The following is a 224336-nucleotide window of genomic DNA, read 5'->3' on the forward strand; positions in this document are numbered from 1 at the left end:
AGGAGGGCAGGAATTGAAAGTACTAAGCCAGTTAGGACACTGGATCCCAGAAGCCCTCTCCCTGGTGGAATGCAGACTTCTCACTGCATTGATTGATTGATTGATTGATTGATTGAAAGACGGTGATCTGTGACCATTTCCCAGTGCTCTGGTACCCAGGCTGACCAGGGACCCTATAAAAATTGTTCCTTTCCTCATCCGAGGTTACAGCGAAGTCTGGAATTCAGGGTGAAGGATGAGATCTCTGGGTCCAATGGAGCAGGAAGGCCAGAGTGGTCAGAATTGGTCACTTGGCTGTATGCCCTCCTGCTAGCAAGTGCAAGTTCTGGAGCAGAGCCATCTCCTTGATAGTCTCTCAACTCCCAGGGCCTGGGCCCACTGCAGATAATTGGGGGAGGGCGGGGCTCCTTTTTTGGCAGCCTGCATTTCATTGGCCAGTGGGGGGGGGGGGGGGGGGAGTAGCATTCACTCCAGGGAATAAAGGAGGTTAAGTAGCCACCGTGGCTTTGGAGCTAGAGGTTGCAGCCAGGTTTTTTGTTTGTTTTTTCTAGCGAGGTGTTTTTAAATTTGGTGGTGTAGCTAGACCACTGAGTGTGAGGAATAGCAACAGAGAGGATCTTTCAGTGCCCAACTGATACGCTTTATGACTGGTGGGTGGGTGATAAGAAAGTGGACCTCAAGTTTGGTTGGGATTTGAGCAGGACCTGCCACAACTAGGACACAAACTTTGGTCCACAACCAGAAATCAGGGACAGGAGGCCTTGCAGGCAGAAGATTTTATTAATGAGCAGGAACTTGTGCCTACCTTTTCCAGTTTTCTGGGGGCAGATGTAGGGCAACTAGGTGCTGGTTAAGAACAACTGTGAAGAGCATCCTGAATGGTGGCAACAGGACTCAAAGAGGAAGCCAGAAAATGGGAAGCTGGCCTGACTACTGGGCATGAGGGAAGAGGCTGAACAGGTAGGGAAAGGCCAGATGTGAAGGGCCCTGAAGGATGCTTGAGCATGGAGTCAGGAGACTGCCTCCCTTGCCTGTTTACCCACTGATTGGTTCCCTCCTCCCAGCTATGTTTTTTTTATAACAACTTCCTCCTGTCAGGCCTTTCTGTGATGCTTGAGTCCGGCTGTGGGCAAAGGGAGATTGCATTTATGTACTGTGCTTCCCGTGCCAGACAGCTTGGTGCTTCCTTGGCTACTCTCCCTCTTACCCCCCACATCTGGTCAGCAGGTCCTGTCCGTTCTCCCTGCCAAATCTACCTGAGGCCTCTTACACATTTAAAACATGAAAAAATAAACCACAACTCCCAGCCCTTTCCAGCCACCACCCCCTCCCTCTCCATTTCACAAACAAGCACCTGGAATGAGTCACGGACACAACCCTGTCATTCCCCACCCACTGCAACTAGCTTCTGCTCTGTCTTGCCCCCAATTCCCCTCTCCATCTGACCACATTCACCAATGAATGAGGGACCAAACCAGTAAATGGGCAGTTGACTACTATTTTTTAAACTGCTCCATTGAAGTATATTTTACATATCATAAATACACCAAATACACCTATTTCAAATGAGTGGTGCAGACATCACTATAAATCAGTTTTTGAATATCCACCCAGTAAGATCCCTCCCCACCCCCCACCTCCAACCTTCACTAGTCTACTTTCTCTGTAAATTATCTTTACTGGACATCTCACGTAATGTGAAGTTATACAATACGTGACCACCCCCTTTAAAGCACTTCTCCCTGGCTTCCACAACACCACCTGGTTGTGCTCCTACCTCTATCAGGCTGTTGCTTCTCAGTTACTCCTCTTCTCACACGGCCTGGTTTCATTCACACCTGAACGTGAAGGCTCCAGCCTAGACCCCTTTCCTGAGCTCCAGACACACTGCCAACTACATCTTTGCGGGGGTGTCACGGGCTACTCAATCTCAAATCTCTAGAACTGAGCTCAGTACCTACTAGAAGCCGGATGGTGAAACCCATCCACTGTCCCTCAACCGGAACCCAGGGGAGCCATCACCCTTCATTCCTTTCTCACAAGTCCAATAAATTAATGACTCTGAAATCATCTGAGAAAAGAGTTTACTTACATTTGGGTCCTTACAAAATCTCTCCTATAATAGGATGCTCTCTAAACTTGTTGTGAACCAAAAAGCACTTTTTTGGAGAAAACACATTACCCTGAAATGACCTCAGCCAAGCTACTTTTGGATGATTATAAGTAGTCCCATGACGGAATCAGTAAACAAGGAGGCAAAGAAATTGACCACACACTTAGTAATTATTTCTCACAATCCTAAGTATTACGTGTAAACAAACCTCTCAACGGTCATTTTAAATAGCAATATGGTGTTGATTTTTTTTTAGGTTTGATAATGGTACTATAGTTCTATATATAGTTTTTAAAAAACTCTTAGAAAAACACAAATATTTATGGATAACATAGAGTTAAGATTTGTGTCAAAACATTATAGAAGGGGTCTGTGGGTAGTCTGACCAACTGAATACTAATATATAGCTATGGGAGAATGGAAAAAAAACCTGTTTTGGACAAATGCTATACAAAAAGGTTTAGTTAAAATTCCCAGTGATAGCATCACATAATTCAAAAAGTATTCTCTCTACATCAATGTGGACAAATCTCAAAAACTTTATGCTGGACTTAGACATATGGTGCATATAACTAAGGATTTCATGTATATGAAATTCTAGAATGGGCAAAACTAATCTGTAGTAACAGAAAGTAGATTAGTGATGGCCAAATCGGGGGCAGGGGAATGTTCTACATCTTGATTGGGTGGTATACATTTGCCAAAGCTCACCAAACTTTACACTTAAAATGGATGCATTTTATTATAGGTAAATTATTTCTCAGTAAAGTTGATTTTTCAAAAGTGCTCTCAACTTAGAAGGCAGCAAAGTGATGTGCTTTCAGAAATTAGATGACTCAAACGTGGCTCTAGTGATTTCTACAAAGAAATGAAAGATTCATATAAAGAGTTCGAACATTATTACTGCAAAAGTAAGAGCAAGAAAGTAACATTCACAAGTTAATATATTGTTTCAAATAATATGTGATTTAAGATATGTGTAACTAAAACTTGTATGTGGTCATTTGAATCCTGCATCTCTAAAAATGTTTATATTTTAGTTGCAAAAAAGCCACAGAACACCTGAAGTGACATTTTTGGAAAAAAGAGTGATCACCTTATATTTGGACCTGCCATATATTCAGGCATATACTCTGTCTCTCACTTTTCTCCAACCCCTCAGCCATAAAAGGGCTAGGTCAGGTAAGGTCTGTGTCCCTTCTCAAGGTTCCAGGGGCCTTTACCACAATGAACTGTCCTGTTTGGCATTTCTGTGACCCTACTGGAGTGGAAACTTGGTCTGATCCATCTCTGCTGTGTTACTGCTATAGAGGAGGCACCAGGAGTATTTGTTAGGAGAAAAGCAGAAAAATAGGTCTGCCCTAGCTTGGGCCAGTGGCTAGCAAGGACTCTCCCCTTCTCTTCCTTTAGTGAAGCAATTACATATCCCTGCCACCTCCCTGAAGAAGGTACATCTGGAGCCCAGCTCTCCTGCCTCTCTGGGTCCCAGTATAGAGACCCATCAGCAGAGGCAACGAAGGGTCTGCAGAGAAAGCAGAGTTCCTGGATGTGGCTGGGCCAGGCCTTGTTTTGCCTTGAATGATAGAAAACATGAGGTTCTTAAGGGGCTGAGAGTACATTCCAGGTGAGGAGGAAAGCAGGACATCACTGAAGTGTCAGGTCCAACGACTACGTAGGAGGCATAGGTAGATATTGGGGCCAGAGGTCAAGGAGCCTAGACCAAAGGTGGGGTGGAGCTCAAGGTGCACTGAGGTGAGTACTTACTAAGTAAGTACTGGCTATACACCAAGGTGCAGGCTGGCTCAAAAACCCTTGAGAAGGGCTGGTTAGACATCTAACAAACTACTGAGTAAAATTTAAAGATTAAAGAAAAGGGATAAAGTTGTATGTATGGATCAAATTAGACACTGCCAATCTATAAATCAATGGTAGAAGGGGCTCCACTAAGCTATACCGTTATACCTTCTATATTTATTCATGGTTATTACCAGAAACAAATAAACTGGCAGCATTTGCTATAAATTTGTTGAGAACATTCTCCACTATTTCAAACAAATAAGTGTCCATATGAGAAACTTCTTTTATAGTTTATCCCTAGGAGACTTTTTCTCCCCTAAGTTAATCAGTTATCAGAATAGAAAGAATTTTTGCTTTGGCTACGAGGAAGCTCAGCTACATCTGATTCTCAGTCACAGCAGCTATGTTAACCCATATTAACCATACTATAGTTCTCCTTTTATAACTGCAAATCCCATTTCTGTACTACAATATTTTTGCCCTTTAAGTACCCTAAACTTTTTTTTAAAGGGCTGGAAAAGAATATATTTGTGGTGGGCACAGTGATGTGTGCCACCCAGATTCCCCAACAAGGAAGCACTTATTGCCCCAACTGCTGAGAGTGCTGTCAGCTCCCTAAGGTCACCTCAGCAGCAGAGAGCCATTTGGCCAGGGCTCCCTGGGGACTCTCCCTGTGCCTCTTCCTTCCACAGTGTGGTATCAGTACCGCGCGCTAACCAATTGCGCCACCGGAGCTCCTTTCCAGAGAGCTGATCCCAGCCAAGGGCACTCCCTAATAAACATTCTGCACACTAACCTCTGTAGAATCTGCTTCCCGAAGAAACCCAACCTGTGACAGCACTTCACCAAATAACTAAAAATAGAAAACAGCGGGTATGGGTATTATGCAAAGGGGTGAGGATATATAATAGAATGTTCATACCTACATGAGAGGTAACACAGAATTGACTCGAGCCAGGCTGCCTGGGTTTGAATCCCATCTCTGCCACCTCCTAGCTGTGTTTTTGGACATGTCTCTCCATGCATTGGTTTTTCATCTGTAGGATGGGGATAATGAGAGTACTTACCTCAATGAGGAGTAAATGAGACAATGTGAGTGCAGCTGTTCTATTAGGCTTACTATATGCTAAGTACTATTCTAAATGTTTAGTAATGGATACCTGGGAGGTCAGGCCCACAACGCCAGAGGGTCATGTGGGCTGAGACACCTCCCCAGACCTCAGGCACAGGTATTGGTGGGGGCCGGGCATATTGAAGCATGAGTGTTGGCAGAAACAGGCCCAAGCAGGACTAGCCTGGGTGATGTCACGGGCATGTGCCTTGAGTGGGTGCTAGGCTGCTCCCTCCCAGCCAGTGCAGCTGCACGCATTGCCAATGACACCCACGTACCCATATACTAGTATATGCTGAGCTGGGGAAAGCCCATATCAGCCACACCCTTTGTGCGCCCTGATTTTCCTGAAACTCCTTTGGTGGAGGGAGGCACCTGAGGCCTGGGATGCTGGCTCAGAAGTCCCAGGAGGAAGTGGGGCCCTGTTTCCTGAAGGAGGGCCTGGCAGCCGACTGAAAACATGAGCTTCTGTTGGCAGGCATTTCTGAAGCCCCTGGGGGCCCGGCCCCAGAGACCAAAACACAAGCAAAAGCAAGGAAGCATGAGCTGCATTATGGAAGCTTCAGAAAATAGAAAAGCCGACTTTAAAAGTACATTACAGCCCACAGGCTGCCCAAGCTGGCATAAGAAGCTCAAGGAGAGCTGCAGCACTTAGGAGGGGTCCTCCTAGAAAAATGGACAAAGTCAGATAGGCAGGGAGGGTCCCCATTCAGCCCACACCTGTCTTCCTTACTTCAAATGCTCTCCAAGTGTTCCCCCATACTTAGTAAACTCTAGCCTTCTTTCTGTTCCTCAATCCACTAAGCTCTTTCTAACCTCAGGGCCTTTGTACATGCTGTTACCTCTAGAAAGTACTTTCTTACCCCTAAAACTTCACCTGGCCATCTACTCACATCCTTTGGGCCTTTGTTCGGTCCTAGAGGGGTCCTCCTTACCTACTAGATCTGAAGTAGGGCTCTCTAATGTTTATCTCATAGCCCTCTGTTCTTTTCCTCTGTAGCTCTCATCCCAATTTACCTTACATAACAAGTGTTTGTCTGTTTAATGCCTATGAATTCCTGGAGGGCTGGTGCTGGGTTTCTCTTGTTTTCCCAACTCATGCCACCAACGGCCACACAGGGAAGCTCAGGGGCTGCAGGCAGGGGCAGCACCATCTTAAGCCCAAGCTAGCTCAAGCCACACTTTATGAGCACTTATGTTTCTGAGTTCCATGTGCCCTGGGCCAGCCATACCCAAGGCCTCCCCTCACCTACACCGATTAGCCAGCTAGCCTCCATGCCCACTGACTATTGGCCTACTTAAGCCAGTGGCTCTCTTTGAGGCAGCAAATGCATGGAGTCAGACAGACTTGGGTTCAAATCACCTCTTGTTAGTTGTGTGGCCTTGGGGCAAGTTACAGAACTCTGAGTCTGTTTCCTCATCATTAAACTGGGGACAATAATCCCTGATTAGAAGGTAATTATGAGGATCAGGTGAGACACGTGTGCAAGCACTGCTGCACTGGGGTCCGGTATTAGGTCAACTTCAGTTCCCTCCCTCCCTCCCACTTTAAAGGCTTGTCGCTAGGTGGCAGTCCATCTCAGCAGCCTGCCGCCTCCTCAGGTGGCTGAAGCCTCCTAGCACCAGGCACTGGACATCAGGCTGAATACTCAGCTTCCTTAGGGGCTGCATTTGAGGGAATCAAAACACACATACACACACGTTACTACTGCAACAAGACACAGAGGCAGCACGCCACCATCACCACCCAGCTGGGTGGGCTGCCTGACCGGTCACTGCTACACACACACACATCCCAGAAGACCGGGATCTTTCTCTGGCATCTGCTGCATGCTCTGCTGGGCCTCACCTCTGAAATGTGGTATAAATAATTCTGCTCTGGCTCAATATCTGGTTGTCCGGCTCCACTGTGATCTCAGATGTCTTTGGTTTGGGCAGTTCTCTGTGACAGGGGCAGCTAGACTGCAGGGGCGAATCTAGAGAATGGCTTCAGGAAGACAAAGAGTATGAATTATTCAGATACAGGTATATCTCAGAGATATTGCAGGTTCCGGTCCAGACCACCTTAATAAAGCAGGTATCATGATAAAGCGAGTCATGGAGGGTCTTGCCTTCAGTTTGTAAAAAAATCACAACACCTGTGAAGCACAATGAAGTCAAGTGCACTAAGATGAGGTCCACCTGTAACACAAAAAGGCCTTGTGGCTGGAGATGGAGAGTGAAGGGGAGGTGGTGAGAGAGGAAGTGGGAGAGCAAGGGACCCGGCCACACAGATCTTGCTGGGCCAGGTAGGGAGTGTGGATTTTAGGATAATGAGAAGTCACGGAGGGGTTGAGGCTGGAGCTAGTAAATCATTTAATTTCCTTTAGAAGACCAAAGAGGGTCAAGTTTGGGTGAGAAAAGATGGGCTTGGGCTTGTGGAGTGGAGATATCTGAGAGCAGAATGAACTGCTGTGGGGTTGAGGCAGACAGGAATCAAGAACACCCCCAAGGGTTTTGGCCTAAGCACCTTAGAGTTTCGTGCCATGTTCTAAGAAAGTGGAGGCTGTAAGAGGAGCAGTTTGAGGAGGGAGCGAGGTGCCTGTTAAGTGGGGACGTGGAGCAGGCAATGGGATGCAGGGGAGACACAGGTGGGGCGCTGCGGGGGCCAGGGTCAGGGCGGGGGCGGGCTGTGAAGCCTCGGGAAAGGTCAGGGCGTCTTGGGAACTGGCTCAGGACCCGGCCCGCAGGAGGCTTCTGAGGTTGGAAGGCAGCGGCCGGATAGAGAGGACAACAAGGGAGTCAGTCCAGGAAAGCCAAGGCGCAGGGGAGCATCTGCAGGAGGGGCGCCTTAAAGGAGGACCTGTACCGTGTGCTACCACGCGGACGCGGAGAGCGCGGGGTGGCGGGCAGCGGCTGATGCCAAGGCCAGCGCCGCAGGCCACCGGGGCCGCGGGTGCCAAGGCCCCGTAGGGGCTGCTCGGCCTGGGCTGCTTCTCCCCACGGCCGGACCCTCTCAGGCTGGACCCACGGGCCGTAGGGGCGAGACAAGCGTGGGTCTGCGGCCTGTGGGCCAGCCCTGCGCGGCCAGAAAGGCGGGGCGGGACAGCCCTGCTGTCCATCAGAGCCCGGCGGCCAATCCGCAGGCGGCCCCGCCCCCTCCTCCCGGGAGAGGGGGCGCCGAGGACCCGCAGCCGCCGGGAGAGGCGGCCCGCCTGGCTCACCGCGCCGGGCAGCCCGCCCAGCGACGAGGTTTGACTGGCGGGCGCGGGGGCCGCTCAGCGCCCTCACCTCTCTCTCCGGTGGCTTCGCGGGCGGCGCTCGAGGAGCGGGGGTGAGGACACGGCTGCGGCCGGGCCTGTGCGGGACAGGGACGGGGCGGCTGCGGCCGACTGCCGGGCCGGCGCGCGGCGGCCGCGCGTGACAAGATCGGCCGTGGCCGCGTGAGGCGGCTGCGGGACGGGGACCGCGGGCTGGACTGCGAGCGGCGCGCGCGCCCCGCCACCGCAGCGCCCCTGTCCCCGCCCGGGCCTGTCGGGGGTCTCGGGGCGCAGGCGCGGCGGACGGCGGGCGGGGGTCCTCCCCACGGGCTCGCGGGCGTCTTTGTTCCCGGCGCGCGGGCCGGGGCGGGGCCTGCAGAGCCGCCCGCCCTCCCCTCAGGCCCCGCCCTGTCTCCGCCCGCAGGAGCCGTCGCCGGGCCCACTCGCCGGCCGCCCCAGCCTCAGCCCCCGCCGCCGCCGCCTCGTCTCGCCGGCCGAGCCCGCACCGTCGCCTCCGCTGCCCCAGCGCCGAAGCCATGGCGGGCGCCGCGTCCCCCTGCGCCAACGGCTGCGGGCCCGGCGCGCCCTCCGACGCCGAGGTGCTGCACCTCTGCCGCAGCCTCGAGGTGGGCACCGTCATGACTTTGTTCTACTCCAAGAAGTCGCAGCGGCCCGAGCGGAAGACCTTCCAGGTCAAGCTGGAGACTCGGCAGATCACGTGGAGCCGCGGCGCCGACAAGATCGAGGGGGCCAGTAAGTGCGCCCCCGCCCGGGCCCTGCCGCCCGCGGGGATCCAGGGGCCCGGGCGCCACTCCGGCAAACTTTCCGGGCCTCCCCACCCCCTCCGGGCCCCGCCCCCGCCTCGGCCCGGGTGGTCACCCCGGTGGGGGCATCCGGGTCCTCGGTCGCCTGGCAGACACCCCTTCCCCCAGCCAGGGGGCGTGTTCTGGCGCTTGGCCCAGAGGCCTCAGAGCCCTGGTGGGCGGGAGGGCGGCGGAGCAGGCATCGGGTCCCCCCCCACCCCGGGGATGCTGGTGGGCTCGGGGGTGCGGGGAGCCGAGGCAGAGCCTCCACCCAGCCCCTGAACCTGGGGCCTGTCGCCTCCCAAAACCCTTTCTCCCCAAAGAGCAGTCGTGGTGAGACTCTCGGGCCCCGGGCTGGACTCTTCCTTGCAAAGGAACCTTGGGGTTCTCCAAGGAGAACTTGGGTAGGTGTGAGGGTCAGGCTGTTTTGGAGCAGAACCTAGTCTGCTCATCTCCCTCTTGGTGGTCCCGTTTGGTTGGGCACAGCCTGCGAGAAGGCAGTGGCTGCTTCTTCCTGCGGCTGCTTTTGTTCTGAAGCTGGATAGTGGAGGTCTGTGTGGGTGGTGAAGAGTCCTCAGGCCCCCCTTGGCCCCTGGAAGCGCCTTCTGAAAGCTTGGCTCCAGCATGGCCAGCCTCGGAGTCAGGGACGTTTTGCAAGAATGGGCGGCCAGTTTGGGGTCTTTGTGTCCTCTCCTGGGGCTGCAGGGAGCCAGGGACAACTCCTCTTGATTTCCTGCCTCTTTGCCCTCCCAGGCCTGTGCAGGGCTGCTTTTGCACCGGTCTCAGTGGGAGGAGGGAGTGGGGAGATTTTGAAAAATCGCAGATCTGTCAGAGCATTATTCCACTTAGTGCATGCCTGTGCTGTGGCCCGATGGGCACCCAGCTCTGTTCTCCGCTCCCCGCCTCCAGGTGTGAGAGATGATGTGTCTGCAGCCCTGTGCTGTGGGTTGCTTCCTGCAAGTTTCCCCCTGCGCGCCCCCCGTCCCCCCCCCCCCCACTAGTGTTAGAGGGAGCCAGGCTCAGAACTAGGTCCATGTGGAGGAGGGTGGTCAGGAAGTGACACCCCCAGGGGAAGGTCCTGCAGACCTCCTTGGGCATAGCGTGTATGCTCGGAGAGGGGTGAGGGGATGGGGAGGAAGGAAATCTTGTGGTGAGGCAGCCATCCTCAACTACAAACTCCAGATCTGATACAGCTGCTGAACTTAGAAACGGCAGCCGCCTTCCCACATGCCCCCATGGGTCCTGTCAGCCACTGGGTGAAAATGTTAGTGATTTGAGAGACAGGATTTCAAAGTGGAGAAAGGACCGACATTGCTGAGGGTTGAGATAGTTTGGGGAGCATCACCTGGGTGTCAGGCTCTAGGCACAGCCCCTTCCTTGCTTCTGTGGTGCTCCCTGTGAATTTGTGGCACTGGCTGGAGGTTCCCAGATAGAGATGTCCTGGGTAACAGGCTGCATTTTAACCATTCATGTGACCAGCAGGCAATAAAGGCAGCACTAATTGAAGGCTTTGAAGCCCACGGTTTAGTTGTGCCCCCCCCCCCCTTCTCTGAGCCTTAGTTTTCATCATCTTTAAAATGGGAGTAATAATAGATCCAATATATATACTGTATGGTTGCTATGAAGATTAAATGAGAAAATTTATGTGAAACATTTAGCACAGTGTCTGACACATGAACGTTTAATAAATGTGAACTGTTATTAATAACAATAGATTATGACTGCCCGCCTAGACCAGCCGTGGGCAAACTACGGCCCGCGGGCCGAATGAATAAAACTAAAAAAAAAAAAGATGTAATGATGTTTACTTTGAATTTATATTAGTTCACACAAACACTCCATCCATGCTTTTGTTCCGGCCCTCCAGTCCAGTTTAAGAACCCATTGTGGCCCTCGAGTCAAAAAGTTTGCCCACCCCTGGCCTAGACCCTGACTGTGAATGTTGTAGAGGTGGAATGTGGCTGTAGGAGAGGGTGAGGGTGCAGGAAGAGCGGAGGATGGGGACCAGACTGAGTTAACATTTCACTTAGATCACTGCCCAACCTCTGGCAGGGTTGGAGTGTCATTCTGTGCACCAAAAGGTGGTGGGTTCAATTCCTGGTCAGGGCATATACTCAGTCGGGTGCATATGGGAGGCAACAAATTGATGTTTCTCTCTCACACTAATGTTTCTCTCTCCCTTTTTTCTCTCTCTAAACTCAATTTTAAAAAAACAAAACATATCCTCTGGTGAGGATTAAAAAAAATTTTTTTTTAGGTCACTACCTGGAAAAGGGGAAGAAATGTTTTTCTGTTGTTGTTTTTTTTGGTGTGTTTTTTTTTTTTTTTTTTTTTTTTTTTTTTTGCTCCAACCCACTTAACTCACCCACCCTCCTACCGTGTAGAACAGTGCGTAGAATAAGTATATGGAGATTCGCACATCTGATGCCTGACTTCTTGTTTGTAAGTTGGGTCCTGAGCAGAAGGAAGTAGTGTGTAAAGGCAAGAGCCTAGTCCATGGTGTCTCAGGTCTTTGAGGGATGGAGGGAGGAATGCTGAGAACCTGATAACCCTAGCCCCTGAGGATGGGTCAGCCAGATCTCATTAAGTAGCTGGGATTTGAGAGGCCTGGAGCAAAGGTAAAAGACAGAGAAGGGGCCCTGGCCATTTGATTTTGGAGACCGGGACTGAATGAGTCTGGGTAAAAAGACTAGTAGACACTTGTGTGGAGTTCAGATCTTGTAAATGGAGCCCCCTACTGAAGCTGGCCCACTTCTGCCCATTCATGGGTGCACCTCATTGATGGGTTCTGATCCCTGCAGCCCCGCTCTGTGGACTCTGGGGAAGGTTGGGCTGCCAGCTGGGTCCCCTGCCACCTGGCCTCTTGCCCGTGCCTCAGGTGTCTGGCCTTTTCCTGCTGGCCTTGCCAAGATACCATGCAGTGCCTGTAGCTGGGCCAGAGAGAGAGAGAGAGAGAGAGAGCACGAGAGAGAGACATTTGTTACCCTCGGGTGTCCTTGGCCCTAAAGGAACAATGCTGTGGTTCAGGGAAGTGCACAGCACTCACGTAGACCTCCTTCTGGCCTAGCAATGCCCTCTCACTTCACCACTTGTGAAGTAGGGCTGGTTTTTAGGGTGGTAGTTTGGCCCTAAAGAGGGGTGGAGAAGTGCTTTGGTGCCAGTTGTCATGGTGGTATGACAGGAACCAGGGTGATGTTTATACTTTTTTTTTTCCAGATACTGACATAAGTGAATACAAAGCAGTTACAGACTTCCTGCTGAGTGCTACAGACACTTTTCATCATGTTTTCTTGGCTAATCCTCACAAGGGCCCTAGGGGATAGTTTGGAGTACCATTCCATTTTACAGATAAGGAAATAGAAATGCAGGGAGTGAATTTTGCTGTGGGTGATAGTGCTGGTGTGGGACAGCCTCAGTGTACCCAACTCTCCAGGCAGTGGCTGGCTAGCCAATCCCAAGAGGACTCTAAGCCTTAGGTTTATGCTGCAAATGGGCCTCAGGCCCATGTCATTTTGATCTGTGTTTCTCCTCTAAGGAGAAACCTTTGTGCTCAGACCTTAGGTGACAGACAGCCTCAGCCTCTCTAGGCTCTGGTTGCATACTTTTCTTCTGGTGTCTTCTGGATGAGATGGTTCAATGAAGGGAGGTTATGGGCAAGTGACCCAGGTGGAGGCTCCCTGGAGAGCTCTGCATGCCAGTCAAGCACATCTGTGGGGATTTTGGAGCCCTAGGCTTTTGTCTTTGATTTTTCTGGAGCTGATCTTCTAAATCAGTGGTTCTCAACTTTGGCTGCACATTAGAATCACCTGGGAATCTTTTTAAAATCCTGATTTCTGGGCCTCATCCTCCGGAAAGTCTCTCTCTTTGTTACTAATGTTGTGGCCCCACCCCATAACAAAGAAACAGAATTCCTGGAGGATGAGGCCCAGAAATCAGGATTTTAAAAAGATTCCCAGGTGATTCTAATGTGCAGCCAAGGTTGAGAACCACTGTTCTAGATGCTAGGCCCCCTTGTAGTGAATGGAAACAGATTCTTGCCCTCAAGGAAACTGAAATAGACAATGACAATTCCTAGTGGTATCTTTGATGCCAAGGGGTGGGGGTGGCAGAAGAAAGCAAACAGTCTGGACAAGGCAGTCAGGCTCAGAGAAGAGATGATGTTGGGACAACTATCTGGAGCTTGACCCCTGTGACTGTCAGACTAGCGAGGAGAGAGACCACGAGGCCTGCACTAAAGGCTAGCTAGGCCCAAGGCGCCTGCTCAGGCCTGGTGTCATCAGGGGTTTTCTTTGTGCTGGCTGCCTGCTCCTAATGGGAGAGGGGCAAGAACACATGTCTGAATCTCCAGAGCTAGCCATCCCTGCCTGTGTTTCCTGTCTGACTGTAGTTTTTCCAGGGGAAGTGAGACCTCTTAGTGTTTCCTCAGCACCCCAGGCTTGCGCTGATGTGTGGGTTTCAGACCAGCCCTGCCAAGCCTCCTGTCCATCTGGGGCTCTCTCTTTCCTGTGAACCTAGGAAAGGGGCCTGCTGCACAGCTGGCTGGAGGAGCTGAGCACACACCCAACACCTACAGCTTCTCGTGTGTGTCATCAGTTAGAGATATTGGCTACTAGCCTTATTTTGGGTCGCCCCTTGGAATGAGGGGCATTTATTTATTCAGTAAGTATTATTTGAACATCTAGTTTTCCACTGAGGGTTCAAAGATGAGTGAGACATGGTCTGTGTTATTGAGGAAATCCCAGACCCTTGGAGAAGACAGACTTGGGAACATGTCATTATAACCCTGAGTGTTACATACTATGATAAGGGTCTGTACCGAGAGCTCTGCTTAGCAAGCTGGGGGTTGAGGGGAGAGAGCCAGGAGAGGTGACCTGTGCACTGGGCCTTGAGTGATTGGGGAACTTGCCCATGCCCTGGTTGAGGCACAGAGGTCATGTGCCAGGGTTGGGAATGTGTTAGGTGTGGTAGAGAGGAGGCCAGGGCTGATGGGAGCAGCTCAGGGAGGACTTCGGTGTGCTGTGCTCATGGGCTGCAGTCTGTCCTGCAGGCTGTCTCTCTGAGCTTGCCTGGGAGAGGTTGAGGAGGGAGACCAGTGAGCTACTGCAGTTCACAGGAGACAGTTGATGAGCAAAGCAAGACCTCCTCGCTGAGGCAGGGGAGAGATGCAGTGGTGGTAGAGGAATGGGGCTGGGCCTGGAGGAATGAGACAGTGAGCATAGCACAGATGACCCTTGAACAACATGGGTTTGAACTGCTCTGGTCCACTTTATACTTGGATCTTTAAAAAATATATGCAATCATTCCTCTGTATCCCTAGGTCCTTTGGGTTCAACAAACCACGGATTGAAAATAGTATTTTCAGGGCCAGCTGTATGTATTGTTCTATGCCATTTCATATAAGGGACCTGAGCATCCTTGGATTTGGGCATCTATGGGAGTTGGGGTCCTGGAATGTTCAGGATAGTGAGGGATGGCTGGGAAGTCAAAAGTTATACACGGATTTTCAACAGCATGGGGCGAGGTGGTGCAGGGGCCCTATCGTTCAAGGGTCAACTGCAGTCTGGCATTTGGGCTCCGAACTCAGACGGCCTACGTTAAAAACCATGTCTGCAACTTGATCTGTGACCTTGAGCATATGACTTTGCCTCTCTGAGCTCCTCATCTATAAAAGTGAGATAGTAGCAAACTACATTTATTTCCTAAGGGTTTTGTGAGGATTTGATGAAAATATGTGTAAAGTGCTTGCATTGAGTGTGGCCCAACATAAGTGCTTAATGTGTGGGAACTCTTACAAGGAGGAAGATGAGGGAGAAATTCCCCAGGAGGACTTGATAGCAGACGGGAGCAAATCCCACAGCTGTGTAGAGGGGGCTGGTGCCTGGCCACCAAGCCCTTTGATTTGGAGACAAGGAGGCCCACCCATCCATCTTCTCTCTCCAAGCTCTCAGCAGTCCTCTGTTGTCGGGGTTGTTTCCCACTGCTGACTTTTGTAGGGTGGTTGGGCAGTTGGCTGGAAGCATCTGCTTTGGTAACATCTGAAGGTATCAGATTGGCCTATTTCTAAGTGCCCATCCCAGAGCCCATAGTGTGAGACCCCTGTTTTCCAGGAAGTGCTCTAATGCCACCGCCTCATTGTGGTAGAGCCTGCCTGTGCCATCTACTGTCACTGTCCCTGCCCATCTCCATTAACTCATAGCATCTCTTCCCACTCTGTGCCCTTTCCTCTGGGACATGGCTTCAAGGAGGCCAGAGAGAGATAATGTCGCAAGACCTGTTAGTAAAGGATAAGAGACTTTCCCCCCTCTCCACTCCCTCTCTTAGAACTGGAGAAGTCTGTGGGGACTTTGAGGAGAGTCCTAGGAGAAATGGGTGTGGGATAGGAGGGGAATGTTCTGGTTCCTCTTGAAGAGTGCTTTGTTCAGAGAAGCATGGCACCCGTGCTTCCCTGGGGGATCTTTGAGAGCAGCAAGGTAACAGATGACTAGGATGAGGAGTGGCCTCCAGCAGCAGTTGCTAATTGGGCTGCAGTGACCAGAGATTTGTGGCTAGAATCAGTTAGATTTGGGTTTGAGTCTCAGCTCTTCCTGTGACCTTGGGCAAGCTACATTAAACTGCTTGAAATGGATCTTCAGCTGTAAAAGTAATTCCTTTCTAACAGAGTGTATTACCCATTGTCGAATGAGATTATATGAGAGTAAGGTTTTATGTGAAAGTGCTCAGCACAGCATTGGCACTTTTGATCACTTAATAAGAGTTTGTTTCCTTTGCTTTCACTTTAGCGACAGCTCCAGTTCCATCACCAAACTTGGCCACCAGTGCTGCTTTGATTTCTGTGTTCCCACTTTGAGTCTGGACACAGACGCCTGGGACATGAGAAAAATCGGGTATTTGAATAGTGCATTAGAGTTCTGGACCATTTTCTCATCTACTGTGTTGTTTGGCTCCATGAATTGAGGGAGGGCAGGAATGATTAGCCCTCTTCTAGATGAGGAAACCAGGGTGCCAAGGTTAAGGTCATACAGCAAGTTCATGCGGTGCTGGGTCCAGAGCCTAGCATTTCTGATTCCAGCTACAATATTCAGTTAATTCTCCCTCTCTGGAGAAAGTGACAGTAAGATGGGCTGTTCTGTGGGACCAGAGATTTTGGTTTTTTAATATATTTTTTATTGATTTTAGGGATGAAGGGAGAGGGAAAGATTAAAACATCAATGATGAGAGAGAATCACTGATTGGCTGCCTCCTGCACACCCCCTACTGGGGATTGAGCCCACATCCCAGGCATGTGCCTTGACTGGAAACCAAACTGTGATCTCCTGGCTCTTAGGTTGACGCTCAACCACTGAGCCACACCGGCTGGGCCAGAGTTTTGTGTGTGTTTTTGTTTGTTTTTTTATTTGCTTTTTAATGAAGACAGAACTGATATCTATTCTGCCCGCCAGTCAGATGGGTTTGACCAGCTTAGGCTTCTCTGGACAAACTGGACTCCGTGCTTCTGTCTAGATCCTCTGCTGTCCTCATCTCATGACAGCGCCCCCAGAGAGATGCTTTCCCACTCCTGTAGGGGATGAGGGAGCCCCTGATTTGAGGTGGGGGGACAGATGAGCCTCACTCTGACTTGTTCTTATTGGCTCATGATGACAGCTGTACCTTAGCCTCTGCCAGGGAAATGGGAACCTGGATGCTCTGAGGAGGGCCTTGTCAGGACCCCTGGTGACGAGCTCACGTGCATGCCTTCATCCATGTGTTCCTGCATTTGTCTCACATTGTGGCCCTAGCCTCTGTGTGGACATTATTACTCTGTCTTATGACTTGTTGGTGGCCGTAGATCTCTAGCCTAGCATGCTTTCTGTAAAAAAGAAATAGAACAACCCAGCTCTCTTGTGCCTCCATGGCACACTGAACAAGCGAGACCCCCTAGCTTTGGACTCTGGCATTTGCTGACATGCCACACAGTAGTGACCTTAAAAAGGTTATGGTGGATGCAGCCAGAAAGGACAAACAGCCAGGCGGAAAAAATAATTCCAGGGTGTGGGGAGTGTTCTGAAGGGGGCAAGCCAGAGGCCTTTGTCAGTCAGGAGAGGTGAGGGTGTGCTGGGATAAAGCACAGCCTCGAATCTTAGGGTGACAGCAACCAGGGCTCATTGTCCCTTTTGCTGCTTGTCCATGACAAGCCACACCACTGTCCCTGAGAACGGTCTCAGTAGCTCTGGGTCAGCCCTCTGGTGCAGAGCCTGACCACCCTGCACACCTGGGCAGACTAGGCTGGAGAGGGATGAATTTCTGTGACTGTGCCAGGGTGCTGTGAGGGCAGCGGTGCTGCTGTGGCAGAGGAGACGGCTGCCCATGTAAGTCAAGAGGCTGCTTTGGCTGGGGTCTTTGAAATAGGTATCTTGTGTTCAGGCTTAGGTATTATAGCTGTGCCCTTGTCTGTCACCTCCCTACATTCAACCCAACACATGTGCCCCTATTGAGCTGCCCCTGAGCCTAGTCAGTTGTGGCCACGTTGCCCTGCTATCACCCCAGAATTACAACCTCTGATCATAGCTCCCAGAGCTCCTTTGCTGGTGTGTTGGGACCTCAGCGGGAACTTCAGTCCCCAGAAGAGAGGGAAAGAGGCATGAGAAGGCCTGGTCCCAGAATACTCTGGGGTGAGGCGGGGGCAGGGAGGGCAATAGGAAAGGTGGAGTTAGTTACTTTAGGGGAGGCTGTGATCCCATGAGATGGGGCTCGGAGAATCTCTGCTTGCGTTCCTGGCTCAGCTCTTAATATTCTTCCTCCCTCCTTGTAAGACTCATTCCTTTCGAGGTGGTGCTTGGCCAGCCTTTGAGAGGCTGCAGTGGCTGTGTGCCCAGGCCCAAGTACTAGCGCTCTCCCCACTCATCACCTCCTAGGAACCGGGCCCATTCTGGGGGAAGCAGGGAGGGCTCCTTTTTATAGCCCACATGTAGGCTTTGTGTATAGGCTCTGCTGCTTCCTTCCGGACCCTTCCCGGTGTTGGCAGGTGGCCCTGGCCTCGCAAGACTCAGGATGCAGAATAAATGGGGCGGGGCTCTTCTCTTGCAAAAGACGGGCATCTCCTTTGCTGAGCCCAGGCCTGGCACAGAGGAGGCTGAGATTAGGAAGCAAGAAAAGGAGGTGACCCAGTCCTTGATCCTGGGAAGCTTAGATCTGGAACAAGCAAAAAACCATGAAAGCCCAGGGCTGGCGGGAGGCAGTCATGCCTGAAGTGCTATGGCTGAGCCCAAGGGTCCAGACAGAATCTGTTCTGTCTGCAGCAGCCCATCCTGCCCTGGAGGCTCTTTCCCCTACTGGCTGGCACGCCAGTGTCAATTAAAGGATCTTTGCAAAGGTCGTGAGGGGCCTGGGAGCAAGGCGACACGTGGGCAGTGAATGGTTTGACCGAATCTCAGGGCCTGGCAGCAAACAACTGACCAGACTGGTGAGGGGTTGGGCCACAGCGAGCTTGACCACTTGTTTGTGTGAGATCTAATTCTAACTCAGTCGGGGTGGGACGTCTACTTTGGGGTTGGCTTCCTGTTTTCTTGGACACCTGGGGATATGGCTGAGCTGAAATGTCCTGAGGGAAGTAGTTGTTTAAGGGATGCCCCCAGGTCACAGTGTCCTTGGCTTGGCCTTGTCAGTGGGGGGAGTAAGGCATTGGCCACACTGGGACTCTGGTGGTGTGGGTGGGTGTGTGGTGGGGGAATTCTAATCCCATGGGATTGATTGACTCTAGTCTCAGGCCCAGAGTGTTCATGGAGTGACTAATCCTAGGAAGGAGGGGAGGAGTTGGCCACAGGTCTAAAAGGCTTCTCAGCCCACTTGGGGGCAGGAGGTCAGCTGGGAAATTGGGCAGTGACAAGGGTGGGGTGGGGGTGGTGGTCTCTCTCTGAGGCTCTGCAGACCACTTCCCCTCGTTGCACCTGATAGTCCAGCTGGAGGCAGTGTTCTTATCCTAGTTACTTCCTCTACCCACAACATTATTTGGGTATAAGGTGCTTTATGTTCACTTGTCAGTTCCTAAATGGGACTGTGACTTTTCTTGGGAGCTCTTAACATATCTACCAAGGAGATTAGAAAAGGGAGCATATGTCACTTGATGAGGGGTGTTCCTCAGGGCCTTGAGGCCAGCAGTGACATAGAGAGAGTACCCCATCCAGTGAGAACAGAGTGTCTGGGGCCTGTACTGCTCTCTCAAGGTTGTCCTGGTCCCTGGCCTGAGATTGGCCCACACTGGAAGGGTGAGGCTCTGCAGGTGGTGGTGGGAGGCAGAGAGGCAGCTATCTAGGATTCGTGCTAGTAGAGGTGAGATCAAGTGCTGTCTTAAAATGGTAGAACTAGGGAGTTCAAATAAGGAAGGGGAGGTCATCCCTAAGAATCAGAGCTGGGCTTCCTGGGGAGAGAGGCAATGAGTGGGTAGGTGGGTTCCTTGTCACATTAGAATGAGGTCAGAGTCTAGACAAGCACTGGGGCCTCGCCTCCCCAGGAAGCAAAAGGAGGACAAGGAGAGTGGCTTGACTTTGTCTGGCATGGCCCAAAGGGAGTGTGGCCAGATGCTGAGAAGAGGCTGGGCCAAGCAGCTCTGGAAGAGGCTACTGGGGTGGCAGGAGTGGATGTCCTAGTGGCAGACCTCCGAAGGTGACCCCTTTTTTTACTTAGATGATCAGGGCAGATTGGGACCGGGCCTGTCGGGAGGAGGAGACAGTGGGGGGTGGGCGCCAATTAGGGGCGGGGTCAGCTGGTGAGGGGGGACGTGGGTGGTAGCCGCCAGCCTTGCCAGCCTTGCCCCTGATGGGGTGGTGGGGGATGATTAGGGGTGGGGCCAGCTGGGGGGAGGGGCCACAGGTGGTTGGCTGACTGGCCCTGCCCCTAATCAGGGTGGGGGGCTATCTGGGGTGGGGCTGGGCAGGGGGAGGGGCTTCAGGAGGTTGGCTAGCCAGCCCCGCCCCCTATTGGAGCAAGGGGGGCGATCGGGGGGCAGGACCGGTTGAGGGGAGGGGCCGTGTGGGTGTTGGCTGCTGTCCCGCCCTTGATCAGGGTGGGAGAGGCCAATTGGGAGCAGGGCCAGCTGGCGGGGAGGGGCCGCAGGAGGTTGGCCAGCTAACCCCACTAACCATCGGGCAGGTTCACTGGCCACAGTGGGCATCATAGCCACCAGTCGTTATAGTTTTCTGGTCGCTGGCTTTTTATATATATAGATTACAGGGGTGGGAAACCTTTTTTCTGTCAAGGGCCATTTGGATATTTATAACATCACTAGAGGCCCGGTGCATGACATTTGTGCAGGGGCAGGGGGGTGTCCCTCAGCCCGACTGAGCCCTTTTGCAGTCCAGGACCCCTTGGGGGATGTCCAAATGCCGGCTTAGGCCCACTCCCCCCTGTGGGACATCCCCCAAGGGGTCCTTAGTGTTGCCACGAAGACCCCTGTGGGAGCACACTGACCACCAGAGGGCAGCTCCTACGTTGAGCGTCTGCCCCCTGGTGGCCAGTGCGTGTCATAGTGCGTGTCATCATTCCACTGTTCAGTCAATTTGCATATTAGGGTTTCATTATATAGGGTTCTCAGACCATATAAAATTATGAACTTAAAAATTAGCTTGCTGTATTTGGTCAAACATTTAATTAACTCACCCCTAATGCCTTGGCAGGGCCTGACCAAATGATTTCGCTGGCTTTATTCAGCCTGCAGGCCCGTCGTTCCCCACCTCTGACTTAGAACATCCCCAAGTTCCTAGTCAAGTTTGACTCTGTTGGGGTTTAAAGGCTGCCTCACATCTCCCCTCAAGAAGTAGCAGGGCTCATGGTGGTGGTAACACAGAAACCAAAGAGGTGGGGAGCCAGGGCTGGGTGCTGAGAATGAATGCATTAGGCCCAGCAAGCTCCACATGAGGACGCCTCTGCTGTCCCCCCACGTGGGGTCAGTCCCTGTCACTGAGACCCCAGTCAGAGGCCCCTATTGTTTCCTTGAAGGAGGGAGGCCCCAGATATTTCTTCTTCTAACTCATCCCATTTGTTTTTTAAAAAAATATATTTTATTGACTTTTTTACAGAGGAAGGGAGAGGGTTAGAGAGTTAGAAACATCGATAAGAGAGAAACATCGATCAGCTGCCTCCTGCACACCCCCTACTGGTGATGTGTCCGCAACCAAGGTACATGCCCTTGACCGGAATCGAACCTGGGACCCTTCAGTCCGCAGGCCGACCCTTTATCAACTGAGCTAAACCAGTTAGGGCTCATCCCATTTCTTGCTAGGCACTGGGGTATTGTAGGTGACAGCATGGTCCATGCCCTCAAGGAGCTTACAGTCCAATGGAGAGTATTGACTGTCAGTGAAATTGCCTTAAAGTACTGTTACCACTCATCTGGTGCTCAGTAAATATAGTTGTGAATAATAAATAAAGCCAGTCGGACTTGTTCACGGATTAGATTGGGAGAAAGGAGTGTGAGAGAAAAGGAGATATTAAGGATGATTCTAAAGTTTCAAGTTTATGCACTTGTTTGAAAGTAATGCTGTTAGCTGACCCAAGAGTTGTGGCTAGAGGGTTTTGGTGAGAGAAAATAGTGTTTGGTTTAGAGTGGCAGTCGCCAACCGGTGGTCCATGAGGCCCGAAAGGTTGGCGACCTCTGGTTTAGAGGGGTTTCTTTGAGGTGAGCAGGTGGAGATAGCAAGTTGGCAGTTAGATGGAAGGGCCTGAAGCTTGTAGTCCAGGACGAGGATAGAGCCATGTTTGTGAATTACTTGTGCTAGGAGATAATTAAAGCTGTGGGTGACACTGACTAGGAACAAGGAGAGGAGACCTTGGCCTTGAAAGCCTGCATGTGATGGCGATAGGCCTGAAGCCTAAGGAGAAGCAGAAAAATCAGGAGAGCTTGTGAGGGAGAGAGCAGTCAATGGCAGAGCTTCTGGTAAGATGGAAGGCACAGTTAGCCATGTTGAGTGCTGAGTTTTTGGAAAGAAGAGGATAGAAAAGTGACTTAAGCTGAGCACTCTGGTTCTCCAGATGGCCTGAATATATTGGCATTTCGTTGGGCCCTTTGAGATCCTAGACAGCTCTGGGACCTGGCCCTGCTAGGCCCTCGGCTCTCTCCTGTGGTGGGGGCCTGGCAGGCAGGCCATCTAGACTTTAAGTAGCATCAGCCTGCAGGGGAGGCAGAGGTCAAAGTGTACAGGACCTCTGCCCTGAAGCTGACCCATGGGCTGCTTGGGGAGTCATCTAGTCTCTTGGGCAGAAAAATTGGGACAAGCTCCTTCTTTTTGCTTTTTAAATTTTATTTTTTTTATTGATTAAGGTATTACATATGTGTCCTTATCCCCCCCATTGCCCCCCTCCTCCACCCCCAGTTCATGCCCTCACCACCCTGGTGTCTGTGTCCATTGGTTATGCTTATATGCATGCATACAAGTCCTTGATTCTTGTTACACTTTCCCTTACAGTGTTTTCCCTTACGGTGGTGGTGCAGGCCAGGTAGGCCCCTTTTTTCTCTCTCTCGTCCACAGAACTCTGAACAAGCGTCCTGTGAACTGAACAACCAGGCTACTGCATTGATGCTCTGGCCCCGTGCTTCCCTCTATGTGGTGTGGGCAGGCCAGCCCTCTACCCTGTCTTTGCAGCAGTCTGAGACTTTGCAAGTAGAACTGCTCACTTTCTCTTTGCTCTCAGCACCAGAGACATGGGTCTCCCTGTTGTTCCCCTCTTGGCATGACATCATAATTATCTGCTTCCCCTGTTTCCTCCACCAGGCAGGGGCTTTCTCAGGGGCAGGAACTTCAGTGCCTTATTGATTTCCTTTTAGCCAGGACCCACCCCAGGGCCTGGCCCAGAGTGAGTAGGTGTTTGATCAGATGATGGAAAGAGTGAATAATACTGATAGGCAACTGCTCAGCTCTCTCTCTCTTAGCTTTTAGTTTTCTGGATGGGGCTCCTTTCCCTTCTTCCTTTGGGCTTGGGCATACTGTGCCTACCTCCAGAATGGGTGGGCTTCATCTAGCATCCTAGGAAAGAGAGCTGCCACCTGGAAGGTGTGAAGACTCGCTGGGGCTGTCCTGCTGCTTCTCAGGTATGGTGGCTGCTGTGGAGTCACTTCAGAGGGTCCCATTCTGCCAAGACCTACCATGTGGAGTATCCATTTCCTCATGGCTCCAAAGAGGAGCTTCACCTAGAATCTAGACTCTAGATAACATTCTGTACTGGTAAGGGTCCTTTACAGCCATGGCCTGAGGCAGTTAGTAGATAGGGGTGCAGGGTTCCATGTAGAAGGATCCAGAGTCCTGCGTCCAGCTGACAGAATGGCCTTTTCCTGTTTATCGAGGTGGGAGAGAGCCGGATGCTGAGTCAGGCCTGGCAGCTCTCCTCAGTCAGGTGTTTAGGGAATAGTGACTGAAGAAACTCCAGCCAGGGCAGATGCTGACCCCTGCCCTTGGTATACCTAGACTGCAGGGTTCAGCTAGGGTGTTCCTGTGTGCATCCTGGGAAGGGGCTCTGTTCCTCTCCCCCTGCTAGTTGGCTTTGAAGGCAACTGCTGTACCTTCCTCTTGCTGTGCAACCCTGTGATCCTGGGTCTCCAAGCCTGGATTCTCATTTGTAAAATCGAGGTAGATAGCCTCCGCTTTTGCTGGGAGCTTCTTCTAACTGTTTCTGTTGTAAGGTAGGAAGGGGAGAGGCTGTGGTAGTCAGTGGGCAGACATCTGGGCAATTGCTGGCCATCCCAGGCACCTGGCCTGCAGCATCAGGTTCCTTTCCCGCCCATGCCCAGGTTCTGTCTGTGTCCTCTTTGGCCACTTCCATCTTTTGCCTTTAGAGCTGTGAAGGCTCTGTTTGAAGCTGATATTCCTGGCTAGGACAGGTGCCCTGGGGTACAGAGCCCCTTTGCCCCTGGTTCCATGTGAAGATGCTCTCAGGTGCCTGCCCTACCCTGGGGGAGCCGCCGTGAGGGAACCTTTGAGCCTTTGAGTGTAGGGATGGCAGAGGTGCAGGGCCAGGAATTGGCCAGAGGACAATCACTTCCTTTTGAGGCTTCCTTTCTGCATCTCAGCATTCTCTGGGGGAGAAGGCTAAGTTCCATTTGTGTTCCCTCAGGCCCTTGGCATGTAGTTTCTTTGGAGGGTGATAAAGTGGTTGGCTGACTTAAAGGGTGGGGGTACTGAGAATGGCCCATCTGTTTGCACAGACTGTGCATGGAGAAAGTGATTGATGAGAGCATTTCTGGGAAGATGTGCACACCTCTCCTGACCCCTGGGACCCACTCTTGTGAATCCCCTGGTGGCCTTGGCTTAGAGCTAAGCAGGGTGTGGTGCTCAAGGAGCCCTGCCACGCCCTAGCCGGTTTGGCTCAGTGGATAGAGAATTGGCCTGCGGACTGAAGGGTTTCGGGTTCGATTTCAGGCAAGGGCACATGCCCAGGTTGCTGGCTCCATCCCCATTGTGGGGCATGCAGGAGGCAGTCAATCAATGACTCTCGTTGATGTTTCTCTTTCTCTCCTTTTCTCTTCCTCGCTGAAATCAATAAAAATATTTTTTTTTAAAAAGATATTGAACTAAAGTTAAAAAAAAAAAAAGGAGCCCTGCCTCTTCTACTGTTCCAGCTGCCTCATAGCTCCATTGACTTCCCATGGTTCCCACTGGCTGTAGGAGCCTTTGTGGGGGACTTCCCATTGTTCCAGATTACACTGGCCCCCAGAGGCCACATCCCCCCAGCTGTGCCTGGTCCTTTTTCCTGCCCCCAGAGTCACCTCACTGACCACTGCATTGGCTTATTTGGTGTAGCTCCCCAAGCTTTGGTGCTCCCCCCCTCTCCCCTGCCTCTTCATCCCTCATACCATCTTTGAGTACCTGGGGTCTTCTGCTGCTTCTTAGGTAATCAGCTCTGGAATCTAACCCCAGGGTGTCATTCTTGCTTCTAAGCACTCTGCAAAGCATTTTGAGGCTTCACCAGGACCTGGGTTTGGGGAATGGAGGGAAGAGCCCAAAGTGGTTTATTCCTTGGTGAGCACACAGGCCTGTGGCCCAGACACCAGGAAGCACTAGTTGGTGTGACAGAGTCAAGGGCACTGAGTGTGCGCTGGCCTGGGCCTGCCAGAGTCAGGTGAGGTGGTGGCCCTGACTCGTGCACAGGCTCAGAGGTAAGAAGGAGGGCTGGGAGCCAGTGTGAGGCTGGGCTCTGCATTTCGTTGCCTTGATTGGATTTGCACTCTTTAGAAGGACCGGGCTTTCCCCACTTTCCTCCAGTGCCCTCTGCAGGACTGGTCAGGTTGTTCAGGTTCCACAGGTGGGTATATTGACAACCCCCAGAGTGAAGGGGCCTGTCTGGGTTAATATTCACTTACCTCTGTCAGACAGTCAGGTTTTAAAAAGAACCTGCATATTTATCATGAGTTGTGATATTTTTAAGTTGCAAAATATATTTACATGCATTTTTATGTGAACAGTTTCTATTATAGTTTACATCAGTTAACTCACAGTTAAAATTACCTTATAAAGGGAAAACTTAAGAAACTTGCACTAAAAGCATGTTTCATGTCCAGAAATTTGTGCCATTTCCTTCTGTGTGTGTGTGCGTGTGTGTGTTATTTGTTTGTTTTTTGTTTTGTTTGTTTTTTCTGTCATGGTGGTTTTCTTGGAAATACCTTCATTTGGGGGTTTCAATTTTCGGTATGTTCTCCCGTCCCTTCCTGGTAAGATCACTTAGTGTCTGTCATCGCACCGACATCTCACAGCAGCCCATGAGGAAGGTGCCAGGAGTGCTGGTCCCATTTTGCAGATGAGGAAAGAGGCTCAGAGGTGGTGCTTCGCTCATGACTCTTTTCATATGTCTTCCTTGCCTGATGGACAATTTGGGAAGTGGCCTCAATTGAGGGCAGGGGACCCTAGGACATGGGTTCCTGATCAAGAAACTGGGATCTAACTTAGGGTCTTGGATGTGATTCTGGACACCCTCGCCCACTCCCAGAGCCCACCATGGTCAGGGTGAAGCCATGTTCCTGCAATGAGCATGGGCTGGCTTTCTTGGGCCATGCTCATTGAGGAGCCCTAAAAATCTTGGTGTCCCACTTTTGCCACCCCTTTCTCTTCCTTGGGATTCTTGTCTGGGGACTCTGCCTGGTCAACAGGAATGCTGCCCCAGCACAGCCCTGCAGTGGCTTCCAGAAGCCCTGGGCAGGAGCAGGGCTGGTGGGGCCCTCGTGGGTTGGCCTAATGTCTGGGAGTGGGTTGGGAGCAGGATTCCAGGACAGGAAGTAGCCCTACCTTCAGAGGGGCTGAGCACAGGCAGGTCCTCTGTGCTCATTGTCCTCTACCCTTCCCAGGCTCCAGACTGGCTGCCTGCCAGTTAGCTTGTCCCTTCACAGCACCCTCTCCTCCCCCACCCAGGACAGCGGGTACTGTTTGAGGGGTGGAGGCCTGCTCTCCTGTGGAGGCAAGTTCTAAGCTGGTCCTGAGCAGCATTGCCTTTTGTTGCTATCTAGTGGTACAGCTCCCAGAGTGCTTGGGGTCAGTTCTGTGGCTCAGATGAGGAACCTGAGGCTCTTAAAGAGAAAGTGACTGCCATTGCTTATATATGCAGAAGATATTTGCTCTTCAGGTCTGCATGCCCTGGGCACTGGGCTTTGAGTAACTGCTGGCCTATAGTCTTTATGGTCTCAGGCAAGGAGCCTGTCCCTGGGCCAAGAGAGGAAAGAAGGGAGCATCTCCCTATTTGATCATCAAGCAAATTCAGTGCTTAGAGCCCCTACCGCCAGGCTGTGAGCACTTCCTTCTGCATAAAGACCACAACAGAAAACAATCCAAGGTTGGGGCAGTCAGGGTAGATTAAGGCTGACTATCCCATGTGGCTCTTGGTGTAGCAGTCTGTCTGCATGTGAAGGGTTTTTGGCAGGCCCATCCCACTACAACCTTCCTTTTATCCATGGCTTACCAGAAAGGAGAGCCGACGTGTCTAAGGCCCAAGCTATGAGCTTGGCTTGAAACTTGGTCTTTGTGATTTCAGATCTGTTAGCCTCCCATTCTGGCACCCCACCCTATGAGAGGCGGTGGTGTGCACATGCCTCAGACTGTTGGTGCGTGTGCAGGTGGGGTGCTGTGGCTGCCGCAGGCTCAGGAAGCAGCTTCTGGCCTAGGCCACGTCTGAATGCACTGATCTGAACTTAGAGCCCTTGTTCTGACAGAGATACCGGTCTCCCTCCCATCTCCAGCCTAGCAGGGACCTCTGCGTGTCTTTGGCTTTTCTTTTCCCTCATGTTTCCCTGAGCGTGTTCTCCTTTGGTTCTGAGTGGGTATGAATGCTGGGTTATGGGTCTCTGGGAACAGGGTGCTGCTGCTCTCCTGCTCCTCTAAGCAGTTCCCCTCCTGACCCCTGTTAGGGTCTCTCTTCCTATCCTTCCTGTCCCACTGCAGGTGTGACCCAGACTGACTGTGGTCCGAGCCCCCAGTCCCCCCAAGTAGGGCCAAGGCTGTGTCCGACCCAGGGAGTCTCCTCTAATGATGATAGTCCCTGGGGGACCAGACCTGGTTCTCTCAAGAAAGGGGACCCAGCTCTATTTGTTCTGGGAGGCAGAAGGAAGGGAGACACGAGATCGCACAGGATGTGGCTTTGAAGAACCTAGAAGGGTGCCTCACTCTAGTGTTGTGTCCTTTCAGCCTGCTCTTGGCTTGATGGCCTTGGAGGGCATCAGACTGGCACTTCCTTATGAGGGAAGTACGAGGGACCAGATGTGCCAACAGGAGCTTGGGAGACTTGGACGCCTGGCCTGGAGCTGCTCTGTGCCTACCTGTCTTGGGTGAGAGCCTGTTCTGCCTCCAGTCTGGTCTCAATGGAAGTGAGCCCAGGAGCACAGGGCATGGCTGGGGTTCACTCAGGGCTACCGTCCGTCAGTGTGTTGTGCACATGTGCATGCGTATGGGGTGGCTGTGTGTAGCCCAGCAGTAGGCTTCGTACTGACCTCCCAGCTGTCACGCTGTGACTACTTCTACGTACTGAAGGGAGAGGCTGAGAGGAAGGGCCCAGGTATGCACCACAAAGGCCTTGTCCTACATGCATTTGTGTGTGTGAGGTTGTGTGCCTCTGTCAGAGATGTGGGAGGATGACAGCAGCTTTGCACCGGAAAAGCATGCTGGTTTCTATTTCAAAGGGCAGAATTTGTGGTGGTTCTGCAGTTTCTCATCTGGGCATTTCCCCTGTTCAGCTCCTCCTTCCATCCCTGGAAACTCTGTCTTTCTGGGCTGGGTCTTTGTGACTCAATTTTCCCCCTTCCTGTTTCTACCTGAGTATGACTCCTAATTAAAAAAAACAACCTACCCCCATTGCCCCTCCCCCCACCTGTGTGACTATCTTTTTCATTTGTTCACTTGGTCATTGAGCAAGCACTGCCTGGCCTACGGGGAGATGAGGCGTGTATATGCATAGTGCCATTGGGGGTCAAGGGTATGGCCACTGCATGAAGGCGTTTCCAAGTTGGGTCTTGGTAGAATTGGAGTCTGGGAGGGAGACAGTCCCAGGCTAGGAACCAAGATGAAATGGGGGACAGGAAGGTGCTGGCTGTTCTTGCCATTGGCCCAGCTTATTTTGGATGGAGTAGAGAAGATGGGAGGACAGAAGCTGGGGGTAGTAAATCATTGAGCCCCATCATGAAGGGCCTTAAAGGCCAGAAAAGAAGCATGTTCTCCTTAGTGAGCAACCTGGGGAGGGACCAGAGAACAATGTTCTGTAAAGATTCTGAAGACTCAGGAAGGATGGCTCATTGGTGAGAACTGGGGGCAGGGCAGCCAGCAGGAAAGTCAGGGCTTTCAGCTTTAGAACCAGGCCCGAGGGCTTGCTGAAGACATGGAGCGGGCCGGTAGAACCAGTAATGTGTGGAGGGGGAGCTGGGGTTGGGGTCAGAAGCCTTGCCATACTGTTCAAGGTGGGATGGATGTATCCCAGCTGTGGCTAGAGGGACAGGGAAAGAGCCTGGGGATTTGGCCGCTTGGGACATTCCAGCCGGGTGGTGTGCAGTTTGGGCTGGGAGGGCTCCTGGGGCGGAGGCCAGCCAGGCAGCCTGTTGGCACTGCTCCTGGCCCCACATCTTCCAGGCCTGTCTGGGCTGAGCGCATTTGGAGAGAGGGGCTCTAAGGGAGTCCTCAGAGAGGGTTGTCTCTGATGGCTAAGCCAAGCTTCTTTCATTTGATCTGATCCTCCCTAAGTCCCTTTATCTGGCCTGGTAAGTCTGCTTTCTGTCTAGGATCCCAGCTAACACCAGGGGTGAGTGTGGCTGGGCAGCCTTCTCCAGGCCTGGGTGCCTGAGCCAACTTTGGTGAAGGAGTGGGTACTGGATGATCTCCTGCCACGTTCCCTCAGGGCTGGGTACTTTGGCTCTCAGGACTTTTGATCTTATCATCATCCTCATGATGCCGTTATTGGTTACTGTGTTCCCAACGTAGCAGCAGTGGGGTCAGAGCAGTTGTCACTCTGCTGAGGTCACACAGCTAATATGACCTGAGCTGGGTTCCAGCCAAGAGCCCATGAATGGTTTTCTACCACCCTGCCTTCTAGAGAAGCATAATCTAGCCTTTCTTTATACATGGTGAAACCGAAACTGAAAGTCAGACGAGTCACTCAGCATCATCTCTGGAGTTAGCAGCGAGGCAGGTGTCTGCCATTCAGGCCTGTGCTCCCCATCTGTGTTAGGGTAGGGGGCGTGCGCAGGTTTGATAGCCAGGATAGGAAACACCCCATGGACAGCTGCTGCTTTGGGGGACAAGGCCTCTTGCTGACGCTTGTGGGTGACTTCAGAGGGTCAGCCATTTCAGGACTGTACCAGTTCTTTGGGCCTGATCCTGCCCAGCCCCTCCCTCCCCAAGGGACTGTCAATTGCAATTTGGTTTGTGTACTTTGTGTAAGGAAATGGTCCTCACAGAACAGCCTGTTTCTCTTTCTAGGTTCCAGCTTTTTTTCAGGTCAGAGTAACCTGCTGTATTCTCAGCAGGGGAAAGGTACACAAGACTGAGCTCCCTCTCCCTCTCCCCAGACAGCTTGCTCAGACCTCTCGGGTTTGAACAGAGGTATGCTTAGGTGCACCTCAGCTCTCTCTTGTCACCCAGCTGTCTGCCCTCCAGGAGGGGAGTCTCTCTGTGGTCCCTCCCTGAAGGAGAGTATGGTATTGAGGAAACCAAGTTGCCCTTGTTTCAGTGCTGTTTCAGGGACCCCAGCCTGACCTTGACCTCTTCTCTACCTTCCTAGTTGACATTCGAGAAATCAAGGAGATCCGCCCAGGGAAGACTTCACGGGACTTTGATCGCTATCAAGAGGACCCTGCTTTCCGACCAGACCAGTCACATTGCTTTGTCATCCTGTATGGGATGGAATTCCGCCTGAAGACCCTGAGTCTGCAAGGTGGGAGTCAAGGGGCTGGTGGAGGCAGGGGAATAGTTAAGGGGAATGTCCCCTGGTCTCTGGCTCCGTGGGTGGTGTGTCCTCACAGTTCAGCTGTTCACCCTTCACTCACAGCTACATCTGAGGATGAAGTGAACATGTGGATCAAGGGCTTGACTTGGCTGATGGAGGACACATTGCAGGCAGCCACACCCCTGCAGATTGAGAGGTAAGAACAACCCCTGACCCTGTAGTTAGAGTTGGGGGGTGTTGGGATCTAGGGAGCAGGGCAGGGACAACATGCTGATCTCCCTGGGCTTGGGCCTGGCCCTGGCTGGAAAAGTGGCCCTCACTGCAGGCTTTTCCCTCCAGGTGGCTGCGGAAGCAGTTCTACTCGGTGGATCGGAATCGTGAGGATCGGTAGGTTCTAAGCTGTGGCTCTAGCCCAGCAGGGTGAGCTGGGGCACCCATAACAGTAACCATGCCTCAGGGTAGCTGCCTGAAGAACCAACAGACTCAGGGGACCTATTTCTGAGGGACTTGGGGTGACAGGTGGTTCTGGCACAAGTAGCTTCCTGCAGAAAGCCCTCTGGTGGCCATGGTGCAAGCTGGCAAGAGAGGCCAGGGACAAGAAGCCATGTGCCCTGCCGCTTTATTCAGAGACAGGAAGTGCAGAACTTGCTCTGGGCGCCTGGAAAGAAGCCAGGCAGCTTGTAATGTGTGCAGGGGGTGCTTTGAAGCTATAATGTGATAGCCAGAGGGGCCAAGGAGAGATGGGGGACAAAGACCAGGTCATGACTTTCTGTGAGAGAGACAGGAAGCCAGGGAGGGTTTGGAAGAGAGCCACTACCTGACTTCACTTACACAGGCTTGCTGGCTGCTAGTGGAGAGTCCAGGGCAGCAACTCCAGCACTGTGGGTGAAAGATCGGGGGAGGGCTTGGGTCAGGGCAGAGGTGGGTGTGAGAAAAAGAGAGTCGAGGGTGACAGCTTTTTGGCCTGAGAATCTGGAAAGGCAGAGCTGCCCTTGACAGATGGGAAGCCTGGGAGGAGCAATCTGGGGGCTTACCAGTTCATTTGGGGTGTGTTAAAATTTCATGATGCCCTTAGATGTTCAGGTAGAGACATTAGTAGGTAAGTGGGCAGATTGAGTGTAGGGAAGAAGTTGGGGTGGAGATGTTAACCTGTGGAGCATTTAGATGATAGGAAGGCCATGAGGCTAGAATCACCTGGGGATAAGCGTAACAAGAAAAGGGAAAAGGGCCAGTGGCTGATCCGGGCTGCTTGGATGTTGGGGATTGGAGAGGTAATGAGGAACTTGCCAAGCGATGTAGCAGCTCGTGAGGTAAGGGGGGGGGGGGGGGGCACTGTTCTGGAAGCCCAGGGAGAGGGAGCAGTCAGCTGTGCAGGCCTTCAGGTGTGGTGAAGATGGAGAGGTGCCCCTTGGACTTCATAGCACAGAGGTTGTGGTGACCTTGAGACAGGCAGTGGAGAGGGTTCAGGGAATGGATGGCTCCTTCAAGGCATTGCTGTGAAGGGGAGCAGACAAGGGGGTGGGCAGTAGCTAGAGAGGTACACAGGGGCAAGACAGGTTTTGGGTGAGAGAGAGAGAACAGCCTGTTTGCAATGCTGATGGCAGAGTCCATGGAGCGAATGTGGAGTCATGCAGCAAGTTTCTTACCTGTGAAGTGACGGCCTACCTCCTGCTGACAGGGTCAGACAGCTGGCATCTGGACAGAGCCAGTGCTTCTGAACAGCACTTGCTGGTAGCAGGCCGACCCCTCATACAGAGCAGGATCCGCTCGGGAGTTTGGGTGCTGACTGCCAGGCTCTTGAGCAGGAAGAGGAGTGTTTCCCATCCTCCCCTCCCTGATACCACCTCCCAGGAGAGAAAGCCTTTCCCCCATCTTCTCCATCCTGTTGCTAGGCCCAGCAGTGTCCTCTAGCCCAGCCGTGGGCAAACTACGGCCTGCGAGCCGGATTCGGCCCGTTTGAAATGAATAAAACTAAAAAAAAAAAAAAAGACCGTACCCTTTTATGTAATGATGTTTACTTTGAATTTATATTAGTTCACACAAACACTCCATCCATGCTTTTGTTCCGGCCCTCCGGTCCAGTTTAAGAACCCATTGGGGCCCTCGAGTCAAAAAGTTTGCCCACCCCTGGGCTAGCCCCACATTCTGGCAGGGCACCCGTGGAGGGCAGGGAATGCTTCCCATCAGGCCTAGGAGGGTGCCCAGTCACCGGCAGTGGTATTTGACTGAGTGACCTCACTTTGTCCCCCCAGTGCCTGTGCAGAGGCCCAAACTCCCAGCATCCCTGGGGTGGTGGTGGAGGCACTGCTGAATTCCCCCTCAGAGGCAGTGGTAGGTGGGCCCTGCATGAGCTGGACCTGCAGCATCTGGCTGCTCTCCTCCGTCCAGATGGGAGCCAGAGAGCTGGGTGCCAGAGGTTCGGGCTGGATCAGGGCTGGTGGGAGGAGGCCTCACTTTACTGAGACTGGTCACTCCTTCCTTGCCAGAACCCTGGGCTTTTCTTTACTCAGATGAGGAAACCAAACAGAGAAAGGGCTCTGATCCAGCCTCATCCTCAGGACTTCAAGTCTCAGAGTAGTGCTGTTTACCTGTCTAGTCCCAGGCGGACTCAGCCTACAGGTCAGAGGTCATGAGAGGTTGGGTGAGGCCACTGGAGATGTTCATGTTTCTTCAGTATATCAGCCAAGGACCTGAAGAATATGCTGTCCCAGGTCAACTACCGGGTCCCCAACATGCGCTCCCTCCGAGAGCGTCTGACGGTAAGGGCCTCCTGGTCTATCTGCGGTAGGTGAGCGGGGAGGCCGGGAGCCCATGGCCGGTGGGGCTGACCAGAATCCTGCGGTATACCTTGCAGGACCTGGAGCTGCGCAGCAGCGATATCACCTATGGGCAGTTTGCTCAGGTGTACCGCAGCCTCATGTACAGCGACCAGAAGACGGTGCATGAAGCTACCTGCCCTCCCACGGCCCTTGCCCCTGCTCTCCTGCCCCAGCCCTGCTTGCGTCAGCCCTGCTGCCCTGCTTGGGGGCTTTTGGGTGCCATTTCTCCAGCTCTTCTCCTCCTGAGGCCTACCCCCATCTGTCACCCCAGCCTTACTTTCTGAGAGCCCCTTTCCCACATGGCCTCCCAGGGCTCCCGCTCTGACCAGGTTCTGTCTCCTGCAGATGGACCTCCCCTTCTTGGAAGCCTGCGCCCCAAGGTTTGGTTTGAAATGGGGAGGTGGGGTTCCTTATGCAAACGGAAGGTAGTGGGAGGGGGTGAGCCCATATTGGATCATTCTTGGCAAATGTGCTGGCTGGGAGCTGGGCTCTGCCTTCCAAGGTGCCCCTTATTGTCTGTGGACCATGTGAGCCAGCTGGCCGCCAGGCATTTCCCTTCTCTCCTGCAGGGCAGGGGAGCGGCCAGAGCTCTGCCGAATGTCCCTTCCGGAGTTCCAGCAATTCCTCCTCGAGTACCAGGCGGTATGCTGGGCTGGGCTAGGACTGGGCCAGGGTTCTCGGCTGAGGGCGGCTGGGCTCATCACTGACTGGAGCCTCTCATGTGCCCCCACCCTGCCCACCCCCATCAGGAGCTGTGGGCTGTCGACCGACTCCAGGTGCAGGAGTTCATGCTCGACTTCCTCCGAGACCCCTTGAGAGAGATTGAGGAGCCATACTTCTCCCTGGATGAGGTGAGGCCTGCTTTTTACCCCTCTGTCCGAGAGATGGGTCAGGCTGACCAGGACCCCACCAGGTTTCCAGGAGCTGATTTGCCTTAGGGGTGCCACCTTGCCCACCCCACTTAAGAATGAGCACCCTCCCTCCTTCCCCTGCCAGTGGGCTAAGCCTGGGGCTCAGTTCTCTTCCCTTCCCCTCCCCATGTGTTCCTGGACAGTTTGTCACCTTCCTGTTCTCTAAGGAGAACAGTGTGTGGAACTCGCAGCTGGATGTGGTGTGCCCGGACACCATGAACAACCCTCTCTCCCACTACTGGATCTCCTCCTCGCACAACACGTGAGCGGCGCCCTTGGCCCCACCCAGCCTGACCTGGGGAGGGAGGGACTCACCTAAACACCCTGCCTTTCCTTCCTCATCTAGGTACCTGACCGGGGACCAGTTCTCCAGCGAGTCCTCCCTGGAAGCCTATGCTCGCTGCCTGCGCATGGGCTGCCGCTGTATTGAGTGTGCGTTGGGGCCAGGGCTGGGGGAGGAGGATGGGAGACCTGTCCCCTTGACCGTACTCATGTTGTTCCCCAGTGGACTGCTGGGACGGCCCAGACGGGATGCCAGTCATTTACCATGGACACACCCTTACGACCAAGATCAAGTTCTCAGACGTCCTGCACACCATCAAGGAGCATGCCTTCGTGGCCTCAGAGTGAGTGTGGGTAGGGACCCTGGCTCGGCTGGGCTCCAGCTCTCTCCTATGGCAAAAGGGAGAGGGCCCCCTCAGAGGTCCTGTCCCCATTCCACCTGCCTTTCATCTTCATCCTTCCTCTCCTGCTGCTTGCGCGAGCCATTGCTTCCCACAGAACTCCCCGTTTCCTGCATCCTTGTTTCCCCTTTTGTGGGTCCTTCTCCTTAGGTTGTGGAACACAGTCAAGCTCTTCCCGTCCTTAAAAAAAAATACTTAACCCTGACCATTGTCCTGCCAGCTCTTCCCTTCACAGCCCAGAAAATTATTTTATCCCGTGTCCCATTCTACAACTCCTATTTACCCTCACCTGTGGTCACTGTGGGACAGGCTCTGGGAGGAGATCAGCAGTGACCAGGGCACTGGTCTCTGCTGCCTCATTGAAGGGATCACCAGGGCCACCCAGTAGCTGAATTTGGACGCTGCTTCTCCTCTTACCTGACCTCTTTGGTGTGGGATCTCTCTCCTGCTGGGGTAGCCTCCACCGTGGAACCAACTCATGGGACTGCAGCAGATCTGAGTCCCCAAGGTGCCCCTTTAGCACCCCTCCACCCTTCCAGTGGCCAGAACCCGCCTCCTCTCTGGGATAGCTCCCTGTAGATGGGACCCCAGGCCCTTGGCTCCTAACACCTCACTGTGAGGGCTGTTTGGACTGAGATTTGACCCTGCAGAGCCGTAGGGTCTGTGTTAGAACGAAGTAGTGGGGATACCACTTCTGGAAGAGTCCGAAGCGGAGCCGTGACAGGGTGGTCCCCTACCCTGCAGGTACCCGGTCATCCTGTCCATCGAGGACCACTGCAGCATTGCTCAGCAGAGGAACATGGCCCAGCACTTCAAGAAGGTGCTCGGGGACACACTCCTCACCAAGCCCGTGGACATTGCTGCCGACGGGCTCCCTTCCCCCAACCAGCTCAAGAGGAAGATCCTTATCAAGGTAGGGAGATGGGCTGGGCGCCTCCTGCTCAGGACCTCTCCATGGTCATTGGTCTGGCTGCTGGTCTGGGGCCTCGGTGAGGCAGTGTGGCTCTGAGACTCTGGCTGGCACTGCCATATCCTGGCCTGCTATCCACAGCACAAGAAGCTGGCTGAGGGCAGTGCCTATGAGGAGGTGCCTTCGTCTGTGATGTACTCTGAGAACGACATCAGCAACTCCATCAAGAATGGCATCCTCTACCTGGAAGACCCTGTGAACCATGTGAGGGCAGAACTGGCTGGGCCAGACTGGGCAGGGTGGGGCAGGTGGTGGGAGCACCCTGTCACGGCCCCACGTCCGTCTCTTCCAGGAGTGGTATCCCCACTACTTTGTTCTGACCAGCAGCAAGATCTACTACTCTGAGGAGACCAGCAGTGACCAGGGCAATGAGGATGAGGAAGAGCCCAAGGAGGTGAGGGGCCAGCCCAGGGCTGGGGGCTGGGCTGGGCTCAGAGTCACTGAGTGTCTTTGCTATTGTCCTCCCCCGTGCAGGCCAGTGGCAGCACCGAGCTGCACTCCAATGAGAAGTGGTTCCATGGGAAGCTTGGGGCAGGACGGGACGGGAGGCACATTGCCGAGCGCCTGCTGACTGAGTACTGCATTGAGACCGGGGCCCCTGATGGCTCCTTCCTAGTGCGCGAGAGCGAGACCTTCGTTGGCGACTACACCCTCTCTTTCTGGTAACCCACTCCCTATGCTTGTGCACATGGGTGCAGCACCACCCTGAGGTAGCTGTGATCCATTTTCTTTCCGTCCAGGCTTTCAGGGGAAACATTTAATCTCACCCACAAGCTTACATACACTTACCCAGTTAGCGGCCTCCCTCCTGCAGGGCTGCCCTGTCCCCCTCTGAGATTTGGTGCCTGTGTGGGACTCGGGCCTGTGCTCACTGCTTCCCCTCTTCCCTCAGGCGGAACGGGAAGGTCCAACACTGCCGGATCCACTCCCGGCAGGATGCTGGGACCCCCAAGTTCTTCTTGACAGACAACCTTGTATTTGACTCACTCTATGACCTCATCACGCACTACCAGCAGGTGCCCCTGCGCTGCAATGAATTTGAGATGCGCCTCTCGGAGCCTGTCCCCCAGACCAATGCCCACGAAAGCAAAGAGTGAGGGCGGGGATGGGGGCGGGTGGGGACCTGAGTGGTGATGGAGGGAAAGGTCCTGACTCAGGCCTGTCCTCAGATGGTACCACGCGAGCCTGACCAGAGCGCAGGCTGAGCACATGCTGATGCGCGTCCCCCGTGACGGGGCCTTCCTGGTGCGGAAACGGAATGAGCCCAACTCCTACGCCATCTCCTTCCGGTGAGGCGTGTGGCCTGGGATGCTGGAGGTGGTGCTGGCCTGCAGCTGGTCCCCTGTGTGACTGTTCTGTCCTTGTCAAGGGCTGAAGGCAAGATCAAGCATTGCCGTGTCCAGCAGGAGGGCCAGACAGTGATGCTGGGCAACTCGGAGTTTGACAGCCTTGTCGACCTCATCAGTTACTACGAGAAGCATCCACTGTATCGAAAGATGAAGCTGCGCTATCCCATCAATGAGGAGGCACTGGAGAAGATAGGCACAGCTGTGAGGACTGGTTGAGGGGTACAGCAGGCGGGAGAGACCAGCATGACCCTCCTGGGCTCGCTGCTGGGAGGCCCAGAATCTACCAGTCGGGATAATCCAGATGTGTGGGGCGGGACTGGGCACAAGTTAGGAAGATGAGGTGGGGGACAGCCATTCAAGCAGTGGTCCCTGTGGGCCAAGGGGTCCTGGAATCCACACGTGGAGAGGATGGGCCCGAGGATGGGGGCTTATCCAGACGGGTGTGGACTAGAGTGTTCCTGGGGCAGGAGAGAGTAGGCTACAGAAGTGGATCATGGAGAACAGAGCTCCAGGGGGAGGAGACTGGTGAAAAGGCAGGACAGTGAGGGTTCTGGACCAGGGTCTCGATAAAAGGAAGGAGTCTGGGACGGAAGAGCCACTTGAGACTCTTGTCATCAGTGACGCAGATGGCATGGCCAGGGAGAAGACTGCCATCCACTGGAGCTGGGGTGGTGGAAAGGAGTGTGCTGGGGGCCAGGCTCAGCGGAGTGAGTGAGTGAACTGCCAAACAGAGCTCCGCTGCAGTGAGCTTGCTAATGGGGTGGGTCTCAAGCTAAGAATGTGGAGAGAGGAAGGGGTGAGGCCATGCCCACTGAGGTAGGAAGACCAGGCACCAGTGAAGAGGGCAGACTTAGTGACCAGCTGCCCTAGGAAAGGGGCATGTGGCAGCCAGCACCCCTTTCGTCTCTGGGTGTTAACATGTCCCCATTCTGTCCCCTTTCTAGGAGCCTGACTATGGGGCCTTGTATGAGGGACGCAACCCTGGCTTTTATGTGGAGGCAAACCCTATGCCGACTTTTAAGGTACAGCCTTGGGCCTGTGGCCACAGGAAGCTGGGGAGAGTCCCCAACTGCTTAGGGCTTACATTTCTCTGCTCAGGGCCCATCTGTGGTCTTTGTGGAGAAGTGGTATTTGTGGTTTTCTGAGGCCTGAGAGGTTATGAGAAATGTGTGGTTGGTGTGTGGCCGCAGCTCTCTCAGGGCCAACCCCTCCCAGCCCCTGTCCCTGGGGGTCGGCACTGACCCTGTAGACTGTTCCCCGGGGTAACCCTGGTTTCCTCCTTGGCAGCAGTGGGGGGAAGGGGAGCACACTTGTCAGAAAACTTTGTTTTTGCTACTCTGGAGAACAGAGCTCCAGGGGGAGCGCTCACCTCGTGGTGATCTTTCAGACAGGATCTTCCCTTCCCCACCCCCACCCCCTTTTCCTCAGCAGCCAGGGAGCCTGGGAGAAGGTTCCTTTTTATTTTCAGATGAGGAATGATGGGGTCCCAGGGGCCCAGGCAGGGGCCTGCAAGGTTTCACCTGGACCCTGAGGAGCTTCCCTGGTAAAGGTGTGGCTCTGTCCCCAGTGACATGTGTCCTGGAGTCTCCTGCAGGGCAGTGTTGAGGGCTGTAACTAGGCAGGCTGCTGCCTGAGCCCCAGCTGGGAAGCCCAGGCGCTAGTGTGTGCACGTGAGGCTGCAGTCGGGAGAGTGGCGGACAGGGACTGTGCTCTCACCACTGCTTCTTTCCGTGCAGTGTGCAGTCAAAGCCCTCTTTGACTACAAGGCCCAGAGAGACGACGAGCTGACTTTCACCAAGAGCGCCATCATCCAGAATGTGGAGAAGCAGGACGGAGGCTGGTGAGCTGGGTCCCTGGGCTGGAGAGCCCTACAAAGGATGACCCCCCTCGTGGGAGTTTGGGGTGATTGCTGGGGGTCAGCAGCCTGTGGTTTCCACAGGTGGCGGGGAGACTATGGTGGGAAGAAGCAACTCTGGTTCCCGTCAAACTACGTGGAGGAGATGGTCAGCCCAGCAGTCCTGGAGCCTGAGAGGGAGGTGAGGCTAGAACTGCTGGCAGAACAGGAGTCCCACCACCAGCTCCCCTCTGCACACACTCATCACACAGTCAGGTGTGCCTGCGCATGCACAGCCACCCCACATGTGTGGTCATCACAGCTGTGGTGTCCATGGTCTCCAACATATACGTGCCACATCTGTTTAATCATGTGCACACTTATAAGATGTATTTGTCGTATGCAACAGACATCCCCTCACACGCATGTATACAGGAGGCCTGCTGACGAACCTGTGGGCTTTGCTTCCCACAGCACTTGGACGAGAACAGCCCCCTGGGGGACTTGCTGCGGGGAGTCTTGGATGTTCCAGCTTGTCAGATTGGTGAGCCCCATCCTCTTCTCTCACCCACTGTTCCTCAGTGTCAGGCCCTTGTGTGTGCCACCATGCTCCAAGTGAGTGGGGGGGCTGGTGGTGGCCCCAAAGGCTGCCCTCACTCTGAGTTCTTCCCATACTTAGACACCCCCTTGACACCACCCAGGCTCCTTTCTGCATGCTCACCCTGGGCCAGGCACAGCAGCTCATGCTGACATCCACAGTCCCAGTGGGTTGAGTCACAGGGTTTGACAGATGGTTGGGGCGGGTCCCAGGATCCAGATTTGAGGCCTATATCAGACAGACCAGGTTCAAGCCCTGGCCTCCCCACTCCTGGCAGTGCAAACAGGCCTGGCAGTGTAGCGCTGCCTCCCTCCAAGTGTTGGGAGGAAGAAAGGTGATGAGAAAACTTGAGGAAGGCACCGAAAGTATCTGACCATGCTCTTCTCTTTGCTCCCCCAGCCATCCGTCCTGAGGGCAAGAACAATCGGCCATTCGTCTTCTCCATCAGTATGGCATCGGTGGCGCAGTGGTCCCTGGATGTTGCTGCCGACTCACAGGAGGAGCTGCAGGACTGGGTGAAAAAGATCCGTGAAGTGGCCCAGACCGCAGATGCCAGGGTGAGTGCCTGCCGGAGTCTGCGGGGTGCTGGGTGGGCAGCATGTGAGCCTCTAGGCAAGGATATGGAGGAAACCCACATGAGCTAGCGATGTGGCCTGTTAGGGTGTGTTGAGATACGTGAGGCCATCCAGGTGGGTCTTCTCAGTGGGGCAATTGGATACACAGGGCAGAGGTTAGAGGAGAAGTCTTGGGCTGGAAGCAGGTGTGGGTGCTCAGGAGGCATGAGGACCGGAAAGGAGGAAGAGGAGCCTGGGAAGGACAGGGCTGTGGAGTCACGCACAGGCATGGTAAGAATCTGAAAGTACCCGTTGGGTTTGGCAGCAGAAAATGGCCTTGGTGACACTAACAAGAGCCATGTCAGTGTCAGGGCTGGTACTGGATGGCAGTGGCCAGGCTCTCTAGGATCTGGCTATAGAAGAGAGCAGAGGGCTGAGATTTGGGTGGGCATTAATGCCAACAGCTCAGGAGCCAGCGGGATGAAGCCCGAGCTTGGCTGGAAGATCAGCCTTCTGGGGGAACAGAGAGAAGGAAGTACTCGCAAGGATAAAGGAGTTACTACTTGGTGACCATTTGCCCTAGTCATTTAGGGTGGAGTAGAGTGGCCTTAAAACAGATTCGTGAGCTGAGCTGAACATAGTGGGGATGGGTCTGAGGATTGTGCCAAAAGTGTAGCCTGGGATAAGGTACTGGCAGGTGGTTGGAAGGATGGATCCCAGGGTCTAGGCTGAAAGGGGAAGAAAGAGGCTATGAGTATATGAGCCCCTGGTGGAAGTGGACCTCCAGGGGTAAGAGGACAGGATGGGGGCTCTCAGGAGTGGGCTTCTGTCGCCAAAATGTGGCTGTGGCAGTAGATGTTGCGTTGGACGGGGGGAGCTGAGGCAATAAGGCTCAGGGTGGTGGAAGGATGGTCCTTGGGGTACAGAAGACCAAGCCAGAGGCCCAAGTTCCCAGTGAAGTCACAGGGAACCAGGAGGTGATGACCCTTTGGCCTGAGAAAAGCTAGGTAACAGATGGTGACAAAGCATCCTTGGGTAGTGCAGCCAACCCGGACCCCACCCTCTCCTCAGGCAGAGAGGAGGAAGGACAGTTCTGGGTTGAGGCCGAAATAGAGGGCTCTGTGTGTGGTCCAGTGGGGTCTGGAAGGTGCAGGGGACCTACCGTGTGGACTGCCCAAGGCTGGCAGGGGCTGCTTTCTTCTCGGTGGGGCTCTGCCTGGAGCTACAGCGCCCTCGTGTGTGCCACCAGCTCACTGAGGGGAAGATGATGGAGCGGAGGAAGAAGATCGCCCTTGAACTGTCCGAGCTTGTCGTCTACTGCCGACCTGTTCCCTTCGATGAAGAGAGTAAGGGCCGAGGCGCAGCGGGGTGCTCTCCATGGGGGGTGCAGGAGGAGTGTTTAGTCCCTTTATGCAGGGATTGGGTGCTGGCCCCCCCAACTATGCCTGGGTGGGCAGGCTCTGTAAGTGTCCTCCCTGTTTGGCCCAGAGATTGGCACAGAACGTGCCTGCTACCGGGACATGTCGTCCTTCCCGGAAACCAAGGCGGAGAAGTATGTGAACAAGGCCAAAGGCAAGAAGTTCCTGCAGTACAACCGGCTGCAGCTCTCCCGCATCTACCCCAAAGGCCAGCGGCTAGACTCCTCCAATTATGACCCCTTGCCCATGTGGATCTGTGGCAGTCAGCTGGTGGCCCTCAACTTCCAGACCCCAGGTGAGGAGGTGCTGTGGGGTGGGGAGGAGCACCCCGGGCAGTGGGGCTGGAGGTCACTCACCTGGCTCTTGCAGACAAGCCCATGCAGATGAACCAGGCCCTCTTCATGACCGGCGGGCACTGCGGCTACGTGCTGCAGCCCAGCACCATGCGGGACGAGGCCTTCGACCCCTTTGACAAGAGCAGCCTCCGAGGGCTGGAGCCACGCGCCATCTGCATCGAGGTGGGCTTCTGAGTGGGAACGGGGCTGCTCCACTGGGCTCGTTTCAGGAGTCAAAGATGGGATGCTGGTTAACAAGACGGGACGGGCACTGCTCTGTTGTTGAGCTTGAGGAAGACATAACTGTCCTCTGAGGTGGAAAGGCAGGTAGTAGTCTCAGCAGCAGGGCTGGCTCTTGACTAAGGAGTCAGGCTGCTCCTGAAGCCAAGCCAAGGGTAACCACAGTCTGGAAGTAGAAGGGCAGGAAGCTAGTGCCAGTGGTGAACCAGGGGCGCGGTGCTCAGGAGAGCGACTCGCCCCAGGCCCAGGCTCGCATGCTTTTGTAGCAGTTCTTGAACAACCCTGCTGCCCTGCTGATGTGGGGTTCAGGGTGCTTGGGGCCTGAGCAGAGTCTTGGAGGAAGAGTGAGGAGAGTATGGAGTGAGCATCTGCTTCTGAGAGAAGAGATTCCTTTTTCCCCTAGAGGTAATTTGAAAGATTTCTATGTTAAAACAGACATGGATTTAATGTGAAGTAGATTGCAAAAACTCACATGAAAATTTTGGTTAAAGCTAAGACATCTTCAAATGAAGGTTTGCTGTCAGCAGCTACTCCTAGGGACTTAAGGGGCAGTGTCCTGGGGGCCCAGCAGAGGGCGCACTGCCTTCACTGCATGGTGGGGACTTGGAGGGAGCAGGAAGGACAATCCCAGGCCCATCTTTGCCTGCCTTACAGGTGCTGGGCGCCCGGCATCTACCAAAGAATGGCCGAGGCATTGTGTGTCCCTTTGTGGAGATTGAGGTTGCTGGAGCTGAGTATGACAACAACAAGCAGAAGACAGAGTTTGTGGGTGAGCCTTCCTTCCCCACTCCTCCCCTCTGCACCAGCGGCCCTATCCTCTTGAGGTGATGGCTTAAGGCCTTTTATCCTTGCTTTCGCAGTGGACAATGGCCTCAACCCCGTGTGGCCGGCCAAGCCCTTCCACTTCCAAATCAGTAACCCTGAATTCGCTTTCCTGCGCTTTGTGGTGTATGAGGAAGACATGTTTAGTGACCAGAACTTCCTGGCTCAGGCTACTTTCCCGGTGAAAGGCCTGAAGACAGGTGAGGACCCTGCCTGTGATCTGGGGTGGGAGGGTGGGGGCCCTTCCTCAGCTCCCTCCCAGGCTGAGGGCCAGGCTTTCCTCCCAGGATACAGAGCAGTGCCTTTGAAGAACAACTACAGTGAGGACCTGGAGTTGGCTTCCCTGCTGGTCAAGGTCGACATTTTCCCTGCCAAGGTAACGGCAGGGGGTGGGACCCTGGCTGGGCGCAGCCTCGCAGGTGCAGGGGAGTCACTGACCTCTGGTGCACTTCCCTCCTGGAAGCAGGAGAACGGTGACCTCAGTCCCTTCAGTGGCATGTCCCTGCGGGAGCGGGGCTCTGATGCCTCGGGCCAGCTGTTCCATGGCCGGGCCCGCGAAGGCTCCTTTGAAGCGCGCTACCAGCAGCCATTTGAAGACTTTCGCATCTCCCAGGAGCATCTCCCAGACAATTTTGACAGCCGGGAGAGAAGGTGAGGGATGGGGGGTGGGTGCCATTATGCATCTCAGCAGAGGGGGTGCTAGAGAGATGGGAAGTGGTTTGGTCAGTCGTCCTTTGATACCCTTTTCTCCTGGGTATAAAAGTTATAATTGTCTGTCCTGGGGCTGGGCTGCAAGGCCCTACTGCCAGTAAGGACACTCGTCCCTTCTGTCCAGGGCCCCACGAAGGACTCGGGTCAACGGAGACAATCGCCTCTAGCTGTGCCCCAGCCTCATGGAGAGCAGCAGGTGCTGCGTGCCTCTTGGAATGCCGTGAACTGGGTTCGTTGGAAGCGGCCTGCCATGGCACCCTTCCTGGTCTCGCAGCCTGGAGCCTGAATTCCAGCAGAGAATGCTAGACAAAAACCAAGCCATTAAGATGTATTCCTGTTTGGGGCCTCCACAGCCCAGCCTGAGTGAAGGCAAAAACTACTGTGTCTCGCATTAAGCACACACATCTGGCCTGACTTCTGGAGGTGGATCCTACCATCTTGTGGGGCCAGGACCATGTCCGAAGCCCCTTGGAGAGAGAGGCTGCCTCAGCTGGCATCACAGGAGGCTCTGAGGAGCAGCAGCAGCCTTGCTGGGCCAGGGAAACCAAGTTTACATTGTCCTGCAGCTTTAAAACCATAGCCGGGCAGGGTGGGGGGTGGATGCCCCCCAGTTTGGCCTTGGAGTTAGGGCACAGGAGCACAGGGCCTGCCCGAGGAGGAGGACACAGCACAAGGGCACATTGCCCATGGCGGGGAACACGACCCAGCCTGAAAGATAAGGGGATCATGTTAAAAGCAGTATTGGGCATCGCAGGCCATGGAAGGTTGCCCTGTGAGGGGCCAGTGGAGGAGGCTGAGCCCCAGGGCACCACTTGAAGCAGGGACAGGCAACGTGTCCCAGAGCCACAGCAGTGCCTCAGGGCCATGGAAGGACAAGGGCCCAGAACTGAGCGCACCACACCACTGGGCTACACTATCTGCCACTGCCCATCACTGAGGACCTGCTTACCAGGTAGACTTGAGGCCTTTGTCGGGATGATTGGCACCAGTGTGGCCAGAATGGAGGAGCAAGTCGCTAAGGCAGAGGCCCAGCTAGGGACTTTGCCCAGCACATTCAGGAAATTCCTGCACACAATTCACATGCCCTCCTTCAACAAGGCTCTCCAGAGGCCCCAATAGATCGGATATGAAACCCCGTCCTGAAGACCACTTTCCCTGTTACAGTGGACGCCCTGGGGTCTGAGTGCCAGCCACCCTGCCAGAGGGCGCTGCCTGGGATGATCTCAAGTGTTCAGTCAACTGAAAACCCTATTATTAGACATACATGATGTTGGAGTATAGAATTTTAAAGTTTATTTTTTGCACACTATTTCTCACTATCTTCATTATTTCACATAGGATGTATGATTCTTCTATGTCTTCCATGTCTAACCTGACAGCTGCTTGGTGAAGGGATTGGGGAAGCCAAGTGAAAGAATTCGGCTGTGCACTGTGGCAGAACTGTTATTTTTATGGGTTTTCCAGCTCAGCTAACAGCGTGACTTTTTCACAATTTATATCTACTCTTAAGAAAAACCACTGAGCCATTAAAGCCTTGCTATTATTTGGTCCCAATATTGATTCAGTTTCCTATAGCTTACTTTTAGGGTAGGTGGTCAATTATTTAACATTATGTTAAACTCTCCTTATCATGAATTGTAAACTGAAGGAAATCATACAATTTCTGAGGAAATGTAGAAAGGAGGACCTCAAATCCTGATTATAGCAAACATGTCTATATATGGTTGCCAACGTTTGGTTTATAATATAAATATTAAAAGTTTTAAATTTTATTGGGAAAGCTTTCCTCCTAAAAAGGACTTTTTAAAAAAGTATTTTTTTTCTCAATGGTGTAACTAACTTACTCCTCCTACTCCTCACCATGGAGAAGCCTCTGCGGAGAGCAGCAGGGGGTGGCCTGCCCTATTGGGGGTTCAGTTTGGGGTGTTAAGGCACTGACAGGAAGGGGGTGGGAAGAGAGGAAATAGCAAAGCTTATTCTGGTGAGGTGGTTTTTTTTTAAGGTGAAAAAGACTTAATGCGCTTTCCCTTAGGACTGGAAGAGGGATCAAGGAGTTGCCTGCCTTGTGGGAGGTCTGGGGACAGGACAGGCAGTCAGGTGCTGAATGAAGCCTCTGAGCTGATGGCAGCTTCTGTCTAGCTGGTTGAAAGGTCCAAGGAAGGAGATGGAAGGCAGCCCCATCCCGAAGGGCAGGTTGGGGCCAGTCCCGAGGGTGCTTAGGTGCCTCACACACGCAACCCCATTGCCTGCATTTGGGCTCAGGTTTAGCCATTGCTAGTTATGCTGCTCTCAAGATCTGACTGCCAAATAAATCATCCTTGTCTCCTTTCTCCTTTAACTTGTGTGTTCTTTTGTGGGCTTAGCAAAGCCAGGTTTCTGGAGGCTTGTTGACAGGGGACAATCTCCTGGTATTTTTTCTGCAGTAGAAGCAGGTGGGAAGTTCCCAGTCAAGCAGAACCTGCCTCCTCTGGGCTACAAGGAGGATGAGGCCACCCTCTCCTCCAGGGTGCCCACCTAGGGTGTTGATGGGTGGAGTTGTGGCCAGCCAGCTATGGCAGTGGGCAGTTCCACAGAAACCTCTCCTTTCAAAAAAGACAGTGTTAAACATAGGGTGCTAGGTGCCGTGCTGGTTGCCTCTGGAGCATGCAACCAAAATCTGCTCAGAATATGGTTGAAAAGGCCCTTTCCCCCCCTTCCCCTCCTGTGGCTGCTTTTATCATGGTCTGTGCTGGTGGGGAGAAAAAATCATACCATACAGAGTGCCTGCCTGCCTGGTGGGTGGATGGGTGGAGACAGGCACATGAAGCCATCCCAGGGAGCCCAAGAAAACCTGTCATCGAAGGGATACAGGTAAGTGTAATTAGTTGGTTCTTAGGATGGTAATTAGCATCCCCTGCTGCAGAGACCAAAGCATGGTTGGTGGCTTTGGACCAAGATTGTTTTAAGACAAGCCCAATGTGGATTTAGAGTTGTAGGTTCAAAACATCCCTTTCCTATTTGACAAGTCAGACCAAAGACGTACATTTCTCAAGTTCACAGATGTGGGGTCAGTCCTGGTTCATTGTAGGCCCCTCTGAGCATCACCCACTTGGAGAACTGGGCTCATCATTTTAACTATTTCCTGTCATTCACTGAACTAGGTATGATAGCCAGTACCCAACTGCCGCTGCTCAGGTTCTTGCTCGCCTACTAGAGCTTCCTGGTACTTCTCAGAGGAAGGAGGGGAGTGAGTGATAGCCCAGAAAGAAGCCCATGCCTTTATGGTCAATATTTGACAAAGGAGGAAAACATACAATGGGGTAAAGACGGTATTCTAGCAATTTTCAACCAGTATGCCACAAGAATTATTTTTAAAATATGCAATACCTGACTATTCAGGGGCACTGACCTCTTCCCTTACATTGTCAAATAAAAAAATGACAACAGCCAACACAATAGCCATCAGGTCTGAATACGCTGCCTTGAACCATAACATATAGCTCATATAATAGATTGCATCTTATTGGTCACATTGCATAAGGTTGCTTCCAATTGGTTAATTCTTAGTACCAGAAATCATATATACAAGTATAGGCACTTGGTTTTTTACAAATTCACTTCAGAGATAAAAGGGTACGTAGTTTGGTAAATCTGTCAAAATTATATCTATATTTTTTTGTCACATCACCAATAAATACATTTTTTGCTATACCACAGAATTTTAGTAATTAGTTTATGTCAGTCATGGGATGGAAAAGTTGAAAATCGCTTGTCTATTCAAAAGAGGTGTTGGGAAAATTGTACAGATACGTACAAAAAAATGAAACTAGACTGCCTTCTTACACTATATGCAAGAATAAACTCCAAATGGATTAAAGACTTAAATGTAAAACTTGAAACCATAAAACTAGAGAAAACAGGCAGTAAAATATCTGACATTTCCGTTAGCAATATTTTTTTCTGACAAATCTCCTCGGCCACAGGAAACAAAAGGAAAAACAAATTGGGACTACATCAAACTAAAAAGTTTTTGCATAGCAAAAGGGAACCATCAACAAAATGAAAAGACAATCCACTGAGTGGTAGAACATAGTCACCAATGATACATCTGATAAGGAATTAACATCCAAAATTTATAAGGACTCATACAACTCAACCTTTTTTAAAAATCCAATTAAAAAATGGGCAGAAAACCCAAATAGACACTTCCCTAAAGAGGACATACAGATGGCCAATAGGCATATAAAAAGATGCTCAACATCTTTTCAGAGAAATGCAAATTAAAAACCACAATAAGATATCGCCTCACCCCTGTCAGAATGGCTAGCATCAATAAGCAAGTGCTGGAGAGGATGTGGAGAAAAAGGGAACCCTAGTGCACTGTTGCGGGGAATGCAGACTGGTGTAGCCACTGTGGAAAGCAGTATGGAGTTTCCTCAAAAAATTAAAAATGGGGAGAACCAAGATGGCGGCATAGGTTAACGCCGGAGTTTGCTGCCTTGAACAACTACTTCAAAAGTGAAACTAAAAGACAGAACGGACATCACCCAGAACCACAGGAACGCTGGCTGAGTGGAAGTCCTACAACTAGGAGGAAAGAGAAACGCATACGGACACTCAGAGGAGGCGCAGTGCTGAAGTCAAATTCTGAGGTGCGGAGTGCACAGAGCGGGCTGGCGGGGGAGGGCGCGGTTGGCGTTTTCAATCGGGAGGGAGTCACAGACTCTGAGCTCCAAATACGGGCGAGTCTTTAGGGACCCAGACTCAAACGGGAGAAGCGGGACTGTCTGGCTTCGGTCAGAGCGAGTGCAGCTTTCTCTCCGAGGTTTGCAGCGGGTGCTGGGACTCAGAGAGACAGAGCCCCTGGGGACAGGACTGAGAGCCGCCATAACTGCTCTCTCCGGCCCACCCTGTTGATCCTGTGCGGCCCGCCCCGCCCAAGCCCTGCACAGAGGCATTTGCCAGATAGCCTCAGGCAAAGGCTAGATTAGCACCTCCCTAGAGGACAGAAGTTCTCTCACTACAGACACAGCTGATTCTCACAGCCACTTGGCCTGGAGGTGAAATCCCCCCTAGTATTAGCTACAACAATCAAGGCTTAACTACAAGACTGCGCACAATGACCACTAGGGGGTGCACCAAGAAAGCATAACAAAATGCGGAGACAAAGAAACAGGACAAAATTGTCAATGGAAGATATAGAGTTCAGAACCACACTTTTAAGGTCTCTCAAGAACTGTTTAGAAGCCGCTGAAAAACTTAATGAGATCTACAAGAAAACTAATGAGACCCTTGATGTTATGTTGGGGGACCAACTAGAAATTAAGCATACACGGACTGAAATAACGAATATTATACACACTCCTGACAGCAGACCAGAGGAGCGCAAGAATCAAGTCAATGATTTGAAATGCGAGGAAGCAAAAAACACCTAACCGGAGGGGCGGAATGAAAAAAGAATCCAAAAATGCGAGGATAGTGTAAGGAGCCTCTGGGACAGCTTCAAGCGTACCAACATCAGAATTATAGGGGTGCCAGAAGATGAGAGAGAGCAAGATATTGAAAACCTATTTGAAGAAATAATGACAGAAAACTTCCCCCACCTGGTGAAAGAAATGGACTTACAGGTCCAAGAAGCGCGGAGGACCCCAAACAAAAGGAATCCAAAGAGGACCACACCAAGACACATCATAATTAAAATGCCAAGAGCAAAAGATAAAGAGAGAATCTTAAAAACAGCAAGAGAAAGAAACTCAGTTACCTACAAGGGAATACCCATACGACTGTCAGCTGATTTCTCAACAGAAACTTTGCAGGCCAGAAGGGAGTGGCAAGAAATATTCAAAGTGATGAATACCAAGAACTTACAACCAAGATTACTTTATCCAGCAAAGCTATCATTCAGAATTGAAGGTCAGATAAAGAGCTTCACAGATAAGGAAAAGCTAAAGGAGTTCATCACCACCAAACCAGGATTATATGAAATGCTGAAAGGTATCCTTTAAGAAGAGGAAGAGGAAGAAAAAGGTAAAGATACAAATTATGAACAACAAATATGCATCTATCAACAAGTGAATCTAAGAATCAAGTGAATAAATAATCTGATGAACAGAATGAACTGGTGATTATAATAGAATCAGGGACATAGAAAGGGAATGGACTGACTATTCTTGGGGGGGGGGGAGGGGTGTGGGAGATGCGGGAAGAGACTGGACAAAAATCGTGCACCTATGGATGAGGACAGTGGGTGGGGAGTGAGGGCAGAGGGTGGGGCGGGAACTGGGAGGATGGAAGTTATTTGGGGGAAAAAAGAGGAACAAATGTAATAATCTGAACAATAAAGATTTAATTAAAAAAAAAATGGAACTGCCTTATGACAGTGATTCCACTTCTGGGCATGTATCTGAAGAAACCTGAGACACTCGTTGGAAAGAATACATGCACCCCTATGTTCATTGCAGTACTTTTTACAAAGCCAAGCTTTGGAAGCAGCCCAGGTGCCCATCAGTAGATGAGTGGATTAAAAGGCAGTGGTACATTTACACATTGGAATATGACTCAGACAGAAAAATAAAAGAATGAAATCTTACCTTTTGTGACAGCATGGATGGACCTGGAGAGTATTATGCTCAGGGAAATAAATCAGGCATAGTAAATACCATATAATTTCACTCGTGGAATCTAATGAACAAAATAAACCAACAAAAACACTCATAGGTACAGAGAAGGACTGATGGCTGCCAGAGGCGAGGGGAGTTGGGGGGCTGGGTAAAAGAGGTGACGTGATTAAGTACAAATTGGTAGCCACCAAACAGGCACAGGGATGTAAAGCACAGCGTAGAGGATATAGTCAGTAACTGTGGTGCCCGGTGGGTACTCCAACTATCAGGAGGACCACTTTGTAAAGTACAGGATTGTCTAGCCACCATGCTGTATACTGGAAACTACTACAAATAATATTGAATGTAAACTGTAATGGGGGGTGGAAAGGTGGTAGCGGGTGGGACTTAACCTGGGCTCTCCTGACCCATGTTTTCCGGCTCCAGATACTGGTGGACAGGAGAGAGCCTTCCTGATCAGTGAAGGAAGAGTCTGTGCTGGCCGTTAGGGGCGTCTGTCATCCTTGCTGGTGGCAGCCACTTTAATTGCCATCGTGCTGTCCCTCCAGTTCCTGAACACCAGCCTTTCTGGAGCACCCCTGTGGCACTGCCTCTGCTCCCACTGCAACCTCCTGGTCCTGCTTCCTGGAAGGGACAGGGCAGCCTCAGTCAGGCACATTCACACATCAGTCTCATCTCAGATGCCTCCAGACTGGCCTGATGGTTCTTGGTTGGCCCAAGAGGCCCAGCAAGGGGTAGGGGTGAGGGGAGACCCTCAGTTGGGAGGGAATGTCACTCTCCAAGTCCAGGGTTGGTAGCTGTCTCCCTACACTGTGCCCACAGGCCATGTCCCTGCAGTCCCACAGCTTGGGCTGGCTGGCTGCCTTCCACCCACAGTCATGCATCACCTGGGAAGCTTCTGAAAAACTGGTTTCGGGGACCCTCGCCTGTATTTTTCAAAAGCTCCCCAGATGACCTGAATGAGTGGTCAGGGCTGGGAGCAGGGCAGGAAGAGGAAGTCAGTGGTACCAGGGCAAAGGCAAGATGATGTTCCTTTGCAGGGTCCTCTGCTCCTGGCTGGCTGGCAGACTAGGGACAAGCAGACGGTTCAAGTGGCTGGCCTTGACTCACCCTGTGGTCACATGCACACACAGCACCGCCTCCACAGTCAGACTGTCCCAGCTTGATCACAGGACTCGGGTCAGAACTCCTTGCTCTAAAGGCTGCCCCTGGGGGGAGGCAAGAGCAGCTTCTGACCTGCTGAGAACACTGGCACTGGTAAGGACCTGGGGCCACGCACATCCTGAACATCACCTGAAGGCTGGGGCTAGAAACTCACTTGTCTTTCCACTTGAGCCCATCTCGAACTTTCAGTTCTGTTGAGGAAAAAGTATAAGTCACATCAGGTTATCCCATCAAACTAGCTCATGGAACAAAATGAGGCCATGCTTCCTCCACATTTCAGTTACACAGTCCAGCCCTGACTCAGTCTGAGGACCCTCCTCACTGGGTCTTCTCTGATAATCTCTAGAGCACTCATGCCCAGATGTCAGTCGGGTTTTGTTCGCTGCCTGGAAACCCACAGCCACCCCTTGCTGGCCACCTCTCCCAATTCCATCCACAGTTGTGTCCCAAGCGAGCCATTGCCTGTGTGTGCACCCACCCTGGGGGTCAGCTGAATGGCCTCAGGTTCCACACCTGTGTGGTCTAGCTCCCAGGGTGCCCTCTCACCAGATACCTGATGATTCCCAGCTCCATTTGGCCTCTATCTGGGAATTCCTAAAAGGCCGGATTTCTGCCGCGTAGAAGCCGGGCATGAGCAGTGCAGGAGAAACTTCTGAGTGGGTCGAGGGAAACTGCCCCGCTCATCCATCCAAGCTCACAGCCGGCCTTGCCCAGAGTGAATCCACAGATGTGAAGTGTTTTTAGCTTTTTTTTTTCTGACTCTCCCACAAAATAAAAGTCAGCAGATGTGAAATGCATTTAAAATTTTATTTAGGAACAATTGAAAGATTTGAAGTACCATTTCGGCCCATTTCAAATTGTACAAGCAGTTTTTCCCTGTTGCCTTCTCTTATCCACATCCACAGATACAAAATCTAGGAAATGTGCAATTTGCATCTTAGAAATAGCAGCATCCCTACAGGGACCTTGTGAGCCTGGAGACAGCCCAGTGCCAGCCTCGCCTCGGCACAGCCATGGTCCAAAGGCAAGTCACAATCTCTGTTAAAAACATTCCCCTGTGGCAGAATCCCGTTCCACCCAGGCCTAAAGGACAAAGCCACAAAGCGCCCCTCTCCGTTTGCGCTCTCACAGTGGCCACCGCAGGACGTGGGACCCCTCCTACACGGTTTGGTAACGTTTTAATCTGCCTCCCGACAAACAGAAACAGGGCAGCTGCCTCTTAGCACCAAGGTGATCACTTCTTCAGCCATCTCTGGGAGACAAGAAGCGAACCAAAAGCAAACTGGTCAACAGTCATCCCCTCCTCACTTCTCAGCAGCCCTCTGGAACAAAGGGTTTGTACAGAGTCCAGAATCTACCCGACAGTAGAAAACCTGGAATCAGGACCTTGAGGAAGGAATCTGCAGGCCTTTGGCAAACTCCCCGAGTTCCACAAAGACTGTGCGCAGTAAACTTTCAATGAACAATGGCCGGCAGGAGAGGGGAAGGTTGGCGTATTTTCTCTTTTTAAACTATGGCCCAGTCTGGTCCTCCTGACACAGCTGACAAAGCAGCTGCTCATAAACCCAGCAGACTCCTCCACGCAGGTGCTCACCTCTCCCCTGGCACTGGCCGGCTTCACTGCGCAGGGCCGACCCTGCTGGCTCCCTACTGGGGGCAGGGCAGAGGCAGGCTCCCCTCCGGCTCTGGGAAACCTGGGGCTCCCGTAAACTGTAAGAATGAGACAACTGTATGGGCAGGAGCCAGGGGCAAGTGACAGTCTCTCTCTTTAAACACAAATTGCAGGATTAACATGTACCCTGCAGGGAAGACGGAGCACTTGCAGCTTTTTATGTTCAGTGACTGAACAGCCTGTGTCATCCCAGAGAGTTCACTGCAGCCCCAGCTACACTGAGTACTTTTAAACCCTCCACTCATCATGGAAAGAACAGGAGTTATAAAGCATTAGCAAAGAGAAGCTACTAACACACTCAAGTGCTCACATGTGCACACACGCCACCAGAGCCGTCTCCTGAAGGAAGAGGCACTAAAACAGGTAACACTCCCTCTCAGGAAGCCTGGCTTTGCCCTAGATGGTTTGGCTCAGCGGATAGAGCGACGGCCTGTAGACTGAAGGAAGCCTGGCTTACCAGCCGCCCCTAGTGGACAGCAGGAGAGAGGAGAGGACCACAGCCCCATCCTAGGGCCTGCCCCTATGCTCACCTCCCTCCGCTGGGCCTGGCTCAGGCCTGAGCAGCAGCAAGGACCAGGTCCTGAGGGCTGTGAGAGCCTTGGGGCTGGCAACAAGGCAGGAACTATATGTTCTTTGTGGATCCTTGCAGTCCTGCAAACTAAAAGATCTCATTTTTAAACTCCAGGTTGCAGGTGCTTGCCCTGTCCATATGGTAACCAGGGCCTACCTCATCCATCCCAGACTTTGGGTCTCTACTCCTGCTCCAGATTTGGGGGCAGGTAGAATGCTGGGTTCCTGTAGGATCCAGACTGTCATGTCTCCAGTCTGATGAAGGACTAGGGCCCCACTCAAAGGAGAGGCCAGGTTTGCAGGCAGGTCACAGAACAGCCAGTCTTGACAAGTGAGCTCAGGACTAAAGAACCAGAGAAGCAGACTATCTGGGACTAAATGCTCTGTGTCTGTGCTCCTCTCAGCTACGTGCAGATGCTGGGTCAACCCAGACAGAACTGGGGTGAGCCCCCGGTTCCAGTGTGACCTGCACTGGGGACACATAGATTCCAGCAGAAATGAATTCGAGCTGTAAGCCTCTGGACTTGCAGCTGAGCTGGGGAGCAAGCCAAGCAGCACCCACGAGAGCCACCTGCATCCAGTCACTCGGCCCAAATCCAAACCCACCACTTTTTTGCAAGGTCGCCCGCAGTCTCCTCAGCCCTGGTGCCGCAGGGCTCGGCATCACAAATGGGCCAGAGAAGCCAGGAGGGCAGGCACCTCATGTCTCAGGGCTCAGCATCACAAATGGGCCAGAGAAGCCAGGAGGGCAGGCACCTCAGACAAGCCTCGCTCAGGGAGGGGACTATGCGGAGAAGGCTGGGCCTCCACACTCCCTTCCTTTCTCAGGTGCTGGAGCTTTGCTGAGGAAGGTGCTCCCCGGGGCTGGGCAGGAGGCTGGGCGGCCTGTGCTAGGGACAGGCAGCGGAGGAAGCCGAATCAGAGGTCCCTGCAGAGGGAGGGCTCCAGGCTGGAGTGAGGAGAACTGAACCCTATTCACCTCCTGGCCCCGGCTGGCTGCTGGCTGTGCAAACCTTGCATATCTAGAGGATTGTTTTTCTCCAACACAACTGAGCCTTGCAAAGCAGTGGGATACATAAAGATTTAAATTTCACACAAAAGGTGAGTCAAATGATAACCTGCCCCAGGAGAAGTCTGAGCAAGGAAAAGGGGGAATACTTGAGGAAAAGCCCAAACTCCAGGTTTGGTTTTATTTAAGATTTTCTTCTTGGCTTGTTCTCCTCTCCCACAGAGGGCCTTTATCCACTTGGGTTGGTGTCTGAACTGACAAGCTGCTCTAATCCCCAATTTTGGTCCGAGAAGAGAAAGGAAGATGAGGCAACAGGGCCCAAAGAGGGCAGCACAGGCAGGAAGCCATGGGAGAGAATGTGCAGAGCAAGGCGAGGCCCAACCAGAAAGGGCAGTGCACCTGCACGGAAGGCAGCCTGGCACAGATGTCCGAGGCAGAGGAGGAGACACAGGACCACTGACCGAGCCACATCTCAGCCTGGAGGACACACTGAAACTCCCTGGGGGGACAGCCTCCCATGGCCAGCTGGGCCACGGCCATTAGTACACGTGGGAGCCTATAAGGCACCACCCAGCCCTCTGCTGAGCCCCCACCTTTTGTTTCTGAAGAGCAGGGTGCGGAGGCCTCTGGTCGAGGCGCTTTGGTCCACCTCAACAGCTGCAGGTCACTCGGCCAAGAGAGGAGCCCTAAGCTCCAGCGTCTGCCGAAGCCCAGTGCTGGGCACCACCCCACTCGGCGTTCTAGCTCAGGAACCCACGACTCCTGGAGAAGGGCCCTCCTCCCAAACCAAATGCTCCTCAAGACTCAAACAAGTAATCAAAATATGCAAACTATATGTACCATAAATCCAGATTTCCTGTATCAGATGATGGTCTGGCTTAACCTCTTAAAACCGGATCTACAACCTCACTGTAAAAATAATAAACCAAACATGGATAAGACATGGGCAACTAGAAAGAGTGAAATACTTGACTGCCTCTGACGAGTCCAAGTGCATGCAGAGGACCACGGAAAGATTAGTCACCTTACAAAACAGGCTCCTCCTCTCAAAAGACTGACCCCACCCCACCTTCAGCTCTGCAGCCCACAGACTGCCTCTGCCGTAGCGGCGTCACAGAAGCGCCCCCTTCAGTCGTGTGCAAAACCACCACGATCTGTCCTGTGGCAGGGCCACGTGCCCCCGGCACTGGGGTATAGTCCTGATTTCTGGGCTACTTCTCTGTGCCCAGTTGGCTATGTTTATGGTTCTGCACCAAAGCCTCGGGTACCTGCAATATCCTTTTAGGCACCTGCTTGATGTCCCGTCTCTCTCCCCATCATGTTTGATCTTTTATTCTTTCAAGCATGAGGCCCACACCCCAATAACCACTTCGACCCAAGAGCACGGGAGGGAGGCACTCTGCTCACTCTGGCCCCTAACCTGGGCAGTCTTGTTATTCCTTGTGTGGCCCTGGTTGGTGGACAGGGCCTACAATGTGAGGAAAACATGCCAATTTTTCCACCGTTTAAAGGTGAGTTGGTGCTGAGGTTGGGTTGCTCTGTCTTGAATGAATTTGTCCATCTATGTACTTTATTTTTTCTGTCTTGCTATTTGGATTGTAAATGAAATGTGAATACAAATAACCAAGAATATCCTCTCTACAGACACACCCCTTTGGCCGGTGTGACAGGGTTCCGGGGGTGATGCCGGCAGGGTGTGTCTCAGACACTTGGAGATGGCTTCGTGCTGGGCTGCCCACTGCACCCCATGTACCAGCATTCCATCCAACACAGGCTACTTCTCCCAACACCCATGTGCCACCAAGTTCCTCAAGTGTACACGTCAGATGTCCATTTCACGAGCAAAGCATCAAATGAGTATTTATACTGTATATGTGTATACATAAATTAACCTGCATGTACATAAACACTAAAGGAAAAATTCCAGGCATCTGTTCTCTGAAGGAAGGCAATAACTCGTCATTCTTGGCAATTCTGTAAAGAGAGCTTTAGAGCTCAATAGCTTCACCCTCCAAAATGGAAAGTGTACAAAAAAACAATAGGCTGCAAAGCTTGCCAAATACTCACAAGCCACCTGTTTGAATCACATAAGGGGTGGTACCTATTGGGACAGAGAGGGCAGAAGAAGACACTTCCAAAGAACAAGGTCTAAGGACTTCTGATTTGCAAGGCAAGCCCTCTCCTGGAAGGCCAGTGAAGAGCCTGCCTGGTCCAGTTCCTGGGGAGGGGTTAGGGGGAGGAAGGACCATGCCTAACCCAGCACCAGTATTTCTTGCCCAAAGCCCCTGCCCTCTCTCCGGGGTCTCCTCATGCTGCTTGCCCAGCCTGGACCAGGAGGGCGTGCCCAGGAGGTCCCAGTGCTTTGGGAAGCAGGTGGTATCCAGGTGAGCAGTGCTGCAAGTGACCCTTCTTTTGCCTGCCGCACTCTGCACCTGCTGCTCTTAAAGCAGCCAGTCCTGGGGAGACAGAGTTTACCATTCAGTACAGCGTTGTAAGCAAGTTTCCCAATGTTTCAAAGGCATCTGTTCCTGTGATTTTTCTCAATAATAATATAAAAAAGAACACGATGGTTAGGCTAATGTAGACAGAGATCTTGTTTCCAAGTTTGCAGATATAAATATAGATCTTTAACACCATAAACCCTGCAAAGAACTGTGCAGTGATGCCCAGCACCCCTGGGCGAGTGCCCAGCACACCAGCCAGGCCCTTGGCATGGGGGCCAGGAGGACTCTGGGTGTTCTGCCAGGAACCCCCACATGCAGGTCATTGTGCTGAAGGCCACCCCAAGTTCTGATAATCCCATCCGTCCTCTCACCCCGGGCAGGTGTGGGTCTCCCCGCCTAGAGCGCAGGGGGCTGTGCAGTGAGAGAGGTCGAGGGCTCTGAACACAGGCAGTGGCCATGCACTGTCGCTTTGTCCCCACTGCCAGTTCTGTTTTCAATTTCCTCTCTCTCTAAGCATGTCTAGATTTTTATTTTTTTTTTAATGCGGACATATAGTCAGTACATTAGGCTTAATAGCAAATGTTTCTTTAGTTGATCTGGAAACTAAAAAGTAACAGTCCATGATTCAAACTTCCATGAACAAAGCAGAATTACTACAACAGCTTAAGAGAGTGGTAATCACATAACCAGTCATTTCTTAAATGCAGTAACGGCAAGTCCTGCACCGATTATCCTGTCAGGCATGCGAGCCGGCAGGAGATTCTACTGGTCTCCACCTAAGGTAGCAGAGAGCACCTCAAAGGTCTGCCTTCCTTGAGGAACACAAAGGGGCCCGGGCTCCAGATGTGGTCTGAGTGTGCAATCACCCCTGCCCGACCTGGAAGGTGAGGAAACATGTGGCCCCAGCGATGTCCAGAGAGCAGACACAGGACATTTTCAGAGATGATGCAAAAGACAATGTACTGCTTTGCTAACAAAGTTTCTATGTAATAATAAGTGTTTATAATCCAATGTTTCATTAAATGTGTATAGGCGGACTTGTGTTAAAAATTGGATTCTGTGTCTATGACTATGAAATCTGAACTACTTTATCCACTGAAAGGCAAAGGACAGGTCCTACATTGTGGAAGAACTGACGGAAACTCTGCTCTCCCTCTTGCTTGGTGATGGCTGGCCGGAGGTGACAGGAGGGATCTGGGCTGTCTGTGAGGTTCCAGAAGCTCTGTGCGCCCAGAGGCCGGGTATGGGAATGGATGTGTCAGCAGAGAGTTGGGTGGGGCCCTTCCACGTGGCAGGCAGCATCCCCGACTGGCCAGTCCTTCACAGTAATCGGTTCAATTCAGTCTGTTTCTGAGGAGAAAGCACATGCCTGTCACCTCCATGTCAGCTGCCACGTGTGTAGCCCCCAAGGGCGGCATCACTGGCTTTGGTGACTTCTTAATTCCATAAGCAACGCCTTCCTGCTAGCCACTCCCTCCTCTGCAGCCTGAGGGCAGGTGAAGAAGGCCTGTGGGTTAAGGACAGGATGCTGGCTAAATCTGGCAAGGGACCACTGCCCAACCCCAGGCCTAGGAGCTGGTGCAGGAGATGTCTTCTCTAGGCCCACCAATGTATCCCCTTGACCCACTCCCCAGGCCGCCGCCTCCTCGGGAGTCGTGTCCTAACCCGCCTCGTCCTGCCTGCTCCCTTCGGGCTCTCCAGAACACACTGTTCTAATGTAACAGCAGCTGGGTCTAATCCAGGGGTGGGCAAACTTTTTGACTCGAGGGCCACAATGGGTTCTTAAACTGGACCGGAGGGCCGGAACAAAAGCATGGATGGAGTGTTTGTGTGAACTAATATAAATTCAAAGTAAACATCATTACATAAAAGGGTACGGTCTTTTTTTTTTTTTTAGTTTTATTCATTTCAAACGGGCCGGATCCGGCCCGCGGGCCGTAGTTTGCCCACGGCTGGAATCTCTGACATGCATCATACTGATGTCTTCATCTCTAACTTCCAACCCCACAGTCAAAGTCCGTGGGTTGTTCAGAGAGGTCCGTCATCCCTGCTGCTTTCAGAAGCAGCCCGCCTGGAGGCTGCTGACAAGGCCGGGAGAAGCTAGGGGCAGGCAGACAGCCCTTCCTGCACCTGGTACCTGCCTTGGATAGAAGAGGACGATGCCACAGGTGCAGGGTCACCCCTGCCGCTCCTGCTCTGTCCCACCCAGGACGCCAGCACTTCACTTTCTGGTGGAGTTAGTAGCTGAAGGGAGCAAATGCTTGCGATTCAAACCCATTCATCCCAATTCCAGGTTAGCTTTCTTCAAAAGTGTGGTGAAATATACATAACAGAAATCCTATCACTTTAAGTGGCATTAAGTACAGTCACACTGTTGTGTAACCACCACCCTAGTTCCAGCTGCCCAAGAATATAATTTAGTAAAACTTTAACTTAAAAAAGCAAAAGAAATAGCTTGCTCTAGTTCTCTGCTATCCATGCTGTTTTGTTGGTGAAGCCAAAGCCCAGGTGGGCATTCCCCAGGGGCAAGCCCAGTGCAGGAGATGAGGCCAAGGCAACCGTCCTGTGAAGCCAGACCTGTCCCTGATGCCCACAACGCGCCCTGGGAGGCCCTCCCTCACAGTGAGGGGCCTGTATGAGGAGACAAATACCTCGGGGTACGGAGGGGAGGAGAGGCCTTGGAAAATCAACACCCCATAGTGACAGCCAGTGTGACTTGTCTGTAGCTTCAAGAAACCTGTCTTAGCCCTAGCTGGTTTGGCTCAGTGGATAGAGTGCCGGCCTGCGGACTGAAGGGTCCTGGGTTCAATTCTGATCAAGGGCACATGCTGTGTAACTTTAAAAATTACTTAACTTCTCACCTGGCCAACATGCTCAGTGGTTGAGCATCAACCTATGAACCAGGAGGTTCAGGCTCGATTCCCAATCAGGGCACATGCCCAGGTTGTGGGCTTGATCCTCAGTAGGGGGTGTGCAGGAAGCAGCCAATCAATGATTCTCTCTCATCATTGATGTTTCTCTCTCTCCCTCCCTCTCCCTTCCTCTCTGAAATCAATAAAACATTTTTTTTTTTAAAAAAACACCTGTCTTAAATACTCTTGCAGAGTTTCCTGTCAAATACTAATACCATGACCCAGCATTTGATTCCATATACATCTAAGAAAGAAGATGAGTTTCCATTACTTCTACATCAGGAAGAACAATTAAAGAGAAAATTATAGGATTTTCATTATTAAAAAACTTCACCATGTATCTAAAGATAATTAAAGACTTTCTTTAGCTAAGAAATGGCTAGAAAAGTTTGGACCTTTGTAGGTTCACTATGTTCCTGCCCCTGCACAAGTTTTTAAGAAACATAAAATGAAATAAACAACTCTCAACCCTTTATCATCTTACGTTCTGACGATGTCTGCTGCCAGTTACCCTGAAGCAGCTGGGCAATCTTTGAAATAGCAGATGCTCCCATGCAGTAAATCCAGTGCCCACCCATGGGTGCCCCCTCCCCATACCCACGGAGGACAGCCATGGCTCCTATGGGCTCCTTACCCAGCTGAAGACCAGCCTGGGGACTTGGTATGTCACAGGGCTCTGAGCTGGCCTCGGGGGCACTGGGCTCCCACGACTCACTGTTTTCAGACACCTCTGAAGAGGCATCGCCCAGCCCTTTGCGCACTGCTGCAGGGTCACCGGGGCCCTGGTCCTCGCTGCCTGTGTCTGCCACTGCCCGGGTCTCCTCGCCCATTTTCTCAGCAAACCACTGCTTGACCTGCTGGGAGCTCATCTGGGTCTTGTCGCAGAGGCCCTGCAGGTCCTCCTCATGCAGCATCTTGTGTGTCACGTAATAGTCTTGCAGCAGCTCCCGGTTGCCAGGGGTGATGACCAGTAACCCTGGTGGGAAGTTGCCCCGCTTGTAGTCTTCGTACCACTTGAGCTGGCCGTTCTTCAGGGCGTACCTGCTGTCGCCGAACCAGCGCACCACCTCTGGCCGTGGCAGGCCTGTCTGGGCCATGATGGAGTCGTAGTCCTGGGTGCTCGGCCACTGCGTCTGCACAAAGAGCTGGCGCAGCAGGTGCCGCTGCTGTGCTGTCTTTTTGCAGCTCACCTTGCCGGGCGGCTGCAGGGCCAGCTTGTTTGACCCATCGTCTTCAGGGTCACAGGTGCCCAGCCCGGGTAGCTCGCTCTTGCCATTGGCTTCAGTGACCCGCAGGTTCTTCAGGTTGATCTTGATGGGGCTGACTTTGCGTTCAGCCAAGGTGTGGCTGCTGGGCACTTCTGGGGAGCCATTCTCCCCAGGGACCCTCTGGTCACCTGCCGCCTCCTCTGCTCCCCCCTCACCCTCAGCGGCCTCCTCCTCCTCCTGACAGGCACTCCCATCGGCCTTGGTGGTCTCCTCGGTGGTCACCTTTTTCCGTCTCTCAGAAAACCAGCTGTCAATCTCTCTCCGGGTCATTTTGGTTTCAGTCCTCAGGCGGTCCAGTTCCTCGTCGAGAGGAAGGGGGTTTTGTGCAAAACTGCTCTCCAGGGCTCGGAGCTGCTCAGGGGCTCGCTCCTTGTATTTGGTTGGTGTGAAGTCAGGGGTCTGGTGCCAGGACTGTCGTTTGGCAGAAGGGTGGGTGGCCAGGGTGGCTGCCGTTGGGATGCAGGTCACCTCAGGGGCCTTGGACGCTGGGGAGAAGGGCACCTCTGGCACAGAGTCAATGATGATGGAGCTGGGATCCCCGGGCATCATGACCCGGGAGCCCTTCAGGTTCCGGCAGTGGTACCTCCGGTCACTGAACCATTTCCTCACCTCCCTGGTACTTAGGCCGGTCACTTTGGTCAGATGCTCAACTTCGCTCTGTCCCGGGAACTGGTTCCGACAGAAGCTGCCTTTCAGAGCTGACAGCTGTTCATGAGATTTCTTATTTTTGTAGATGCTGGCATCAAGGAAGGCTTGGGAAGTGATGCTCGGGCACGCTGTGAGCAATGATTGGGCTGCGTTGACCACCTTCACTGCTGATGTCGTGTTTGAACACACAGTGTTAATGGGCGCAACAGTTGGCTGCTTGGGGATAGATGTTACTGCTAGAGGGAGAGATGAACTCGGTGCCTGCAACCCATTGGCCATCAGTGGCTGAGTGACCAGAAGTCCCCCTGCTGAGCCCTCCGGCTGTCCCACAACATGACCTGGGAGGGCAGCCTGGATGAGATGCTGGACGTTGCCAGCACTGGCAACCAGAGGAGTATTCAGAACGGTGATTGTGGGCTGAGGGACAGACTGAATGACTGTATTGAACATCTTTTTCCGGGCGTCCTCGATCTCTTCGGGGGACCAACTGATCCCTTGTTTCAGCCTTTGGGCTGTGAACCAGATCTTGAGCTGTTCTTCTGGATACTTGGTAACCACAGTCAAATAGCAGAGCTCAGCTTTGGTTGGGTAGGGAAACTTGTGGAAAGAGTTTTTCAAGAAGCTGTTGGAGTCCATGGCCGCATTGTATGTTGGAATGCTGCTCAAGGGGATCATCACTTTGGGAAGGGACTTGGAGGTGGGCAGTGGCTGGTGGGTGTGGTGCTGGGCATGTGCTGGGGGCTGCTGCTGGAGAGAGAGAAACTGTGCTATACCAGCTGGCAGAACTGGCACTGTCCCCAGCAGGGGCCCATTGGTCGTATGGGGAGGCTTGGCGGGGTTGGTGGGTGCCTGGCTGACTGGAACCGCCCCATTGACAAAGGAGTGGTCCCCTTCTTTTGCCTCTGTTTCCCCAGCTGGTGGGTTTGGTAAGGTCTCACCAACAGGTTGACTGGGGGCGTTTTCCTTGAGCGTATGAATTTTTTTGGCTTCAGCTTTGCCTTTCATTATCTTCATGATTGGAGTTTTGGTGATGATGATTTCGGCTTGTCCATCGGTCCCGTCAGTGCTGGGCTCGCCCAGCGGGTCAGGAGTGTTGGTGCTCTCAGGGACGCTCTGCTCCACGACCACATGATTGTCTGGCTTGGCCACATTCCACAGAAAGCTGGCTTCACCCGAGTGGCACTTGGCATTGTGCAGAGAAAGCCCCTCAGGAGTTTTTGCCAGAAAACTGCACTCAGTGCATACAAAGGTCGGGTCTTTATTAAAGTCTGTGTGCTCGGAGTTCATGTGTCCCACAAACTGGGTTATGTCCTGGGATCTGAAATCACAGTATTTACAGGAATACAAATAGCCATCCAAAGTGCTCTGATGCCCGTTGGCCAGTGCAGCGCTGTCGGTATTGCTGGAGGCCTGGGCGACCTCGCTGCTGGTGGCAGGCGCTTCTGGGGGCAGGTCCGGCGGGGGTCCTTCGGGCAGCGCCTCGGCGGGCTGGGCCTCTGCACTGGCTTCCTGCAGCGCCACGGTCTTCACGGGAATCATGCATGGGGTGGTGGATTTCCGCTTGCTGGCCATGGCGACAACCGCTCTGGGTGATGGCTTGGGGACAGCTTGTTCTGTCAAGGCCTCACAGTACAAGTTCCAGCTGCTGCATGAGGGCCAGAGAGTTTCCAAAGGCAGCTTTTTCAGTTGTTTGCAGAAAGCAAGTTTTCCCTATTAAACCTGAAGAGGAATAAAAAACAAAAATGATTAAGATCTCTGAAGCTCTGTCTGTTTCTCAGATGCCCAGACACACTCCACTGCTTGACTTCTATCACTCCTGCCACTCGGGGGAAGCCAGCGGAAAGTTCAGCAGCAGCTTGGATGTCAACTTGGAGTCAGGAGCCCCCCCAAACGCTAACAAAATGATGCCCTGAAGAATGACCTGGGGATGTTCCCATCCCACTTGATAGACTTCAGACATGTGTTTCTGTTTTGTATTTCTCTCTGCATCCATGCATTAAGTAACTCAGATTCAAAAACAAAAACGACAACAATTAAATAATCCCTCTTTTGAACCTCCAAATTCATTCTGACCACGTCTGAGTGAGAACAAAAGATCCCAGTGTAGTTCTTGTTTAAATGTTTGGGCCAACCAGGGTTTTTCTTTTCATAGCCTTCCCACATATGAGAACAAGATGACGCCTCTGCCTCACCCAAGCCAGGCCAAGGCCAAGTCAGCTGGAGGGGGGTGTTGGAGCCAGGCCTCTCTCTGTGCCCTTTCCCTGCCTGCTGCCCTAACACACACACTCCAGGCAACAGAAGAGGGATCACCTCACAATTGCTGGCTCTACCCGAGACCACTGCCACTAGTGAAGCCAAAGGCCATAGGGTCAGGGGATCCACAGACCCAGTCTGTGGCCCCGCCAGCTGCACATTCTCTTTCTGGGCGCAGCAATTTAAAGTGTGGCCTCACCTAGAGTGCACAAACTACACATGACATTGTATTGTGCTTATTTCATTTTTATTTCTTTCAATGCCTATCTTAAAAATACAAACTCTTAAATCTTTGATCCATTTGAAATTTATTTCAAAAGCTGGGGTGACTGATTTGTTTACATGTAAAGTAATTATTATAATAACTCTTTCTTTTTAAATCCTCCACTGAGGACATGCTTTTATTGATTTTAGAGAGAGAAGAATGGAGAAGAGAGAGAAACATCGATGTGAGAGTGAAACATCAATTAGTTGCCTGAGAAAGTGTTTTTGTGATTTCTATCATTAACATAATCCTATCTAATAATAGACAAACATGGTAATTGACCATACCTTCACTACACCTCCCATTGGCTAATCAGTGTGATATGCAAATTAACCGCCAACAAAGATGGCAGCTAATATGCATACTGCAGGCAGGGCGGGGCAGCGCCATCCCGCCTGCCCTGCCATCATCTGGGCCTGCTATCTGCGACCCTGGGTAGCAGGCATCCGTGTGCGACCCGCCTGGGGCGGCACCCCAACCCCTGGATCGGCCCTGCCGTGTGCATGACCCAGGGAGGCGGGGCAGGCACCGAGGAATCGGGCCTGCCATCTGCCACCAGGGAGTGGGCCTAAGCCAGCAGGTGGTTATCTCCCAAGGGGTCCCAGACTGTAAAAGGGCAAAAGTGGGGCTGAGGGACACCGACACCCCCCTACCCCGCCCTCCCCTGCCAGTGCACAAATTTTTGTGCACCGGGCCTCTAGTATCACTATAATCATCATTATCTTTCTTTCAGCAAATGATAATGCTGGCAATGATTAAAATAATAATTTTAATACCAAAATCATGTTATCATCAGTGTTTGGATTTGATATAAAAGTGTAAAGAAACTTAAAATATCCTATTTATTTATTTTTTTAATTAAATCTTTATTGTTGATTATTACATTTGTTCTTCTTTTTCCCCCCCCACAACTCCCCTCCGCCCTTACTCCCCACCCACTGTCCTCATTCATAGGTGCGTGATTTTTGTCCAGTCTCTTCCCGCATCCCCCACACCCCTTTTCCCCTCAAGAAGAGTCAGTCCATTCCCTTTCTACTTTCTATGCCCCTGATTCTATTATAATCACCAGTTCATTCTGTTCATCAGATTATGTATTCCCTTGATTTTTAGATTCACTTGTTGATAGATGTGAATCTATTTGTTGTTCATAATTTGTATCTTTACCTTTTTCTTCTTCTTCCTCTTCTTAAAGGATACCTTTCAGCATTTCATATAATACTGGTTTGGTGGTGATGAACTCCTTTAGCTTTTTCTTATCTGTGAAGCTCTTTATCTGACCTTCAATTCTGAATGATAGCTTTGCTGGATAAAGTAATCTTGGTTGTAGGTTCTTGGTATTCATCACTTTGAATATTTCTTGCCACTTCCTTCTGGCCTGCAAAGTTTCTGTTGAGAAATCAGCTGACAGTCGTATGGGTATTCCCTTGTAGGTAACTGACTTTCTTTCTCTTGCCGCTTTTAAGAGTCTCTCTTTGTCCTTTGCTCTTGGCATTTTAATTATGATGTGTCTTGGTGTGGTCCTCTTTGGATTCCTTTTGTTTGGGGTTCTCTGCGCTTCCTGGACTTGTAAGTCTATTTCTTTCACCAGGTAGGGGAAGTTTTCTGTCATTATTTCTTCAAATAGGTTTTCAATATCCTGCTCTCTCTCTTCTTCTGGCACCCCTATAATTCTGATGTTGGTACGCTTGAAGCTGTCCCAGAGGCTCCTTACACTATCTTCGTATTTTCGGATTCTTTTTTCATTTTGCTTTTCCGGTTGGGTGTTTTTTGCTTCTTCATATTTCAAATCTTTGACTTGATTCTTGCGCTCCTCTGGTCTGCTGTTGGGAGTCTGTATAATATTCTTTATTTCAGTCAGTGTATGCTTAATTTCCAGTTGGTCCTTTATCACAACATCGAGGGTCTCATTAGATTTCTTGAGGATCTCACTATATTTATCGGCGGTCTCACCAGTCTTTTCGAGGGCCTTACTAAGTTTATCGGCGGCTTCTAGACAGTTCTTGAGGGACCTTAAAAGTGTGGTTTTGAACTCTATATCCTCCATTTCTATCAGTTGTGTCCTGTTTCTTTGTCTCCGCATTTTTTATGCTTTCTTGGTGCTCCCCCTTGTGGTCTTTGTGTGCTGTCTTGTTGTAGTTAAGCCTTGATTGTTGTAGGTAATACTGGGGGGGTGGGGGGGGATTTGACCTCCAGGCCAACTGGCTGTGTCAATTGTTTTTTCTATACTGTCTTAATAAATGTTTAAATCCAAACAAGTTTTCTTTACAACACGTTGATAATCACCAAGTTATATGTGAAAAATCTGGTAACTCTGACCTTTTTTCAAGTGTTTAAAAAACACACCAAACTGCCTGTTAGACCCCTAAGTGAAATCCTAAAGAAGACAATGAATGATGCCTTTAACTCTGTTCTAAACAGAGCTAAGTGCACAAATTACCAACATCTTCCTCCAGCAGCTAGAGACACACAAAGCCAGGTGCAGCTACCACCACAGTTCGTCCCCTTTCTTCTTCTTTAATAATTGCTCTCCTAAGACTTCCAGTAGTATGTTGAATAGAAGTGGTGAAAATAGGCATCCTTGCCTTGTTCTTGATCATAGAGGAAAAGCTTTCAGTTTTTCACAATTAGGCATATTAGCTGTGGGTTTTTCCTATATGGCCTTCATTATATTTTGATAATACCTTATATTCCTAGTTTGTTGAGTGTTCTCATCATGAAAGAATGTTTAATTTTATCAAGTGCTCTTTCTGCATCAATTGAGACAATCATATGGTTTTTGTCCTTCATTCTGCTAATCTGCTGTTTTATATTACATTGATTGATTTTCATTTGTTGAATCATCCTTGCATTCCAGGGATAATTTCACTTGGTCATGATATATAATCCTTTTAATGTGTTGTTGAATTCAATTTGCTAGTATTTTGTTGAGCATTTTTTGTATCAATTTTCATGAGGGATATTTGGTCTATAGTTTTCTTTTCTTATAGTATCTCTGTCTCATTTTGGTATTAGGGTAATGCTGACCTCATAAAATAAATTTGAAAGTGTTCTTCCTTTTTAAATTTTGGAAGCATTTGAGAAGATTTGGTGTTAATTCTTCAAATGTTTGTTAGAAATTTCCAGTGAAGCCATCAGGTCCTGAGTTTTTCTTTGTTGGGAGATTTTTTTTTATTATTGATTCAATCACTTTATTATTTACATGTGTGGTCAGATTTTTATTTCTTCATGATTCAGTCTTGGTAGGTTGTATGTTTCCAGGAATTTATCCATTTCTTCTAGGTTATCCAATTTGTTGATGTATAACTGTTCATAATAATCTTTTACAATCCTTTTTATTTTTGTGGTATTAGTTGTACTGTTGCCTCTTTTCTTATTTTTATTAGTGGATCTCTCTTTTTTCTTAGCCTGGCTAAGTTTTCATTGATCTTTTTTAAAAAAAACCAACTTGTTTGTTTACTTTTTCTATTGTTTTCTTATTCTCTACTTTGTTTTTTATTTTACTTTTCAATTACAGTTTACATTCAATATTATTTTATATTAGTTTCAGGTATACAGTACAGTGGTTAGACAAACGCATACTTTACAAAGTGTTCCCCCTGATATTTCCAGTACTCACTTGGAACCATACACAGTTATTACAATATCATTGACTATATTCCCTATGCCAGTGATGGCGAACCTATGACACGCGTGTCAGAGGTGACACGCGAACTCATTTTTTTGGTTGATTTTTCTTTGTTAAATGGCATTTAAATATATAAAATAAATATCAAAAATATAAGTCTTTGTTTTACTATGGTTGCAAATATCAAAAAATTTCTATATGTGACACGGCACCAGAGTTAAGTTAGGGTTTTTCAAAATGCTGACACACCGAGCTCAAAAGGTTCACCATCACTGCCCTATACTGTACTTTACATCCTCATGACTATTTTGCATACTTTTGCTCTGATCTTTATTAGTTCTTTCTTCTGCTAAGTTGGACTTTAGTTTTTTCTTCTTTTTCTAGTTCCTTGAGGTATAAAGCTAGGTTTCTTATTTGAGATATATTTTCTTTTTAAAATGTAGCCCTTTACTGCTATAAATGTACTTCTTACTACTGCTTTTGCTGTACCCATAAGTTTTGGAATGTTGTGGGGTTTTTCTTTCCTTTTTCTTTTCTTTTCAAGATGTTTTCTGATTTCTCCTTGACCCACTGTTGTTCAAGAGTGTATTGTTTTATTTCCACATATTTGAGAATTTTCCAGTTTTCCTTTTGCTATTAATTTCTAGTTTTGTTCAACTGTGGTTGGAAAAGATCCTTGATATGATTCCAATTTGTTAAGACTCATTTTGTGTCCTACCATGTGATCTGTCTTAGAGACTGTCCCATGAGCACTTGAGGAAAAGATGCTATTGAGTGGAATGGTCTGTATATGTCTATAAGGCCCAATTGTTTATTGGTGTTGTTAAGTCTAAATTCTCATTCTTGAAAAAATTTAGCAAATGAAGTAAATGAAGGGAAAAAGAAAACAACATCCTTAGATAAAGAATCTCTATCAGAAATCATAGCAAACATTGTACCTAATAGTGACACACTCAAGTCAGGAAGAAGATAAGGATTCCCACTATCATTATTTAACATTTTAATGGGATCCGAGACAGTAAAACATGACACGAAAAATAAATATGAGGAATAGACATAAAAAGAAAGGTGAGATAAACCAGTGTTATTTGCAAATGAGGAGATTATCTCCTGAAAACCTATTATAATAAAAGAACTGAGTAAGATAATGAGGTACAGCCCTAACCGGTTTGGCTCAGTGGGAGCGTCGGCTTGTGGACTGAAGGGTCCCAGGTTTGATTCTGGTCAAGGGCATGGACCTTGGTTGTGGGCACATCCCCAGTGGGGAGTGTGCAGGAGGCAGCTGATGGATGTTTCTCACATTGATGTTTCTAACAATCCCTCTCCCTTCCTCTCTGTAAAAAAATCAATAAAATATATTTTTAAAAAAAGATAATGAGGTACATTTGTAATATACATTAACTTTCTCTTATGCCAAAAAATAATCAATTACAGAAGGAAATGGGATTCGGGGGCAGCATTCATATTAACAACCAAATCTGGAAAAGATCTCAAACCTTTTAAGACATATGTAAAATCTATAGGACAATACTAGTAACTATAAAACTTTAATAAGAACAAAAAGACCTAAATAAATGGAGAGTCATAGCATATTCCTAGAGGTAAAATTCAGAATTATATGAATGTCAGTTCTCTCTAGATTAATCTCTAAATTCAGTATAATTATAATCACAATAAAAATGCCATTAAGTTGTAAGATGTTAATGGTAAAATCTAGGTGGTGAGTAGATGGATGTTCACTATAAATTTTTTTCAATGTCTCTGTATGTTTTTTTTTTAACTTTATGCCTTCTATATTGTTTGAAAAAATAAAATTAACAGTACAAATTAGGTGGCCAGCAAATGAAATGGTTGTGATTGCTCATTTAGCGGTGGGAGGTTTCAGGATGACATGAACCAAAGAGGTAGGAGAGGGGTCCTGATATACCCATAGGTGCCAAGGCTTTGTCAAAATGGAGGCCCTAATTGGTATCACTATCATATCATTTACTTGGCAACCTTCTCTTGTTGAAGTAATTCAACTGGAACAATAAATAATAACCAGGGAGGTGGAGGGAATATGACCACTCACTGTTTTCAAATACAATCAAATATGTATGCAAGGGTTTTGTATCCACACATTCAACCAACTGGGGATAAAAAATATTTTTTAAAAGTTACATTGTTGCTCACATGTACCCCCTATAGTTAGATCTACAATAGTTGTGCCTATACTGAACATGTACAGAGGTTTTTCGTGTCACTATTCCCTAAATAATACAGTCTAACAACTATTTACATAGCATTTACATTGTTTTAGATGTGATAAGAATCTAGAGATGATTTAAAGTATATGGGATAAAGATTAAAAGAGTATTTGATGACATTAAAATATATATAAATAAAGTATATGGGAGATATGTGTAGGTTATATGCAAATACTACAATATTTTACATAAGGGACTTGATCATTTGCAGATTCTGGTATCCATGAAGGTCCTGGAACCAATCCCCCAAAGATACCAAGGGGGACAACTGTATCAATTTCAAATCATCAATGGATTTGACCACTTCAATGGACTCTTGACACCCTGAAATCCATAAGGGCACAATTTTATTGAGGCAGAATCCTCAGGAAATGCAAAGTTTGACCTTGAGAAGAGTCCTAGATAGAAACATCCTTTAAAAATGCATATTTGTGTGAAGCTGCATATAATAGCTGAAAAAATTAGTGACTCCCATGCACTGGAAGTGTCAAAAAGTTGTTCTGGGACCATATGTGCAAAGAAACCATAACAAAGAATCCACCAGGTTCTCGTGTGAATTGAATCAAGGCTGAAAGTGATAGAATGCATGAGTACCTTTTAGAATTGATTTCTGGCATGAGTTAAGTGATCTCAACAGTGGTAGTAGCTGGCACTGTGAACCACTGCCAAAAACTCCAAATTAAACAATGGGTTCCATCTCAAGAGACTTCTGAAGTATAAGATAACACCACGTACAAGTGGATCAGTTTGCACTGATGGCGCCACTGCTCTGCTAAAAAATAAATCTGAGAAATTTCCATGACCAACCAGGACACTAGATTTTCTTCAACTCCATCACCCAGAGTGCTTCATGGTCTGCAAAGCACTTTCACCTCTTTTGATCCAGCTTCATAGCCTCCTGAATTGGATATTATTGTCCCTTCCCCCATTTTAGCATTGAGGAGCTACTGAGCAAGAAAGGGGAGGTGATATAACCAAAGTCACACAGCAGATTTGTGGTGAGACTGGTATTGTGACTCTAAGTCTTAAGTTCTTTTTCAGGCCACATTCACTCTGAATATCAACTGAATAAACATATCACCTTTAATTATTTTGACATTTTTTACATGGGCAATTATATTATTTTGAGCCTTCCTACAGAGGGATCAGAATTCTTAAAGCTCAATTATTCTAGTGTTATTTTTTTAAAATTAAAATGACGTGACAGGGCTATCATGAGCCTTATTATTTATAACACTTTTGTACAGTCTGAAGAGGGGATGTATTATTTACTATTACCTAGGACTAGAGAACTCTGGTACAGTGGGCCAAGTGATGAGGCCAAGGTTAGTCAGCAAGAATCTATAACAAAACTAACACAAGGGAAACTATCCATCCTCAGGGATGTGTGGGGCACGACCTTGGCCGTCCAACAGATCCACTGGCTAGAATCATCAGATTTCCACTGAAACGAAGGCATTTAAAGACTTCAAGTCTGTTTCCAAACCCGAATCCTCAAGTGTCAAAGCAATGTCGAGCCCAGAGCTGGCCTTGTTTTGCTCTCTCAATAAGTAAGGGTCACAATACTTTCTGCACTTCGTAATTACCATTCAGCGGAGGGATCAGGGCCAGAGCTCTCCACTTGTTTTCCCCCCTCAAACAATTCTTGTTTCTGTCAGGTCACCAACAGAAATAGCCTGCTCCAATCAGATGTTATCACCTCTGTAGTGAACACTCATTTATTCTTTCTCAAGCCAGAAAGGTGATTATAATATAAATACAGAGGCCTCAGAATTAAAGGGACTTTAGAGACCACTTGAGATTTCAACCACTCATCTTTACATGAATTATCTTGAAATACCATCAGGTGGTTAGGATACCCTATATTTGAATATCTCTGAAGACAGGGAGGTCGGCACCTATTGAGATAGAAAATATGTTGGAAATGATTCCTTCTTTAGGCATCTCGAAAGTTACCTTCCTGTAGGTTTTAATCACTAAATTTAATTTTTTACTCAAATAGAGTTGAGGACTTATTATGTGCTAAGTACTACTTGCTAGGTACTGGCTATACAGAGATTTTTTAACAGATGCCATCCTGTAGTCAAGAAGCTAATAGTTCGTAGTGGATAGCAGGCCATTCATTAATATTCTGGGGTGGGCTCTCCTTTTGGACACATTGGATTTCCCTGTCCACCTGAACTGAAGTATATAACCAGTGAAATGTAAGCAAATATGTTATCTCCAGGGTAAAGTTCTAGGAGAAATTTCATGCTTTGGTTCACAATTTACTCTCTGGCCGAGCAACTGGCAATGTCCCTTACTGTGGCTAGTCTATTACCCTGGGTCCTAAAAAGGGAGAAAAAAGCTGACCCACAATGTACACACGCTGTGAGCAAGAAACAACCTGTTATTTTAAGCCACTGAGGTTTTTGGAGTTGCTTGTTACTACAGCATAATTCAACCCATACTACCTGATACACAGCATAAGGAAAGCCACACAAACAGATTACCCAAACTCAAACATTAAGCCGAGTGTTGTACTGGAAACATGCACAAGATTCATGAGGGCAGGGAAAGACTTAGCACCAACCTAAGTTTTCTGAAGGGCTTGGGGAAGACTTCACAGAGGGGACAGCCATTGAATTAGAGGCTGAAGGATGAGTAGATACTACCAAGTAGACATGTTGAGAAAAGGGTGCTCTAGACAGAGGGAACACTTCATGCAAGGCCAGAAGGAAGAGAAAACATGTTTGGAAAGTTACAAGGAGCTCAATTTTGCTGGCAGGGGAAATCTAAATGCGGTGGATTTACCGTCAAGCTAATGAAACTGAACTTCCAGGACCCTACACCTTCCAAAGTCTGTATCTATATTTTTATAAATTTATACTTATACTCTTTATACTATTTTTTTTAACCTTAGGAGGAGCTCCCTTCTAATGTTCAGGTTTCACAAAAGCTGGACCTGCTTTGGATGGGGTGGAAGGCAATAAGGAGGTGATTATAGGTCTATAGAGCAGATCTGTAGACCTCTTAATCTTCCACATGAGACTTTTTTTAACACTTGGAAAAAGGAATCGTGTTCCTTAAGTGTCTTCTTCCCCCCTCCAAGCCTATCATCCTCATTCCGGCATTTGGTGTCACGGGATGGAATGTCTGCACCATCCCACTGCTCTTCTCCAAATGTGCTCTTACCTGCCTATCGCCCTCTTAGAAGTGGTACCTGGATCTAAATCTAAGTCTCCAGGTGTCACCCAAATGTATCTGTCACTGTCCTTAATGAAGTTTCTTGGGTTATTCTTAACCCTTCCATAAGACTTGTTACCCAAATGATTCCAGTTAGTTATACTGTGACATTCACCAGAAAAATATGGATCAGTGCTCTAGGATTTAGTTATATAACCAGTACCAGTATCAAAATACAACACATATTGTTTCAGTTTAGGTTTGGCAGACTTTTAGGAACAAGTTTGGTAGAGAAAAGAAAGGTATTTCATTTAACAAATGTTTACTAAGCGCCCATCCTATGCTAGGCCATTGTTCTACATGCTAGACTATGGGTGGGAAAAAAAGGAGCTATAAAAACTCTACCTTCCTGGACTTTACATTTTAGTTTGAAGGAGAGACAATAAACTAAATCAGGGGTCCTTAAACTACGGCCCGCGGGCCACATGCAAATACAAATATTGTATTTGTTCCCGTTTTGTTTTTTTACTTCAAAATAAGATATGTGCAGTGTGCATAGGAATTTGTTCATAGTTTTTTTTTAAACTATAGTCCGGCCCTCCAACGGTCTGAGGGACAGTGAACTGGCCCCCTGTTTAAAAAGTTTGAGGACCCCTGAACTAAATAAACAAGTAAATTAAGTGTGAAAGGGTACTAAGTGCAATGGAGAAAAATAAAGCCCGACAGAGGACAGCGAGTGTGGTGGGTGGGGCAGGGATGAGGCTGCAGGTTTAAATATGGTGGTCAGAACGGCCTCACTGAGAACGGGCAATGGGGCAGAGACTCGGAGGTGAGGAAGTGAGCCAGCTGGATGTGTGGGAGGAGCAGTCCAAGCAGAGGCACAGCTGGTGAGAGGACCTGGACGGGGGAGTGAGTCTGGTCTGTTCAAAGCAGAGCAAGGCCAGTCCAGCTGAGTAGCAGTGGTCGCAGAGAGAGCAGGAGAGGACAAGGCCAAAGAGGTGAGAAGGCTGGCTGTGCAGAGTCACTGTAATGACTTAGGTTTCTCTGAGATGGGCAGTGCCACGTGAGGGCTTGGAGCAGAGGCCTCACATGACGGATCTGTGGCCTACAGGACGCCCCTCCTGGCTGTATTGAGAATAGACTGCAGGAAAAACAAGTGGAGAAGCAGTAAATTTGTCAGGAGGTTATGGCAGCAACCCAGGCAGGAGATGATAACAGCTTGTACCATGATGACAGAGATGGCGGTAAAGAGAAGTGGCTGGTTTCTGGATACATTTAGGAAGTAGAGCTCACAAGATTTCCAGGGGACTGATGGAGCGTGAACAGTGTATCCATAGGGGAGCTTTGACTTGAAGAGTTTTGACCTAACCAACTGAAAGCATGGCATTGCCATCGAACAAAATAGGTTTGAACCTGCTAAGTCAGGTCTGTGCTGTTAAGACTGGATGGTCCCTTTCTAGGTGAAAAACTGGACTAAGCAGGCTTGGTCAGAAGCATTTCAGAGGACTAATGGGTCAGGCTGCTAATGAGCAGGGGGGCTGTGCAATGCCAATATTCCCAATGAAAAGACTCTGGTCTTTGCCAAAATCTGCTTGAACCAAAAGAGAAACTGCAGAAAGAGTGGTAGGGGTAAGGCTGGGAGCAAACTTAGGATACCTTGACCTTGACAGCCAACTAGTCCAGCCGCGGGCAAACTACGGCCCACGGGCCGGATCCGGCCCGAATCCGGCCCGTTTGAAATGAATAAAACTAAAAAAAAAAAAAGACCGTACCCTTTTATGTAATGATGTTTACTTTGAATTTATATTAGTTCACACAAACACTCCATCCATGCTTTTGTTCCGGCCCTCCGGTCCAGTTTAAGAACCCATTGTGGCCCTCGAGTCAAAAGTTTGCCCACCCCTGAACTAGTCAGAAGCTATACCCTCAGAGATGTGAGACAGCTCTTTCCAAAGTCAAACACATTCCGCTAAAATGTATTTGCATCCTAATTACAAAAGCAAAGTACTTTATTTAATTTAAAACTAAAAATTAAAAAGCAATATAAATGGTTTGTTCTGAATATGGTTTTACATCTGAATTACATTTGGTTTGTTTTAATTGAATTTTCCCAGTGTGGGCCAGAGAGTTTATCGGCTAAAATAGCTTGAAGGCTAGTGGGCCTGCTTGAACCTTCCAAGAACTCTCATTGAAAAGGAACTCTGGCTCTCTTCTGTGAATACAGCACTCCTCTCCTTCCAGGCTCAGTTTGCATTGATGAACTTCTTCAATGGCCTCAATACAAAGCCCATTAAGATTTTACACAGGAGAAAGGATGCTCGATTTCACTCACAGTAAGAGAAATACTAATTAAAATCACTTTGATTCTCTTTCTTTCACTCACTTTGGAAAAGCTCAAAAGGTTTGACAATATACTTAGCTGACAAGGGTTTAAGGAAATAAGGCATTCTCACACACTGCTTGTAGGAGTGAAACTTGGTAAAATCTCTATTGAGAACTATTTTTTAAGAGCTAACAAAATTATAAATGCCCAGTCTCTTTGATTCTGCCTTGGTATACCTTGTACAAGGTATACTTGTACATGTGTGCATTCAAGCATGTATAAGGTAAGCCACTGGCACCTGTGAATAATATGCACCTGTGAAAAAGAACAAGTGAACACTTTTTATATTGCTATGGAGTCATCTTTAAGATATCTTGATATATTTTTAAAGCAATGTATACATGTGCTTATGTATATATACACTTAAAATATCTCTAGACAAATACATGAGAAACTAGTCATTGCCTCTGGAGGGGGGGTAGGGGCAGAGAGACAAAAGCTTTTCCTTGTGAACCTTTTTAAATTCTAAAAAATTATAAATGTTCTATGTATTAAAAACAAAATTTGAATAAATATATAAATGGAAAAAAACATTTTCCAAAGTATGTGGGTTGTTATTACAAAGAGCAACAAGTGAGAAAGTGAGTGGCTAAGGGGGTTGAAGCAGAGGTCCTGAAAGAGTATGTGACTGGGGTTGAATACTAGGTAGAACTTTACATCCAAACTTCTAATAAATACAGGTGGGCTTTGGGTTTCACTTCTGTAGTGCTGCATTTGGGCACTTCATCTACATCTAAATATAATCCCTACAACTAAATATATTCCTTCTGCCTTCAGCTTACAGACATAGTTTTAAAACAACATAAGAGACATCCACGATAGAGGAAGGGGACAATCCATGCAGAGCAATCTCTTTCCCATTAAAAAACCCTACCACAACCTGTTATCCAGTCTCCATTTGAGTGTCTCCATGGTCTGAGACTCATTATCACAACTACTACAGAGCTCCATTCTTACCTGGACCTGATTCCCAGGTTTAGATCTGTCTTTAAACCAACATAAAACAAGGCAACACTCTTCACTATGTGATCAGTCCACTCTCTTTCTATATATCAGCCTGTCTGTCACAAGTTGACGATCGTCATTTATCCTTCAGTATTCACCTCTGCATTGTAACCATTCTGAATTCATTCCACATTCTCTAGTGACCTGTTCTTTGAATATATTTTAACTTGTCCATGTCGCTCTCAAAATGTGGCAATTAGAACTGAACCAGCATTCAAATGTAGCCCAACCGGAGAAAATTCAATGAAAGCAGTGTTTTAATCATTCTACTACCACTAGTAATACCAGAAATCTATCTGGGTAGAAGTTCTATTTTCTTTTTCTCCCTGCACAGATGAGGAATTTGAGACCCAGTGGGACAAGGGAGCACTGCTGGAATTTGGCAGCACTGGGATTCTTTCATCACAGGGCCATGTGGGGACACATTTACACACACTCATTTACAATTCTGACAGAGGAGTTCTGGGCTTTCTTCCCCTTTGGCTCTTTGAACTCTACCTTCTTGTCTTAGGAGGGGATGTTTGTTTCTTGTTCTTTGTTATAGCCATGGTACATGGGATCACTAGTGGCACATGAGGTTCTTGCTGACTGCAGAAGGCCTGGGTGGGGATGGCATCTGGGACCCCTCTATGTCTGTGACACCTCACTCCCTAAGTATCACAGCCCTTGTGAGGTCTTCTTTGATCACCCTTGTTAAATGTCTAAGTTGGTCTCCAAACTCCACACTGATTAGTCATCCTCTATCACAATTCCCTGATTGCTTCTCTACAGCATTTATCAGAATTCATCACTGGATTTTTATTTGCTTCTCCTACTTACTGTCTGTTACCCCAGTTAGCTCTGTAAAGTCAGGGCCTATATCCACATTATCCTCAGCATCCAGCACAGTGCCTGACACATAATACAGTTTTCTCTGAATGAATTGTATTGATTTCAGAGAGGAAGGGAGAGGAAGAGAGAGATAGAAACATCAATGATGAAAGAGAATAATTGATCGGCTGCTTCCTACATCCCCCTCACTGGGGATCAAGCCCGCAACCTAGGCATCAGGAATTGAACTGTGACCTCCTAGTTCATAAGTTGATGTTCAACCACTGAGCAATACCAGCCAGGCCCATTTTTAAGTGTACAGTACAATAGTGTTAACTACATGCACAAGTCTCCAGAACACTATTCATCTTGCAAAACTGAAACTCTATATCCATCTTAATATATAAAAAGCCAGGGGCCATCACGACCAAAACAACCGGATGAATGACCAAACAGCAGGCTGCGTGGGCGACAAGGCCAGCAGGGGGGTTAGTGAGGAACGACCAAACGACTGAACAGCAGGCTGCGTGGGGCGACCAGGCCAGCAGAAGGGGGCAGTTGGGAGCAACCAGGTCGGCAGGAGGGGCAGTAAGGGGCAACTAGGCCAGTGGGAGGGCAGTTAGGGGCAACCAGGCCGGAGGGGGGGGGGGACAGTTAGGGGCAACTAGGCTGCCAGGCAGAGGTGGTTAGGGGTGATCAGGCTGGCAGGGGGGGCAGTTAGGGGCAATCAGGCAGGCAAACAGGTGAGCAATTAGGAGCCAGAGGTCCTGGACTGTGAGAGGGATCCCAGATTTGAGAGGGTGCAGGCTGGGCTGAGGGTACGCCACCCTTGTGCACGAATTTCATGCACCAGGCCTCTAGTTGAACAATAACTCTCCTTTCCCCTCCCTCACTCCCTGGCAACCATCATTCTACTTTCAGTATCTAAGTTTCTTTATTTTTTATTTATTTTTTTATTTTTATTTTTTCAGTATCTAAGAGTTTAACTGCTTCAGATATCTCATACAAGTGGAATCATGCAGTGCTTGTGTTTATGTGACTCGCTTATCCTATCTAATAAAAGAGAAACATGGTAATTAGCGTACATCCACTATCCTTCCCATTGGCTAATCAGCGAGATATGCAAATTAACTGCCAGCCAAGATGGCGGCCGGCAGCCAGGCAGCTGGAAGCTAACATGAGGCTTGCTTGCTTCAGTGACGGAGGACTCCACCATTCCCCGCCTGCCTTGCCGGCCTCTGAGCTTGCAGTTTGAAACATTGTTACAAATATAGAAGCTAAACAAAACCCCAGAAACCTGCTTTCAGCCAGCCAGGATCTCAGAGCTGGAGTTGATACAGTGTTTCGATTATAGAACCCAAACAAACCAGATACCTGCTTTCAGCAACAGAGGCCTCAGAGCTGGAGCCAGAGATAAAGCTGGCCCAGATTAAAAAATAATAAAAAAAGTAGCAGTTGGGAGCTTCAGTCACCCGCCAGGCTGAAAACAGCCCTCAGCCCCTCACCCAGACTGGCCGGGCACCCCAGTGGGGACCCCACCCTGAAGGGTGTGTGACCAGCTGCAAACAGCCATCATCCCTTCACCCAGGCTGGCAAGGCACCCCAGTGGGGACCCCCACCCTGATCCAGGACACCCTTCAGGGCAAACCAGCCGGCCCCCACCTGTGCACCAGGCCTCTATCCTATACAGTAAAAGGGTAATATGCCTCCCAGCACCGGGATCAGCGGAGCTGAGAGGCCTCCCGGCACCGGGATCAGTGTGACAGGGGGCAGCGCCCAAACCCCCTGATCACCCTGCGGCTCTGTGACAGGGGGCGGGGCCACAACCTCCCTATCAGCCCTCCTCTGTTCGTGACAGGGGAAGGCGCCCCAACCCCCTGATCAGCCCTGCTCTGTGCCTGATAGGGGGGAGCTCCCCAACCCCCTGATCGCCCTGCGGCTCTTGTGTGACAGGGTGCGGCGCCCCAACCCCCCCCCTCCACAGGCCCTGCTCTGTGTGTGACAGGGTGCGGCGCCCCAACACCCCCCACCCCATGGGCCCTGCTCTGTGTGTGATGGGGTAGAGCCATAACCTCCCCATCGGCCCTGCCCTGAGTGAGAGTGGCAGTGCCCCAACCCCCTGATCGGCCCTGCTCTGTGGGTGATAGAGGGCGGTGCCCCAACCCCCTGATCTGCCCTGCTCTGTGCCTGATGGGGGGAGCTCCCCAACCCCCTGATCGCCCTGCGGCTCTGTGTGTGACAGGGTGCGGTGCCCCAACCCCCCCCTCCACGGGCCCTGCTCTGTGTGTGACAGGGTGCGGCACCCCAACATCCCCCCCCCACGGGCCCTGCTCTGTGTGTGATGGGGTAGAGCCATAACCTCCCCATCGGCCCTGCCCTGAGTGAGAGTGGCAGCGCCCCAACCCCCTGATCGGCCCTGCTCTGTGGGTGATAGAGGGCGGTGCCCCAACCCCCTGATCCGCCCTGCTCTGTGCGTGACAGGGTACGGAGCCCCAACCCCCCTGATGGGCCCTGCTCTGTGCATGATAGGGGGTGGCGCCGCAACCTCCCCATCGACCCTGCCTTGAGTGTGACAGGGGGCGGTGCCACAACCCTCCAATCGGCCCTACCCTGAGCGTGACTGAGGGTGGCATCACAACCTCCCGATCCGCCCTGCTCTGTGCATGACAGGGGGCGGCGCCCCAACTCCCCAATCGGCCCTGCTCTGTGCCCGACCAGGGGCTGCACCTAGGGATTGGGCCTGCCCTCTGCCACCCGGGAGCAGGCCTAAGCCAGCAGATCGTTATCTCCCGAGGGATCCCAGACTGCGAGAGGGCACAGGCCGGGCGGAGGAACCCCCCTCCCCCCCGAGTGCACAAATTTTTGTGCACCGGGCCTCTAGTCTACACTAATAAAAGAGAAACATGCAAATTGGTGTCACTCCGCTATGCCCACCAGCCAATTAGGATGAGTATGCAAATTAACACAACAAAGATGGCAGTTAATTTGCATATGCAGGCATGGAGCGAAGACTGAAGACAGCTGAAGACTGTAGAGGCTTGGCTTCTCTGCTGCAGCCAGAGCAAAGGCCTGGGTCCCAGGTGCCAGAGGAAAACCAGTGCTGGCAGCCAGGGGAAGGCAGGCCTATTGCACGAATCTCTTTATGCAATGAGCCTCTAGTTTCACTTATAATAATGTCCTCAAGGTTCATCCAAGTTGTACCATGTGACAGGATTTCCTTCCTTATTTTTTTTTATAGAGCGAGGAAGGGAGAGAGAGCGAGAGAAACACTGATTTTTTACTCCACTTATTTTTATGCATTCATTGGTTGATTCTTATATGTGCCCTGACCAGGGATTGAACCTGCAACCTTGGTGTATCAGGCCAACACTCTAACCAACTGAGCTTCCAGGCCAGGGATGGGAGAAGCCCTTCATTTAAGGCTGAATAATATTGCATTGTATAGACTACATTTTCTTTATTCACTCATCTGTTGATGAACATTTAGGTTATTTCCATCTTTTGGCTATTATGAATAATGCTGCTATGAACATGGGTGTGCAAATATCTCTCTGAGGCCCTACATTCAATTCTTTTGGTTATATATCGCATTTATGTTATGCTCCCCACCACCCAATGATGCCAGCAGAGCAGCACCAGTCATAGAAGTCATATTTGTCTTCTAATTATTTTTACTCTTGTCACCAAATTATCTCCCTCTCAAGTTTGTTTCCTAGTCCTTTCCAATGTTCTCCAGGTTCCTCTATTTTTAAGTGAATTCCAAAGGTCAAATTTCAAATTTATCTCCTTGTCAAGAAGGAAAGGAATCTATTAAACCTTTCCTTCTCCCTCTGTTGGAAAATATCCTAGGCCTAAGTAGAATGGTGCTACAGAAAACCAGGGCACAGCGCCCTGGGACGGTGCAGGGCTGTGGCACTGCCTCAGTTGGCCCAGGACAGTTTTAATAATGTTCACTTTATGAGTAATATTTTGAATGTTGTTAGTATTCATCAAGAAGTTATAAGTTTTCCTTGACAAGATTAACTGGCATTCACTGGGTTTATCAGCCTTGTGACTTAGAGCTATGCAAATCCACTTCCAATCTTATGATGCCCAACCAAAGGTACCAACTGAATTTGATTAAAAAAAAATTCCACATTTTTCCAGAACTCTTCAAAATCAGGGTCACTTTCACATCATTGTCCTGAGCAGGGCAGCAGAACAGAGGTGTTGAACACCAGATGGAAGACATGCTGGAGGTCTCTGGGGGTGTTCAGCTGTCTCATGAGGAACCTTAGGGTGCCAAGGTCACCCAGGGGTAAGGAGGAATAATAGACCTCAGCACCTGAGCCTTCTCTATTTTATCCTATATAATAAAGAGGTAATATGTAAATTAACCCTCACACCCTCACAAGATGGCTGCCTATGACCAGGCCAGCAGGGGGGTTAGTGAGAGACAACCAAACAACTGAACAAGCAGGCTGTGTGAGGTGACCAGGCCGGCAGGGGGGTTAGTGAGGGATGCTCAAACGACTGAACAGCAGGCTGTGTGGGCAACCAGGCCTGCAGTGGGGGCAGTTGGGGGCGACCAGGCCACCAGAGGGGGCAGTTGGGGGCAACCAGGCCAGCAGGAGGGGGCAGTTAGGGGCGACCAGGCAGGCAGGCAGGTGAGCGATTAGGAACCAGCGCTCCAGGATTGTGAGAGAGATGTCTAGGATCGGGCCTAAACCAGCAGTCAGACATTCCCCGAGGGGTCCCGAATTGGAGAGGGTGCAGGCTGGGCTGAGGGGACCCCCCCCCCTCATGCATGAATTTCGTGAACCGGGCCTCTAGTAAACTGTAAAGTCAATCACTTCACAAAAGTAAGAGTGGCTATGATTGTGTAAAATATAGAATTTCAACAACTATTTCTTCATAACCATTGTCAAACCAGGAATAAAGTACACATATATCCCTATTCCTACCTTAACCCTCTCCCTACGATATGGGAGGGCATACATGCAGGCACACCAGTGATAACACTCAGGAGAGTTTGGGGAGACGTACCTTCTGGTTCAAATTGGTAAGCATATTTATTTTCTTTCTATGAGATTTCAGGAGCCTAAATAAAAAGTTCCTAAGAACTTCTTTTGATATGAGAATGGACATGATGCACCTACCATGATAAATTTGGTAAAAGTTATATTTATTTGTTTTTAAACAAAAGGAATGCTTTAATATTATGTGTTGTTTCTATGATAATCTTGGACAATAAATTTTCATTTGACTTTACTTAAAATACTACTTAACTTTCATAAGAATAGAAATCATCCTCTTAATTGGCCCTCTCCCTTTTCACCTCCGCTCTTCCCCGCAGAGCCAGCCTCCACCATCCCACTTATTTAACTTCCTTGCTCAGTCAGTCTTTGTCACACTGAAGGCTCCATTTCACCCTCCCATTCTGCCCAAACTACTTGCACCAAGGTCACCGGTCAAGTGGCCCTCTCCAACTCCTTGGCGAGTCTCAAAGTCATTCAGGCCCCAAAGGAGGTTAAGACCCATGTCTCTAAAAGCTCTCTACAAGGGAGCAAACTCATCTCTGCCAGGGCTTTGCAATCTCCTGTACCCAAGTGACCTCCAAATCACCCTGAACAGGCTTGAATTATCTGCCAAGCTCCAAATCCATCACTTCCAACTGCCACTGGTCCCTGTAGGTTTTTAAAAACTACACACATAGTTTTTGCCTCCTTACTTTGGCATTCACCCCTCAAGAAAAATAAACCTAAACAAAATAAGCAAAACGAAAATTCAGCCACCATGTTCTACTGCCTAGATCTTCATCTCACTTCGCACCATGTATACAGATTTCCAAGCAAGAGATCCAATCTCCAAATCACTCATGTGTCCTTTATGTAGCCCTCATGTCTTTCTCTTATCCGGCTGCCATCACATCCTATAAATCTAAGAATGTTTCAAATCGGACCTCTCATCTCCATCCATGTGAGACACAGTCCAAAGGAGCCAGACAGGCCTGGTTTATATCCTGATTCTGCTACCTATGAGCTCTGGAACACAAGCACATACTTTTACCTTCTATGTCCCCCTTGCTTCCTCTTTGTAAGTGAAGATAATAGCCTTCATCTCTCAGAGCTCTTGCAAGAATTATGATACAGGTGTGAGTGCCCTGGCTGGTGTTTCCCAGTGGTTAGAGTATCAACCCAAACACCAAAGGGTCACAGGTTCGATTCCTGGCAAGGCCACAGGCCACATACTTGGGTTGCAGAATCATCCCCAGCCTCAGTCAGGGTGCATGTCTTCCCAGGGAAGGCAACCTATGGATGTGTGTGTCTCCCATCGATATTTCTCTCTCCCCGCCTTCCCTCTCTTCCTTCCACTCTCTCTGAAAATTAATAAAAAACTATATTTGGGTGAGGATTAATAAGCAAACAGAAAAAAAGATATGGGTGTGAGGGGTGCAACAACATGCCTGACACATAGCAAGTACACCACAGGCAATGGCTATTGGCTTTATCCTTGTGTCTTTTACCATAATTCAGTCCTTTGTTGGTTCTGGCTTGAAGTCCTACAAAAACCCTTCAAGCTCCCAGCCCTTAGTTCTTTCTCCTCTTCCATCCATCTCTAACATTATCAACAGAGTCAACATCCTCAAAAACAAATCTGTTCATGTCTCCTTAATTTAAAGAATTCCTACTTCCAATCAGAAGATTCTATTCCTATGCTGTTTGATACAACAGCCACTAGTCACATGTGGCTCTTCAGTAATTCAAGTGTGGCTTGTCCAAATTGAGATGTATGATAGGGTAAAATACACATTAGGTGTGAAGACTTAGTATGAAAAGGAGTGTAAAATATCTCAATAATTTTTTAATAGTACAGAGTTCTTTATTTAAAGAGGAGCAGAACAAATGCTGATCTGGTATCTTTTTTTAAAAAACAATTTTTACATTCTGCACACTGACATAGAGGTAAAAGAAAATGACTAAAACTTAAATATGAAAAATTTTTTTATAATGAAATCCACAATTTTATACATTTATCTTATCCACGTGTCACTGAAAAATCAGCAACTATTATGAAATACAACAAATTATATCAAAAAAGAACCCCAAAACTTTCATAACAAATTATATCAAAAAGCACCCCCAAAATTTCATATATATCCAAGTATGAAAAGTACTATATTCTTTTAAAAATATATATTTTTATTGATTTCAGAGAGGAAGGAAAAGAGAGACAGAGATAGAAACATCAATGATGAGAAAGAATCATTGATTGGCTGCATCCTGCAAGCCCCCTACTGGGGGTAGAGCCCACAACCTGGTCATGTGCCCTGTCTAGGAATCAAACTATGATCTCCTGGTTCATAGGTCGATGCTCGACCACTGAGCCACACCGGTTGGGCAAAAATACTGCATTCTTGATGTTTTCACGTCCTTCTCTTCTGTGTGCTCATGTATCACACATTGTTTCCTTGGATAAATGCATCCCCATACTTATTCTTCAGTTGTCCATTTACCTATTCTTCCCAAGACTATTTTTATGCAGCCATCCAGGCAAACCAGGCCCCTTCAAAAATCCACTCAAGAACTTAGTTTTACCACCACTGGTTTTCAGTGATTTGCTTTAAGAAGTCACTGAGGGTTTGTTTCCACAGACTCATTGTAACAATCCTGATCAGAAATCTCCTGGCTGGGACCTGGAATCCTCACTCTAGGGGTCCCACAAGCCTGGCTTCTGCCAACAATGGGATAAAACCCGATCTTGTATTTTTTAGATCAGCTTTTTAAATCAATATGTGTGGGGGGGCCACTGGCAAGCACATAGGGCGTTTTTAAATATGTCGGCTGAACCTAGGGTGCAGGCAAAGCCACACCCTGGAGGCGTTCCTAGCCCAAAGACAAGGACATCAATTAGTCTGACCTTTCCAGCCCAGGTGCTAGCTAGGGGGTGGATCTCACTAAGTCACCAGAAACTCAAGGCCTACCCAGATGTGATGTAACTTCCTGTTACTTCGAGTATAAATTAAACATGCGGTTCATCTATGAGAGGGCAGATGCCACACCCAGGCCCAGCTTTTCCCTCTATTTCTGTCTCAGTCTCGTTTTCCATTCTTCCTTAACCCTCGTCGCGTTCTACTCAAGATTCTTGAACCCCCACGTTCTCTCTTTCGGCGCTGGTCATGGGAAGAGAGAACATACCCCCATAAATATGCTTATATTTTTTGGTAGTTTCTAATTTTTTCTTAGTCCCTTTACTCATGCCTCCTTTCTTTCTTTCTTTTCCCATCTGAAATTCTATGGTCTCAGAAGGAGGGGGTTTTTTTTTAGAAGGAGGGGGTTTTTAAAAAAATATTGTGGCAAAATACATATAACATAAAATTTGCTCACTTAACCATTTTTAAGTGGACAGTTGAGTGGCACTTAGTACTTTCACATTGTTGTGTAACCATCACCACCATCCATCTCTAGATCTCTTTTCATCTTGCAAAGCAGAAATTCTGTACCCATTAAATAAGAACTCATTCCCTCTCATCCCAGCCCTGGAAACCACCATTTTGCTTTCTGTCTATGAACTTGACTATTCTAGGTACCTCATATAAGTGGAATCATACAGTATATGTCCTTTAGTGACTGGCTTATTTTACTTAGTATAAGTCTTCAAGGTTTAACCATGTTGTATCAATTTCCTCCCTTTGTAAGGCTGAATAATAGCCCATTATATTGTATATACCACATTTTATTTATTCATTCATCCATCAATGGCCACTTGAGCTGCTTCTATTTTTTGGCTATTGTGAATAATGCTGCTGTGAACCTAGCTGTACAAGTATCTCCTTGAGTCTTTGCTTTTAATTCTTTTGGATATATACCCAGAGGTAAAATTTCACCCAGAAGTGGAATTGCTGGATCAAATATTAATTCTATGTTCAACTTTTTGAGGACTGCCATACTGTTTTCATAGAAACTGTATCATTTTACATTCCTACTAAAAATGACAAGGCTTCCAATTTCTCCACATCCGTGCCAACATTAGTTATTTTCTGTTTCTTGTTTTTTATAGTAGCCATCCTAATGGGTGCGAGGGGGTATCTTGCTGTGCTTTTGATTTGCATTTCCCTAATGATTAGTGATGTAGAACATCTTTTCATGTGCTTATTAGTCATTTGTACAGCTTCTTTGGAGAAATGTCTATTCACGTCCTTTGCCCATTTTTAAATCAAGTTGTATTTGGTTGTTGACTTGTAGGAATTCTTTATATATTCTGGATATTAACACCTTATTAGATATATGATTTGCAAATAATTTCTTCCATCCTATAGGTCAACTTTCCACTCTACTGAATATGTCCTTTGAAGTACATAAGTTTTTAATTTTGATGTAACACATTGATCTATTTTTTTTTTCTTGCTGCCTTGTCTTTGGTATTATATCCAAGAAATAATTGCCAGATCAAATGTCATGAAGCTTTCCCCTTATCTTTTCTTCTAAGAGATTTATAGTTTTAGCTCTTACATTTAGGTCTTTATCTATTTAAAATTAACTTTTGTATATGGTGTAAGGAAAAGGGCCAACATCATTCTAAGTTGCCTATAGTTTCTGGGCACTAGTTGTTGAAAGGACTATCCTTTTCTTATTGAATCTTGTCAAATGTCATTTGACCGTATGTGTAAAGGTTTATTTCTGGGCTTTCTATTCTATTTCACTGGTATATATGTCCTCATTAATAATTTTTAACATTAATATATGTTGAAACAATATTTGGGATATATTGGATTAAATAATTCTTAAAATTAATTTCATCTGTTTCTTTTTACTTTGTCAATGTGGTTCCTAAAACATTTTAAATCATACATGTGGTTTACATTATATTTCTACTGGACAGAGTTGCTCTAGATCAGTGGTTCTCAATGTTTTTTTGGCCATGCCCCACCTAAACATCTCTAAAATCCTGATGCCCACCCTGTGACATATAATTCTTATTATTCAAAAAGTGACTTCCTATTCATGTGGAGGAAGCTTAAAAGGCCCATTAACTTGCTCTAAACAAGCTCCAAAGAACATGCCATCCATGAAAAAGAAAAATAAAAGAACGAAAGAACAGTTGAAGTACTGCGGAAGAAATCATTAAGAAATTAAAATAATAATAATAATAATTAGAAGAAGAAGAAGAAGAGATATGAAAAAATAGCAAATAAAGTTTCAAAACATATAATAGAGAACTGAAATGCATATATATTTATATACTGTATATGAGGCTCTAGAGCCATAAGAAATGCAAAAAATTCACTGTCAATTACTCATTCTTGAATTACCCCCCTTAAAAATCAAATTGCCTCCCTGTGGGGCATGTGAACCCACGTTGGGAACCACTGCTCTAGATGCTCTGAACTTGAGCCACCACGCAGTGTGAACAACTGACACCATGGGATTAAATGATAGTCTGCAAGCCGCCTTCTGTTTGTGTTACTACAGTGCTCAGGGAGCAGGAGAGTGGTGTGGTTGACAATTGAAACTCAGGTTTCAGTCTTCAAGACCTTTTCTGTCTAATACAGCAGCCACTAGCCACATATGCCTATTTGAGCACTTCAAATGTAGCTAGTGCAAATTGAGATGTAATATAAAGTTCAGACTAGATTTCAAAAAAACTTAGTAGAGCCCTAACCGGTTTGGCTCAGTGGATAGAGCATCAGCCTGAGGACTGAAGGGTCCCAGGTTCGATTCTGGTCAAGGGCATGTACCTTGGTTGCGGGCACATCCCCAGTAGGGAGTGCGCAGGAAGCAGCTGATCTATGTTTCTCTCTCATTGATGTTTCTAACTCTCTATCCCTCTCCCTTCCTCCCTGTAAAAAATCAATAAAATATATTAAAAACAAAAACAAAAAACTAAGTAGAGCCTGGCTGGTGTGGCCAAGTGGTTAAGCATTGACCCATAAACCAGGAGATCACAGTTCGATTCCTGCCTGGTCAGGGCACATGCCTGGGTTTCAGACTCGATCCCCAGTAGGGGGCATGCAGGAGGCAGACAATTTATTTTCTCTCATCATTGATGTTTCTATCTCTCTCTCCCTCTCCTTTCCTCTCTGAAATCAATAAAAACATATTTTATATATATATCAGCAATATGATTATTAAAACGACAATGATATATCACCTCACACCTGTCAGAATGGCTATCATTAACAAATCAACAAATGACAAGTGCTGGTGAGGATGTATCGAAAAGGGAACTTTGTACACTGCTGATGGGAATGAAGACTGGTGCAGCCACTGTGGAAAACAGTATAGAGTTTCCTCAAAAAATTAAAAATGGAACTGCCATTTGACCCAGTGATCCCATGTTTAGGAATATATCCTACAAAACTCGAAACACCAATCAGAAAGAATATGTTCATAGCAGCTCAATTTACAATAGCTAAGATCTGGAAACAGCCCAAGTGCCCAACAGTAGATGAGTGGATAAAAAAGTTGTAGTACATTTACACCATAGAATACTATGCCCATGTAAAAAAAGAAGGATCTCTTACCCTTTGAGACAGCATGGAGGGACCTGTAGAGTATTATGGTAAGCAAAATAAGCCAGTCATAGAAAAATAAGTATCACATGATCTCACTCATATGTGTAATCTAATGAACAAAATAAACTGATGAACAAAATAGATCCAGAGACACAGAAGCATGGAATAGACTGATGAATCTCAGAGGAAAAATGGGGGTGGGGAGTGGGTGGGGAGAGATTAACCAAGGAGCTTATGTGCATATATGCATAGACCATGGACACAGACAATAGCATGGTGAAGGTCTGGGAGGGAGAGATGTGGGGTGGAGGGGGGTCAATGGAAAAAAAGGGGGGCATCTGTAATATGTTTAATAATAAAGATTAATTAAAAATAATAAAAGTTTTAAAATAAACAAAATTTAATACAAAAAGTTTTGTAAAATATCTCATTAATAATTTTACTATATGTTGAAATGTTAACTTTTGATAGTTTGAATTAAATAAAATATATTATTAAAATTAAACTTATTTTGATTATTTTTTAGAGCAATTTTAGGTTCACAGCAAAATTGAGAGCAAGGTATAGAGATTTTGCATATCACCTCTGTTCCCACACATGCATAACCTCTCCTGTTGTCAACATCTCCTATGTGTGTCACATTTGTTACAACTGATGAACCTACATGAACACATCATTACCACCCAAAGTCTACAGTTTACATTATAACTCGTTCTTGATGTTGTACATTTTAAGGGTTTGGACCAATTTATAATGACATGTCAGCACCATTTTAGTATCATACAGAGTAGTTTTTAGTGCCCTAAAAATCCTCTGTGCTCCACCTATTCATCCCTTCCCACTCCTTAACCTCTGGCCACCATGATCTTTTTAATGTCTCAACAATTTTGCCTTTTCCAGAATGTCATACAGTTTGAATTCCAGAGTATACATAGCCTTTTGGGATTGGCTTCTTTCATTTAGCAATATGCATTTAAGGTTCCGCCATGTCTTTTCAAGGTTTGATAGCTCATTTCCTATTTATTTTTATTTTTTAAAATGTTGCTCCTAGAATTATAAAATGACATATGCAGCTCACATTATATTTCTGTTGGATACCTATTGGCTTGACACGGGCAGTTTTTCAGTCTGGCATCAGCCACTCAAGTTCATGCTTGGCTACACCTAGTTCACTGCATGCACCCTGACATACCAGCCTCCTTACCTTCATGTGTACTAGAGTCACCTCACAAGAGCCGCCTTTTTAAAAAATATATATTTTTATTGAACTCAGAGAGGAAGAGAGAGGGGGAGAGAGAGAGAAACATCAATGATGAGAGAGAATCATTGATTGGCTGCCTCCTGCACGCCCCCTATTGAGGATCGAGCCCACAACCCAGGCATGTGCCCTTGGCCAGAATCGAACCTGGGACCCTTCAGTCCGCAGGCCGATACTCTATCCACTGAGCCAAACCAGCTCGGGCATGAGAGTTTTCTTTAACTCCTTTATCCCTGAAGACTATTTCATGTTCAGACCCACATCAAATATGACATCTTCAAGGGAGCCTTTCTAAACTTCCACTGTACCTAAGTCACTCTTTATAGTACTCTGCACTCATTTTGTAATTTTTTTTAAGCACGTGTTTGACTTTCCCTCTGATTGTAGATTGTGAACTCCTTTAAGTAAAGAACCATGTTTTGTTTCAGTAGGCATTCATATATGTTGAGTGAATAATGAATGAAGGAAACACAACAAAATTCATATCCTCTAATAAGAGATAACACGTCCACTTAACAGTCAGCACAGAAAACGATCCTAAATGTAACAAACTAGGCTGCAAAAGTATATCAGTCAATAGCTAGATTACAAGCTAAAATTTGTGTTTTATGTTAAATCAATACCTTAATAATATTTATAAAGCATGTCACAATTAAGTGATAATAATTAGCTCCTTAATAGTTATTAGTAGATTCTGATTGCCTTGGAAATATGGGGATTGGCTACAGAAACTGGATGGTTAAAACAACCACATTCCATATCCATTAGCTGAAAGCCCAGATCCCACCAGAATAGAGGCACTAAAACTGAGCCTTTGATGTAGTTTCCAAAGAAAGCCACCAAGATGATGAAAGAGTTGGAAAATGAGATTTATGGGGAATAGCCACAGAACAGAGACAACTCTGCCTAGACAAGAGAAAAGGCCGAAGGGTGACTTAATAACCATCTTCAATCATTGTTATTATACAGATGATGGTGACCAGATGGTCTCCATTTCCATCAAAGAAAGAATACTGAAAATGGACTTAAGCTGCAGCATAAGAAAAGTCTAGTTTTAAAGAAAAAACTTAATGGCTAAGAACTAGTACACAGTTAAACACACCCAAGGAGTATGTAGTGGCCACTTCCAAATGCTTTTATCATGCTAAGAAGGCAGCAAATGGATAGAGTGTGGTTAGGCCTTCACAATCCTCTGTTGAGGGCATATCCTCAACTGGCTAATCTTCAAATGAATCAAGTAACATACAACCATAGGAATGGAAAAGAACTAAAGATATGAAAGTTGAAACACAGCACCCTCTGGTGTACATAACTGTCTTTCAAACAAGGAAGATTCTTGATATATATCAGTATTTCTCAAAATATAAGGTCCAAACCATGATAGAATCAAGAGAAATATATATATACCAAGCTGGCCCTAGTGTTCATTTAGTTGCTTCATCCATCTTTATCAGGCATGTACTATGCATTTTCCCCTTTGGTACCAGGAAGGCTCTTACACAAGAAACCTCACTTCTGTAAACATTAAATATGGCTGCTTCCCCATCACTTTTTGAATGTTGCATTCAGCTGGCACATAAACATTTCATGCTGAGGCATGACAATGCTATCCACCAGGTAAGTTCAATTTTGTCCTGCATTCAGAAGTACATTATATACAAAAGTTAGGGGACATGTGAATTGGATGCTCTTTCGACATGTCCCCCTCTCTGTCGTAGTGTATAGAGCCCTTCCTTACCAATCTGGATCTCTTTGTCTCCTGAATGCCAGCAGCCATTCTTCTAGGTTATGTGCTTAAAAATTCCTCCATCTACCTTTCTTTTATTTTTAAATACAAAAGACATTCCACCAGCTCAAAAAGTCTGAGAATCAATCAAGAATGTTTTGCATTCCTCTCCATATCTTTAGTCATCTTGGTTCTGGGTGGGAGCTTCATTTAAGTGACACACATACTTCACTCATGTGACTCACTACAGTTAAGCAGCTGCTGCGTCCTAGATAAACACAACACAGGCCCTGTGTCTGAGATTCACAGTCCAGTGGGGGAGACAGAGATACAGGTGAAAATAGATAAGTTGAAACTCAGAGCTCTATGTACTAACAGAGGAAAAGTAAAGGGCAGTGAAAACACCAGAGAAGAACTATCTTGGCTCAGGACATCCGGGCAAGACATAAATCCTGTGGGAGCAGGTCTTAAGGCTGAGAAGATTGTCTAGGCAGAGGACACAGAAGCACACAACATTCTAGGTGTAAATACCTCAAGGCCTAAAAAATAAAGAATGGCCTCTGGCACATCACCATTTGGGACACTTCCTTCGGTCCCAGAAGTCTCCTTGAGGAGACATGAGAGACACCTACACAACCTGACTCCTACACATAATGTAGAGAACACACCCAAGTGGCATCCAACAAACAAAACAAAGCAGACCAGACCCTGGTCCGAGGGAGGTGAGAACAGGCTGGAGTGGAGAGCACTAGGAGGCCAGCAGTCTGGCTGGGAAGCTCAAGCAGGTATTCCTCTAACATCGTCCTTGCCAGCTAATCAGCAGCCTTGCCCTGTGCCCATCTCCCTTGTAGCACTGCAGACAATGCACTAACTTGGGTACCATCTTCCCCTTCCACATGACGATGGGCTGAGGCTAAAGATGTCTCTCTTTATCACTATGCCTCTATCACTTAACATATATGCAGCTCACACAAATTTAATGAACAAGCTAAGTGATTAGTTCATATGCATGACTAGGATTTAAAAGAGCAGAGCCCTGGACCTGTAAATCCCTAACACCTTCCTCTATCTACTTCCCTTTGTTTTGTTCTTCCTTATAAGCTATCCATCTTCCTCTGGTTCATGCTTTCCTATCTTTTCACTTTCTCTTAAATCAACTCCTACCCTCTAATTAGAGAAAGGTGGCAGATACTCTTGTCCCCAGCTAAGAGTGACCTATGGCAAAATGAAACAACCAAGCCAAAGAGGCAACAAGGAATTGGCTTCTCGCGTACTCAGAAGAATGTAAGATTGCTGCCTCTACAGGGAAAAAGAGAAACCCAACCTCATTACAGAGCAAAAATAGGTCACTGCTTGAATACAGCCCTTTCGGTCACTGGCAGCAAACGCTTTTTGCTTCTGACTCCAGTGTCACAAGAAAGTGGCAGCACAGTCTTAGAATAAGATCTCCATAGCCAGCTGGCCACCTCAGCCTGGCCTTCCCACAGACATTCTAGAAGCAGCATGCAGGGCCAGGCAACTGCTGGGGAGCCCAGTGAGCCTTTGTCACTGGTGACATGAAATACCAGCATTCATGTTTTGTTTTGAACCAACTGGGTGACAATTCAAGGTTGTCCTTAAAAGAAGTCTCTCTCCTTTGCATTCAGCTATACTTTATTTAGGAGGAAAGAAGTGAATAGAGCTCAGCTAGCTTGCTTATATCTATGTAGAGCCAGCAGCAGCCTCTTTTGCATGAGTTACAACTATGAATTATTATAATGTTTTTCTTGCAGCAAATCTGTGTGTGCATAGCTGAGAGGGATGTCAAAATTGTGTTTCTATGTCAAAACTCTGCTGTATTGCTCAAAAAAAAATAGGCTGAGAATTACTGATCAAGAATCAGTGCTACACTGCTGGTGGGAATGCAGACTGGTGCAGCCACTGTGGAGAACAGTATAGAGTTTCCTCAAAAAACTAAAAACGGAACTCCCATTTGACCCAGTGATCCCACTTCTAGGACTATATCCCAAGAAACTAGAAACACCAATCAGAAAGGATATATGCACCCCTATGTTCATAGCAGCACAATTTAAAATAGCTAAGATTTGGAAAGAGCCTAAGTGCCCTTCAGCAAATGAGAGGATTAAAAACCTGTGGTGTATCTACACAATGGAATACTATGCTGCTGTAAAAAGGAAGGAGGCACTCCTACCATTTGCAACAGCATGGATGGTCCTGGAGAGCATTATGCTAAGTGAAATAAGCCAGTCAGAGAAAGATAAATATCACATGATCTCACTCATTTGTGGAATATAATGAACAACATAAACTGATGAACAAAAACAGATCCAGAGACAGAGAAGCATTGATCAGACCATCAAACCTTAGAGGGAAGGTAGGGGAGGGTGGGGGTAAGAGTGAGAGATCAACCAAAGGGCTTGCATGCATGCATATAAGCATAACCAAGGGACACAGACACTAGGAGGGTGAGGGTATGAGTGGGGGGCGGGAGGGAGGGACAATGGGGGGATAAAGACACATATATAATACCTTAATCAATAAAGAAAGGGAAAAAAAAGAATCAGTTGTAGAATAGAAAAGGCAAGGAAACAGGCATTTGAACAATATGTTTTATTAGCAAATAGCATCCTATATAATAAAACCCTAATATTCAAATCAACCGAACGGTGGAACAACCGATCATTATGATGCACACTGACCACCAGGGGGCAGACACTCAATGCAGGAGCTGCCCCCTGATGGTCAGTGTGCTCCCACAGGGCGAGCGCCACTCAGCCAGAAGACCTGAGCCAGGCTCTCGGTTGGTGAGCACAGCGGCGGTGGTGGGAGCCTCTCCTGCCTCCACGGCAGCGCTAAGGACTCCTTTGGGGATGTCCACCTGCCCCGCAGGGAGCGGGCCTAAGCCAGCAGGTGGACATCCTCCGAGGGGTCTCGGACTGCAAGAGGGTGCAGTCCGGGCTGAGGGGGGCCCCCCTCCCCCAGTGCACAAATGTCAAGCACTGGGCCTCTAGTATTTCATAATAGCAATGATTAACATTTATTAAACATAAGGTTCCAAAGGGCTCTGGTAAAGTAATTCTAAGAAAGAGGTTCCAGAATGGTCTATTGATATGTTCTTCTATAAAAATAGGCCTGGCTCATATAGTGTCTGGTGTACATCTTTTCTCTAGATGCAAGATCTCTGAGGTAGGGCTCAGCGCCAGACTATTCTGTTTCTGCAATCATGATATGCACACTGTGGGTATATACATCAATTACACCTGCAGTGTTCTGCTTTACTAGCAAAAAAAAGGGAGCTATGATTACAAGGTTCCCATCCAGTACCCATTTTGTTGCATGGGATTTAGTATCAAGTTTGGGTCCCTTGATACTAAAGCACTCAATACCCAGAATGTGTTTGCATGTGTGTAGAACTCATAGGTACAGAGTTTGAAAAGTTAAGCTGAATCTTAATGTAGCCATCTAAACAAAATTAATTAGAATTTATTTTATAACAGGGATTGAGATAAGGCTAAATAGAAAAGAAATGGGTGATAAGTAGTTTAGAGAAAGGGAGAGAGAGAAAGAAAGTAAGAGGAGGAAAGATAAGGGGGAAGAAGGAAACACTTACCTAAGCAATGGCTTCACTACCAAAAACATTTTTGAAGAAATGAGAATGATGCTTTTAATATCTGTTCATTGTAAAAACACATAACAGAAACCTATAAATTCAGTAGTTTTACCTAAATTTGTATTTCATGAAGCAAAACCTTCAGATAAATATGAAAAATATTAATACGTAGGCAAGAAATACATAAGTAATTGATGCTTTGCCAAAATGGAGCTCTCTAACCCCTTTCCCCCCTCCAAGGTAGAAGCTTGGTCCACAGATCAGAATCACTAAAGTACACAAAATAAAAGGAAATGTATCTCCATTTGAATTCTAAGGTACAAGTAATGAAAATCAATTCAAAATGGCTTACATAATAAAGTGGGTTTACGGGCATACGTAAGTGGAAAGTCCATAGGTGGGGTCTGATTCAGTTGCTTTATAATGAAAGCAAGGGCCTGTGTGTTTTTTTTGTTTTTCTCTGTTCCGTTAGCTGCCTCCTAGGGGTAGCTTTCCTAATCACTGCAAGATGCGACAGCAGTCCCAGGCTTCACGTCCCCACCATCCAGGACGGAGAGCGGGTTGATTTTGCGAAGACCTCTTAAAACACCGAGGAGCCTTCTTCCCAAAGTCCTCAGCAAACATTCTGACGGCCTGAACTGGGTCACACAGGCCAGCCCTAAACTAACTGACTGCTAGTCAGCCCTAGACGCTAACTGCTACTGGGTTAATCATTGTGGCAACATGCAGGAGTTATCTGATTGAGTTTAGACAATCAAGACCCATCCTGGAGCTGAGGGTGGGACCAATCCTTCTCTATCAGAAGACATACACACTGTCTGTCTGCTATGGAAGGGAGGCGGGAATAGAAGAGATGTTGGGATGGGGACAATTATAATGTCCTCCACACCTCACCTGGTACTGAATTTGACTCAGATCTCCAGTATCAAGGGCAAATATGGAAGTGCATTTTGAGTGACACTTGATCATTTAACAAAGACTGATGTTTATTCTTACATAGAGGCAAATTTTCTTGGAGGTAAACTCAAGGAGAAATAGGTCTTGGAACTCTATGTGAGGGAAAATAATCTAATTTACTGTAAAGAGCAGGCACTGACTTATCTTAGACTCCTTCTTATATACCAAATTTCTAAAAATGAGCTCGTCCTCACATGATGAGTTAGTTGGGTGAGCCCAGTGAATGCTAATGTCCAATGGATCATTTGCCATCTATCTCCTGCCTCTGACCCATGACTTACTAATGTAGTATTTCTTCATTCTTTAGCTGCTGACAAAAATGGAAGGCCAATAATATTTCTGCAGTCCTTAGGACATAGCTGTCCCAAAGATGGAATTAGTTTTCTTTGATGTGCACAGACTTCCTCTCTGTTCTAAAAATAAAGCTATATGTAGGAAGTACGTTTGAAATTCTCTGGGCAAATCCAAGATGGTATTTGCACTGTTGGATATTTATATGGTTTTTATAACCCAGCTCTAGGAGTATATGAACATTGCCTTTGCCCACAGGATCAATAGTCACTAATCTCTAACAGTGTGGAAAAAGGTAATATAATGTCTGAACAAAATGTAATACTACTCCCTCTGTGCTGGTCTCCATGTACCAGGAAGTCATGGCAGTGAATGGATGCAGTGTCCCTCTAGTGCAGTGGTTCTCAACCTGTGGGTCGCGACCCCTTTGAGGGTCAAACAACCCTTTCACCGGGGTCGCCTAAGACCATCGGAAAACACATATATAATTACATATTGTTTTTGTGATTAATCACTATGCTTTAATTATGTTCAATTTGTAACAATGAAATTGGCGGTCACCACAACATGAGGAACTGTATTAAAGGTTCGCGGCATTAGGAAGGTTGAGAACCACTGCTCTTCTGCCTCAGCAGCCCCTTACAAAGCAGCTGACTTTTTATTACTTCGGGTCAGGGCAGACTGCCCAAACTTCCGGGCATGGCTCTAGGGCCCCAGTGTTCCAAGAGCGGTAGAAATATCTCCTTATAAAACAGTGGGCAGTCAGAAGTGTACGGGATTTCCTCTGCTTCCATGGGATTAGGGGAAAGTCTCAACACTCCAGTACTTCTCCAGTGAATAGGATGTGCTACTGGCCTGGTGCTCATCCTTGTAAGGTGTAATGGTGAGGTGCTATCTGGAATTAAGATTGCTACCAAGAGTGTAATGGGAAAGAACTCTGTTTTCAGGGTTACATCGGGGACCCTGGATTCATTTTTCAGTTTCAACCCACATTTGACTGACCACTATGTGCCAGGTTCTGTGCTAACAAATCCTCATAGCTTCAAACAATTCTAGAAAATGGATATTTTTACCTCTATCTTACCTGTGTGGAAGCAAAAGCTCAGCAAGGTTATATATCTATTGTCATAGAGCTGGAATGTTATATTTGGGTACCAGACTGAACTCTCTTGATGTTTATTCCACACTGTGCCATTGACTCTCCTAGTGCAGTGTTTGGGGCCTTAGAACATCCTATCTAATAAAAGAGAAACATGGTAATTAGCGTACAACCGCTACCCTTCCCATTGGCTAATCAGGGTGATATGCAAATTAACTGCCAGCCAAGATGGCGGCCGGCAGCCAGGCAGCTGGAAGCTAACATGAGGCTTGCTTGCTTCAGTGACGGAGGAAACCAACGTTCCCCGCCTGCCTTGCCGGCCTCTGAGCCTGCAGTTTGAAACACTGTAACAAATACAGAAGCTAAACAAAACCCCAGAAACCTGCTTTCAGCAAGCCGGAATCTAAGAGCTGGAGTTATACATTGTTTCGATTATAGAACCCAAACAAACCAGATACCTGCTTTCAGCAAAAATGAGGCCTAAGAGCTGGAGCCTCAGAACTAAAGCTGGCCCAGAATAGAAACAAAAAGAAAAAAAAGGAGCGATTGGGAGCTTCCGTCACCCACCAGCCTGAAAACAGCCCTCAGCCCCGCACCCAAGACTGGCCAGGCACCCCAGTGGGGACCCCCATCCTGAAGGGTGTGTGACCAGCTGCAAACAGCCATCATCCCTCACCCAGGCTGGCCAGGCACCCCAGTGGGGACCCCCACCCTGATCAGGACACCCTTCAGGGCAAACCAGCTGGCCCCCACATGTGCACCAGGCCTCTATCCTATACAGTAAAAGCGTAATATGCCTCCCAGCACCAGGATCAGTGGAGCCGTGAGGCCTCCCGGCACCGGGATCAGCGTGACAGGAGGCAGAGCCCAAACCCCCTAATCGCCCTGCGGCTCTGTGACAGGGGTTGGGCCCACAACCTCCCTATCGGCCCTGCTCTGTTCATGACAGGGGAAGGCGCCCCAACCCCCTGATCAGCCCTGCTCTGTGCCTGATAGGGGGGAGCTCCCCAACCCCCTGATCGCCCTGCGGCTCTGTGTGTGACAGGGTGCAGGGCCCCAACCCCACCCCCCCACGGGCCATGCTCTGTGTGTGATGGGGTAGAGCCATAACCTCCCCATGGGCCCTGCCCTGAGTGTGAGAGTGGCGGCGCTCCAACCCCCTGATCGGCCCTGCTCCGTGGGTGATAGAGGGCGATGCCCCAACCGCCCCCCACAGGCCCTGCTTTGTGTGTGACGGGGTAGAGCCATAACCTCCCCATCGGCCCTGCCCTGAGTGTGACAGGGTGCGGCACCCCAACCCCCTGATCCACCCTGCTCTGTGTGTGACAGGGGGCGGTGCCCCAACTCTCCTAACGGCCCTACTCTGTGAGTGACAGGGGGGAGCTCCCCAACCCCCCTGATGGGCCCTGCTCTGTGAGTGACAGGGGGCAGCGCCCCAACCCCCTGATTGGCCCTGCTCTGTGCGTGACAGGGGGTAGCGCCACAACCTCCCCATCGACCCTGCCTTGAGTGTGACAGGGGGCGGTGCCCCAACCCCCCAATCAGCCCTACCCTGAGCGTGACTGAGGGAGGCATCGCAACCTCCTGATCCGCCCTGCTCTGTGCATGACAGGGGCGGCGCCCCAACTCCCCAATCGGCCCTGCTCTGAGCCCGACCAGGGGCTGCACCTAGGGATTGGGCCTGCCCTCTGCCACCCGGGAGCAGGCCTAAGACAGCAGGTTGTTATCTCCCGAGGGGTCCCAGACTGCGAGAGGGCACAGGCCGGGCTGAGGGATCCTCCCTTCCCCCCACCCTCCCCAGTGCACAAATTTTTGTGCACCGGGCCTCTAGTCTATATAATAAAAGCCCAGCGACCATTACAGCAGAACAACCAGAATGACCTGTCACTCTGATACACACTGATCACTTAGGTGCAGACGCTCAACACAGGCGCTAGGAGCTGCCCCCTGATGGTCAATGCATTCCCACAGTGGGAGCGCTGCTCAGCCGGAAGCCATGCTCAGGGCTGGCGAGCACAGTGGCGGTGGTGGGAGCCTCTCCTGCCTCTGAGGTAGCAGCTAAGGAGCAGCGAGTCAAGCGAGTCAAGCAGTAAGCAGTGAGCAGCTGGGCGGTTAGGAGCGAGGGGTCCCGGATTGCGAGAGGGTGCAGGCTGGGCTGAGGAACTCCCCCTCCCACGAATTTTGTGCATCAGGCCTCTAGTTATTATATAAGTGGATGTGAATGGTCATCCTCATTATAGTTAAGCTCTTACTCTGCTCTCAAAAGAGATAGAATAAATTAGGTTAAAGGGGGCTATTGGAAGGCAGAGGGTGTTAAGTGTTGCAATGAATGAACACAAGAGGTTTGGAACCCTAGGGTGAGGATCAGCTCTACTGGACTAGGGACAAGGAAAGACTTCAGACAGGTGAAACCATCCTCTGGGGAGGAAGAGCTTTTGAGGGTAACAAGAGCCCCCCAACACAGACATGGAAGCAGGCAAGCACATAGAAGGACATATGGGAAATCTCTTATATCAGGGTTTCTCATCCCTGTATTGACATTTTAGACCAGATAAATCTTTGTTCAGGGGCCGAAACCGGTTTGGCTCAGTGGATAGAGCGTCAGCCTGCGGACTGAAAGGTCCCAGGTTCGATTCCGGTCAAGGGCATGTACCTGGGTTGCGGGCACTTCCCCAGTGGAGAGCGTGCAGGAGGCGGCTGATCGATGTTTCTCTCTCATAGATGTTTCTAACTCTCTATCTCTCTCCCTTCCTCTCTGTAAAAAATCAATAAAATATATTTAAAAAAAAAAAATCTTTGTTCAGGGGAGGGAGGGGCTGTGCATTATAGGAAATTTAGCAATGTACCTCACCTTTATCCACTAGGTGCCACTAGCACATCTCACCCATCCCCTTGTTGTGACAATTAAAAAAGACTCCAGACATTTGCCTTAGACCAGTGGTTCTCAACCTTCCTAATGCTGCGACCCTTTAATACAGTTCCTCATGTTGTGGTGATCCCCCAACCATAAAATTATTTTCGTTGCTAATTCATAACTGTAATTTTGCTACTGTTATGAATTGTAATGTAAATATATGATATGCAGGATGTATTTTTATTGTTACAAATTGAACATTATTAAAGCATAGTGATTAATCACAAAAACAATATGTAATTATATATGTGTTTTCCGATGGTCTTAGGCGGCCCCTGTGAAAGGGTCGTTCGACCCCCAAAGGGGTCGCAACCCACAGGTTGAGAACAGCTGCCTTAGAGGAAGATGTGTGTGTCAGCAACTGGGGCCTGGCTGGATGTGGGGCTGGGAAGACTAGTGTAAGAAGGAGAGTCCGCGAACCCCAGACAGGAGAGGGAACAACGTGTGCCCCGGGTGCCCTTTCATCAGCTCCCTCAGCTATGGACTCAGATAACATTAGGACAAATGGAGCCAAAGGTGATCCCGCAATGGGGTCTACTGGAAGAATGCCCAGCAGGATCCTGGCTGGGAGTAAAATGTCCACAGCAGGAGAGAAATGACTCTAGGCCTAGGCCATTTGGAAAGGGCAAACTCTTAGTCTCTTTTCTCCTTTCAGTAAATTGAAGCAAGAGAGGAAGACACGGGGAATGCTACAGGAGCCGGAAACTTCCAAACCTATTTGGGAGGGTTTGAGGGGACCTGGATTAGGAAAAGTGCTGAGTGGACATGTGTCTAGGACTACAGTGTCACCCTTTCCTCCCACTCCTGCACCTCTCATCCTCAGCCTGCTTGCTGTTGCCAGGAAAAGTGGACAGGAATTGGGATACTTACTCCTGGGAGGCTGGAAGGAAAAAGGAGAAAGGGGTGAAAGTGAGAGAATTTTGAGGTTCAAGAGAAGTTCTGACAAGAGTTTACAAAGGGGGCCTTGTTGCTCAGTAAAGAGAATAAAAAGTACACCTGGGCCTGGGGGTTTGAGGACAGTAAAGAAGCAGAGAAATGCATATTCTGGGTAGGGTGCACCACATGACCATTCACTCTGTTTTAGAGCTTCTTATCTACAAATGGTGTGGATATTATCATCTTTTTATAGTAGAGGAATATAAGGTATAGGGAGGCAAGTAATTTGTTTGTTGACAGACAAGGGACCTCCCAGTATGACCACAGGCCCCAGGCATGGTTGGCAGTTCCTCCCTGCTGTGCCTCCTCTGGGCTCCAGAGAGCACAGCTTCCTGCTCCAGGTGAGCCGTAGTTGCTTGCTTGTCTGTCTGCTTCACTAGAACAGACGGTCAGGGCTGTGTTTTGGGCTCTGGGTCTCCAGCATTTCCTTATGTGCCAGGTCCAGCCCCCAGAGCCACAGAGGAAGCAAGTAAGAGTTAATACCGAGGAGAACAAAGGCCCGGCCAAGGCCCAGCTGTGTGGATTTACAGCAGAACTAATGAGCACACCCAGTTACATAAGTGCTTCTCCCACTCTGCTCAGCAGCCACTCGAGCAAAGCAGGGCTCTTTCTTCCCTGTGCTATATATAATCTCTGTTTTGGCAGGAAGCATGCTACAGTTCCACAGCTCTGTTATAATAGATAGTAATTTTTTCTTCAAAGCCTAACAATTGTTTGTTGTTGTTGTTGTTTTTACTATTGATGCCACAAAGTAATACTTCAGACTTAGCTTAAGATTTAGATACTTTCCCCACATTTTCAGCATTTTTCTATCTCAAAAAACACTTTTTTTTTTTCCTAGTTCCATTTTCAGAAGCAAAGGAAGGGTGAAATGAGATGCTGAAGAGAAGCTTGCCACATTCCATAATTATAGACTTTGATGCTGAAACCTCAAGGCTCCAATCTTAAATGGGATAGTATTTCCCTTTGGTAACTAAATAGGGACTGATCCATTGACCAGAAATATATTTTTGATACAGAGTAGGTCACGTTTGTTTTTTGGTTCTTTCCCATCTGTCCCCTAGGCCCTAATCCTGGAATTCATGACCCCATGAGCATAGAATGAATATTTCATAGGAAGAATCACTCCTTTGTCCTAGGACTTGTTTGAAGGTGGTTTTTGCTTTAATAAATGTCTTTTGGAGCCCTGGCCAGGTAGCTCAGTTGATCAGAGCATCGTCCTGATATGCCAAGTACACGAATCAACCAATGAGTACATAAATAAGTGGAACAACAAATCGATGTCTGTCTGTCTGTCTGTCGCTCTCTCTCCCTATCTTCCTCCTTCCTTCTAAAATCAATAAAAAGCATATCCTCAGGTGAGGGGGGGAAATAGTTTAAAAGCACACATTCACTAAAAATTACCATATTAACTAAAAGCTTTCTAATTCCTGAAAGTCATAGTTTGTTATTCTATAAACTGTTATATACACACTTAGTTGAACATTAAAAAATTATACATATTTAAGTATATGCAGTCATTTATACTTTTTGCTAATTTGGTTGGGCCCTCCCCCACACCAATTTTTCTGAAATGGTGAACTACTAATCATGTATTTGACATTTTCATGGGATGTCAGGTTAAGAAGAAAAAGAAAAATAGGCTTTAAAAATATGAATTGTATCAGCATTAATAGTAAAATCTAAGTATTAGATTAGTATTAGCAGTATTTGTAGGCATAGCTCTTAGAGAGTATTAAGACATTTTGAGACTTGCTAACACTAGTCGGCTCAGATGTAGCAAGTGCTGTTCAAAGTGGCTTGTCACAATGGTTGAAGTCAGATAAAACTGAGTTCCATCCCTGACCTGGCAACTTCCCAGTGCAGGTCACTGGGTCTTGGATGAAGTATTTAACCTTCCACAGCTCAGAATTCTCTATTTCAAACTGGGAATGGTATCAGTGTACACAGTGTAAGGTTCACTGTGAAAAGAAAATAAGATAGTATATGTGAAAGCATCCTTGTGGGGCATATTGAGAGTTAAGCAGAAGTCTTGGGCTTCCTGCCTCCTTCCTGGCCCCCTGCAATCCTCATTCACCTTTGTGGACCCTGTGCAAGGATCTGAACACTGTCCTCCTCTCACATGCAACTGTGGCTGTGACTTCAGTGACTTCTACTGCCTGTAAACACACACACACTTTTCCTCATACAGTCCCCTGCATCACAACCACATGTCTTTTCAAAACACACAGATCATTGTCTTAGTGATTCCTTGAAGGATAAACTCTGCCCACTTTAGCCTGCTGTCAGGTCCTCAGTCCGGTGCTTTCTGAGCTCCTGGCTCTTTACAAACCCTCGTCTTCCTACCTTGCCTCGCCCAGGCCATGCCCCTGTTTCAAGTCCTAACACAGCCCCCAAAGCCCACAGCATAAACTTCAAACTGCTTTAAGTGGCATTTGAGACACATGGTATCCAGTCCCTGTCCCTCTCGTTTCACTGTCCACCACCCCTTTCCTTCCATACTTTATACCCAAGCAATTATACTTACAGGCTTGGAACTCCCATGCTGTCTCCTCACTCGTCCGTCAACTTACATATGCTCCTCTCTTTGCCCAGAATATCTTCTCCTCTCATCTAGTTGGCAAACTACGTAGACAGTCTTTACACTTCACTCTAATGACTCCACTTCTGTGACTGTCTGTAAAGTACCAACTCTGTGTCTTGTACATTCTAGTTATCACACTTGCCATACTGTAATTATGTTTCATGTTTTCTTATAATTCACTAGACCACCATAAGTGTCTTTTGGGGGGGATGGACCCAGGGCTCAGTCTTATACAGAGCAGTCACTCAGGAAATGGTTGTACTGTTGAACAGAAGAAGCTTCCAGCCTAGAGGGAATGTGGGAATGCGTGCTACAACAGCAGTCTGCGACTGTGAGATGGCAGAGGGAGAATTCTACCACATCCCCACTTAAAATGTTAAAATGTCGGGGACAGCTAGAACTCAGAAAAAGAAACCCTTTAGGTGGTTACAACTCTAATAAGTCAATTACATTTACCTAAAGTCCATGGAACTCAAAAACTGTATTTTTCTTCCCCAAGTGTCTTTTTTTATAAAGTTTCCTGTTCTGTGGAATGATCGTGGGCAATCACTTTTGCAGTTTTTGGTGATGCCAGTTTATGGCTATGTTTTTCTGTTCACTGAACTGGCTCATTTCTTCAGGAGAACAAACTGTTCTGCGCTGAAGCAGGAATTGGCTGGGTTCTAACAAAAAGATTCCCCCCACCCCCTCTCCCCGACAGTGTTTTTGCAAAAGACCCAAGTCAATTTATAGCCAAGTAACAAAAGGTCAGAAAGGTTAGTCAAGCAATGGGCGTAATTCCTGTGTGTCACAGCCAATAAAGGAAATGGGTGGGAATAAATAGTATGCAATATTAACCTGAAATTATTTGTGCAAAACTATTATTGTAAACTATACAAAGGGACCCATGGCTTCCAATATAAAGAATTTCCCACTCTGATATTTTTAAGGCACATTTACTGTGGAAGAACTGAGATGACCTCGAATTTCTCATCTGTAAGTGGAAAATGTAAAAAAAAAACTTTTCACACTAATTTATGAAAAATCTTGGTCATTGTTTTACAGCCCTGAAATAGAAATGGTCACATAAAAATTAAATATTTCATAGTTAAATCACAGTTAAATACAATTTACATGGTGGAATTTAATATAAAATATTTGCCAAAGAAAACTGACCAAAGGGATACCCTAAGAAAAGACTCTATAAATATGTTTTAATCACACTGAAAGTGTGACAACTACTGCATTATTCAACGAGCATAACAACAAGAAGAAATGCCTGCCTTTGAAGCAGATATAAAGAACTGACATCACCAGCCAAGCAAGCAGATGAATAACAGCCTGTACTGGGCAGCCAACCAGGCCTGTGGAGTAAGGAAGCCTTTCAGAATCCAAGGCTATTGGAAGCAACCCCTACTCCCACCCAACCCTAGTCGTGATGTCTACAGTACTCACCATTTAAAACAACCTAATCATCCAAAAGATGAATGGTTAAAGAGAACACTGTCATGGTTCAGACAAGATGATGTAACTTATTTCTCTCCTAGCCTCCTTCCTAAGTACAACTATAAATTCTGGAAATAACACAAGAAGCAACCAAAGGAGAAGGTAGCAAAGGGAAGGCGAACAAATTAGAGATCCCAGGAGTGGAGGAACAACATAGCAGCAGGGCATCTTATGACACTACCACCTCCCACCCCCACTCCATCCAACTAAAAAATGTAACCCAGGCCCAGTGTTTCCCAAGCCCCAACCTAGCAACAAAGGTAACCCAGGTAGGCATATCTTTCCCCATGACAGAATGGGAGTTCTGCTGACTATACCAGGCCAGCTGGAAGCACCAACAAGGAGGATAGATCAGGAGCCCACTGATAATAAAATAGACTGAAAGCACTCTCCCTCCCTGCAGGCCTCTAGGAAGTACTCCTCATTCCAGCAGGATGTAGACTCCCTTCTCTCACCTAGAGGCACTAGGCAGCATTGTCTGGGGAAACTCCTCCCTCCATTAGATAGCATCAGCAGGGATCAGTGGGAGCCCCAGCTGCAACAGATAGCCAAGCAGACCAAAATAGTAAAGGCTCTGAAAAGTAAATTGGCATTGGAATCACAGCCTACAAAAGTAGATACAACCTGTGTGCTAAACTTAATTGGGGTGACTTCCTGGTGAAATAAAAAATTTAAATAGGACCCAGAGTCTCCTAACATAATGGACAAATGTCCAGAATAGAACTGAAAATCACCCAACATACCAAGAACTAGGAAAACAATCACTTGAGTGAGAAAATATAATAAACTGATATCAACATCAGGATAAATCTGATATTGGAATTAGCTTACAAAAGATATTAGAGTAACCATCTTAAAAATGTTGCAACAAGTAACTACAAATTCTCTTGAATCAAATGACAAAATAGAAAATCCTATCAAAGAAACAGAAGTTATGAAAAAGAACCAAGTGAAAATTATAGAACTGAATGATACAATAAGAGAAATAAAAACTTGCTAAATGGCCCAGCCAGAATGGCTCAGTGGTTGAGCATAAATCCATGAACCAGGAAGTCAGGGTTCGATTCCCAGGTTGCAGGCTCCACGATTGATGTTTTTATCTCTCTCTCCCTTCTTGTCTCTAAAATCAATAAAAAAATATATTTTTTAAAAACCAACTTGCTAGATGGAGTGGAGATGACCAAGGACAGAAAGTGAACTTGAAGATAGATCAATAACACTTATCCAATATGAACAAAAGAGAGTAGACTGAAAATAAATTAACAGAGCCTCAGGCACTTGTGAGACAACAACACATCATTAGAGTCCCAGAAGGAAAGTAGAAAGAGAGGGGATGAAAGAGTACAGACAGTCTTTGGGTTACGTAGGACTCAAAGTACATCGTTTTGTGATTAGATCACCATCTCCCATCCTATCTAATAAATAGGGAATATGCAAATTGACTGTCACACCATCACAAAGATGGCGGCACCCACAGCAGAGGCGGTTTCCATAACACAAGATGACTGCACCCACAGCGGAGGCCAAGTTCCTGTAACGAGCCTTAACGAGCAATCAGCAGGGACCAGAGGCTGCATGGCACTCGGCCAGGGCAGGGGACCTGAGGCTGTGCGCCCCGCCCAGTGGGGCTTGACAGGGCCCTCAGGCCACGCCCCCCGCCCAGCAGAGCTTGATGGGGGACCCCAGGCTGTGCCCCCCCGCATAGCAGGGCTTGACGGGGGACCTCAGGCCGCACTCCCCGCCCTGGCACCAGGCTGGGGGACCTCAGGCTATGCCCCCCGCCCAGCAGGGCTTGATGGGGACTCTCAGGCCACACCCCCCACCCCAGCACTGGGCCGGGGGACCTGAGGCCGCAACCCTGCCCAGTGGGGCTTCACAGGGAACCTAAGGCCGTGCCCCCCACCCCAGCGCTGGAGGACCTGAGGCTGCGCCCCCCACCCAGCCCTGGGCCAGGGGACTTGAGGCTGTGCCCCCCACCCAGTGGGGCTTGACAGGGGATCTCAGGCCTCATCCCCCACCCGGCAGGGCTTGACGGGGGAACTCAAGGTGTGCCCCTGACTCCAATCCAGGCTGGGGGACTTCAGGCCGCACCCCATGCTCTGGCCTGGGGAACCTTAGGCCGCACCCTCCGTCCGGTGGGGCTTGACGGGGAACACTGGGCCAGGGGTCCTGAGGGTGCGCTGGGGGACCTGAGGCTGCGCCCCTGCCTGGCGTACACCAAGGGGACCAGAGGCTGCACCCCCATCCGGCGGGGCTTGACAAGGGTGGGGCCAGCCAATTCTGGATCTCACCCAGTGGGGGTGGGGCCAGCTGGGTCTGGGTCTCACGTGATTTTGAGGAGCCATGGGTGGGCAGGGACTTGCTCTGGGTCCTGCAGCACGCCCCAGACTCTGACAGGAGGAAGATTTTCATATACATTTTACTAATTTTCTTTCATCTCTGACACTTCTATTATAGAGAAAGGGCAAATAGCAATATTAAAATAGTTCCTCTAATTAATTCCCTTTTAATATGCATGAATTTCATGCACTGGGCCACTAGTTTATTTATAAAAAAAAAGTTCCGTCATTTCGATGTATGTACATATGTACTTTATGTTTTTCATTATTTATTTACCACAAGTAAAGGTCTGGAATTGTTATCTTTCTTTTAAATTTTTTTACTGTTTCACTTCATTACTGCTGTGTATGTGCTCCATGTGAGAGACATAGGTGCTTATGTAGGCAGTTCCGACTTAGGGCGAAAATCGCATTATGTCACGCCATAGGAACGGATCTCCAACATAACCCAAGGACCTACTGTATTTAAAAAGATAATGGGTGAGAATTTCCCAAACCTGGTCAGGACACACACACACACACACACACACATATTCCAGTGAACCTTTTCTTTTTAATACCACTTGGAGTCAGACACCATGGGCTTAATTAAATCTCAGTCCATGCACTTCAGGCAAGTTACTTAATTTTGCATATTGATTGGTCAGCATCTGTTATTTGCAGATGGGATGAGCAAAATTAAATAACACTTTTTGGAAGAATTATTCAGTAAGGAAGAAATAAAAATTGTATGGCCTATATTTAAGAAAAGCCAGCTGAACACTGCCACGGGGAAGGTGAGGTCTCCCAGTGGACACCTGCAACTCCAGATGCCACATCTGGGCCAAGGTGAAAATTGTTCATTGTTGAACTCCTTAAAAACTCCCAATCTCATTTGAGTCAGACACTAGAATTTTTTACATTCTGCCTCAAAAAACACCTCATCTGCCACTTCTCCATCACCGTTGCTACCACCTTATTCAAATTCCCATTGTCTCTCACCTGGATGACTGCCACAGCTGCTTTAAAGCCTTTGCGGTGCAGCCCACAGGATACTAACTCAAACTTGTTGGCCAGGCATTCAAGGCACTTGACCATCAGGCCCCAATATCCCTTTGTCCAGTCTCATCTCCAACCACTTGGCACCTTTAGTTTGATGAACTAGGGCCGTGGTCGGCAAACTGCGGCTCGCGAGCCACATGCGGCTCTTTGGCCCCTTGAGTGTGGCTCTTCCTAAGCCTTAGGAGTACCCTAATAAGTTAATAACAATGTACCTACCTATATAGTTTAAGTTTAAAAAATTTGGCTCTCAAAAGAAATTTCAATCGTTGTACTGTTGATATTTGGCTCTGTTGACTAATGAGTTTGCCGACCACTGAACTAGGGCAATGAACTTGGGTATCTTCAGGCTTATCCATTATCTCACAACGCCTTACTGGTAACAGTAACACTCAGCTCCCAGGATGCCTTCGCTTACTCAATAAACATCACTCCCTCCTCCCTCCCTGCCTCTGTGTCTCCAGGACACCTAACATGTCACATAGATTTTGCCATTGTTGATCTGCATGCAGGCCACCTCTTCACCAGAAAGGGGACCTTGAAGGCAGGGACAGACTGTCTTTTTCTTTGTATCTCCTGCACCTAGCTCAGTATCAGTTCAGCTTGGCGTGAGGCCTTGGTGATTGTTAAATGAATCATAAGTAGCAGAATACTTATGACTAACAGGCTGATACTAACAAGAATTGATACACTTCATAGAACACATGTAAAACATGAAAGGAAAAAATAATGGGGGTAAATAAGGAATAGGAAGAGTGGATGCCAAAAGAGAGAGTAACTGAATTTCCATATATGCAAGGAAAGGGAATTCCTGGTTTTGCTTTAATAATAGTAAATAAATGTAGAAACAAATGTTTAGCACTGAGAGAATTCAAAAGTTTGTTCACATTTAAAATTTGTTTTAAAGTGAAAAGGAAGGAAAAAACATTCCTTATAACAGAAAAGAGACAGGAAATACAAAAATTAAGAAATGAATTATATACAGAAAACATAACAATTGCACTATCAACCATAAATTAAAGATGATAAATTCACACATAAGTAAATTATAGAATCTTCAAGATTGGTTGAACAGGAGGACAAGCTTTAAATATTGACAAAAACATTAAAAAAAATAAACACACAACTAAATAATCTTGAGAAACAAACAACAACAAAACCTAGATGAACTTTTTTAAAAAGAAAGGAATTAGATACTTGAAAGGAAAAACCAAAACTTTGGAAGGATCACAAGACACTGGCAGGAGTTGCTGCCTATGGAGGCAGACATAACCTATGGACATGACAGAATGATGCCAGCAAGAGTGATGTCTCTGTCCAAGTGCTATGAGACAGGAGGCATGCATGAGTATTTAATAGAGGCTGAGGGGATACAGAATTACCTGCACATCTGCATGAGCTTATATGTGAGATATATTCCTAGAAAAAATGCAATTGCTGAATTAAATGGTAAGTACCTTGAAAAGTGAAAGATTAATCTACAAATATCTTAAAGGTGAAACAGAAAAAGCATGATGTGAGAATAAATAAAATATCATACTTGATAGAAGTGGAATGAGAAAAATGAGGTAAGGTGGAGCTAGGCAAGATACTAGGTATAGACACTGATATAACAGAAAACTGGCTTTCTCCTTCCCATTAACTTTGCCCCCACAGCAGAAGCCTGAAGGAGGAGGAGGACAGGAACCATGTGGCTATTTGGGAGGAGATTTTGGGCAGGACTCAGTATGATAATGAGCCTTAGAAAATGTGTGTAAATATTTTCTTGCAAATAAACTTGTCTTCTGTTATTTTTAGTTTAGAGGACTAATATACAAAGCCATGAAATACTTTTTAATTCAAGCTGCCAACTCAGTTAAAGAATGAGCAAGCTGGAATACATCATATATTCAACAGCAGCCCTACTGTAATCCACCATAAGGCAGAAAGTTCCAGAAGCTAGAATATCCCATGGGCTGGGTGGCACCAGGCTTGTGGAGGAGTTGCCATGTCTAAGTCAGGATGCTGTGCACAAGCTTCCAGCACTATTACCACCAATGACTCTGACTCAATTTCCTCCACTTTCTTTCCCCAAATTTCTACTCAGAATACTGGAAAAGAGCTCTTAATGTTATAATGAAAAGTTATGTAATGGATTTCCTTTATTTAAAAATATTAACAACAACAAAAACACCTGAATCTTGTGAGTGCTGAATAACAGAATAAATTGAGTTCCCAACTAAATTAATAATAATAAAATTTTGTTAGGGCACATCTACTTCATAAAGTGAAGGCTATGTCTATTTACATTGATTGATTAGCCAGTCTGCTTTGTTTTCAGCATTAAATTTAGCATTGAAAAAAATGTTTACTGTTTCTGAGAGCATTGCTGCCCATCTCGTAGAATGTAACTTGAAAAACTAGTGTTCAAATTAGTGTTCTAGTTTTTCAAGGCAGTTATTTAATAAAACAAAGGTATAAGTTCTACATTCAGATTTAAAGTTGACCTTGGACTAACTCTGCATATCATAGAGACACAACTCTACCTCTATAATACCCAACTGTCAACCTAAGACGTAACAGGTTCCTAGGTGATCCGAGAAATCATATAAATTGCATATTTAATACAGATTTTTAGGCTAATTCAAAACAAATCATGTGGTCAAAGCGCTCAGCAATAAAAATGGAAGGAGGATAAAGTAACAAAAAGTTTAACAGCAAAACAAGGACTAAATATTATGGCAAATATTATAGCAAGAACTGTGCTAAAATTCAGAAGCATACTATTTACCTGGGAAATATACTTTTTTCTTACTTCATTGGTTTCTTCAGTATCTCTCTTCACTTTATACAGTCCCGTGTGCATCTTTAAAGGTTCACTTGTTGTTGCTTCTGCAGTTGCAATTCAGTTCTGTAAAAGAAGCAGCATATCATCACTCCATGAGAAAAAAGATCAAGTATATTCTAGGAAGCTGAGTTATCCAATCTCATCAATCTCTTTTCCTAATTCATTTTCACCAGAACTACACACAAACAGATAAGCCAAGGTGGTGGAGAGAGTAAAAAGAGGTCATTAAAATACAAACTAGACAGTTAAAACTACTTAAAATGCTAGTAGAAACTGAAAAATAAATGGAAATAAGGCAAAGTCAATTGTCTCTTATAATAGATCAGAACAAGATGATTCATTAAAATCTGTAATTTTAACACTCTGCACCAATGAGTTTCCCTCTCTCCCTCCTAGCTAAATTTGAGATGGCTTAGCAGAAATGATAAAATTAACTGACATGTGGCTTTACAACTTCAAGGCTGCGCACCTTCAAGGATATGTTCTTTTTCACCACTTTTCCATTCAAAGCTCTAGGGTTTTCCTGGCATGGAATCTAGAGGTGCTACAATGTTCTAGGTTGTGTGTTATAGGCCAAAAACTATGTTATCTTTATCTTTGTTTCTGACTCTTACCCCTACGTTTTCACCTTCTGCCCAGGGCCAATGAAGAACACACAGTATAACTCTTGGAATAAAAAATAAGACAGTAACTATGTTTTTTTTTTTTAAAAAAAACCCACCAGAGATGCTTCATGTGATCTTATAATTACTTAGGAAACAGTAAAAACCAATTCTTTTGAGTTCTTTACTTCTTTTCCAACGCATTTTCTTTGGTTGAAATGTCCACTAGCAGTATAATGGCCTTAAAGAGAATATGCCAGAGGATCTTAGACTTTCAAACAGAACAATGCATTGGTACACCAGAAAGGGTCAGAACTATGAGTATCTGTAAATGTAAACAAGTTTGCCCCTCAAAAAAGCACCCCTCACCAAGTAGCTCCTACTTATCTTTCACCATCATTCTTACTTCTTTAACATATACATAGCTAGTTCTGATTCTGTCAGGCACTGCTCTAAAGAGCTTTAACTAAATTGACTAATTCTACCTTTATAACAACCCTATGAGGTAGATTCTAGTATTCAGATTGTCCAGATGGGAAAATTAAGGCACAGAAAGCTTAAGTAAATTGTGCAAGGAAATTCACTAAGCGCTGTTCACAGGCAGAGGTTCTTGGGCAAATGTAAGCAGTGTAAGCTGCAGTCTCGTCCACCTATTTCACTTTACTGCTGCCATTGTATAATAGCTCAATGTCTAGTAGAATTAGCTCTCGTTGGAAATTTTTCCTAATTAATACTTTATTGAAAAACTTTTAACTCTCCACAACTTAAAGACTGACCTTCTTATTTTAAAAAATTATCCAGTGCACATCACAAAAAGGAAACCATAATTTTATGGAAATCAGAAGCAATAACTATTATAAGCTGAATACTCACATTCACCCACTACTTTAGCTTATTAGATTTATTCCAGACAGCTTGCTACGCTTACTAATTTCCTTCTAACTTTAAAGTCACAAGGCCCTGGCTCAAGCAAGGCATTTATTCTTTTACTCTCTAGTTCAGGTGATTGGGGCATGATGCTAATGATGCCAGAAGCTGTGGGTTCAATCCACTAGAAACCAATTAGCTTTGTTGGCTTCAAGTCTACAAACTCTTAGTCTGGATGGCATATTGTGGATCCTAAGAGGAACCAGGTGGGAGTGTGCAAGACAGCACAGATACTTCTGCAGGAGGAATGAGTCCACATATAACACTGGGGCAGAAGCAGGACGCGGGGAGGGGAGGGGAGAAGCATCAACTTTACTCATAAAGAAAAGCTTCATGATCATATTGACAAAACAGTTCTACCCTTCTGAGTAAGAAGTTCTTCTCAATCTCAGACCTTTTGCCAGAATCTAACCTAAAGTCCCTCCTTCAAAAAAACAGGTGTAAGATTAAAAAAAAAAAAAGAAACTAAGGTTTTTAGCTTTTGCACAAGCTCTGCTTGATTGATCTAAAACAGGATTTTCTTTTTCTTGAATTTTTATTTCTGACATCAATTCCACTGACAATAAAAAGTATTTGTGATAGTTTTAGATAGTCACAAAAATCTCTAGCAGTGCAGCATAGCAAATCATCAGAAAAATCTTACTACAATACCATATGTATATCCTAGGTTCTTTTTTTAAAAAAATTTACTCTTAATTTTTATAAAACCAAAATCTGTTCCATCTCCAAACAATATAAAGTTATTTTAGACATGCTTTCTCAAATTAAATGAAGAAACCAACCAATATCAGTTGAGATCAAACTTTAAGACCTAGGGCCTGTTCAAGATATAAATTTTACCAGCTTCTACAAATAAAAATGAAAAAAACAAAACTATATTCCTTAATTGTTATTTGAAAAGAAACCCACTTGGGATAAGCCATCTTCCAATTTTCCTGCCCACAGGTGGAAAGAACTTTCCCAATGTTCTAATACTATAAAGCACATGGGTTCCTACAGTCACAAGGTAACTATGACAGCAAAGCCACAGTTATTTATGAGATCACAAAAACTTTATGATGTAATTTTTAAAAATTGAGGTAAAATTGAAGTAACATAAACTTAGCCATTTTAAAGTATACAATTCAGTGGCATTCACAATGTTGTACAATTGTCACCTCTACCTAGCTCCAAAGCATTTTAGTCGCCCATTGAATTCATTAAGCAGTCACTACCATCCCCTATTCCACTAATGTTTTTTGCTTCCATGGACTTATTTTCCATAATATTTCATGTAAATGCAATCACACAATATGTGACCTTTTGTGTCTACCTTGAAGACAGGTATTCAAACAAATACTTGTACACAGATGTTTATAGAGGCACTAGAGGCCCGGTGCATGAATTCATGCACGGGTGGGGTTCCTCGGCCTGGCCGGCAATCAGAGCTGTCTCGCCCAGTCCCTATCGGGGCCGGCTGGTGAGGGGGTGGGACTGCAGGAGGTTGGCCGGCCAGCTGGGGGGAGGGACCGTGGCAGGTTGGCCAGCCACAGGAGGTTGGCTGTAGGAGCGCACTGATCACCAGGGGGCAGCTCTTGCATTGAGTGTCTGTCCCCTGGTGGTCAGTGGACATCATAGTGAACGGTCAACCAGTCGTTTGGTTGACCAGTTGTAAAGGTTGTTTAGGCTTTTATATACTATATAGATTATTCATTTCTGCAATAAAGGCTACCAGGATTCTGGTAGAGCTTACATTTCCCTGGTTATAGTTTATTTTCATCATCTTTAGTTCCTAGCAGAGGAATTGCTATCATGAGCCTTATATGCTCAATGATAAGAGTAAATTGTTTAACAGGCTTCATAGAATGGTATCATGAATTATCTCTGATATAATTCAAATTCCTAAAGCTGATTATGAAACACTAGCTACTTTACCAAAGACTGTGCTCAAACACACCTGCTAGAGCTTAAAGTGTCAACCATAATTGGGAGGGCTGGGAGGAAGACTCTAAAAGTCTTTTCTCTATAAACTAGTGGCCCAGTGAATGAATTCATGCACATTGAAAGGAAATTAGTTAGAAGTATTTTAATATCACTATTCGTCCTTTCTCTAAATAGAAATGTCAACTAAATTCACGACTGACAATGACAGATTGAACCACACACATGCGACTGGCACCAGCGAGAGCTTTATATGTATCGCGCATATGTGAGTCAACTTAGCCTTTTATATATAGCCGTCTCCAATCTGGGACCCCTCAGGGGATGTCTGACTGCTGGTTTAGGCCCACAGGGATCGGGCCTAAACTGGCAGTTGGACATCCCTCTCACAATCCGGGACTTCTGGCTCCTAACTCCTCACCTGCCTGCCTGCCTGATTGCCCCTAACTGCATCTGCCTGCCAGCCTGATCACCCTCTAACCGCTCCCCTGCTAGCCTGATTAACACCTAACTGCTCTCCTGCCAGACAGATCACCCCCAAATGCCCTCCCCTGAAGGCCTGATCTCGCTCCCAACTGCCCTCCCCTGCTGGCCTGACGGCCCCCAACTGCCCTCCCCTGCCAGCCTGGTCACCCCCAACTGCCCTCCCCTGCCAGCCTGATGACCCCCAACTGCCCTCCCCTGCAGGCCTGGTCCCCCCAACTGCCCTCCCCTGTTGGCCTGGTTTCCCCCAATTGCCCTGATCTCGCCCCCAATGGCCCTCCCCTGCCGGCCTGATCGCCCCTACCTGCCTCTGCCTGCCTGATCACCCCTAACTGCCCTCCCCTGCTGGCCTGATCTTGCCCCCAACTGCCCTCCTCTGCTGGCCAATTTGGTTCTGATTAGTCGGTTTCTATGCCAGTCAGTGTCAAAAGCTCCACCTCCTAGGCAGCCATTGGCTCCTCACAGTTCACCCGGGATTTGGTTCTGATTGGTTGGTTTCTATGCCAGTCAGTGTCAAAAGCTCTGCCTCCTAGGCAGCCATTGGCTCCTCAGACTTCACCCAGATTTGGTCCTGATAGGTCGGTTTCCATGCCAGTCAGCATCTCTGGGCCTATCAACGGGGTCTGATCAGAAAGGCAGGGCTGAGCAGCAGCCCCAGTGGAAGCCTGGAGAGAAATGGAGGGCGGCTGCTGGAGAGAAAGAGAAAGGCAACAGTTGATCAACAGCTGCCACAGAGGCTGGGGATCAGACCCTGCTTCTCTCTTCAGGCCTCTCTCTGGGCCTGATTCGCAGCCCCCTCAGCAGTCAGTGCTGGGTCACTGCACCTGCAGCCGCAGCAATCAGTGCTTGGTCACCACAGCAACCCAGCACTGACTGCAGGACTGACTTCCAGTTGGTCGAGCCTCTGGTCATGACGGACCCAGGGTTTTTATATATTAGGATAGAATAAACTTGCTTAATTAGACCTGCTTTCTGATGTAGCTGAACTTTTTCCGGCTCAGTGAAGCACCCCAACTTCTCTTTCAAGTAACACAGAAGTAAACATCAACAAGCAGATTATTACTGTAGATCACGTACAGAGAACAAGGGGTAAAATATTTAACTGCAGCAGTGTTTGACTATATTCTGTGCAGTGAAAAAACCTGAAGTCATTTTCAAGGTCCACCATTTCTTATTTCTTTTCAGTCATGTCAAGTTTCTAAGCTTTCTAAATCTCCGTTTTCTGGCTAATGAAAAGAAAATAGGATTCCACCAAGTCTCCTATCTACCTACTCCAGGACTTCTGTGAGGATCAAATGAGATGAGGCACTGGAAAACGCTTCACAGACATTTGGTTAAAGTGTAAAATGTTTCCACCTGGCTATGAAGCAAGTTGTGTTCCTGGGCTGAAGAAACTGGGATGAAGAAACTGCAAGGAGGCTAGTCACTAGGGAGAGGAAGCCGGGTGTTGCTACGTGACATCATAACCCGGCGCCCACAGCCACCGTTTCCAGGCTGGACTGGGCTGTGGGCCGCATTTTGCGCATTCAGCAGCATTGGCTGTGATTTGATGGGCTGTCACTCTGGGGTGGTGGTGGGGCCTGTGTCCCACTTGGGGGAAGCCAAGTGTTGCTTTGTTAGCGCCAGGTCCGCATTGCAAATGGCCAGTGCGTGTCATGGCAGCTCCTGCGTTGAGCGTTGGCCCCCTGGTGGTCAGTGTGTGTCATGGTGACGGGTAAGACACTTAGCATATTAGCCTTTTATATATAGAGGGGTTTTTTTTGCTAAAGTCTATGAGAGTATAATTGTTTGAAGTTATAAATGTAAATTGGACTGGACACAATCTATTCTTTGCTTGCACATCAAAATTACAACTAAAGACAACATAGTAACCCAGGAAAAATAACTGTGGCTTTTTATAAAACTAGCAATTTCAAGGAAATTATATATTCCCCCAAACTAAAAGTCATCTTGAGATCAATAAATTATTAGTCTGAGAGGCAGTGATTGCTTCACTTCCTAAGTTTGGTGTCAACTTTTCAAAGTTTCAGCTTATACCTCCTCTCAACACATGGGGCACATGGTCCAAGGTGATCCAGTAATATAACAATGAGCTTTAAGAATCAAAAAGCTTATAAATAACTTTAATCAGAAAATACCATCTGGTGTTGAAATAAACAACTAACAACCAAATCCTGGGAAAAAGAAATCTAACTCCATGCATTTTGTCATCTATAATGAAACTAATATCTTCTGGCAGTTGCTCAGGGTCAGTGCCTTGGCAGAAAATGTTAACTAATGCAAAGTTCTGATGTCTGTTTTGTTTTTTAACCAGAAAGTTACAGTTGAAGAAGGCAAGAAAAAAGGAGGAAAGGAAAAAAACAGAGAAATGGAGACCAAAAGACAAACAGGTAAAAACCTGATGCAGTGAGGTAACAGACAAACAACAGTCCAAGGAGGGGGAAAGCTGGCCTAGGGTGATGAGTGGACTACTTGTTGGCTGAGTCTGCCACTGAGCATCAGAAGATCCTTTTGGTAGTTATCAGCAAAGCTGGTCGGTATCTATATATCCTATCTAATAATAGACAAACACGGTAATTAACTGTAACTTCGCTACCCTTCCCATTGGCTAATCAGGGTGATATGCAAATTAACTGCCAACTAAGATGGCAGTTAATTTGCATACTTGAAATGATGGAGGCGAAAGGGGAAGGATGGAAGACAGTGATCAGAAACCCAGGCGCAGGCAAGAGCCAGGGAGCAGGGCAAAGGTCGGCCCTGGAGGCCACCTTTGTCCTGCCACCAGCGGGTGATCAGAGAAGCCTGGGGGGTGGGGCAGGGAAGTGGACACAGACAGCAACAGAGACTGCAGAAGTCGGGTGCAGGGGCGATCACAGAAGCCAGGTGCATGGGCAGGGAAGCAGCCTCCGCCAGCTTCCCCGGCCGTGGCTTCCCTGCCCCGCACCCAGCTTCTGCGATCGGTGACCGCAGAAGCCAGGTGCAGGGGCTATTGCAGAAGCCGGGTGCGGGTCAGGGAAGCATCTGCCGCCAGAGTCCCTGGCCACGGCTTCCTTGCTTCGCACCCAGCTTCTGCGATCAGTGACCTTCTGCGATTGGTGATACCTATTTTGGCATGACACTTAACTGACTACCCTCCCTGGAAGAACAGAAGAAGAAGCCCCCAAAAGAAGAAGCCACCCACCTTTGGTCCAGGCACCAGCACCTGGGGCTGGCTGCAGCCCAGGAGATGGACAAGCTACCAGTCAGAGGTCCCAGGCTGCAGCCACCCGGAGAAGCTACCAGCCCTGTGGTCCAGGGCGCCAGCACCTGTGGCCAGGGAAACAGGTTCCCTCTTCTCCTACTATAGTCATTACTTCAATATTCCCCTTCTGAATTTCTCTCCTGTGCTGCAACCCAACTCCACTTTTCATCGAAAGGATACAGAACAGAGAGAGCAGTGTTAAAAGCTTACATTTTTAAGCCTGTAAGGTTGGTACTTAAACATATAAATGGAAAACTAGAGTCCTTAAGGTAACAAAGGCTACAAAGGACAGGGACAGCTCATGGCCTATTATATCCAGCAATCCATATGGGGACTGAAAACTTTGCAATGATGACAATTACTGAAGATATGAATCAACTAAAATAGTTGACAGGGACAATTCTTCCATCTTTGAAAATATCTACATCAAATCTGTTTAAATAGATTTTCATCTGCATAATATAACACATTCTGACAAGACCACCACCACTACCAATGTGGTCAGTGCTGTGCCAATAAATGTTTAATAACTGAGGGACACCCCCCCTCGAGTGCACAAATTTTGTGCACTGGGCTACTAGTATATATATAAAAGCCCAGCGACTGGAATGGTCAGCGACTGGAATGGTGGAATGACTAGAACGACCGTAACAACCGGTGGCTATGACGCACATTGCGGCATCCAACAGACCTGATCCGGGCCCCAATTGGCTCCCCCACCCAACCTCCTGCAGCCCCTTCCCCTGGCCGGACCCACCCCTGATAGGCCCTCCCCACCCTGATTGGGGGCAGGGCCGGCCAGCCAACCTCCTGTGGCCCCTCCCCCCAACTGGCCCAGTTCAATGGGCCCCCATTGGAGCGGGCCAGCCAGACCCCACCTGTGCATGAAATCATGCACTGGGCCTCTAGTAACATCCATAACAGACTCCCTCTTAACATGAGCTTTGCCACAAATTCTTCTAGAACTGGAAAGCCCTTATAACATGGCAGGTGAAGAGGGTACCCTCTCCTTTAACCCTGCCACTGCCTAATGAGGGCCCTGTCTTCAGCACCCACACAATTTCCCATCCTCTAAGAGTGTTTTCAACATGCTGGCTGAATAGCTGTATTTCTCCCTCCACACTTCCTCAGCTCTGTGTACTCAGTAAACCTGAACTCTGTGTCAAGATTCAGGGGACAGGTGGGATAAAGGCCATATTCTCCTTGGCTGGTGGTAGCACAAAGGGAATGTATTCCACGGGGAATGATATAGAGGGTGCTGTACCCTATTCTGTTTCAGAGGGAGACATCCTGGGTCTCACAATTCCTGCTCTTGGATAATATGCTGAGTGTCTGAATGTATGACAACCATTTAAGGCTAGGGGGAGTATTTTTTCCAATTACCAAAACATCTGCCCAAAGAGGCCATGGGTTTTTTTTTTAATGTAGCCTGTACTGGAAGAGCAGTGAGGGGCTGCATAGCAAATGCTTCAAGTTATCTGGTGCTCCTTACCCCAGATGCCCAGCAGAAGGAAGCCCAGATGAGCACTTGGTGACACTTACTGCATAGCCAGCTGGGGAAGAACCATCCCACCCACTCTCTGTCATCAGCACTCAGCATTCTGAGTAACCCTGAACAACTGCTGTGATAGTTTTCTCTAGGTTTTCCTCCCTCCCTCCCTCCCTCCCTCCCTCCCTCCCTCCCTCCCTCCCCCCTCCCCCCTCCCTCCTTCCCTCCCTCCCTCCCTCCCTCCCTCCCTCCCTCCCTCCCTCCCTCCCTCCTTTCTTTCTTTCTTTCTTTCTTTCTTTCTTTCTTTCTTTCTTTCTTTCTTTCTTTCTTTCTTTCTTTCTCTTTCTATAAAAGGAGCTTTCCATAATTTGCAGGCTTGCCACTCTGTGCCCAGGCATTGAACTCCTGAGGCATCTGTCCTGGATTTGGCAGACCCACTTTAGTTTTGTTCTCTGCTCTCTGTGGTGCTCTTGGTTACAAGCTCCCTCCTGGAAACAAGCCCTTAACTGTCAGCAAATGCCTGATTTGCAAGCACTATTACACAGGAAAAGAGAAGCAGGGGGGCATGAAGGGGTTTATAGCAAAGCTACAAATTAACCATCCCTGGGTTTAAAATAGTTCAAACCTGGCCTGGCTGGCATGACTCAGTGGTTGACCATCAACCTATGAACCAGGAGGTCATGGTTTGATTCCCGGTCAGGGCACATACCCAGGTTGTGGGCTCTATCCCCAGTGGGGGCGTGCAGGAGGCAATTGATCAATGATTCTTGCTCATCATTGATGTTTCTCTCTCTCCCTCTCCCTTCCTCTCTGAAATCAATAAAACAATATTTAAAAAAAATAAAATAAAATAGTCCAAACCTGGGCACATCCTACATGTCTATAAACATGAGGATGAATAAACAAATGGTGGTATTCATACAATGAAATACCACTCAGGAATTAAAAAGAAAGAGTAGGTTTCTTTTTAATACAATATGGGTGAATCTCAAAATTATGTTGAGCAAAAGAAAGTAGACATAAAAGAGAATATGTCATATGATTCTTTATATAAAGTTCTTTTAAAAATCTATGATGGTAAAAATCAGAATAGAGATTACCTTTGGGTGGTGTTTACATGAGTATAAAACTTATTGAACTATACATTTAAAATCTGCACATTTTGCCCTGGCCAGTGTGGCTCAGTTGGTTGAGCATCCTTCCATGCACCAAAAGGTCACAGGCTCAATTTCCAGTTAGGGCACATGCCCAGGTTTCAGGTTTGCTCCCTGGTTGGGGTGCATATGGGAGGCTCATATCTCACATTGATGTTTCTCTCTCTCTCTCTCTTTCTCTCTCTCTCTTTCTCTCCTTCTCCCTTCCTAAAAGTATAAATATTTTAAAATAAATAAATAAAACATGCACATGTTGCTGTATGTTATATCTCAATTTTTATGAATAAAGTTTGAAAGTGTTTATAAAAATGGTAAAAAGACAGTTTTCCATCATGCTGTACCTGTGTCTAATATTTTGAGAAAGAGGAATGATATTTGAAGTACTCAAATATACTTCTTTAGACAAAACAAAGATAAATCTCTTTAAAGTAGTATAGAAATTTATATCAATGTATTCACTTAATTCTTAAAACTGAATTACATAAAGCATTCTCTCAAATTTCTCCTACTCTAACATCCAAGTTAAATATTTTAAACACATATTGAGAATAAAAAAGTATGGTGTAAAGGGAGGGAAGGTAGGAGAGGGAGACAGAGGAAGGAAGGAGGAGGGAGAAACATCGATGTGAGAGAGACACATCAACTGGTTGCCTCCCACACGTGCCCCAATCGGGACCAGGGATCAAACCTGTAACCTAGGCATGTGCCCTTGACCGGGAATTGAACCTGAGACTCCTGGTCCCCAAGCTGATGCTCTAACCACTGACCACACCGGTCAGCTCTTTATAATAAAGTGGGGGACCACCCACCTAAGTGCTAGGACTAAAGGAAGAAGAAATAGCATGACAAATGACAAGGCACACACACACACCCAGAACCCTGGAGGGATATTCCAACTATTTAGCAGGACCAGTGATCCTGTACCCACTTGTGCTGAGGGAACCTGCTACAGTTACCACTCTGATCACACAACCAGGGTTCTCAGCCCAGGTTGCATGCACATCAGAAACACCTGAGTAGCTTTTTAGAAATACCAGTTAACATACAAATGGCCAACAGGTCCAGGAAAAGATGCTCAACACCGCTAATCATCAGGGAAATGCAAATCAAAACCACAATGAGATATCACCTCACACCTGTAAGAATGGCTATTATATAAAAGACAACAGACAACCAGAATTGGCAAGGATGTGGAGAAAAGGGAGCCCTTGTGCACTGTTGGTATGAATGTAAACTGGTGCTGCCACTATGGAAAACAATATGGAGATGCCCCCCAAAATTAAAAATAGAACTACCATATGATCCAGCAATTCCACTTCTGGGTATTTATCCAAAGAAAATGAAAACACTAACTCAAAAATATATATACGCCCCCATGTTCATTGCAGCATTGCTTATAATAACCAAGATGTGGAAACAACTAAGTGTCCATTGATGAGTGAATGAATAAAGAAAATGTGATATCTATAATGGAATATTATTCAGCCATATAAAAGAATGAAATCTTGCTATTTGCAACAACATGGATGGACCTTGAAGACATTTAAGGTTGTCCCAACTGAGAGAGCTGGGTTCTAGTGGGTAAAGGCCAGGGATGCTGCTGAACATCTCACAATGCACAACACAGCCCTCACAACAATGTATATCCAGCTCAAAATATCAATAGTGCCAAGGTTGAGAAATTCTGCATTAGATGCCCCAAGGCATCTCAGTCTGCTCCCCAAAAGTTAAGAATTACTATTCCATGGCTTTATTTGCACAATAAAAGGCATAGACAAGAAGTGTTAAGCAGACTGAAAAAAAAAATAGTCAATTTGGGATACAAGAAACAGTGTTGATCAAATAAATTATTAAAACTTATAGTTAAGCGGAACCGGTTTGGCTCAGTGGATAGAGCGTCAGCCTGCGGACTCAAGGGTCCCAGGTTCGATTCCGGTCAAGGGCATGTACCCTGGTTGCGGGCACATCCCCAAGTGGGGGGCGTGCAGGGGGCAGCTGATCGATCTCTCTCATCGATGTTTCTAACTCTCTGTCCCTCTCCCTTCTTCTCTGTAAAAAATCAATAAAATATATTTTTTAAAAAAAACTTATAGTTAAATCCTGACAATTATTGATCAAGTAGAATGTGAAGTGCAATACAACTGCTAATAAAAAATTCTTGAAAGGAAATAGGCATAATGTAGAAAATTAATCTGGAAATCAAAACGTCTGGAAACCAAAGGATATGCTGCCAAAACCAAGTGCAATCACATAACTTCTCTTCTCGTTAGACAGAATTAGGCTTTCAAATGCCTCTAATGAGATCCACTTCTAAATGATAGTCAAACATAAACTATAGAAACCTAGTTCCATTACATGCAGTAAAACCAGGCAAATAAGCAATCGAACAAAATGTACAGCGTCTTATGACCACTTCTAATTAACATTCCCTGAAGATAATTACTTTGATCAGCTAGAGACCGGTACAGGTTATAACACTCAAAATTAACTGCATCACCAAAGATACTTCACAGTTCCGTAGATGTCCTATTTGTGTATGTGTGCACATGCACATGCATGTATGCGTGTGCACAAGCATGACTCATATGTCAATGATGTTCTATACTCTGGAAATGTGGTCTCCCCCTCTCACCTGCATCTGTCCAGCTATCGTACAGCTTGCAAAAGTCCATAATATGGAGCTTCAGTTATTTACTAAATGCAGTTGAATGACTTCCTATAAAAAGCAATTCACCCACCAGTAAGGGGGGTGGGGGAAGGCAAGTACATCTCCTGGGGAGTCAGTCAATGAACATTAATATAACTTATCCATGGTCACTGTGAGTTAATGACAAACATGAGGAATCACATTCTCCAATCTCTAAACTAGACTCTGTTCAGAACACAATTTTATTTACAAACAGTACATGGGAAGTCATAGAAAATGAAGTCTTGGGTGGGACAAAGGTGAGGAGAGAGGTAAAAAGGACAAACTTAACTCTCTATACTTGCAGATATTTTGGCTGTTAATAAATATATATATGTTCGTATGTTACTTACATAACTTTTTGTTAATCCTCACCCGAGGATATTTTTTCCATTGATTTTTTTAGAGAGAGAGAGTGGAAAGGGAGGTCGGGAGGGGAAGGAGGAGAAACATCTATGTTAAGAGAGACACATCCATTAGTTGCCTCCTGCTCGTGACCCACTAGCACAGGAATTAAACCTGAAACCCAGTGCCCTTGACCAAGACATGAACATGAGATCCTTTGGTTCATGGGCCGATGCTCTAACCACTTAACACACTGGTCAGGGCTACTTATATAATTTTAAAAAGAAAAGTTATTACACAAAAAATCCACTTCTCAAACATTTGTAATAGAAAAGTTAGTTCCCCCAAAGTAATGAGAAAATTGACTTGCTTCATAATGTTACAATTACTGAATAAAGAATGCTTATTACATAAGTACTTGAAAAGGGATACAGCTGTTGATCAAATAAATGAATTCATAACATTTATTTGGTACTAACAAGGTGCCAAGAATCAGGCCATCTGAGATTCTCTCCTGCTCTCAGACCACTCACTTTCCCATGCTGACCTCTGTTCCAAGTGCTGCAAGTTCCACCTTACATGCCAACAATCCTCAAATCCAGCTTCCTCTCAACCACAGAGGCACCTACCCACAGCATATCTATTCTTGAGTGACGCAGTGCTCCCAAGCTCACCATGTCCCAAACCAGGATGATCATCTCTCTCAGACCGGGTTCATTTCCTTTATTTCATGTTTGACTGCAGCTTTAGAGCCATTCAATCATGAATTTGAAATCTCCATGACGATATCAACTCTTTGCTCAGTGCTACCATCTAACATCCTTTTTATATAGAACAGCGACTGGCACACAATAGACACTTAATAAATATTTGCTAGCCCTAACCGGTTTGGCTCAGTGGATAGAGCATCAGCCTGCGGACTGAAGGGTCCCAGGTTCGATTCCGGTCAAGGGCATGTACCTTAGTTGCAGGCACATCCCCAGTAGGGGGTGTGCAGGAGGCAGCTGATCAATGTTCCTCTCTCATCAATGTTTCTAACTCTCTATCTCTCTCCCTTCCTCTCTGTAAAAAATCAATAAAATATATTTTTAAAAATAATAAAATAAAAATAAATATTGCTAAATAAATACATGGTTAGAATTGTGTGCTCTAAGAAACTGCAAATTTAGAAAACTAAAACAATTGGGGGCTATTCCTCCAGCCAATGCCAAAGTTTACCAGAAGGTTGATGAACTGGAGGTTCATAGGCAGAAAAACTGGACTGTAGAAGACAAGTATTAGATGACCATAATGATATTTGAGGGAAAATAAATTTTTCTTACAGATAGGGCCCCCAAAGTTTCCCATAGATAACTACCACTCTTGTCTTACAGCAGACAAATTCCCACCTTTACTGGTATATTATATGCCCATGACCTGTGGTCTTTAAACATTCTCCATCACCAGAGGTATTGAGCATTTCTGTACTGGAAGGTCAACTATCCTAAATTACCTTTACACCCCTTTGAATTTCAGGTCTTTATAATTTTGTTTATTTAGCTGTAATTATTTAACATTAAGGTATTAAGTTGAATGGACATAAACATTTGCAAAACTTTAAGAAGACATCAACACGCTTTTTAGACATGCTAACTAGTAGAACCTAATACTACTGAATATAGAACCATTTTCAATAATCAGTAAGTCACTGGTGAATGATAACGTAGTGTCAATTGTGTTGTTCAATGCAATTGTGCTTCCTAATTCAAGTTCATGAATGACTCCAAAGTCACAGTCAAACAGAAGGAAAATAAAGGAGGTCCTTGTTTTATCCCAAATTTGAATTTAAAGGGCTGATTACATCATTGAACTGAATAGACTGATGTCTTCCTCAGTACATCTCATTTTATTCATAAAGAAGGCATCTGTCTTCCTTTGGGTAACATATTAAGGATATGATCTTGTACCTATAAAAGTACTGGATATACCTACAAAACATTCCAAAATTTGCATTTTTCCTTTCAGTAGTTTTAACTATGTTTAGTACTGTCACATTTTTGACACAATTCAAGGTGCTGATGAAAGCTTTTTTTTGCCCCTAGATTACAAATGCCACAGGGAAATGACCTTTACTTGTTCACTGCTATATTGCTAGTGTTCAACAGTATGTTTTACAAATAGTAGGTGGTCAATAAAAGTTTGTTGAATAAACAACTATTCACCTCTATCCTAGTTGTAATTTGATCAAAAACACACTGGCCAGGGGAGGGGAGGTAGAGGCTGGGTGGAGGGGAGCAAAGTGGGGGAAACGGGATATCTGTTAATAGTGTCAACAACAGAAAACAAACACACCTATAGACTGAAAACTGCAATAAGAAGTCCAAACACATTTTTAGCAAAAGCAACAATGGAATAAATAAGGGCATTTCAAGAGGACCAGTTTGAAAAGGGAACACTCAGGTTTGACAAACTTCTGTTATGGTTGTTGAACAATCTACTAACTCAGTCCTCACAACTCTGTTATTAAGTTACTAAAACTCCGTAGCCTTCCTTTAAAAAGACTAAGTCTAAAAAGAAGTGATGGCTAAATTACAGTTTGCTTTATTGAGTGATGATTATGTACCAGGTATTGTGCTTGGCACCTGACATTTATTTCATGTAATCCTCACGAACACCCTATGACGCAAATGCCCGTTATCTCCATGTTATTGATGAGGAATCAGACAGAGAGGCAAAGAAACCTGGCTTAGGTCATCCATTGGCAAGACTGTTGGTCTTAACCACTAGGCTTTGCTGGCAGACCCAAAGTTTCTCTGATCATAATATTTCCATGGCAGCTATGTGGTCCAAATGAGCATGTGGAAAAGTAGTTATAGGCACTCACTAAACATTAGTTATTTACCTTCCTGTGTCTCCTCTCCCACTTTCTTCATCTAGGGGCCTCTGTCCTGGCTCCTTAGGCAATGTTCCCTGAGTTGTAATTTGGGAAGATAAGCAGTGACCCAATAATTTGCTTCCTCCCTGCCTACAAGTTTGGGGAGCTTTAGGATATTTTGAACAATTTGTGGTATTGTCTGATGCAGGCCACTGAAAAGCAATTAAACATATTAGTAATGATTGGGGAAGTTCATTACACTGCTTCAGGTCATGCAGTTAAGCCGTGGAACTGAGATCCGAAACCAGTTCTTTTCTCCCCCCATGTAGTGCTCCTGTCACTACTGAAAGGGGAGTCACATAACCTCAAGATGGGCTACCCACATAAACAAGGAAGACAGAGAACAGAATTCATATAAAATTTAAGAATATGTGGAAATAGATGAGAGGAAGGAAAATCCAGAATAATACAAATGACTTTGCAAATGGAAGGCTACAGCAGCATCTGTAAGTAGGTTTTGTACTAAACCAAGTTAGTACAGGTTTGGAAAGGCTGAATGGAGCAATTTTTAAAAATATCTTCTCTTTTAACCAAAAATGCAATGATCATGATAGAAATTACTACATTTTCTTTGTTAATAATTTAGCAAGCACATAGCATAAGTAGTACATAAAAGCTGCAGTTTTATAAAAGAAATAAAACATTGGTTAAAAAATATATCTTCTAAACCTGTAATTCTTATATAAACCATCAATTAAAACTAAAATATGAGTTTTGAAAAAATACATTTTAAGCAATCAGGAAAATTTTAATATACTGAGTATCAGATGATATTAAAAAACTTGTTGCTATTTTTAGATATGTTAATGGTACTATAGTTACGGGGTTTAAGTTCTATTATTTAATCACTAGAGGCTTGATGCACGAAATTCATGCAAGAATAGGCCTTCCTTCCCTGGGCTGCCAGCACCGGCTTCCCTCTGGCACCTGGGACATGGGCTTCCCTCGCAGCCCTGGCTTCGTCCGGAAGGTTGTCTGGTCTAATTAGCATATTACACTTTTATTATTATAGATTGCTAACACATCCAAGTCATTCTTTTCAACCTGGATTGAATATGAGCATGATTATTTTCACTGAAACTAAAAGCCTTATTATTATCAATGTCAAGACTTAGTTTTTTGCTGCTGTTGTTTTTCTACTCTGATTGACATTTCCTAATTTAATGTCTAGTTACAGGACTCAATTTTGTAACATATTTGGAAGACATAGTATTTAGTATTTAGGAGTTAGAATTATCTAAACATATTAATGAACAATGGTGAAGTAATCAACTCACTGAGACTAATAATACTTGGTTTGATTTATTGTCTTTTTTATGAGTTCTGTTTTGTTTGTTTGCTTAATCCCTTCACCTTTTCATTTTTCTTTACGTATACTACTAGAGGCCCGGTGCATGAATTTGTGCACTGGTGGGGTCTGGCCGGCCCACACAGACAGGGGCCGATTGGGGCCAGGAGGGCAGGGGGAGGGGACTTGGGAGGGTGGCCGGCCAGTCCCACTCCCAAAAGGGGGTGGGGGGTGGGGAAACAGAGCAGGTCCGGCCAGGGGAGGGGCCGCAGGAGGTTGAGCGGGCCAATCGGGGCCCTGATCGGGCTGGTTGGCCTCCACAGTGCACATCATAGTGACCAGTCATTCTGGTCATTCCAGTTGCTTGGCTTTTATATATATAGATAATTCAATAAAAATATTTATGTTAAGTTAAATACTGAAGTATTACAAATGAAATGCTAGGATATGTGGAATTTGTTTAAAAGATCAGAAGATGGGGGGTTGGAAGGGGAGTTAAGGTGGTCATGACCTCCCTGTGCTGTGTTCTACAGAACTCACTTGCTAATCTATAACTGAAAGGCAGCCAGCTGCAAGAGTATCTTTCAGTTTAGGAATGTAATTTCAACAATGCATCCATTTTCTCCAAATTCCAATAGAACAAAAAAAAATTGGATGCTCCATAACATTTCTTATAAAAGAATTTTATCAGTAACACTGCACTTTCTAGCCAATGTTTAAAAAACTAAGTATTTAGTTTCTCTTTGGGTAACTTTCCGATATACAAAAGTACACCAGATTTATAATTTAAAAAGTGCTCAGTATACATGAGCATTTTATCAATGTCCAGATGACAAGAAACTTGAAAAAATACCAATTATGTTGGATAACAGTTTGTTGGGCTGGAATAAAGGGTCAATCAAACATGTACAGAGAGGTCTATAACCACTTCAAAGCTGGTGAAACTGCAACACTCATGCTTTCTTCATTTACCTAGTGAGATAGGAGATGAAGCTCTGAGTACCTGTATCACACAGTATTTGTTGGGGGCTCTAATGGGACAGCACAGCTATCCAAACACTGAAGGGTTTGCACCAATGAACAACTGGACCCAAAAACTGTGCCTTACTGCTCAAAGTATGGCCTCATAGGCCTCACAGCATCAGCATCACCTGGCAACTTGTTAGAAAGATGGAATCTCATGCTGTATCCAGACTTATTAAATCAGAACCTGCATTTTAACCAAATTCCTAGGTAATTTGTATGCGCATCACAGTTTGAAAAGCATGTGATTAGGGGATTACTGTCAATTTGGAGGGAGATTTACACAGGGCTCTTCCAGGGGCCTCCCCAGTCCTCATTTATACTGACGACTTAACATGAGGATACTGAAGAGCTCTCATCAAATCCCAAATGATATTAATCTAGAAGGACAAAATTACACAAGCATCTCTTGGAAGAGACCAGCTTGACAGCAGATCACGTGAAAAGATACAAGTAACCGGGTTTTGCTAAAGAAGAAAAGTAATATACATTTGAATGCATTATTGCTAATCAGATAATTTCTAGAGAGCTGGATGCAAATGTGGCCACATACAGTGGGGCCTTGACTTACGAGTGTCCCGACTAACAAGTTTTTTGAGATACCAGCTGTCTCTCGGCCAATTTTTTACATTGAGTTTATAGAGTAATTTGAGTTAACGAGCTCGGTCTCCAAACGAATTAAACTCGTAAGTCAAGGTCCCACTGTATTTTAACAGAGTAACTGACAGCAAACTGTGGTCACAGACAATGGTGAGAGAATGACTAGAAGAAAGGGATCTGGAGAGTCTATCATGACAAATGGCTGAACTGGAGGACATTAAATCTGAAGAGGCAACTAAGTGGGGACATTGTAGTTGTATCCACACATTTGAAGGATTGTCTCAAGACAGTTCATTCTGCAAATTAGTTTCTGAGCATCTGTTACGTGCCAGGCACTATACCAGGAGTTAAGGACACAAAGAGTAAAAACCAGAACTGATCTCTGATTTTCTGAAGACTCCGGACTAGTGGAAGAAGCTTGTCTGTTGCTCCAGAAACTAGAACTACGGCCGGTGAAAAGCAAGTGGAAGGGCAAGGGCACCATACAGGGGAGCTTCTCTGGCCAGAGGGCTCCAGCTTTATAAAAGAGGGGCCAGGTCCCCCAAGTGAACAGAATGGATTCAGAAGGGAATGACCACCTCCCACGGAGTAGCCCAGGGGACTACCTGGCCAATGCTAATATTACAGAGTTGCAGGATAATAGGGGCCAATATCATAAAGCAAATACAAGATCTGTTCAGAATTAAACTATGTTCTATTTAGTCAAGAACACATTTTTTAAAACTTAATGTAATTTATGATTTCAGTTAAATTTTGTGTGCAAAGATAAGTGATGTCCAATTTCTCTTTTAATAATAATTTTTAAAACAGGATTTAGCCCTGGTCAGTGGCTCAGTGGTTAGAGCATCAACCTGTGCACCAGAGGGTTTCAGGTCACATACCTCGGTTGCAGGGGGCATGTGGGAGGCAACCAATCAATGTCTCTCACATCAATGTTTCTCTCTCTCTCCCTCTCTCTCTCTCTCTCTCTCTCTCTCTCCCTCCCCCCTCCCCTCCCTTCTGCTCTCTCAGTAAAGCAATGAAAAAAATATTCTCAGGTAAGGATTAAAAACAAACAAAAACACACCTTAGGATTTAAATAAAAAATCAAGATTAACTTTTTTTTTTAATATATTTTATTGATTTTTTACAGAGAGGAAGGGAGAGAGATAGAGAGTTAGAAACATCGATGAGAGAGAAACATCGATCAGCTGCCTCCTGCACATCTCCTACTGGGGATATGCCTGCAACCCAGGTACATGCCCCTGACCGGAATCGAACCTGGGACCTTTCAGTCCGCAGGCCGACGCTCTATCCACTCAGCCAAACCGGTTTCGGCAAGATTAACTTTTTAAGCTATAACTATGCTAAATGACTCATTTTAATTATAATCTTGCTTCTCTCAGAAACTCCTAAAACTATTTTAATGTTTTTTTGTATACCTTTGGAGATGCTTATCCTATTTCTGAGAAATTATCCTTAAAAAATAACAATTCCTTTCCCTTTGCCAGAAAGAACAAAAGAGGGAGGTGAGAAACTAGATACATGAAGATGCAAATAGACAATGTTTATAAAGAAAAATAATAAATAAACCATTTAAATGTTCAACAAAATTGCCAGTCCTTTTTGTGGCATAGAAAAGAATAAATAACATCCAACAAATTGGAGAATATTTAAAGGTAAACTAACAAACTAAATAATTATGAAGGCTATATAGTAACATGGAAAAATACTCAGAATGACAAGATAGTATAAATTTGTACAGTTCTAGCCATGTAAAATTTATGCATGCATACAACAAAAACTAGAAGAACAGAGACAATTTTAATATTTAGTTTCTGGAGTGTTACGATTCCTCTCTTTTTTAATTTAAAATTTCAACTTCACTGTTGATTGTTCAGTAAGTACTTTTACAATGAATGTACCAGGAACCAAAATAATTTTATCCGTAAGTGTAATAATTTGTACATTAGGAAGAAGTAAAATAAAGAAAACGTAGTATGATCTTAATGTTCAATTGGTTCATTGTCTTTTATGAAGCTATTTAAGTTCATAAACAACCAAAATTAAAAGGTAATAAGATTCATGTTATGAAAAGTGCTTAACATTTGTGGAAAGTAAAAAGGACCTTGTACAGTAGCCGCCCATGAACTTTGAGTAAAAGCAAAACTAAATTTCTGGATTCTATTTTGCTTTTCACCTTATTTGATCTCACTTAACATCATTTGTGCCAAGTTGAGTTTTTTTCCTCCTCTTCCCCGTCTCTTCAAGTTCATAGATGTGAAGAAAAAAAATACACAGCAGCTCTGAACAGTCCTCCCCTGTTCTCCCAGCAATGCCATGAACTGTGGCTTTCTGGAATGGACTCCAGAGAATGTCAGATGTGAGGGATATCTGGCTACAATCTGTCACCACAGAGATCACCAGAACTGAGCTGATTTAAGGCCAAGAGATTTGGATTCAAGTTTTCCACATCTATAACGTGGAAATATTACTTACTCCAAAACATGATTGTGTCATAAGGTTTTACTGTTAAGTAAGACCACTGAGATAAAAATATTCCATTAAATAAAACATTTTTGAAGTTCCACTCTAGAGATGGGTTCCAAGAGGAAGAGTGTCAACTGAGAATAAGTTTAACAAGAGACTGAGCCACCAAAAAAAGCTAACAAAACCTTGGGATCATCTATTAGGATCACAAGATATAGAATAAGGAAGGATGTTACATCTGAAGAAACTGGGTATCCAGAGTTTGGAGAGAAGGGCTTGGGAGACGAAAGGGAAAATGTTAGCTGTCTTCAAGTACTTGGAAGGATGTATAGGTTGTATAAGGTGGGAAAGACTCAGTAAATCCAATGGGTCAAAAGTCACAAGACACAGATTGCAGCTTCCTGTGACAATGTTCTCAGGCTAACAGAGGTCCCCCACATACAAAGAGGAGTTGGCATCACATCAGGAGGCATTCTGGAAAACCCTATGTCATTTCCTATCTGACAGTCTGAAAACCTACTGTTTTGTTTGAACACCAGAAATAAACATTTGTGGAATCAATAAAGTACAGCTCATGTGTGTAAGTATTTCTCACTCTGATAACAATAAACCCTTGAGAGAGTATTATGGAGGTCAAATGTAGTCCACTATTACACAGACATAGCAGACTTACTTCATCTGAGAGATGTTTATAGTTAATAAATAACCCCATAGTGTTTTTTCTTTAAAAATAACTTTACCGATATAGCTCCTAGAACAATGGAAACTAAGGAGAAAATAAACAAATGAGACTACATCAAAATAAAAAAGCTTCTACACAGCAAAAGAAACCATCAACAAAACAACAAGAGAGCCACTGCATGGGAGAACATATTTGCCAATGTGATATCCCATAAGGGTTTAATCTCCAAAATTTATAGGCAACTCATACAACTTAACAAAAGGAAGATAAATAATCCAATAAAAAAAATGGGCAAAGGACCTAAATAGACGCTTTTTGAAAGTGAACATACAGAAGGCTAAGAGATATATGAAAACATGATCATTTGCATAATCATGCGAGAGATGAAAATCAAAACGACAATGAGGTTCCATCTCACATCTGTCAGAATGGCTATCATTATCAACAAATCAACAAACAAGTGCTGGCGAGGATGGGGAGAAAAAGGAACCCTCATGCACTACTGGTGGGCATGCAAACTAGTGCAGCCACTGTGGAAAACAGTATAGAGTTTCCTCAAAAAATTAAAAATAGAACTCCCATTTGACCCAGTAATCCCACTTCTAGGAATATATCCCAAGAAATCAGAAACAACAATCAGAAAGGATATATGTACCCTTATGTTCATAGCAGCACAATTTACAATAGCTAAGATTTGGAAACAACCTAGGTGCCCATCAGTTGATGAGAGGATTAAAAACCTGTGGTACATCTACACAATGGAATACTACGCTGCTGTAAAAAAGAAAGAACTCTTATCATTCTCAACAGCATAAATGGACCTGATGAGCACTATGCTAAGTGAAATAAGCCAGTCAGAGAAAGATAAATATCAAATGATCTCATTTGTGGAATCTAATGAACAAAAATAGATCCAGAGACACAGAAGCATTGAACAGACTGTCAAACCTCAGAGGGAAGGCAGAGGAGGGTGGGCCGGGGAGTGGGGGGAGGAGTATAAGAGATCAACCAAAGGACTTGCATGCATGCATATAAGCATGACCAATGGACACAGACAGTAGGAGGGTGAGGGCATGTGCTGGGGCGGGGGGGGGGTGGGGGTGGGGAGTGGCTGGGGAGAGGTCAGTAGGAAAAAACAAGACATATGTAATACTTTAAACAATAAAGAATTTAAAAAATAATAATAATCAGCCCAACACTACATCAAAAAGACTCAAGTGCCCTAGTTGGTTTGGCTCAGTAGATAGAGCATCAGCCGGGGGACTGAAGGGTCCCAGGTTCGATTCTGGTCAAGGGCACATGCCTAAATTGCAGGCTCAATCCCAGAAGTGGGTGTGCAGGAGGCAGTCAATCAATGATTCTCTCTCATCATTGATGTTTCTCTCTCTCTCTCCCTCTCCCTTCCTCTCTGAAATCAATAAAAATATATTTTTTTAAAAAAGACTCAAGTAACCCTGACCAGTGTTGCTAAGTGGTTAGAGCATTGACTCACGTACAGAAGGGTTGTGGGCTTGATTCCCAGACAAAGGCTCATACCTGGATCCCCAGCCCCAGTCAGGGCACATGCAGGAGGCAACCAATCAATGCGTCTTTCTCACATCAATGTCTCTCACTCTCTCTCTCTTTTCCTCTCTCTCCCCTCCTCTCCTTCCTCCCTTCTACACTCTCTAAAAATCAATGGGGGAGGGGGAAGGAAAGGCACAAGTACAACCAAACAAACAAAAAAAGACACAAGTACAATCTGTAGCATTTGATTAATGAAACTAAGGTTTTATTTAGTCAAAGGAATCTCTGCTTTTCACTGTTAAGCTCAGAAAACTAAACACTGAAAAAAGAAATCAAGAAAGATTCTAAAAATCAAACCACTGAGAAGAAAGTGATTCAACATTTTCTTTGTTCCACCTGCCAAAAAAGATAAAGTGGTTTGGAACTGAGAGAAAGACAAAAACAAAGGATTTAAAAGAGTTGAAAAAGACATCTGAAAGAGAAGCATGAGAGTTTGCTGACATTAACCACCCAGAACCTTACTGAAATTCCAGATGTGTGACATATAGAGCTAAGTGTATGTGTACTGCACTGTTTCTACATATTCTTTTCCATTCACGAATAAGCTGGTTAGCATGAGGGAAGGCTATAAAAGCGGAAGCTCATCTTTCTTTCAGCCTATTTGCTGCCTTCCACAGCTATCACAATTCAGCCCAGGAGAACATTAGTGCTCATCACCATGGAGGCAATTATAATGTCACAAGCCCAAAATTTTGGAATCACAAATCAAGGACCCTGTAATACGTTTTGGAGTTGGAGTGAGGGAGTTGGAAACCAAATTACCAGGCAATACAGGTCTTTGGAAGCTTTTCTAAGGCAATTAATATTCTTAAATTCTCAGATTTTTTTTTCCTTTCAGAAGATGGAGACAATTACTAATTCTTTTGAGTTAAATTAATTCCTTTGTTCATAGAATATATTATACCACAATTCACAGCCCTCAAACTCAGTGAGGAATGAATGCTCTACTAAAAGGCATACAATCAAGTGTAGATACCTTCATTATAAAGTGAGGCTTTCATCTGAACTGGAGAAAGCAATCTTTGTCCTAGATCACTGGGTATTTCATTGTAATCCTATCCTTCAAGTACTATTAGACTGGGGAGACAAATAAGTAAACAGGGTGCTAAGTGTGATAATACCCACTTTATGCTCCAGGAGAAATTAAAAGGGAGGAGAAGTGGTGCCTAACCCAGTCTGAGGGGTCAGGGAAAACTTCCTGGAGGAGGGGACATCTGAAATGAAGCTGGAAAGGCAAATAGTCTTTGGTCTGATGAAGAGGGGGAGGGTTCTTTTTATTCAGAGAGGCACAGAGGAAATCCAGGAGGACCAAGGTCAGAAGCCTGAGGAATGCTATCATTCAGGGCTGGCCAGAGGACTTGGGGTCCATAAAAGGGCCACAGGATGAGGGAGCAGAGACACAGAGGGCTAAGGAGGGGAGCATTTCAAGGCAGGAACGGCTCACGTGACTAGATGCCAGTCAAGCCAGGCAAGGGCCAAAGGCCTAGACGTGGCTAACCATAGAGACTCAGGTGCCCTTTGCCCAAGACATTTCAGAGAAGTAGCAATGACAGAGGCCAGAGCACAGAGGGTTGAGTTGAGGTGAGGAAGTAGAGACTGTGGATAAAGCTACTCACAGGAAGCTTGGCTAAGAACAGGGAGTGAGCTAACAGGAAATACAGGATCAAATTTTCTTCATCAACCTGAATCTCTCTGCTCTGAGCTCCTCTTTTTCCCTCATCACTACATTCAGTATACACTGTAGCCTTCCATACAACAACCAGATTGGTCTTTTCAAATTGTAATTTGTACCCTCTTAGCCCCCACTCAAAATGGACAATGGTTTCCTGATGCCCTTATGTCGTGACGATATGTTCTTGTGTGACCTAGGCCTTGCTTCCCTCCCTCGCATCTTCTCATGCAATGCACCTCCCCCTCCTGCTGGTTGTGGACCAATCTGGTCTTCTTTCAGCCCAGAAACCCTTTCAGCGCATTTCTGCCTTAGGATCTTTGCTCAAGCTGCTCCCTCTGCCTGGAATGCTCCTCTCTTACTCTCCCTCCTCCAACAAAAGCTGCCAGAGGGTGAGTCACTTATAAAGAAACACACCACAGTTCCTCCTCCACCCTGTGCTCAGGGGTTCCTCAAACCAACTCCAGAGTCCACGTTTTCCAGCTCTCCAGGTGGGATACATCCAGGCTCTCACTACCAGGCACTTTGACAGCAAAAGACTCAAGACCTACCTCATTTCTCTGCTGCCTATTAGTTGTGTGGCTTTTGTCAAGGCACCACCTAATCAGTTTTCTCATCTTGAAGAAGACAAGCAAAGTCTGCTCCCCTTTCCCCACCTGATGTTAGGAAGCTCATGTCAGAATGTATGTAAACACCCCAGTTCTCACCCACCTATCTCCCCTGCCCCAAGGGCCTCTCCCACATTTGTAACACTTGCCTTCACCAGAAACCAGTCCTCTGCCCTTCAGCCCTTCCCAGTCTGTCCATCAAGGCAGCAGGGGGTAGCCTCTCTGTTTTGTCCTAGGGCTGCACCAGCCCAGCCTCACTCTCCTCAGCTCCCCCGCCATCATTCTGTGCCCACTAAAGCCCATACACCCAATGCATTTCCCATCTAGGTTTGGTGAGTAAGAGCCTCTGACACAATCCTCCACTCTTTCTCTTCCCCTAAATGCTGGCTACACATCGATACCCAGGGCAACCTTGGAAACCATGGTTTGAAGATGGCCTAGCATCCATCAGTTGGACCCCTTCTACCCCCACTGCTGACTGAATTTTAAATAAGCGTGAAAATGTCTTCGGTTTTAAGTCACCAAGATTTCAGCAGGGTTTATCTGTTACAGAAGGTAGCATTTCTCTGTGTAATACAGGCTGAATTTCGATCTTTGGAGGGAAGGGGGAGGACTTTAGTGTTAAAGAAGAAAGTTCACACAAAAGCCTGGAGCCAGAATTACTCATGGCCTGATGACACCAGCTCCATTTACATACTTCTTATCATCTTCAAAGTAATTTAAAATACATCTTTTCATATGATACAACCATCAGCATTGGTACTTTTCAGATTTTCATTATAACTAACAGTTTACAAATGAAAAAACAGACTTAGAGAAGCTGAGGTATGTCTAAGGTCCCATAGCTAGTAAATGGAGGACCAGAGCACTCCTGACTCTCGGTCCAATGGCATTTTCACTGTAGCATCTTTTCAAAGCCACCTTCTAGTGCTACAGCAGAGGCACTCTTGGCTGAAATATAAGGGTGCTAAAATGAAACAAATAAGATAGGTAGTCTGGCAGAATTGGTTAAAAGCTGGTTGCTGAGGACTTTTATAAACGTCAGACTGTGGAGTATAACTTACATTCCACAAACAATGGGAACAATAATCAGACTCCACTTTCAAGCCCCACAGCAGTAATTTTATACCTTCACCTCTGTCTTCAAAGACCTTACTGCACCATCTCCTCTTGGCTATCAGTTGCTGCCAATAGTTCACTTTCCAAAGAAAATAGGAGTTTTTATGAGGGCAAAATTTCCAGCCCCCTACTTTCTATAAACATTGCTGTATCCCCAAATAGCCTTCTTTTTTTCCAGGCCAAGTGAGAGAGGCATCCCTCCCCTGGAAATGCTCTTAACCATCCCCTGTGCAAGTCCCTCCATCCATGGAGGAGACCTAGATCAACCACTGTCTTTTTCTCCCTTGAGTCTGACTTCTTCCTTTCTTCTAGCTCCATTTCTTCAGACTCTGAATCAGGGGTCCTCAAACTATGGCCCGAGGGCCACATGCAAATACAAATATTGTATTTGTTCCCGTTTTGTTTTTTTACTTCAAAATAAGATATGTGCAGTGTGCATAGGAATTTGTTCATAGTTTTTTTTTAAACTATAGTCCAGCCCGCCAACGGTCTGAGGGACAGTGAACTGGCCCCCTGTTTAAAAAGTTTAAGGATCCCTGCTCTGAATAGTCCCTTTTATCCTAAAATCATCCCTTCCTCAAGAAGCCCACAGCCCTCCTTATCCTACTTCATAACTGAGCTTCTTTAATAAACAGCAACAACAAACACATATTTCCACTTCATCGCCATGGATTCCCTATTCCACCCTTCGTAATGTACCATGACACTGAAATAGTCACCTCTAACAATACCACCTAGGAGCTTAAGTTCAATGTACAGATTCCAACACTTCTCCCAACTTCTTCATGGATGCACTCTCTCCTTCCTAAAATCCTCCCCTGCCCTGACTTCTCTGGTCCACTCTCTCCTGATCTTCCTCCTGTCTACTCCTTTTTGGTTTCCTATTGGCCTCTATTCCTCCACCTCTCCCCTAAATGTTGGTGTTTCCTGGGGTTCCACCTTGATATCTCCTCTTACCTTACATTTTCTATTCTCTAATTGAAATCATCCACAAACATAGCTTCAACTGATAGCTACACATTGGTGACTTGAAAACTTATCTGTCCAGACCACTCATGTAAGTTCTCCATACCCTGGCTTCATTTGCCTGCCAGTATCTTCATGTGGATTTCATGGGCATCTCAAACTCAACGTGGCTAAAACCACACTAGGCATCTTGCTTACCATATTTATTCCTCCTTTTTCTGTACTGATAATGAGAGCATTTATTGAGTACTAGGTTCTCCAGAGAAACAGAACCAATGGGAGATAGATAGATAGATAGATAGATAGATAGATAGATGATAGATAGATAGATAGATAGACAGACATATAGATAGATATAAAGATTGACTTATTTTAAGGAATTGGCTCACATGACTATAGGGACTGGCAAGTCTGAAATCTATAGGGGAGGCTAGCCAGCTGAAAATTCAGGCAAGAATTAATTTTAGGCTCAAGCTCATCCCCCACTCAAAAGGGCATTCTGGAGTCATGGTCTGGCTCTCTCCCCTCCAACTCCCCAGCATCCTACACAATGCCCGACACACAGCAGAAGCTCAAATATTGGCTAATGGCCAACCAGGTAGAAAGTGAAATGCTATTAAATGAAAATGGTACAAAAGGATGAGGAAGGCACTGAATCATAATGAGGAAAAATCGGGAAACCTGAACAAAGGCTGTGCTATAAATCAAGACATGGCCTGCTGTGGCATTCACTTGCCAGAATTACCTGACCACTACACTTGCGAATGAATGACGATGATCATGTAGACAGAAGCACTTCCATTCTGATACAGTCAAACCTCATTTCTCAATGTCTCCCATCTCAAACAATTTGTTCACAGAAAAAATGTCGGTGTGGAACCAAACTTCAATTAGCACAATTTTAAAACATAAAGAGGCCAATGAATGCTAATGTTGCTAGAGGTGTGAAAGAAACAATGATCACAGACAATTAAAGAGGTAGAAAAACTGTTGTTGATTTGGATAAACAAAAAACAGCCAGTGACAGCCATTTCAGAGGCAGTGATATATGAACAAGCAAAGCAACTGCATGATGACCTGAAAGACATCCCTGGACTGAATGCTAGAAGTGATTTATTTAGAGCTAGTAGGGTGGTTCGATAAACTTAAGAAAAGAGGTGTTTATTTATAGATTAAATAAGAAAGGTTAAAACAGGGAATCATTTGGGGATCTGGAGTGGATTAATTCAATTTACATTCTTTCAAGGGGGGGGGGGAGCAGGGAAAGGATTAGGTTTTTGAACAAATCGCTTCTCCAATACCCATCTGGAAGGAATTAAGTTTGAGAACCAAAGTTCCACTGTACTTTATTTGAATGTCTCAACCACTCTGTGAAGCTAACATGGCAAAGAAAAGGCCACATTTCATGAGTAAACTGAGGTTCAAAAAGCTGGTCTTGTCTAGGTTGCTAGAGAAAACATCTACAATGAAAGGTCTTAGTTTTTCAGTGGTATGCAGGTAAGAGGGGCCATAAAAATAACAGGTCAGAAACACAAGGGAACCATGAAATTCAAAGCTCCTTATGTACCTAAATCTGCAAGAACTAAAGATATCTTCTAGTATTTACAAAGGATACTTTTTATTTTAATTATGGTTCAGATCAATTTTTGTCTTACTGCACTATAATTCCATGGTATGTATTATATTGTTAGCATAGCATTGTCATATTTTCATTGTTGTAGTAATAAATTTCTGGTTATAAAATAAATATCTAGAAGCACTGTTTTCTGAAATAATGCCAATATGTATTAAATCTACAGTTCTTTAGGGAAGACTAAGTAGACTATTTTAACCGAGACACCCCAAAATAGCTGGTTTTCTTATTTATTAGTAAACATTAGAATTAGCGCAATATTAAAAGATTTAGTCCAAGTATTTGGTGATTCTCTGAAGCTACATGGCATTCTCTGAAGCCACAAAGTAGTACTGGAAACCCTCCACTAGCTATTCCAATTAAACAAGACAGGGCTGATTCCCATCATTCCCCCACCCCCACTCCCCTTATATTTGCATCTATAGTAACTTGACTTTTTCAAAGCTCTTTCTACATAGTATCACTTAACTATTATAAAACTCTTATAAACCTTTTCAAAAGGTGTTTTATTCCAGTTGCCAGAAAATAGAGGCAAATGCCTAAGGACATGTAATTGATAAAAGGCAAAAGCAGGACTAGAGGCCAGGCCTTTCTGCCCTCCGGACAGTAGTTATGCTATACCAGTAAATCTATCATGGCTCCTGGCCATGGAGCCACCAGATTATAAGTGGCCTGAAGCCAGAGAGACCATGTCTGACTTGCTCCCCACTGGTGTCTAGCATAGTACCTGATACATAGTAGGCACACAATAAGTGCATAATTGGTGAGGAACTGAATTCATTTTTTTAAGAGCTGCTTTAATCACTTGCATGGTAAAATGGGTCATATAACATTGCCATATATATTGGCTTTTAAAATGCTATTGGCGCCAGTCAGAGAAAGGTAAGTATCACATGATCTGACTCATATGTGGAATCTAATGAACCAAATAAACTGATGATCAAAAATAGACCCAGAGACATAGAAACGTTGAACCTCTGTCCTAGCCGGTTTGGCTCAGTGGATAGAGCGTCAGCCTGCAGACTGAAAGGTCCCAGGTTCGATTCTGGTCAAGGTATGTACCTTGGTTGCGGGCACATCCCCAGTGGGGAGTGTGCAGGAGGCAGCTGAATCGATGTTTCTCTCTCATCGATGTTTCTAACTCTCCCTCTCCTTTCCTCTCTGTAAAAAATCAGTAAAATATATTTTTTAAAAAAAGAAAGAAAGAAAAAAGAAACGTTGAACCTCAAAAGGAAGGCAGGGGAGGGAAAAGATCAACCAATGACCCTGTATGCATATATGCTATGTATAACCTGTGGACACAGACAATTGGGTGGTGAGGACCTGGGTTGGGGTGACGGGAGCAGGCTGGAAGAGGTTAATGGAGGACCTATATGATACTTTCAACAATAAAGATTAAAAAAAAATAAGTATGCTACTGGCCTTATCAGTAATAAACAAAAGGGAAAATACTGTATTTTCAAAATACGTGATGGTTTCCAAGATATCCAGAATTCTGAGCCAGAACCCCATTTCAGCACAAAATGTAGAGGTGGTATGTTTTCCATTTCCTGGAAAATTGTGTTGAATTGATGGAGCAAATGGAAGATTGAAAATAGAACCTTAACAGGAGAAGGGGAAAAATGCAAGATGTCAGGCATAACAACTATTTGCAAGGCTGGCACAATGGTCCAGCTGTAGCTAACCCACCATGGCAAGAAATGGGATTGCTAAAGGACAGATGATTCACCCAGAGGGCCACACGTCAGCAAGAGAGAATCCACTCTGTGGTAGGGAGATATAGCTTTAAAGCAGGACAAGCCCAGAAACAAGGCACACAAAGGCTTGGGGCGGAAGAGTAACTGTGGGCACGGCTTCACAGCCTTCCTATAAACCCCTCTTGCTTAGCTAGAGTAAGGGAAACAAGGAGGAGCTGGCCCCCTTCAGTTTATTATGGCCCCAGCCCACAGTGCTCTCCTGCCCTCACTGCCAACTATCCCTGAGAAAGATACTCAGAAATGAGATGGTGAGTGTTTAAGAGGCCTCCTACCCTGGCAGACTATTCCTTTCCTATGAAGGCCTCACCAACATCACTTAGAAATCTATCTTTTCCCAATTTCTAAACCATATATCCAAATATTACCTCCCATTATCATTCTGATTTTCTATTCACCACCATTTGAGACATTCACTATGGTCCCAAAATTATTATTATTTTTTTTATAATAAGAAGACATGAATTTTATTTTATTTTTTTTAATATATTTTATTGATTTTTCACAGAGAGGAAGGGAGAGAGATAGAGAGAGTTAGAAACATCGATGAGAGAGAAACATCGATCAGCTGCCTCTTGCACATCCCCCACCGGGGATGTGCCCGCAACCCAGGTACATGCCCTTGACCGGAATCAAACCCGGGACCTCTCAGTCCGCAGGCTGACGCTCTATCCACTGAGCCAAACCAGTTTCGGCCCAAAATTATTTTTAAGGGCTTCCATAAAAGCCCTTCTCCACCATACTTTCCTTAATACTTCATATGTTAATTTTAGAGACAAGTTATCCAAAATAATTGAGGAATGAGGCATTCTTAATGAGTGAGTTATGTAGATAACTGAAAGCTAATTCATTAAGCACCAAAATAAAGAATGCCTTAGTAAACAGAGAATATAAAATATAATAATTATATATTAAATCCATAATTAAAGGATTTTATTTTAAACAGAAAATATAATCATTCAAAATTTTTGTTAAAATAAAGGATGCCTTAGTAAACAGAGAATATCTATATATATAAAAGGCTAAGTGTCCGTCCATCCAACAGGTAGCTATGATACGCACTGACCACCAGGGGACAGACACTCAACACAGGAGCTGCCATGACACGCACTGGCCATCTATAATAATAAAAGTGTAATATGCTAATTAGACCGGACATTCTTCTGGACCACCTTCCAGACAAAGCTGGGGCTGCAAGGGCTGAGCCTCTTGCACAGATTTTATGCATCGGGCCTCTAGTTTAAAAATAAACAGCACCACCGACCTGGCACCAACAAACCAACATTCGGCTTCTCCCAGGTGGGACACAGGCCCCGCTACCACTCTGGAGCGACACCCCACCAAATCGCAGCCAACACTGCCAAACCCCCATGGCCAGCCCAGAAATGGTGGCTGTGGGAACCGGGTAATGACGTCACGTAGCAACGCCCAGCTTCCTCTCCCTAGCCGACTAGCCTCCTTGGAGTTTCTTCAACCCAGGAGCCAAACCTGCTTGCTTTATAGCCAGGTGCAAACAGTTTACAGTTTAACCAAATGTGTGTGAAGCATTTTGCTGTGCTTCATCTCATTTGATCCTCACAGAAGTCCTGGAGTAGGTAGATAGGAGACTTGGTAGAATTCTATTTTCTTTTCATTAGCAAGATGCAAATAGCAATCATCTACACTAATAAAAGAAAAACATGCAAATTGACCGTACCTTCACTATGCCTTAAGCCATGCCCACCAGCTAATCAGAGCAACTATATGCAAATTAACCCAACCAAGATGGCAGCCAGCAGCCATGGAGCTGGAGCGAGCAGGAGGCTTGGTTGCCCCAATGATGGAGGAAGCCAAGCTTCCCACCTGCCGTGGGCGGCTCTGAGCTCCACTCAAAGCAACAAAGTTTCAATTATAGAAGGTAAATAAACCCCAGATACCTGCTTTCAGCTGGCCGAGGCCACGGAGCTGGAGCGAGCAGGAGGCTTCCCTCCCGACTGCCCTGGCCAGCTCTGAGCTCCTCTCAAAGCTACAAAGTTTCAATTATAGAAGGTAAATAAACCCCAGAATTTAAAAAAAAAAAAAACAGAAAAAAAGGAGAGGCTGGGAGCTTCCGTCGCCAGGGGTCTTGGCCAGCCTGAAAATGGCCATCAGCCCCTCACCCAGGCTGGCCACACCCTCAGGGGTGAGGGTCCCCACTGGGGAGGGCTTGACCAGCCTGCAAACAGCCACCAGCCCTCACCCAGGCTGGCCAGGCACAACAGTGGGGCCCCTCACCCTGAAGGGGGCATGACCAGCCTGCAAACACCCATCAGCCCCTCACCCAGGTTGGCCAGGCACCCCAGCGGGACCCCCACCATGATCCGGGACACCCTTCAGGGCAAACCAGCCAGCCCCCACCCGTGCACCAGGCCTCTATCCTATATAATAAAAGGGTAATATGCAAACTGACCCTAACAGCAGAACGATTGGGAATGACTGGTCACTATGACACACACTGACCACCAGAGGGCAGATGCTCAATGCAGGCTGTCCCCTGGTGGTCAGTGCGCTCCCACAGGGGGAGTTCTGCTCAGCCACAAGCCAGGCTGACGGCTGCCAGTACAGCGGTGGTGGTAGGAGCCTCTTCCGCCTCCTCAACAGCGCTAAGGATGTCCGACTGCAGCTTAGGCCTGCTCCCCACGGGCAAGTGGATATCCCCTGAGAGCTGCCAGGCTGCCAGAGGGATGTCTGACTGCCAACTTGGGCCCGATCCCCCAGGGAGCGGGCCTAAGCCAGCAGGTGGACATCCTCCGAGGGGTCCCAGGCTGCAAGAGGGCATAGGCCGGGCTGAGGGACCCCCCCGAGTGCACAAATTTTTGTGCACCGGGCCTCTAGTATTAAAATATTTCTTCTAATTAATTTCCTTTCAATGTGCACGAATCCATGCACCAGAACACTAGTCAAATATAATCAATCACTCAAAATTCTACCCAGCCTTCAAGATGCAGTCTGATTATAATCATTCCCTGAAAGCAAACTCTGATCCACTCACCACTTCCACCAACTGCCAGGAATAACCTCTTTTGTCTGTGGCCCTACATTTTGATTGCATCCCCTTTGTAGCACACAGCATGGTCTGCTTGAGGTTAGAGATTTAAATGCACCTTCTGACTTTCAAAAAAATAAGTTCCTTGAGACCAGGGAACCTCTTTTTTAACCAGGGGGCCTAGTTCACAGCAAGCGTACAAACACTTCACAAATGGGATACTCTATCTAAAGTGATTCAAACACTATAAAGAGCACCAGAACACAGCTGACCCTTCAAGGGTTCCTGAGAGCTGTAGGGCAGGAAAGTGGGATGGATTTTAGAGAACATGTTACTATCATTAAAATAGTCATTGGCCTCTGGTTCAGTATTTCTCAGGTTTAGAAGAAAATGTTTTTCTAACAGTGAAAAAGTACTCTGAATTCCTGGGGTTTTTTTCTAAAATAGAATTATTTTTTTAAACACTCAACTTGCAAACTGAAAGTTCTGGTTGAATTAGCATTGCTAACCCTCCACTGCCACATTTTTTAGGTCTCAAGACGTGCATTCAAGTGGCTCCCTGCACTTCACCAGGGAGATGAGACAGCGAGTGGAAGGATGTGGTAAGTGACAGGAATATAACCAAGATGCTATGCCATGTTTGGCACCGTGTACACCAATTTGAAAGCCAGGCTTCTCAGGACCAGCAGTGCTAAGAGGAAATAAGAAATGGAACACATGATAGAGCAAATTAAGTTTTAGGCTCAAGGTCCATAGCAACCACTTGTAGCAGGGCTGACAACATTTTTTTCTTAAGCCCTAGTGTTTCGTTATGACACACAAGGTGGTAGGTATAGTTTAAGGATTCTAAATACTTCAACTCAACTCAAAACCTCCTTCCTAGCAATAGGGGATTCTAAGTGGTCAGTCAAGGACGGCTAACTTTCAAGATCCCTCCCCAGCAACTATTCTTTTGGAGGATTCCTCTTTCTTGTTATGAAAAGGAACTGAAGTTTCTTAGTGAAAATAGGGAGAATGGGATGGTAGGATTACTGGTATTGTGATATTAAGTATCTAATCATATGCACAGCCCCTTGGGGTTTATAACTGCTCTTGTCTTTGGTTTATCACTGAGTAAATTTTTTTTAAATGAAGAGAATCTCAAAGTTTATTTGAAAATCCATAATTAAAATGAAACATTTTAATATATTTTCTCAGGAAATGAAAAATAATATTTGTTAGCATACAACTGCTTAGAAAATTTAATAAAATAGTTTATGAAACACCTACAGAAGTGTTAATTTGGTCAAAAAACCCCACATACTTTAATTACAATAAAACATAATTGAAACACACTGAGGGCTTACATTAGGCTACAAGCGACAGGAAGTGCCCAGTCTGCCTGAGAGAAGGAAGGGCTGGGTCACGGCAGCCACTGCACAAGCAGCAGAGAAACTCCCATGTCCTCCTTCTGGGTGCACTAATTGTAGATATCACAGTCAATCAAGACAGCATACTCACTAGCACTGTTAATGCATAATGCATAAGATGTTTCCTATACAAATCAGACCCTATATTGGTACAATATAGAAAAGAGGGGAGTAAGTCAGATCAGTTTTCTGGTGAACACAGTGGGCTCACAGAAAAATCCAAAGTCTGATGGATCTTTGATGTGGATCTTATGAAGAAACCAGTGGAAATTTCAGAATATAAATACCAGATAGCTGGTGGTGGTTTTGAGGATAGTCTTGATTGGAAGGTCAAAGGATCCGGATTATGGATTGGAAGATGGTGTTTCCATAGCTACTGTGTGTCTATCTATCTATTAGTCTGTACGGTGGCTCCAAAATCTGATTAATGCCTTCTTCATTTTTGCCTTCCAATCTCCTACAAGTATGGCTATAAATGAATTCTAACATGGAAGCATCGAGAAGGTGGATTTTGGAAAATCAAGTTCCTAACATTACCCACACGGGAGAATGTCTCCAACTCTAGATTTTGTTGGCCCATCACAGATCCCTCATCTTAAGTCAACATTTATTCACCAAATACCAGTCAAAAGGAAGGACAAAAGGCAAAGGGCCAAATACGAAAATAATAATGTATGTGAAACTATATTCTTTCATAAACTTGTCATACATAAAATTTATTCCAATTATTTATTAGTATGGGAAACAGCAAGAGGCTCCTATTCTAGGTACCCGCAAAAAGGAGCTTTGTTAGAGCAAAAGGTAGAATATACATAATGAACTAAGGGTATAAAAGACTGCCACAAGGTCACTAGGAAAATCCAAATACCAACTGTCCTTTTTCAATAGCCCCTTAACACAGAATAAAACATAGACAGACATTTAACCTAACTGCATATAAAATACATTTCAATTTACCTATAAATCTAACAGGCTTCAAAATGGAGAGAAAATATTATTAAATAGCCGTAGCTAATCGCTTCTCGGCCTTTTGGCTAAGATCAAGTGTAGTATCTGTTCTTATCAGTTTAAATAGCCCTAGCTGGTTTGGCTCAGTGGGTAGAGCGTTGGCCTACCGACTGAAGGATCCTGGGTTCAATTCAGGTCAAGGGCACATTCCCGGGTTGCAGACTCAATCCCCAGCAGTGGGAGTGTAGGAGGCAGCTGATCAATGATTCTCTCTCATCATTGATGTTTCTCTCTCTCTCTCCCTCTCTCTTCCTCTCCGAAATCTATAAATATATATTTTAAAAATGTAAATATCATTAAATGTTTTCAGAAAAAGCAGTACCTATTAATCTTATGTACTACTGTTGAAAGACAACTCTCAGATTATCTCACATATATATTCATTTCTGAAATTAGTAGAAATTCACAGTCCAGTGATATACTATGGAGGTTCAATAAACATTACATTTATAACATTAATAAGAACTCTTTCATGTTGAAAGTTTTCTGGCACATTATACACGCATTAATTTCTATCAAGCTTTCTCCTTGGTTGAAATTAATTTCTACTTCTTTACATTTCTATTTTTTTTTCATATGTACTGGTGTAGGCCAATTCAAGTCTTCCTTATACTGTTTACATTCAAGAGGTTTTATACAGTGAGTCTTTTCATTGTTGGAAAGAAACTGGGATAACTTAAGCCTTTCCCAAATTCTGCAATTCTATTTGGTTTCTCTCCAGTGGACATTGTCACATGTCTTCAAAAATCTGTGTGATAAATGAAGGCTTTTCCACATTCCTTACATTCATAGTGTTTCTCTTCAATCTGAGTTCTTTCACATTTTTGTAAGGAACTGGGGTCTAAGTAAGCTTTACCACATTGTTTACATCAAAACAGTTTCTCTTCAGTGAGATTTCTTTCATGATTTTGAAGATCGCTGGGGCACCTAATGCTTCATTACATTTTTTAAATTCATAGGGTTTCTTTCCAGTGTGAATTATTTCATGTTTTTTTAAAGATAACTGAGACAACTAAAGGTGTCACTAAATTGTTTATCTACATAAGGTCTCTTTCTTCAGCATGAATTATTTTGTGTTTAAGGAACTGTCATCTCTATAGGCGTCACCACATGGCTTACATTCCTAGGGGTTCTCTCCAGTAAGTCCTTCTGTGTCTTTGGAAGGTGCCATAATATCTGTAGGCTATCCCACATTCTTCACACTCAAGGGGTTTCTGTGCAGTGGGATTTCTTTCATGTATTTGAAAACTTTGATAGCATCTGATAACATCTGATGGCTTTCCCACATTCCTTACATTCATAGGGTTTCTCTCCAGTGACTTTTCTTTCATACCTTCAAAATTTTTGATAACATGTGAGGGCTTTTCCATACTCTTTATGTGCATAGGGCTCCTCTGTAGTGTGAGTTCTTTCATGTGTTTGGAAACCTAGATGAGAACTGAAAGTTTTACCCTGCTGACATTCACAGGATTTCTCGCCTGTGTGAGTTCTCTAGTGGGTCTGTAAGGCACTCTAACACATGTAGGCTTTACCACATTGTTTACATTCATAAGGTTTCTCTGTAGTGTAAGTTCTGGCATGCATTGGAAAACAACTTTACTACTTCTTTACTACATTTTTTACATTCATGGGGTTTCTCTCCTGTTTGAGTGATGTGTTGGAAAAGTTTGATGATATCTAGTATAGACTTTCCCATATTGTTTACATTGATAGAGTTTCTCTTCAGTGTGGGTTCTTTCATGTATTTGAAGTGAAGTTGAAGAACTTAAAATTTTCCCATATTCCTTACATTGATAGGTTTTCGCTCTAGTGTGATTTCTTTTATGTTTTTCAAAACACTGGAGATAACTGAAAGCTCTCCCACATATACTACATATATATGGTTTCTCTCTATAATTCTGATACTCATATGGCTTATATTCAGTTTGACATTTGATGTGCATATTATGAGATGAATAAAGACTTTTCCACACATACTGTGTTCCCATGGTTTTACTCCAGGAAGAGTTTTTTTATTCAGAGAAATTTAGAATAAGACTGATGTTTTCTTCACATGGACTACCCTCTTTCCCACCACACATTCTCTCTACTTTATAACTTCATTTCTAAATTTCTCAGGTCTCCCTGAGTTCTTCCTACACAAATCACAATGAGAGAGAAGCTGTGACACAGCCACCAGAGCCACAAAGGGTGGGCAACACGTAATCCTCAGCTCAGTTGGAGAGAGAAGGGAGTAAGTAGTTTTTTAATCTAGTGTCTTCAGAAATAGAATTGTGTCACATGAATTTTGTAGATAACTGAAGCAATAAAATATGCAAGCTTATGTTGAAAAGCTTTCTAAATTGCATTACTTCCTTCTGAGCCTTCTGAACTAACCAAACCATAATTTGACCTATTATTGTTGAACAGGATAACAATTATGATTACTGCATTCAGAGACCACTGAGGCTAACGAGACTGTTTCCTCTACAATGAATGTTCCCAAACTGCTATACTTCAAAATATTTCTGCCTCTGTCATCACCAGCTAGTTGTCTCTTCTTGCTTTTGTCAGTGTGCTGGACTCTAAGGAAGGGCCCCTTACTTCATAGCTTCTGATATCAGATAGACCTGGAAAGAGAGTCTATTAAAGGTCATAAGAGAAGGCTCATTTCCATGTCTGAAGCTTCAGACCCACACAGTCAACTTCCAGACACCGTGTTCTTACCCACTACAGCTACATTTCCCTCCTTGACTTCAGTCACCTTCACTGGGTTCATTCACTTCAGGCCAGTGGCAAAAACCAGGAGCCTGTCATATCCAGTAATTAACTGCTCCAACTCTGAAATATTCCACTCACATGTCCCTCCCTAACCACATCCTCCTATTACTAAATCACTCCAATGCACCCATTCCTTTACTTCATCAATACCTCTGGTCCTTTTCTCCTCCACATCCAGCTTAGACATTTTTACCTTATCATGTTAGTCACTCCCAGGCCAATGGCCTCAGTTCCTCGGCTCTACTGTCCTTCTGTTGCTCACCCCCTGCAAACCGCTATCCTGGCTCAATCCAACTACATGCCTTCTTTGCTCCTAAAATCAGGCAGCTGCGTGCTATGGTGTCCCAATCAATCCAGGGTCTCCTACCTCAACAGAGCCCTACACACTACCCAGAAATAATGGTTGTTACCCTAAGGTCACTCTTCCTCTTCCTGACCTCAGTTATAAGTCAAATCTCCCTGTTTTCTCTCTAAACTCTTCCCACTTTTAGCAGAAAATCTCACCCTCTGTTTCACAGAGATGAAGGAAGCCACCACACTGGCACTTGCTTATAAGCCCAGAAAATGCAACTGTGCCCAGATATTCCATCATAAGGTCTGTCAAATCCACTGCATCTGTGCCAGGTCAACTGCTTGCTTGGGTATTTGAAGTAAGCTCCCGGTGATTATCATCACTGAAATAAGTAGCAATGATGGTGAGTACGTTTCTGGTGCAAAGTATAAAAATAATCAACCTCTCAAAAATAGCCAGCCCCTCTAAAGATCTCTTTACCTTGAGAATATAGCTTAAGAGAGGAAGGAGTTTAATAGGAAGGAAGGAAGGAAGGAAGGAAGGAAGGAAGGAAGGAAGGAAGGAAGGAAGGAAGGAAGGAAGGAAGGAAGGAAGGAAACTATTTTAACTACAAACATTTAAGAAGTTTAAATCCAAACATAAAGCCATGCAGCAAAAGAATAATTATAAATCCCAAGGCAAATCATTAATTCCCTGATAATTTTAATAAATTCAAAACCAGAGTCAGTGAGGTAATATTGTTATGATCTTTTTGTCACACTTACCCAAACTGTAATTTGTTGATGGGGCTACACAAGTCTTTTTTTGGAGGGGAGGGGGCTTTTATTCCCTTCTTATAATATTAATAGCTAACACTGATTGGGTTTTTTGTGTGTATAATTATGCTCCTCACAATGACCCTGTGAGATAAGAATTATTCTTTTTCTCCATTTATAACTGAAAAGACAGACTTAGATATGTTAAGTAATTTGCTCAAGGGTTTTCAGCTGGAAAGTGGCAAAGGTAAAATTAAAACACAGAGCCTGAATACAAACTAATCTATGTGCTTTGGCAGAGTGGTTATTATCAGAAACTTCCCAGGAAATGCAAAATCCCAACCCAAGCATTCTTATTTTTTATACTCCAATGTATGCTTAGAAACAAAATGACGAGGAATCATCAAATATTAATATTATGGCATATTTCCTATTCATTCATTTCTACTCCATACATATTAGAAAGCATAATGAGTGAGAGAGAGATTTTTATAGTCAGATTATGTAGATTCAAATCTTAGCTCCAGCACTTTGTTAGCTATGTAACTTTAAAAATTACTTAACTTCTCGCCTGGCCAGCGTGGCTCAGTGGTTGAGCATCAACCTATGAACCAGGAGGTCGAGGTTCGATTGCCAGTCAGGGCACATGCCCGGGGTTGCGGGCTTGATCCCCAGTAGGGGGCGTGCAGGAGGCAGCAGATCAATGATTCTCTCTCATCATTGATGCTTCTATCTCTCTCTTTCTTCCTCTCTAAAATCAATTTTAAAATATATTTTTTAAAATTAACTTCTCTAAGCTCAAATTTCTCAACTAAAAATAGAAATGCTAATGAAATAACCATCACTACCTTAGTTAAGGGTTCTCCCAGATATTTAGAGATATGCATGAACACACCTTAGTAATGGACCTGGCACAAAGTAAGTCTCAAAAAAAGTTAGTTGTTATAATATTAATATTGTTCAAAAGGGGTCAAGGTCCTGCATCTACTGGATTCTAAGCAGAGCACGGGGTGCCAGAACTGTACCATCAACAATCCAAGGTTTCCCCTGCCTCATAGATCTTGTGTCTATCAGGGGAGTAGACAATAAAGAAGAAAACACACATATAAATGAAACTAGAGGCCCAGTGCACAAAATCATGTGCAGGTATGGTCCCCAGGTCTAGCCTGTGATCAGGGCCATCTTCTCTGGCTGCCAGCAGCCACCCACTCAGGTTCTCCGTTCGCCATCCAGCAATGGGAGCCGGACAGCTGGGGGAGGGTCCGAGAGGTCAGCCACACACTGGTCCCACCCCCACTGCCAGTGGCCCTCTGTGTGTGGGGCGATCAGCAGGGCGGGGGCCTTGGCCTGGTGCCACCTGCATCCCCTGCCACCTACCCCTGGTCTCTGTTTGCCATCGGCGATCAGAGACTGCTGGCCAGGGGAAAAGGACCAAGAGGTGGTCAGTGCACCTCATAGTGACTGGTCAAGCGGTCATTCCAGTCGTTCTGCTGTTATAGTCGCTGGGCTTTTATTATATAGGATACTTGGAATTTTGGCTAAGTAGGAAATGCACATGTACTGAGAGAAGGGGCAGTGGGGAGTTACTATAGAAGTGGTGATCAGGACAGGCCCCTCAATGTTTGAGAAGGCTCTATGAGAAGAGGGGGGCGGAGGAGGGAGTGCGGGGCAGAGGGAAGGGTCTGTAGAGGGACTTGGCATATTTGAGGAACTGACAGTGCTCCAACCTGATACAAGCATGGCAAGCTGGAGAGGAGGTAGAGCAGGAGACAAGGCCTGACATCTCTGAGTAAGAAGTGTGGATGTGGGCTAAGCGCAGTGGTAAGCCTCTAAGCAAGAAGCTAATGTGATCTGGTTTAGATTTTTAGTAGGATCACCCTGCTGTAGAGGGGAGAATGGGGTAGAAGAAGGTAAAAGTGGAAGTTAGGAGAGACCAGGTAACAGGTAGAGGCAGTCACCCAGCTGAGAGAAGATGGTGGATAGATTAGGAGGGTGGAGGGAATAGAGGATTTGCGCTATTCTGTAGACTAGGCCACACGGATGGATTGAATGTGGAGTGAGGAATCAGGAAGAATCAATGATGATTTTCTGGCCTGAACACTGAGTGAACAGTAATGACAATGAAACAGGGAAGGCTGGGGAGAGGGGAGGAAGGGGCCAGGAATGAGGAATACTAATTTGGAAGTTTAAGAGGAAGACTGAGAGATCAATGTTGGATATGTGTGAATTTTGAGATCACTGTGAGGCAAGCAAGTAGAGATAACAGGAAGGAGGTAGTTGAAAATGCAAGTCTGGAACCAGAAAAAGGTCCAGGCGGGGGGTGTAACTGAGGGAGTCATCTGCATCCAGAGGGTATTAAATCCTGGGAACAGATGAGATCACTTAGGGAGAGAATATGATCAGAGAAGGGAGGTAATCAAATGAGAAAAGAGGAGAAATAATAAATCAGGTTGGTAATCTAACACTAATCGTAGCAATGTTAAAAACACACAGAAAAATTAAAAATAAATTCTTAACATATTACCTTTAGGCTTTTAAAAGAAAAAAAAATTCATTTTGGATTTTTCCCGAAAGTTTCTGTATATCGGAAGCATAAGAAAAAAATTTTTTAAGTTCTCTGTTTAGACTATATTCAGAAGTATCCTTTTCCTTAAGAGCAAAAATAAGATTTTTTTTTCAAAAACTCACTACTTGAAATTCAAGGCTTTAAAAACTCTCACACTGTGTCCTCTCTGTAAACATTTTACCTTAAGATACAATTCTACTTTAAGATACAATTGCAGAAAAATGCAATTATATGTTTTATTATCAATGCCTTTTCATCCTGAAAGATGAAACTGGTCCTTTCAAACAGTTCAAGAGTCATATGAGAGGTATAAAATGCTCAAGAGATCAAGAATTTATTTTATTTTAAAATGTTAAAAAACTACACCAAGACACATCATAATTAAAATGCCAAGAGCAAAAGACAAAGAGAGAATCTTAAAAGCAGCAAGAGAAAGAAACTCAGTTACCTACAAGGGAATACCCATACGACTGTCAGCTGATTTCTCAACAGAAACTTTGCAGGCCAGAAGGGAGTGGCAAGAAATATTCAAAGTGATGAATACCAAGAACCTACAACCAAGATTACTTTATCCAGCAAAGATATCATTCAGAATTGAAGGTCAGATAAAGAGCTTCACAGATAAGGAAAAGCTAAAGGAGTTCATCACCACCAAACCAGTATTATATGAAATGCTGAAAGGTATCCTTTAAGAAGAGGAAGAAGAAGAAAAAGGTAAAGATACAAATTATGAACAACAAACATGCATCTATCAACAAGTGAATGTAAGAATCAAGTGAATAAATAATCTGGTGATCATAATAGAATCAGGGACATAGAAAGGGAATGGACTGACTATTCTTGGGGGGGAAAGGGGTGTGGGAGATGCGGGAAGAGACTGGACAAAAATCGTGCACCTATGGATGAGGACAGTGGGTGGGGAGTGAGGGCGGAGGGTGGGGCGGGAGCTGGGAGGAGGGGAGTTATGGGGGGAAAAAAGCGGAACAAATATAATAATCTGAACAATAAAGATTTAATTAAAAAAAAAAAAAAGAAAAACCCTAAAAAAAAAAAATGTTAAAAAACTTAAGTGTACTCTCCCGGCCATCCAAAAACTGATAAGCAAGGAGCTGAAAAGGATAGACTTGCCAGGAAAAATGTGTAAATATAACAGCTACTCCTCAAATGAAAACACATAAATGCTGTAATTATATCTCTGGGTATTTGTTAACCCAAAAACTCACCATGCTCTTGAGGCTTATACTGTCACTAAGAACTATCAAATTGAAATCATAGTTGTAAACATAACTGGGATACTTTATATGTTTAAAAGATTTCCAATGTTTCACAAGGGATGATGTATAAGAAGGAAAGTCAGTAACATTTGCCAAAACTGTTCCTTTCCGTCATTGTGAAATTAAATCAAGACTGAAATTCTTTTTTACAATCATAAGACTCACTTTGTAAAATTCTTCTGTTCAGATAAGGAGAGGACTAGCCTGACTTGTAAGGGATTGTTATTCCATTTCATGATGTAGCTATGTAAAAGCCTAGGAAGCTACCAGGAAGGTCACATGAATTGATGGATAATGAGCATTCATTCAACAAAATATTGATAAAGTACCCATAAGTGTCAGGTGCTATTCTGGGCCCTGAGGTTACATCAGTGAAAAAGTCTCACATTTAGGGTTAATGGGGGAGCCAATAAAACTAGTAAATACATATGTATTTGCCAAGTGGTGTAAGTGCTATGAAGATAAATAAGTAAAGTGAGTTGAAGGAGGGCTGGAGAATGAAGTGTATATTACCCACAATGATCAGGGAAAGCCTGATGGTTATACCTGAGCAGAGACTTGAGGTCAGCACCATGCTATCCAGGGAACAGAGTTCTAGATAGAGGAACAGCAAGTGCAAAGTCATTGAGCCTAGGGTATGCTTGAAGTTTTTAAGGCATAGCAAAGAGAACCATCCAGCATGGCTGAAAGTGAAGACAGGAGATAGCCTGACAGGCAAGAACTTCAGATTTTACTTTAAAATGAGAAGCTATTAGAGTGCTCTAACAGAGGTTCTAACTTTTTAAAAAGATCACAAAGGGAACACAAGTTCTTACTCATAAAAACAAAACAAGGAGATATCTCTCAATCTATTTATAAGTTTTAAAAAAATGCAAAAATACAATCTTATAGTATGGTAGCATTTTGTAAAAAAATACACATAGGAACAAAAAACTAAAAAGATAAATACTGTGATTTACTATGGTTTGTGGGATTGTGATTTTTTTCTTAGGTTTTGGTTTTTCTAGTTTTCTGCCTTACACATGAATTACTTTTGAAAATTTAAATGTTATCTTAAGGGGGGAGGGAGCACTCCCACTGTGAGACTGCCTTAGTCTCAAATTTTAATTATGGGGAAAAAATAAATAAAGCATGGGAAACATTTTCTCCAAAAATTACTCGACTTTCTATTCAATGTTTGCCTGTAATGAAGCACTGCACAAATCAAGTGCTGTTCAATGTATCAAGGTCACAAAACCAACTTGGTTAATATGTTTATCATTACACTAGAGGCCTGGTGCATGAAATTCGTGCATGGGAAGGGGGGTGTCCCTCTGCCCAGCCTGCACTCTCTCCAATCTGGGACCCCTCAGGCGATGTCCAACTGCCGGCAGTTCGGACATCCCTCTCACAATCCAGGACTGCTGGCTCCTAACCACTCGCCTGCCTGCCTGCCTGCCTGATTGCCCCCTAACCTCTCCTCTGACAGCCAGATGGCCCCCAACTGCCCTCCCCTGCTGGCCATATTGTGGTGGCCACCTTGTGGCAGACATCTTGTGACAATGTGAGGGTGGCCATCTTGTGATGATGTGAGGGTATCCCGTGAGGGCATGAGGACCACCTAGGCTTTTGGCTTTTATTAGTATAGGTAGTAGCTCTGTCCTCTAAAGCAACTTTGATTACCATCTTTCCAGGGCAGCAATAGAAAGCCCTTTTCATTAATTTCTTAAGACTCTTTGGTACTATTTTGCTGCTTCTGGATTTTTCCACTGTATGTCTCTTAGAAACAAATTAAGCCAGAATAAGTTGTTCCAGCTAATGAAGTGTACTTTGGGTTCTTTCCCCGTGATTGAGAATTCTCCAGCAAAATACCAAATTGTTTTAGGACGCATTTTCTCTTAGTTTTGAAATATTGCAATACTAGGTTACTACAAATAAAGAGCATCAAGATAACAATATACAAGAATGTGTATAGTCCTAACTGGTTTGGCTCAGTGGATAGAGCATCCGACTGGGGACTGACGGGTCCCGGGTTCGATTCTGATCAAGGGCATGTACCTTGGTTGCAGGTACATCCCCAGTGGGGGGTGTGCAGGAGGCAGCTGATCGATGTCTCTCTCTCATTGATGTTTCCAACTCTCTATTCCTCTCCCTTCCTCTCTGTAAAAATTTCAATAAAATATATTTAAATAAAAAAGAATGTGCATAAATGGAAACTACAGGACTCCTTTTTTAAAGCAAGGATAAGTGGGGGTCTCATGAGTAAATTACTATGTGTCCACATAATTTAAAACAGAAAAGAGTATATGCCCTCCCTACTCCTTTATCCCCGCCCCCCTATCATTTAACAGTTTCTCCCAGGGCACAAACTCAGGACAATCACTCCTCAGAAATGCACACTCAACTCAAAGTGACTCGGGCTCTCAAACACTTTGCACCTGGGCGCCACATCCCACCCACCACTCCATCACGTTCAACAGTCTTCTCTGAATGAAAATCCCAAACCGGGAAGGTCTCACTGGCCCCCAACACCTCACACGCCACGCGCGGCACCCGGGAACGCGGCGCCCGGGTTTTCTGTCTTCGCGAGGCCCAACCAGGGTTCCAGGATTCAGGATCCTACTGTACCCCAGCGGGTCGAGTCCGGATTCATCTGCCTCCCTAGTCGAACTGGCGCTCTTTAGACCAGAGGCAGTGGCCGGGCCTTCCCCGCAGGACACGCGGGCCGGCGGGAGTCGGAGCAAGTGGCTCTGACCTCCCAGCATCTCCGCCTCCCGTCAGTCAGGCCGTGCCCGCACTCCCTTCCCTGCTCTCGGGCGCACGTGTCGCCCCCCCGGGGCACCCTCGGACACGCACCCTCACACGGGCGGGAGGGCGGGCATCTTCGGACCCCCACTTTCCCTCCACACCCCCCTCGTTGCTCCTTTCGCAACTGTCTGGCCGACCTGAGCTACACTGAACCCTAGGAGCGGTGGCACCCCACGCCCCCAGGACGCCCGAGCCTGAAGCTGGGGGAGGGGGTGATGACAGATGGGCGAAGGGCGGGGCTTCGGGGGGAAGGGGCGGGGCCTCCCAGCATGGAGGTGCTGGCGGCTGACAGTAAGAGTGGGGCAGCAGGCGGGAGGGGTACGCGGACACTGCGGGCAGGGCCGGGGGGTCAGACGTGGCGGGAAGGAGCTCGCGCAGACACAGGGGGCTGACAGGCAGAGACACACACAGACACGGGAACTGACAGTCGCGGGGACACACGGGCCGGCGGGCCGGCGGGCCGCGGCAGGCGCTCACCTGGCAGCGGCGGCGACGGCGGCGGCGCCCGCGGCCGGGCGGCTCTCACCGCGCTCTGGGCCTTTCTCCTGGCGGCCGCCCGGCCGGCCGTCGCAGGCCCGGCTGAGGCGGCGGCGACGCCGGAGCCGCAGACTGCTGAGCGGCGGGGACGCAGCTGCACTAACCGACTCCCGGCCGCTCGGCTCGGCTCGGCCGTACTCGGAGACGCTCGGCTCCGCTCGGTCCCGCTCGGCTCGGTTGGGGGCGTGGCCCGAGGCCCCCCGCCCAAGTCGCCTCTGGCGCCGGTGGGCGGGGCTTCCATGGAGCGCGAGCCCCCTGACGTACCCGGGACCAGACCTTGCCCCGGGCGCATGCGCGGGCTGCGGTCCCGCTCTGCCCCGCGTGGAACTTGAGGGGGTTGGTGAAGAAGGGGACAGGGGCGGATGCTGCGGCCCCAGAGGTTACCGGCTTTTGTATTCCATATCCTGGTCTTTCTGGAGGACCAGCTAAGGAAGGCCACACCAAGCTACACTTTGAAAAGGATGTGGGCAGGGGCCAGAGGCCGTCTCCGCCCTCTCCCCCACCCCCCGTCCAGTGTTTCCCAGCACGCGTCACCTTGGGACTCCGTCTTTTTTTCATCCCACCCACAGGCACGTCACGGCAGTTTTGAAACTCTTCTGTTTCCTAAACGGGACAACAACTCCTCATCACTGCTTTCCTAACGTTACATTTTCAGGGACTTGAAACTTGAAAGCATCAATGAGCCCCCTCATAGAATAATGCTGGCCCTTCTTCACAGCTTCGGTTGTGTAACCTGTAACACCTGGGATGGGAGTGGGCCTTTTCCTGAGATTTCCTCACATGCTCCAGGCACCGTGTTTGTTATAGAGCCCAAGTCTGCAGCAAATGTGCTCAGGAAGTGGTCCCCACCTCTAGGATCTAGTGATTAATAAACAGCAAGAGCTCTGCAGCCTGACTAACTGGGTTGGAATCCCAGATCTGCATTATACCAGCAGATGAATAGTTGGTAGAGTGACTCGGGACATGCTACTTAATCTCTCCTCCGTAAAGGAGCTATGAAAATATTAGTAACGAAGCCAATAGGAATGGTTGAAAGGATTAAATAGCAGCACAGGTCAAGTTTTCCACACAGTGCCTGTTGTTGAATAAATAAGGCTGGCTTTAACTTTAGTTTACTTGCAATTTTCAGCGCCTGAAAACCAGTCAACATATACGAAGGTGGGCCAAAGTAGTGAGTATGCGAAAATTTATTTTTGTATTATGTATTTTTCTGTATGAACTGTAAACCTACTTTTGCCCCTCACCCACACACACACAAGGGCTGAGCAATATGTCAAACTTGACATGTACAATGCCAAACTGAAAACTGCTCCTCAGCTTGCTCCTTTCACAGTCTTCCCCACCTCAATGAATGTCAGTTCCTCCTCCTGGTGGCTCAGGACAAACCATTGGAATCATCCTTGACTGGTCTCTTGTATCACATCCCACACGCAATCTAGCAGCAAAGCTTGTCAGCTCTCCCTACAGTACCCTCATCTTCTCTTTCCTGGAGTATTGCAATAACCTGCTACCTGCTCTCCCTGAATTCACTCTGCTCTCATGGCTGCTTGTTCTCAAGCAGCCAGAGGGATTCTGTTGAAACCTAAGTCAAAACATAGTTCTCCTCTAAAGCCTTCAATGGCTTCCCACCTCACTCAGAGCAAAAACCAAAGTCTTTTTTTCAAGGACCTTCAAGATTCTATGTGACTGCACCCCTCCACTCCCCAGCACTCTCCGTCTCCATCCAATCCACCCCCTCACTCCATTCCAGCCACACCAGCCTCCTTCCTGCTCCTAGAACATGCAGGCCACTTTCACCTCAGCACCTTTGCCCTTGGTATTTCTTCCCTCCAAGATATCAAAAAGGCATGCATCCTTACTCCAAATATCTACTCAAAAGTCATCTCCCCAGGCAGGCTGGTGTGGCTGAGTTGGCTGAATGCTGACCCATGCACCAAGAGCTCACGGGTTCGATTCCTGGTCAGAGCACATGTCCCAGTTTTGTGCTCAATCCCCAGTAAGAGGCCTACAGGAGGCAGCCGATAAATGTTCTCTTTCTTAGATGTTTCTGTTTCTCTCCCTCTCCCTTCCTTTTTCTCTAAAATCAATTATATATATATATTTAAATCAACTCCCCAGAAAGACCTCCCAGACCACTCTACTAAAATATCAAGTCCCAACCCCCATCACTCTCTCTTTCCTCATCCTGCTTTATTTTTCCTCATGGCCCTTATGACCTGAATATCATCTGTAATGTCCCAAGGGCAGGAACTTTGTGTTCTAGCATCTGGAGCATGGCCTGACATGACCTGAATATCATCTGTAATGTCCCAAGGGCACGAACTTTATATTCCAGCATCTGCAACATGGCCTGACATGCTCAAGCACTCAATAAATATTTGTTGAATGAAAGTATATATGGAATGTGTTGTTCCAAAGGACTCCATTTACTCAACCGGCTTATCTGAGCATGTATTCTGACCCAGGCCCTGTGGGATGCAGAGGTAAAGGAGGCACTCTTCCGACCACTGAGAACTCAGTATTTTGGAGGAGACAGACATGTAAAGAAGCGCTTCTGGAAGAAAGTATGTCACGCTCTATGGATATGCACACTGCTTTGGGAAGTAGAGAGAAGGACATAATTAATACTACATAAGAGAGTGTGGAAAGGCTTCCCAGAGGAGGTGACATTAGGCTGGTTCTAAAGAGATGAGGAGGAGGAGACTCCAGGCAGAGGAAACAGCATGCACGTAAAACCAGTGTTGGGAGGTTTGTCACAAATCTCATTTACCCAAGGAGGCAAATTATTATTTTTTAAATAATTTAAGAAGATTCCAGGTGGTTCCTATAATGTCACCTGCACTCACTCACATTCTGATGAGCTTTCTCAAGCGGGAAAGAAACTGTCAGAAGTATAGTTGATGCAATCGAGTTATAACCTGAGCTCCGTTTTATTGGAGTGAGCTACACCTGTGACTTTTTTTTTTATGTCAGGGCCCAGAAGCAAAGAGCATTTTTCATTAGATGTTTACTGGCTGCGAGTACCAGTTACCCATCAGGCCAGTTTAAGGAAAATAAAAGGATAACTTAAAGCTTGGGGTGGGGGCAGGAGGGTGGTTCTCTCAGGCCAAGGGCAAGAACCCAGCTGGACTTCTGGATGAATTAGAAGTAGAGCAAGGGTTACCAGTAGGACCATCTCTCTGCAAACTTGTTTTCTCTGATTCATGATAATAAAATGGACATATGTCTGCCAGCCACTCCCAAGTACATGACAATTCCAGAGAGAGACTAAAAATCCCTAATTGTTCCAATTTCCAAATCCCAGAAAAGAGGCTCTCATTGCCCCAACTTGAGTCAGGTGCCCCCTCCTAGTTCACCAGGAACCCACCGCTGTGGATCAGGACCACAAAAAAGGAATTGTTTGGGGTTGAGGAGATATCTTAATAGCACTCCCTCATAGAACCATTAATTTCACATAATGGAAAAACATCTGGGAGACATTTGATTGTGACACAGGAGCTGATTATTGAGTTTCTGATTTCTGCTTAGTAGGGAGGCCTCTATAGGCAGCAATCAAAGCAGGAAGTTGTTCTTTTCCCAACAAAAAGTGGACAGAAACTGGGGTGGTCTCCATAAGTCCTCTGTAGTGGGTATTCTGATGGCCTCCTGTGGTAGTTTATATTAATGCCAGCCACCAAAGATTTTTGGGTTCGCTTGTGAGACACCTGTTAGGATTGTACTTCTTTACATCGGTGAGTCAGGAGTGGCCATGTCACTTACTTTTATGATGGTCAATAAAGTATGAGTAGAAGTATATCACTCCTGGACCCACATTTTAGGAGCTAGTAGGCTATTTTTTGTTTTCTCTTTCCCTCAGTAACAGCAAAAGACAATGCTTGAGATAGTTGTAGTTCCATCAGCCTAGGTCCTGGAGTGAGAAAACGTGGAATAATGCCCCTAGATGACCCACAGTGGATATGTAGTATTAGCAAGAAATAAACCTTTGCTGTTATTAAAAAAAAAAAAATTGTGCTTGTTTGTTATCACAGCAAAACCCAGCCTATCCCGAGAGATGCATCTTCCTAACATCCAGTCTATCTCACCCCCCATTGTACAGCAAGACAATCTGAGTGGGAGGGACCCTCATCTCCCACATGGGTGTGGACCCTAAGCCAGTTGAAGTAATCTCATGCACCTTGTATTGGTCGCTCTAGCGATAGCCCTCTTACCCTGGCCTACATCTATCAGTACCCAATATTTACCTCATTGCAATAGTTGCATAAAACCTCCACTGTCTCCCTGGATGGCAGTAAGGAGCTATTTGCTGCTGGCAGCTACTTTGTGACCAGGAAGAGGGTCAGCCTAATGATGACACCAATGCATGGAAAAGGAAAGGGCAGATGAACTGAAGAGAAACAGAGCTTGGGTGCCGATCAAGGCTTACCTGAATCCATCTACCCAATAAAGCTGCATAAGTCAATAAATTCCCTTTAGCATCGATTCTCATTTGACTTGGATTCTCTTATAGTTGAAACCAAAAGCATTCCAACTATGACTGTTCACTGCATACTTCTGAGTAGTAGCCAGTGCCATTAACTCGCAGGTGGGAAAGAGTCTGAGCTATGAACACGTGCAGGAAGAGAAGCTGAGAATTCTACCTGATTTATATGCCAGTTCCTTATCAAGAATGAGTATCAGGACGCAGGCACAGCACAGAGAAGGACCAGGATGAGGCCTGATGTCAGAGCCTGTCTTCTGCTAGCACTCACAGCTGGGGTCCTCCTGCCTCTATGGACAGCCCAGCCCAGGACCCCCATCCTAACACAGGGTGGGATCTGGAATCACATCTTATTTTCTAAATATGCAGTTTCTGCTGGACCAGAGACGAGTTTGAATGTCCCTGAGCTCTCCAAGCTCAAGGCATTGTCTGTCCCCACCCACTGCTCTCCAATAAATATGTATTGTGCACCTACCATGTCCCTGACCCTCTGTTAGGTTCTGGATATGCAACAGTGAATAAAACCAGAGACCTTCATGGAGCTTACAGCCTAATAAGTAGGGCAGATATTGGTCAAATAATCAACAACATAAATCTTACATTGTGCCGGGTACCATGAGATCCGGGCGGGGGGGCGGGGGCGGGGGGGATGAAAACCTTGGAGAATTTAATGCTGGCAAGCCTGCACTACCAGATTTTCAAGTCAAAGAAAAACAATTCTAGGTGGAAACACAGAACTATAGGACAAAATGAAGATCACAGGAAACAGTATATATGTGGATAAATATGTGGAAAACTACTTTAACTTTAAAATAATTACTATTTAAAGCAATCACAATGTATTTTGAGATTTGTAACACATAAAAGTAAACAATATGACAGAAATATCATAGAAGGTAGAAGCAATAAAGATAATTATACTGTTATGAGGTTCTTACATTGTTGGGAAAATTGTAAAATACTAATTCAAGTTATGCTGCAATAAGTACGGGTGTATATCATAATCTCTAAAGTAAGCATTAAAAACATAAAAATGGTTTATCTAACATTCCAGTGGAAAAGAAATTGAAAGCAAGGCTTCAAAGAGATATGTGTACACTCATGTCCAAAGCAACATTATTCAAAATAGCCAAAATGTGGGAGCAGCTCAAATGCCCATCAATAGACGAATGAAAAAACAAAATGTAACATACTCATGCAGTGGAATGTTACTCAGCCTTTAAAGGAAGAAAGTTCTGACATATACTACAACATAGATGAACTTTAAAGACATGAAGCTAAGTGAAATAAGTCAGTCACGCACACAAAATAAAAATAAATGAGTCACAAAATACAAATACCCTACCGCTCCATTTATATGAATTACAGGCATACCTCAGAGATATTATGGGTTCAGTTTCCAACCACCACGATAAAGTGAATATAGCAATGAATCTTTTTGGTTTCCCAGTTCATATAAAAGTTATGTTTACACTATCCTGTAGCCTATTAAGTGTGCAATAGCATTACATCTAAAAAAAAAAACACCAGTGTATAGATCTTAATTTAAAAATACTTTATTGCTAAAAAAAAAAAAATGCTAACCATTATCTGAGATTTCTATGAGTCAATCTTTTTGCTTGTGGAGGGTCTTTTAATTTGTAAAAAAAAAAAAAAAAAAAAAAAAAAAAAAAAAGCAATATCTGCAAAGCACAATAAAGCCTAGTGAAATAAAGGTATACCTATATCTAAAGTAGTCAAATTGATAGAAACAAAAAATAAAGTGGTAGTTGCCAGGAGCTGGGATGTGGGGAGGAGTGGGCAGTTCTTGTTTAGTGGAGACAGAGTTTCAGTTGTGCTAGCGAGATGGAAAGTACTCTGGAGACGGCTGCACTGGAGTGGGAGTTACTTAAAGCTAGTGAACTGTACACTTAAAATGGCTACAATGGCACATTTTGTTACGTGTATTTTATTTTTTTATGCTTTTATTGACTTTAGAGAGAGAGAGAGGGGGAGGAGGGGGAGAGAGAGAAACATCCATGAGAGAGAGAAACAGCAATTGGCTAGCTCCTGCACACTCCCTACTGGGGATTGAGCCCACAACCTGAGCATGTGCCCCCCACTGGGAATCAAACTGGTGACCTCTAAGTGTATAGGACGGCACTCATCCAACTGAGCCACATTGGCCAGGGTTTGTTATGTGTATTTTACAACAGTTTTTTAGAAAAATTAAATGGAGCCCTAGACAGTTTGGCTCAGTGGATAGAAGACTGAACGGTCACGGGTTTGATTCCTGGTCAAGGGCAAGCACTTTGGTTGCAGGCTCAATCCGCACCCCAAATGGGGTGCATTTGAGAGGCAACCAATTCATGTGTCCCTCTCACATCACTGTTTCCCTCTCTCTGTCTCTCCCCTCTCTTCCACTCTCTCTAAAAATCAAAGGAAAAATATCCTTGGGTGACGATCAACAAAACAAAACAAAATCAAATGGAGAAGATAAAATGAAACAATAATATATCCAAAAGAAGTGAGAAAAACAGGAACAAACACCAGGTAGTACAAATAAAAGACAAATAAGATTATAGCGGTAAATGATTTGGAACCAGACCTTTAATTATGTTAAATGTAAGTGGGCTAAATACTTAATAAAAAGAAAAAGTTTGACAGGCTGAATTACACAAACAAAAAGACTCAACTATGCAAAATTTATAAGAAACTCACTTTAAGGACATATAGATTGAAAAATTAAAAATGGAAATATAGCTAACATTTAAATAAGAAATATTACCTACCTTATACAAATTCTATAAGAAAATAAGGGAACAATTCCCAATTTATAAGGTCAGCATAATCCTACTACCAAAACTTGGCAAGAATATGACAAGAGATAATACCACAGTCTAGTATCTTTCATGATCATAAATACAACAACCTTAAACAAAATGTTAGCAAATCAAATACAGCATAAATAAAAAGGATAATAAATAAAAACCAAGTGGAGTTTGTCCCAGAAAGGCAAATCCGTTTAACATTTTAAAATCAACCAAACACTTTAACATAATAAAATAAAAAATAATTTTTAAAAAAATATATTTTATTGATTTTTTACAGAGAGGAAGGGAGAGGGAGAGGGATACAGAGTTAGAAACATCAATGAGAGAGAAACATCGATTCAGCTGCCTCTTGCACGCCCCCTACTGGGCATGTGCCCACAACCCAGGTACATGCCCTTGACCAGAATCGAACCTGGGACCCTTCAGTCCGCAGGCTGATGCTCTATCCACTGAGCCAAACCAGTTAGGGCTAAAAAAAATAATTTGATCATCTAAATAGATGATTTTAAAAAGTACTTGCTAAAATTCAATACCTATTCACAATCAAAAACTTTTAGCAACCTAGGAATAGAACTTCCTCAATTTGATACAGGAAATATAGGGGGGGAAACAAAAACACCAAAGGTGGAGCTAACATCGTCCTTAATGGTAAAATATTGAACACTTTCCTCCCTAAGGTCAGAACAGAGCAAGGAGAGCAGCTGTCACCACCTCTAATCAACATTTTACTCTATATCCAAGCCAGGACTGTGAGGCAAGGGAAAAAAAAGTCATAAAGAAAAAAAAGTAAAACTGTCTTTATTCAAAGATAACATGATAGTGGAGATAGGAAATCCTAAGAAATCTTAAACTTTTAGGACCAATAAATGACCATCTTAGTCTGGCTGCTATCATGAAATACCACAAACTGGGTCTTGTCAACAATAAAAATGTATTTCTCACAGTTCTGGAGGTTGGACGTCTGAGATCGGGGTGCCACATGGTCGAGTTCTGATGAAGGCCCTCTTCTGGGTTGCCAATTCAATACTATCCCCAAATCAACCTTATTTCTGTCGTCCAGCAAATGTCAGAAAATAGTTTTTAAAAAGAATAGTCAAAATAGTTTTGAAATAACAATAACAAAAAATGCGAAGTACAGACAAACCTCAAACAATTCACTTCTCGACCCGACAATCCTTTCATGCTGATACCTGTATGATCAATCATGCATGTCTCGGGCAATAACAAAGGGGAGAATGCACAGGTATGAGTCAGTTCACCGCTAAACCTTATGTTGTTAGCATCTCAGGAAATTGTGCTGTGAATATTTTTGTGGGATTTTTTTCCCCTTTGTTGCTGATTATTTTTAAATTTTCATTTTTTAATACATTTCATTTTCTTTCTTTAAAATATATTTTTATTGATTTCAGAGAGGAAGGGAGAGGGAGAGATAGATAGAAACATCAATGATGAGAAAGAATCATTGATTGGCTGCCTCCGCATGCCCCCTACTAGGGATCAAGCCACAACCTGGGCATGTGCCCTGACTGGGAATTAAACCTTGACCTCCTGGTTCATAGGTCAATGCTCAATCACTGAGCCATGCCAGCTGGGCCGGTTGAACTTTATAAAAACTGAACATTAGTTGTTAAATATCTGTTCATTTTAATACACATAGATCTATTCACACTAGGAGAGAAGGGTAATGCATATATTTATTATCTTGATTGTGGTGATGTTTTCATGGGTATCTGCACAGTGTGCGGAGCAGGCCTAAGCCGTCAGTAGGACATCCCCTGAGGACTCCGAGACTGTGAGAAGGCACAGGCTGGGCTGAGGGACCGCCCCCTGCTCCAGTGCAGGAATTTTTGTGCACCGGGCCTCTAGTCATAAATAACCTCCTCCTTGTCATCATGTATCTAAGCAAACTTTCTTCAAAATACAGTTCAAGGAATGAGGTTGCTGAACAACATACCCGAGTCAAGTTTCCCCCTGCAGCCCGCTGCCGGGAGGGTCCCAGTCTCTTCACTTGAGTTTCTGACCCTTTCCTGCTGCAACAAGACAGAGGTCAAGGACTTAGGTCCATGGCATCCCCCTTCAATTTGGTAGCGTCCTCATGGTTGTGACGAAGAATTCTTCAGGCACCTGGCTGTGGCCATTCCACAAGTGTGTAACAAATGAAATGTCTTTATTTTTTACTTGTTTTTTTTTTGTCCTGTTTTGAGGGACGGGTGCAGGTTAGAGAAAGGAGCTCTATAGCCTGTCTTTCAGGGCACGCCCTGGCAGCCTTCAAAGGTCCACCTACAGGAGGGAGCTGGGTCTCAGGGCTTGGCCAAGGTTTGAAGCAGCCAGGAATGCAGCGACCCAGCTGGTCGCTCAGGAACACCTCAGTGAACAGGCTGCGGGGAAGGAAGTCATTACACAGACAGCTGGGCTGCAAAAAACAAAAATAATCCACACACCAAACTCTACAAAGCAGTGTGGCTGGGTGCCCCATGACTCAATGGGTTGTTTGCCATGTGGCACACAACCCTCACCCACTGCTGGCCACTCCTCTGAGCAGCTTGGAAATGACTGGGCGGGGGCCCCAGGGAAATCCATGACTGTCTTCTCTCTCCACCCTCTCTGCTCTGCCATTGCTACCCTCAGCAGCTCCCTTCTCCTCACCCCTTCCTTTTTACCCTTTTGCCCCTAAAAAAAAAAAAAAAAAAAAAAAAAAGGCTGGAATTTAGTATTTCACACCTGCTGGAGACTTTGTGGGGACACTGAGGTCAAAACACTGGCAACTGCCCTGGCTGGTTTGGCTCAGTGGATAGAGGTTCAGCCTGTGGACTGAAGGGTCCCAGGTTCGATCCTGGTCAAGGGCACATGCCTGGGTTGTGGGCTCGATCCCCAGTGGGGGGCATACAGGAGGCAGCCAATCAATGATTTTCTCTCATCATTGATGTTTTTATTTCTCTTTCCCCCTCCCTTCCTCTCTGAAATCAATAAAAATATATTAAAAAAAACAACACACAAACAAAACACTGGCAACCTACTGAATCAAACAGATACCAGCAACAAGTCATACCACCTGAGCAGGGGCCGTATCACCTGGAGAGAGGCCAGGGGAGACAGACAGCAGCAAGGGAGACTTCAAGGCAGAGGCAAGACCATCAGAGATGCAGATATTTACTCACTAATCTTGACTGGAGACCTACTCTGTGCCAGATACCATTCTGAGAATAGAAAGGTGCAGACAGATCCAATGTCTTGTCACCCCGAGGACTACATTCTCCTGGGGGAAGACCCACAAACACTAAATACCATAAATTAGTAAATTAGGTAGCATCTGAAAAGGTGATAGGGCTACCAGAAAAGATTAGAACAGGGAAAGGTGGATGGAAGGGTTCAGGGTAGAAAGGTGACATCTGAGTCATCTGGAGGTGGTGGGGGAGTGAGCCATGTGGGTGTCCAGGGAAAGAGCATTCTGGGTAGAGGAAACCGCCAGGGCAGAGGGGCCAGTGTGCCTGGTGTGCTTGAGAACCAACCAGGAGGTGAATGTGGCGGCTGCAGGCAGTGAGAGGGAGCTGAGTGGGAGATGACAGCAGAGAGGTGGGAGGTGGAGACTGGGAACCACTGGCGGGTTTTGAGCAGAGATCTAACCAGAACTGACTTTGGTTTTAACAGCGTCCCACTGTCAGGTGGCTCTGACCTCTGAGAGTCTGATGCAAGAGGAGTACAAAATGAAACTGCTGAGTGTGGCAATGGTTTCAGGGGTATCTACACCTGCCAAAACTCAAACGCACACTTTAAACGTGTGTGGTTTACTGAACGCCAGTCAGACCTCAATAAAACTGGGAAAGTATGTGCCGGGGTCCAACCCCAGCGGGTCCAGGGGTTCCCAAAGGTGTGGACGGAGTCGGCGAAGAAGGAAGGACACGGAGACAGCGTTCAGTTGATCAGCAGCCTAGCCAGGATCTCCAGCCAGGATCTCCAGCCAAGTTCTGGTCTGGATCTCCAGAGAGGTTCTGCTTCGGATCTCTAGCCAGGTTCTGTATCCATGTTGTCTTGCTAGGTTCTCCAGGTTCTCCAGCCAGGTTCTGTAGCCATGTTCCCTCGCTAGGTTCTCCAGCCAGGTTCTGTCCAGGTTCTCCAGCCAGGTTCAGTCACCAGGTTCTAGTCAGGTTCTCTTGCCAATTTCTGTAGTCAGGTTCAGTTCAGGATCTTTTGCCATGTTCTCTCGCTAGATTCTGTCTCTAGGTTCTGAGGCCAGTTTCTGTCCAGGATCTTTTGCCATGTTCTCTCCAGCGAAGTTCTTCTGTCTCTAGAGAACGTTCTGTGGAGGTTCTGTGCCTCCTGGTTCTGTCGTCTGAGTTGTATTCTAAGCTCTGTATTCTAAGTTCTGTCTCTTGCTGTCTTTTTACATCTGTATTTATACCAGTTGATTCAATCCTATCAATCTCTATTACAAAGGTTAGGGCGTTTCTTATCTCCATTCCAGGGAGTAAAGATTATGTAGCTTAAGCATGATTGTTCGTAGTTAAAGTGATTAATTACCCACCTGGCACTAGTTAAGAGGTTTTATTCCCTCCCTAACTTCAGGGGAAAATCCCTACCTGGGGAAACAACCTTTCTCAGAGACCTTGGTTAAAACACATAGTGCCAAGAAGGTGAGCAAACATATTAAGAACAGTATGCCATATATGCCAGGTCCCTTGAAACAGCAAGCATGGACTGGCTCCCGGCAAATTCCCCCTTTTTTATTTTTTAAAAGCGGGCATTAAAAAGAAAAACCCCAAATGCTCTCTTGTATCCATTTTAAGAGTAGGATTGGCGCTTTCTGCTATTACCTGAGTCCTGATCTATCACCCCAGGGAAAGCTTGCCAATCCTGCACTTTCCCAGGGTGGAAAGGCTGCAGTGGGGTTAAGGATAAGGCTCCTTGGGCCTACCTTCTCCCATGCCATTACATTTACCTTTCCTTCCTCAGAAAAGCATGGACATATTTCTTGTATAAAACGTTTTGTCTGACTAGGAGTAACCTTAATTCCTCTGCTAGCAAGCATATGTGTTAAAAGATCAATACAGAGTCTTTTTTTCTTTAGACTCAGTATGGCACATCTTCTCAATTTAAGAATCAATACAGAGTCTTCTTTCTTTGGACTCAGTATGGCACATCTTCTCAATCTAAGTTCTGTACTATCCACCTTCTTACCCTACTTATCCTCTATAGGGGGGTCTGCAGTACCCTGGTGGAGTCCTATCCGTCCCGAATGTGGGGGTTCTCAGTGGGGGGGGCTTACCTAGGGGAATCCTGTTCCAGGGCTTCCCAAAGGTGTGGACGGAGTCGGCGAAGACTATCCACCCTCTTCCTATGGTGGAGTCCTATCCATCCCGAGAATAGGGCTTACTTAGGGGTCCCTGTTCGGGCGCCAAGTATGGAGCTTTAAATCTGTTACTATTTTCCCCACTTGATTCCCTAAATTCTATCCAGGCTGTTGTGTGTACATCTAAGTCGTAGCTGCTCACTGCTGTGTAGAAAGAAGTCTTGCCAAAGACATAGAATTGTATGAAGTCAATGAGAGTGATGCTGGGAACAGCTGGAATTACAAAGCATTGGCAGATGAGGGTCTGGCAGTGCTAGAAAAGGACATCACAGGGCAGGAGTTTCCGAAGAATGATTTAAGTGAGAGATAAGAGAAGCCTTTGGAAAAACCAAAGGGGCCCAGAATTATTTTGGGATAGTTGTGCTTTTGAGAAAATACAATACTACATAAAGGATGTCATACCATGCAATTATGCAATTGCTCACTGCTCCCAAATTATTTAAATTATTCTTGGATCACACCAAAAATTAGGATAGGGTGGCATGCATAGCCAAAATTTTATTCAGTATAGGATAAGATTTTGCTCAGCATATTTGTAAGTATAAGTTAATAACTGGTTTTCTTTTCTTCATGTATAACAATGGTTCCTACTTCACCAGCTTGCTTGTTATAAACTTCAAATAAGAGCATTCACTCACTTACACATGCCACTAATACTTATTGTGGGTCTCCTTTTGTGTACCAGGCACCAAGTGAGGCCTCAGGTTACAGTGATGAGCAAAAAGTGCCCTTGTGAAGACATAGCTTTCACTGAATGGTATATATAAGGCCCACATAAAACACTAAGATGAAAAGACACATAATTCTATGAGAGCCTATGTAAGGGAAAGTCAATCGAGCCAGAAGGTGTATTAATTAGCTATTACTGTGTAACAAATCACCCAAAACTTAGAAATTTTGAACAACATACATGTACTAGAGGCCCAGTGCACGAAATTTGTGCACTGTGGGGGGGGGGGGTTCCCTCAGCCTGCCTGCACCCTCTCACAGTCTGGGAGCCCTCGGGGAATGTCCGACTGACGGCTCCAGGGAGCAGGCCTAAACCATTAGTTGGACATCCTTAGCGCTGCCGGGAGAGGCTCCTGCCATCACCACTGCACTCGGCAGCTGTGAGCCTGGCTTCTGGCTGAGCCATGCTCCCCCTGTGGGAGCACACTGACCACCAGGGGGCATCTCCTGTATTGAGCATCTGCCCCCTGGTGGTCAGTGCACATCACAGCGACCGGTTGTTCTGCTGTTTGGTCAATTTGCATATTAGCCTTTTATTATGTAGGATTATCTTACTACTTCTATGAGTCAGGAGTCTGAGCATGGCTTAGTTGGGTCTTCTGCTTTGGGACTCACAAGGCTGTAATCAAGGTCACAGCCAGGCTGCATTCTCATTTGGAGGCTGAACTGGGGAAAAATTACTTCCAAGCTCACGCAGGTTGCTGGCTGGGTTCATTTTCTTGTGACTATAGGACTAAGGACTCTAGATTTTTGCTGGAGGCTGCCACAGCTTCTAGAGACCACCATAGCTCCTTGTGAGCTTCCTAAACCTGGCTGTTTACGCCATCAAGTCAGCATGGAGAGTTTCCAGAGCTAGTCTGTAACATAATCATGGGAGTAACAGCTGGCACCCCTGCCATATTCTATTGGTTAAAATCAAGTTACAGGTCCCGCCCACACTCAAAAGGTAGGGATAACACAAAGGCATGGAGACCAGGAGGCAGGGATACAGAGGGTCACCTTAAAGGCTGTCAGCCACTGAAGGCTTCCCTGAGGAAGTAAAAATGGAGCTGGGATCTAGTACAACGACTAGCAATATTATGTCACTCTCCTGCTCAACAAACATCAGTTGTTCCTCAATGCCCACGGTTTTGCCCCATATTCCAGGCCAGGCAGGCTATCTGCTTGTACTCACTTTCGCTCCAGTATCCATGCCTTCATTCACCACTTCCACCCACTTAGGCTGCCGCTGGCTCTCCTGTATATCCTCCATCTACTTAAAATTCAAGGCTGAGCATAAATTGATCCTCCCTAAACAATATTTTTGAACATATATTTAAATGAAGAGCACCATGCTAGACCCTCCTTGAATTGGAAAGCATAATGAGGCATGGTCCTGAATGCCAGACGCAGAGTGGGGAGCAGAGGGTATCCTCAAATAAGAAGAGGAATAGAAGGTTCCTTTGCTGAAGGTCAAGTTCATGGGGCAGCTGGTAAGTCCTACAGGGACGTTAGATGCACAGAAAGCTCCACTTCATGCAATGCTTCATGATCTTTCCGTATTCTTCCCTAGGCTGCAAATCACGAGCTGGTTCCAAAAGGTTTCGGTCAAACTGACGTTTTTCTGGGAAGGACAGTTGGAGCCAGGACCTGCCCAGCCACAGCCCACGCTGCCAGGCAACCTGGCCAGGCTGGCACCGGAGGCTTCTTTAGAAGAAGTAGGGAACAGCACAGAAGTCTCCTGCCCTCCAGCCCAGGATTCCCTGGCCCGGGGCCCAGAGCCTGGCTTCCTCTGGCCTGCGGCAGGGGGCGGGGTCAGGAGGGCGGGGCCAGCGGGGGCGCCTCTGCTTCCTCAACCCTCAGAATGTATTAGCTTTGGCCCCGTGACTCCAGCTTTGGACCCACGCACCTGCCCACTGCTGCGATAGGGGTCTGAATCTTTGCAGATGTTGTGAGGGCAGAAGCAGCTTGGATCTAGAGGTGGGGGAAGGCCTGGCTCCCGGAGTCCCCCTGCCCATCTTCCCTAGTGCCCACTCCACCTGGAAGCCAGAGGGCTTTTTCTCAGTACCCATTAAAGCTTCATTTGCTCTCAGCACTTCAACACCATCAGAATCCTTCCCCACCCCACACTCCCACCCACCTCACTTCACTTTCCATCCTCAACAGTGGACTATCCCCAGGACCTTGTACAAAACTAGACCCTAAGCCTGGAACATTGTTCCCACCCTTCTTCACCAAACAAATGGCAATTTTTATTTTTATTTTTTCAGGCTTAGACATCTACTCAGGTGTGGGGCGCGGTTCAGTGTTTTGGCCAGGTTCAAACCTCGGACTAATGAAAGGACAGGGTCCTCTCATTGCCATGTGCAAGTCCCAGCTGGAGGGCAGAGCCCTCCCTGCACAATTATGGCCAACGGCTGTGGTTGTAAGCTTGAACCTATGGTCCAAACACGTAGCCCCACGTGCCTTGTGCTAGAGTTCAGGTGCATGTAGTTGAGTAGGGTTGGCGCTCACGAGAATGCTGTAAACAACGTGATCACGCCCCTACTTTGCCTCGTGGCATCTGCTATAAAATAAAGACACGGCTTGTGGGCGCTGGCGCTGTCTCCTCATCAGGGAGCAGCGTCCCACCGAGACCCAGCTTTCATTCTCTTGTCTGTCTTTCCTTAATCCTTTCACCCCCCCTACTCGGGATCACCCTTGGTTGTGCTGGCGTGGCACACTCAGGAAAGCTTGACTTGACCCCTCCCATCCTGCTATGGGCTCCAGGGCTTGGCCCACCACAGCTCTCATATTTTTACATCATAGTCACCTGACTGCCTGTCTATTCTTGTCTTCCTTTTCCTTTTCCTCTCCTTCCCTCCCCCCAAGCCTGTGCTGTGGCTGCAGCATCACCGGGTGTCTGGCCCAGGCATGGTGCTGGGTAAGATCATAAACACCTTGCCTGGTGGTCCTGTATACCTCTGCCTGGATTGGGGAGACTCCCGCAGCTGCTTCATGTCTTAGAGCAGCGGGTCTCAAACTACAACTGGCATCCGAATCACCTGGTGGTGGTGGGGGGGGGGGCAGTGCTTTTAAAATACAGATGGCTAGGCCTCACCCCCAGAGTTTCTGCTTCAGTAGGTCTGGAGTAGGGCCTGAGTTTGCATTTCTAAGGAGTCCCCAGGTGTGGCTGCTGCTGCCAGCCCAGGAACCAACTTTAAGAATCACTTTTCGCAAGCGTGTCAAACCCACCGGCTGCGAGTTTGACATGCTTGAGAGCATCAGTTTCCCCATGGCTAGAATAGGATAACTGCTGTTCCTACCTAGGTTTTGTGAGAATCCAATGAGACAATGCAAATGAAGAACTTAGCATTGTGCCCGGACCCAAGAAAGTGTCTGCAATTGCTAACGGGAGAGGGCAGGAGACATGCCAAGCCGGGAAAACATGAGCAAGAGCAGAGGCAGGAACGGGCCCAAGCAGGGCAGTGGGGCTGACAGAAGGGCCAAGGCCAAGCACAGAGGCCAGAGAGTCCAAGTTGCACGATGGGAGCAGGTGGAAACTGAATGTGGCAACACTGGGCAGGAGGCTGTTGCCGGCAGCAAATTCCACATGCTGGGTTCTCCTTGGCTGTTTGGCCAGGCACTGGGTTGCCAGGTTTAGCAAATAAAAATAAAGTCTGTCTTTAAATTTGAATTTCAGATAAACAACACATAATTTTAGTATCAGTGCGCCCCAAATATTGCATGGGACACACACTAAAAATAAAACACCTTATGTTATTGATCAGAAATTCAAACTTAATGAGGCATCCTTTATTTTTATTTGCTAAATCTGACAACTCTAGCCAGATACCAACTGCTTACCACCCAAACCCCGAGTCTGCATGCTGGAGGGAGAAGGTCCCAGATCCCTCTGCCTCCCTTCCCACCTTCACCAAGGCCATCAGGAGTGGTCCGAGCGGCAGGCCTGGGTGAGGGGGTCCTTTCACCTCATGCTGGCTCACCCAGCAATGAATCCTTGGGTCTGACTTAATGAAGCACAGACCACCACCTAGTTCCATAGAGAAGGAAGTGCCACCTACAGTTCTGAGTTAATTAAGAAACCAACAGTTGCCAGTAGCAGGGGCCCATCCGGTGAGTGTACTCTGAGAGAGGAGAAAATAGCCTCTATCCGTCACCCCAGAAAGGGGCAAACACAAGCACCCATGGCAGAGTGAGCCCGGCCTCATTCAGTTCACGTGGGCATTATTTTCCCAGAGGCCGCCTCTGTCTCCCCTGCCCCATAATCACCAAATTTCTGATTTATAGTTCCAGAAACAAGCCTGTCAGAAACACAATTTCTGCAACAAACTTTATATCAACTCCCTCCACCCAATCTAACAAGAAACAATGAAGATAATTTGCGTTGCATCTTAAAAAAAAATATGCCATAAACATTATTGAATGCTTAGTGTGTGCCCTGTGCTGTGTTTAGCATTTTATTTGGCCCAGTGGTTCTCAGCCTTGGCTACACATTACAATCACCTGGAGAGGTGTTTTGTTTTGGTTTTGTTTTATTTGTTTTTTAATTCCAATACCCCAGACATTGGTTCTTGCACTGGACACAGTGATTCCAATGGGCAGTCACTGACTTTGTTTATTCTGTTTAATCCTCACCATACAATCCTGAAAGGGAGGTTTTATCTCCATTTTGCAGATGAGAAAACTGAGGCTCGAAGAGGAGTAACTATGCATCTGCAGCCACAACCTCTGACCTCTCCTTCCTTCCTATTCTCACCGCAGGGATTACGATGTTTCCAGTATTTCACTGTTATATATAATAGTTATAGCTAACGCTTCCACAGAAAGGTGTGTGGCATGGCACTGCCCTCTGGCCACTTTGAGATAGCTCTGCTCCCAACAAGGCTCTTCTTAAATACCAGCCAGACGCTGCCTGGGTTCAGAACTGACACCAAATGACTTTTGCTAGAGCAAAGACAACGGAGGTTCCAGCCAGGTCCTGTCCTCTTGGGTCACAGAACCTCGTAGCCAGGTCTCACTCCCCACCGCCCAGCACTTCTGAGTCTGGCTCTTTGCCATTGTGCCCCACCCACCCTTCCAAGCCTTTCCTCAGTGCCCAGCCCCTTAAACAGCAAATTCCCTCACCTCCTGAGCCTTCTGAGCCATCTTCTTTGCAGGGCCCACATCCTGATAGGCTGTCCGAGAGGTCTTTTGATACAGGACAGACCGCGAACCACAGGTCCGAAAGGCGCAAGCCTCGCCGGCGGCTCGCGGACCGACGGATCTTTTCAGCAGTGCGCGCACCTGGGCTCACCTGTCCCAGTGGGTGGGGCTTTCCGGCCTGGAGAGGATACTTAGCTGGGCGAGAAGGCTGGTCATCGCTTGCCCTCTGCTGGCCAGTAGCGGTATTGAGCCTGCTGCTGCTCCACAGCGCGTCCAGTAGGTGGAATGAAGGGGGGTGGGCATTCATTGAGCTCCTGTTGTATGCCCGGCACTGAACTGGGTGCTGGGGTGTAAGGATAAACGCGGAGTTCCAATTCAAAGGAAGAGGCAGACAATCATCATAGTCATTCGAACAACTATGAAATTACAACTGTGGGCTGTGTGAGCATATGACAGATATGAGGGTCCTTCCTGTTCAGTCTGGGGTGGTAGAGGGGTCAGGGGAAACTGCTCCAAGGAGGTGACGTTTGAACACCAGGTACCTCATAAAGCCATTTCGTTTAGTGTCGAAAATCCTGCAAGGTGGCTCTCCCCTTGGACAAAGCAGAAAAGGGGCTCAGATTGGGGAAAACTTACCCAAAGGCACACAGCGAGCTGGCAGCAAAGCCAGGAGGATTTGAAGGGCCCCGCCTCGCCGCGGTTCCTGGAAGCGAGGCAGGTGGCCAGCCACCCGCACAATGCTTCCCGCAACTCCAGGGCGTGGGGCGGGGCAGGGGTGGAGCCCGAGGTCTGACCCCGCCCATACGCTATAAGTGCAAGGGCGGCCCTGGGCGTGGGGACTGGGCGTGGGGACTGGGCGGAGGTGGGGTCTTTGGGGGGCGGGGGTGGAGTTGGAGCCCGCCCTGGGCTCGTGGAAGGGGCGGAGCCGGGATCTCTCCCGGTCCTAGAGGAGGCGGAAGTGCCAAGCGAGTGCGGGGCCAAGGACACTTACCCGCTGACCCTGTGCACTCAGGTAGAGGCGGCGGCTCCGGGTCCCGGTGGTCCAGTGGGCAGCTCCAGAGGTAGGGCCCAACCCGGGCCTGCGAAGAGGTACCCCGCGCCCCGTCCCGCCTTGCCCCGCCCATCTGTCCTGCCATTCGAACCTCATTCCTTCCTGTTCTCGGGCCTGAGTCGGTCTCTAGCCAGAAGGGAACTCTCGAGGGCTGAGGAACTCACTTCGTCCTTGTTTCCGGCCCAGCGGGGGTGGGGGGGCCCTGGACATCCAGAACTTGGGATCAGGAGATAATGAGATGCAAAAACCTTTCGGGGTAGGCTGGCCCAGCGTCATCCCAGGCCCACTGACCTTGGGAGGTAACCCACCCATTCTGGTACTCAGTAGTCTCAGTGGCAAAGCAGGGGTGACCTTGCCCGGCCGGCCCTGAGGCTGGCCAGGTGGGGAGGGTAGCTGTGAAGGCGGCTGGGAACCTGGGGTTGGGCTTTTCCCTTCCCCTTATGCCCTTGCTCCCTCTGTTCCTAGATAGAGAACCCTGCCCCTACCTAGCCCCAAATCAGCTGCAGTTACTACCTAGCCCCAAATCTGGGAGCCCCAAAAGCTGAAAGCTCCCACCCAGGGCAGCTTGCTCCAGCTTCCTCGTGGTGGACTTGTGTATTGGCTTGGGAGACCTGAGTGTGTTCCCAGAGCGGTCTCAGGCTTGGGCACCCTGTAAGGCCTGCCTGGATCCCACCTGCTCAGTTTGCAAACAGTGGGGTCACCATATCATGCAGGACCTTGAATGCTGAGTTCAGAAGTCTAAACTCTCACCTGTGAGCAGGGACAGTGCATTGGAGTCTGACCTGTAGTGTCGTCAGGACCAGCCTGGGTGAATGGGGCTGTCACAACGCCAGGAAAGATGCTGGTGCTGATAGGTGACATGTATGGGCATTTATTGCCTGCTAGTACTTTACTTGAATTATGTCATTAATTGCTCTTGCATCCCTTATGTTTTCCCCATTCCAGAGGCTGAAACAGGCTTGGAGAGGTGAAGAGACTTGCCCAAGGTCACAGCTAGTGTCAGGGAGGGGGGATTGGAACCCAGACAATTTGGTGCCTTCCCCACAGTGTCCTGTTGCCATCTAGGATCTAGGCATCCGGTAATAAAGCCTTGACCTAGTTCAGCAGGAGGAGAAAGGAGGGACCAGATGAGCAGAAAATTGGGGAATGGGATTCAGAGGTTTTTTGGGGGTACCCATGAGTCCTGAGAGAAATTCAGCTGGCCTCGTTTGGGGAGGGTGAAGTATTTAATTTTAGATGTTAGTTCGGGGTGAAGGGTGACATAGGGGAGCCAAACAGAGCTTCCCTCCATCTGGGAAAGACTCAAGGCTGGATCCTGGGGAGAGGAGATGCCTTCAGAGATGGGTGCAGGTAGGGGAAGGCAGCCAGAGCCTGGCTCACAGGAATCCCTCCAAATGCTGAGCAGACAGATGTGGGGGCCTCCATTCGTGGGTGGGAGAACAGACTGAGGAATGAATTCTAGGCTGAGAAGGGTTTGAGAAATTGAGGCCTTGTTTCATAGAAGGGGAAAATGAGGCCAGCAAAGTTCTTGTCTAAGGACATTGCGTGGGTGGATCACCCAGGACAATCCCCTGAGTGACATCTCTGCTGTTCAGCTCTTTCTACTACCTTCAGTGGCTCTCAACCACGGCCGATTTTGATAATGTTTAGAGACAATTTGATTGTCACAACTGGAGGAGGTGCTACTATTGGTATCTAGTGGGTAGAGACCAGGGATGCTGCTAACCATCCTGCAGTTCCCCCACAGCAAAGAATTATCCAGATTCAATTATCAATGATTCCAAAGGTGAGAAACCCTGTACTTGGTCCAGCTCACGTTTCACCCCTCCCCCCAGCCTCAAGCTCCTTTGCCCTCAGCAGGGCAGATAGCTCAGGCCTGGGCCTCCAGCTGGGCAGACCTTTGCTCCCAGCCCTGGTCTGCCCCTCCCATGGTTGTTCCTTTATTTCTGGTGGCTTCTAGTGTCCTCTCTGCTTTTCCTGGGCACAGTGGTCTAGAGTCCTGCCCACCACATGTCTGCCTTGTCAGTTTGTCTGTCTCCCCAGACCTATGTTCAGTTTGGTGTTAGGTGGGGAGACACCAAAGTGGAAATTTTCACTTTGTTGCATTGTTGATAAAATATTTATTACACTTGAGTGGCATGCTCAGGGTCCAAAGATCTTCATTTTATCTCAATTTTCACTTTAGCAATTGAAATTGTACCTTTTGTTTGTGAAGCTCTACACTTCTCACAAGCTCCCAGGTGACGCTGGTGCTGCTGGGGATGGAGCACACTTTGAGTGGCAAGGTATTACAGGGCTGCACAGAGGGGGCTGTGGGCCGGGCTGCTCTCTCCACAGACAACTGTGGACCGAGGAGTGGAAGGAACCATGGCATGGAGTCAGGAAACCAGGATATGAGTCATCACCCCTTCGCCCCATCTATGGCCTCTTAGCTTAATAGAGTTTGGATAAATCACTTAACTTCTTTGAAGGCTGGTCTTGCATGGCAGGCGGTCCTCTAGGAATTCTGATTCAGGGTCTGAGAGAGGAAGTGCCCTGTGGAAGCCGATGGCCTGTGTCCTGGCAGCCAGAGGGCAGTGGGCCACTGGCCTGGCCAGCGGGGACGGCAATGAGCTGAAGTTGGCAGAGCGGCACCATGCCAGCGTGGAGGCGGCTCTCATTGTGGCTCTGGTTTTTCTCTTTGGTGGCCACGACCTCCTGCTTCTAGCTCACCGAGCTGTGCCTGGCGTGGGAAAGCTGGAGGGACAGGTCTGGCCGGGGAAGGAGGAGAGCTTTGGTGCCACGGGCCAGTCCTGGGCCTGAATAGTGGCCTGAGGACTGGGGGTCGGGCCTGAGAACGATGGCCTAGAGACACCGGGGTCAGCTGTGGGCCGTAGATGGACTTCTCATCCTCCTAAGGAAACTGGGAAGGACTTGTAGTTGGAGCCTTAATCTGGGAGCTCCCTCCACCCACAGCTATAAGGAGATGAACCCAGGAAGAGAGCTGGGCAGAGCCTTAGGCACCTGCGGTGCTCCCACCCCAGGTACCTCACAAATCAGCCGCGATGAGCCAGCAAGGCCCCTTCCTATTCCTAGGACCAGGAGGCAGCAAGACAGCAGAACCCATTTCTCAGGTGGAAAAATTGAGACTCCTGTCTCCTTATTTACTGGGAGGATATCAGCCTGTAGGGCCGTTGCCTGTTACCCACAGGGGCCAGGGCCTGAAATGTCCTGAGGCTGACCCCATGGACCCCCGGGAGGGGTGCCTGCCTCCTCCTATTCCCACAGTTGGGCCACCTAGGGTTCTGGGGCTCAAATCTCCGCTCCTCTCCTTATTAGTTGTGAGATCCCGGGCAATTCACTCCGCCTCTCAGCCTCAGCTGGCTTGTCTGTAAACAGGAATAATGACACCCACTCGGCCAAGCTTGTAGTTGTTGTGAAGAGGAAATGCGCCCTGTCACCGAGCACTGTGGTCATTATCATTACTCATGGCATTTAGAGGCTCAGAGAACCCCAGGTCGCCTTACCCTGCGCCCTCATTTCACAGATGTGGGCATTGGCACCTGGAGAAGGGAGGCACCTGTCCAGGAGCCTCATGGCTGCTCAGTAGGTGAGCCAGAGCTAGAACCCACGTCTGCTGGCATCCCTCCCAGCCTGTGACTTCGAAGGCGCGACACACTGTAAGCCAGGGCACCCGGGGGGGGGGGGGGGGGGGTCAAGATGCAAAGTCTCCCCACGGAGGGGCCGACACCAGGCCTTGGTCCCAGCACTGCCTCCCTTTGCCAGCCCCAGCCATGAACTACGTGGGCCAGCTGGCGGGGACCGTGTTTGGGACGGTGAAGGAGCTGTACCAGGGCCTGAACCCGGCCACACTGAGTGGTTGCATCGATGTGCTGGTGGTGGAGCAGGTGGACGGCTCCTTCCAGTGCTCGCCCTTCCACGTGCGCTTCGGCAAGCTGGGTGTCCTGCGGTCCCGGGAGAAGGTGGTGAGTGCTGGCCGCTGCCGAGGGCCACGGCTGGGTGGGCTTTGAGGCGGGGGCCGCCACCGCAGTCCCAGGAGAGCACCCAGGCCTCCCTGAGGTGGGGAGCTGCCCTCTGAACAGGCTTCCTGCCTTCTGTATTTCCTTTGGTGGTTTTAGGTTAGTTTGGGGCTTTGGTCTAAGGGGTTCCTGTTTTCCCCTAAAAGCAGCGTAGTGGAGCCATCAGACCTGAAGCTGAGTAACCCTTCAGCGTACTCAGACCTTCCCCGTGTGTTCTCGTAAGTGGCTTCCCCTGTGCAAGTGGTGTCTTCTGCCTGGTGATTCGATAGGAGGTGATAACACCAACCCCGGGCCAGGCCTGGGGGTGACCCTCAGAGGTTCGTTCCTCTCCCTTAGGAAACCTGCACTGTTGTCACTGGGCTCTGGTGTGTGAAAGGGGGTGTGGTGGGCCCAGACCCCTTCGCACGACACTGAACTGTCCAGTCACAGCGTAACCTTGTGGGAGATAGAATAGTGCCTTGTGGTTAAGAACTAGGCTCTGGGTTCACAGCCTCCTTTGGCTGCTTCCCAGAGAATTACTGAGCCCCTCCCAGCCTGTTTCCTCATCTGTAAAGTGGGAATAATGACCGGAGTGGCTGCAAGGGGAGGCTGTGAAGATGAAACAAGATCGTCTAGAATAAAACGTGCCTAGGAAGTGTCTAGGAAGCGGTCATTCTTACCATTGTTGGTCGAGCACTGCCCTGGGGCTGGGGACTCAACAGTGACAAGATGAATCATGTCTTTGTTCTCATGGGCTGTGGGAGAGAGAGGAACACAGAAACCAAAGCATAAACAAGGATATGGAGACCATGATACATGCATCAAAGCTTTGAGAAGGGGGAAGTGTGTTGGGGGAGGGGCATGGAGGCTCAGCCAGCCTCTCCGAGGAGGCAGCGACCCTCAGAGAGGGGAGCAGCCGGGGACACTAAGGGCTGGGGAGACAGTTCCAGCAAATGCAGGGCTTGGGGAGGGGAGGCAGCAGGGAGCCTGTCACTGGGACCCGCTGGGAGGACGGCGCCCCAGTGGACTGGAGCGTGGGAGTGAGAGCAGACGGCGGGGATCATGCGCCCCACGGCCCATCATGCCCTGCTACAGGTGGACATCGAGATCAATGGGGAGCCCGTGGACTTGCACATGAAGCTGGGGGACAGCGGGGAGGCCTTCTTTGTCCAGGAGCTGGAGAGTGATGAGGTAAGTACCTCTGTCTTTGACAGCACCTGCCCCTGCCCTGCACTAGTGCCCCCTCTGGGCGGGGCCTTGGGGTTTGTCACTGTCAGCAAGGGTCTGATGCAGGGGATAGATAGGTTAGTGCTGGCACTCACGATCTGCTACTGGAGCCTGGGTAGGATTTGGGGGTGGGGGAGGGGACGAGGGCTGACTTACTCGCCAGGGAAAGTTGGGGAAGGTTTCTCAGAAGAGGACACTTGAGCTGGTCCCTGAAGGGTGAAAAGGAGGGAGCTGAGGCGTGGCTGGGGCTGAAGAGCATGAGGTGGCTTGTTCTGGATCTGGGGCCGGCTCAGTGCAGCTGGAACATGGAAGTGCGAGGGAGGAGGAAGAAGAGAGGGGTGTTTGCAGAGGGAGGCAGGCCCAGCACGAGCCAGCAGAGGTGTTTAAATAGTTTGAGCTTGACAAACTTTAACTGAGCCCTGTGCCAGACACTGCAGTGAACTCAGGTGAGGGGTGACCCCTACTTCAAAGGAGGTTCCCAGACAAGCCTGGGAGACAGACACACAAATAGTGGCTGATGAAACCCTTTAGTCATTACAGTGAAGGGGGTTGGAACCGCGGCTGAGAATAGTTAGGGCAAACTTCCTGGAGGAGGTGACGCCTGGCTAAGTCTTAAAAGGGAAGTAGGCATTTACTGGGACAGGTGTGGGCAGAGACGATGAGAGGCTGATGCCCAGGTCTGTCCAGACAGTGTGGTCCACACCCTGGGCTGTCAGGGATGCAGGCAGCCCCTGGGGTTAGGGCTGCTTTACCTCTGAGGGAGCTCAGAGGCCAGCAGCAGTTACAAGGCCAGGCTGCTGCCACCTCTGTCCAGCCTCCATGCCTGTTTTCCTGACCCCAGATGAGCTCACTGCAGGGCCTGAGACACTGGCAGGGCTCAGGATGCCCGGTGACCAGAGCGGTCCCCCTGAGCTGTAGCCCCTGATCTTCTCCGCAGGAACACGTGCCCCCCCGCCTGTGCACGTCACCCTTACCTTGGGGAGGCCTGTCTGGGTTCCCCTCGGACTCCCAGCTGGGTACAGCCAGCGAATCCGAGCCCATCATCATGGGTGTGGCCTCCACGGGAAGGAAGAAGAGGCTTCGTAGGAGGAAACCCAGGTGGAAGGAGGACACGGTGGCTGACGATTCTAGTTCTGAGGAGCTGGAGGCAGGTGCTGAGAGTGAGCTGTCCCTGCTGGAGAAGCCGAGGCTGGAGACCACAGGATGTGTGGAGACCAGGTGGGGGCCAAGGGTGTGAGGATGCCAACCTGGGTTCAAGCACTGTTTCCTCTGCTGGTGCGGTGTGACCCTAGGCGAGGGCCTTGACCTCTCTGGGCTTTAGTTGCTTCACCTCCCCAAGCCCCTGACGTCCAGGCTCCCATGCCCTGTGCTGTCAGTGACCATTTATTTCCCTGTGGCCCCTCAGCAATATCCAGTTGGAAGAGGAGTCCTCGTCACTGCCTACAGACACCTACCCCTACTCCGATGGCGAGTGGCCCTCCCAGACCAGGTGAGAGTCCAGGTGGGCCGCAGCGGGGGACTCAACACCAAGGTGGTTTCCCTTTACATTTTTCTAATAAATAATGACTTAGAATACATTTAATGTGTTTACCAGCCACTTGTATATCTCCTTGGTAAAATGTTTAAGTTGTTTGTCCATTTAAGAAAATTGTGGTAACATAACATAAAATTTACCATTTTAGTTAAAGTGCACAATTCAATGGCATCTAATAAATTCGTGATGTTGTGCCACCATCGAAGACAATCCCTATCTAGTTCCAGAATTTTTTCATCACTCCAAATGGGAATCCTATACCCATTAAGCCAGGGGTCCTCAAACTAGGCCCGCGGGCCACATGCAAATACAAATATTGTATTTGTTCCCGTTTTGTTTTTTTACTTCAAAATAAGATATGTGCAGTGTGCATAGGAATTTGTTCATAGTTGTGTTTTTTTTAAACTATAGTCCGGCCCTCCAACGGTCTGAGGGACAGTGAACTGGCCCCCTGTTTAAAAAGTTCGAGAACCCCTGCATTAAGCAGTCACAAACTTGCACCCCCCCCCTTTTTTTTACTGGACTGCCTTCTTATTATTGATTTGTTGGGAGTTCTTTATATATTAATATATCCTTTATATATTCTGGGGATGCAACACAAGCATAAATATGTTTTGCAAATATTTTCCCCAGGCTTGGGCGGGGGGGTGGGGGGAGGGCGGTGCGTGGCAGGCTGGTGTGGGCGTCTCTGAATTCTTGTTTCCTGCAGCCTTTCGTCGGAAGGGCTAACATCCCCTAAGAGTGACTCGGAGCTGGAGGTGAAGACCCCGGAGCCCAGCCCCCTGAGAGCTGAGTCGCACATGCAGTGGGCCTGGGGGAGGCTGCCTAAGGTGAGTTCCTCTGTGCCATCCCCCATCCCTGCCTTTCGGGGCTCCATGGCCCTGAGGATGAGGACTGGAGTGACTGAGACTGGGGCCACCTTCCCAAGGCCTTGTGGGGTGTGGGAGGCAGCCCCTGCATCGGCCCTGCCCACATCCTTCCCATTTGTTTGACTGAAGGTGGCCAAAGCTGAGAGGCCCATGTCCTCGATGGTCCCCGATGGCAGCACTGGAGCAGCCTCAGCTCAGGGAGACCCTAGCACCCCTGACCTTCGGCCTGACACGGAGGTGCCCACTCTGATGGGTCCCCCTCTCCCTGCCCCCGAGAGAGAAAAAACCAAGACTCAGAGATCCGGGGATGCGGGTCTCTCTCCTGCCTCAAAATCATGGAGCTGGGCCGCTCTGGAGGGTCCGGCTCCCACGGGGCCGCCAGAGGGGTTCTCCAGGAGGAAAGGTGAGTGATGGCTGGACACCCCCCAGTGCTTCCCTGGCCTCACATTACCTCCGGGGTGGACTCTGGGACATCAGGCGTGTTTTGAGCACCTACTGTGTGCCTGGCATTGTGTTTGACACCAGCCCTCATGGGGCAGACAGATAATGCATACAAAAGCCAGGAAGAAAGTTACAGGGATGGTGTGGAATGTTACCGTTCACTGGGTGGGACGGGGCTATCTAGATCATGTGGTCAGGAAGGCCTCTGCAAGTGGGTGATGTTTGCGCTGAGACGTGAACAATGAAGACCTAGGCAAGTGAGGATCAGGGGAAGAGAGTTCTAGGCAGAGGGAATAGCATGTTTCAAGGCCATGAGATAGGAGAGAGGTTTCATGTTTAAGAACGGAGGCAGCTGGTGTGTCTTGAGCGAGGCCGGGGAGAGGGTTGGCAGAGGAGGCCGGGATTTGAGCAGGGCTGGACATTCTCAGCGCATCAGCTGGGATTATTCTGAGTGCACAGGAAGGCACTGAGTAGTCACTGGATACACGTGGCTATTCAAAATTACAACTAAGTAACATTTTTAAAATGCCATTTCTCCATCACACCACATTTTAAGTGTGCTGATGGTCACCTGTGGCTTTTGGCTACTGGACTGGACTTGCTGACATAGGACATTTCTAGCATCGTAGAAAGTCTACCAGACAGTGCTGCTTTAGGTGCTCCAAGAGAAGGGGGCCTCATACTGCTCACACGACTGAGCACGTGCTAGGTCTACAGCAAATGTCATCTCCTCCGCCCTCAGGCTCCCTGAAGAGAAGCCAGCACTTGGGCCCCAGCGACATCTACCTGGATGACTTGTCCTCTCTGGACTCTGAGAATGCAGCCCTTTACTTCCCCAAGAGGTGCCTGGGTTCTGGGTGCTAGTGGCTTGGGATCAGGACTGGTGGGGCCAGGGGTTGGCTGTCAGGGGCTTGAGAGGGGTGAGGCCCTCCTCCCAGCCTCCTTGTATTCATGTCACTGCTAACTCCTTTCCCCACAGTGACTGTGGGCTGGGGCCCAGGAGGTGGAGTGAACCCGGTAGCCAGAAGCCAATGGGGGGCCCCAACCCCGAACAGGAACCAGAACCCGCTCCGGACACAGTGGACACGATAGTGCTGTCTCTCTGTGGAGGACTGGCTGACAGCCGGGACATTTCCCTGGGTATGTCCAACCATGAGCCCTTCTAAGGATTGGCCTTAGCTGGGGAGAGCAGTGAGGACCCCAGAGGGTGGGGCAGTCGAGGGGTGAGGCTGGGCCAGGCTCCCTGCATTCTCTGCCCTGTGGAGCCCACATTCAGCCAGCAAGGATGGGGCATTCCCAAGGCCCCCTGAAACCAAGGCCGGATGCTTAGCTGTGGCTTATTCTGTGAGTCCAGGATGGCCAGTGCCTGGGGTGGGAATAGCAGGTGTGAAACCACAGGAAGGGAGGAGCCCTGTGCGAGGCCTGAGTGGTAGAGTGCGGAGGGACCCGGAGAGACTAGGGCAGTGGGTCATGCGGGATGTATCCGCCTCTCCCCTCACTCTCTGCCTCTGTGCCCAGAGAAGTTCAACAAGCACATAGTCTCCTACCAGGACCTCGTCCAAAACCCTGGCCTCTTGGACGACCCAAACCTGGTGGTGAAAATCAACGAGAAGTAAGTACCAGGGCTGGGCTGCTGGCTGCCACAGGAATCACCCTGCCTCCTTCATGGCCTGCAGCTCCTACACCCTGTTCTGTCCCTCCAGGCACTATAACTGGGCTGTGGCTGCCCCCATGGTCCTCTCCCTCCAAGCCTTTCAGAAGAATTTGCCCAAGGTAATGGTTAGAGCACCACTGGGCCTCCTGGGGAAAGTGGCCATGGCCTCAGGGTAGGGTGCCTTTAGCCAGGAAGTGGAGGGTGGGCAGAGATGGGCCTGGGGCTGGTGGATTGCAAGACCCACTCTGGGAGAGGAGACCCCTGAAGCCTCCTCCCTTCTGTGTGGACAGAGCCACCCCCTTCCCTGGTTTCCTGGCGTAGCTGAATCCCACTGGATTTGGACATTACTTCAAAGGAGCTCAGGACAAACCAGAGGGGGGTAAACATTGGGCAGGGACATGCCTTCAGCAGGAAGTTTTCAGATCTGGGAGATGGAGGTCCCACTCCTCACCTGACCCTGAGAACCTCTGAGGCTGGGCTGCAGGTGTTTGCCCACTCTATCAGCACACATTTGTTATCTACCTACTATGTGCCAGGGACAGTCATGCCCTCAAAGAAAGACAGTTAAAGACTCAGCCAGGTGAACGTAAAATTCAACTGTGAGTATTGGGAAGGAGAGGTCTGGGTTGCTTTGAGAGCCTCAACAGGGAAGTTTGCTGAGCAAGTGCTTCCTGGGCAGAGATGGGAAAGATGAGTAAGCCTTGGCAGGAACAGCATGTATGGATGCTCAGAGGTGGGAAGGAACCCAGCCTCCTTGAGCCTCCACCCTGTCCTGCCCTGCACCTGCCCCTTCTGCCCTTCTGGAAGTGGTCCAGGGCCCTGCCCTGGTCTATTGTTCTCCATTTGATTAGAGTTGCCCAAAGAACATCACTAACCAGACGTAGACAGCTGGTGCCTCCCTTTAGTGATGCTGAGCTGCATCCTCTGGCTGGCTCTGGCGCTGAGCTAGTACCACAGCCTGTGAGAAGGAAGGGGGTCGCTCTCCTGCTTGGCTGTCCTCACCTGGACATACCCACCATTGAGGTCCCTGGGAGACTGCCTCAGCCTGTTCCCAGCTCAAGTGGGCACCCTGGCCGACCCACGCCAAGCCCATGTCCTCCTGGTGTGGGTGTAGCATTCTGTGTTTGTGGGAAGCACAGATCTAATCAGTATTTTCCACAAGCTCACGTTACCCCCACCAGACAGGAATGGTAACGTACAGAGGGTGCATTTATGGGATAGAATCACTGACCTTACGAGTTGCCTGTGTTGGTCTTGGAGGTTGTGGGGAGGACTGGTCCTAGACTGTCCTTCCTGCTGTCACTTGGTGGCTTCATGCAGGGAGTACCAGATCTTGAGAAACTCCCACAGCACTGCCTTCAGCTACTCTGGAGAAGCTGACCCACAAGCTTTAGAAGCCAGGCCGAGGCTGGGCCAGAGGCAGGGGTCAGGGCTGGGATGGAATGGCCCTTGGTCTCCTGTGCTTACTTACACGAAACCCAGGATGGCGGTGGGTATGCTCCCTCGGCCTCCAGTGTTGGCAGCACCTTGCTTGAAGGTCAGCCCCAGGCCCCGGGCTTATGGTGGCCCCAAGGGCAGTCTAAGGTGGATTTGTGTGATGCTGGGGGAAATGCCATGGCCTTTATCTGCCCACAGAGCACCGTGGACAAGCTGGAGAAGGAGAAAATGCCCAGGAAGGGTGGGCGGTGGTGGTTTTCCTGGCGACGCAGGGACTTCCCGGCCGAGGAGGTGGGTGGTCACGGTCCCAGGGTGGGGTCAGCCCAGGCAGGAGCTCACTGTTCACTGGATGGATGTTCTTCCCATAGAGGAGCGCCCCGAGGGAGAAGACCACAGCCAGGGAGGCACGGGGGTGAGTTGCTCTCTTGGCTGGGGTTGGGGAGGATTGCTGTTGGAGGGCCCGAGTGGTGCAGGCACCCCTCCCCCAGCCAGGGTTCTCTGTCACTCTCTAGTCACTCCTACAGCCTTTCTGTCTCCTCAGAAATGCCCCCATTTCACAGATGGGAAAACTGAGACTTAGAGATACACCAAAGGTCCCACCGCCGAAAAATGGCAGAGCTGGAATGGGTGCCTGGACCCCTGGCCCAGACGAGGGGTTACTGTATTAAGGAGAGCAGGGCCTCTCCTCTCCGCCAGGGGCCGGCTGATCTTGCTTCCTTTTTTACCTCTGAACTGAGCCAGAATGCCCAAGGTTCGGGGTGGGGGTATGGGTGGGGGAGGGGGGCAGAGGGTGGCCAAGGTGAATCAACTGAAGCCAAAGCAGGTAAGGTTGGGCGTAAACCCTAAAACACATTTCTGGGTTTTCAGGTAAATATCCCCAGGCAGGTCTGGCCTCCTGGCTGTGGAGAGGCACTGAGGGCTGAGAGCCCGGGCCCTGGCTCCGGCTCTGCCACCACCTTTCTGGGTCTAGCCTGCCGGCCCACATCCTTAGTCTGCTACCACCCCCAAAATGGGTGGCACCTAGAGGGAGCGGTTTCTGGTCCTCTGGGTAGTCTCTGGAGGGGCAGGGACAGGCCCAGGCTCCTTGTGGCCTGGGTGGAGGGATGTCTACTGGGAGTGCAGTGCCTTCGGCTGGCGGAGGTGCCTGAGAGCTGCGCTGCCCACAGGGAGAAGACTGATGTCCTGAGTAGCGAGGATGACGCCCCTGAGAGCCCTGTCATCCTTGAGGCTCCCTCCCTGCCGACCTTGCCTCCAGCCTATTCTCCTGCCTACAAGAAGTCCCTCCGCCTCTCCTCTGATCAGATCGTAAGTGTCCATGTGGGATGGTGGGGGTGGTGATAACTCTGTCACAGAGCCCCACAGTCACTAAAGCCCAGAATCCAAGCCCTTGGCAGCCAAACAGCCTCTGCTTGAATACCTCCAGGGGCAGGGGGCTCACTTCTTTACATGCCAGTCCATTTCTCTGTCAAATGCCCTCACTGGAGAAGCCCTTGCTAGGCCTACAATATCAACCTGCAGTGGGTGGGCTGGCTCCGCTCTAGCCCTTGGAAGCAAATGTTGATGACAGCCCTTCAGATTGGCCCTGGATTCGCGTCTTTGAGCTCAGTAACAGGTGGCTCCTGAAGTAAGGAAGTTTTCTCTCTGAGTATGACTCCATGGCCAGTGAGGTGCCTGGGGGCCTGGCCGGTCTGGTACAGAGCAGCTGCCACCTATGTGGTACCAGGACTCACACCGGCTGTGGCTGAGCTGCCCTGGTCCTTCTCTGTGGACCAAGGAAAGGGCTAGGGTCTCTCTTGGGGGATGTCACAGGTATCCTAGCCTCTGGGGTCACAGGTATCCTAGCCTCAGGCAGGGGCTGCCTGTGATGATCCCCACAGGGCCTTCCTATACATGAGGTGTCTCCCTGTCAAGGGCAATGCCAGCCTTGGGGTTGACCTGAGAAACTTGAGTGGGAACCTCGGGCCAGGCTTTGTCCTCGAGCTTCACCCCAAAGGAACACAGAGGGAGGTTAGGGCTCCTGTGCCCGGCACTGTGCGGGCCCCCCCAGCACTCCCTCACTGCCTCGTCGGGGCCACCGTCTGCCCACGTGTCTCTCTCTGATGGATTCAGGCAGGTTCTCTGAGCTGGGAAGGAGAGGCCTGGGGATTGAAGGCCACAGTTTGGGGTGGCAAAGGGTGGACAGTGCCTGGCTGAGGCTGATCACAGCTCCCCCCACCTTTGCCCGGCCCCAGCGGCAGTTGAACCTGCAAGAAGGTGCCAACGATGTGGTCTTCAGCGTGACAACCCAGTACCAGGGTACCTGCCGCTGCAGGGCCACCATCTACCTGTGGAAGTGGGACGACAAGGTGGTCATCTCGGACATCGATGGTACCATCACCAAGTGAGGCCTGATTGGTGGGGGAGAGGAAGGGCCTGGAAATGTGCCTCCCTCTGTGCTGGGGGCAGGGGCCAGGGAGAGAGGCCCCCCCCAGTGCACTATCTTGGGGCTGGGGCCTGGGGCCCATGCATGGAACATGAGGGCCACATGAGGCTGCCTTGGAGTGACCCCTCCTCTGGGATCTAGGTCGGACGCTCTGGGCCACATTCTGCCCCAGCTGGGGAAAGACTGGACGCACCAGGGCATCACGAGTCTCTACCACAAAATCCACCTGTGAGTGCTGGGGCTGGGGCTGGGGCAGGGGCAGGGGCAGGGCCCCAGGGAGGAAGGGACAGGATAGTTTAGGCCGCCATAGCCTCGGCCCTGGGGAGCCAGGCTTGGGGACCAGCAGGGCCCAGAGAGGAAGAAACTGGGCCGTGTCGCTGGAGTGCTGAGACCCGCCCACCAGTCCTCCTGAGGAAGACTCCTTCCCTGGGGTCTGGGGTCTGGGTCTGACTGCTGGACTTCATGCTCCAGAGGAAGTCTGCGGACTTGCTCACACCCTTGTCCGTCTCGGTCCGCCTGGGCCTCGGGCTCTGTCCATGCTCCCTCTCCTGAGGCCGCCTCTCGGTCTGCCCAGCTGTTCTCCTGGACCGCTCCCTGCAAAGGCCTCTGGGTTGAGAGGCTTCAGCTGAGCTGGCTGAGGCCAAGAGGGCAGGATTGGTGGTGTCACCTGTCCCTGTGCCGGGCCAGGCCCCCTGGTCCCTGATGGCTCTGTGCCACCTGTCTCCACCCCCAGCAACGGGTACAAGTTCCTGTACTGCTCAGCGCGGGCCATTGGCATGGCTGACATCACCAAGGGGTACCTACAGTGGGTGACGGAGCGGGGCTGCGGCCTCCCTAAGGGCCCCATCCTGCTGTCTCCCAGCAGCCTCTTCTCCGCCCTGCACAGGTAACCCCCTGCACGATACGAGCCCACAGCCCTGGAGGGGGGTGCGGGCCCACTGCCAGCCCAGGCCGGCACTGGGCCTGTGTCACCTGACCCTGCTGTCCTCCGATTGCTACCCCTCCCCGGCTGCCTTCCCTGCCCTGGCCCCGGCTCCCCAGGGAGGTGATTGAGAAGAAGCCGGAGGTGTTCAAGATCGCCTGCCTGAGCGACGTCCAGCAGTTGTTTCTGCCCCACGGACAGCCCTTCTATGCCGCCTTTGGGAACAGACCCAATGTGAGTGTCTCCTCCCCGAGGGCTGAGGCACCTCTCCCCACCCGCAGCCCACCAGCCCCTCCTTGTCTCCCACAGGACGTCACTGCCTACCGGCAGGTGGGCCTACCTGAATCTCGGATCTTCACAGTCAACCCCCGGGGAGAGCTCATCCAGGAGCCCATGAAGAACCACAAATCCACGTGAGGCCAAACCCTGCCCTGTGTCCCCAGGCCCTGCCATGTCCCCACACCCCAGCCTCTGCCTGGGCCCCAATTCCAGCTCTGCAGAGGGGCCTCTGGGGTGCAGGTGGCCTGACATGACGGGGGCCATGGTCTGGCAGCGGCTCAGGCCCTCAGTGCCGGCCCTGTTTTGCCCACAGGTACAAGCGGCTCAGCGAGGTGGTTGAGCTCCTCTTCCCGCCCTTGGACCGTGGCCCCAGCACAGACCTGGCCAACCCTGAATACAGCAGCTTCTGCTACTGGCGGGAGCCACTGACCACTGTGGACCTTGACACCCTGGCCTGACACCCCTTCCTCCCTGGCCTGGCCCAGAACTGACTGGGAGTCCCAGGACATCGGGCGTTGGAAGCTGGGTGCCACAGGACCAACCGGACGCGGAGGAGGGGAGATGAGGGCTGGTTGGCAACCTCTCTCCTCCCTATCCTGTCTCTTGCCTCTGCTAGCGGAGCTGCAGGGGGTGGGGCCGCTGTTCCCAGCCTCAGCTGGCCTGTGGCAATTAAATGACTGTCACCTGGGCCCTTGCCGCGTTCTCTGAGCCCTTGATGTCTCTGTCCCCATCACTCTGAGACTTTGCCTCAACTCCTGCTGGGACAGAGAGAAGAGGGAGGCCCCACTGAGGCTTGAGAGCTGTAGGCGCAGGGAAGGTTGGCGGCAGCAGTGGGGCACAGATTAGCATCTGGGAGGAACACAATGTCCCCCCACCCCTTCAGGGAGCCTCTGAGGCCAGACCCTTACATAGCCCTGGCCCGTTCCCACAGCTCTGGGGCCAGACACCTCAGCATGTCCCCTGAGGATGCAGCCCCAAATCCTGCCAAGCAGGTGGGGTTGGCCTGCCGCCCTCCCCAAGTTCAGTGCCCACACAGCTGCTGAGCAAGCTCTTGCCCAAGGAGCTGTGGGAAGCAGGACTGACACCCGCTGCAGTCATCCCTCCCACTGTCTTTGGGGAAGAAAGTACCTTTAGTTTAGAAAGGCTAAAAGCTTTAATCCAGGCCCACCCTCCCCCAACAGCACCAAGTGGAGGGCAGAATTCCCAATGTCGAGAAGCCGGAAGGCAGGGCTACTGGAACCTGCAAAACAGCACAGGAGGGCCCCTGCTGCCGTGGGGAAACTGAGGCCAGGCGCCTCAGCAGACAGGCATCAGGGTCTCTGGGAACTGTGCAGGCCAGATGAACGCTTGTATTTTCAGATTGTTCTCGGTCATGTTCTACCTGAATTCCTCATGACTTCATGAGCATCCAGGCGGGGCTGGGTTTGCAAGGATTCTGGAAACTAGGGCTGGAGCCCTCTCCCTCCAGCCATGGCCTTCTGCCCAGGGCTTGGCCTCATTCAGGCCATGACATACATGAGAGTGGCCCTAAAGATTTCCCCACACACACGGAAAGGAGAGGACTACGTGGGGCCCAGAGTGCCTGAAAACATCTTTGGGGAAGAGAAGGAAGCGCATAAATTGCACGGGATCCCCAAACAGACCACCTGGGCCCAATCCTGTCCTCTGGGAAGCGACAGCTCCCTAAGCCCTCACCTGTGGGTGGGTCAAAAGGAATAAAGAGAACTCGTGCCTGAGTCTGTGCTTCTGTTCTGCCTGGAAGGACCTGTGGTGGTGGAAGCCTCTGGTCCTTGGTTCAGAAATAGCATCTGTGAAGCTGCCAGGTGTGAGGACAGTGCCAATGGGCAGCACCTTCCTGCAGATGACAGGGGAGAGAAGCTAAGGGGACACAGGAACCAGGAGCCTCCATGGCCTCGGGCCGACTGCCCGTGGGCAAAGGGAGATGTGGACAGGCCACTGTCTGAGAATGGACCTGCAGTCTTTGCCCAGATGCCAACTCATGTCTGCAGAAGGGCAAGTGGCAAACTGGATTGTGAGGTCTCCTAGGTGCACCCTTGCCTGCAGGCATGTTGTACTCGCCTTGACCACTATCCTGAACTGTCCAGTTGGTGCGGCAGTGAGCATGGGTGTTGATGTCTGAGACATTCACGTGGAGCTGGACCAAGACTGTTCCTTCAGTAGCCTCTGCAATGGCCAAGGGAGGCTGGGAAGCATGGTCTGGGCTCTGGGGTGATGTCCCCAGGGTTGGTAGGATCTGGGTGTTGGGTCCTGTCCAGCCTGCCTAGTTGGCCCGCCCTGGCCGCCCCTGCTCAGCCAGCTGGGCTTGGCAATCTAGCAGGTCATCCCGGAGGCGGGCAATATCCTGTGCGTGCTGGGCCAGCGTGCGATTCAGCTGATCCACATGGCCCCAGAGGCCCTCCCTGGGCCTGAGTGAATCAGTGGGCAAGCTGTTCAGGTCTGCAGCAATTGGGCCCAGCTTCCCGCACACACCCTCCACTTGTGCCACCCTCTGATCGAAATGGCCCACTGCCAGCTGGAGTTCCTGGGCTGTGTCCTGGCAGCGGCTCAGGCCGCCAGCCACATCGGCCACACCGGCCTTGAGTTGCTCCAGCTCCCCCCGCAGGCTCAGGACCTGCCTGTGGCCAGCTCGAAGCCGTGAGCCTTGGCTGCTGACCTGCTCCTGGATGGCGTGGACCTCGGCCTCCACCTTGCGTTCCCGCTCATCCAGGGAGGTGTTGGTGGCTAAGAAGGCATCAGAGTACTGGCTGACGGAGTCGCTGAGGCCTGTGAGTGACTTGCTCACGGAGTTCAGATTGACCTTGAGCAGGGTGATCTCACCCTGGAGTGAGCTGCCCGTTGCTTCTGCCAGCTGCCCCTGGACCTCGGCCACAGTGCCATTGAGCTGCTGGAGTAAGGTTGTGTGGCTGGCCACCTGGCGGAGAAGGACCTCAATCTGGCTCTGCCAGGCCTTCACCTCTGCCACGAGGTTGTTCAGAGCAGCTGAGGTGGTGCTGGGGGTACATGAGGTCTCCAGCGAAACCAGCCGTTGTTCCAGCACAGCGAGTTCTGTCTGCACCAGGGGCCCTGCCGGCCTGCCTGGTGGGGTACTGTCACGGCTTAGCTCCCCAGCCAGTGTCAGCAGGCGCTCCTCCAGGCTGTGCACACGCTCTTCCAGCAGGGTCCTGAAACCGCCCCCGCCCCCGCCCCCCTCCTTCACCCCCTGACAGCAGCCCCTCCCTCCACTCTCTGTCCCATTGAGGGTCTCCAGGCCCTCAAGAAATCCATCCACACCCCCCTCGAGCATGGCAGCAGAGAGCCGCGTGAGCTCATCCCTGGTGCTGGGGCCATGGCCCCTTTGGACCTCGGTGACGGCTTGTAGGTTGCTCTCGAGGCTGTCCATGCGGGCACTGACCGAGGCTAACTGGCTGCAGCAGCTGCCCCTACCAGCCACGCTCAGGCCCTGCAGCCGGGTGCCCAGCTGTGAGAGCTCCCGGCGCAGGGCCAGCTCCCGGCCATCCAGGCTCTGGTGCAGCCTCAGGCTGGCCGCCTGACCTTCCTCGCACTGCTGCCGCACCTCCTGCACCCGCAGGTCGCATGTGCTCTGGACGCCTTGCAGCTTCTGCTCGAAGCCATCCAGCAGGCTCCCCCAGAGTTGATGCAGCCGTCGGTCTACATATTCGTCCAACAGGGCCAGGGAGGTGAGCGGAGATGGGGGCGCCTCCCGAAGCTGCTGCAGGCGGGCCTCGTGGCCGAGGGCCAGCCCATGCACCTCGTCCAGCAGCTGCACCTTGGTCCGCAGTGTGTTGCTCACCTCTGTCACCTTGCTCAAGATCTCATCCAGAGGAGGTGTGAGTGGCCTTCCAGCTCTGCCTCCAGGGTTCACAAACCCCTCGGGGATGCCTCCAAAGCCCACCTGGGGATCGGGAGCTCTGGGGCCACCGGTCATCCTGTTGGGGTCCTCGTGGCTGGCCACCAGGCCGCTGAGGGTACCATATGCTTGCGCCAGGCGCTGGACATCACCCTCCAGGCGTTCCAGCCGCTCACCAAACAACCCCAGGCCTTTCCTTCCTGGGAAAGAGAAGGAGAGAACCCCGGGGCGGGATCACTGGCCTGGCTCTCTCAGCTTGTCCTGGTACCAAGCCACCTGAGAGATTTTCTGTTCTAAGCCAACCTTGCTGGGCATACCTCTGTCACTTTGGGGAGGGGGCCTGGGGGCTCACCCTTTTGCCCAGCACAAGATGCACCCTCCCTAGCCCTGCCCAAGCTCAGCTAGCTTGGGTCAGTCCCCTTCCCACCTCCCCCAAGAAACCCAACCACCTTGGTAGGGTCTCCATGGGCAGACTCACCGTAAGGGCTGGGGGTGGCTCTGCTAGGAGGGGGCCTGGGGCCTGGGCTCAGCTGCCCGGAGGGAATCTGGGGCTCAGGCTCCGACTGGGGTGGGGCGGCCCCATGGTCTGTGAGGTGCTCAGGGCAGCCTTCTCCAGTGAGCCCAGGGCAGCAACGCCAGGAGAGTTCCGTCACCTTCTTGTAGCCGACCTTGTATTTGGGTCTGAGCACTGTGCGGTACCTGGGCCAGGGATGGGGAGAGGGCAGGGCTCTGTGTCTGTGGGCTGAGGCGCCTGCCTGTCAGGTGACCTTGCCCCTGGCTGGTATTCAGGGCCACTCTCAGACACTTGGATATAGTCTAGGTGTCTCCCTGCCTCCACCACACCCCCAGGGGTTTCCTTTCCTGTGCTGAAGGCAACAGGGCCGAGGGATGGAAGCAGGCCTTGCCAAGGCTCAGAGATGGGCTAGGGGAACACAGGAAAAGGGGAACAAGAATTTAGCCCCAAGGCTCCCAAGGTCACCTGGACACCCTTGAGCTCATACTGCCATCAGAAATTTCACTGTGGCTTTGGTGGAACCTTGAAGAATTCTGACAAAGGTGTACTGCCCTGGAGCTGGGCAAGCAGCTCCTCTCACTGCCCGGGGGCCACTCTGGGCTCCCATCAGCTCCCCCGTTCTCTCCACTCCTTCCTACCCTACTCTGGAGACTCAGCTCTGGTCATGGAGGCTGGTGACAAGGTACCTCTGATTTTGAGCACAGCGGTGAAGGGCCCAGGTGGAAGGCAGAGCAGGGGCCACTCCCTCAGCTGTTCACCAACTGAAGGCATGACTGGGGCATGTGCCCAAGGATCCCAAGTACACAGGCTTGTATTCAGACCTGCATTTGAACCTCTCCAAGTACAGACCTGAGCATCCCACCTATGGGGGATATACCACACATCCTCACGTGGCCCCATCTGGCCAGTCTGAGGCCCCTGGCTGGTATTCAGGGCCACTCTCAGACACTGGATACAGTCTAGATGTCTTCCTGCCTCCACAACACCCTGTCACCTTCCTTTCCTGTGCCAAAGGTGACAGGGCCGAGTGATGGGAGCAGGCCCTTCCCATACCCTCACCCCTGGCCTGCCTTCTCCACATCACCACAGCCCTCCTTGAGTCTGCCCGGGGCCCCTTTGGCATCAACCACTGCCAGTGTGACCCTATGCTCTCCCCTGTGCCCCCCACCCCCAACCCTTGCCCCTGCTTCTTCCTTGCCTGGTGCTGCCTCTCCCCTAGAAACCCTCCCCTGGTGCCCTGTGGGCTCTGACCAGATCAGCCTGCCCCTGATTCCTCCCTGGCCCCCTCCACCCAGCTGGTGTGGGCTCTAAGAGAGTTGCAGCCCTTGTAGAGCTGGCTGCTGCTCTCAGCTTAAGGCAGGCCTGGGGCATGGGCCCAGGGATCCTGAGTGGGTGGGATGGGGGTGCACTCACGTGACTGTCCCGGGGCACTTGGGCCCCCATCCACACTGCCGGTACTCAGCCTTTATGTAGCTCTCTGCTCCCTCCTGTAGGACACAGGTCACATTCCTGTGCACCACGTAGGCGCAGAGGGCCCTGCAGGGGAGAATGGCATCCTTGGAATATCTGGCCTGGGCTGGGCCACTGAAGCTCCTACACCCCCTCCTCCATCTGTAGGCCTCAGCAGATGTGACCCCCATCTTTTCTCCTTATTGCTGGGAGCCAGGGCCCTGGTCCTGGGGTCCCGCCCACTGCTGGTCTCGCTGGTTCCAGCCTCCCCATTGGGTTGGTCACTGGGTTCAGCTCTGTACTGAACCAGGAGTCTGGTGCAGCTGCCCTTCCCTGGTCTGACCTCTGCCCTCCCTGCCTGGAGAAGAGACCCACCCTGGATTCCCCACCGAGGGCTTTGCCACATTCCAACTCCTTCACTGGCTCTCACCTCCTCACCTTAGCACTGGAGGTGTCTGAGGTCTCAATATAGTTCACGAGGCCTTTGAAATCACCCTTCTCTCTTCCTCCCCTGACCGACTCCTGGGGCAATGCACCCACCTTGTACCTTTCTGCCCCCTGCCTCTGTTCCAGTTCCTCATCCTCAGATCACTTCTTCTACTGCCTCCTCCAGGAAGCCTGCTCTGATGTGCCCAGGCCCACTGAGTGTCTGCTATTGGCCGACACTCCAATACCTCTGAAATGCAGCTAGTGCTCAAATGCAGCTAGCACCCCAGGCAGAGCCCCTAACTCACCTGGAGACCAGCTGGCATGCCACTGCCTAGGAAAGACCAGAGGCTGAGACAGGGGAGGAGCAACAACCCCACTTACCGGCCACAAGGGCTGGGGTGGCGGCTGCCTGGCATAAACCAGCCACCTGTGGACTGCTGTGGAGCTCTGGAGCCCCAACATGAGCCCAGGACCCAGGAATCCCAACTAGCTCTGTGGCCCACCCACGTTGGGGCTGCCAAGGGGCTGCTGGGGCCCGGCGGACCGAGGGACAGGGAGGGCCGCCGGGCGCAGGGCTCCATCTCCGACCTGGTGGGGCAGGGGAGTGGTTGAGGCCCGCGCTCCGAATGTGTGTGTGTGTGTGTGTGTGTGTGTGTGTGTGTGTGTGTGTGTGTGTGTGTGTCAGAGAGAGAGAGAGAGAGAGAGAGAGAGAGAGAGAGAGAGAGAGAGCGCGCCCCGCGTGCGGACCGCCCTCCCTCCCTTCCCTCCACCTGGTCCGCTGCGTCCGGGTTGCACACAGCGCAGCTGGAAAATGTTACTTCGCTGGAAAGGTTTCCGCGGGCACTGCCAGGATCCCCGCCGCCGCGCCAGGCCCCCTCGGCTTCCTTCTCTTGGCCAGTCCCGCAGCCGCCCGAGGCGTGGGGCACCCGCCCGGCACAAGCTTCGCCCCGGGAGCCGCCCCCTCCGCGCCGCGGCCTCGGGTGCCCGCGCCCTCCCGCCTCCGCGCGCGGTGGGGCAGGTGGGAGCGGCGCCGGGGCCAGCCCTCCCGTCCCTCCCGTTTCCCGCCCGCCGCGCGGCCCGCGCTTACTTGTGCGGCCCCGGGCGCAGTCGCGGGCGCCATCCCGTCGTGTAGAGGCTGTAGCGGGACGCACCGGGCGGCGCGGGCCGCGCGAGGAGCGGGGTGCCTTTGGCCTGCGCCCCCGAGAGCAGCGCCGCGACGGCGCACAACCAGACCGGCAGGCGACGGCGGCCCATCGCCGCCCCCGCGTCCCCACCTGGCCCCGCGCGGGGCCCCCGCCCGTGTCCGCCCGCCGCGCCGCGCCGCCGCCTGGGTCCCGCCGCCGCTCGCGGCCCCGGGAGCTCGCTGGCTCCGCCGCCTGGCGCTCCGAAGCGGCTGCGTCCGTGGAGTGGTCGGCGCTGCGCGCGGCTAGGGCCGCGGAGGGGAGGCGGGAGGCGGGCTCTGCGCGGATTAGCATAAACTTGGGGCCGCGTCGCTCTCCTCCGCCGGCCCCCTCTCTGCCGCCAGCCCCCCGCCCCGCTCCGAGCTGACGCGCGAGGGGCCGCCCGCAAGGAAGAGGTTAAGAAGGGAGCAGCCCCAGGGTGGCGGGGGCGCCGGCCGTCACGCCCTGGGAGGCCCCCCAAGCTCACCCATCCACATGCACCGGAGAGAAGCAGAGCCAAACCCCTGGGCTGGGCTGGGTGCGGGGCTCTCGGGAGCTGCCTACCATCCGCCCGACACATTGGTCCTTAAAACCCATCGTGCACCTGGGACCGCCTTGGTCCAGGGCTGCGGAGCTGAGATGACCGTGTTTTGCGCCCGCCAGCAACACGTCCTCAGCCACCGCGTTGGAATAGGCCCCGGGCCTTCCCCGTGGGCTAGCTCTGCCTCCAGGCACCCGTCACTGTCCGGAGGTGCCCAGGACACCTGATAACTCTGCGATGGCCTCCCCGGCATGTTGACTCCTCCTCGCTAAGCCTCTGCAACCTCATCTGGGGGCTGTCCCTCTGGTTTCCTGGTGGGGTCGGTGTTATCTGTCTCCCTTAGCCAAGGAGCTCCGCTTCTTTTGGTGCATCTGAAGCTCGTGGCTAGCTGTACCACGGCACCGGCTCATGGTTAGCGTCTGGTCAAAGAAAACCTTCAGGTGTTTCTCACAAAGAGCTGCTGTTGAGCCAGGCTTCCTCCATATTTCCCTTGTGAAGTTGACTCTTGGAACACCAGCGTTAGCCTCTGTAGTCATCCTTATTCAACATCATCTTGTTGATATTTTAACCCACACAGAGCGTGCTGGCTCCTGCTTCTGTCATCCAACAGAGTGGCACTTCTTCCTGACTTTGTCTCATCCACACAGGTGACCACAGCCTCTGTGTCTTTAACAAGTGGCCGGTAGGTATGCAGAAGGCAAGGGACTCTGAAGCACACCTGGAGAGGCCTTGCTCCAACCTGACTTTGGGATGCAACTCACACCCTCCAGCTAAAGCAATGATATCAAGGGGCCCAGAATGGGGCAACTCTGAAACACATCCATGCTTATTGCCTCTCCCAGCCTTTCAGGCATGTGGGACCATCTCCTGGGCTTGGGAGCTGAAACAGAGGCCAAGGGGACCCAGCTTCACAGTGGGAGCTGTATTGACATTTCTAGGACTGCCATAACAAATTACCACACACTTTGTGGCTTAACACAACAGAAATCTACTCTCCCCTAATCCTGGAGACTAGAAATCTGAAATCAAGGCGTCAGCAGGGCCATACTGATTCCAGAGGCTCAAGGGAAGGACCCTGCCTTTCCTCTTCCAGCATCTGGGCCCCCTGGCAATCCTCAGCAGTCTTTGGTTTGTAGCCCATCACTCCAGCGTCTGCATCTGTCTTCACATGGCCTTCTCCCCGGGCCTCCACGGGGCCCTCTTCCCATGGCCTTTTCTCTGTGTGCCTGTGTCCTCTCTTCTTATAAGGACCCCAGCCATAGAAGTCAGGGCCCAGGCAAACCCAGTATGACCTAATCTGAAGTCATGGCACTGCAAAGACGCTATTTCCACATAAGGCCACATTGTAAGGGTCTAGGAGATGGACATAAATTTTGGGAGCGCAGACATGATTCAACCCACAGGATCCCTGAGAGGACAAGTCATGTCTTCTGTGGCCATTGCTCTGCGGGAATTATGGGGAAGCTGAGGAAGAGAATTCGCCAGGAGAGCGGGGCAGAGTTGAGAGGCAGTGGCTATCTGGCGACTGCCTTCCCCTGCCTGCTTCTAGTGACCCACTTCACTTGAGCTAGCTTGAACGGGCTTCTGATCCCGGCAACCAAATGATGCCCGGCTAAGACAGTTTTTCATCCCCCACCACAAATCCACCGAATGTGTTATTTTAATCTCCGGCCTTTAACAGAGATGTCATGAGCCGTTTTGCTGAGGGCAGGATACAGTGTCCATAGCATACGCTCCATCTGTAACCGCTGAATTTCCCCTTCATGGAAAGGGGGAGACGTCTGAGGGAGATGAACGGGCCCTGCCCCTCACCCTCGGCTGGGCTCAGACTGCCTGGCAGCACACTGCCCTGCGGCTCTGGAAGAACCCCCCTCCCCGTCCCAGGAACTGTGATCCTTTTCCAAGGGGTCCCGCCCCTTCCTCTCACTCCTTTCCCCAGCCCAGATGTGGGGCCCACGACTCGCAGGGAGGAGGCTAGATCCTGTCTGAGCTTGGAAAAATCCACATAACAAGGGGCTGAAAGGACAGCCGGACCCCGCTTCCCTTTCCCAGGTGGCTGACATCAAACCGTGTTTAATTAGAACAGTCTCTTTCATTAGGATGGTCTCAGGAGCCAGCACTGGGGCCCCTTCCCAGTGGGCGTGGAGGACGTGGGTGGGGGAGATGCTCAGGGTCTCGGCTGGATCCAGACAGAGGCCGGGGTCTCCCCCGCAGACGATGAGGCCACTTTGCATGTGCCAGACAGGAAACCTAGGCAGGGCCAGAGGCAGGGGCAGGAGGCGGACTTGTCCTTCCCCTTGGCTCAGACTGGAGTTTCCACACCTGAATGGAGGCAGCTGAGGGGCCATGCACAGGGTCACACTATCTGTTCATGGGGACACACATGGCCATATCCAGACACATTTGGTCCACCCCACACCAATTCCCTATACACACACACAGAAGCAGACTTTCCCAGTCTCCACTAGCCCCTTAGGGACACATGTGCCACCTCTCTCTTCAGGAGGGACAGGATGCCATCAGGACAACAAGATAACCCTGGGCAGGGAGCATAAAGTCTTGCGTTTGGGGTCCGTCAGTAAGTGGCACCGTGGGGGGCATGCGTAGGAGCCTCTGCCAGACCTGCAGCATCCTTCCTCCATGGGCTCTCGGGGCAGAAGGAAAGAGCTGGCTCCTGGGACAGAGAGGCAGGTTTGCATGATGGTGACCCACTCACCTGGGATAGCCCTTCCAGGCCTCTGTGTACTTCCCAGAATGCCAGGCTCCTCCCCCTCCCCAGGCTCCTCCCCCCTCCCCAGGCTCCTCCCCCTCCCCAGGCTCCTCCCACCTCACAGGCTGTTCTCCGCATTTTATGGAGGCCCACCACATAAGGTCAGTGAGAGCATCACAGAGTTTTATGGAAAGCAGGTCCCCTAAAAGAGACAGAAGTAGAAAGCGCTGACCCTGCTAGCTTCCTGGCACAAGCCTTTCCCTCCACAGATGAGCCCCCGATGGGAGAAATTCACCTACCCCGGAGTCAGCTGGTGGTGGCACCCATCCTAGGATACAGGCTCCGGCTCCACCACCCCCACCAGCTCCTTCTGAGCCTGCGCAGTCACCTCCCTGCACATGCGGCCACCTGCGGAAGTTCTGTGCAGCCAGCTCTGCCCAGCTCCCTCTTTCCTCAACATAAACATCAGCACGCTCAAAGCCCAGTCGGCATTTTGATTACAGCCCCACGGCTTCAAAGAACGTTACAGTTAAATCCACACGCTGCCTTCTCCAGGACCCTGGGGTGTGTAGATGTGCAGCCCCAAGGTGAGGGCCTGCGAGAGAGTCCAGAAATCATGGACACCGGGCTCTGTAAAGCCAGGGTGGACTGCCACTGAGTTAGAGCTGCTTAGAAGGAACTTAAAAATTGTGCAGTGCTGGTGGACCCTCAATGTGGACACATGCAAACCAGATGCCATCATTATGCAAACGATATGCAAAATATATGTATGGGCCTCCCAACTTTCCCAAATGCCAGATGTGGCCCTTGGGGACCCTGAGTTTAGCTGAGCCCTATTGTGGGGAACAGAGATGACCTTGGACTCGTCAGTCTCTTATGGTGGGCAGAAGGGGCTTAGCTCTGAGGCTGTTCATGCACTGGGGGAAGGACAAGGACCCAATTGGACCTGGGTTTGAATCCCAGCTCCTCCACTTGCAGCTTGCATGAGCTTTACGAAGTCACGTCACTGCTCTGAGCCTCTGTCCTCCCATCTTTAAAATGGTTACTATGAGGACTAAATGAGAACATTGACTAAAGCTGCCATCTGCAGGGTCGGGCACTAAGAGACACTGAAGAGGAGGCAGGGCTCAGAGTGCTTCTCTGAGAGGTGGACATCTGGCCTTCTTTCTACTCGCTGAAGTGGTGGCTGCCGCGGGCAGGACCCTCTCCCGGGGCAGCCGTGTGGCTGTGGGCTCGGGAAGTTCAGTGCTGATGGACCAAGTATTCATCTGCTCCTCGTTTATTCAGAAATCTGCCAGAGTCCTACTCGCCAGAGGTGGGGTGGGTGCCCGTTGGTGCCCCGACAGACCCCATTGTACCCGACAGTGCACCCGCCACCCCCTCTGCAGGAGTAGTGACTGCTGATGCTCACAGCTACCCTTCCTGTGACTGCCCTCAGATATGAGAGCCCCCTCCCCTGGGAAGTTACACACCCTCCCACCCACAGCCAACGACTGGCCGAGACACGATACAAAAGACTGGCCTCTTCGCTGCAAGGGTTTATGTTCCAGGCACCTCAGATCAGGCCACATCTAGGCTTCCCCTGAAACCGCATTCTTGACCTGCATGTGACACTCACTATGGCCGAGGACCGTAGGGGAGTGAGGGGTCCCAGAGGAAGTACCTGGGGTTGGGTCAGAGATGTCTCCTGGAGCTCACCTGTGAGGAGAAAACATTCCAGGTGGCAGGTACAGTGTGTGCAAGGCCAGGAGGCAGGACACTGCTCGGTGTGCGTGTGGAACCCGCAGAGCTGGAGGGGGAAGGTGGGCCCTAAGAGAGGCTGGCAGGGACCAGACAAGAGGGACCTTGGGTACCCCAGTGAAGAGCCTGACTGTACAGCAAGGGAACAGCTGTCCTGAAAAACATCCCCAAGCTGTCACTGCACAGAGCAGGCCCAGGGGGAGGCTGCCAGGAGGCAGCGGCTGCTGACGGGGCAGGGGCGTGGCTCAGGGGTTGATCCCAGAGGTTTGTAGGGCAGAGAGCTGACAGGCCCTCCCTGGTGGCTGATTTGGGGACTATGAATGTGGGAAGGATTCTGGAAGGTGCCACGCAGAGGGGAGACAAAACATCAGAATAGGGGCGCCCATGTGTGGGCAAGTGTGGGAGAGAGGAGGGTCTAATGAGCTGAGCGGGGCAGGCCTACATTCCCAGTGCTGGCCGTGGGCAGCCACAACCAGGCTGAGGAGGCTGAGCCTTGAGTGGGAGGCCTCCGTGAAGGCGGGTGCTGACAAGAGTGGGTGGCATAGCTGGCCGGATTCCAGGGGACCGGGAGCTGCTCCCCGCTGCAGGGGCGGGTGTAAGGCCCTGGGAAGGGCTCCTGCCCGCCCTCCTCTAACTCTTCTATTCATGGGCAGCGGAGTAAAAACCACACAGGATTACCGCCGGTGACAGAGGAGCCAGGCATGCGATGGGTGGGGGCAGCGAGGCCAAGCCAGGCCGGGCAGGGGGCTGCCCTCCACTGGGATAGGGGTGGGGGTGGGGGGGGAGTCGTTGCTATGGAAACTCATGCTTGGATAGGCAGGACCTGACCTCCACCCAGACACTGCCCTTACCTCAGACCTGCTCTGCCTTAATTCCTTAATTCTCAGGACATTTGCTGGGTGCCCCGCTCGGTGCTAGAAGCACAGACTAGGGGCAGGCAGAGGTGGCTGGTAGTTGGGAGACATCCCAGGAGGGGTCAGGAAAGGAGCCTGGGGAGGGGACAGGGGCAGGAGACTCCCTGAACTGGTGGTGGGGGGCACGCTCCAATGAGAGTGAAGTGGCTTAGGAGAGGGTGTGGCTGGATCGGGGAGGGGCCTGTGCAGGCCTCGGACTCCGGAGGTGGTGCACAGACACACTTGGTCTTCTGCGCTGTGAACCCCTCACTTGCCACTTCCTCCCTGCCAATGCTGATGTCTTTCTGCATGGAGCTCCCTCCTGACTGACAGTCCTTGCTTGATGCAGGGGCCACTTGCTGCCTGTGCTTGCTCTGCGGATGAACTGTGGGCTTTAGACGGGTCACTCCATGGTCACGGGGAGGCTGGTACCGGGACCTAGGCAAGAGATGGTGGGAATGAGACAGGGCAGGCATTTGGAGGGAGGGCTGTTGGGCCTCCCGGAGCTGGCTGGAGAGATGGGTCCGGGCCAAGGTCAGAGTCATGGGGCCCACAACCTGCAGGGTCACAGGCCTGTCTCCCCCCATCTCATGCTTAGGGCTAGATGGTATATTTAGCATCTATTTAAAGAGCTCCCTGCCAGGGCCAAACCACTCTGAGCCCCCGGAGCAGCCCACCCACCAAGTGACCAAGGGGGCCTTCCCCAGGTTGAGTCTCTGCAGCCAGTGACTCCCACATTCCTGGCTATCCTGGCGTTGGCCGGCAGCCCCAGCTCCTTTGGGAAAGGGCAGGCAGGAGGCTCCCACGGTGGGACTTTATCCCTCCCCCCTGCCCGGGGCTGCATGGGGATTAGGGCATCCTTCCTCACCCGAAGTGTGTCCCATCCCTGCCCTCCACTGAGGGACTGCCTCTGCAACCTCAGCTCCTCCTGCCCTCACACCCCTCCTCCCAGCGGGGGAAGGGCTCACTGTCCCTCGGCCACCCTCTGTGGAGTGCCTGGGTGCAAGAGGGGGGAGGGACAAGGAAAGGGCCTCCACGCTGGTTAGGAGGCTGTGCCAGTGCCCAGGGTGCAGGCCAGGCTGCTGCCACGTAGGTGCGGATGGAAGGTGTGGGAAGCACCCAGGAAGATTAGGAGAACAGGAAAGCCTTGGTGATCTTTGAGGGGCTCCCAGGTGCCTCTGGGTGTCCAGCTGTGGGGTCCCTTTTTGCTGGGACAAGGAAAGAGGGGGACACACGCTGGAGGGAAGCCATGGAGGTGCCCGCAGATGCCCTGGAGATGGGTGGCCAGGATATGAAGGCAGCTTAGGTGTCCCATTTGCCCACTGCCCCTTTCCAGTTTGGGCGGCTGGCGTGTGCCCAGCCTGGCCCCCTGGCGTGTGCTCACACTCACTGTCCCACTGGTGTCCAGGGTTCCTATCGAAGCTGCAGGGAAAGGGGCCAAGTTGTGGGCCTGGAGACCCCACTCCTGAGACGGCTGGCAGAGGCGCCTGTGCAGAGGGCATGAGGGCCTGGGCAGCTGTGGGAGGTGCTGGGCCCTTGCTGCCCCTGAGGTGGTGCTGCCCTTGTTCTATTGGCTGGGCCCCTCCCAGGCTATGGCTCCACCTTCCAGCTTTGGGACCCTGGTGTGTCCCCATCCTTTCCCCTGCCTCCCCAACCTCTCAGCCTTCCTGCCCAGGAACCCTCCTACCTCTCACCCCAAACCTCATTCTCTTCCTTGTCCCATAATCAGGAGAACCTCAATTGCCATTATCTCTGGAGCCCAAATGGCCAGCGACAGAAGAAGGTTTCCCCACCTTGAGGGCTCAGAGGTCAGACATCCAGGGCGGCCAGGTGGCGCTCCCAGGAGGAGAGAGGTGTCTCCATCCCACTCCCGAGAGGGCCGCCTCCGCAGGATGGGCTGTTGGCTCCTAATACAGGGGAAATAAAGGCCAAAGAAGAAGTTGGTGTAACCACAGTAAGTTGAAGGTTTAAATCCTGCCCCATCTGGTTGATCTGAAATTGGAGAGAAGTTAACTCACGGGCTAAAGTTAAGGCCATGGGAACGAAGCGATCTTCAAAGGGGCCCCTGGGTGGTGGGAAAGGAAAGCTGGGGGCGTTCAAGGTGACAACGCCGCGAGAAGGCAGTGCAGCCCTGTGCCTGGGCCAAGCTGGGCTCCAACAGGGTGAGGGATGGTGAAGGGGTGAGGAGTGGAGTCAGACTGGGGTGTGTGGTAGCTGGGTGGATGGTGGCTGTAGGCCCCAGTGTCTTTCCACTGACCACAGGACTTAGCAGCTTGAGGTGGGGCCAAACCATGGCTTATGGGCTTACCAAAGGCTGTGAGTGCAGACTGGGGAGGGCAGGGAGGACCTGGTGGAGTCAGAAGTACGTGTTCCCCCACCCAGGTTCCCAGAGAAATACATTCAGGATTGGCAGATACCTGAAACCAGGTATCAAAGTGATTAAACGTAGCTCCACTGTTTGTTTTGTGGCAATAAAATAAATCACACCTTCCCAATGAGAAAGAAACGGAAAATAATGAATGTTTGGGAACAATTCGGCTAATGCTGGCGTTTCCGTGTGCCCTTCAAGCTGCCTGGTGTCACCAGCCTGCCCACCTGCCTGGCTCATTCCTCACTCTGCTTGCAAACGTGTCCTGTGAGAGTTTTCTCTGTCTTGACCAAAGTTGGCTGTGGTTGCTTAGTAATTGTGATTATTTAAGCATGCTCTATTGCCATTTTTTTTTAAAAACAAAAACAAAAACAAGAATCTTCCCAGGGGATTAAGTGACAGTACAGAGTTTTCCAGAATCATTAACATCTGGCACCAAAACAGAGCAACGGGTACCATTTGGAGCCAGGTGTCACTGAGTGAAGGTGGGCGGGTCGACACAGCCCATCAAGAAGCACGGAGTTCTGTGCGAGCTGTGGGATTTTAAAGAGCCTTGGTGACCAGAAAGAGTTAGCATTGTGTGGCTTTTCCCATTGTCTGCCCTAAAGCGGAGAAGCTAAACCATTCACCAGGAAAAGCGCATCCGTGGAAGTCATTTTAGGAAGGCATAGTTTTGGAATTGTTGGGGGTCGGAATAGGGACCAAAGGAGAAGAGCTTTAAAAAAAATGTTTTTATTGATTTTATAGAGAGAGGAAGGGAGAGGGAGAGAGAGATAGAAACATTGATGAAAGAGAAGCATAGATCAGCTGCCCCTGCATGCTCCCAATTGTGGATTGAGCCCATAACCTGGGTATGTACCGACTGGGAATTGAACCGGTGACTTCTTGGTGCATGGGGACGACGCTCAACCACTGAGCCACACCGGCTAGGCAAAGAGCTCTTTTGATCAGTGAAGAGGAGGGCTGATTGATTTCTACAAAAGTGTACAAATTCTAAATAAATTGTTGGGGGGGGGGAACACACTAAAAACCAAAAAAGTGAAATGTTGCATTTTGCGACAATAAATGTTTCCCTCAGCTTAAAAAAAAAAAGAGTAATGAACCCTGGCCTTGGTTCCACAGAGACTCCTTGAGCTATTCCCTCTCTTGTCGGGTGTATTTAGAAGTTTCCATAAGAAAAGATTTTTCGAGTTAAAAAAAGAGAGGGGAAAGGATGGAACAATTGACAATGGATGCTGGTCATTCCACTTTTCCCCTTCTCATTCTGGAAGCTCTACTATATGTTGTCTTCCACTAACGTTGCCCTGCCCCTTCCTGGTTTTCATAGTGAAAAAAAATTCTGTGACTTGTCAACAAGGTGTCCATCAATTCCTCCGGCCGAGGGGCTCCCTCCCCTTCTCCCTTCTCCCCACCCAACGGAGATATTTAAAATGCTTCTGCTGGCTCCCTTTCCCTCAGTGCCTACCTTTTGCCAAGCCCGATTAGCACTTTCAGCTGCAGGCTGGCAATAGGTCCTTGGCTCACCAGCGATGGCGTCCTCTTTCCTTCATCTTCCTGTCGCCAAGCTGATCCATTTATTGCCTGAGTCCGTTCCTTCTCGGGCACTTCCCTGTACGGGGAGGTTCAACGGACCCTGGTATTTTTTTCTCTCCTGGGCAGGTGGCTAGCTCCTCAGCCCGCATGGGATGCTTTGCTCTTTTCTAGCAAATGAGATGTGCGGTTCTAGTCCTTTTCTCTTTTCTTTCCGTGTAGCTCGTTCATTTGGGAAGCTTGTAAGACTTTTCCCTTTAATTGTGGAATTCAGGAATCTCCGCAGGCTGTGCCTGCATGTCTGCTTTTTTCCATCATTCCTGCCTGGAATTCAGCGAACCCTTTCAAACCCCATCTTTCTTCAAACCACGGAAACTTTTCTTTCTCGTCTTCAAGTTATTGCCGTCCCTCCGTTGTTGCTTTTTCCTTCTGGGTTTATTGTTCACACAGGATGCCTCCTGGGTCTCTCTCCTCTCAGGCCCCTTATCCCCGCACGGGTTCTGCCTTCTGCTTTTTGCTTTGGGTTTTGCATCATCTCTTCCCCTTGGTTTTCCAGTTCTCCATCCTCTCCTTTAAAACCCCTTTCCCTAGTTGAAGAGAGTGTTTTCTCTTGCATCTGACTTTTTAAAAGTGCTCTCGTACTGTTTAGTTTGCTTTTTCCTGTGGCTGTGAAGGTCGCGGTGTGTCTCCTCCCGCGGTTCGGAGTGAATGTCGGGCTCTTTCTCCTGGCGGTTGGGTTCCCTCAGTTGCCTATTATTTTCACTTTGTCTTTTTCTCCCCCAGAATATCGATATAAATGTTATTAAGTTCCAATTTTCCTCCAGCTTTATTGAGGTATAATTGACAGGTAAAAAGATATTAAGATGTACGCCATGATGTCTTGAGATAAGTAAACACTGACACACTGTGAAATGCTTGCCAAAACCAAGCTAATTAACACATCCATCACCCCAGTCACCTTTTTTTTTTTTTGACAATAAGAAAAACTCTCTTAATATAATACAGTCCATTAACTGTAGCCATATTGTTGCACATCAGACCTCCAGGCCGGTTCATCCTGCATAACTGAAACTTTGTAGCCTTTGACCAACATTGCCGCTGCCCACCCCCCCCTACCCTCCCACCCCCCCACATCCCCAGCCTTGGCCACCACCACTCTACTCTCTGCTTCTAGGAATTGACTCTTTTAGATTCCACATACAAGTGAGATCACACAGTGCCTGTCTTTCTGAGTCTGGCTTATTTCACTTATCGTAATGTCCTCTGGGTCCATCCACGTTGTTGCAAATGGCAGAATTTCCTTCTTCTGAAAGGCTGAGTAATATCCCATCATATGTACAGGTGGGCAAAGGTAGGTTTACAGTTTTTCATATGGAAAATAATACAATAAATAATAATACAAGAACTGTGTTTTGTGTACTCACAACTGTAAACCTACCTCTGCCCACGCCTGCATGCACCACATTTGCTTCCATCATTCATCTGACCTCACTCCAGGCATCTTTTCCGACCACAACACTGGGAATCAGTAACAGCAAGGAAACAGGAACACTCACAAACATTTGGAACGTAAACAGCGCACTCTTGAACAACTATTGGGTCAAATAGGAAATCAAAAGGAAATGGAAAAAAATATCCTGAGACAGATGGAAATGCAAACACAACACAGCAAGACTTCTGGGATGCGGCAAACGCAGCTGCTAACAGAAGTCTATCCTTTGCCTTCTTGCAGCTCTCATCACCCCCGAGGCTCGGTCCAGCTGACAGACTGGCTTGTGCCTGGGGTGCCCCAGGAGGGAGCACTCTGGCTCCCCATCTCCCAGGGACAGGAATGGGTTCTGAGGTTCCTCCCAGCAGCACCCAAGGCGGCTGGACCAGCTCTCGGATGGATCCCTGCGCTGAGCTCTCTCTGCGCGGGTCTCTACTGTCTGCCCAGCGGAGCCAGCCCTCTGAGTGCAGGGCCCCGCCCAACGGCCAGGCCTGCTGCTGCTGGCCCTGGAGCTGTGCTGAGCAGCAGCCTGAGAGCTGGGAAGCAGGCAGCCCTCGTCCAGGAGGCTGCATGAGAGAGAGATTCTCGGGGTTCATGGATGTTGAAGAGATGACTGGGATCAACCCCCTCATGCAGGGTTATAAAAACATATCCGTGCCCTGGCCAGTTGCTCAGTGGTTACAGCATAGGCCCTTGGACTGAAGGGTCTCGGGTTTGATTCCCGGTCAAGGGCACTTACCTTGGTTGCAGGTTGGATCTCCGGCTCCGGTCGGGGCTCGTGTGGAAGGCAACCAGCCCATGTGATGTGTCTTCTTCACGTGGATGTTTTTTTTTCTTTATCTCCCTCCCTTCCTCTTACCCTCCCTTCCACTCTCTAAAAACTCAATGGGAAAGATATCCACAGGTGAGGATTTAAAAAACAAACAAACATATCAGCAAAATAAATAAATCCTGTTTTCCTTGCTGTTACTGATTTCCAGTGTCATTTTGTTGTGGTCGGAAAAGCAGCAAAGTGGAATTGGCAAATCAAATTGAAGAAACGTTGAGGAGTTCTGCATATCTGTTGATTCTGAGAATAACGAAGTTTTATGAGGGGAGGAAAGGACCTCGAGGATCTCAGTGCTGTTCTTGGCACAACACGATGCACCTACCAGGGAGCTCTCCAGACCTCTGGCAGCGGTGCAGACGGAGGTGCAGGAGGCACGGTGACCTCCTGCCTACACCTGCAGCGGTGGGGAGGGGTCCAGGTGCCGTCAGACTACAGGACGTGGCAGCAAAGGATTCTTCTCATCCTGCAAGAGACCGGTGGTCCACTTGATAGCCCTGCTTCCAAATTTGAATTTATCGTTTGTTTTAAATTTCTTTACCACATGGTAAGTGTCATGGGAATTTTTTTCCTAAAGAGCTTCAAAGGGAAACTATAGACATTTTCTTTGTCTTTAAAAGCTAGCAAGGATCGTCATCTGAGAGAAATTATGAACATTGCAAAGCCGCTTGGGACAGAGTGGATAAATTATGCCAAAAAACAATTCCTAAGGACTTCAAAGTTGAAAAATATTTCTTTCCAAAGAAAAAAACTTCTGAAATAAAATAAATGGTGGCAATTCAGAGTAGGCATTTCTTCTGCTTTGTCGGAAGAAAAGTGCGATATGAATAACTGTTCTGCAGGAGGGGTCCCTAGGTTATTGATTTAAATTTACACTTTCCTAGAAACAATCGTGACAAAGTGAAACAAATTTTTGAACCGCCCCATTCAGATGGAATGAAATAATAAATAGGAATGGTTAAACATGAGCAACTTTTGTTTGGCAACTTTTTTTTTTCAATTCTCACATGAGGGTATGTTTTCATTAATCTAAGAGAGGAAGAGAGAGAGAGAGAGAGAGAGAGAGAGAGAGAGAGAGAGAGAGAGAGAGAGAGAGAGAAACATCGATGTGAGAGAGACACATTGATTGGTTGCCTCCCGCATGCACCCTGACCGGGGCCAGGGATAGGACCTGCAGAGAGCTTCAGAATCTGTCCTTGACCTGGAATCAAACCCATGACTCTGGTGTGTGGGTCAATGCTCTAACCACTGAGCGCCTGGCCAGGGCAACCACGTGCAACTTTTGATCCCACAATTCAGAGCATGTTTTATGAAACTCTGAAAGTACCACTTCTGCTGTGATTGCCTCAGCCTCATGGATCTTCGCAGCTTGCTGATTGACAAGGTCTTCACCACCCTGTTCCTTCAACTCAGCTATTGAAGATGGCTGTGCAGAAAGCTATTTTTCCACTCTTTGTGGCCTGGATGTCCACTTTTGCTGCCCAACCACGAGGGAGGTACTGACTCTGATGGCTGCCAAGTAGGATGAATCCACAACAGTGAACACTTCCTGAGTCCTTACTTTCTCCAGCCACGGAGAACACCCTGAACTCATGAGTTCATTCAGTCTTCAAGTAACCCCTCGGGAAGGGATTAACGCTTCATTTCTCAGGTAAGGAAAATGAGGCTCAGAAAGGGTAAGTGACTTGCCCAAGGTCACACAGCAAGGGAGCCTCAAGCCCAGAGCCCCAGACACCAGAGCCAGTATAATCACTATGTTATCTGTGAGCAAACAGAGGCGGAGCCGGGGCATGAGTCTTCTGCATTAGCTGAGATAAAAACGTGCTACCCCTTTAATCTCATCTCAAAGAACTTTTCATTTCAGGAGGCACCATGTGTTTCATGTACATTTCTGGGTGACCAGACAGTCCCATAGCATTCTGAAGCTCTGCTGAGCAGCGCTGGCTCTGGCACGCCTTCTCTGATGCTGGGATGACATAAAGGACATACGTTACAGTGAGATACGATGAAAACTTCCTCTGCCATTAAAAAATAAACTTCCCTGGCTAAACAAACGGTGCAATATTTACATAATGGAAGAGTACTCAACGATGAAAAGGGGCACAGTACTGATTCATGCAGCCACATAGATGAATCCCAAAAGTCTTGTACTGGGTAGAGCAAACCAGACACAAAAGAATAGATAGTGTATGGTTTTCTCTATATAGAGTTTTAGAAAAGGAAAACCTAGTGTATCAGTTTGCTAGCATCGACTGCCATCGATGGGGACGCTAAACAACAGAAATTAATCTTTCTCACAGTTCTGGAGACTAAAAGCTCAAGGTCAAGGTGTGGTCCTAGCCAGTTTGGCTCAGTGGATAGAGCACTGGCCTGCAGACTGAAGGGTCCTGGGTTCTGTTCCGGTCAAGGGCACATGCCCGGGTTGCAGCTTGGTCCCCAGTGTGCAGGAGGCAGCTGATTAATGATTCTCTCTCATCATTGATGTTTCTCTCTCTCTCTCTCTCTCTCTCTCTCTCTCTCTCTCTCTCTCCCTCCCTTCCTCTCTGAAATCAATAAAAATATATTTTAAAAAAAAGATTAAGGTGTGGCCAGGGTTGGTTCCTCCTGAGGCCTCTCTCCTTGGCTGTAGATGGCTGTCTTCTCCTGTGTCTTCACAGGGTCTTCCCTCTGTGTGCCCACATGTCTGTGTCCCAACCTCTTCTTGTAAGGGCACTGGTTAAACTCGATTAGGGCCCACCCATGTGACCTCATTTTATCTTAGTTACCTCGTTAAAGGTCCCATTTCCAAATACACTCACATTCTGAGGTTCTGGGGTTAGGGCTTCAATGTGGGAATTTTGGGAAAACATGATTCAGCCCACAACACCTACTCTACGGGGACACACCAGAACAGTAGTTGCCTCTGGGAGCAGCGTGGGATAGAGGTTGACTGGGCCACAGTGAACTTTCTGGGGTTGACGGTAAACAGTATACAGTGACAGGCGTTTGGGTTACACAAGTATCTGTGTTTGTCAAACTTACTGGAATAATACACCTAAGACATATGCATTTCACTGGATGTCAATCTCACCTCCAAGCAAACCATAAACAAATATTGAACTCTAGTTAATGATATGCTTGCATAGTGTCTAGAGGCAAAGTGTAGTGATGTCTGAAATTGCTTTTGTTTGTTTTGTTTTTTTTTTTTAAATATATTTTATTGATTTTTTACAGAGAGGAAGGGAGAGAGATAGAGAGTTAGAAACATTGATGGGAGAGAAACATCGATCAGCTGCCTCCCGCACATCTCCCACTGGGGATATGCCCGCAACCAAGGTACATGCCCTTGACCGGAATCGAACCTGGGACCCTTCAGTCCGCAGGCCGACGCTCTATCCACTGAGCCAAACCGGTTTCGGCTGAAATTGCTTTTGAATTGATTGATGTGTAATTAGATGGATAGATACAGCAGCATGTTCACAATTGCAGAGTCCAGGAGGTGGGTTTATGTGGGTGGGTATTCATTGTATAATTCTTTCAATTTTGTTGTATGTTTAAAAATTTTCATCACAAAATGCTGGGGGAAAATATTTTTAAAAATAAAATTTCCACTTAAAAAATATTAGCCAGACATTTCTCATAAAGTCTCCTTGATTACGAGGTCAAGGCCCAGTCATAGAGGGAATGACCAGGACTCCTGCCGAGTCACTGGTGGGTCAGCGCCCACAGTGTTTAGTAGCCCCAGGGCGCCTATGTCCAAGGAGGAAGGGTAGGAAGGCGATTCAGGGAGAGGCCTGAGGGTGGGAGGGAGTTCCTGGGACCAGCTAAGGTGTGCAGGCTCAGGGTCAGAGGAAGCTGAGGTGCACTGTGGTTTGGAATCCAGGGCAGTCTATGATCTGTTTCCTTAAGCCATGATGACTCCATTTAGGCTCAGTGAGAGTGCTGGGGTGGACATGTGAACGATATGGAGTTGGCAGCGCATAGTAGGCACACAAGTACTGAATTTAAAGAGATTGGAAAGGGGCCTTCCCAGGACGTAATCCTCGGGAGACAGTGAAGTTGCTTGTCCGGCGGGGGAGTCAGTCTCTGCCTCTGCCAGGCCCACCTCTGGCCTGGCCTGCGATGCCTTGAGGAATGGGCCCCGGAGGCTGCTGGGTCTCTGGGTTCCTGGACAGCCAGGGCGAGGGCGCCTTGCCACATTTTTAGGAGAGAGCACATCCAAAACAATTTCTTTTTCTAAAAACTCGGCGCTAACGGGTTCCAGATGTCCGTTTGTTATATAATGGGGTTTGTTTTAATAGCGTCAACTTCCAGATGTGCAGCCTGGAATCAAGAAGCCCATTGGCCCCCTGGGGACCTGGTGAGCCAAGCCCAGAGCTGCCCGGGGAGAGAGTAGACGGACATGCAGAACCATGCATGGGAGAGGAGCTGGTGGTGCCCTCCTGCTGCCCACTGAGCCACTCACCTGCCCAGCAGCTATCCCCTGACTGGGGGGTGGGGGGGGGGGTCCGCCTCCTGCCGCTCAGTCCTGACTCTGAGCAGGGCTCCCAGTAGACAATCACAGCAAGACCACCTGAGGGGTGTGTGCTTGGGAATCAGGCTGCACCAGTGCGGCCTGGTGACCTTGGGTAGGTCTCTCGGCCTTGCCGATCCTCACTGTCTTTGCAGGTACAGTGGATTAGCTCCACGCTACCCTACGGATCCCTGTGAAGTGTGAAGCAAGGTGAGGGGCACAGAGGAGGATTGGGAAGCCTTGGGCCTTTCCCCTTGGTCCGTGGAAGAACAATCCCTTGTAACCCAGCACACCCCCAATGCCCCTCCCCAGGCCGGAAGCCCCTGGGCGGCACAGGTGGCCTTTTCCCTGGACGCTGGAAGGGAGCCAGTGATGCAGCGCTCAGAACCGCACCCACTCCCCCAGCACCTGCCCCACTGCCCTGCAGCTCCCACAGACAGAACCTTCTTCCTGGCCGAGCCAAAGGCAGCCTCTGGGGGACCCCCAGCTGGTCGGAGCTCCGTTCTCTGCAGCCTTGCTGACTGCGTCCACTCCCTCGCCTACCTGTGGGCCCTCAGGTGCGGGAGGCAGTGACCAGTCTCCCGATCCTCTTCCCCTCAGCTGGCTGCAGCTACAACATCCGGTGGACTCAGGTGGTGGTGCCCTAGGGGGGATGTGCAGGTCCGGATGAGAAAGAGCCCAGAACCTAAGTGTAGCCACAGGAGACAGACACACACTTCCACGCCAGGAACACTGCTATGGTAAGGATGATGACCATCCCAAGTTAATGTGTGGAAACAATGAAATTCCAGCAAACTCCCAACCAAACTGGAGGGTGGGGGTGGACGATGGGACAATATAAAGGTGACATGAAAAATAAGTGTTGAGTAGTCATTGTAAGGGACTGAATGGTTGTCCCCCACCCCCCAGTTCCTATATTGAAGTTCTAATCCCCAAGGTGATGGTATCAGGAAGTGGAGACTATGGGAGGTGATTAGAGGGCAGAGCCGTCATAAATGGGGTTAGTGCCCTCATGGCAGAGACCCCCAGAGCCCTCTCACCCTTCTTCTGCCTCATGAGGACACAGTGAGCGGTGGGCACTCTGCCACCAGGAAGAGAGCCCTCACCAGAGCCCGACGATGCTACCACCTGAGCTCAGACTTCCAGCCTGGAGCTGTGAGAAATACATTTCTGTCGTTTGAGCCACCCAGTCCATGGTATTTCGTGATGGCAACTCAAAGGGACTAAGAGAGTCATGATGTCTCTGTGAAGGAAGAACAATAAGGGAGGACCTACCCTCCCAGCTGTTAAAACATATGGTAACACCTGGCAGGTGAACTCAGTGGTTAAAGCATCGGCCTGTGCACCAAAGAGTCATGGGTTCGATTCCCAGTCAAAGGCTCTGGTCAGGGAGTGTGCAGGAGGCAACCAATCGATGTATTTCTCTCTCTCTTTCCTTCCCTCCCTCACTTCCACTCTCTCTAAAAATCAATGGGAAAAATATCCTTGGGTGAGGAGTAACCAAATACCCCAAACATATGGTGAAACTCTAATGGTTTAAAGAGTATGGCTCTAACACCAGAATAGCAGAGAAATAAATGGCACATAGAACTAAAGGTCCAGAAGTAGAGCCATCTACAGGTGAGAATGTGGAATGTGGTAAAGAAATTCATTTCAAACTAAAGCAAATAGCAATGCTAGCTGGTGTGAGAGATGGTTTATTTTTCATTTTGTATCTTTCAGAATGTCTGACTTTTCTAACTTCATACATGTAGTACTCTTTTTTTAAATGTCAACATATTTTTATGTCAATATGTTAACTAGAGATTTTAGTTCCTTTGGGTTTTCTCCTTTGTACATCTTTGTATTTAAGAGAAACCTAAGAGGTATTGTAACACTAATAATAAAAGGACATGTGACACCCTGTCGCTGGTTATCTCTGGGAGGTGGGCCCCAGCCAGGCTTTTCACCTTCTATGCCATGTATTTCCATGATGTTTGGACCGCTTCTCATCCTCCCCTTCTCTCTTTGATTCCAAGTATGACTTTAAAAATCAAAAGAGGAGGAATGAATTTTGAACAAAATAAACAAACGAGTGCAGAAATGATGGATTACTCAACAAATGGTTCTGGACAACTGGCTAACAATTTGGAAAAAATAAAGTTAGATTCCTACCTTATACCATAATAACCTCATATGGCTTTAAGATTTCAATGTTAGAAGTAAAACCATGAAAGAATCCCGAAACGTGCCCTGGCTGGTGGCTCAGTTGGTTGGAGCGTTGTCTGGTACACCAAAAATGTTTCGGGTTCAAGTCTCAGGACACATACATACCTAATTTGCATGTTCGATTCCCGGTTCGGCACATATGGGTGGCGGCCAATTGATGTTTCTCTCTCACATCCATGTTTCTCTCTCTCTAAAATCAATAAATGTACCCTTGAATGATGATTTAAAAAAGAATCCTGAAACATATATGATTTTAGATAGGCAATGATTTTTCTAAGAAGACCTCAAATGCACAGATTGATAGATTTGATAACAAAATACGTAGTATCCCCCTTTCCATCAAGACAAAATATAATAAAGGTCAAACTGAGAAAAAAAGACAGGTAAGAGTCCTACGTAACAAAGAGTGAAGAATGTCAGTATATAAAGAGCTTTTACAAAAATTCCTGCCCCTCATTTCTTTTCCAAGACAAGAATAGAGGGAATTTGGCCACAGTGAGCCCTGAGTTTCCTAGCGCAGCTGAGGCTGGGGGGTGGGGCTGTCCAGAGGGTTCAGAACGGAGTGGAGAGCTCATGGGGGCACTACAGGGCCGGGCTGGGTGCCCTCCATGTGGCAGGGGTTCCCCAGTCTCCTGGCATCCACAATCCTATCTGGTGCCAGCTTCTCCAGTCCAACCTGACACACACCCCTCCGGGCACATCTAACATGTTCCCATTCCTTCACACACACCAGGCACTTCCCGTTTCCATGACTTTTGCAAACGCTGGTCTCTCTGCTTGGCTCACTCTCTTTACCAGAAAAAGATCCAACTGCTCCTTGAAGGCTCAGCTCAAATGTCCCCTGTTCTGAGAAACCATCTTTACTCACCCAGCCCGCCCCCAACCGCCCAACGGAAGTCCCCTCAGGCTCCCGCAGCGCCTGCCCATCGTTCTCCCACCCAGCTGCACTTTTCTGCTTATCTGGTCCCCCAGATGGACAGGGCCTCCATGGGCTCCCCTTCCCCACTCCAGGTCTGGCTCGGAGCAGGGGTTAACCAGTTCTGCATGAACAAATGAATTGCCTTGTGATTGACAGAGCAGGGCACTTGATATGACACTCCCTATGTTGGCTGGTTGAGCTTTAGGGTCAATCAAGTTATTTCCTAAAACCATATAATTTCATTCACTATTGGACATAGGTTATGTGACTATTATGTAATGAGAAATACAGTACGAATAAAGTAAAAGAAAGAAACGCACCGAGGGGCAATGGTATGTGAACACACTTGAACTACGGATGGCCATGGCTGAGACGGACAAGCATAGCTTCATACCTGGCTTTGTGCCAGCACACCCTGCCCTTGAGATGCCCAGCCTCTCCGGGGAGAAAGAGCTACGACAGCGGCATTCCCAGGGTTGGTGCTGACACACAGAAGGAAGGGAAGCGCCTGCAGTAGGATTGGAGCTCTGGGGGCAGACGTGGGGGAACGTGTGCTGCACAACCAGGAGGTGAGCCCAGTGGATCCCTCCCAGGCAGGGGTTTTGTCTCTTCGTCCGTCCCTGAATGCCCAGCATCTGGAAAAGCACCTGGTGCACAGGAGGCCTTCAGTGAACGTTTGTGCACCGAGTGACTGGAATGAGTCGGGCACAGGGCCTGCAGAAGGGGCTGAAGTCACCTCTGGGGGGTCTCCCCAGGCTGAACACTCCTGAGTTAGAAAGTGGGGCTGTTCTCACTGGAGGTTCGGCCTCTAGAGGACCCAGCTCTGAGGGAGCAGAGGAGGAGGGACAGGTGCCTCCAGCGTGATGAGGAGGCTCAGAGGGCACGGGGCACCTGTGGGGCCAAGGCAAGGACCACAAGGTGGGGGTAAGGGAGGAGGGGAGCTCAGAGCAGGAAGCCGTGGGGCTGGGCCTGGACCCCGCTCCCTGGGACAGCAGGTTGCTAGCAGCCAGGCCCAGAGGCGAGGCCTGCAGAGAGAGAAGGCTGCTGTGCCCTGTGGGCTCAACGATGAGGATGTGCCTCCGGGTGGTGAGAACTGTGTAACCAGGACTCGAATTTGAGGCTCAAAAGGGCCAGGTCTGTTCTCAAGGTCACCTGCTAGTGAAGGATGAGCCAAGACTCAATTTCACATCTTTCTAGTTCCAGAGACTGACCTTTTTTCACTCTGCTAAAAACAGCGAGGCCACTGGCACCAGACAGGCGTGGTGCGGGGCCAGAGCCGGCCTCAGTCTGGGTCAGTGCGGCACCAGGGCTGGGGGTCAGTCTGAGGTCAGGGCCAGACGAGGGCCAGGGGCAGAGTGGCCAGGCCTGAGACAGACTGGCTTTCTGGGCCCTGTGTAGCCAGTCAGGAAACAGTGTCCCAAGGGTGGTAGCAGGGTCTGCCAGAGCCCAGCTCCCTCTCCCTCTATCCCGGCCTCGCCTGACCTGCCTCCCCTGGGTGAGCAACTGGCCTGGCCCTTATCCTGGAGGAGGCTGCAGCTGCTCCCACAGCCCTGGTCCCAGCAGACAAAGGCGCTTTCTTTCCCAGCACAAGGTCTCGATTGCATGTTGCCCTGAATCTGAAAGCTCCTATGAAGCAAGTGGTCCCCTCCCAGGCTGTGTGTGTATGTGTGTGCGTGTGTGTGTGTGTGTGCGCGCGCACTGGGTCCCAGGGAGCTGGGTCATGGGGCCGTCAAGCCCTCGCCCTGCCCACTGCCTGGGTGTGGCCCAGCATTTCTCTGTCTGCATCCTTTTTATACATCTGTGGGTGTGTGTGCGTGTACGTACGTGTCTCTCTGGGCCTGTATGTGTGAGCATGTTTGAGCATGTCTCTGCAGCGGCATGTGTGACTGCCTAGATGTATGTATGTTCCAGTGCACACCAGCACACACCTACGCGTTTGCACACCTAGGTACCTGTGTAGCTATCTCTGTACCCAAGTGCTTGGGTGTGTGGGTATGTTTCACGTGTGTGTCTACATGAGGTCCCTGTGCCCTCTGGCCGCGCCTCCCCATCCTTCCCCGCCCCTGGCTGCTGCTCCTGCAGCAGTGCGAGGCCTCCTGTAGTTGTCCCTTCCTCCTTGAGCTCCACCCCCCCCCCCACCCCACCCCCCACCTCCCGCCTCTGCATTTGTCTGGGAACAACCTGGCCCCGTTCAGCTCTGGGAGGAAGACAGGTTTGTACAGCTTGGCCTGGCCCATACACTTTCCAAAAGTTCCCTGGCTGCCTGCCGAACTCTGTACAAAAAAGACTTGTGGGGAATAGTCTAACAGGAAGGTGGGGACCCTGTCGAGGGGGCTCAGGACCCCCGTTCCAAGCCCCAAGATGAAATGGGAACATCGGCCCATGGAGCCTCACCAGCGAAGGGCTCTGTGCCCTGAGGCTGAGCTCCATTTGAGGACACAGCATCTCGGGGCCTCATGCCCAGATGGCAGAGCACAAAGATGGTGAGGCCCAGAAAGGCGCTTCAGGCCTTCAGGGGGCCGAGCCCCTTCCTGGCACCCTGCTGCCCGGCCCTGGTGACCTTCCGGGGACAGCCTGGGTCTGCCCAGGCCAGGGTGCTGCCACCAGTGCCACAGCCTCACGGGAGGCACTCCGCCTACACAGAGCCCCGAGCCTCCAGACTCCAAATCAGGAAGTCGGTGTCTGAGCAGCACCGATGTCACAGGGCGGGTTCTGTCCAGCACCCACCTGACCTGGGCCTACGGGGCCCTCCGGCTTGTTTCTCCCAGCCCCTTCCGCACCCCTGGCCCGAAGCACAGGGGTGGGGGCTTCCCGCACTGCTCTCCCCACTGATACCCGGGGCCCCACCTCTAATGGCACAGGGGTCTTGCAGGTGCCCCAGGCTGTTGGAAGGAGGGCTGTCCAATGGGGTGAGAGCTGATCTGAGTGAGGCTCAGGGCATAGGTGGCAGCCACTCACCACAGGACCCGGGCGCTGCTGCTGGCAGAGGTGCAACAGCCATGTGAGGAGGGCAGGCCCGTGGGCACAGTGGCTGCTAGAGTTGAACAGGATATGCCCGGGAGGCTGGC

General features: G+C 48.4%; 4 protein-coding genes, 3 long non-coding RNA genes and 3 pseudogenes across 29 annotated transcripts; 5 read left to right on the plus strand and 5 right to left on the minus strand.

Moving 5' to 3' along the window:
* Nucleotides 1-2829: 2829 nt before the first annotated feature.
* On the minus strand, nucleotides 2830-8626 carry LOC118662894. Of its 2 annotated transcripts, XR_004969918.1 has the most exons (5): nucleotides 8292-8626; nucleotides 6871-7008; nucleotides 4837-4947; nucleotides 4707-4763; nucleotides 2830-2971 (listed from the first exon to the last, which is right to left on the minus strand). It is a non-coding gene; the product is annotated as an uncharacterized LOC118662894 (long non-coding RNA). The 2 variants fall into 2 exon arrangements; XR_004969919.1 differs by lacking the exon at nucleotides 4707-4763 and having other exon boundaries at nucleotides 4833-4947.
* On the plus strand, nucleotides 8163-44396 carry PLCG1 (phospholipase C gamma 1). 5 transcript variants are annotated; one of them, XM_036321884.1, is made up of 33 exons: nucleotides 8163-8334; nucleotides 8685-9013; nucleotides 30274-30426; nucleotides 30541-30634; nucleotides 30778-30825; nucleotides 33113-33197; nucleotides 33293-33376; nucleotides 33603-33637; nucleotides 33827-33899; nucleotides 34007-34108; nucleotides 34312-34430; nucleotides 34515-34600; nucleotides 34674-34794; nucleotides 35596-35764; nucleotides 35903-36025; nucleotides 36114-36215; nucleotides 36296-36483; nucleotides 36714-36914; nucleotides 36991-37110; nucleotides 37191-37371; nucleotides 38115-38192; nucleotides 38907-39010; nucleotides 39110-39206; nucleotides 39479-39548; nucleotides 40002-40159; nucleotides 41406-41502; nucleotides 41645-41869; nucleotides 41944-42092; nucleotides 42804-42918; nucleotides 43010-43171; nucleotides 43259-43347; nucleotides 43435-43622; nucleotides 43807-44396. In XM_036321884.1, the coding sequence occupies exons 2-33, from the start codon at nucleotides 8797-8799 to the stop codon at nucleotides 43847-43849; spliced, it is 3876 nt and encodes a 1291-aa protein (XP_036177777.1). In that variant the 5' UTR covers nucleotides 8163-8334; nucleotides 8685-8796; the 3' UTR covers nucleotides 43850-44396. The 5 variants fall into 5 exon arrangements, with proteins under 5 accessions (XP_036177777.1, XP_036177778.1, XP_036177775.1 ...); XM_036321885.1 differs by having other exon boundaries at nucleotides 43438-43622; XM_036321882.1 differs by having other exon boundaries at nucleotides 8203-8334; nucleotides 43768-44396.
* Nucleotides 39373-41645, minus strand: LOC118662895. Of its 2 annotated transcripts, none has more exons than XR_004969920.1 (2): nucleotides 41319-41645; nucleotides 39373-40113 (listed from the first exon to the last, which is right to left on the minus strand). It is a non-coding gene; the product is annotated as an uncharacterized LOC118662895 (long non-coding RNA). The 2 variants fall into 2 exon arrangements; XR_004969921.1 differs by having other exon boundaries at nucleotides 39373-40210.
* Nucleotides 44397-44406: 10 nt separating the features above from the next.
* On the plus strand, nucleotides 44407-46012 carry LOC118662893 (annotated as a pseudogene).
* A 6221-nt stretch (nucleotides 46013-52233) lies between these two features.
* ZHX3 (zinc fingers and homeoboxes 3) lies at nucleotides 52234-179066 on the minus strand. Of its 9 annotated transcripts, XM_036321890.1 has the most exons (6): nucleotides 178935-179066; nucleotides 178281-178641; nucleotides 168041-168147; nucleotides 112222-112341; nucleotides 60687-63687; nucleotides 58500-58647 (listed from the first exon to the last, which is right to left on the minus strand). In XM_036321890.1, the coding sequence occupies exons 5-6, from the start codon at nucleotides 63538-63540 to the stop codon at nucleotides 58604-58606; spliced, it is 2898 nt and encodes a 965-aa protein (XP_036177783.1). In that variant the 5' UTR covers nucleotides 63541-63687; nucleotides 112222-112341; nucleotides 168041-168147; nucleotides 178281-178641; nucleotides 178935-179066; the 3' UTR covers nucleotides 58500-58603. The 9 variants fall into 9 exon arrangements, with proteins under 9 accessions (XP_036177789.1, XP_036177787.1, XP_036177783.1 ...); XM_036321889.1 differs by lacking the exon at nucleotides 168041-168147; XM_036321891.1 differs by lacking the exons at nucleotides 178281-178641; nucleotides 178935-179066 and adding an exon at nucleotides 169053-169492.
* On the minus strand, nucleotides 84980-86703 carry LOC118662892 (annotated as a pseudogene).
* LOC118663928 lies at nucleotides 148844-148949 on the plus strand (annotated as a pseudogene).
* LOC118662896 lies at nucleotides 160203-164890 on the plus strand. The gene is made up of 3 exons (XR_004969922.1): nucleotides 160203-160979; nucleotides 162274-162372; nucleotides 163837-164890. It is a non-coding gene; the product is annotated as an uncharacterized LOC118662896 (long non-coding RNA).
* A 115-nt stretch (nucleotides 179067-179181) lies between the features above and the next one.
* LPIN3 (lipin 3) lies at nucleotides 179182-195868 on the plus strand. 9 transcript variants are annotated; one of them, XM_036322740.1, is made up of 23 exons: nucleotides 179193-179387; nucleotides 180295-181135; nucleotides 181535-181634; nucleotides 182876-183008; nucleotides 183115-183314; nucleotides 184443-184538; nucleotides 185512-185792; nucleotides 185980-186063; nucleotides 186818-186938; nucleotides 187107-187380; nucleotides 188161-188260; nucleotides 188398-188558; nucleotides 188937-189030; nucleotides 189122-189191; nucleotides 190708-190800; nucleotides 190878-190921; nucleotides 191676-191814; nucleotides 192741-192889; nucleotides 193073-193159; nucleotides 193665-193817; nucleotides 193973-194087; nucleotides 194163-194266; nucleotides 194446-195868. In XM_036322740.1, exons 5-23 carry the CDS (start codon nucleotides 183123-183125, stop codon nucleotides 194588-194590), a joined length of 2502 nt encoding a protein of 833 aa, XP_036178633.1. In that variant the 5' UTR covers nucleotides 179193-179387; nucleotides 180295-181135; nucleotides 181535-181634; nucleotides 182876-183008; nucleotides 183115-183122; the 3' UTR covers nucleotides 194591-195868. The 9 variants fall into 9 exon arrangements, with proteins under 9 accessions (XP_036178639.1, XP_036178637.1, XP_036178633.1 ...); XM_036322744.1 differs by lacking the exon at nucleotides 180295-181135 and having other exon boundaries at nucleotides 179189-179310; XM_036322739.1 differs by lacking the exon at nucleotides 180295-181135.
* A 63-nt stretch (nucleotides 195869-195931) lies between these two features.
* Nucleotides 195932-201725, minus strand: EMILIN3 (elastin microfibril interfacer 3). The gene is made up of 4 exons (XM_036322748.1): nucleotides 201480-201725; nucleotides 199928-200050; nucleotides 198479-198699; nucleotides 195932-198200 (listed from the first exon to the last, which is right to left on the minus strand). Exons 1-4 carry the CDS (start codon nucleotides 201644-201646, stop codon nucleotides 196414-196416), a joined length of 2298 nt encoding a protein of 765 aa, XP_036178641.1. The 5' UTR covers nucleotides 201647-201725; the 3' UTR covers nucleotides 195932-196413.
* Nucleotides 201726-224336: the final 22611 nt, after the last annotated feature.

This window comes from Myotis myotis, unplaced genomic scaffold (genome assembly GCF_014108235.1).
Source record: "Myotis myotis isolate mMyoMyo1 unplaced genomic scaffold, mMyoMyo1.p scaffold_m19_p_9, whole genome shotgun sequence".
NCBI lineage: Eukaryota > Metazoa > Chordata > Mammalia > Chiroptera > Vespertilionidae > Myotis > Myotis myotis.

Excerpts from the sequence above, each read along its gene's own strand:
- LPIN3 (XM_036322746.1), top strand. The coding sequence starts at position 183,123 with ATGAACTACGTGGGCCAGCTGGCGGGGACCGTGTTTGGGACGGTGAAG. Across the intron at positions 186,939-187,106 it reads CCTGGGGGAGGCTGCCTAAG|GTGGCCAAAGCTGAGAGGCC; the intron begins GTGAGTTCCTCT and ends GTTTGACTGAAG. Across the intron at positions 191,815-192,740 it reads GCCTCTCCTCTGATCAGATC|CGGCAGTTGAACCTGCAAGA; the intron begins GTAAGTGTCCAT and ends GCCCGGCCCCAG.
- PLCG1 (XM_036321884.1), top strand. The coding sequence starts at position 8,797 with ATGGCGGGCGCCGCGTCCCCCTGCGCCAACGGCTGCGGGCCCGGCGCG. Across the intron at positions 34,601-34,673 it reads GGGCTGCCGCTGTATTGAGT|TGGACTGCTGGGACGGCCCA; the intron begins GTGCGTTGGGGC and ends GTTGTTCCCCAG. Across the intron at positions 37,111-37,190 it reads TCCTACGCCATCTCCTTCCG|GGCTGAAGGCAAGATCAAGC; the intron begins GTGAGGCGTGTG and ends GTCCTTGTCAAG.
- ZHX3 (XM_036321889.1), bottom strand. The coding sequence starts at position 63,540 with ATGGCCAGCAAGCGGAAATCCACCACCCCATGCATGATTCCCGTGAAG. Across the intron at positions 58,648-60,686 it reads CCAGGCTGGTCTTCAGCTGG|GCCTTCTTCACCTGCCCTCA; the intron begins GTAAGGAGCCCA and ends CTTAACCCACAG.
- EMILIN3 (XM_036322748.1), bottom strand. The coding sequence starts at position 201,646 with ATGGGCCGCCGTCGCCTGCCGGTCTGGTTGTGCGCCGTCGCGGCGCTG. Across the intron at positions 200,051-201,479 it reads CTGCGCCCGGGGCCGCACAA|GGCCCTCTGCGCCTACGTGG; the intron begins GTAAGCGCGGGC and ends TCTCCCCTGCAG. Across the intron at positions 198,700-199,927 it reads AAGTGCCCCGGGACAGTCAC|GTACCGCACAGTGCTCAGAC; the intron begins GTGAGTGCACCC and ends TCCCTGGCCCAG.